Source organism: Cynocephalus volans, chromosome 17 (assembly GCF_027409185.1).
Source record: "Cynocephalus volans isolate mCynVol1 chromosome 17, mCynVol1.pri, whole genome shotgun sequence".
Lineage (NCBI taxonomy): Eukaryota > Metazoa > Chordata > Mammalia > Dermoptera > Cynocephalidae > Cynocephalus > Cynocephalus volans.
The window spans coordinates 22,553,758-22,815,802 of NC_084476.1; the positions used below are offsets into that span (position 1 = coordinate 22,553,758).

General features: G+C 51.4%; 4 protein-coding genes and 1 pseudogene across 4 annotated transcripts; 2 read left to right on the forward strand and 3 right to left on the reverse strand.

The window, feature by feature from the left end:
• The first annotated feature begins 17,149 nt into the window (after window positions 1–17,149).
• On the forward strand, window positions 17,150–51,362 carry AKNA (AT-hook transcription factor). Its single transcript, XM_063082330.1, has 21 exons — window positions 17,150–17,420; window positions 18,759–19,825; window positions 21,551–21,625; window positions 27,032–27,188; window positions 27,903–28,057; window positions 30,529–30,588; window positions 32,512–32,639; window positions 33,149–33,356; window positions 34,870–35,024; window positions 35,112–35,279; window positions 36,103–36,349; window positions 37,253–37,359; window positions 38,129–38,340; window positions 39,911–40,073; window positions 43,057–43,233; window positions 43,885–44,000; window positions 44,643–44,789; window positions 45,014–45,109; window positions 46,613–46,729; window positions 47,005–47,197; window positions 51,110–51,362. Exons 1-21 carry the CDS (start codon window positions 17,150–17,152, stop codon window positions 51,360–51,362), a joined length of 4,272 nt encoding a protein of 1,423 aa, XP_062938400.1.
• Window positions 51,363–54,933: 3,571 nt separating this feature from the next.
• LOC134366263 (alpha-1-acid glycoprotein 2-like) lies at window positions 54,934–58,191 on the reverse strand. Its single transcript, XM_063082669.1, has 6 exons — window positions 58,078–58,191; window positions 57,529–57,671; window positions 57,228–57,298; window positions 56,326–56,433; window positions 56,081–56,184; window positions 54,934–54,999 (listed from the first exon to the last, which is right to left on the reverse strand). The coding sequence occupies exons 1-6, from the start codon at window positions 58,189–58,191 to the stop codon at window positions 54,934–54,936; spliced, it is 606 nt and encodes a 201-aa protein (XP_062938739.1).
• Window positions 58,192–58,724: 533 nt separating this feature from the next.
• LOC134365556 (microtubule organization protein AKNA-like) lies at window positions 58,725–63,046 on the forward strand (annotated as a pseudogene).
• Window positions 63,047–66,626: 3,580 nt separating this feature from the next.
• LOC134366206 (alpha-1-acid glycoprotein 2-like) lies at window positions 66,627–70,079 on the reverse strand. The gene is made up of 6 exons (XM_063082620.1): window positions 69,966–70,079; window positions 69,414–69,556; window positions 69,114–69,184; window positions 68,216–68,323; window positions 67,971–68,074; window positions 66,627–66,692 (listed from the first exon to the last, which is right to left on the reverse strand). Exons 1-6 carry the CDS (start codon window positions 70,077–70,079, stop codon window positions 66,627–66,629), a joined length of 606 nt encoding a protein of 201 aa, XP_062938690.1.
• A 12,614-nt stretch (window positions 70,080–82,693) lies between these two features.
• COL27A1 (collagen type XXVII alpha 1 chain) lies at window positions 82,694–230,916 on the reverse strand. Its single transcript, XM_063081986.1, has 61 exons — window positions 230,858–230,916; window positions 224,610–224,680; window positions 219,306–221,035; window positions 210,970–211,023; window positions 206,776–206,829; window positions 197,431–197,484; window positions 195,894–195,947; window positions 186,469–186,513; window positions 185,809–185,862; window positions 185,332–185,376; window positions 182,335–182,388; window positions 180,912–180,956; window positions 172,131–172,184; window positions 169,894–169,938; window positions 161,756–161,809; window positions 161,013–161,057; window positions 157,685–157,738; window positions 156,352–156,405; window positions 155,674–155,727; window positions 152,653–152,706; window positions 152,435–152,488; window positions 150,331–150,375; window positions 149,061–149,114; window positions 147,318–147,362; window positions 142,642–142,695; window positions 140,659–140,712; window positions 140,366–140,419; window positions 136,391–136,444; window positions 131,605–131,658; window positions 131,052–131,096; window positions 130,910–130,954; window positions 130,560–130,613; window positions 129,350–129,403; window positions 128,417–128,470; window positions 127,082–127,135; window positions 125,198–125,251; window positions 120,679–120,786; window positions 113,853–113,906; window positions 113,623–113,730; window positions 112,444–112,497; window positions 111,369–111,422; window positions 107,915–107,971; window positions 107,679–107,732; window positions 107,117–107,170; window positions 106,781–106,834; window positions 105,976–106,029; window positions 105,787–105,894; window positions 105,215–105,322; window positions 104,291–104,398; window positions 95,369–95,422; window positions 94,806–94,868; window positions 94,357–94,410; window positions 94,162–94,197; window positions 94,038–94,055; window positions 93,743–93,778; window positions 93,415–93,441; window positions 92,074–92,139; window positions 90,052–90,220; window positions 88,945–89,054; window positions 84,527–84,745; window positions 82,694–83,570 (listed from the first exon to the last, which is right to left on the reverse strand). Exons 1-61 carry the CDS (start codon window positions 230,914–230,916, stop codon window positions 83,424–83,426), a joined length of 5,535 nt encoding a protein of 1,844 aa, XP_062938056.1. The 3' UTR covers window positions 82,694–83,423.
• Between the last annotated feature and the right edge of the window lie 31,129 nt (window positions 230,917–262,045).

The following is a 262,045-nucleotide window of genomic DNA, read 5'->3' on the forward strand; positions in this document are numbered from 1 at the left end:
AGCAAAACACATAGGGAGGGAAAGGAGGGGAGAGTGTCAAAAATTGGTCTGTGATATGGCCTCAGCACCAGCCCCAATGCCCATTTCGTTCTGCCCCCAAGATTTGTCTGGTGGAAGAAGAGTTTAAGTCCTGCTCTGCTCAGCCCTGTGTTCAGGGTCTGCCAGAGATAGGTTAGGGGGCAGTTGGTTCCATGGTCTTGTGCCAGATCCTGCTCTTAGCTGTCCCTGTTCTCTTTCCTGCTGGCAGACCACCTGAGGCCAGAGCCATGGATTCCCCCAAGGCAGCTGGTATTCCTAAAGCTCCCCCCATCCCCCACCCCATATCCCTACATGCACAGGGTTCTGTTACCTCTGCAGGGAATGTCCCCACCTGGCTGCAGGAGGGCTTTGTCAGGCCTCAGATCTGGCATCAGACTCCAATTCAAATCTTGTGTGGTCTCAGGCAAGTGATTTCACTACTCTGAGTCTCAAGTTCCCCATCTGTGAAATGGCTTTGGTAGGCTAAATAATGGCCCCCCAAATATCTGGATTCTAATTCCTGGAACCTGTGACTGTTACTTTATGTGGTGAAAGGGATTTTGCAGATGCGATTAAGTTAAGTCTTGAGATGGGGTGGGCCCAGTGTATCACAGGGTCTTTATAAGAGGAAGGCAGAGGAAGATTTGACACAGCAGAGGAAGAGGGGTGCTGTCATATGGAAGCAGAGGCTGAAGCGATGTGCTTTGAGGGTGGAGGAAGGGGCCATGAGCCAAGGAGTGCAGGCAGCCTCTAGAAGCTAGAAAGACCGAAGAAGTGGGTTCTCCCCTCAGAGCCTCCAGAAGGAACCTGCCCTGTTGACACTTGACTTCAGTCCCGTGAGACTGATTTAGGACAGCTGTCCTCTCTCTGTAAAAGCAGAAATTTGTGGTGTTCTAAGCCGCTAGGTGTGTGGTAGTCACAGTAGCAGAGGAAACTAATGCAGTGGGGACTTCCCTCTAATGGAGGTAGGGATGCTGTCTGGGGCCAGAGCCGCAGGCTCAGGGTCGGCCCTGGGAGACAATTGCATGATGAGGATGATGGCAGAATGCCACAGCTTTTCCAGGCACAAGTTCTCAAGTGTCTGTTCTGAACAGAAAGCTTCTGGCCATCACTGGCTTGCTGTGTGAATTTTAGGCCAGTCATTGACCTGCTCTGTGAACTCCAGGGCAGGTTATGACTGCCCCTGCCTTGAACCAGCCATCTCCCCACTCTGTAAAGTCCCCAGGGGACAGAGGGCCCAGCAGCTGCTACCCAGGGCTCCATGTTTGCACCCTGAAAAGTGTAGGGCAAGAATGAGTTTCTAGAACTGTTGCTTCTGGAATTCCTGGGCCTGACTCTGGGCTGCAGCCCATGGGGTGAGAGGGTACCCCTACATGTGGAATTTTAAACCTAAAATAAATTATTTTGCAAATAATTATGGGCTTAGAAAGGACAAGTTGCTTGCCCAAAGTCACATAGCTAGGGAGTACAAGTTTAGACCACAGCTGCTTGAGGCTTAGGCCTGCCCTTTCCACAGCCTGAAGCCCCAGGACAAACACCTGTCCTGGTGGCTTTTGAAGGGGCCCAATATGGTGGGCTAAGGCAACTTAGAGTACTGAAGTGGGGTTGAGGGGCAGATGTCAGAGGTCCACCCTGGCCACATGTACCTGTGGGCCTGACATCTTTATTCATGATGCCATAGAGTGGTGGGGGTAGGGAGAATGGCTGCAGAGTCTCAGGGTCTGCTCCTCCCTATTGGAGAACCCTGAGCAGGTTCTGGGCAGGTTATGTACCTCACCAAGCCTCAGTTTCCCTTTCTGTTCAAGAGTCTTTCAGACAGGACTGCCATGCTGCCCAACTCCAGGGACACGTTTCACTTCGATGACAGTGAATACATGCCTTCTCCAGGGCCAGAAGCTCGATGAAGGAGAGGACAGGAAGAGGGAGAGTTTTGGGCTCCTGGGAGTGTAATCCTGCCCAGACAAGTGCTGAGTTGGCCTGCAAATCACCTGGAATCCCCTCTGCCTGGGAAAAAGTGGGATGAGAGGGGTATACAAGAACAGAGAATAAGGCAAAGCTCAGAGAGTCCACACCGCAGAGTCAGACTCAGGGGCTCAAATTCTACCTTCACCATGCCCTGGCTGTGTGACCTTGGGCGAGTCATTTAACCTCTCTGAACCTCAGTTTGCTCATCTTTAAATGGGAAGCATAATATTAACCTAACTTGTAGGTTATTGTAGGGATTAGCTAAAATGTTTGCCCCTGGAAACAGAGTAGGCCCTTCATGAATAGAGGCTGCTGCTATGATTACTACAAGACATGTATAGGAAGTAACTGACAACCTGAGGAACTGGGAAGAGTTCTCTGTCTGCAGCAAGAACTGGGCTGCAATGCAGCTGAATGAGTCACTTCCTGCCGTGAGGCCTATTAACCCCCCTGCGTAATAGGGTTGGTCAAGGTACTTTTTAAATTAATGTTATTGATTTCTTTCTGATAGGCCTGGTGCTATGTTTACTTAGTCCCCTTAGCAACCCCATAAGGTGGGGGTAATAAATCCTACTTGCCTTAACTTCAGTGGTAGCAAATGGCAGAACTGGGGCAAGAGCCTGGGTCAGTTTGACATGGTGCAAGGTGAGCTTTTGGTGGACAATGGATTACTCCTGTCCTGTACTTACTGCGCCACCTTGAGCTAGTTCGTGCCGGGTCCCATGGCCTGGGTTTGCGTGCTTGTCTAATGGGGGTTGGGAGTAGAAAATACTTGGGGTTACTGATAATATACCTACCCACCTCATATTAGGTTAACATTATGCTCATAAGAAAGGACTGAGCATTGTGGGAACATACAACTGTGCCTGATACACAATTAGTGCTCAAGAAAAAATTAGTAGTCGTAGTAAGCAGTCTGTTTCAGGCATAAAAGTTTGTGATTTCTTCCTCACTGTGACTCTGAGCGACCGTGAACAAATGTCTGACCCTCCGGGCCTCAGTCTCCCTGTCTGCGGTCGGGAAGATTCTAGCAGGGAGATCCCAGGAGATCCCGTATTTGAGATTTTCAATCCTGGAGCGCAGGCCCGGCTCCCCAGCTTCCGACTCCCTGGGGGCGGGCCTCAGGCGACAGCCTCTCCGCGATTGGAGGAGCTTCCCGAGGCCCCGCCTTCATTGGCCACCTCCTCGGAGATTATGCAAAGAGGCCGCGGCTCCGCCCCGCAGCGGGATTGGAGGCCTTTGTTTGCCGCTCAACTCCAGGAAACCACCCGCGCGCGGCGGCCGCCGGCAGGTAAGTAGCGGGGAGGGGCTCGCGGTGGGTCCGGGCGGGTGCTGGCCCCTCACTGGGTCTCAGTTTCTCGGTCGGGAGAATGGTGAGGGAGAGTGGACAGCGCCGGTAGGCTGTGCTCCACAGGGACAGCGCTGCTTTCGGTCTCTCCCACGTGGAAACCCCAAACGCAGGGGAAGGAGACGGATCGCCGCTCCGAGAATGGGAGGCAGCCCCGGACGGGCGATCAGGGACCGAGTCCAAACCCCGCCGGCCGCGGGGTTTCGCAATCTCCACCCTCCGGCCTCAGTCTCCACCTCCGCGCAATGGGGGCGTTGGCTTTTTCTCTGTCCAGCTGGGGCTGGTGGCAGGGTTGGGAGGGATGCCGGGGAGGCCGAGGGTGGTCCTTGGCGGGTCCTCGGGCTGTGTTTGGGCTGGAGGAGGCGTGGCCCGGGTTGCTCTGGTGACTGGGGAGGTGGGGCTTTTCTGTCCTGGGATTTGTGTGAGGTTTGCTCACCCGGCAACAACCCGCGCAGCCTGCCGGCTTCTAGCCTCGCTCCCTCCCCGGACACCTAACGCAAGTTTCCTTTCCTCTTTTTGGCAGAGGGAGGGAGGGAGAGCATGAGCCAGCGTGGGGTGGGCAGCCTTGACAGTGGTAGAAGCTGAAACGGGCTGCAAATATAAGGACCGTCCCCTCTTGGTACACGTGAGGAGACTGAGGCCCAGAGAGGGGGCGCGGTTTGCCCAAGGGCGCACAGCAGGGAGGCGCAGAGCTGGCTTCTCCCCGGTGTAATGGGGCGGGCATGGCAGAGGCAGAGCCTACTTGCTGTGTGACCTTGGCCAAGACTCTTCCAATGCTTCTTTCCTGGGCTTTTGTTGAAAGAAATGACAGGTTGGAGCAGATCATTACCTCCGTTTAAAAACCTGCTTCTGAGTGAGAAAGTTGGAAAGGAAAGTTGCTGATAACAAACCCAGGCTATTTTGGATCTGAGAAGAGAAGCTGAGACAGGCTGCAGTGAAAAGAGACATTGTTCTTGTCCTCTAGAACAGAAGGAGAAAAATGGGCTGAAACCGAAGCATGGAGGACTGAGGTCAGATACACACAGGGACTTCCCAAAAGAATTTTCCAGGCATCTCCTCTGGAGTGGGTGGGTTTTATTTTTTGGCTCTTTTGTTAAGAAAACAGAACAGCTGCCCATCTGTGTGTGTTAGGATGGGGGGAGCTAAGTCTGGTTTACTTACCAACAGGGGGATGGAACCTATGGTGTTTTGGGGGACTCTATTTGGGTTTATTTTCAGGGGCAGTCTCAGTTCTGCAGGAGGGAGAAGGTGCCCTCATGGGGCCTTTGCCTCCCAAAGTTTAGACAGTTTGCATTTGAAACATGTGTTTGGGGTTGTTTCTTGCGAGGGGATTTCATCAGCTTTCACTCTCCGGCAGACTCCACCAAAGGCGACAGGGTTTGGGTTGCCAGAGAGAATGGAAACAATCCCACATTGCTGAGAGGGTATTTTGGACACTGGTGTGCAACATGGATATTTCAGCTTACCCCCATGAGAGGGGGAAAGGAAGAATATTTTTAAAGCATCCACATAACCAGATGAACGCCAGGTCGTTTTTTTGTTGTTTGTTTAGTCCTGGAAGGTGGGAAAGATCTGGAGTCTAGGAGTGAGAAGACCTGGGTTCAAATCCTGACCCGGCTTCAGTTGTAAGAGCCTCAGTTTTCCCCTCTGTAAAGTGGGGATGGTAATGCCCACTTTACTGTCACTTTAAGGCTCAAGTGAGGTGAGCTTTTGCTCAGTCCACATTCTAAGTTTGGAGATGAGAAAACTGAGACCCAGAGAAAGGAAAGAATAAGGACAACAATAATACTACTGATAATGAGAGCTAATGTTTATCGACTGCTGTATTCTAGCCACTGTGCCAAGGGTTTTACTGCAAGGAGTAAGGTCTGGGAGGGCAGAAGCTTATATGTTACGTCACCACTGTCACTTGCCAGTGCCCAGTCCAGAGCCCTACACATAGTAGGTGCTCAATACCTTGCTGTTTATCATCTAGATTATATCACTTAGTTCCGTGATGTCTTTGAGCTGGGTGTTACTATTGTCTTCATTTTACAGATGAGAAAGCTAAGGTTCAGAGAGGTTCAGTCACTCCACTGAAGTCACATGGCCCTTCACTGGGGTTAGCCAGTCTTCACTTTGGGATGTGCAGGGGTGTGTTGTCAACACCTCGTGAGAGCTGATTGTGGCCATCTCTTTCCAGTGCTTTATTCAGTGATATTGTGTTGGTAGCTTGAAATTGGCCATAGTGAGGGTGTTTGTTTACACCATGGAAATCAGTAAATGCCACAAATCAGGGGTTTTTCTGCTCTTTTTCTTTCTTCCTTCCTTTCTTTCTTTTTTTAATAAGAGAGCTGCATGTGAAGGATGTCAGAGGATGGAAGGCCAGTCTTGCTTCTGCCTGGCAGCCAGGAGTAGGGGGTTCCTGGCAGGTCAGAGACCTGTGCTCCACTACAGCTCCCCTGATATGTGGGATTTCGGAAGGAATACTGTAGGAGATGAAGCTCAGGGGCTACAGTGTGAGCTGTGCAGGGCAGTAGCCCTCTGACTTGGGAACAAGTTGGTATGAGCCTGAATTCCAGGCTGGAATGTCTAGGTCTTTAACGTAAAGGTGACTGAGAGTCATGTTTGGTCTTTAAGCAGAGGAAAGGCCTGAGCAGAATGGTGCCCTAAGATTTATCCAGCGGACCAAAGGATTGGGGAGGGTGAGTTGGGGTGGGTGACTGGGAAGAGGCACTGCAGTTGGCCAGGGGACCCAGGAGGAAGCTATCAGCAGCCCCTTGTTTTCTGAGAACTTCTTGTGTGCTGATCTGTCCAGTTATTTATACACACACCCCGAGGGAAACATTATCCTCAGTCTGTAGATGAAGAGATCAGAGAGGTTCCGAAATAAAACATCTAAGGTCTGATCTACCAGAGTTGGACTCAGGCCTTCCTGCCCACAGAGCCTCCCATTTTTATTTTTTTATTTTTATTTTATTTTTTTATTTTTTATTTATTTATTTTTTTTTGTCTTTTTGTGACCGGCCGCACTGCGCTCAGCCAGTGAGCAGCGCACCGGCCATCCTTATATAGGATCCGAACCCGCAGGCGGGAGCACTGCTACGCTCCCAGCGCTGCACTCTCCCAAGTGCGCCACGGGGTCGGCCCGAGCCTCCCATTTTTAAATCCTCGCCCCCCACCCCTGCCCCCCTGCACCTCAGCCTACGGTCCTAGCTTGGCTCTGGTGTTTCTTGCCAAGTGTCAGCCAAACTCCAGGTCTGTTGCCAAGCAAGACCCCCTGCTCCCATGGCTGCTCCCACACTGGCCCAGGTCCTTGCCAGCATTTCCCAGCTGAGCCTATTCTAGGGGAGGGGCTGGAGATCAGGGCCAGAGTGGGATGCCCAGCTGTCAGTCTCCTTGGGGTCCTGGGACCACAGCCAAAGACCACAGATTGGGGAGTGAGGGAGAGCACAGTGTCCAGGAAGCCCCACTCAGCCCTTGCTAAGTAAGAGATTCATCTGGAGGGTAATGCTTTATTTGTGGATGGAGGCTCAACTCTGCTCCTAATGCGCTGTGTGACTTTGGACAAGTTGTATAATGTCTGTGAGGCTTTTCGCGTCTGTTAAATACCTAACTATTTTTGAAGATTCAATCAGGCAACACATGCCATGCCCTGAAATGTTAAGAGTGGCTAAGGCTGGGGGCTGATTGCTTCCTTTCCTTTTTGTGATTTTCACGTGTTCCCACATGTTGCATAATGACTATATGTGCAGAAAACAACACATGGTATCAGTTTTAAAAGAGGAGGAGAAGGTGTTGGAATTACAGAATGTCACAGAATTCAGTGCTGCAAAGGGCCTCAAAGAGCCTAACCACGCTTCCCAGCCTTCTCTGGGGGAGACATTCAGAAGGGATGTGCCCAGGGCTACACAGCTTCCAGGGAAGAACCTGGAGTTCTCTATTGGCCCACAAAGCCCATGTGCATTAACTCCTGCGCCCTGCAACCTCCCATCAGCCAGGCATTTCTGCTTGTGTGGCAAATGGAATAAAGAATCCAGGAGGTGTAGTGTTACAAGATAATCTCTGATAACCTCATAGGTAATCCCACTAAGCCTCCAGGTTCCAAAGCTCAGAGAAGGGAAGGCCCTTGTCCCAGGTCACTCAGGCTGGAACTTGGGTCTCCACTTCTCAAGCCAGGCTTCCACCGTTCTTCTTGGGCCACTCCTGAAGTCCTCACCTGTCTCCTCTCTCCCCAGACTCCCTGTGGATTTTAACTACAGGGGTCAATTCAGCAACCTGTGCAGGAAGGAGTGGGTGACCTTCAGGTGGGGTTTCATTTCTTTCCTAGAGAAGCAAGAGGCAGGGAGCACCAGGAGGGGTGGAGAATGGAATACCATGCTCTTCACCTCCCAGGGCTCCTGGGGTTGCCAGCCCCTGGTTTTCCCGGGATGGCTGAGAAAGCAGGTGGCCACAGTGATCCTCTGAGCCTCAAGACATCATGTGAAGGGGTGACCATCCTGGGCTCCTCATGTCAGCAAGCACAACCCATCCCAGTCCTGGGGCATCTGTGCTGCACCTGAAGGCTTAAAGAAAAAAAGAGCCACCTTCCAGTCTAGTTAACATGCTGGTGCTTAGGTGGGGCTCAAAAATTATTGTAGGGAAAGGGAGAGAAGGCGGGGATGGCTGAGTGGGTGGGTAGTGAGAGAGTGGGTGAGAAGTGGCCACTGCAGTGTTAGGACATCATGACCTAGAGGCTGGAGGGCACAAATGGCCAAAGGCTGGCTGGCCTCCTGTGGCAGGTCTGGCAAGTTTGTGCACAGGTGTGTTACTGATGAAAGTACTCAATCCCTGGCAGTAGGAGCCACAGGGTTTTGTTCTTATTCTTGTTTCTTAGACCAGGAACTAGGCTTCTTTCTTCTCTGGGACTCAGTTTCCTCAACTACACGAAGGAATAATACCCCTACCCTTCCCACCTCCTAATGCTATTCTTAGGCATCTGTCTTAGTCCATTTTGTGTTGCTATAACAGAAATACCTGAGACTGGGTAATGTATAAAGAACACGGGTTTATTTGGCTCACAATTCTGGGACAGCTGCATCTGCGCCAGCCTCAGGCTGCTTCTACTCATGGTAGAAAGTGGCAGGTAGCTGGTGGGTACAAGCAGATCACATGGCGAGAGGAAGTGACATGGGGTGGGGAGAGGTGCCAAGGGTTCTGTCAAACAACAAGCTCTCTTGGGAATTAATACAGCAAAAACTCATTCACTACCCTCACCCCAGGGCTTTAATCTATTCATGAGGGATCTGCCCCCATAACCCAAACCATTGCCAACATTGCCAAGTTGGTGATAAGATTTTGACATGACCTTTGGGGGGACAAAACATCCAGAATTTATCCGCACCTAATGCTATGAAGCATGAGAAAACACTTTGGAAAACCAAAAGACTCCGTGCGGAACCAGGGCCTCATTATAAAGTTAGAACATTGGCTTAGTGAATTGTAGTTAGTTGGTAATAAGATCCACTCTGGATTTTATCATGCACAGATATTAATTATCTCTCTGGGCCGGGATGGTGTAAGCATCCAGCTTGCTCTTTGTATATTTGAATCTCTACTGGTGCTCACCAGCTTTGTGACCTTGGACAAATTGCTTGGGCTTTAGGGGCCTTGGTTTACCCAGCTGTAAAATGGGATGTCACACCAGCCTTGTGGGGTTGTTACAAGAGCTACAAGTCAGGCTTGGGCAATTAGCTAGGTTTTGCAGATCATCCTGCATGTATTTATTGCATTTCTGTTGCGTCTCAGGGCCTGTGCTGGGCACTGGGTATGTATATAATGGTGTGTGCCTTCTAGTGCTTCCATTTGAGTCAAGAGACAGTCGTTAGTCAAATAATCATACACTAAGTATAATTCCAAATGGTGAGACCCCGAGGAGGGCATGCTGGAGCTGAGGTCCATGGGTTACTTGGAAGTTAACAGGGAGAAGAAGTGGGGTTGGGTAATGAGGAAGAGGAGCAGGGCACGTCTGTCCCAGGAACAGCGAGGAGGCCATGTTGCAGGAGCATACTGTGGAGAGCGGGCAGCCCCCAGGCTGTGGAGTTTTTCGTTGTTCTCAGAGCAGTGGGCAGCTGTCGAGTGTTTTAAGCATGGAGGGGTCATGTTTGGAAGCTTCTATGTTGGAAGATCTCATCCTTGCAGTGTGAGGAATGGAATGGGGGACCTGAGAGCTTTCCAGTCAAGGCCAATGCAGGAGGTCACATGGGAATGCAGAGAAAGGGACAAACTCTGGTGAGATTTAGGAAATAAAATCAATAGGAGTTGATGATGGTTTGGTTACGGATATGAAGGAGAGGGACTTGCCCAGGATGACAGTTGATTCTGGCTTGGTGAAAGATGGGCCAGACTATGGGAAAGCTGGGCTTGGAGGGCATATTATGAGCTCAGATTTGGACATGTTGCTTTGGTTAAGCAGAATTTGGTCTGTGGGTGGGGATGGTGTCCCAGGAGGTGACACCTCATGGGCAAAGGCTTGGGGGTGGCAAGGAGATGGAACAGGATGCACTGAAGGCCACCCCTCAGATGGGCTTAGGGTTATCCAGGAGCCACGGGGCTTACCCGGCAGCAGCAGCCACCTGGCGTTGATGGCAGTGCTGCCTGGGTTAATGACCAGAGAGGGAGGGTGGGTGAGTGACAGGGTATCAGGGGAGCCCGCCCCTCACACAATGGCCCACATGGTCACCAGAGCTGGGGGCGGGGTGGGCTTCATTAGGGTTTGGCTCTGCTCCACATTGGGCTGGAGGCTGCAGAAAGAGCCCTGCCACCCAGATGTGGGTAAAAAGCAGGGAAGGGGGAGGGGGTGGGGTGATCTCTGGGATGAAGGCGCCTGGTTCTAGCTGTGGCTCTGCCAGATACTCGCAAGCTGACCTTTCATTCATTCATTCAATGAATGCATTCATCAAGCCACAGTGTGCCAGGCTCAAGGAAAGATATTGAGATCTAGGCCTTGGAGGAGACCAGAGACAAGCACCTAAGTAGCAGCAACAGTAGCAGTAGTGGTGTTAGCACTAGTAATAAAATAGCTCAATAAATGACAGCCATGTTCCAGGTCCTCTGCTCTGCATTACCTTAGGAATCTTGACAGCAGCCTGTGGGGTGGCTACTCTTCTTATCTTTGTTTTACAGATGAAGAAACTCAGTCTTAGAGAGGTAAGCCTCAAAGGTCTCAGAGCCAGCAAGAGTTGGGGCTGGGATTTGAACCCAGGTCTGGACTGACTCTACAATTCATTTTTCTCTCCTAGACGGGTGTTTCCCAAACCTGGCTGCTCATCAGAATCAGCTAGAGGACTTTTTGGGCAATACAGAGGGCTGACCTTTTCCTTTTTCTTTTTGTACCCCTGACTCACCTGATCAGCAAGTCCCCCACCTGCATACTCCTGGAATATCCCACTGTAGCTGCAGACCCACCTTGGGGCAAAGACAGCGGGTGCAATGGCAGGAATTGTTGCAGCCTCCCTGAGATGTCAGGTCTCATATTGGCAGACAGGACAGAGAGTCAGAACTGGAAGGGTGGGAACAAGCATCGAGTCTGAGCTCCCGTTGTACACGTGAGCACCAGGCCTAAGGAGGGAGGCAGCCTAGGCCAAGGTCATACCTTGACCAACAAGGGCCCAGAGGGGAGGAGCTGAGGAAGAAGATCCTGGAGGGTTGAGGCAGCAGGAGGCCCTTCTCCCAGGTTCAGCTGTGTGACCTTGGTCAAGCCTCTGACCTTTTCTGGGCTCCAGTCTCCCTGTGCTATGCATACCTTGAGGGCCTTGGCTGAGACAGTCCCAAGCCCAGGCATCAGAAGTTTCTGTGAGTCCTTCCTTAAGCAGTGCAGGCCCACAGAGGGCCCACAAGGGGTTAAGCTCCTCTGGCTCCTGCTGTGCACACAGACAAACCCCCTCCTTCTGAAAAACACTTGTAGGAAATCAGGCTGGGCGCTTCCTGCTGCTGCAGGCTGCCTCAGGAGGGGCGGGGAGAGGTGGGGAGCGATGCTTGTCTGTGAGCTGCAGTTCAGGCTGCCAGAGCGATCTGGAGGCGGGCCAGGGCGCGATGGAGGCAGGGGGCTCCTCAGATTTGGAACAAAGACCTCACAGGCAGCTCTCCTGAGCCCCAGCTGGCAAGACAGTGGTGGAGCCCGAGAGAGGTAAGGGAGCTCTGCAGAGGAGGGCTGGGAGACGCCTTCCCTCTGGACAGGCCAGTCCAGGACAGTCTGGGCGGCCAGACCAGCCCAGCCAGGAAGCTGCAGCTGCTGCAGTTGTATCGCTTTTCTCCCCACTTAGGGGAGCCCAGCCCCCAGGGCAGTGGTGTATTTGGGGGGATTTTATGAATTCTCAGCACGCTAGATTCCAGGCCCAGCTCTGATTTGGATCTATTGTGAATTTGGACAAGCGTTGGTCCCTCTCTGTGCCTGGGGTATCCTCGTGTGCACATGGAGAGTTAGTGCCATCTGTTGCTAAGAGGCCTCGAGAGGATGCAGGTATAGGAAGCGGGCCAGGAGGCAGAGGGGCACCTACCGAAGGAGTGGCCCCTTCTACAGTGGAAGGGCAAGGACAGGAGCCAGGGACATTCTGAGGGCCAGCAGACACAGCTTGGCTCTTCAGGATGGTAAGACCAGAGACTGCAACAACAAGGACACCTTCTGTCTTGCTCCTAGGCCTCTGCTGCTTGTGTGAGCTGGGGGTGCACAGCGGGGGAGGGGGAAAGGAGTGTGGTCAGAGGGGAGTGGCTGGTGCTTCCTTGTGGGACTAGTTTCTACATAGCAGGCAGGAACCCCTTGAGAACAGCAAGTCTGTGCCCTGCCAGCTGGTCAAGGGGGGCAGCAGAGCCCAGCAGCCCAACCTTTTTGGAGGGCCCAACTAGTTGACATGGGGGGTCTTCCTTCCCATTCTTCCCACCCCCCACAAGCCTGAAAGCCTTGGTGTCAGAGTCACAGCACCCAGGCTTTGAATCCCCAGGATGCATTTCCTGGCTGAGAGGTCTTGTGAGAGCCTCCCACTTCTCTGAGCCTCAGTTTCCTCATCTGGGAGATGTCAAGGTTGGGGGAGGGTAGCACGGGTGGCCTGGATAGCCCTGGCTGGATTGGGGAGGCCGTGGTGGGCTGCCTGTCTGTGCTGGCAAAGGAGGATCCTGGGGTCTGGGTGGTTCTGAGTGATTGAGCATAGAGGGAAGAGACCTCCTGGGTTTTGAAATGGCTAAGGGGCAGAGGAGCCCTGTGGGGGTGGTGGGGAAGAGGAGTCTAGCCCACCTAGGAACTAAAAAAGAGATAACAGGGGTCTGTTATACCCTTGAGAGCACAGGGGGCAGGGGTGGCATGGGGGTGGGGAGAGGTATAGAAGGAGAGGGTGGTGGTCGGTGCCTTCTTGTGGGGCTAGTTTCTCCAGGACAGGTGGGGACCCTGAGCCTAACAGACCTCCCCTGGGGGACCCAGTTCTAAAGGGGCCAGCCCCCAGCTCACATGGCTGGAGCCTTCACCAAACCCTACTTCCCTCCAGGAGCAGCCCTGCCACCCTAACGCAGGCTACCGGAACAACCTTGCCTTTGTCTGGCATTCAGGCACCCTGCCCATAGCTCTCCTTCAAGTTCAGTTCACACTTTCAGACCTCCGTGCCTTTGCCTATGCTGTTCCCTCTACCTGGAATACCCTCCGCCTTTCTTCTCCCCCAAATCCGCTTTTGTTTCTCAAGTCCACCTTAAAGCTTCCTTCTTCAGTAATCCTTCTATATTATACCACCCCCTGCCACTTGAAATTTTGGAACACTTTTATTCTTCTCTGTATTCCTTGTGTCTTATATAGCGCCTGGCACGTCATAGGATGTCACAGATTTTTTTTTTTTTTAAAGATGACCGGTAAGGGGATCTTCACCCTTGACTTGGTGGTGTTAGCACCACGCTCTCCCAAGTGAGCTACCCGGCCATCCCTATATAGGGATCTGAACGTGTGGCCCTGGTGCTATCAGCACCACACTCTCCCAAGTGAGCCACAGGCCGGCCCTGTCATAGATGTTTTAAGAGTTAATTTGCACCCACTGGGTGTTCAGTATATATCTTTGGTACTTTGAAATGTAAGCTCAGCGGGGAGGAGAGAGGTTAACAGTTCTGAGGCTGTTTTCAGGAGCTGAGTCAACTAGGAACCTCAAAGTTCATTTTGCCTCATCCGCTGCCTCCTGACCCGCCCTCACAGGACGATACCCCTTTGCAGTAGCATGAGCAGGTAGCATTTTCAGTGAGGAAAATTTAAGTCCAGCCATCCATCACGAGTAGCAGCAGCAGCAGCAGCAGCAGCAGCAGGGCGGAAACCTGGTCTCCTGCCGCCCACCCTGCTTCTCTGTCACAGCATTGTCCCAGCCTGAGGTTGGCATGTGGTTGGCACTCATGTGTGTTTGTTGACTGACTCGCTGACTGGCTGTTCCGCTCTGTGACACTGAGGGCCATGGCTTGCGTGGAAGACAGAGGTCTTGCTCAGGAAGGCCTAAACTCACAGGTTTAGGGGCTTAAGGGACAAGAGCAAAACTCCAGCCAGTGACCGCAGCTGCCTCTGACATGCGCATGCCCTGGTCACAGTGAGATTTCTGTGATGACTGAGTCATCCCAGAAGACAGGATGTTCCTCTTTGTGCACCCAGAGGCCTCTGTGATTGGGTAGACTGCTCTGTGGCAGGGCTAGAAAAAAGCCCTTTAAAAAGTCAAAAAACCACGTGCCCGTCACAGTCTCTTCCTCAGCAGAGGTTTCAAGAAGACAAAAGCAAGGACTAAACCATAGCACCCCCTACACCTGCCACAGTAGGAGGAGCGAGAAGGCAGGAAGACTAGTGATCTTCAAAGGGTGGGCCCTGCCTGGGGCCCTGTTTTAAAATGCAGATTCCTCGGCCCTACCCCAGGGCCACTGACACAGGCTCTCTGTGGGTCGACCCAGGAATCTGCATGCTTAGAGGATTCTTAAGCTTAAGATCACTAGCAGGGATTTCTAAGAGGGTATAGGCCCTGCAGAGGGTATGGGAAGCGAGGATTAGAACTTCAATGTAAAAGATTTATTTTCACCCCACAGATATGTACAATCAACTATGTTACAATTTAAAAAATTAAGAATAAAAAAATAAAGATTTCTATCACATTTTTTTTTTAAATTCACTTTTGGAAATCTTCTTTCTAGTATATGCAATACATCAGCAGGAGAATACATGTATATAAAGTTATAAGAAATCTGTGTATGTGTATGTGAGCAAATATATTTTCCTGGTGGGTTGTGTGATTGAAAAAAAAAAAAACACTGGAGACCACTGGGCCAAACTTGACAGTTGCTAATCTTGCTCTGGCACTAACCAGCTGGGTGAGCCTAGTCCAGTCACTATTCCATGCTGAGCTTCAGTTTTGTCATCTGAAAAATACTTCTCCTGTGACCTCCCCTTACATATTTGTGGGGAGGGCAGATTGAGGTCATGGAAGGAAAGCTTCTAACCAGGCCAGCACAGAGTGGGCACAACGTGTGTGGTGGGGACTGGGCTGGGGGGGCTGCACATGGGGTGATCTGGAGGAAATTCTGGGATTCTGCATTTGCAGGGGGAGAAAGGAAAACTGGGTGGGAAGGAGAGGATAGAAGCCCTTGAGCCCCTGTCCACAGGGCTGGGGTTACAACCAAGCAGGAGAGAATGCTACTCCCTGCCCCTACCCCAGCCCTTGCAAAGTCGGCCTTTCTGGAGCTGCACTGTTCCCTGGGGAACTTTGTGTCCAGAAATAGTTGCCTGCTGACTTTTCTCAACCAAACAGATCAAAGCTTCTGACCAGGATCCAAGTACTCACGAGGCTGAAGGGACAGACACAGACACATCTGTCCTGGGAGGCCTGGAGTTATAATCCACTTGGCCACAGCGTGGAGGAAAGAGCCCAGACTGTGCACGGGGAGACTGAGTATCAGCCATGTGTGACCGATGTGTGCTCCAGGCAAGACCCCTTCACTCTCTGGGCCTCAGTTTCCCACCTGTAGAAGAAAGCCTTTGTATGAGCTGACCTGGAGGCCCTGCCATGCTGACATGCTACACTTCTTTGAAATCTCCATAGCTAGGAGCTACATGGGTGGGAATGTGCCCTCTGTTCTGTCCACTTGTGTTTTCTGGGCCAGGCACAGCACTGGCACAGAGGAGGTGCTTGGAGAACTCTGGAAATAGCAGGAGGGAGGCGAAAGAAGGTGAGAGTAAGAAGGAAAAGAGGGAAAGAAGGAGAGGACAGAGGAAGCCAGGGGAGGAGTCCTCCAGCCACTCTTCCCCTGCCACAGCCTCCTGGCGGGTCCCTCTGCAGCCAGGCTCCCCTATTCATTCTCCTACAGCAGCCAGAGGGAAACGTCTAAGCCACACCTCTGATTGGAGGCGACTCCAACTTCTGAACAGGACCTGAGAAGCTCTCCTGGTCTGGCCACCCCTGCCCTTCCATGCTTCCTGGGGTCATTGTCACCAATCCCCTATCCCCGTACCACAGCCATGGGGAAACCATTTCCATGTCCAGGGAAGCACATGGCAGGCTTACCCCCTCCTGCCCTCAGGCTTTTGTACTCACTGATACCTTGCCTGGAATGCTCTCCTTTTTCTTAATTGAGGTGAAATTCGTATAACATAAATTAACTATTTTAAAATGAACAATTCATTGGCATTTAGTACATTCATAATGTTGTGCAACCATCACCTCTACCCAGTTCCAAAACATTTTCATCAGCCCAAAAGGAAACCATACCCATGAAGCAGCCACTTCCACTGCCCTCTCCCCAGCCCCTGCGATCGCCAGTCTGCTTTCTGTCTCTATGGATTTGACTATTAGGGACATTTCATTTTTTAAAAAAATGTATTTATTTATTATTATTTTTTTTTTTTTAAAGATGACCAGTAAGGGGATCTTAACCCTTGACTTGGTGTTGTCAACACCATGCTCACCCAGTGAGCTAACTGGCCATCCCTATATGGGATCCGAACCCATGGCCTTGGTGTTATCAGCACTGCACTCTCCCGAGTGAGCCACAGGCTGGCCCATAGTCGGGACATTTCATATAGTGGAATCATTCTATATGTGGCCTTTTATGTCTGGCTTCCTTCACTTAGCACGTGTGGACATGTATTAGTTTGAGCACCTATTTTCAATTATTTTAGTTACTAAAATGCTCTTTTCACCAATCCCTCACTCTCAATCTTATTTCTTAATTCTTAATTCTCAATCTCAATTCTTACCTGAGGGAGGTCAGGGAAGGTTCCCAGAGGAAGTGGCTTCTAAACTGGGACCTTCCCTGACTTCCCTGGGCTCCGGCTTCACCATCACTTCTCACCTGGATTGCAGCTGCCTGGTTATCTGTCCACTTCCCCCTGGGCTATCAGTTCTCCAGTGAGCAGAGCCTGTGACCCTGTGCCCAGCACCCAGACATGGAGCTGGGTACACAGTAACGATAGCTAGCACACATTGAACACCTCTTAGTTGGTGTGCTGGCTGTTGAACTCCTTATTCTGCATCTCAGGTAAAACCCTAGCAGGAGGAAGGATTTATTATCCCAGTTTTAGTGACAAAAAAAATAACAGGAGTGACTTGCCTAAGATCACACAGCTTCGGGAGGATGGAGCCAGGAGATGAACCTGGGCTGTCTGATTCCAGAGTTCCTCCTGATAACTTCTTGTTCTGAATAAAGGAGAGGACTGGAGGATTAATGTTATCCCTTGATTGTGTCCCCACAGGCCACAAGCAGGATGGCTGGTGTGGAGAGGAGTCAGCGGTGACTCTGGGGCCCCTAGCAGCAGCTCTGTCTCCAGAAGATGACGTGGCCCAGGTGAAGCACAGGCCAGGCTCCATGGCCAGCTCAGGGACTGACGTCCACTGGGCTGAAACCACCCTGGGGAAGGGGCCCCCGCGACGGCGTTGGACCTGGGCCGAGGGGAAGGATGCGGCTGGAAGTGGCACATATGGCTGGGGGGCAGAGGGGCCCTTTCCGGATGCCACCAGCCCCAAGCTCCTGGAGGACTTCCGCCTGGCCCAGCAGCACCTTCCGCCCCTGGAGTGGGACCCAGACCCACAGCCTGGTGGGCATCAGGACTTTGAGTCAGGAGAGTCTTCTGGAGAAGGTGAGACCAACTCCCCCCAGCTCCTACAGTGGTCCTGTCCCCCAAATATCTCACTTTCCGGCAGGGGGAGGGGAATGGGGGAAGCTTTACAATTTTTAATTAAATTCCACAAAGTCTATAATTTAAATTTTTTAAAGATTTATATTGCATAAGTAATACATACTGTTCAATGCAGAAAAATCAGAAAACATAAGCAAAAAAAGAGGTAAAATTAAAAATTACTTTTTATCCCACTCCATCCCCAAATAACTCCTCCTTTCCTTATGTGTAGACATGCAAATGTAATCTGTATATGGAACAGTATTCTACATACCCCATTGTAACCTGCTTTGTTGTTAACTTAATAGATGTGAACATTTTCCCAGGTCATCAACTACCCTCCCACAAGTCATTCCTAATGCCTGCATAGAATTCCATGGTGTGGCTGTGCCCTAATTTATTGGGTCAATTTCCTGCTGCTGGGCATTTTGGCAGTTTCTAGTTTTTGCTATTATAAATAATGCAGAGATGAATGTCATTAATACATCTTTGCACACTTGATTTGATAATATCTTTGGTAATTTGAATTGTTTGGTCTAGGGGTTATGCTCATTTTTAAGATTTTTAAAAATCCCAATTAGCAATGGGAATGTTGGCATGCCTAGTGTTCTGCAATAACTGGTGTCCCCTTTGCATCAAGACCAACTTAGAATAAATTCCTAGTTTTGCTTGGCAAGTTCCTTCTTCTCTCTAAGTCTTGGTTTCCCCATCTGTGAAATGGGATAATAATACAGTATGGCAGAATGGAGTTATCCACTGCTATGACAGCCTGTAAAGGGGAGAGTTTGCCCTAGTCAGGGAGCTCTGAGACTTCCTTGATGAGGAGAAGGTTAAGCGGATGCCTGGAGGACAAATCAGAGTTACCTAGGTAAGAGGGAGTAGAAAGGACCCCTGGCAGAGGACTGAGCATATGGGCACCCCCTGTGGTGGGAGGGAATGTGGTGTGTAGGGGGGATCAGCTGGAACAGCCAGATTGGATTAGGGGGGTTTGGGGGAGAGAGATGGCAAAGACGCCTCCCAGACTTGTGGCATGTGCAACAGGATGGGATGGCGATGCCACTTGCTGAGAGGGGAAAGACTTGTGGGACACCAAGGGTTAAGGTGTGAATTTGAAGGACCTTTGAGACAACCAGAGGAGGGGTTAGACAAGCACTTGGTTACATGAGGGACTCACTGGGATTCTTGCCATCCCCATATGGTGAGGAAATGAAAGCCAGAGGGTTGAAGTGACTTAGGGTCACGTCCCACAGTGAGTCCAGACCTGGTGTATTCCAAGCAATGTATGACCTGTCTTTCCAGAGACTGAAGCAGAGGATGCGGACAGCCCAGAAAGTTCCACCTTGCCTCTCAACTGGCTCCCCCAGCAGGATCATCAATCGGACATGACTGAAGAGGAGCCAGATGAGGCCCTTGGAAGTCCTGAGACTGAGGAAGCTGGAGAAAGCTCCTCAAGGCTGGCGTATGAGGCTGGTCTCAGCTCAGAGGGCAAAGGAAGCACCAGCTCCTCAGCTCTGGGACAGGGTCAGAGCAGAGGCTGGGCAAAGTCTGACAAACGAGCCAGTGGAAACAATCTTTCAGAACATTCTGGGGTCAACCCATCTGTAGATCTCAGCCCGCCAAGATCCTGGAGCAGTGGGACTGTGAGCCTCAGCCACCCTAGTGACAGCCTTGATTTTAACTGGGAAGGAGAGACTGATGTCCCCCAGCCCACTGCCTTAGCAGAAACCTTGCCACAGAGCCCCAGCCACCACCTCCTAAACCCAGATGACAGAACGGGAGGCTGCGTTGCTCGGGCAACCCCCACGGAATTCCAGGACTCTTCAGTACCCCCAGCCCAGAGCCCCCAGTGTGCTGCAGACAGACGGAGGAGAGAAACAACCAGCCTCACCTGCTCTCAGCCCGAGGACCAAACCTGGAAGCGGACGAAGATATCACCTAAGCCGCTCCCTTCCCGATTCACTGGCTCCATCGGGCCCCTGGATCCTCGGCCTAGGCCACCCTGGCAGGACAGGTCACTACCCAGACAGGGAGCCACCCTGGCTGGACACTCCTCTTCTGATGCCCCCAAGTATGGCCGGGGGCGGCTGAACTACCCGCTTCCTGATTTCTCCAAGGTGGGACCCCGGGTGAGGTTCCCCAAAGACGAGAGCTACCGCCCCCCGAAGTCCAGGAGCCACAACAGGCAGCCTCAGGACCCTTCCAAGCCCGTGATCTTCAAGTCACCGGCTGAGATTGTGCGGGAGGTGCTGTTGAGCAGTGGAGAAGCATCCCTGGCAAAGGACCCACCTCCTGCCCACCCCGTCACCAGGGTACCCCAAGAGTTTCAGACACCCAAACAAGCCACGGAGCTGGTTCATCAGCTCCAGGTAAGCAGGACTCATGTTTGTGGGTGTTTCACCAAGGTGCCTGTTGGCCTGGAATGGAGGCTGGTTGCCAGGGGAAGCCTTGGGTCTGGGCCAGGAGCCCCCTGATGGTGGAAGGAGGGTGGTCCCCAGAACGATGTGATTGTACTCATGTTTCAAGGAAAATGTTTGTCTGTTTTCAACTACTGCTATGAAAAAACTCAAACATGCAAGAGAGAAAATAGTATCCTGAACCCCCAGGTGCCCACCACCCAGCAGCCACAATTAGCAGCTCCTGTCCACTCTCTTCAACTAAGGGCTTACCTCTTTCCCTCACTTACCCCACTGGATGATTTTGAAGCACAATTTTAGGCATCCAATAATTTTACCCCAAAATGTCTTAACATATCTGTGTCTAAAGATAATGAGCTTATTTTAAACATAACCATGATTATCATACCTAAAAGTTAACCCCAACTCCTTAATATCATCAAAAATGGAGGCAGCGTCAGATCTCTCCGTGCCATAAATGGCTTGTTCCCTTCAGTTTGTTGGAATCAGGATCTGAACTTTTTCTTTTTCTTTTGGAAGTCTCTTTTAACCTCTATGTCTTTCCTCCCTCTTACCTCTTCTCTGTCATTTATTTGTTGAGGACTCCAGTCCTGCCCTGTAGAGGGTCCCGCTCTGGACTTCCCCTGATGCACCTGCAGGAGCTCTCCATGTGTCCCATTGTCCTCTCTTTCTCCTGTATGTTGCTAGGCTTACACTAGCGGCTTTTGGGGGGTTGTAATTATCTGCTTTTGTGACTCTTTCCCCTCTGGACCACAAGCTGCATGGGGCAGGAGTTTTGGGTAAGAGCACATCACAGGTGGTCTGTGGGCTTCCTTCAGGAGGTGCAGGAGGCCTGCTGACCTCTTTTTCATGATGTTAGCAGCCCCTGGTGGTCACTGCCTTGATCCAGTCCTTCATGTGGGGTGACAAAATGGTAGTATTCTAATGCTGCCGCTCCTTCTGCGCTAATTACTGGAAATCTAAAAAGTAACAATTTCCCTCATCAGCTCTTTGGTTACCAAGGTCTTGTTCGTGTGGGAAAGACCAGAGAAGTGCTGGGTTCTGTCCTTTTAATGACCTGTTTTCAGAACAATGTGTCAGTTCCCTTGTGTCCTTCAAAGGTGACATTTGCTTTTGCTTTTCCCCTGGGATGGTTTGTTTTAATGAAGCTCTACGGGTTTGTTCAAGGCTAGTGACTCCAAGTAGATGGAACTGTGACTGTCGAGTCTTCTATTTTTCTACCAAGGTACTCCTGGAGGATTCATTCGTTCAGCCTGCCATTAAAAAATTCTTATTAAGCACATACCACTTGAGCGCTGGGAGTAGAGCAGTGGGAACGACGGACATGGGCCTCACCCCAGAGGTGACAGATGGGCAGGGAGTTTGGACGAAGAAGAGGTGGTGGCCTCTGTGCTGGGGACTGTGGTCAGGGGAAACCGGCCAGAAGTCCTCATGCCAGACTCCTCATGAGGGGCGGCAGTTGAGTTGTCCTGCTGCCTCTGATGCTACAGAATTTGGACGTGGGGGTCTGCGCTGCATGAGAGCCCAAAGATGTCTGCTTGGCTCTCCATTGGACTCTTTCCCTCCAAGGAGCCCAGCAGCACCCGTGGAGGGGCTTTGCCTGCAGGGGGGTCTCTCAGCAAGGAGGGGAGTGTGGTGTGCCTGGGCGTGTGACCGAGTTGCCCCCTCTTTCCTCAGGAGGACTACCACAAGCTCCTCACCAAGTATGCAGAGGCCGAGAACACCATCGACCAGCTGCGCCTCGGGGCCAAGGTACCAGGCTGGGGTGGGCAGAGCTGTGGGCCCGGGTCCCCCAGGAGGTGACACTTCCCCATAGTCCCAGGAGAGACCACTGCCTCCTCCATCCTCTGAGACCCTGGGGATAGTGGAGCCTCAGCCCTCATTTTACCCCACGGTCCTTCTGGGACCTTGGGCAGTGACCTTGCCCTCTCTGGGCTTTAATATTCTTGAATGCTAGAATCCAGGGTGCCCAGAAATTTCACCAGAAGCTTTCTTCTTCTGGATGGGCTCTGGAGTAAGATCACCTGGGCTCAACTAATGATTCCATTACTAACCAGCTGTGTGACCTTAAGGAATGATTTAAGCTCTCTGAGCCTCAGGGGAGTAGCAGAAAATTTCTGCCCAGCCCCTGAGGCTTGTTTCCTGGCCCAATTCTTCCTGTATCACACCTTTGTCTTTCTCCTTCCCCAGTCTCACCACAGCCTCTCCCCTCCCCCCTGCTGAGGGATGTGCATGCAGGGGTGGGGGTGGGCCCATCCTCCCCAGATTGTGGCAGCCGTGCTGCCCAGCCCCCACCCCACTGTGGGAGGAGGCTGTGAATTCTGCACTCGGGGCCTTCCTCTTTTCTGGGGTAAGGCAGGAAGTGGGACCTGTTGTGGCCCCTGGTGGTTTCCTGCTTTCTCTGTACCCCATCAGGCAGCAGTGGAGGAGGGGTGGGAGCCACAGTGCAGAGATGCAGACCCTCCGCTGGCTCCCTGCTCAGCCCCCTCCCCCAGGGGACACCCCACTCTCCCACACAGGCCTACTCCTGTCATGCTCCAGGACCCCTCCCCTTGGCATGCACTTCTGGGGTGGAAGCAGCCAAGGTGAGAAAACAGAAGGGGGCCTATTCTAGGACCAGGAATTCTCCCACGTCCCCACAGGCAGGTCCCTTCCCACGCTGGCCTCATTGGGCACATCTGTAAAAGGGGCCAATCAGACCTTCCTCCTGGAAGACAACAGGCCAGAACTGAAGTCTTAAGTCTCCTTCAAGCTCTCAACTGCTGAGCCAGATCCAGGGATAGAAGGGACAGGGGAGTGGAGAGGGGAGCAGAGGGGACTTGATGAGGCGTCCTCTCCGGGGAAACCGTACTCTCATGGTTGCAGACTCCTCCAAGGTTGGAGAGAGAGGAACTGGTCATCAGGTCCAAACCCTTTGGCTCCGCCATTTTACAGGCTGGGAAACTGGGGCCCCAGTTGGGGTAGAGGCTGCTGACGGTGACAGGCTAGTCAGGGGTGGGAGCTTAGAGCATCTGCTTCCTTCCTCCTTCCCTTCTCTCCTCCTCTACTCATATAAGGGAGGGAGCCAGTGTATAGAAAGCACTTACCTGGCACATGGCAGGTACTTCATAGTACATAGTGCCTCGGGAGATCTGGGATAAGTCAGAAGGCACATCCACCTGTCTTGGAAAGCATTATCGTAATACCATTTTTACTTAGAAGCAGACAAGATGGCACCAGAAAGTCATCAAACAACCTAGAATGCTTCTTGTAACCCTTACCCTTGATCCCTGCATGTAGGATGTAACCTGGTAACCACCCCAGATCTCTGCGTCGTTAAACCAGCAGACAGAACGACTGATGAAGTGATTGTAGTAGAGCTGTCCTCTTTCCCTCTCCTCCTTTGATTCTCCTGCTTCCTGTGATTATAAATTGCTAAGCTCTGCGGGCCCCTCTGGAGTGCATTTCTCAGGGCGACCCGACCTATGCATTTCCTGGTTGCAGTCAACATATTGGCTCAATAAATCCTATGCTTTGTATGTTTGGCCTCGGTTTCTTTTAGGTCAACACAGGGAGCATTATGACAGAGATGTTTATTGGGTACCCATTGAGTGCCAGGCACAGTGAAAAGCATGGGTAGGGGTGGACACGGGAGCACAGCCGTGGCACCTCCTCTCTCTTGGGGGCTCCCCCAACCCAACAGGACTTTGTTCCCCCAGGTGCGGTCCCCATGTGCAGCCCAGACCCTTGGCTCATGTGTGTGAGGGTGTCATAGGAGGGAAGGTGGGAGAGGCTGGGAATGGATCTGCGCCAGCTCACCCACTCAAGTGACTCATTGGCCTGAGGGCTGTCATCAAGAGAAGGGTGAGCACAGTTCAGTGGACTCTGCGGAAGTAGGATGACACTCTCCCCTCGTCCCCCAATCTCACAGCTGCCCTAGGGGAGTGGCACAGGGAGGGCTCACAGTCCCAGCATACAGAGGAAAACACAGGTTCCAGTGGGGAGGGGACTCTCCCCAGATCCCATGGGGCCTGAAGAGAGCTGGCATTCCAGCCATTCTGCCCAGGGTTCTGTGCATCTACCCCAGAGGCTCGGAAGAACCCGGGATGGTGTCATGCTCAGAGCCCTTGTCAGGGAGCTTCGTTCCCAAAGACATCTCTGCTCCTCAGACTGTGTGGGTGGACGTGACCTCCTGAGACCTGCTGAGCCCCTTCTCTCAGTTTGGAACTCTCGGGGAGAGCTGGACCCACCTGGGAGGGAGCCAGGCAGACACCCGGGCTAGGGCTAGCGAGTGGGTGGGCAGCAACGGGTGGGGACCCTCAGGAAGGAGATTGACATTTGCTGAGCAGTCGAAAGGTGCCCCAGGCTAAGGGTCATCTCATTTGATCCTCTCCACATGCAGACACTGAGGCTCAGCCAGGTGGAATGGTTTGTCCACATGCCACAGCTGGTGTAAAAGGTGGTGCTGGGACTTAAACCTATGAATGCCTGATTCCAGAGCAGGTTCTCTTTCCTCATGCCTGGGTGTGTGGGAGAGGCTTAGGGATGAGGAAGATTAATGATGATTATAGTAATGAGAATGGTGATAAGTGATGTTTATTGACCACTGTCCTATGTGATTTACAGCTAGGGAAACTGAGGCACAGAGAGGTTAAGCAACTTGCCCAAGATCATTCAACAGGTAGGGGCCAAAGCAGTGGTTTGAATCCAACAATCTTGCTCCTAAGGCCACCAGTAATACTACACTCTAGCAGAACTAGACTAAATAATTGCAGGATTCTGCTGCTCGGGAGGCTGACCAAGGCCTGGCCAAGGAAACACCAATGGATCTGGAGCCTGGAGGTTGGGGACAGGACTAGGGTGCTTGGCTATGGGGCTGGGAAGTGTGGGGTAGGGGACCAGGGCTGGTCGGGAGTCACTGGTGGGCTCTGCTCTCTACGCTGGCCTCTGGCCAGAGTTTATGCTGATCTCACCACATTCAAGGTCCTGTTGCCACCTCCCTCCACCCCTGTCTCTCCATCTCAGCTGCAGGGCAATCCAGAAGGACGGAGGTGACCAGAAATTACCCCAGAAAGAATTAAGAGGATGACATAAAACCACCTTTCCCAAAGTGTGTTCTCATAGCCACTAGTTGGTCCAGAAGCCCCCTGTGGGAATAGGGTTTGGGGGTAGAGGGTGGAGGGAGTTTCTGTGTTCAAAGGAGTTAGAGAAACACTCCCTGTTCTCTTCTACCCCCCCCCTTCCTGCTCCATTCATACAGGCCATTAGCATTTTAAAGGCTGTGAGGAATCCATCTGTGCAAAGAATATTCATTATTTAACCCAATGTTTCCCAAATTCACTAGTCCATCTTCCACAGATTCCCCATTAGGGAGCTAATCCAGCCTCAGGGAGCACTGTGGGACATCCTGCTTAAAAGGAGCACCCTAGCCCCTTGGGGTGGGTCGGCTGTGTCCAGGGAGACAGGTCCTGGGAGTGACAGGGCTAAGCTCGGCAGCTGCTGCACCCCCACTCCCACTCCTGCTTTGCTTCCTGGGCATCTGCACAGGCTTTTGGCCTCTCTGCTTCAAACTCCTCTGTGATCCCTCAAACAAAGGGGTCTCCTGGCTTCCCTGTCCCATCCCAGCCCAGGAGCTGCTAGTTTCCTTTACTCCCCAGGTAGGGCCTATGGGGTGGGGAAATGGTGGGGGAGGGAAACACACCAGAAGGCTGGGCCTCCCCTGGGATTTGGGTCACCTCCGGAGGACAGGGATGCTGGTGGACGAGCCCCACAGGCAGGTCTGAGCAGATGGCAGAGGGGATTATTAAAATCCAGCTTTGTTCTCATCGAGCGATGCAGAGCCTGAAAGAGGGGGAGGTGGTGGGGGCCAACCCACACTTGGAGTAGATTTTTCTGCCACAGCTGGGACTTGAAGAGCAACTTAAGCAGGAGAGGCTGCTTGCCTGGGGGCCAGGGAGCCCCCTCCACCAGGCCCACCGCACCATGCCCACACCTGATCTTGGAGCAGCAGGGGGCAGTTACAATAATCCACCTGATGTCATGTGAGCAGGTGCCACTGAGACACCACCAGAGTCCAGCTTTTCCATGGACCTGCCTCCATGGTGGCCGTATAAATAGTGAAGATGATGATGGTGGTGGTGGTGGTGATGATGATGGTGGTGATGATAATGATGGTGATGGTGATGGATGTGAGGGTGGTGCCTGCTGTTTATTAAGCACTTACCTTGTGCACAGAGAGGTTAGTTGCGTCAGCTGCTTTAGGACTCAAAGGTGTGCACTGGGGGAGATTGGACGTGAACCCAGGCTTAGACTGCTAAGCCAGGATTGGAAAACATTCTCTGTGAAGGACCAGATTGTGAATATTTAGTTTGTGGACCGTAGAGTCTCTGTTGCGACCACTCAACTCTGCTGCTGTAGTGTGAAAGCAGCCATGGAAAGTACATAAACAAATAGGCGTGGCTATGTTCAATAAAAGCAAAAACAGACCACAGTTCTCCAAATTCTGCTCTAAACCATTGTACAGTACATGGTTTCCCTCTAATTTTGAGCTTCAAATGGTGTTCCTTGGTCATCCGCCTGACTTCCGACTTCTCCCACACAGACTGGGCTGTCTGTCACTTTAGATCCATCCTCAAATGATGGAGATCTGCTACCAGTGAGAAATCAGTTTGCTCACTTGGTGTTTTACTCATTCATTCAAACAGCCAGTGGTTGCAATTATTATCAATATAATTATCATTGTTGGAAATATTTATATTTATTATTAAGAAATATACAATATATAGATTATAATTATAACAAATGTTATTAATAAAATTATTGTAAATAGTGGAAAACCATAGGCTTTGAGTTCAGATAGAGCGATGTTGTAATCCTAGTCCAAGGATTTATCAGCTGGAGATTTTGAGTAAATGACTTACCCTCTCCGAGTCTCAGCTTTCTCTTCTGTAAAATGGGATGATGGTCCCTGCCCTGCCTCCCTTTCAGGTTTGACATAAAGGGAAAATGAAAGGGCATAGAAGCTCTTCACCCAGTGTTTGGCCACTACCCAAGGTCTGCACTAAAAGGTAGTAGTAATTAATACAAAACATATTTGTTTAGCTCCTGAATGAAAATGGGGCCCTCCAGGTGGGTTTGCCCCTCCCCTGACCTGGCTGTGCTGTGCCTCCCCTCTTCCAGGTGAACCTGTACTCTGACCTGCCCCAGCCCAACCACAGCATCCACACAGGGATAGTGCCCCAGGGGACCAAGGTCTTGTCCTTCACCATCCCAAAGCCCCACTCAGTGGAATGGCAGCCAGGCCCCACCAAGGATCCCCAGGCCTCTGAGGCTTCAGGTGAGTGTGAGAGAGAAGCAATGGCTGGAAGACTCCTTCTGCCTGTGATTCCACTCTGGGGAGGCTTGGTTCACCCTGGAGATGGCTCTGGCTTCAGGCCAGAGGATGGAGGGAGGCATGGCCCCTCTTTGGGCCCTTTGACTTGAAGAGGTCACACAGAGATGTGAAGAGTGTCCTAGGCTGCTCTGGCTTTGCCACTTGGCATCCTGGTGACCTTGGGTGATTGTGTAACAAAGGCACTGACCTGGTGGAGCCCATATCATCAGGACTAAGCCCTGCACTAGCCTTGATGTACGTGATCTCAGTTAATGCCCACATCAACTTGGCAGGCTATGCACTATGGTACCCCACTGACAGTTAGGAGAACAAGTCTTGGAGAGCTGGGGACACACCTACGGCCACATAGCTATGAAGGGGAGTGGTGGAGACTCAAACCCATGTCTTCCTGAGTTAGAGTCCACACTGTTGCTGGGAGCCCAGAAGCCTGGCGTGGCTCCTCTCCTTCCAGCTGTGTGGTCCGGGGCAGATCTAGACCTGTTGTCCCCTGTAAATGGGGCAACACTGCCCACCCCACTTTCCTGGTCCCACATGAAGGTGGCGCGAGATGACTGAGCTGTCACCTGATGGAGGAAGTAGTTTTGATGTTTGGCCTCAGTCTTCCAGGCCCTGCAAGGACTTTTCTTGGCCTGAGCTTTTGTCGGTTGTGTATTCCAGGGTGGCTGCTGGCCCAAGGAGACCTGAGCCCCTCCTCGCCCACGAGCACGCCCACCCCAGCATGTCTTCTGGAGAACCAGGGCATTGCCAAGGACCAGCCCTCAGCAGAGCAGACCCAGGCACTGGCTTCTCAGGCCAGCCGATTCCTGACCAGGGTGAGTGGAACCCCAGCTTTGTCCCAGCGAGACTTAACTCACCCAGGGAAAGCAGAGCTTCTGCCTGCTCTCTGCAAGATTCCCTTGTCATTCCCCTGCCTCTGCACCAAGTCACTTTGACATCTCAAACACATGAGCCTCTCCCCTGGTTTTAGAGGCCACACATGCCAACCTCCTTCTTGTCACCCAGAACTAAGTTTAACCCCTTTTTTGGCATTGCATCTCATCAAAATCCTCCAGTTGTGCTTAAAAGTATCTCCTGGCTGGCTCCCAGGAGACTTTCAGCTCTTTCAGGATTCTGGAAGGATAACAGAACCTTACTACCTTTTCCTCTTTGGGACAAACCATCCCACTTTCTTAGTTCATTTTATTAGAGAAATCAATTCTCAGTTACTTCTCAGAGGGTCTTTATATCTTCATCAAACAGTCCAAGTAACTGTGAATTGTTGGCAGGTCTATTTCTAACAGCACACTTGGCGTTATTCCAGAAGTGCTTTAGGGCAGCTTATGAAAATACATACTTTGTAACCACATTCAGAAAACAGAAGTGAGGAAACTGGGGCAGAGGGGAAATAAGGGTAGAAAAAAATAAATTATCTTAGGGTGAAGTGAGTAAACAGAATGTTCTGTGGGACCCTAAGCACTTTCCCAGAGTCACGTATTTGGCTTTGAGCTTCCTAGTTGCCAATGCAAAAAGGGAAATGCAATGGTTACAATCCCTGTGCTCATAAAACAAATTCTTTTGGAGAAACACCACCATTCTTTTCTTTTCTTTGCTCTTTATTTTTCTTTTCTTTTTGTAACAGCTTTACTGAGATATAATTCACTTACCTTACAATTCACTCGTTTAAAGTGTGTGCGTCAGTGGTGTTTAGTATATTCATAGTCATGCAACCATCACCACAATCAATTTTAGAACACTTTCATCACCTAGAAGGAAACCCCATACCCATTAAGCAGTCACTTCCCATTCTCTTTTCCCCCAGCCTGTGGCAGCTACACATTTACCTTCTGTCTCTATGGGTTTGCCTATTCTGGACATTTCGTATAAACAGATTCCTAAAATATTTGTTCTTTTGTGTCTGACTTCTTTCACTTACCATAATGTCTTCAAGGTTCATCCACGTTGGAGCAACATGTACAAGTATTTCACTCTTTTTATCATCACCATTCTGTTTTTTTTTTTTTTTTTTTTAAGACACTTTTTTTTGGTGGCTGGCCAGCATGGGGATCTGAACCCTTGACCTTGGTGTTCTAATCAACTGAGCTAACCAGCCAGCCCTCATCACCATTTTTGGTCCTGTAACTAGAGAGACATTTCTTCTTTGTCCTGGATGTTGTGCATAAAATAAACCCAAGTCAAGTATTCACACTGAGCAGGAGCTAGAGCACCAGCTGACCCCTAATGATCCAGAGCTACCGTGTCCCATACGGGAGCCACTGGCCACGTGTGGCTATATAGTACTTGACAAGGGCTGTTCTGACCTGAGACGTGCTGTGAGTGTAAAACACATACCAGATCTCAAAGACTATTTGGGGTTAAATAAAATATATTATTAAAATTAATTTCAACTGTTTCTTTTTACATTTTTAATGTGGCTCCTAGAAATTTTTAAATTACACATGTGGCTCACGTTACGTTTCTATTTTATATATAATATAAATTATATAATATAATTATATAAATTTCTATATTATATTTTAACACTGATGAAGAGCTTTTCTAAAAATGAACTCCAAATCATACTTGGCCTTTTTTTCCCCTAATTAAAAAAATCTTTTTGTGAATGTAATAGCTGCATATGGTAGAGACCCTCACACAGTACAAATGGTATATTCAGTGAAAAGTAAATCTTACCTGTCACCCATGCAAAAATGTTCAATGCAGACGCATGCATTTTTAGAAGTGTCAACTCCTGGCTGAGTTTCTTGAATCCTTCTAGAGATAGTTTATCATAAACAAGCAAATGTATTCATGTTTTTCCTTTTTTATTCCCAATATATTTTATACAGATGGTAGCATATATAAACACTGTCCTCTACTTTGATCTGATGTTGAAAAGTAGGTCTCGGGGACTATTATACATCAGAACATACACATGTGCCTTCCACTTGTTTATGGCTGTATGCTATTCCACAGATGGGCGTTTAGGCTGTTTCCTGTCACCGCCAGCCATGCTGCAGTAAATGTCCTGGCTCATAGGTCTTCACGCACATGCATGAGTATGCTTTGTTGTTGATAAATTCTTGCAGGTTCCACTTTGATTTTTCCCAAGGCTGCCCTGGCCGAGGCCAGTGGTAGAGTCTATTTCCAACACCCGCCTCTCTGTACTTGGCAGCAACCCCACACCCCGAGGCCAGACCCAGCTTTCCTGCCAAAGCATGAATGTGACTGAGTATGGGAGTCTGCAAGATTCATCTTCCAGGGTCTGGATTAATGGAGCATATTTCCTTCCCCTCCCAATGTCCAGGTGGAGTCCTTTGAAAGACTGATGCAGGTGGGACGTCTCACACCCCGGGACCAACTCAAGGTACCGCCCAATTCAGGAGATGCTCATGGAGCCTCCAAACAACCATTGTCTGAGTCTCTGAAGCCTCTTTTGCTGCAGGACAGAGGAGAACCCCAGATGCAGTGTCTCCCTTTAGAGCAAACAGCTCCTGCTTAGATTCCCATGTTAATGATCGTTGTATCACAATAGTTACCACTTATTAAGCAATGATGGGGATATGTCAGGCGCTGGGGTGAGACCTTGATGACATTATTTCATTTTATCATCATTAAAAACCTGGCAAGGCAGTGACATCATTACCCCATTTAACTGCAATAGAACTGAAGCCCAGGGAGGCAACTGGAAGGCCATAAAGCTGGTAGGCGGCCAAGCCCAGATCCAGATCTGTCCGACTCCCGAGTCCACGGTCGTCATCACTGCCCGGCACTGCTTCCCACTGATTAGCCTGCCTCTTAGCAACCAGAAAAGGGCCTTTTCTTTTTTATCTCCTTTGTTCTATTTTTGTTTTATTATAAAAGTAGTTCCAAAAGTTTGAAGTAGGGTAAAAAACAGGGAGGAGACTCGTAATCTAACCATTGTTGGCCTATTTCCTTTTGGACTTCAGAGTTTTAGATAACTGTCCTCATGTATACAATTTGGATTTCTGCTGCATCAGCCAAGGACCCAGTAGGGAGCAGGTGGAGCTCTCAAAGCTGGGAGTGTAGGGTGTCCAGGGAAGAGACTATTAGCATAGGTATGGACGGCATCAGGACACCCGACAAGGACTGGGGAAGCCCCAGGGAGTAGCTTCCAGAAGCTGTTCCTGTCCCCAGTTCTCTCTCCTCCCACCCTGTAATCTCTTATAGGTGAATCCAGTTGGGGACCAGGAGAGGAGCTGAGGGAGGGCCTGCAGGGCAAGTGCAACCCACCTAGTTTGTAAAAAATATGGCATGAGTATTTTCCTATGTTACTACATAGACGTCACATACATTTTCCAATTACCAAGTGTGTGATGTGTATCATATTATCAAGTGGATGATCAAGATCTTGAAAATTAAAACATTCATCTTCTTCCTCTCTGTCCTAATTCCTCCATATGCAGGGAGGTTGAGAGCTGCCTGAAGATCAAACATGACTGTGGCCTGGAGTCTAGGTTGTCCTCGGCCCCAGTCTGTCCTCCGAGTTGAGTAGGATGGGGATGGTAATTAGACAGGAATAATGATCCTAGCTCCTGTAGTTTTAGCCGTGTATTAACTATGATCACATTTACTGTGGGGACTTAGTGTAACTGTTAGGAACGTGAGTTCTGGAGCCAGAGGGCCGGCATTCAAATCTTGGCTCTACAACTTGTCATTCGCGTGTGTGACCTTCACCAACTTAACTTCTCTGTGCTTCGGTTTCATCCTTTTTAAATGAAGATGATAAATGATGCCTCTCATTAGGATTATGTTGAAGATTAAGTGAATAAATATAACGTGCTTTAGCGCGGAGCTTCAGTGCTCAGTATATGTTAGCTGTCATTATCGACGGTATGATGGTGATGATTGCATCATCTGTCTTGATAGTCTATAAGGATTTGGGAAGAGAGTGACTCATTTTTTGAAACGAACAGTTTTGCAAATAAAGAATAAGGATCTCTCAAGTAGTAGGTCCTCATGGGGACACAGTGATAGTATTTTTGACACTGTGACCGTTGTGGTCCTTGTTGGTCTACCCAGGAGTGCTGGTGCCTTTGGGAGCTGGTGCCAAGGCTCTGTGTTGTGCCTTTGCTGTGCCAGTCTGAGGGTAGAGAGCTCAACCCGGGCAGACAGACTCCAGAGGTTCCCAGCCCCAGCCTCTGCCTCCCAGGGACTGTTGCCTGAGTGAGTCCCATCTGACACATAAGCTGTCTTGTCTACTGTGTCTGCAGGGACAGAGCCCGTGGGGGCTGAGCACTCAGATCTTTCTGGCCTGGTCTGGTTTCAGGGTTTGCAGTGGCTAAAGGCTGCCCACGTGGCCCTAGAGGAGGAGTACCTGAAGGCCTGCCGGGAGCAACACCTTGCCCAGCAGCTTGCCGGCTCCAAGGGGACGCCTGGGAAATTTGATCCTGGCAGGTACGTGCTGGGGAGGGAGGCCTGGGAAGACAGATGGAACAGGTTCCTGGGTCCCCTCTGCCACCGGGAGGGAGGCATCTTGTCCTTAAAATTGGTATAGAAAGGGAACATAGAGAAATCCTGTCCCAATTAGCAACATATCTAAATGGTGGAATACTTGAAAGGTAAGATTTGTGTCCCTTTGGACCCCTGCCACATGAGAAGGCACCTGGGAGATAGGAGCTGAAACCCCTCATTGGACAATGGGGAAACTAAGGCCAGAGATGGATGGGATTTACCTGTTTCCACTGCCGGTGGATGGCAGAGAGGACTCAGGCTGAGGCCTCCCAATTCCCAGTGCAGTCTTCTTTTGCCTTGGTTATTTCAAGTTCTTGGCATTATCTAAATGGTGACATTAAATGGACCCTAAATGGGCATTCCCCGTGGTCTCTGCTGTGACATGCCACCTCCTGCACCTGCTGAAGTCGCTTCCTTCCTGGGCTCTTGGTGCTGATGTTTCCCTGTTCCAGGGAGCTAGAAGCAGAAATATACCATCTCGGAATTCGCCTAGAAGAGCTGAAGGACCACGTGGCCCAGACCCAGCAAGAGCCTGAGCCATCCAGGTCAGACTCAGCTGTGGACAATGCCCCAGCCACGCCTGCCCCCCACCAGCCAAAGTGCCTGCCTGCTCCTTCAGGACAAGCCCCCACGCCAGCCATCCAGACCCCCTACCCTGAGGTACTCCTTTGCCTAACCATGTGGAGCGGTTCCTCCATTCCCTCATTTCTTCTCTACATTTTTATGAAGTGTGTACCATATACTGGGACCTGTGACACACAGTGAGGATTCAGGTGGCGGGGGGGCGTTATCCTCATGGAGTTTTCTATATAGTTGAACTGGTTACACGGTTATTTAATTATCTTTTTGATCAGTGCTCTAAGGAGAATTATGGGGTCTGTGAAGTAGATAACAGGGTAACATGACCGAGTTTGGGAAGGTAGGTCAACGAGACTTTCCCTGAAGAAGTAATGTTCAAGTGAGAACTGAGGATAGGCGGGAATTACTAGGTGCAGAAAGAGCAAAACCATCCAGCGGGGAAAACAGCCCATGCAAAGACCCTGTGGCTAGAGTATGCAAAGCGAGGGGGGACAATAGTCTGAGCTGTGGCTGGAGAGGCAGGCGGGGGCCCCATGATGGGCTTGTGGGTCACATTGAGAGGGTTTTTCAGTAGGGGATAACATAAAAGGGGGTGACATCTGAAGCTGGGGAGGTGGTTGGGAAGATGGAGAGATGTGTGTGGACTTGAGGAGGTTTAGGAGGTGTATTTGGCTGGACTTGGAATAGCCATGGGAGGAAGGAAGTCAAAGAGGACCTCCAGGCTTTTGGCTTATAGTGCTGGATGGATGATGGGGCTATCTACAAAGATGGGAGACACTAGACAAGGGTCGTATATGGCAGGAGCTTTGTAGAAGTTTCTTCAGCCCACACCACTCTTGAGAGACAATCTCTTGAGAGATGATCATGGTCTCTGTTTTGCAGGTAAGCAAACTAAGTATACAGCAGTCACACAGATGACAATGGTGGGATCTCTCTGCCCCCAAACTCCTTGTTGCCTGCACTGCAGAGACTTGTCTGCCAACGACTGGAGCAGGACAAAGGGCCCACAAGCTAGACGGGGTGGGGTTGGTGGAGTGCTGGGGCAGGGTGGATATCCATGACAGGGAAATCTTGCTGGCCCAGTGGTTTGAGGAAATTCTCTCACACTGTGCTCTATCCCGAGGGTAGGAAAGCTATACCAGGCAGCATCGCATGCATTAATGGGGGATAACCTGAGCACATCATCATGAGGGACCCCATGCTCTCACAGTGAAGGTTTTTGGGGGACTGGGGTGGCCATACTGGAATGGAGTGGGGCTAGGAGAGGTACTTCTGGTAGGAAAATCTGGGCGACTTTGGGCAAATCATCTGAGCCTTAGTTACATGTCTGTACAACGGTATGTCCATACTGGTGGGATTGCTGTGAAGTGATGTCTGTATGGTGCCTGGCACATAGTAAGAGCTCAGTCTGTGGCAGCCAGTATTGAAGATCACATGGTCCAGTCTCTGCACCCACATAAAAGGGTGGTGGGGTTAGTGAGTCCAACATATTTTTTACTCTTCAGCACCAGCTCGAGCCTGACATGTGGCACATGCTTAAAAGTGGTATTCAAGTATCTGCTGAATCTCTGCCCCTCCGCTTTTCTGGCCCCAGCCTAGCACTGCCGGTGCTGTCCCCTGCCCATTGCCCATGACCATGGAGGTGAGCTCTGGCAGCAGTGAGGTGGAGGACAGGCCGCAGAACCACCCGGCCCCTCTCAGGCACAAGGAACTGCAAGTGGAGCAAGATTTCCACGGCCTCCTAGAGCGGTGAGTGCTACCCACACCTGACCAGGTATCTGGCCTTCAGCTGCACCCCTGGGCAGAGGTCATGCCCCTCTGTGCATTCTTCTGCAGTTATCTCAGCGCAACATCCCTCCCAGAAGCCATGAGCATGGAGGAGGAGGAGGGCCACACCCTGGAAGTTGATGGGCTAACTCCAGCTCCAGGGAAAGCAGAGGCCACCAGGGTTCCCCCAAGGCAGCACCCAGCACAGGCTCAAAGAAGTCGTGGGGCCTCCTTCAAGTAAGTCACTGAGCCTCCCCTACATGTCCCATACCAATTCTGAAACCACAGCAGGGATCGTTGTCAGGGTGAGCTAGACGGCACTTCACAGTTTACACATGGCTTGCCTGTCCTGTCTCCCCACAGTGTAGACATGATTTTCAGGAGCACAGAAGCAGCATTAAATAATGCTATTCTCCTTTTCAGTCTCTGACCTTCTAATGATATCAAGGAGAAAGTCTCCTTTAATGCTATTATGTCTTTAATGCCTCTGTTGATCTTCCTTTGAAAAGAGAGTGAGAGGGAGAGAAGTCAGGGAGAAGAGTCAGGGAGAGAAGTCAGGGAGAGCACAGACAGCACAAGCAAGCAGGCCTTGGGCTCAGAGCCATCAGCAGGCCACAGGAACTATCTAAAATATAATAATATTGTTTTGATGTGTGTTGTATTTATTTTCAAAGTTAGTTTCTATTTGTAACACAAAATACTGGTCTTCTGCTTATAATAGTGACATAATTTTTTGTGCAAATAGAATTTTGTGGAAATGACTGAAATAGGGAAGATGGTATGCAAACTCTTGAAGTCTGCAAAATGCTGCTTTAGCTCAGCTGTTCTTACGATATTTCCATTGTGGCTTATTGGGTGGCTTTTGTTGGCATCCCATTTTACAGTTAAGAAAACTGAGGTTCAGGGAGGGGAAGTACCGTGCCCAATGTCACACAGCTAGAAGGTGGCAGAACCAGGATGGGCACCCAGGAGCTGACTCCAGAGATTGTGCCCTGGACTGCTCAGGGCTGCCCGGCTCATGTTGGGGCTCAGGGATGGTGTGCCTCTTCTTCCCCACCAGGGAGGCTGAGGAGCAGATGGTGTCCCTGAAGCCACCAGGTTTCCAGACTCCTGCAGCCAGAAACGGGCACATGCCAGGCCTGGACAAGGTTGATGCCGCTCCTCCAGGCCCTGGCATGCCACCACAGTCTCCAGGCACCAAGTCCATGGCATCCCACCAGAGCAGTACAACCAGCCTGGAGGGCAGTGGCATCTCTGAGCGCCTTCCACAGAAGTCTTTGTGCCAAGCTGGCGGGCCCCACCTGGAGGTAAGTGTCCTCACAGGGGCATGGGCTCAGGACCTCAGCATCTTTCCTTGGATCTCCTGAGCTTTCTGCCTCCAGCCTTTGCTCAGGCCGTTTCTTCTCAGAATGGAATGCCTGTGGCTCCTGTCCCTGCCAGCCACGATCTTACCCAGCATTCAGGTCTTATAGCCATTGCCAGCCCTTCACCCCATCTTTCTGCCAGGTTCCTCCTCTGAGAGCTCCTAGCCCATTGCCTGTATTTCTCCAGACCTGCTTATCACAGCTGGGGGCTGGTTCTTTACTCCATGCCATTAGTGCCATTAGAGCAGCCATTGTCAAACTGTTGGAGGGGTCACAGACCACTGGAAATGTGACTTATGCTATGGATCCTCTCATGGAATAATGCAGAGATGTGCATGTACACACACATGCATACACATACTCTTCTGTAATCCTAATAAGCTCATGGTCGGAAATCCCTGCACTAGACCGTGAACTCACTGAGGACAGCCCCTGTGTTGCTGTGTCCTTTGTGCCTGCATTAAACCCAGTATGTAGGAGGTGTACATATTCAATGGACTTTGTTTTCTCAACACAGTGGGCCTGAGCATTTCTGCAGTCAGTTAAGACTTTCTCTTTCCCCTCTTCCTATTTCCCTTTCGCTCCACAAGGGCTCTGGCTCCACGCCTCATGGAGCAGGACTTGCTTGGGGCCTCTCTGGATGTGGAGTCCCTGCTGCTAGCCTGGGGCTTGTGCTGGGGTCTGAGGCCTGAGGACCCTCACACCCCGGGCCTGGCTGCTGGGAGCTGGCCTGTCCCCTGTGTCTGTGAGCCACTGGAATGTGAGGCTCAGGCCAGGATTCGGAAAGGGCTTCCCTCTGTGCCTTGGGCACATTCCTCAGACTTAAAGGGATACCACCTCTTTCAGGAGCCCTGGATGGCATCTCCAGAGACAGACAGTGGCTTTGTGGGCTCAGAAACCAGCAGAGTGTCACCCGTCGCCCAGACCCCAGAGCATCGGCTCTCCCACAATAGGTATTCTGGGACCCCACCATTTTCCCATCACAGTCATACACCTGGAATAGCCTGGGAATCACTGCCTGTGATGCTTCCAAATGGGGTGGGTGTTGGTCTAGACACTCATAGACCGTCATTTCATCCTCTCAGCGATGGATCCTTGTCCCCAGCTTACTGATAGATGGGAACAGAGGCTCAGAGAGGGGAAGTGACCCGCCTGGCATCACACAGCCAGTTAGCACAGACTGGGACATTAATATTTGTTGAACAAATGAGCAAGTGAATGAGTGAATGAATAAAGACTACAGGGAGGGTACCATGAGGTGAACAGAAGACAAGGACAAAGGGCAGAGTGACTACATGGGGAAGAAACTGGGCTGGAACCCGAAGGGAAGGGAGAGGGTGGAGGGGACATGGCTAAAGGGTGGAGTGACAGCCACCATGTAGACAGGAGACCTCCAAAGCCACGTGCAGGCCCCTCAGGAGGCCCACATGGCTCCCAAAGTGCGTGCGAAGAAAGGATTAGAAGTTCTGTTTCTCTTTATATTTTCTAAAACACAAATTGGGCTTGATCATTTGCATATACGGGTTGGCAGGCATACAGTTTTGCAGTTTATAAAGAAATGGATGTATGATGTGGGTGCATCCTCGAAAACATTCTCCTACCAGGGATGCAAGCACCAAAGGTTGGGAGCTCGTTGATTTAGCAAGGGGAAGGGCTCAGATGCCATGGCCTGAGGGCCCCTCTGTGTGACCTCAGTGTGCCCCTCCCTCCATGGTCTCCCAGCAGCCCGGGAACAGGAGCCCAGCCCTTCCCTGCATCTGTGCCCTGCGATGGAGCCTCCCACCCCAAGGCCAGGTGCTCTCTCGTGCCCAGAAGAGCCGCTGTCCCCAGTATACCCAGGAGTCGGATCCAGAGATACCTGTCCAGCTCGAGCAGTGCTCTCTGGCAGAGGGCACCCAGCTGCCACCCAGAGCGGGCATTGGTGGCCGAGATGGGTAAGTGAATGAGCCTGGGTTGGCCAGAACCAGGGGATGGCCAGACTATAGGGATTAAAAAGTCAAACCAACAAAAAAACTTACATTACCCTTTAGGATATGAAATATTATACAGGTTCATCAAGGGACAATTTGAAATTACAGACAGGGTAGACAAAAGGAAACAAGAGAAAAAAAATACACTGTAAACTATCGGTGCTGACATTTTGGTGTAGAACCTGTGAGTTGTTTTCTATGCTGATATGTTTACATATACTTAAAACAGAAATGGGATCATATTATATGAGAATGTCTGGTAATCTTTTTCCACCAAACATTGTATCATGAACACTTTCCATGTCTATAAAATCTATGTGATTCAGTTTTTTACCTTTAAAAAATGCACATGAACTTTTTACTGAAAGAAAACATGCAGAAAAGAACCTAAATTGATGAAGTTTTACAAAGTGAGCACAGACCAAGAAACTCAACATGATCAGAACCCCAGAACCCCCCTCAAGCCCCTTCTCGTCACCACCCTCTTCCCCAAACATAGTCACCTTGGATTAGCTTTGCCTCTTTTTCAGGTCCATCATTTTAAAATTTTTTAATAGAACTTTTAATTGTGAGATAATTGTAGATATACATGCAGTTGTCAGAAATGATGCACAGAGATTCTATGTGCCCTTACTCAGTTTCCCCTGATGATAACATCTTGCAGAACTGTAGTACAATGTCACAACCAGATACTGACATTGGTAAGGTCTAAATAGAGAGGATTTCCATCACCACAAGGACCCCTCATGTCGCCTCATATAGACACACCCACCTCCCTCCTGCCTCCACCCAGTCCTTAACCTGGTAACTGCTAGTCTCTTCCCCATTTCTATAATTTTGCCATTTCAAGAATATTACATAAGTGGAATCATATGATAGGTAACCTTTTGGGATTGGCTTTTTCACTCAGCATAATTCTGTGAATATTCATCTAGATTGTTCCATATATTAATAGTTGGTTCCTTTAAAAGGAAAAAAAAATATGTCCTTTATATTGCTGCGTTGTGTTGCAAGTATTCATTATTTTTAATGCATGGGCCAGAGTAGTGGTTTTTAACTTTCAGTCACCATCCTTTTGAGAGTTTGGTTAAAGTTATATATGCTGTCCCCAGAAATGCACCCATGTGATTACAGTGTGACTGTAATTTCAGAGGGACCTAGAGCCTCTGAAGCCGGTTTCAAAACAACACGGTGAGAGGGTGACAGAGTCTGGGGGCTCAAGTGAAGGGGCGGTGACCTCTTTGCAGGGGGACATTCCTGAAGACTTGGACCTGATGCGTTATGTTGGATGGCTGGGGTGTTTTGTTAGAAGGTGCTCAGTAGGCCCAGCTCAGCACCCCACACTCCCAGCAAAACCCAGATTTTCTTCTGGTTTTGAGGTGAGCTGGTCATTGGTCCAATCAGAAACTTTATATGTGACCTTGCACTGGGAACTGTCTCTTTGTCCCCTCCGCCCATCATTCCATCTACCCAAGTTTGAGCTTCGGGGCTTCTCTCTGCTTAAGGTCACTTTGGTGTCTCTCTGCTTCCCTAGTGGTCTCCAGCTCAGAACTGGAGGGGCTACAGCGGATTTCTGAACAGCTCCTCCCCAGCAGGACAACCAGCCCACCCCCCACCCTGGCCCCTGCAGCTACCTCTCTGCCCCACAAGCCAACAGAGACCAACCCGGGCCTCCTCCTCACCAGAACAGGGCGAGAGTAAGTCAGATACTTGGGCTGTGTGGGTTCAAACTCATCATATAGACAGGAGGGTGACGCCCTAGGGAGGTGGAGGTGGGGACCTGCCCCACTCATGCACCTTGTGGTGGTTGTGCTGGGGTCAGAAGGACCCAGTGTCCCGCCTCCAACTCAGGGCTCTTTCTGTAGGACCTCATTGATCTAGACCTCAAGGACACTCCAACCCATGGGAAATAACCCAAAGGTTCACCTTTCCAGTGTTGAGACCTCTCACCCCTCTCCTCAACATCTCCCTTCCAAGACAGGTCTTCCCTGCCCTTCCCTGGAACATGTTTTCTGCAGTTCACTCATTCATTATCTGAACTAAGTCAATCCTGGGTTTTTCTGAGTTTTGCTTTTTTCTTTTTCATCCAAGTTCAGTTTTTCTACTAAGAAAGTTGCTCCTTACCTGGTTGAAGAGAAATAGGAAGATAGGTTAGTCCTCTTAACCTCCTCTTAGTTGCTTTTGGCCAGTAATCCTTCGCATGCCTTTGCTGGATGGGGTACCTGTCTCGGAAACACTGGGGAGTCTGCTTTGTGGTAACCGACCTCCTTGGCCTTTGCAGTCATGAGGCTCTCATGTTGCCTGTGTGCAAAGTCGTGTCCAGCTGCTGGCATTTGGCTTCCCGGTCTAAGTTTAATAAGTCTTCCCCTGCAGTCTTCTCTGACATAAGCATAGGAATTAGAGGCTTATTTGCCAGGCCCTGGGAAATACAGTGGTGGACAAGACACTGTCCTTGGCCTTGTAAGGCTCACCATCTTGTTGGATGGACAAAGAAACAGGCAGTTGCACCCCCAGTGTGATAAGTACAGTGACAGCAGAGGTCCATAGGAGTTGCGAGCACAGAGAAGGGGCATCTAGTCCAGTCAGAGGCTTCAGGGAGGGCTTCCTGGAGGAAGTGGTATCTCAGCTGAGATCAGGAAGAGGAGTGATGGAAGAGGATCTCCAGCAGAGGGAACAGCATGTGCAAAAGTCTAGAGGTGAGAGAGTGTCCTGTCACCTTTGAGGAGCCAAACCTTCTTTATTACCAGATCCTGGTGTGTGGGGTGGTGGGGTGCTGAGCAAAACAGGCAGAGAAGTAGCCAGGGGAGACTTGGAGGAGATCTTGGAGGGCCTTGAATGCCATGGGTAGAAGTTTGGATGGTGGCTCGGCTCAGAGGAGGCATTCACTGAATATTTCGTGAATGCATAAAGGCTCTCCGGAGGACAGTGAGGGGGATTTTATGCAGAGGAGTGACATGGTCAGGTTTATGTTTTAGAAAGAGTTCTCTGGCCTCTGAGAGGGAGAGACTGCTGAGAAGGCAGCCTCACCCAGGAGAGAGAAGAGAGGCCTGGACCCTGGGGAGGCCGGTGGGCAGAGGCAGGAGGGATGCATTTGAGAAGACAGTTGGGCCCATAGGGCTTGGTAGTTGGTTAACTTCATGGGGTGTTCAGGGAAGGAGAAGGGTATGGATTGACTCAGATTTTTGGATGGCCAACCAGTTGGATGCTGGTGCGATGGGTGGAAATAAGGGCGTAAATTTGCAGAGAAAGATGGATTTCAATGCCAGCTGGTACTCAGCAACTAAAAAGTCAGGAAGACTGAGCTCTTGATAGAAACAACCAAGAGAGAGGAAGTGACACCCAACTGGGTACCTCAAGTCCCAAGCCTAGTATACCTTCCTTCAGCGTCTTCGCGGGACTGGGAGCCAGAGCCCTGCCTTGCAGGGGTTAACCAGTTAAGGGAGTGCTTGCTCTCCCACAGCCACTGCCCTCGTGGTTGGCCTTGGAAACCCCAACAAGCGTTTCCCTGGGGATTGCCAGGGGAACCCACTCCCCTTGGACACACACCACACTGGCGCTCCTTTGGCACACTTGCTTATCTGAGAGCTCAAGTTGCTGGAGGTGGCACCAGGAGACACTCATGCAGGGTTCAGGGGCCTCCAGGCAAGAACTAACACTGAGTGGAGTCCCCACCCCAGAAGCTGGCCCACGGAGGAGATGTAGAGACTGCAGCATCCCAGGGGACTGCCATGTCGAGCCCAGGCCATGATGCAGCTCCGTGTGTAGGGGTTTCTGGGTGGGATCTGTCCCAGTGCCAACAATGCCCACAGAACATGACTCTAGAGAGGCAGGGACTGGCTGGAGAGAAATGCAAGCAGTATTTCCTCCCCAGAGTATGCTAGCTGGTCATTGCAGTGCCTTGCCGATAAGAGGGCGGTCTGTGTTTCTGGGTCTCACAAGGACCACAGCAGCCTTGCAGATAGCATCTGCTTGCTCCAGCCTGCTCACAAGGGCCCCTGCTTGGTGAGTGCTGGGAAGCACTGAAGTGTCTCTTTGTCCACTCTCTATGCACAGCGCTTCCTCTCTCCCTCTGGAAGCCTGCCTTCAGCTCAGTAATATTTCCTGGGTGCCTTGAGGGGAAAGGGTCTCAGGGGTTATGAGATGAGAATCCCGCTTCCTGCCTGCCTGCCTGTCCATGGCTCACTCTGTGGTGAGGGAGACAGGCAGACAAGCATCCTCTGCCAGGGGTAGAGAGATGGGCTTGAACAACACTAGAAAATACTTGGAGGAACCCAGGAGGGAGCTGCTGAGCAAGGGCAGGGAGGAGCCAGATCTGGATAAGATGGAAATCTTAAAGTGGATCTTTGGCTAGTGCCCTCTGTATTCTGCAGCCTCATCTTTATCTTGAGAATCTGTCGTGTTTGCGAACAACTGCTCAGTCCCTGCGTGTTAGGAGGGGTAAACCTCAGAGAAAGATTCTGTTTCGCTCAGATTCCCAGGGCCATGAACTCGGAAAGGTGTCAGATATGTAGCAAGAAAAGTAGATACAGGAAAGTTCTAGAATCATTTAACAGCAGAGTTGGACTTTGTGCCTGCTGGAAAGGGACAAAGGTCGCTGCATCTGGGCATACTCTGGAGTGGCCGTGGGTCTGTTCATCCTGCATCTGTTCTTTGTGGTTTCTGTTTCCACCCCCATCCCAGCCAGGCCATCCGCGAGCTGCAGGAAGAGGTGTCCCGGCTCCGTGTGCGGCTAGAGGACAGCCTGCACCAGCCACACCAGGGCAGCCCAACTCGCCCAGCGTCTGCCTTCGACCGCCCTGCCCGGACTCGGGACCGGCCAGCGGATTCCTCAGCTACCTGGGGCTCCCACTATGGCAGGTGGGTGGCTCCAAAACTCCCAACTCTGTGCCCTGGTGGCAGCTGCAGAAGATAGCCTTGGCCAGCCTATGACTGTACCTAGACATGTGGACTCAGGCGCTGACACGTCTCTGTCTCGCTCATTGGCTCAATCATTCATTCACTCTTCCATTTTATCACTGTGCAGTGTCTGAGGCATAAAAGAATATCTAAACCTATGTGCCAATAATAAAGCACAATACAATGAATAACCCTGAACCCACCACCTAACTGAAGAGCTAGAACGTTTGCAGGATGCTCACCCTCCCACCCACTCACTCGCTGCTCCTTCATTTATGATGATGACTTAGAAAATCAGCTAAATTCTTTTGAGTGTTTCTGTGGGATGGTACTAGGATAAGGTTTTTCTAGACATTGCCTCATTAATCCTTCCAGTAACTTTCTAAGAGAATTGGTCTTGTTATCTCCCTTTGACAGATGAGGAAACTGAGGGTCAGAGAAGCTCAGAGCTGTTTTCTGCGAGACTGACTCCAGAGTCTTTGGTTTTGACTTCTATGCTCTCTTCCCCCACTGTGTTATAAGCATTTCTCCAGGTTGACATTCTCACTGATCATCTTTAAAGGCTGGAAAAAACCTCATCCAGTGATGTCATCTCGATTTCCCTTTTGCTAGTAAATCCACAGAGAGATTTTCCTGTGATTCTGGAGGTGGAGAGAGAGCTGTCCCTGCAGGAAGGCGGCAGGCCAGGTCCTCCTCGGTGCCTCGCGAGGTGCCCCGACGGTCCCTGAGTAAGTGACTAACTGCCAGCACTGATTTCTGAGGGCCACAGTCTAAGCACGTGGGCTCAATGATCAGGGACCACAGCTACAGCCTTTGAGGAAAACTGGGGTATGTTTTTTGTGTCTGTTTCAGGCCATGGTAGTGCTCTGAAGCACTGTACACTTCTAATAATAGCTACCATATACTGTGCACCTACCATGTGCCAGAGTGTCTGTGAGGGCCTTGTATATATCATCTCACTTAATCTCCACTGTAAATCAGGTCCCCTTATCCACATTCTGCAGATAAGGACGCTGAAGACCAGACAGCTCAGGGGACTTACTCTGGAGCCAGTGGCCGGGAAGCAACCCCAGGTCCACTCCTTCATGTGGGTCCTCGGCCCTGTTGTTGACCTGCTACAGGCAGTTTCAGCAACAGCTAACCATGCAGTAATAATAGCATCCAAGTGGTGGGATTGCCGCGAAGGTGCATGACACAGCACACACAAAGCATCTAGACCAGGCTTAGCCCAGGGTCAGGGTTCTGGATGCGTCGGCTGTTACAACTATGGGGCAGATCTGCCCCAGGGCCTGAGCTTGTGATACACCTGCCTCCTGAGCTGTGTGACCCCTGCCCCTACTCCCTCAGATGCCTCTCTCTTTCTACTTCAGGTTCTGAATCTGAGTCGCCTTCCCCCCGGCTGTTCTCTGTGAAGAGCAGGACCACGGAGGACAGTCCCCAGGCAGCTCAGGACAGAATGAGAGGGATGGGCAGTGCTGGGCGGCCAGACAGGGTCACCTTCCGGGGTCAATACACAGGTAGGCCAGGAAGGAGGGCTAGGGAGGTATGTGTATGTACACATTCATGTATGTCCACACCTGTGCACATTCATGGTGTGTGTGTGTGCTCACGTGTGCACAAGGGGAGACAGAGACTATTCAGACCATTTGGAGGAAGAGGAAAGAGAGCACTGCACCTAGACCCTCCCCAGTTCTGCGTCTGTGCAGAGGGCTGCCACTGACAGTTCTGTTTCTATCCCCAGGCCAGGAGTACCAGGTTCTGTACCCCAAGGCTGTGCTGAGAGGCAGTGACACAGTCTCCTGTCCCCACTGCCGGCCCGTTAGGGCCCAGTACACAGGTAAGGGAGGGTTCTTTGAACACCGGCCAGGTTACAACTTCTTGCCACGAGGGGTGCATGTCTGGGGCAGAGGTGGGCCTGCCCTAGGCTCAGCGGTGAGTTATAGGTGCAGACAAGGGAAAGGGATTGCTCAGGGTGCTGCCAAAACACTTGCTGCTCCAGGCGCTGAGGCCTGAAGCCACCCTCCTTGAGTTAAGAAGTTCCTGAAAGGTCCTGAGAGGTGAGCACTGGGCAACAGGGAGCTGGCAGTGGTGATTATGTCTCATCTCCCCACCATCCTCCCTTCACTCCTCAAAACTCCCAAACCCAACAGGGAAGAGTTGTGGGGAGAGCAGGGCCTGAGGATTTGGACACTGGATTCTAGTCCCAGTTCTGCCACTGACTTCCTATGTGAACTTAGGCCAGTTCCTTGACTTCTCTGAGTTTTACTCTCCACATCCGTAATGTATGGGTGGGAGGAGATGATCTCTAAGGCCATTTCGAGCAATGGTAATGGTAAGGATGGAGCTGGCATTTATTAAGCTCCTACTGTATAGCAGGCATCCTACTATGGATTTTATATACATTAATGCTCACAATTTTATGAAGTAGGTATTAATATTATGCTCATTTAGTGGGGGAGAAAACTCAGGCTCAGAGAGGTTAAGTAACTTTCCGAAGACACAGAGCTTAGTGGTAGAGCAGGTTTTGAACCCAGCCCCATCTCTTCAGCACTATGCCACTTGCCTTTGCTAGAGTTCCAGCAGGCTCCTCCATTCATTCATTCATTCATTCATTCATTCATTCAGCACCTACCCATACTGGGTCCTGGGCCCTGTCCACAAGGAACTCTCAGCTAAGGAAACACCAGCAAAACAGAGTGGTCAGTGCTGGGATAACAGAGCACAAGGTGGGGACAGGGGGCACACTAGGTGGGTGGGAGGGCTTCCCAGAGCTGAGGCCTGAACTGGAGAAGTGGACCAGCCCTGAACCCCACCCAACTTTGGCTCAGGGGATTTCGTGGGAAGAGAACAGCGGTGCCCATGCTCCTCCTGCTCCTTTAGGCCTCTACTGACCCTCTCTGGAGCCTGGGGGATTGTCCTGGCCACTCCCATGTGGAGAATGGGTCTGTCTCACTGTGGCAAAACAGGGAGCTGTAGTTAGGGGAGCCCAGCTTGGGGTCAGAAGACCACCATTTCCCAGCTCTGAGACCTGGGCAAATTACTCAACCTCGGGGAGCCTCCTTTTCTCCACCTATAAAATAGGAGTGTAAAGAGAGTAGGTAGCCCAGGGCCTTGTTGGATTTGATGAAGTAATGCAGGAAGGTCCTTAGCAGAGGCCTGGCTCTTTCAGTGCATACTCAATGCCACGGTTGTTGTCGCTGCTGTCACCCAGATGGAGGCAGCTTGTCTTCCTTGCAACAGGTCCTGGGGAAAGCTCAGTGCTGCAGGAGGCCTGCGTGGGGTCTCCAGTCTCAATGGTTTAGACGTTATCATCTCCTGATCTTTCTTCCTCCCCTTCCAGGTAGTGCTGCCACCAGAGACCCCCTGGGACCATCTCACCCTGACACCCTCCAATGTCCCCTGTGTGGTCAAGTTGGGTTCCCCTCAGAGGGAGATGGCCCAGGCTCAGCCACTTCTGGTAGGACAAATGCCCAGTGTGTTCTCTTAGCCAGACCCTCAGCTCCCCTTGACCAGGGCTTGGGAACCTGGGCGAATGTAAGTGGGGTGGCTGCTCTCCCCAGTTTGGGATGGAGCACATGGGGAGAGGATTTGTGTCCCAACGGGAGGATCTCCCCAGCATGGCAAGCCCAATGTCCAGTTCTCAAAGGGAGGGATGGTGCAGACCCTAAATCCTCAGCCAGATCTTCCCAAGTGGTCAGACCGTGTCTGTCTCTGATGTTCCCTCCCTGACAGGGGCAGAAAAGACTGCCACAAGGAGAAAAGCACCTTCAACTTCTGGCCCCAAGCACAGGAAGAAGCAGGTGGGGTCTCCACCGCGTCCGCCACCTGGACTGTGGTATCTGGCGCCTGCACCCCCAGCACCAGCCCCTGCGGCCCTTGCCTACATCTCCTCGGTACCCGTCATGCCTTATCCGCCGGCCACTGTGTAAGCGCCTTTCTGACCTTCCTTCCCAGCCTCTTTGTCTGAAAGGCTGAATGAATTAGCTTTCAGACCTGTGTCGGGCAGCTGAGAACCCAGGTGCGGTGATCTCCTGTTTCATCCCCATGTGGACAACGTGCAGTACAAGCCCGACACTCATGTAGTCACTCAGCAAACCCACGTGCCAGGGAGAGTGCTCGGTGATGGAGACTGGCGAGAGGGCCCTGCCCTCTGGGAGCTTTCAGCTTCGGGGGATCCAGAACCCTGTGCATCTCCCCTTTCCTCCTGTGTCCTCTCAGCAAGCAAGTGAAGAGCACTCACTTGTTTTTTTTAATAGACTTTATTTTTTTGAACAGTTTTAGATTTATGGAAAAATTTAGCAGATAGTACACAGAGTTCCTGTATACCACAGACCCCAAACACACACACAGTTTCCCCTTTTATTAACATCTTACTTTAATAGGGTACGTTTGTCACAATTAATGAACCAATATTAATGCATTATTATTATCTAAAGACTATAGACTATTCAGGTTGCCTTAGTTTTTATCTAAAGTCCTTTCTCTATTCTGGGATCCCCTCCAAGATACCACATGACATTTAGTTGTCACACCTCCTTAGGCTCCTCGTGGCCGTGACAGTCTCTCAGACTTCCCTTGCATTTGATGACCTTGACAGTTTGAGGTGTACCAGCCAGGCATCTTGTACGATGAATACTTTCGACATGGACTTTGGATGTAACATAAGTCAAGGCAGAAAATACATCACAGTCGAGACAGAAGTGGCTCAGTTTTAGTCAGACAGAGCTGCGTCGGAATCCATCTGTCCCTTATTAGCGCTGTGGCCTTCGCAGAGCTACTTCCTCCCTGAGCCTCCATTTCCCCATCTGTTAAATGGGAGAGAAGCCTCAGTCATGGGCACTTGTGTGAAGATGAAATGAGGCACGTGGCGAGAATCGAGATGTTTGTGGGCTTGTGGTGCAGAGCCAGCACAAGCACCTCACTGCATAAACAGCTTCGCCATCACAGAGAAAACTGCCGTTGCTCAGTGTTGTCATTAGTAAGAAGAAAGATGGGTAAAACTGGGCTCAACGTGACAGGATTGTGTACAGGATTAAAAAAAGCCTTGACCCTGGAATTAGGATACCTGTCTTCTGGTCCAACTGTCACCAGCTAGTTCTCTGCCTCAGTTTCCCCCACTGTAAAATGAGTCGGTTGGAAGTGGATGTCTTCAGCGGCTGTATTGTCAGAAGCTTGTCTGTGTGGTCAGTGAGGGCCAGAGTCCCTGTGACAGCTGGTACTTGGTGGGAGCAGAGGCCCAAGATGCTATCCAGCCTGGCCCTCTATCAGAAACCAGACCTGTCAATGCCGTTTCTCGGGGCCCTCTCAGCTGAGTCTGGGCAAGTCATTAAAGACCCTTTTGCTCCAACCACAATGAGAGCCTGTGTGGCATGCTCAGGCCTCCCAAAGAAGTGGCTGCAAACACCTGTCTTTGTCCTGACTTATGCACAGGAAAGGTGTTGGTTGGAATGAGGTGGCCCCATGGTAGCCATGGGGTCTCTTTACTTCTCCTGAGACCCTGTTCCCTAACCTTCCAGGCTCAGACCTGTGAGTGGGACTAACCAGATGGCCATCTCCAGGCTTGGATGGTCTGTGGGGCAGTAGAAAAGCCCTCAGTTAGTGGCCAGGGTGGCCGCATAACCTCGGGCAGGTCACTTGGCTCCCTTGTGCCTCAGTCTCTTCCTCTATGAAATGGATTGTGGTAAGGATTAAATAACCTAATGCATGAGAAGTCCATAGTAATTAGAAGGTGGCTATTAACTATAGTGCTCCTATTGTGGTAGAATTTGGGCTGGTGACTACCTAAATTTCTCCAGCAGTCCCTTGGGAGGACTGAGCATGCTCACTGGCTGAGGCCAGTGCAATGTTTAAAATGCTGATTAGTCTGTGCTGCCACCTGCTGGTCCCCTGCCCTACAGCCCCTGCAGTTGAGGTTTGTTGCCCAGAGGGATTTTTTGCAGTTTCTGCCTTCTGGAGAGTTTTGGTCACTTTCAAGCCAAGCTGGTCATCAAATTCAAAGAAGATGGAGGTGTATGGGAACCCAGTAGTTACACCAGATAAACCCTGAAGGAGGGAATATGGGCTGTTGTTTAGTGGATACAGGAAACCCAGTTCATTCCGTTCAGATTATATCTGTGAGGATCTGCTGCCTGCTAATCGGCACATGTTAGAGATGCTGGGAAAGTGAGGTCTGTGTGGTTCCGTTCCTGCCCCTTCCAACTCTCTTGACTGTCAACTTTAAGAGCTCACATTTACAGAGCACGTCCCAGGCCTGGCAGTGCAAAGCTTTTTTTTTCTTTTTTTTAATTTACGCATATTTATTGGATACAGAGTTGACTATCAGTATTTGTGTACAGTTTGTGATGATCAAATCAATATTATTTATTAGCAGGTTCATCGTTACAAATCATAATTACTTTTTCTATCCCTTACCCAATTACTCCCTATTCTAAGCAATACAAAGCTTTTAATCTGCACTTTCCCATTGGCTCTACCCTGGGAGGTAGCTAAATATGGCCAATATAGGTGGGAAAACGGAAGCCTTGAGAAGGGTGGTAGCTTGTTTGGGATCCCACAGCCAAGCAGAATGCCCAGAGTGGGGCAGCCTCCAGGGCCTGCGCTGTTCAGGGGAGCATTCATACTACCTCCTGAGACACTTAGCTTCTGTGAGCTTCACTTTGCTCACCTATAAAATGAGGCTATCAGTACCAAGTGGTCCGTGGGTACCAAAGACAAGGATGCCAGCCCTGGCATAGACACTACCTTTAATGTCTGAGGAGCAGCCAGACTATTTCCACAGTGGCTGTACCATCTTACCATCCCACCAGCAATGTACGAGTTACAGGTTCTTCACATCCTCGCACACACTTGTTGCTGTCTGTCTCTTTTTGATTTTAGCCAGCCTAGTGGGTGTGAATCGTGTGAAACTGCATCCCTTGTTGTTTTGATTTGCGTTTTCCATATGGCTAATGATGTGCTTGTTAGTCATTTGCATATCATCATTGGAAAAAATGTCTATTCATATCCTAGCCAAGCCCTTTTTATACACTGTAAAATAATGCAAGTTAGAAGGTGGGGGAGCAGGAATAAAACCACAGTTGATAGTGTGCCAAGCAAGATGCCAATGAAAGACGCCAGCTAAGTGCTTCCTAAAGTTATCCTGCTTTCTTGAGGTGAAATTCTTCTGTATTCCCCCTCCCCCCATACATGCTTTATTCAACAACACAGAAGCCACAGCCCCTTCTTGGGGAACTCTCTGTTTCATTTCTTGGCTCATCAGCCCATTTCCCCCAGCACATTAAATCAGCACCCCATATTCCTGGAGAGCCAAGGTGGGAAGGACACCCTTTTGCCCACCACCCTGAGTACCAGCCCCTCCTACTCCTGCAGAATCCTAATTATATTATCACCTTTGTCCAGCACCCCATGCTTGACAAGTGGGACTCTGTATATTACCTCTGATTAGGGGGGTTTACTGCAGGGTCTGGGGTGATCCTGGTCTCCCCCAGATCTGGCTTTCTGATTAGAAGCTACAACAAGGCACTAGGGTCTATGTTTGCTCAGTCTATATAACCCCAGAGCCTAACACACTGGCTGGCACATAGTAGATGGTCAAGACATAATTGTTAAGTGAACAGGTAGATGGAACTAACTGTCCTTTGTTATCTTCCTTTATCTTTCCAACACACGCCTCAATGTGTGCATATTATTCCTATTTTATAGGTGAAAACACTGAGACTCAAATAGCAGGGGCCATGGTGCAGCTGGGGTGTAGATCGGGGCTGACAGCAAACCCAGTGCTCCTGGGTCCACCCCGCCTCTCTCTGTGGCTGGTGAACGCACTTACTTCTCTCCCCAGGTACTATGCACCCCCAGGACCTACCTCAGCCCAATCACCCACCGAGTGGCCCCCCACAGCCTCCTCCCGGCCAGCCCGGGGACACCGGTACTCCATGCAGCTTGACCTGGACGACCTGGACGAGCTCCACAAGGCCCTGCGCCAAGCCGTGCAGGCTGCTGACACCATCCGCTGTGCCACCAAGCAGATGAGCCGCTCGCTGTCGGCCGACCTGCGCCAGGCCCGCAGCCTGCGGGGCTCCTGCCTCTTCTGAGGCTCAGCGACAGATGGGTGAGCAGGTGGGCAGGCACCTGCTGCTGTCCCCAGGCCAGGACACCTGAAGGCCCCAGAGCCCCCTCACCAGGAGGGTCTCCCTCTAGCACAGGCCCCGCCTACGCGAACTCAGTGATTTCCAAATGGAAGGGGCATTGGCTGGTCACTAAGAGAAGTCACTTCCCCTGGGGACCCGCCCCCTCGAGGAGGTGCTGCAGCTACAGACACCTTCTGTCCAGATGGAAGCTCTTGGATTCTATTTCCCTAGTCCTGTACTTGTTCACCTCTGGCTAATACTATGTATTTTATATGCAGATTTACAAATTTTTTTAAAATTAGGATGTTTTCCTACTCTTGGGTCCTCCTTAGGATGCCAGATAAGAAGAGAAAGGGCCGGGGCCTCTGGAACAAACCTGTCCCCTGCCTGTGACCATCTACTCTGGAGTGAGCATCTCTGGGAAGGCATGGCTGGAGACCTTTCTCCTAGTGACTGGTGATCAGAGGGGCATTTGGGGACCAGTGGGATATCCTAGGATGTTGGTGCACTGGGTGACGTGCGCCCAGCTTCTCCATTGTTACAGAGGCCTTTCCCAGGGCCCCTTGGGATGGAACCAGAGAGGGCCCAGGAAGCTGTGCACCACAGTCCTTCTCAGCTCCTCCTCCCAAGGCCCCAGCTCTTCCCCAGGATTCCAGTGGCATTTGACAAGTGGCCGGCTACCCCGGTCTGGGACCTAGTCCGTGGCCATGAGGCCAGGCCCTCTCCCCCTCCCCCACCCCACAGCAGCGCAGACCTCAGCATTTCTGGAATGTGTGTGCATCGATGATGTTTGTATATTTGAGGCATTTAAAAATCTATTTTCGTTATGAGGCCAAATGAAGAATGAATATTGATCTTAAAAATAAAAAGACCAAAAAAAAAATTCACACAGCCCTTTGTCTATGTGGTATGTGTCATCGGCTTGTGGATTTTAAAGTCAAGTTTGTGGGGTGGTTGAACATTTGCGCCCAGCCGAGCCCTCTCCCAGGCCACCCAGTGGGTGCACCTTTCCAGACTCTGCCTGCCTCTCTCTGGAGGCTTCTGTTTCTCCAACTTTCCCCCTGTGACTATCTCAGAACCATAAACCTTTCCACTGGGAGGCCTGGGAAGAGAAGCTGCCTGGCCAATACCTCTTTACTGAGGCCAGAGATGTCATGAGACGCACAGCAAGTTGTTGTCCACAAAAGCACGAGCCTGGACTCTTCTCTCCGGTGCTCCTTTAAGTACTTGACAGCTGCTGTTTACTGAGCACCAGCTAGACACCAGTCCCAGGGTTAAGCACTGGACATGTCGTGGTCCACACAGCCCACGCACCAGCCCTCCAGACTCCCACTGTGCCTCCATTTTATTTGTAAGTAAACTGAGGTTCCATAGGGCCTTCTGCCCAAACTGGTTTGGGAGAGACCCAGGGTTTGAACTCGAACGTTTGTCTTGACTCCAAAATCCCTCTTCTTTGCTCCTAGCTTTTGCTCCCTTTACATCTGTGATTTTTTTCTCTCCAACTCCTATGTCTTCCTTGCTCCGCTCTTCCTGCAATGTCCCCACATCCCGTCCACACCTCTGCCCACCACGACCCATTTCTATGTCAGTGTTCAGCTGATCCTCCTCAGTAGGGTGGGAAATGGTAGGCACCTCGCTGACAGTCACACTGAAATGGAAAGCTGTCTTGTAGGTTCTGAGCCTCCAGGTCCAGACCTGGGCACTGAGATGCTGTTCTATCCGTTCACGTTCTAAGGACATCGGGGTGGGAAGGGGAGCTCACAGGGAGGCCCCCAGAACTGTCCCCAACCTCACTGTCATGGCACAGCGATGTTTCCTGGTGTTGAGAAGAGGATGCTGAAGTTTGGGCCTGAGGACTTTCGGGGGGGCAATCAGGGCATTGACCTGTGAGGGCACAAGACTGGGCACTGGGGTCTCAGGTTTATGGTCCTGTCACTGGATGGCTTCAGCAGCTTACACGTGGGATTGCCAGAACAATTCAGCCCCATCTTTCCTGCCACTCGAGTAGTGCGTTCGTCACGAACCTATCTGGGTCTGGGAAGAGACCAGCCTTTCTTTGTGGGACTCCTGGCTCTAGGAACTTGACTCTGTCTGCCACCGAGTGGGCCACCTCAGGCATGGCTCTATCTCAAGGGCTCCAAACACTCCCAACATATGCTGTTACCTGGTTTCAAGGGAACAACCTCACCCCTAGGTGTCATCTCTTGCTGGGTCTTGGGAGGGCACCCTGAGGACAGTTGCATGGGGACATCCAGCTGATCTGGCCTAAATTGGAGTCCCCCACATCACCCTTCTTGTCCCTGCCCTGGTCCAGGCACCCCACTCTTGCCAGGATGCCCACTGCAGCCTCCAAACGGCCTTCCTGCCTCGTCTGTCCCTCCCACTTCACCTCCCAGATAGCCATGGTGACAAGTCTGAAGTAAAGTCCTTTGTGATTGGCACCATATGCCTGAATCCCCACACCCCCAACCCCTTCCACCTCCATTTTTACTTAGGGTCATCTGTGTCCAGGTTCCTCAGACGTTTCCTCCCAGGTCCTTGTTTGCAGAAACAGCAGGTTTTATCAAGCTCCTGATCTTTCCAGCCTGGTTCAGATACCCCTTCCAGGTGTTAGGACACTGAGGAAACTGCAAGTTTCACCAACTGAGTCCTGGTTGTAGGTGTCTTGAACAAAGAATTGGACGAGACACGCCAGAGGCGAAAAACAGAGCAGTTTATTTAGTAAGAGAGAAAGTACATTCCAGAGAGCATGGCGAGGGCTCCAGCGATCTGTAGCTCAAGAGACCCAGGCGAAATGCAAAGAGCAGTTTGACTTAGAGAGAGAGAGAGGACACCCCATCAAGAGGACGGACAGGGCTCCAGGGAGAGAGAATGGCTCAAGAGCACTGAAAGTTACATTCCTGGGGCTTTCAGTCCTCCCAGCTGGGTTCGTGTCCTTTGGTCATTGGTGGAGCCCTGGTAGTCTTTGTTGATTGGCACCTTACCTGGTGGGAGCTCATTGGTCCTACCGAATGGGGCACTAGCTGGGGGCAGAGCTCCCTGTCTGTCTTTATTTCCCGAGGCTGTGCATGCCTATGTCCTCAGGGAACCAGCTCTAAACTATCCTACTCACAAACAACCAGGTTTCCTCTCCCCTCTCTTGTCCTTTTCTAATTTCCTGCAACACAGGTAACCTTCCCAGACTTTCGCACTGCAGATGGAACCTTCCCTGTGCTGGGCTCCCACAGCACCCAGTGCCTGTTGTTGTCCATCCTGACATGTGGGCTGGTCATTACATCAGGGGCTCTTCCAGCCTGGGTCAGGGTCTTACCCAGCACCCAGCCAGGCCTCAACTCAGGGCAGGCTTCAAAATGAATGAATGAGTGAATGAATGAATGAGCAAACGAACACGTGACTGACAACCTGACTGCTCCAAATGCGGAAGTTTTATTGATGCAACTGGGGGAAAGAACTGAGGTACAAAGGGCAGGGCGTGGGGCGGGGGTTGAGGACGGCCCCCAACGTCCCTGAGCTCCTGACCCAACGCTGTGTCCTCCTAGGACTCCTCTGTTTTCTTCTTCCTCTCCTCATCGTGCTGCTTCTCCAGCGGCCCGCACTGATCCTAGATGACAGCGTGGGAAGAAAACACAGAGATGAGGGAAGGCGGGGGTCTTAGAGGGGCAGAGGTGGAATGAGCTCTGGCCTCTGGGACGAGCCCAAGTAGGGCTCCATCTCCAGCTCTGCCACTTCTAGCTGGGTGACGTTGGCCAAGTCATTTTCCCTCTCTGAGCCTCAGTTTATTTAGCTCTAAGATGAAGGCTCAAATCCTTAAAAACACCTGACATTTAATGTCTCTTGCATTCTCACAACCACCACCACCTTCAGACGGTGTCCCTGAGGCTCAGGGTGGCCGTGGGACCTGTCTGAAGACCAGTTGATGGAGGAAGCAGTCTGTGGACCAGGGGGACCCACCCAGGAGCTGTGCTCCTAAGCCCTTTCCTGGGGCTGGGGCAGGGGATGGTTCACACCACTGGTGGTCACAGGAGATGACCCCGGATGGGAAAGGGATGGAGACATTTTTATTGTAGTAGTTGTAAAAGTATTTCATGTATATGAAAAAACAGTGACCAGCTCATCAGCTCTGTGACTTTCCAGATATTATGGTATAATAAAGCCTTTCACTTAACACAAGTGCAAAGGAAAGTAGTAAGAAAATAATTATACAGGTAATCCTCATTTATAGTAAACCTCGGGATGGCGGTCCTGGACTTGCTGCAGTTTGGGTGCCACTGGAAACCACAATACTAATTCCCACTTCATGGGTATTAACAAGGGCCAGGGGGTGGTGGGTTACCCTGGGGTGTGGGAGGCAACCATAATGGTAACTCCCATGAGTGTCTCTTGCTCTGTTCCCACCATCGCCCCTTGGCTCATGCTGTTCCCTCCTGTTAGCCTTTCAGGTCCTCCCCTCCTGCTCTGGTTTCTTCCCTGATTTTGTAGGGACTTTTCGCACCTGGACTCTCATCCACCACCCATGGGCCTCTGTGAAGCTCTGCTGTCCCTGCAGTGAGGCAGGTGCTTAAAAGCAGGAGACCTGCCTTGCTGTGCAGCCTTGGCTGTCAGCTGTCCCTCTCTGGGCTTCTGGGAGTTGCCCAGAGTGAGCTCACCAATAGAGTAGGGACTGTCCAGTCCCTTGCGTTTACCTTTTTCCAGTCTGCGTACATGGCTTCCGACTTCTGCATGCCCATACATGCCATAGCTTCATGGAACACTTCCAGCTGCTCCTGGGTGGCCTCCGGCTTGTCAGCTGAGAGGGGAGCAAGTATGTTGCAGGGCAGGGGTGGGAGGCCAGGGAGGGCTGGGGTTCTGCAGGCCCAGTCCCAGGGGTGGGACAACACAGGGCAAAGCCTGAGTGGGGAGAGAATCAGGGGCTACTGGGAGCGCCTACTGTAGAAGGACAGTCCCTGGTTCTCCTTGTCTTCTGGGTAGGCGGTAAATATGAAGGTCCTCGGGTCCTGGAGGAGCACCAAGTAGACGACATATTCTCTGCCCACTTCTGGAGGGGAAAAGAGCTCTAGGTGAGATCCCAGGAGGTCACAACATCCCCATTTCATGGTGAGGAGCCCATCAGCGAAGCCCCTGGGGTCACTTGGGCTGCTGCGTGCCCAGCCCCTGCCGTGTGCAGAACTGCACTGAGCATGACACCTATGTGTGGTCATAGGAGCCTCTCTCAGACCGTGGCTGTCAGGGCCTTTCTCCCCATTTTACAGATGAGGGAAACGAGGCCCAGAGAGGAGACTCGGTGCTGCTAAGTGGTGTCAGCTCAATGCCATCGGCATTTTTGTGCCTCTCATATGTGACATCTCTGCAGTGATGGTGGGGATAGGAGGAATTTACCACATGCCCAACACACTGGCTTCCACCCCTAGCTTTCAAAGAATCTTAAAGAGTGGTTGAGAGAGTGGTATGTCTAGATCCAGCCCTGAGTTTCAATTCTAGTTTTAATTATAAGCTGTGTGACCTCAGGGAAACTACTGGACATCTCTGTTCTTCTGTGTCCTCATCTGAGCACTGCATTGTCCTCTTAGGGTTGTTTGTGAGTGTTAAGTGGATTAGTTGGTGTAAAGCACTTCAAAAATGCTTCACAGAGAGTAAGAGCTAAAAATCATTGACAATTATTCCAATGATAATTGTCTGTGCAGGTACCAGGACCATGGAAATATAAGAAGCAAGCCTGTCCCGTGTTCTCTGTGCCCAAAGCCTCCAGAGCTTCAGTCCCATCCCTCGTGCTTAAGGCTGGCCCACCCCACACCACATGGCAGACCCTTCCATCTGTAGGTGGGTCCTTACCGTGATGGGAGAGGGACCCATTTTCTCGCTGGACCTTCAGGTAGCTGGAGTTATAGATACACTTGTCCCCCCTAAAGATAGACAGTAGGTGGGAGAAAAAGAGTAAGACAGTGGAAGAGAAGTGGACAGGTGCCCATCACGGTCTGGGGCAGGACTTGGGTGGAGAGCAGAGTCAGCCGTCCCCACGTGCCAGGGATGGGAAGGCCGAGGCCAGGAAGAGGCAGGGACTTGCTCCAGGTCTTCCAGCATCTAGGAGGAGAAGCCAGAAGCTGGGGCCGGGGTGGGCTGCGTGGGTTCTCACTTGGTCTGGTATTCTCTGAGCAGTACAGTGTCTTCCGTCAGGTTGGCAGTGAAGTAAAAGACGTCCGCTTGGATCGCTTGAGCCTCCTGCTTGTACTTGGGGTTTCGAACAGCTGAAGCGATATAAAACCACTTGCCAGAGATCTGCGGAGCAGGCAGGTAGTGGTGATGGGGGCTTGGAGACAGCCAGGATGCGACTCAAGCAGATCTCTCCCTTCATCTTGCAAATAGGGACACCGAGGCTCCGGGTGGGGAGTGGACATGCAAGAGATCGCCCTGAGGAGCAGATATCACCCCTCCCTCCCCCACCACCTGGGCAGCTCTTCCACGCCCGGCACAAAACTGTCCCCTGCAAAAGAACTCTGCAGTGGGGCTTCTGAGGCAGAGGAATGCCTCTGGAGTCTCTTGGGCTCAGAGGTTTACCCAGGACTCAGGAGAGGAAACGGCAGAGCCGGGGAAAGGGGATAACCATAGCCCACAGGGGAAAGGGAGGATCAGAGAGGGAGGCAGCTGCCTACATACCCAAGGGCAGAGCTGCCCAGGCACTCACCCGTTCCAGGGTGGCATTGGTGATAGGTGCTGCCGTCAGGTTGGCACATGGCAGCTTCTGGGCCTCCAGCAGAGGCAGGAGGCTCAGGATTGCGAGGGCCCAGGGTAGCGTCATACTGGGCTAAGAGGCACCTGGAGCCAGGCAGAGCTGGTAGCTAGAGCACTGCGTGACCTTTATAACAAGCTGTGGACAGGGCACGTGGGGTCCAGCCAGGGTCTGCTGGGGCTGTGACACAATCCTGCCAGCGCTTGGGAAATACCTTGCACAAAACCTTCCCCCAAAGCCAGCTGTAGGTACAGCTTCCAAGCCCAGCTTTCATTTGGACCCGTGACCTGGGGATGTTACAAAGGCCTTAGAGTGTGGCTTATTCGAGGCCAAGGCGGGTTAAGGCTGAAGTGATATTAGTTAACATGTGTGAGCCCATAGATTTCAATAGAGGGGCCTCCCAGTCGGCTATCTCTCTTGTTTTCACCCAATTCCTACCCCACTGAGCACAAGACTTGGGTGGGGCCCAACCATAATCACATGATGAAGACACTTTAGAGAGTTTCCAGGCTAGCTCAGGGCATGTGTGTGTGGCAGGTGGGGGCGGGGGGCGGGGGCCATACAGGCAGGGATTGAGGGGACGAGGGTGAGAGGAAATGAACATGGATTCAATTCCAACTGGGTGTGGTATCACCAGTGAAACAACAAAAGTTCAGTAGGGCCCCATCCCAGCCCTGGAGGCAGGGACATTTCCAAAAAGGGGCATTGGAGTAGAAAGTCTATCTCTAGTAAATGCATTAGTTGAACAGTCTCCCAACACCTAAAACAGGAAATGATCTTTCTGTTGTCCCCCACCAGCTGCCACTGCAGCAGGGAGTTTACTGTCTTCTTATCAATACACCCCCAGTCCTGGAACAAAACCCAGCACCTAGCGGGCACTCGGTAAATATTGTGAAATACATGATTCCACGGCCTATTTGCAAGTCAAGTGAGGGAGTCAACTTCAAAAAGTATTACTATGGTGTGTTTACAATTTTATATTTTTTTAAATTGCATAGATTTTGAATAATTTTTTATGTTTCAGTACAGTCTGCAGTTAAGTTTATTGGGTGTATAACTTTTCATTCACTTACTATATCTATATATATTTTTTGCTATGTCCTAACTTACTTCATCTGTCGTGTTTGCAAACAGCAGCTCAGGCCCTCCGTATTAGGAGGGGTAAAACTCAGAGAAAGATTCTGTTTGGCTCAGATGCCCAGGGCCATGAACTCAGAAAGATGTCAGATGTGTAGCAAGAAAAGTAGATGCACAGGAAAGTTCTAGAGTCATTTGACAACTGAGTTGGACTTTGTGCCTACTGGAAAGGGACAAAGGCCACTGCATCTGGGCATACTCTGGAGTGGCCGTGGGTCTGTTCATCCTGCCTCTGTTCTTTGTGGTTTCTGTTTCCACCCCCATCCCAGCCAGCCCATCCGCGAGCTGCAGGAAGAGGTGTCCCGGCTCCGTGTGCGGCTAGAGGACAGCCTGCACCAGCCACACCAGGGCAGCCCAACTCGCCCAGCGTCTGCCTTCAACCGCCCTGCCCGGACTCGGGACCGGCCAGCGGATTCCTCAGCTACCTGGGGCTCCCACTATGGCAGGTGGGTGGCTCCAAAACTCCCAACTCTGTGCCCTGGTGGCAGCTGCAGAAGATAGCCTTGGCCAGCCTGTGACTGTACCTAGACATGTGGACTCAGGCGCTGACATGTCTCTGTCTCGCTCATTGGCTCAATCATTCATTCACTCTTCCATTTTATCACTGTGCAGTGTCTGAGGCATAAAAGAATATCTAAACCTATGTGCCAATAATAAAGCACGATACAATAATATCCCTGAACCCACCACCTAACTGAAGAGCTAGAACGTTTGCAGGATGCTCACCCTCCCACCCACTCACTCGCTGCTCCTTCATTTATGATGATGACTTAGAAAATCGGCTAAATCCTTTTGAGTGTTTCTGTGGGATGGTACTAGGATAAGGTTTTTCTAGACATTGCCTCATTAATCCTTCCAGTAACTTTCTAAGAGAATTGGTCTTGTTATCTCCCTTTGACAGATGAGGAAACTGAGGGTCAGAGAAACTCAGAGCTGTTTTCTGCGAGACTGACTCCAGAGTCTTTGGTTTTGACTTCTATGCTCTCTTCCCCCACTGTGTTATAAGCATTTCTCTAGGTTGACATTCTCACTGATCATCTTTAAAGGCTGCAAAAAACCTCATCCAGTGACGTCATCTCGATTTCCCTTTTGCTAGTAAATCCACAGAGAGATTTTCCTGTGATTCTGGAGGTGGAGAGAGAGATGTCCCTGCAGGAAGGCGGCAGGCCAGGTCCTCCTCGGTGCCTTGAGAGGTGCCTGGGGGTCCCTGAGTAAGTGACTAACTGCCAGCACTGATTTCTGAGGGCCACAGTCTAAGCATGTGGGCTCAGTGATCAGGGACCACAGCTACAGCCTTCGAGGAAACCTGGGCAATTTTTTTTGTGTCTGTTTCAGGCCGTGGTAGTGCTCTGAAGCACAGTACATTTCTAATAATAGCTACAGTATACTGTGCACCTACTATGTGCCAGAGTATCTATAAGGGCCCTGTATATATCATCTCACTTAATCTCCACTGTAAATCAGGTCCCCTTATCCACATTCTGCAGATAAGGACGCTGAAGACCAGACAGCTCAGGGGACTTACTCTGGAGCCAGTGGCCGGGAAGCAACCCCAGGTCCACTCCTTCATGTGGGTCCTTGGCCCTGTTGTTGACCTGCTACAGGCAGTTTCAGCAACAGCTAACCATGCAGTAATAATAGCATCCAAGTGGTGGGATTGCCGCGAAGGTGCATGACACAGCACACACAAAGCATCTAGACCAGGCTTAGCCCAGGGTCAGGGTTCTGGATGCATCGGCTGTTACAACTATGGGGCAGATCTGCCCCAGGGCCTGAGCTTGTGATACACCCGCTCCCTGAGCTGTGTGACCCCTGCCCCTACTCCCTCAGATGCCTCTCTCTTTCTACTTCAGGTTCTGAATCTGAGTCGCCTTCCCCCCGGCTGTTCTCTGTGAAGAGCAGGACCACCGAGGACAGTCCCCAGGCAGCTCAGGACAGAATGAGAGGGATGGGCAGTGCTGGGCGGCCAGACAGGGTCACCTTCCGGGGCCAATACACAGGTAGGCCAGGAAGGAGGGCTAGGGAGGTATGTGTATGTACACACTCATGTATGTCCACACCTGTGCACATTCGTGGTGTGTGTGTGTGCTCACGTGTGCACACGGGGAGACAGAGACTATTCAGACCATTTGGAGGAAGAGGAAAGAGAGCGCTGCACCTGGACCCTCCCCAGTTCTGCGTCCGTGCAGAGGGCTGCCACTGACAGTTCTGTTTCTATCCCCAGGCCAGGAGTACCGGGTTCTGTTCCCCAAGGCTGTGCTGAGAGGCAGTGACACAGTCTCCTGTCCCCACTGCCGGCCCGTTAGGACCCAGGACACAGGTAAGGGAGGGTTCTTTGAACACCGGCCAGGTTACAACTTCTTGACACGAGGGGTGCATGTCTGGGGCAGAGGTGGGCCTGCCCTAAGCTCAGCGGTGAGTTATAGGTGCAGACAAGGGAATGGGATTGCTCTGGGTGCTGCCAAAACACCTGCTGCTCCAGGCGCTGAGGCCTGAAGCCACTCTCCTTGAGTTAAGAAGTTCCTGAAAGGTCCTGAGACATGGGCACTGGACAGCAGGGAGCTGGTGGCAGTGATTAGGTCTCATCTCCCCTCCATCCTCCCTTCACTCCTCATAACTCTCCCAAACCCAACAGCGGAGAGGGGTGGGGAGAGCAGGGTCTGAGGATTTGGACACTGGATTCTAGTCCCAGTTCTGCCATTGACTAGCTGTGTGACCTTAGGCCAGTTGCTTGACTTCTCTGAGCTTCACTCTTCACATCCACAATGTAAGGGTGGAAGAGATGGTCTCTAAGGTCATTTCAAGCAATGGTAATGATAATGATGGAGCTGACATTTAGTAAGTCCCTACTGCATAGCGGGCATCCTACTACGGATTTTATGTACATTAACCCACACAATTCTATGAAGTAGGTACTAATATTATGCTCATTTATAGGGGAGGAAACTCAGGCTCAGAGAGTTTACGTAACTTGATGGAAGACACACAGCTTAGTGGTAGAGCAGGTTTTGAACCCAGCCCCATCTCTTCAGCACTATGTCACTTTGCCTTTGCTAGAGTTCCTGCAGGCTCCTCCATCCATCCATCCATTCATTCATTCATTCATTCAACACCTACCCATACTGGGTCCTGGGCCCTGTCCACAAGGTGTGCTGCAGGGCCTGGAGTGATCCTGGTCTCCCTGAGATCTGGCTTTCTGATTAGAAGCTCCAACAAGGCTGTAGGGGTCTATGTTTGCCTAATCCATATAACCCAGAGCCTAACACACTGGCTGGCACATAGTAGATGGTCAAGAAATAATTAAGTGAACATGTAGATGGAACTAACTGTCCTTTGTTATCTTCCTTTATCTTTCCAAAACACTCCTGAATGTGTGCATATTATTCCCATTTTGGAGGTGAAAATACCAAAACCCAAACAGCAGGGGACAATGGTACAGCTGGGGATTAGATCGAGGTTGACTGCAAACCCAGTGCTCCTGGGTCCACCCCTGCTCTCTCTGTGGCTAGTGAACACACTTACTTCTCTCCCCAGGTACTATGCACCCCTAGGACCTACCTCAGCCCAATCATCCACCAAGTGGCCCCCCACAGTCTCCTCCCAGCCAGACCGGGGACACCGGCACTCCATGCAACTCGACCTGGACGACCTGGAAGAGCTCCACAAGGCCCTGCGCCAAGCCGTGCAGGCTGCCGAGAGCATCCGCTGCGCCACCGAGCAGATGAGCCGCTCGCTGTCGGCCAACCTGCGCCAGGCCCGCAGGCTGCGGGGCTCTTGCCTCTTCTGACAGCCCCCGAGGCTCAGTGACAGATGGGTGAGCAGGTGAGCAGGCACCCCCTGCTGTCCCCAGGGCAGGACACCTGAAGGCCCCAGCGCCCCGTCACCAGGAGGGTCTCCCTCTAGCACAGGCCCCGCCTACGCGAACTCAGTGATTTCCAAATGGAAGGGGCATCGGCCTGGTCACTAAGAGAAGTCACTTCCCATGAGGATCAGGCCCCTCGAGGAGGTGCTGCAGCCACGGACACCTTCTGTCCAGATGGAAGCTCTTGGATTCTATTCTCCCAGTCCTGTACTTGTTCACCTCTGGCTAACACTATGTACTTTATATGCAGATTTACACAATTTTTTTTTAAAAGTAGGGAGCTTTCCTACTCTTGGATCCTCCTTAGGATGTCAGATAAGAAGGGAAAGGGCCAGGGTCTCTGGAGCAAACCTGTCCCCCGCCTGTGACCATCACTCCAGAGCAAGCCTCTCTGGGAAGGCATGGCTGGAGACCTTTCTCCTAATGACTGGTGGTCAGAGGGGCATTTGGGGACCAGTGGGATATCCTAGGATGTTGGTGCACTGGGTGACGTGTGCCCAGCTTCTCCATTGTTACAGAGGCCTTTCCCAGGGCCCCTTGGGATGGACCCAGAGAGGGCCCAGGAAGCTGTGCACCACAGTCACTCTCAGCTCCTCCTCCCAAGGCCCCAGCTCTTCCCCAGGATCCCAGTGGCATTTGACAAGTGGCCGGCTACCTGCCAGGCCCCGGTCTGGGACCTAGTCCGTGGCCATGAGGCCAGGCCCTCTCCCCATCCCCCACCCCACAGCAGCACAGACCTCAGCATTTCTGGAATGTGTGTGCATCGATGTTGTATATTTGAGGCATTTAAAAATCTATTTTCGTTATGAGGCCAAATAAGAATGAATATTGATCTTAAAAAAAAAAGACCAAAAAAAATTCACACAGGCCTTTGTCTATGTGGTATGTGTCATCGGCTTGTGGTTTTTAAAGTCAAGTTTGTGGGGTGGTTGAACATTTGACGCCCAGCTGAGTCCTCTCCCAGGCCACCCAGTGGGTGCACCTTTCCAGACTCTGCCTGCCTCTCTCTGGAGGCTTCTGTTTCTCCAACTTTCCCCCTGTGACTATCTCAGAACCATAAACCTTTCCACTGGGAGGCCTGGGAAGAGAAGCTACCTGGCCAATACCTCTTTACTGAGGCCAGAGATGTCATGAGACGCACAGCAAGTTGTTGTCCACAAAAGCATGAGCCTGGACTCTTCTCTCCGGTGCTCCTTTAAGTACTTAACAACAGCTGCCGTTTACTGAGCACCTGCTCAGTTCCTGGGTTAAGCACTGGACATGTCGTGGTCCACACAGCCCACGCACCAGCCCTCCAGACTCCCGCTGTGCCCCATTTTATTTGTAAGTAAACTGAGGTTCCATAGGGCCTTCTGCCCAAACTGGTTTGGGAAATACCCAGGGTTTGAACTCGAATGTTTGTCTGACTCCAAAGTCCCTCTTCTTTGCTCCTGGCTTTTGCTCCCTTTACCTCTGTGATTTTTTTTCCCGCCACTCCTATGTCTTCCTTATTCCGCTCTTCCTGCAATGTCCCCACCTCCCGTCCACACCTCTGCCCACCACGACCCATTTCTATGTCAGTGTTCAGCTGATCCTCCTCAGTAGGGTGGGAAATGGTAGGCACCTCGCTGACAGTCACACTGAAATGGAAAGCTGTCTTGTAGGTTCTGAGCGTCCAGGTCCAGACTTTCTGGGCACCGAGATGCTGTGTCCTAAGGACATCAGGGTGGGAAGGGGAGCTCACATGGAAGCCCCCGGGAGTGTACGCAATCTCACTGTCATGGCACAGCGATGGCTGCTGGTATTGAGCAGAGGATGCTAGAGTCTTGGGCTTGAGGACTGTGGCCCTTGTTGGGGGGCAATCAGGGCATTGACCTGTGAGGGCACAGGACTGGGCACTGGGGCCTCAGGTTTATGGTCCTGTCACTGGATGGCTTCAGCAGCTTACACGTAGGATTGCCAGAACAATTCAGCCCCAGCTTTCCTGCCACTCGAGTAGTGTGTTCGTCAAGAACCTCTCTGGGTCTGGGAGGAGACCAGCCCTTCCTTGCTGGACTCCTGGCTCCAGAGGCTTTGCTCTGTCTGTCACCGAGTGGGTCACCTCAGGCATGGCTCTATCTCAAGGGCTCCAAACACTCCCAAGGTATGATGTCAGCTGGTTTCAAGGGAACAACCACACCCCTAGGTGTCATCTCCTTCTGGGTCTCGGGAGGGCACCCTGAGGACAGTTGCATGGGGACATCCAGCTGATCTGGCCTAAATTGGAGTCCCCCACATCACCCTTCTTGTCCCTGCCCTGGTCCAGGCACCCCACTCTTGCCAGGATGCCCACTGCAGCCTCCAAACGGCCTTCCTGCCTCGTCTGTCCCTCCCACTTCACATCCCAGATAGCCATGGTGACAAGTCTGAAGTAAAGTCCTTTGTGATTGGCACCATATGCCTGAATCCCCACACCCCCAACCCCTTCCACCTCCATTTTTACTTAGGGTCATCTGTGTCCAGGTTCCTCAGACGTTTCCTCCCAGGTCCTTGTTTGCAGAAACAGCAGGTTTTATCAAGCTCCTGATCTTTCCAGCCTGGTTCAGATACCCCTTCCAGGTGTTAGGACACTGAGGAAACTGCAAGTTTCACCAACTGAGTCCTGGTTGTAGGTGTCTTGAACAAAGAATTGGACGAGACACGCCAGAGGCGAAAAACAGAGCAGTTTATTTAGTAAGAGAGAAAGTACATTCCAGAGAGCATGGCGAGGGCTCCAGCGATCTGTAGCTCAAGAGACCCAGGCGAAATGCAAAGAGCAGTTTGACTTAGAGAGAGAGAGAGGACACCCCATCAAGAGGACGGACAGGGCTCCAGGGAGAGAGAATGGCTCAAGAGCACTGAAAGTTACATTCCTGGGGCTTTCAGTCCTCCCAGCTGGGTTCGTGTCCTTTGGTCATTGGTGGAGCCCTGGTAGTCTTTGTTGATTGGCACCTTACCTGGTGGGAGCTCATTGGTCCTACCGAATGGGGCACTAGCTGGGGGCAGAGCTCCCTGTCTGTCTTTATTTCCCGAGGCTGTGCATGCCTATGTCCTCAGGGAACCAGCTCTAAACTATCCTACTCACAAACAACCAGGTTTCCTCTCCCCTCTCTTGTCCTTTTCTAATTTCCTGCAACACAGGTAACCTTCCCAGACTTTCGCACTGCAGATGGAACCTTCCCTGTGCTGGGCTCCCACAGCACCCAGTGCCTGTTGTTGTCCATCCTGACATGTGGGCTGGTCATTACATCAGGGGCTCTTCCAGCCTGGGTCAGGGTCTTACCCAGCACCCAGCCAGGCCTCAACTCAGGGCAGGCTTCAAAATGAATGAATGAGTGAATGAATGAATGAGCAAACGAACACGTGACTGACAACCTGACTGCTCCAAATGCAGAAGTTTTATTGATGCAACTGGGGGAAAGAACTGAGGTACAAAGGGCAGGGCGTGGGGCGGGGGTTGAGGACGGCCCCCGACGTCCCTGAGCTCCTGACCCAACGCTGTGTCCTCCTAGGACTCCTCTGTTTTCTTCTTCCTCTCCTCATCGTGCTGCTTCTCCAGCGGCCCGCACTGATCCTAGATGACAGCGTGGGAAGAAAACACAGAGATGGGGGAAGGCGGGGGTCTTAGAGGGGCAGAGGTGGAATGAGCTCTGGCCTCTGGGACGAGCCCAAGTAGGGCTCCATCTCCAGCTCTGCCACTTCTAGCTGGGTGACGTTGGCCAAGTCATTTTCCCTCTCTGAGCCTCAGTTTATTTAGCTCTAAGATGAAGGCTCAAATCCTTAAAAACACCTGACATTTAATGTCTCTTGCATTCTCACAACCACCACCACCTTCAGACGGTGTCCCTGAGGCTCAGGGTGGCCATGGGACCTGTCTGAAGACCAGTTGATGGAGGAAGCAGTCTGTGGACCAGGGGGACCCACCCAGGAGCTGTGCTCCTAAGCCCTTTCCTGGGGCTGGGGCAGGGGATGGTTCACACCACTGGTGGTCACAGGAGATGACCCCGGATGGGAAAGGGATGGAGACATTTTTATTGTAGTAGTTGTAAAAGTATTTCATGTATATGAAAAAACAGTGACCAGCTCATCAGCTCTGTGACTTTCCAGATATTATGGTATAATAAAGCCTTTCATTTAACACAAGTGCAAAGGAAAGTAGTAAGAAAATAATTATACAGGTAATCCTCATTTATAGTAAACCTCGGGATGGCGGTCCTGGACTTGCTGCAGTTTGGGTGCCACTGAAAACCACAATACTAATTCCCACTTCATGGGCATTAAAAATGAACGAGGGCAGGGGGAGGAGGGGTAGCCTGGGATGTGGGAGGCAACCATAATGGTAACTCCCATGAGTGTCTCTTGCTCTGTTCCCACCATCGCCCCTTGGCTTATGCTGTTCCCTCCTGTTAGCCTTTCAGGTCCTCCCCTCCTGCTCCGGTTTCCTCCCTGATTTTGTAGGGTCTTTTTCCACCTTAGCTCTCACCCACCACTCATGGGCCTCTGTGAAGCTCTGCTGTCCCTGCAGTGAGGCAGGTGCTTAAAAGCAGGAGACCTTGGGCCGGCCCGTGGCTCACTTGGTAGAGTGCGGTGCTGATAACACCAAGGCCACGGGTTCGGATCCTATATAGGGATGGCTGGTTTGCTCACTGGCTGAGCGTGGTGCTGACAACACCAAGCCAAGGGTTGAGATCCCCTTACCGGTCATCTTTTAAAAAAAAAAAAAAAAAAAAAAAAGCAGGAGACCTGCCTTGCTGTGCAGCCTTGGCTGTCAGCTGTCCCTCTCTGGGCTTCTGGGAGTTGCCCAGAGTGAGCTCACCAGTAGAGTGGGCACTGCCCGGTCCCTTGCGTTTACCTTTTTCCAGTCTGTGTAGATGGCTTCTGACTTCTGCATGCCCATACATGCCATAGCTTCATGGAACACTTCCAGCTGCTCCTGGGTTGCCTCCGGCTTGTCAGCTGAGAGGGGAGCAAGTATGTTGCAGGGCAGGGGCGGGAGGCCAGGGAGGGCTGTGGTTCTGGGGGCCCAGTCCCAGGGGTGGGAGAAAACAGGGCAAGGCCTGAGTGGGGAGAGAATGAGGGGCTACTGGGAGCGCCTACTGTAGAAGGACAGTCCCTGGTTCTGCTTGTCTTCTGGGTAGGCGGTAAATATGAAGGTCCTCGGGTCCTGGAGGAGCACCAAGTAGCCGAAATTTTCTCTGCCCCATTCTAGAAGAGAAAAGAGCTCTAGGTGAGATCCCAGGAGGTCACAACATCCCCGTTTCATGGTGAGGAGCCCATCAGCAACGCCCCAGGGGTCACTTGGGCTGCTGCGTGCCCAGCCCCTGCCATGTGCAGAACTGCACTGAGCATTACACCTATGTGCAGTCACAGGAGCCTCGCGCAGACAGTGGCCATCAGGGCCTTTCTCCCCATTTTACAGATGAGGGAAACGAGGCCCAGAGAGGATCCTCAGTGCTGCTAAGTGGTGTCAGCTCAATGCCATTGGCATTTATGTGCCTCTGTTTTGTGACATCTATGCAGTGGTGGTGGGGATATGGGAAAGTTACAATCTGCCCAACACACCAGCTTTTACCTTTAGCTTTCAAAGGATCTTAAAGAGTGGTTGAGAGATAGGTAGGTTTGGATCCAGCCCTGGGTTTCAATTCTAGTTTTAATTATAAGCTGTGTGACCTCAGGGAAACTACTTGACATCTCTGTTCTTCTGTGTCATCAGAGCACTGTAATGTACTCTTAGGGTTGTTTGTGAGTGTTAAGTGGATTAGTTGGTGTAAAGCACTTCAAAAATGCCTCACACAGAATAAGAGCTAAAAATCGTTGGTAGTTATTCCAATGATTATTGTCTGTGCAGGTACCAGGATCGTGGAAATATAAGAAGCAAGCCTGTCCCGTGTTTTCTGTGCCCAAAGCCTGCAGAGCTTTAGTCCCAGCCCTTGTGCTTAGGCTGGCCCACCCCACACCACAGGGCTGATACTCCCATCTGTAGGTGGGTCCTTACCATATTTGGAGAGGGACCCATTTTCTCGCTGGACCTTCAGGTAGCTGGAGTTATAGATACACTTGTCCCCTCTAAAGATACACAGTAGGTGGGAGAAAAGAGTAAGACAGTGGAAGAGAAGTAGACAGGTGCCCATCACAGTCTGGGGCAGGAGTTGGGTGGAGAGCAGAGTCAGCCGTCCCCACGTGCCAGGGATGGGAAGGCCGAGGCCAGGAAGAGGCAGGGACTTGCTCCAGGTCTTCCAGCATCTAGGAGGAGAAGCCAGAAGCTGGGGCTGGGGTGGGCTGCGTGGGTTCTCACTTGGTCTGGTATTCTCTGAGCAGTACAGTGTCTTCTGTCAGGTTGGCAGTGAAGTAAAAGAAGTCCGCTTGGATCGCTTGAGCCTCCTGCTTGTACTCGGGATTTCGAAAGGCCGAGGCGATATAAAACCACTTGCCAGAGATCTGGGGAGAAGGCAGGTAGTGGTGATGGGGGCTTGGAAAAGCCAGGAGGAGACTCAAGCAGATCTCTCTCTTCATCTTGCAAATGGGGACACTGAGGCTCCGGGTGGGGAGTGGACATGCAAGAGATCGCCCTGAGGAGCAGACATCACCCCCCTCACCACCACCTGGGCAGCTCTTCCATGCCCGGCACAGAACTGTCCCCTTCAGAGGGACTCCACAGTGGGGCTTCTGTTATGGGAGGCAGAGGAATGCCTCTGGAGTCCCTTGGGCTCAGAAGTTTACCCAGGACCCGGGAGAGGAAAGGGCAGAGCCAGGGAAAGGGGATAATCACAGCCCACAGGGTAAAGGGAGGATCAGAGAGGGAGGCAGCTGCCTACATACCCAAGGGCAGAGCTGCCCAGGCACTCACCCGTTCCAGGGTGGCATTGGTGATAGGTGCTGCCGTCAGGTTGGCACATGGCAGCTTCTGGGCCTCCAGCAGAGGCAGGAGGCTCAGGATTGCAAGGGCCCAGGGTAGCGTCATACTGGGCTAAGAGGCACCTGGAGCCAGACAGAGCTGGTAGCTGGAGCACTGGGTGACCTTTATACCAAGCTGTGGATGGGACACGTGGGGCCCGGACAGTGTGTGCTGGGGCTGTGACATAATCCTGCCAGTGCTTGAGAAATACCTTGCACAAAACCTTCCCCCAAAGCCAGCTGTAGGTACATCCTCCAAGCCCAGCTCTCATTTGGAGCCATGACCTGGAGACGTTATGAGGGCCTTAGAGTGTGGCTTATTCGAGGCCAAGGCGGGTGAGGGCTGAAGTGATATTAGTTAACATGTGTGAGCCCATAGATTTCAATAGAGGGGCCTCCCACTTGGTGATCTCTCCTGTTTTCACCCAATTCCTACCCCACTGAGCGCCAAGACTTGAGTGGGGCCCAACCACAAATCACATGATGAAGACACCTTAGAGAGTTTCCAGGCTAGCACAGGGCATGTGTGTGGCAGGTCGGGGGGGGGTCGGTGCACGCAGGGATTGAGGGGACAGGGGTGAGAGCAAATGAACATGGATTCAATTCCAACTGAGTGTGGTATCACCGGTGAAACAGCAAAAGTTCAGTAGTGCCCCATCCCAGCCCTGGAGGTAGGGACATTTCCAAAAAGGGGCATCTGACCTGATTGTCTATTTCTAGTAAATGCGTTAATTGAACAGTCCCCCAACTCCTAGAACAGGAAATGATCTTTCTGTTGTCCCCACCCGCTGCCACTGCAGCAGGGAGTTTACCTCCGCATTCCTGGAACAGAACCCAGCACCTAGGGGGCACTTGGTAAATATTGTGAAATACAGGATTCCACGGCCTATTTGCATGTCTACATGATGGAGTCAGCTTCGAAATGTATTATTATGGTGTGCTTACAATTTTATGTTCTTTTAAATTGCATATATTTCAAATAATTTTTCACATTTCAGTACAGTCTGCAGTTAAAATTTTAATGGATGCATAACTTTTCACTCACTTACTATATCTATATATATATTTTTGCTATATTCTAACTTACTTAATCATGTCCTTTATTTATGTCTGTAGCATTTTGGATTGATTTTTTTTTTCTCTGATGATAAGAGTCAGAGAGTGACCAAAGTGCTTTCTAAAATTTCTGTACTATCCAAGATAAACAAAAGGATATGTCATGTACAGTCTTATACATAAATGTTCATAGCAGCATTTTTCAAAATAGCCCAAAACAAGAGGGCTGTCTGGTTAGCTCATTTGGGAGAGCATGGTGCTGATAACAGCAAGGTGAAGGGTTCAGATCCCTATACCAGCCAGCTGACAAAAATTTAAAAAACAAACAAACAAAACAAGAAACAAACCAAACGTCCATCAACAGGAAAATAGAAAAACAAGTTGTGGTATTTTCATAAAAGAAATATTACTTAGCAATAAAAAGAGATGATCTACTGACACACATAACAATATGGATGAATCTCAAAAGCATGCCGAGCAAAAGAAGTCAGACCTAATGTAGCACATAGTTTATGATTCCATTTATATGAAGTTCTAGAGCAGCTCAAACTTATCTATAGTGAGACAAATCACACTGGTGGTTGCCTAGGATAAAAAGGGCAATTTCTTGTGGAAGGGCATAAGAGAACCACTGCTGGAGACAAATGCTGCTTCAGAGTTCAGGGAGGATTTGACTGAACTTAGAGGTAAGAAAAAAGACAAACAAATTAAATTTCTTTTCTTTTTTTTTTTTTTAAAGGTGACCAGTAAGGGGATCTTAACCCTTGACTTGGTGTTGTCAGTACCACTCTCTCCCAAGTGAGCTAACCGGCCATCCCTATATAGGGATCCGAACTCGTGGCCTTGGTGTTATCAGCACCACACTCTCTCAAGTGAGTCATGGGCCGGCCCTAAGAAATTAAATTTCTAATTCTTCTTTCTTAGCATAAATGCAATAAATTCTTGCATTACCAGTTCTTGATTTCTCAGTAATACTGAGAGCCCATTTTCTTGCGACATGTGGTTGGAGAGGTCCTCCTGAGTTAGAAATGGGCAGTATTTGCAACAATTGCACATGGTATCTGAGAAACATTTTGCAATATCAGATCATTCATATCACTCTTCAATTTGTGTGTAGGTAGATGGAACACACATTTGGCATGAATCTGATTCTTCACATTGACAACTAGAGGTTGAATGCTAGCCTCGTGAATAATTTTTAGTTGTATGAAACTTTTGGACAACATTTAATTAATGAATTAAATTTTCAAAACTTAAATTTAAAAACACCAGCTTTATTGAAATACTTTTGATTTATAAGATTTAGATACTTAGACTGATGGTCTGTGGAAATCCAAGGAGTGGCTGGGGGGGGGGGCAGTAGAATAAGGAGAGTCATGTCTTCAGAAGCAAAACTGAGGCCTGTGAGTACATGGAGTGCCTCTCCCCTGCTCACTGTCCTCACTGTCATTCAGGCTTTGTCTTGGGGATCTCACTCTCCACCCAAGAGACTATCCAAGGAATTCCTCCGAGTGCACCCAGCAACCACCCTGACACTGTACAATTTCCACCATCTCCTTACATTTCAGGGATGCTTTAGGGTCTCTACTGACTGAGGTTCTGGGCAGTCTTCCCTAGCTTGTCCCTCCATCTGACCCTGGCACAATGTCAAGAGAAGTTTGGTGGGAAAGAAAGAGACAGAAAAGACTTCAGGCAGTATAGAATAGTGGTGAAGCACTGTCCTAGCTTTACCACTTGCTAGCTGTGTGACCTTGGGCAAGTTACTTAACTTCTCTGTGCCTCAATGTCTCCACCTGCAAAATGGGGATAATAATAGTACCTAATTCATTGGGTTTTTATAAGGATTAAATCAGTTTGTATTTGTAAAGCACCTGTGAAATGAAACAAACTTGCTTCCAAGGGGTCGCTGATTATAATAGCATCACCATAAATTTAATGACAAGCTGGGGTGGAAGGAAAGAGAGACTCCTGCATTGCATATATGAGTATATTTCAGCAATCACAGGTTACAACCAACTTCTAAAGACATCAAAATGCAAAAACATACCTATCCTAGGTTCAAGAAAATCAGACACCCCCTCCCCCCGTTATATAGATGGGGAAACAAATGCCCCAGAGAGGCGAGGTGACATGGTGAAATGTCCCACAGCAGGTGCGCTTTAGGTAACCAGGGAAGTGCACCCATTTGAAACACTTCATTTCCTGAGAAAGCCACTTGACATCCTTCTTCATCAAGGCCAGCACGGCACTCTGTCTGACGATGAACTTGTGATCCCCTTCTACGTGAGCAGCTGCCAAAAGCTCATTGGCGGAGCAAACGGTCCTAATTAGAAACTCTGTGTCTAGGCTGAGGGAATCCCCCCAAAAGAAGATTTGCTTAAGTTCAAGTCCTGTTTGGTGATCTTGGGCAACTTATATAACCTCTTTAGACACCAATTCCCTTATCTGAAAAGCGAGGGTTCTAACGTGTCTCACAATGTTGTGCTTGTGATGAAAACACGTCACATGTAGCGCGGTATCTGGTTGGTGGTCAGTGCATAAGAAATCGTAGCCATTGTTGTTTCTGAATGGTGCTATTATTAGGTGCAACCATATGAAACTGGATTTGATAGGTCAAAAAGCAGTTGAGTAAGGGCCAGTCCGTGGTTCACTCGGGAGAGTGTGGTGCTGATAACACCAAGCCAAGGGTTAAGATCCCCTTACTGGTCATCTTTAAAAAAAAAAAAAAAAAAAAAAGCAGTTGAATATCATTTTACTTCCTTCGGTTCATCCTACTGTTATTGAACAATTGTTCTCTCTGTCGTTGGCAAGCAGGGCAGGGCATACTGTCCCCATTTTGCAGAGGAAGAAACTGAGTCCCAGAAAGAGAGGATGACCCACTCAAAGCCGTGTTCCAGTAAGGAAGCTGCCACTGGAACCCACCTGCCAGCCTCTCCCCTCATCCCTCTCCTTTCCCAACACTGGGCTGCTGCTCTCTGTGGGGTGTGTGTCCACAATGGGCTCGATTCACTGTGGACAGAGCAAACACTGGCCAACCTGGGATCTCCCCTGGAGTTGGCCCAGGCTCAGGAGTCCACCGTCGTTGTCTTCCCGACATTCAGTTGTACAATGGGAGATTGGTGCTGCTTGTTCAGAGAAAACTGCCCTCTGTCCCCAACAACCTTTTACTTGCTCCTACTGGAAATGAGCTGGTCTAGCTCCAATATCCTCACTGGCCAGGTCACAAAGCCCTGCCTGGAAATGGGGACTGGGTTGAGAGTTGTGAGTGTCACAGTTTTAACATAAGCCCTGTTGACCTGGAAAGAGATCCCGAGGCACTGATAAAATATCAGAGTACATTTGAAACAAATATGTGTGACTACAGCCCAGGATCAAGTGCTCTTGAACCACATGTTCCAACTTGCAAACCAGGTTTAGTATTTTTATAATCACAGAGAAAGGGAGGACAAAGGAAGGGAGGGGACAGCCACTTAATCAGTACTTCAGGTCTTTCACTGGTTACATAGTATCATAGGCTCATGGTTAGTCCTTGGTTCCATCCTATTGATAAGCAAGGGTCACAAGGTAAGTTTCATCATCCCTAAGCTGATTGGTCGTTTTCTTTGGTGACAGCATGTCTAGCTTCTATTAGGACATGGGGATGGGGTTGCTGGCTCATTCCACACCCACCAAAGCGTTAGGAATTTAGCTGACCTCAGTCAGAACACATTTCTGGTTTATCACCCCTTTTATCTTTCCCCTTTGGCTCTTCTTCCTGCCATCTCATCCCCCTCCCAAGTCTTCAGAGCCATGGAGATGCTGCTGACACCTCTGGAGCTCTGACTGTGGCACAGACCTCTCTCCTGTCCTCCCAGTTCAACCAGGTGCCTCCTGGATGGCTCTGTTGTGAGACACCATCACAGTTCAAACCCAACCCCTGCTCTTTGCACAAACCTATGTTTTGTTCTGTTCCCAGCTCAGTACCCCAGACCTCCCACACCCTACCCTGTAGTGCCAGATTAAACCACTTACTGTTCCCAAATATGCAGTGCTACCTTTGCCTCCGGGCCTTGGCAGGTGCAGCTGTCTCTCCCCCAACTCCCAATGTCCTTCCTTTTCTGGCTAACTTCTATTCATTCTCTCTCAGCCTCAGCTTGAGGGGTATTGCATTAGTCCGTTTGTGTTGCTATAACAGAAATACCTGAGACTGGGTAATTTATAAGGAAAAGAGGTTTATTTCGGTTACGATTCTGGGACAGTTGCGTCTAGCATGGGCCTCAGGCTGCTTCTACTCATGGCCGAAAGTGGCAGGCAGCCAGCGGGTACAAGCAGATTACATGGCGAGAGGAAGCAAGAGAGAGAGAGAGAAGGTGCCAGGGTCTTTTAAACAACAAGCTCTTGCAGGAACTAATAGAGCGAGAACTCACTCATTAATCCTCCCTCCCCCAGGGAGAACATGAATCCATTCAGGAGGGATCTGCCCCCATGACTCAATCAGCTTCCAATACTGCCACATTGGGGATCAAATTTCCACATGAATTTTGGCAGGGACAACACATCCAAACTCCATCATTCCACCCCTGGCCCCCCAAAACTCATGTCACTCTCACATACAAAATACAATCATTCCATCTCAACAGTCCAAAAAGTCTTAGCTTGTTCCAGCACCAACTTAAAAGTCCAAGTCTTAGCTTGTTCCAGCACCAACTTAAAAGTCCAAAGTCTCATCTGAGACCAAAAGCAAAAGTCCTTCCAGCTGTGAACCTGTAAAAACAGGGCTGACCCCGTGGTTCACTAGGGAGAGTGCGGCGCTGAGAGCGCAGTGGCGCTCCTGCCATGGGTTTGGATCCTATATAGGGATGGCCGGTGCGCTCACTGGCTGAGTGCGGTGCGGGTTTTTGCAAAAACGACAAAAAAAACACAAATTTATTTACTTCCAAGATACAATGGTAGAACAGACATTGGGTGCATGTTCCCACTCCAAAAGGGAGGAATAGGCCAAAAGAAAGCAAAACCAGGTCCCAAACAAGTCCGAAATCCAGCAGGGCAGACATTATGTCTTAAATGTCCAGAATAATCTTTGACTCCAAGTCCTGCATCCTGGGCACAATTGGGCATCTGGGCCCCCAAAGCCTCAGGCAGCCCTGCTCCCACAGCTCTCTAAGGCACAGCCTATTGGGCTGCACTGGTGCCTGCAACTATTCCAGGCCAGTGTTGCATGTTACCAATGGCCCCCAAGTTCTGGGGTCCTGGAGGCAGCCCCACTGCTTTGGCTCTACTAGACATTTTGAAACAGAGTAAGGCTAGGCCTGTGAACCAAACTGACTCCATTTTCCCTAAAGAGGACATTTTGTTACCTTTCCACTCCTCAGTCATGAGACCCCTCAGGGCAAATGATTACCCCATGGGCTGCCCTGACAAAACAGACTGAGATAAGAGAGAAAACAGATATTTACTGAGTTGCAAAACCCCTCCCCAAGGCTTGTCTACTATAATTATAAAAGTTACAGATTAACCTTAAGACTCCTTTAGGAATTCCCACCTGCACACAAAGCATCAAGGTGACTACTACAATGACCCTCCCGGGGTGACAGTGATGAACACCACTGTCTACTGAGCATGCACCCATGATGCAACCAGGAAGAACAGAAAGGACCACCTCCAGTGACGCTGGCCTGCCACCCCTTAACTCCTTTCTCTATAAAAGACCCTGAACAGCTCCCCTCCGGGGGCTAGCCTTACTGTTGCTACCCCCTTATGCATAAGTCTATCTGCTCTTTTAATAAAGCGTTGCTTGCTTTACTGTTGGGTACATTGTTCATTTCTATGACTTTGGAATCTGAGAGCCTAATTGAATCACTGGCAAAAACTGGAAAGCTTTGAGCACCAGAGAGGACTCTAGCTGCAAGAGGCAAGTGGCCACTGGGACTATTTTGCTCCCATGTCTCTGCTGCTGGTAGATCTCTCCTGGAGTCCCTGGCCTAAATTCTGACAAGGCAATGCTTTATTCTCTCTACCTTTCTCTGATTTTCTGAGCCGTCTTCCGCTGTTTGGTTGGATTGTATCCACTAGTATGTAGGTGCACCCTGGAGGGCTCCTGGCTGTGCTTTGTTTTTCTGATTTAAATCTAGTCAATACTTTTCTTTATGCTGAAAACAGTGGGGAGAACTGCTTTATCAATTACTGTTAACGGAATAGGTTGGCCACACCAATTAGAACTAGGCTAAACTGCACCCCACTGCTCCTCTTTTCTCTTTGTTTGTTTGCTTGGTTAGACATTTAGTTGAGTACTGGTAATTAAACCTTCCAATCCTTGCATCAACTTTTTGACTTTCAGGTCATTTGTTTAAGGCGAGAGGGCAGGCCGAGCCTGACCTATCAGTAACAATTTCCCTGGTGGGGGTTCTCTGTGGGGGCTCCGACCCCACTTTCCTGTTTGGCATTGCTCCAGTAGATGTCCTCCGCAGTGGCTCCACCCCTGCAGCAGGTCTCTGCCTGGGCCCCCAGGCTTTTCCATACATCCTCTGGAATCTGGGTGGAGGCTGCCACTCCTCCACTGCTCTCACATCCGGCACACTTAACATGATATGGACACCACCAAGGTTTCAAGCATCTACTCTCCAGGGCTGCTGCACAAACCACACTTGGGGCCACTCTATCCAGAGCAGCTGGGATGCAGGGAGCAGGTTCCCAAAGGCCACTGCATCCCAGGTCTGTCCTCTAGGATAACTCAGTCTTTCTAGGCCTCAGGGTCTGTGATGGGTTGGGCACACTTCCAGACTTCTGAAATGCCTGCAGGGCTTTACTCTCATTTTCTCCACTATTAGCATCTGGCTGCCTCACTGCCAAGATAATGTCTTTAGCAACCAGTTTATCTGCTTCACCCTTGTGTTCTTCTCCTGCTCTTTGCTTCTTTACCCCATGGCCAGGCTGCAAATTTTCCAAATCTTTATGCTCTGATTCCCTTTTAAATTCTGGCTTTACATCATGATTTTGCTGCCATAACCCAGAGTAGGCTCTTAAAAGCAACCATGCAGTGTCCTTAATGCTTTGCTGCTTGGAAATTTCTTCCACCAGATACTCTGGTTCACAACTTTTAAGTCCCACGTTCCACAAAGTCCAAGGACATGGACACAATGATGCCAAATTCCTTGCTATGGTGTAGCAAGGGTGAGCTTTTGTCCAATTCCTGATGAGTTCCTCATTTCTATCTGAGACCTCATCATCCACATGGCCTTTACTGCTCACATTTCTATCAGCATTCTGCTTGCCACCACATAAGTCTCTAAGACATTCCAAACTTTCCCTCATCTTTTTCTCTTCTTCTAAGTCCTCCAAACTCCTCCAACCTTTGCCCATTACTCAGTTCCAAAGCTGCATCCATATTTTCAAGTATCTGTATAGCAACACCCACTCCTGGTACCAATTTTCTGTATTAGGCTGTTTTGTGTTGCTATAACAGAAATACCTGAGACTGGGTGATTTATAAAGAACAGAGACTTATTTGGCTTATGATTCTAGGACAGTTGCATCTGGCATGGGCCTCAGGCTGCTTCTACTCATGGAGGAAAGTGGCAGGCAGCCAGCGGGTACAAGCAGATCACATGGTGAGAGGAAGCAAGAAAGAGAGAGAGGAGGTGCCAGGGTCTATTAAACAACCAGCTCTCGTGGGAACTAATGGAGTGAGAACTCGCTTATTAATCCTCCCTCCCCCAGGGAGAGCATGAATCCATTCAGGAGGGATTTGCCCCCACGACTCAATCAGCTTCCAGCACTGCCACATTGGGAATCAAATTTCTACATGAGTTTCTGAGGATACAACACATCCAAACTCCATCAGGTATGATGGTTAATTTCACATATCAACTTGATTGGGACATGGGGTAGCCAGATATTTGGCCAAACATTACTCTGAGTGTGTCTGTGACGGTGTTTCTGGATGAGATGAACATTTGAATGAGGAGACTAAGCAAAGCAGATTGCCCTCCCTGGTGTGGGTGGGCCTTGTCCAATCAGCTGAAGGCCTGGATAGAAGAAAAAGGCTAGTAAAAGAGAGTTCCTTCTGCTTGACTGACTTCAAGCTGGGACATGGATTTTCTTTCTGTCTTTGGACTTGAGCTGAAACATTCACGCCTCTTCCTGAATCTTAAGCCTACCAACCTTTGCACTGGAACTACACCACTGGCTCTCCTGGGTCTCCAGCTTGCTGACTGCAGATCTTGGACTTGTCAGCTTCCATAACTGCATGAGTCAATTCCTTATAACAGATTCCTTTCCATACACTATAGGTTCTGTTTCTCTGGAGAACCCTAATACAGAGGGTCATCTCCCAACTATCCTCCCCCTGCTGAGATTGCCTTAACTATGCCCCTGTTTTGTCCCCCTCCCCTCACAGACCTGGCCTCCAGTTCTTCAAACCCTAACCACACAAGGCCCAATCCCTCCAACTGCACCCACCGGATTCAGAGCCACTCAGACATGCTGTCAGATCTGTCTCTGTAACTACGGTGCCCACACACACTTGGCACAGAGAAGATGCTCAATAAATTCATGTGGAGGAAATGCAGGTGAGAGTTTCTGTGAGCAATCATTTGGCAAGTTTGAGTGCCCTTGATATGCTATGCTCTGTGGCTGCAGCAAAGAACAAGATACGTGTGTGCCCTGCCCTCACAGAACTTTCTACGGGGAAAACAGACATTGACATGACCTACATTTCCCATCTGCAGAATGGGAAGCATACTCACTCAAACACTGGGCAAGCTCTTTAGGGGTGAAAATATGCAGCAGACTTTAGGAAATGGTTCAGAAAATGGGCCATTCTGGCTCAATTTCATTTCTGATTGTCAGGCAAAGAAATAAAAAGAACATTCTTATCTCCCATTCTCAAGTTTTTCCCCTCAACGTTGGGAAACCATTTTCCAGCCTTGGGAAATAGTGCAGCATAGTGGGGCTTGGGACTTTAGCCCCTCAGGCCCCTCTTCAGGCTTCAGTAGCCCTCCATGTGAAATAGGACGGTGTGCCCTGGACGTGGGAATCACCATGTCCTTCCTGACCATGCATCCTGGGCTCTGCTACGAGGCTCTGGGGGCCACGGCAGGGCAGCTCTGGTGCTCACTGTCTGGGATGGGGAGGGTAGAGGAGACTGATGTGTATGTGGACTGATAACCTGGAAACTCAGTGCAAAATTTCAAAACATAAAGTCCCAGGTATGAACTCAACTGTTTTTGATTTGTTTTTTCTCTTAGATGAGAAAAGCGGAAAAGTTCTGATTCATCCAAAATCTCAGGGAAGGAGGAACGAGCTAAGGAAAAAAGAGATCTGAACCAAGGGTCAGGAGATGTGGGTTCTGGGCCCAGGACACCCAGATAAATTTAAATTTTAGATAAACAACAAATAACTTTTTAAGGATATCTCATAAACTGCATGGAACACACTTCTATTTTAAAGGTACTTATCATTTATCTGAAATTCAAATTTATCAGGGCGTCATATATTTTTATTTGTTCATCTAGCAACCCTATCCCCTAGACTCTCATTTACGTATTTCTTCTGAGGCAGGTGCTCCTGCGACTTCTCCCAGGACTCTCACAGGCAAGAATTATTCATTTTGAAGCATTACCCAGGATTACCAAAAGGTGGAAACAGCCCAAATGTCCATCAACTGATAAACAGGTAAACAAATGTGATCTATCCATGCAATGGAATATTAATCACCCATAAAAAGGAATGAAGTACTGATACATTCTACGTCATGGATGAATCTTGAAAATATTATGCAAAATGAAAGAAGCCAGTCACAAAAAGCCACATATTGTATGATTCTATTTACATTAAATATCCAGAATAGCAAAGCCAGAGGCAAAAAGCAGATTGGTGGTTTTCCAGGGAATGGAGTAGGGGGGAAATAGGAAGTGACCACTAAATAAGTATTGGGTTTCCTTTTAGGGTGATGAAAATATTCTGGAACTAGATAGCAGTGATGGTTGCACACCATTGTGAAGGTTCTAAATGTCATTAATAGTAATTTTTATGTTTGTGTATTTGACCACAATAACAATAACAAAGAATTGCTTATGTTAACCTCAATATACCTCCTCCCTATGTATTATGGGTTGAATTGTGTCCCCCCAAAAGATATGCTGAAGTCCTAGCCCCCAGTACCTGTGAATGTGATCTTATTTGGAGATAGGGCCTTTGCAGATGTGATCAAGTTAAGATCGGGTCTTTGGTGGGCCCTAATCCAATATGACCAGTGTCCTCATAAAAAGATGTCAATACAGAGACACAGACCTGGGAGAAGGCCAGGTGACCAGGGAGGGAGAGATGGGAGTGCTGCAGCTGCAAGCCAAGGAACATCTGGGGCTACTGGAAGCTAAAGGAGGCACAAAAAGACCCTTCCCTGGAGGCTTTGGAGGGAGCACAGCCCTGCCAACACTTTAGTTTCCAACTTCTGGAACTCCAGAACTGTAAGGGAAAACGTTTCTGTGTTTTAAGCCACCACATTTGCGGTATTTGTTACAGCATAAGGAAGGCATCCTCTGAGCATCTCCACGCCCACCCCTGCCCTGCCAGAAATGCCCTCCGAGCTTTGAGAAGAAGCACACAGCCACAGACACGTCATTCTGTTGCCTCAGTTTTAAATATTTATTTAAAATCCAGAAGGGAAAAAGAGAAACAAAACCCATTGGGGTTCTAACACACTGACACATGGACAGAGACGTAAACGAGGACAGCAGAAAAACCCGAGAATGAGACAGAGGCCAGGTGGAGACTGGCAGCGTGGGGAAACTGATTGCTGAGATGAGGCCCGAGACGCTACACAAATGAACTTCAGTGCGCAGTGTCCAGGCTGGGGACGCAGGGCGGGGGACACAGGAAAAGTCTGGGGTGGGAGGGTGGGCCAGAGTGAGGTATTAAATAATGAAAGTCAGATCCAATTCCCCAAGAGACACAACTTGAGACGAGAAATACACAAACAGAGACTTTCACATAAATTTTCCCCCTTCTATAAAAATAATTCCTTAGTTAAAATAACCTCGAAATCCAATTCAGGCACTGAACAATATAGTACAATTCAGATTATCGTGCTGAACTCCGAGATTCCCATAATTATTCCTTCTCCTCAGCCCAAATGTACACTTGGAGCCATGACAGTGGGTTTCTATCGAATTTAAGGACAATGAAAAAGCAAGAACCATGATGGCATCTGGAAGGTTCGGCTCCTGAAAGGAAGTTATATGGCTTGGTGAGATGGTTTAATATGTATATTTCACCTTCAAGGCCAGCCCTGACCCAACACTGCTCTTGCAATTGGTTTCTTCAAGGTCAAGGCTTCTCCCAGGACCTCTCCAAGTCAGGCCCTCCAAGGGCAGCCCTAACCTCCCTTCAGGACCACAAAAGGCCAAGTCAAAATGCTTCGTGCCCAGGCTTCTTCATTGCCTGAAAATAATAGACATTTCAAAGTCCTTAAGTTAAAAGGTAAATCTCTCTACTTCTGGTTTCCGGTAGTTTTTTTCTTTGTTTTTTCTTTGCTTTTTTGCTGTTGTTGTTGATTTATTTTTCTTTTCTTTTTTCCTCCTTAGCAGGTTACCTGACGAGCACCAGAATGATGCTAGGAAAATTCAAAAATTCCCCAAACTTTGTCACTTGGAGGAGAGAGAAAGATGTGGCCAATGCTCCACATAGAGAAGTTTCTTCCAAGTCTGTGGCAAAAATGGTAGCACCTTTAGAATCTTAAATAGGTTTTTTTTTTTTTTTCTTAAAAAAATCACATACACTACGAGAGACGGATGCGAGCACCAGCGATTTCACAGTGGGAGGTAGCAAATATGGGCACCCACCCCAGGGTCTCGCCTCTTCCCACCCCTGGCTGCTCTTTCTCACCCTCTCACCTCTTTCCAGGTGAAAAAATAGTAACACACCTTCTTTTTGCTTGTTTAAATAATATATATGCTTCTTTCCTTTTCACCTTTTTTCATGTCTCCTTTCTAATATTGCACATCAAAGGCTCCCTGGCAGGGACCAGCTGACGAGATACCCCCTTCCCTCAAGTTGGCTTGAACATGGGGCTCTTTGGGCAGGAAGCTGGGGAGAGAAGGGGGTGGCGCAGAGCTGGGAGACAGGCCACGGGGCTCAGGCGGGTTGCAGGCCCAGTTTGCTCTGGCTGGCTCTTTGGTTGGTCTTTGGGGCTGAGCTGGGATCAGTCACTCCCAAGGACACCCAATCCCCTGCTACCCCCCACCCACTTATACTGGGCAGACAACAGCTGGGGCCTGCCTAAGGATCCCTGGGAAGAACCACCTGCCCCTCGGTACCCTCTCCTCGCCTCCTCCTCTTCCCTTCCCCAAGAGGCCTAGAGGAGCCAGGAAGTCAGAGGTCAGAGGAAGCATGCAGGTCCAACTTCGAGGCGGTACTGCTTCCCTGATGAGGCAGGAGGGAGGTTATCCACGCTGATGATAGGCAGCTGCTGGGGGTCCTGGGTCCGGAAGGTGAAGAGCGTCTGATGCCATCGGCCATCCTGGACCTGAGGGTAAAAGTAAAAGCAGACGTGTGTCCCTCACGGTTCTCATCATACATCATGTACATTTCCTCCATCATCTTTCGTCACAATTGTTAATGGCTGCATGGTATTTCACCATAGCAATGACCTATATGTGAACATTTCAAGTGCTTCCAAGTTTTTATTCTTATAAGTGATGCTGGAATGACTATCAATGTAGCTCGACCTTTGTGCACATTCTTAATTATTTCCTTAGAACAAATTCTAGAAGTAGAATTGCTAGCTCAAAGGATAGGTATGTTTCTAAGGTTTGGGATATATACTGGACATATGAGGGCATTTCAAAAAGTTCATGGAAAAATAGAATTAAAAGATAATATGACTATTCCCATGAATTTTTTGAAGTACCCCTGTACATTTGAATATAGATATAAAGCTGCTATTCAGAAAGTCTCTACCAATTTATTTTTTCCAGTAGCTTCATGTGAGAGTGTTGATTTCCCCACATCCTCACTAACACTGTATATTATTAGGTTTATTTAATCTTGTAGAATGGCTTTTTGCCTTTTGACAACTTTCCATCTCCCCCTCCCCTAACAAGCCTGTTTGGGGTATCTGAAAATGAACAGAAATATTAAAAGAAGAAATTAGCCTGACTAGGGTGGGGACAGAGAGAAGAGAAGAAATATATAATCACTTTTAAGCAGTCTTACAAATAAGTATAGTATCTACTAGCCTGTAAAATTTTTACCAGCCCAAACCTCCCCTTAGAAGGTTTGCAGAGAGAAGAGTGAATAAAACAATTTTATAAAACTGTTATAATAAAGTTATTACACAAAGATAAAAAATTATTTATATCATACTAACATATTATAGCATAAAATTATTAGATATAATCTTATAATAAACACAAGTTTTTCCCAACAAGTTTTTTCCACTTGACCATGCAGGAAGGGCCTCTGAGGAGCTCCAAGAATTACCTTGCAGCCATCTACAGACACCTCTGGCCTAAACTGACCCCCGGCTTCAAAGATCTGTCCATTCCAGGCACGGAAGCGCACAGGCTGCTTGGCTGGGGTCTTCCCGGTGCCCTCCTGCCACACGGTCATGTTCAGGCAGTGGATGGTGATATGCTGCGTCACCTCAGAGCTGAGCAGGTGCAGAAAATTCATCTGGACCCGGCTGACAGCAAACTCGACCTGTAGAGAAGATACAGCAGGGAGCTGCCTGCAGCTCTCAGAATTCTCCGTCTCCCTCTTGAGGGAATAGGGATAGGCCCGTTCCTGGGACACATCTCCTGACTCTGCTCCCAGACATGTGTCCACTTGAAAGACAGCAAAATGGAGGTCTGTGCGAGCTGGTCCCACAGTCCCTTGGCTGTGTAACTAGGAAGGGCCTGCCTGACTCCAGAGCCAGAGCTTCGAGGGCCTTGCTATGATCCAACCCACTTCCCCACTGTATGGGTTGTTATAGTGGATTCTCATAATTTTATGTTGCCTCGGCATTCATCCGTAGTGTAAATTGAACTTTCTTGAGATCCAATCAAGATGGCAGAATAGACGGTCCCCAGCATCACTCTCTCCCACAAATCAACCAAATTTACAACTATAAAAATATAACATCAGCCAAGCCGGGGCTGCTGGAGCTCAGGGGAAGAGGAGGAGAGACCTACGGAGTTCATGAAGGGGGAGAAGCCATGATGAGAGAAAGAAAAAGCTGCTCTGAGCATTTCGGGCCGCGGCTGCTTTAAGGCTCGAGCTGCTGAGCACATGGAGCAGGAGCTGGCAGAAGCCACAGCTGTGCCCTTCAGATGGAGTCACTTGGAGGAGGCAGGAGAGAAGAGGACCTTGGTGGCCCCAGGACAGCAAGACGACTAACAGGGTTCCTGTGGCCCGACACAGGAGCGAGGAGCCAGAACAACTGAAAAAATGGAGCCATTCAGGGGCCGGTGAGTCATCGCAAGGGACCGGCGCATGGGAGGTGTTTGCAGCACAGGCGGGGAGGGGGGAGACGGGCCCACCAGGGGAACACTGGGGCACAGCAAGGACAGCTGATCTGCCCCCCAATCAGCACAGGACCACTCAGAGGAGACTGGTCAGGAATACAGAACAGCATGGGGTGTAGTTTGATGAAAAAATTCAGGCCCAGATCAGAGATTCTACAGAACACAGATCCACCGGGTCTCTGGAGAGCCGGAAGTACCTGTAAGGTCAACCATTAAACCCTGAGCTGCACAAAAAGCCTTCCCTAGGGAAACAGCAGCAAAGCAGCAATTTAAACAACCATACAGCTCAAGTACTGGTTCCCACAGGAAGTTCCCCCATGTTAGAAGCAAAGGACAAAAAGTTAGTTCCGGCCCAGGCACACCACCAGCACCTCAGGTCCTGCCTGGGAACTGGAGGCTTGGATCTGGGGACAGGACCCCACTCCCACTTCCAGGCAAACTGTACCAGTACCTTGGGGACAGCCTGGGGACCTGAAGCATGGGAAAGGGGACTGGACCCACCTCCTACAACCAGGCACACTGTGCCAGCACCTTGGGGCCCACCCAGGGACCCGGGGTATGGAGTCGGGGACCGGACCACCCTCTCACAACCAGGCACAATATGCCAGCACCTCAGAACTCACCCAGGGACCCAGAGCATGGAGAAGGAGACTGGATCTCTCTCCCACAATCAGGCACAACATGCCAGCACCTTGGGGCCTGCCCAGGGACCCGAGGCAAGGAGAAGGGGAACGGACCTCTCTCCCACAACCAGGCACACCATGCCAGCGCTTCAGGGCCTGCCTAGGGAACCAAGGACTGGAGAAGGGGACCGGACCTCCCTCCCACAACCAGGCACACCACGCCAGCAACTTGGGGCCCGCCCAAGGACCCAGGGCATGGAAAAGGGGACCGGACCTCCCTCCCACAACCAGGTACACCACGCCAGCACCTTGGGACCCGCCCAGGGACCCAGGGCATGGAGAAGGGGACCAGACCTCCCTCCCACAATCAGGCACAACATGCCAGCACCTCGGAGCCCACTCAGGGACCCGGGTATGGAGAAGGGGACTGGACCCCCTTCCCACAACCAGGCACACCACGCCAGCAACTTGGGGCCTGCCCAGGGACCAGAGGCATGGAGAAGGGGACCAAACACACCCCACAACCAGACATACCGCCAGTGTCAAGGAGCATGCCAAAAACAGCACCTCCACGTGGGTGGCCCACCATAGCTACCACAATAAGCATGGCTGCTGCAAAAGCAGCTAGACGCCACAGCCACCACGCAGATGGTCCACTGACCACTGGAGTGCATTGACACAAGGAGAGTCACCAGCAGAGACGAAGAAAAGAAGAGGATGTCTCTTTCCACAAAACCCATTTCAGAATGACAGAAGAAGCATCTGCTCTATGATAATATTGGGGGACCTGATCACATCTCTCAGCATTGGACAGATCATCTAGGCAACAAGTTAACAGAGTAACCATTTTTCTTTCAGAAGGAGAGAAGAAATCTAGGGCAATTAGAGGGGGGAGGGGGAGGAGAGAGGTTGGACAAGGGGCATAAAGAATAGTTACGATTTGTAACAATATATATGCTAGTAATTTGATTTAATCAACATATCTCAGTGTTCAACCCAAAAAATATGTATAATCGATTTTGATTCAATAAATAAAATAAATTAAATAGAATAAAATATTTGTAGAATTAAAAAAAAAAAGAACTTTCTCATCCGAGAAGCAGGCTCAGTCACGCATGCAGTTTCCAGCTCTGCACCTCCTCCCAGTTCCTCCATGTTGGTTGATCCAGATATCCGCCTTATACAGCTGCCCCCTCGTGACCATCTCTCTAAGGGACAGCTCCATACAGCCTACTAGACTGGCCCTGCTGGCCCTCACACCACACGTGGACTGCAGAGATATGCCACAGTGCCCACCTCTCAGGTACAACATGTTTGCCTGTTTGCTGCAAACCCATCACTTGACTCTTTGTGGAAAACCTGTTCAGATAATGCCCTGGGCCCAGTAAAGGCATGCACCCATAGGTCCCTTCTCTGCCTGTACTCGATGACCTCCGTGGGTGTGGCATCCCAGTGAGCCATGTCCCCCACACCCCAGGACGTGTAAGTAACAAATTCCTTATTTCCATCTGTGTCACTCCTAACGACTGAAGGGGTGCTCCCCATCTTAAAGATCCTAAATTAAAACAGCGGTCTTTGGGGCTGAGCTGGGATCCAGAGGCACAGAAAGGAAGACCTTGCTCAAGATTGAGAGGCTCATTGAGAGGAGGAAACGAGACATGCTTTCCACCCCCTTTCTACATCCCAAGATCCCTGTGGGGTGGGGGTGGGGTGAGGTGCTGCCGAAAATGGCAGGCCTGTGAACAGATGACAGGACAGTGTTTATGGCTTCGGCGGTGCCCCACAGAGATCCAGGGTTTCATTCTGACATTGCTCCGGGTAGAGCTGGTGACCTTCATGGGCAGTCATGCTGCCAGCCCAGTCACCAACTCCAGCCCTCACCCCTAAGCCCCCCAAACCTCCCAGTCACAGGGGACAGGGCCTGAAGAGGTCACTGAGTCTCTGCTGGGCTGTGAGCTCTCGCTGCAGAGCCAGTGGTAAGTCTGACCTCTCCAAGCTGGCTCGGGGCCTGGCCCATGTTAGGGACAGAGACTTGTTGACCAGCTGGCTGCTAGACTGCTTTGCTTCAAGATTCTCAAACTCTGGGTCTGACATGGTCAGCACAAGGCACCTCTTGGAGCTTCCCCTGGGGTGGAGCTGATGGAATGAGATCCAGAGGGCTCTGGGTCTACAGCTCCCTTGCAGCTGGAGCACCTTCTCATTGTGGAATGAATCGCCCCCAAATGTGGAGGCCTTGGTGGAAGTGCAGACCCACAATCCACTGAGAGGGACCTTAGGAGGGGGAGTGATCACACCCCACTGCTGCCATCTGCCTTGGTTTGCTGTAGAGTTGCCCTGAGTCACCTAAAATGCTCAGTCCAGAGACAGCTGGTGGTCAGCGGGCATTGCGGACTAGTTCAATATTTGCATACACAACTCTGTGCAGTGTGTTCCAGATGAATGTCCCGCTGACTTACTGCATGGGTGATTCATGGTTCTCCAAGCCAGGCCAGCTTGGCCAACTGCTCTGCTTTAGATATTAGGCAGAAGATTATATTTGAAGAATGAATCATCATCATCATACAACTCCAAGGGGTTTGGAAGGCATGGATTAGTCCAACTCATCCCCAATTTATAGATGAGGAAACTGTCTAGGAAAGAGGAGATGACTTTCCCAAAGCCATGCAGCAAGACAGGCAGGGCTCAGAACAGAACCTGGCTTGGTTGTGGCCCAGGGCAGGGTGGGGGCAAAGAGGGTCCACCTGGTGGACGGTGGGGAGCAGATGGGTACCTTGGAGGCCGTGATGGGCTTGAGACATGTCTGTCCACCATGTGTGAAGTTGCAGGAGACTTCGATGGTGTCGGACGAGCAGCCAAGGTTTGGATCCACCCAGTAGGTACCTGTAGGCAGTGTGGGATGGGGGTGACGTATGTATCTGGGGAGGAGCTCAGGACTTGGTTCTGCAGAGGGACCCTGCACCCTGTGACCTTTTGAACCACATTTCGGTATGAAGTCAGGGCTCGGGTGGGTAGAAAAGGGATTTCTCGAGCCACTGAGATGGAAGGAAACCTGGGTAGAGCTCACAGCTAGCAGATTCCCTGGAGGGGGTCACACGGCTCAGCACTTCCCTATGCAGCTACTGGGACATGCTCATTTTATAGAGGAGACAACTGAGGTTGACAGAGGCTGAGCCACTTGCCCAAGAGATCTAGGGATCATTTAGTTGAATGGTTTCTCCAAGTCCTAGGGCCTTCCAGGGGAGGGTGGGAGTCAGGGCTCCCATCCCCCAGCCAGGCACTTCCACTTGCACCTGGCTTCCCCTTTGGGCTTCCCAGGGAGCCAAAGCCTCTGCAGCTGAAAGAGGGGGACCACTGGCCATCTAGTTCCAGCTTCTTGAAAGAGGAGGATGAACCATAGCTGGCCTCAGCTCACAGAGCTGGTTAGAGGCAGCGTTGACATTGGAACTCAGGTCTGTCCACCTCCAAAGCTTGTCCTTCCACAGGAAAATGCTGGCTCACCCAGAACCCATGACGGGCACCCCTGGGGCTGGGACTCTCATAGCCCTTGGGGACCTTTTTTAGCCAAAGCTCTTGTCTCAGTGCACTGAAATAGTCGTCCTCAGCTTGTGGATCTGTGGGCTCTGGAAAGGTGGGACCACTCCTCTGTGTTCCCCACTATATCCCACACCCCAGGAAACACAAGGCCTGGTATAGTGTGAGGCTCAGTGACTGTTTGTTGAATGAATAATGACTGCCCATGTGTCTGTCTCCCTGAGGACAGAAATGTGGCCAAGAGGAGCTGAGAATCAAATACTCCACCTGCCTCAGCTGGTCATGGAACTCCCCCAGCCCTGCCCCACCCTGCCCCTGGGCAGGAAGTCCCCTGAGCCCCTCTTACCATCCATCATCTTCTGCTCACAGTCCATGAGGTCCCGGCAGACCCGGGCAGGGTTCTCTTTGGTGCCCAGGGGTGTTTTAATGCTCTGAATGAGGTTGCTGAGGTAGTGTAAGGTTTTAAAGATCTCCCCTCCCTGGTCCAGCACCAGCCGGTCCGGATAGCTGTAACCCTGTCATGAGGAGAGGGGATGGCCACTGGCTCCCTAAGGTCCTGGCCCAGCCCAAGGTCCAACCTCCACAGCCCCAATTTCTCCCGACTTGGGAGATATCGTTGAGTTCCCAGAGTCATGGCTGGGGCAGGTGTTGAGTTTTTCTCCATTTCACAGATAAAGAAATGGGGCCAAGGGACAAGATGAAGGGGGTGGGGCTGCCACAGTGGCCTGGGGGCTTGAGAGGAGGGCAGGGTGAGGAAGGGCAGAGCCCTACGACTGACTCAGGCAGGGTGCATGGGATACCAGGAGTGGCCCCAAATCCATGTCTGGAAAGAGTCAACGGAGGAGGAGGAGCAGAGAGGAGGTGACCTGGGGAGGCACGCAGTCACTGCTGGGCTCCCCTGGGGTGGGAGCAGGGGCTCCTGAGAGGCACCAGGAGATGGAACTGGGACCAGCAGGTACAGTCCCAAGAGCAGGGTTTCAGCTCAGAGGAGCAGATCTTCACTAGGGGGAGGAGGGGGTTGCGGAGTCCTAGGAGCAGGGGGGCATCAGAGTTACCCTGACCAGGTGTGACTCCTCCTGAGTGACGCTGAGCCTCAGCTTCCAGAGCCACAGTCAGAGCTCAATACACCCCCTATCGCTGGGGCAGCAGAGCTAGTGCAGGTACGTGTGTGTGCGTGTGCATGTGTGTGTGTCAGAGGCTGGCGGCCACTCCCTCAATCCATTTCTTCTCTCGCCTGGACACACAGACCACACCTCCCAGCCTCCTTTGCACTCCAGCCTATGGATCGAGAGCCAAGCAATGTGCACCCCACAAAGGCCTGGTCCAAAGACCCTCCTGCACGATTCTCCACGCCCTCTTCCCCCTGGTGGTGCCTGCCCCTGGCATGGGGTGACCTTGGGAGTCATGTGTGGGAGAGCAACAGGGTAGAACCCCTGGCAGGCAGCCTGGGTCTCTCATTAACAAGCCAATTAGCCTTTATGTGCATGAGAAGTAAACTCTTCTCTGTGCAACTGCCAGAGCAGAGTGGGTGGGAAGCACTCCATAAACAGAGCTATTTTAATGAATAATGTTGAAGACTGCCACAGGTCAGAGCTCTCCTTGGATGCGGCATAACTGACCCTGGATGTGAAGGACACACTTCCCTTCTCAATCCCTGCTGCCTCTTGGTCGTCTGTCTGTGCACTGACCTCCCTGGATGGATGGTAAGTGGTTTGCCCATGCTGTCTTACCCCTCTAGATTGTGGGCCCTCAGAAAGTCAAGGCTGTGACTGGGTACCAACCTGCCCTGGCATCCAGCACTGGGGACAACAGAAACACTCACAGGAGGTCTGAGCTGGGGGCAGTGAGTTCACCACCTTGGCAAAGACGCAAGGCTGCAAAGGGGACTCCTGACAGGGTGGACTAGAGGACACCTGAGGCCCTTCTCAGCCTGGGGTCTTGGAGCTGAGCTGACCACAGGCCAGGGTCTTAGCCAAGCCCTGTGGGCTGACCATGAGTGTCTTGCTCCTGGAGGAACAGTGGGTGAGCCCTGGGAAGCTGCTGTGGGCCCCAGGACCAGGCGAGCATCTCTCCCCAACTCAGGCCAGCAAGAGCTCCAAGACCCCGAGAGGTCTATGGAGACAGCTCCAGGGCCCAGGCCTGCTTCTGGCCTTGCTCTGATCCTGCCCTGGCTTGACTGGCTGTGTGACCTTGGATTCGTTGCTGCCCATTCTGAGCCTTAACCCCCATCTGTGGTTGTGAGATGTCATCAAGACCAGGGCTCTTAAACCCTTGGTAAAGAACACGTGGAGGGCACTGACCACATGTGAGCCATTATTTGTGTTTCAGCCAGGGAAGGCTTCCATGTGGGCAGAGCCCCTGGAGGTACCTGTGGTCTGAGTGCTCCATTAGTGTCCATCCACATCTGGAAAGCTGCCCCAAGGTCATCTTGTTGCTGTGCAGGGAAAAGACAGGAGACAGGGTGTGTATCCTGCCCCCCCAGGGTCCTGCAGACCTACCAAGTCGGAACCCCAGGGCCCGAGCACTCACTCCCCCATCCCGCCTTCCCTGGCAGGACCTCAGCCAAGTCACAGCCCTCTGCAGAACTTTCTGTCCTTCCTCCCCTAGCAGACAGTGGCAAAGCTGACCCTGCCACTCCCTTCCTCCAGGAACTTCAGTAGCTCCCCATTGTCCTCAGGATTAAGTTCAAACTCAGCATGGTTACAAGACCTAGTTTGAGCACTGTGGTCTCTCTCCTTGTCTCTCTCTTCTCCCCCATATATGCTCTAGCACCAGACACACTATAGCACCTCTAAGTTCCTAAATGCCATGCTCTGTCTAGCCCCTGGGCCTTTGTACATGCTACTGCCATTGCCTGGAACACTCTTTCCTCCCTCCAATGCACCATTCGGCTCTCTCCTATACCAGTGAGTCTTAACAGGGGGTAATGATGCCCCCCAGGGGACATGTGGCAATGTCTGGAGACATTTTTGGTTGTTACAACTGGAGAAGGGGCACTCACTGCTTGTGGTAGAAGCCAGGGATGCTGTTAAATATCCTACAATGCACAGGACAGTCACTCACAGCAAAGAATTATGCAAACATCAATAGTGCTGCAGTTGAGAAACCCCACTCTGTACACATCCTATAGATGTCAACTCAACAGGAAGCCTCTCCTGATGCTCCTGGCTCCAGGCTGGGGGAAGCCCCCTTTCTCTATGTCCCCACAGTCCTCGTGTTTGTCCTTTGGCTTACACTGTAATGGTCTAATGTACAAGTGTACCTCCAACCCTAGCATGGGGTTTGGCAGAGGCACAGCTGTAGTCTTGCCATAGAAACAGCAAGGGGGAGAATCTAATGGCAAATAAAGCCCAGGCTTGGGATCCAGCTCCCTTGCCCAATGCTCCTTGGACTAAGAATTTGTGACAACCCTTAGCAATCAGCCCATCCATGCAGACTACACAGACAAGACCCAGGAGCTCAGCACTGGAGCACTGTCCTGGGTTCACAGTCAGGGGCACATCCTGGAGAAAGCCTAGTTTCCTGCCTCCTGCCTCTTTCTGTGGCTTCAGGGTCCAGGGCTCCAGTATGAAGTGACAAAATGACATGGCCATCCCCAGGGCCCGCTTAGGATTCTAGCCATCGTGGCCTGAGAGGGTTCAGCTACCGCCCTCCCCTGACCCCCTAGGCCTCACCCCAAGTAGGCAAAAGACAATGTTCTCCAACTTACAAGCTGGATAGGACCCCCTGGAGGACCCTGCAAAAGAAGACGGTGGGTCAGTATTTGAGGGGGACAGGGTGCTGGAGTCCTGGAGGCTGCAGAAGATGGGAGAGGCTCTCAAACATGCAAGGACCTGCCAAGCTGGTCTCTGCTCTCTGGGAGGCCTGGCTGGCCTCACTGGGGCTGGTCTATACTGTCCTAGGAGTCTGTGGGCTACCAGAAGCATGTGAGTCCTATGAGGTTCAGGGTCAAGGCTTAGTCTGCCTTGGGTCTCATGCACAGGAACCCTGACTCTGTCCCCAGAAGTCCAAGATGCACCAAACATTCAATTACCTACCGGTGGGCCGGGCTGCCCTCTTGGGCCAGGAGGACCCTGGAGGAAGAGAACAGCAAGGCCCTGGTCAGCAAGGCCCTGGTCAGCAGAGCCTTCCCTCTCCCCCCACCCCAGGCCCTCCTCAAGCAGACCTGAGACCCGGGGACAGTGGTTCCCCTGGTATAGACGTACGGATGGGAGGACGGAGGTCCAACAGGAAAGAATGTGCCTGAGGACACCCGTAGTTATGGGGAGGAGAACCCAGGGTGCCGGCCCCATCCTACTCCCACCATACAGCCCACACACCCAGCCCACTCACCCTCGGACCTTGCAATCCCTGGAGGGAGACAAAAGCAGGGGACAGAGTTAGGGGACCAGGGCTGAGTCATGGCCCCACCCTTCTCCCACCCCCTGCAGCTCTACCCCCAGCCTCATCCACTCACCCAGTCCCCTCGGCTGCCTTTGTCACCCTTCGGACCCTGCAAAAAACCATGCGCAGTGAGACCGGGCTCAGAGGGGAAGCCTCATTTTCCAGATGGGGAAATTGAAGCTCAGACTAGCCCTGGGTCACAGAGACAATCTAGAGCCAGAAAGGCAAAGGGACCCAGGAGTCTTCCTGCCCAGCCCCCAGCACATACCGGGAGTCCAGAAGGTCCCAGGATTCCGAGGGGCCCAATGATGCCTTCCTTTCCCTAAAAGAGAGAGAAAGTCTTGTGTGTCCTTGTTCCATTCCTGGGGAATAGGGTCACAGAGACAGGGGTGGAGGGCAGCCTGAGTGTCTCAAGAGAAAGGAAGGGAGGTCTCCTCGAGCAGGGGCTGGGCCACGCATCCTTTGAGCCCCTCCTGTGTGCCTGGGGATGGGCTCCAAGAGAGGGGTGATGGGAACAGGGTGACAGGAGGAAGGAAGGTGGCCTGGCTGGCAGGAACAGCCTGAGCACAGCTGTGAAAGTGGGAATGAAGACTGGGTAGAGGGGGCTCAGGAGTGAAGGGGCAGGAGGAGGAGGACATGTGTCCAACCAGCTGGTGGCTGACCAGCTGTGGGCCTGGGACAACTATGCCCACTGGGACAGAGGGGGAGGGGACTCACCATCAAGCCAGGAGGCCCCCGAGGGCCCTGGATGCCTTTGAAGCCGATGTCCCCAGGGGGGCCCTGCAGGAGGCAGAGGAAGGGCTGTCTGTGCCCGGCGGGCCACTGGGTAAAGGCCCTAGCAGCTCCCTCACCCCTGGGGTCTGGCTGACCTTTGCCATCCCATCAAGAGAGGCTTTACCTGGGAGGCCCCAGGATGAGTAATACATGTCCACAGCCATTTAGCAGGTGCCAGCAGTGTGTCGGCTCAGGGCTGTGTGGTATATGCCTCCGGCCTTAATTTTTGCTACTGTTATTACTCCCATTTTACAGATGAAAAAAGCAAGGCTTAGAGGGACTAAAGTGACCTGCCAAGAGCAGAGCAGGTAAATTGTGGAGCTGGGCTTGGGACCCAAGTCTGCTGGAATAAGTACTGGGGGGCCAAGGGTGTTCACACTTGATTCCGACTATGTTCCAGCCCATATTGTAAGTGCTCAATAAATATTTGTTGAATGAATAAATGAATGAATAAGTGGGTAGATGGATGGGACCCAAGAAGAACAGTGAGGAGTAGGAGTCTGTACCTTGGGTCCAAAGAGGCCAGCAATTCCTGGAAAGCCCATCTCGCCAGGGTCGCCCTGTGCGCAGAACAGGAAGAAATGGGTCAAGTGAGTCAGGACAAGGGTGCCCTTCAGGCAGACCCCTTCCTGGCCTATTTGGGGACATCAGCAGCTCCACTGGGAGGCCATCAGAGTGTGGACAGCTCACAAACTAGATACCAGTCAGCCTGGGCTCCAAGGGGGACAATGCCCTCAGTCAGATGAGAAAGTGGAGCCCAACATGGGTATTCCATAAGGAAAGCTCTGCAATATGCAGGAGCTCCTGTCCCAGGTCTTCAAGGGAGAGAATGAAAGGACCCGCAGAATCCCCCCACCCATCCGAAAAGCTCTGTTAAGGAATGGTCCCCTAAAAGTAGCCCCACTAGTTGAGGGCCTACTATGTGCCGGGTGCTTTGTAGGCACCACGATGCATGCATGCTCCCACAGCAACCCAGGGAGACACCACAGCCCATGCTCACGGATGGGGAAACTGAGGCTCAGAGAGGGCAGGAACTTCCTCAAAGTCACACGGATGCCATGTTGTGAATTCCGCTAGATTCAGACCAGGTGTGAACGGTTCCAGGGGCGTTCATGCCTCCTCTCCTGAGCCCTGCTCCCCACCTCCTGAGGGGCTGGAGAACAATCAGCACGGGGTGGGGGAGCAAGGGAGCCCCTGAGCACCTGGGAGCCCGTCATTACTGGCACATTCCTGGGGCTTGGCATTCAAGCTCATGAGTCAGAAAGCCTTGGGTTAGAATCTCCTGGTCTTATATTTTGAGACCTGGGGCTAGTCACTTCCCCTTACTGAGCCTTGGTTTCCCCACCTGTAAAACAGGATAAAAAGCCATCTTCCTCCATGCAGGTGAAGACCTGGCACTGGTGAGGATGGGCTGAGGGGTCAGGATTTGGCTGAGTCCCATGTCATCTAAATCCTACCTGTTTATTCTTGAAAATAATAGTTTTATTGGGTTATAGCTCACATATTACAAAATTCATCTTTTTAAAGTGTATAATTTAGTGGCTTTTAATATATTTACAAAGTTGAACATTGATCACCACTGTTTAATTTCAGAACATTTTCATCAACCCCAAAAGAAACCCTGTACCCATTAGCAGTCACTCTCCCTTCCCCTTTTCCCCCAGCTCCTGGCAACCACTAATCTATTTCCTGTCTCTATGGATTTGCCTATTCTGCACATTTCATATAAATGGAATCAGGTAATATGTGGCCTTTTGTCTGGCTTCCTTCACTTAGTATTATGTTCTCAAGGCCCATCATGTTGTAGCATGAATCAGTACTTCAATCTTTTTGTGGCCAAATCATGTTCCATCATATGGAAATACATGTTCCAACATATGTCACACCACATGTTATTTATCCATTTATCAGTTGGTGAACATTTGAATTTATGAATACTGCTGCTATGAACATTTGTGGATAGGTTTTTGTATGGACATATGTCTTCAGTTCTCTTGAGTGTACACCTAGGAGTGGAATTGCTGAGTCATAGAGTAACTATGTTAAACAGGGGAACTGCCAACCACTTTCCAAAGTGGCTGCACAATTTTATACTCCCACCAGCAATGTGTGAAGGTTCCATTTTCTCCACATCATTGTCAACACTTGCTATTGTCTGTCTTTTTTACTTAGCCATCCTAGCGGGTGTGAAGTGGTATCTCACTGTGGTTTTGATTTGTCACGTATGTGTTTATTAGTCTTCTTCTTAAAAAATATTTGCACATCTCCTTTAGAGAGATGTCTGTTCAAATACTTTGCCCATTTTAAAATTGGGTTGTCTTTCTATTCCTGAGTTGTAAGGGTTCTTGTATATTCCAGATACAAGTTCCTTTTCGGATATATGATTTGCAAATATTTTCTCCTGTTCTGAGAGTTTTTTCACTTTCTTGATAGTATCCTTCAAAGCACAAATGTTTTTGATTTTGATGAAGTTCAAATCTACTTTTTCTTTTGTTGCTTGTGCTTTCGGTGTCATATCTAAGAAACTATTGCCTAGTGCAAGATTATAAAAATTTATCCTTATGTTTTCTCTTAAAAGTTTTATAGTCTAAGCCCTTACATTAAGGTCCCATGATTCATTTTTAGTTGATTTTTATCTGTGGTGTGAGGCAAGGGTCTAACTTCATTCTTTGGCATGTAGATATGTAATTGTCTTAGCACCATTTCCTGGAAAAAACAAATATTCTTTTCCTGCTCAATTGTTGTAGCACCCTTGTTGAAAATCAACTGACATAGATGTAAGGGTTTATTTCTGGATTCTGAATTCTATTCCACTGACCTATATGTATCTCCAATGCCAGTGCCACACTGTCTTGATCACTATAGTTTGTAATAAGTTTTGAAACTAGAAAGAGTGAGTCTTCCAACTTTGATCTTTTTCCAGACTGTTTTGACTATTCTGGGTCACTTGCATTTCCTTATGAATTTTGGAATCAACTTGTCAGTTTCTGCTACCAAAAAAAAGTCAGCTGGGATTTTGATAGGGATTACAATGAATCTGTAAATGATTTTTTGAGGATTATTGCCATCTTAACAATATCAAGTCTTCTGATTCATGAACATGGGATGTCTTTCCACCTACTTAGGTTTTCTTTCATTTCTGCCAACAATGTTTTAAAGTTTTCAGTGTACATGTCTTGTACTTTTTGTTAAATTTATTCCTATTTTATTCTTTTTGATGCTATTATAAATGGAATTGTTTTCCAAATTTCATTTTTGGATTGCTCATTCCTAGTGTATAGAAATACAATTGATTTTTGTATATTGTATATACAAATAATATTTTTATATATTGATATTATATTCTGCAACCTTGGCTTATCAGTTCTAATAATTTTGTTTTGTAGATTCCTTATGATTTTATACATACAAGATGGTGTCCCTTGTGTGTAGAGATGGTGTTACTTCTTCCTCGCCAATCTGTTTCAGTGTGATGTTGAATAGAATGGGTAAAAATAGAAATCCCTGGCTTGTTCCTGATCTTAGGAGGAAAGCGTTCAGTCTTTCACCCTTAAATATAATAGCAGCTGTGGAATTTTCATGTTCTTTCTCAGGGTGAGGATGTTCCCTTTTATTCCTAATTTGTCATATTTTTATCATGAAAAAGCACTGGATTTTGTCAAATGCTCTTTCTGCATCTATTGGGATGACTGTGTGATGTTTGTTCTTTATTCTATTAATATGGTATATTATATTGACTTATCTTCATATGTTGAACCAGCCTTGCATTTCTAGGGTAAATCTCACTCTCTCGTGGTCTGTAATCTTTATTCAGAATTTATTTTTGCTAGTATTTTATTAAGGATTTCAGTGTCTGTTCATAAGGGATATTAATCTGTAGGTTTCTTTTTTGTGATGTCTCTGTCTGGTCTGGGTATTGGGATGATACTGGCTTTATAGAACCAGCTGTGACAAGTTCTACCTGTTCATTTTTGCACTCTGATTGTTGTCTCCTATACATCTATCAGGTACGAAGAAGGGGTAATTTTTCAAAACAGTTTTACTGAAGTAAGACTTAAGATAAAATGTAACAGTACGATCTGATTAGTTTTGACACACACACACACACACACACACACACACACACACACACACACACACACACACACACACACACACACACACACACACACACACACACACACACACCGTGTAATCATCACTACAATCCAGAAAATAACCTACCCCTCAGCCCCAAAAAGTTTCCTCATGCCCTTCTGTAATCTTTCCTTTGGGCCTACCCTCCCATCTCCAGGAACCTGATCTGCTCTCTCTCACTGTAGAATAATTTGCATTTTCCATAATTTTATACCAATGGAATCACACAGTGTGCACTCTTTTTTATCTGATTTCTTTCACTCAGCCTAATTATTTTGAGAATTATCCATGTTGTTGCATGTATCAATAGTTCAATCCTTGAAGTGCTGAATTGAAGTCCATTGCATGGATACACCACAATTTCTTAATATATCCACCTGCTGACATACATTTGAGTTTTTTTTCTAGTTTGGGGCTATTAAAATAAAGCTGCTATGAATCTTCAAGTATGAGTGTACTTCAAAACATGCAGGGAAAAATAGAATTAAAAAGATAATACGAATCTTTCCATGAACGTTTTGAAGTACCCTCATATAGTCTTCGTGTGGAAAAATGTCCTTATTTACGTTGGGTAAATATCCAGGAGTGAAATGGTTAGATTATATAATAGGGATATGCTTAACTCTTAAAAAAAAAAACTGCCCAACTGTTTCCAAAATGGTTGTACCATTTTACATTCCTATGATCACAGTATGAAAGTTCCAGTCGCTCTACATTCCTGCCAACACTTGGTATGGTCAGTCTTCTTAAATTTTTCACCATCCTTATAGCTGTGCAGAGCTCTTTGTAAATCCTGGATATTAATCTTTATCAGATATATGATTTGGAAATATTTTCTCCAGTATGTGGCTTGTCTTTTCATTCTGTTAACAGTGTTCCTTAAAGAGCAAAAGTTTAAATATTGGTGAAGTCCAATCTATCAAATTTTCATTTATAGATCATGCTTTTGCTGTCATATCCATAAAAAATCTTTGTTTAATCTAAGGTCTCAAAGATTTCCTTCTATGCTTTGTTGTAGAAATGTTATCATTTTAGGGTTTACATTTAGGTGTATGATGCACTTTAATTTTCATACATGGTATGAGATATCCAATTGTCCAGCACCATTTGCTGAAAAAGACTATTTAGTATTTGTTGAATTGCCTTTGCACTTTTATTAAAAATCAGTTCTCCACATATATATATATATTTCTGAACCCTCTATTCTGTTCCTTTGGTCTATTGGTATATTTATGGCAATACCATGAGTTCTTGATTATTATAGATTTATAATGTCTTGAAATCAAGTACCATTCATTCTCCAACATTGCTGTATTTCAAAGTTGTTTCAGATATTCTAGGTCCTTTGAATTTCCATATGAGCTTTAGAATCAGTTTGTCATTTACTACAAAAAAATCTTGATGAAATTTTGATTGGGATTGTGCTGAATCTACAGACCTATTTGAGGAAAATTGACATTTTAACAATATAGTCTTTTGGCCCATGAATGTAGTATATATCTCCATTTATTTAGGTCTTCCTCAATTTTTCTTAGCAATGTTTTATAGTTTTCAGCACACATATGTTGCACACCTAATGTCCTATGTATTTCTAAGTATTTCATATTTTTATGCTATTGTAAACAGTATTGCTTTTTAAATTTCAAATTCTGATTGCTCATTGATAGTGTATAAAAATATAATTCACTTGTGCATTCTGGAGTTCTGCAATCTTGCTAAACTCACTCACTTTAGTAGCTTTATTGTGGATTCTACTGGATTTCCACATAGACAATCATTTTGTCTACAAATAAAAAGTTTTAGCTTTCCTTTTTGATATGAATGCATTTTGCTTATTTTTCTTGCCTTATTGCACTGGCTAGAATCACCAGTACAACGCTGAATAGCAGTGTGAGAACAGATATCCTTGACCTATTTCTGCTCTTTGGGAGAAAGCATTCGGTCAGTCACCACTAAGTACGCTGTTAACTGTAGGTTTTTCATGGATGTCCTTTATCAAGTTGAAGAAGTTCCCTCCGATGCCTAGTTTGTTGAGAGTTTTTATCAAAAATGGAATGTTTTTTTGTTTTGTTTTGTTTAATTTTATTACGTCGATATACATTGTGGCTGATTATTGCTCCCCATCACCAAAACCTCCCTCCCTCCTCCCTCCCACCCTCCCCCCAACAATGTCCTTTCTGTTTGCTTGTCGTATCAACTTCAAGTAATTGTGGTTGTCAAATCTTCTCCCCCCCCCAGTTTTTTTTTTGTGTGTGTGTGTGTGTGTGTGTGTGAATTATATATTAATTTTTAGCTCCTACCAATAAGTGAGAACATGTGGTATTTCTCTTTCTGTGCCTGACTTGTTTCACTTAATATAATTATCTCAAGGTCCATCCATGTTGTTGCAAATGGCAGTATTTCATTCGTCTTTATAGCTGAGTAGTATTCCATTGTGTAGATGTACCACATTTTCCGTATCCACTCATCTGATGATAGGCATTTGGGCTGGTTCCAACTCTTGGCTATTGTAAAGAGTGCTGCGATGAACATTGGGGAACAGGTATACCTTCGACTTGATGATTTCCATTCCTCTGGGTATATTCCCAGCAGTGGGATAGCTGGGTCATATGGTAGATCTATCTGCAATTGTTTGAGGAACCTCCAGACCATTTTCCATAGAGGCTGCACCATTTTGCAGTCCCACCAACAACGTATGAGAGTTCCTTTTTCTCCGCAACCTCGCCAGCATTTATCGTTCAGGGTCTTTTGGATTTTGGCCATCCTAACTGGGGTTAGATGGTATCTCAGTGTGGTTTTGATTTGCATTTCCCGGATGCTGAGTGATGTTGAGCATTTTTTCATATGTCTGTTGGCCATTTGTATATCTTCCTTAGAGAAATGCCTACTTAGCTCTTTTGCCCATTTTTTAATTGGGTTGCTTGTTTTTTTCTTGTAAAGTTGTTTGAGTTCCTTATATATTCTGGATATTAATCCTTTGTCATATATATATTTTGCAAATATTTTCTCCCACTCTGTTGGTTGTCTTTTAACTCTGTTGTTTCTTTTGCTGTGCAGAAGCTTTTTAGTTTGATATAATCCCATTTGTTTATTTTTCCTTTGGTTGCCTGTGCTTTTGGGGTCGTATTCATGAAGTCTGTGCCCAGTCCTATTTCCTGAAGTGTTTCTCCTATGTTTTCTTTAAGAAGTTTTATTGTTTCAGGGTGTATATTTAAATCCTTAATCCACAAAAATGAAATGTTTTTTGTCAAATACTTTTCCTGCATCTACTGAGATGATCGAGTGGGTTTTCTTCTTTAGTTTGTTAATATGGTGAATTACATTAATTTATTTTCAAATGTTATACCATCCTTGCATTCTTGGAATAAACCCCACTTAGTCATGATGTATTGACCTTTCTATATAAACCCCACTTAGTCATGATGTATTGACCTTTCTATATATTCTTAGATTTGTCTTGCTAAAATTTTACTGAGAATTGTTGTATCTATATTTATGAGGTATATTGCTCTGTAGTTTTCTTTTCTTGTAATGCCTTTGGCTTTGACATCAGGGTAATACTTGCCCCATGGAATGAGTTGGAAAGTATTCTCCTCTTCAATTTTCTGGGAGAGTTTATGTAGAATTGGTATTATTTCTTCCATAAAATACTGAGTACAATTTACCAGTGATGCCATCTGGGCCTCTTTCATTCCCGATGTTAGTAGTTTGTATATTCTCTCTTTATTTCTGATTAGTCTACTTAGAGGCTTATCCATATTATAGATCTTCTCCAAAAAGAACACCCAATATTTGATTTTTCTTATTCTTTTTCTCTTTCTTATTTATGTTCTTCACTATGTTCTTCCTTCAGTTTTCTTTGTTTTCAATTTGCTTTTTTAAATCTAGTTTCTTAAAATGGAATCTGAGGCCATCGATTTAAGACTTCTTCCCTAATATAAGAGCATTGCTATCAATATCCCCCTAGGTACTGTCTTAGCAGCATTCCACCAATTTTGATATGCTGTGTTTTCACTTTCATTCAATTCAAAATACTAATTTCCCTTTTGACTTTTTCTTTGACTCATGGGTCATTTAGACATTTGTTACTTAGTTTCCAAATATTTGGGAATTTTCCAACATCCCTTTGTTATTGATTTTTAATTTCATTTCATTATGGTGACAGAACATCCTTTGTGTGACTTGAATCCTTTTAAACCTATTAAGACTGGTTTTAAGGCCCAAGATATGATCTGTCTTGGCAAATGTTCTGTCTGTATGCACTTAAAAAGAATGTATATCTTGCTGATATTGGGTGCAGTAGCATTCTATAAATGTCAATTAGGTTAAGTTGGGTGGTAACATTGTTCTGGTTTTCTCCACCCTTACTGATTTGCTGTCTACTTGTTCTATCCACTACTGAGAGAAATAGATTGAAATCCTCAACTCTAATTGTGGATTTGTCATCTTCTCCTTGTAGTTCTATCAGTTTTTGCTTAATTAGTTTGAAGATCTATTATTAGGTGCATAAACATTTAGGATTCCTATGTCATCTGGGTAAATTGACCTCTTAATCATTATGAAATGAACTTTTTTTTTTTTTTACTGTTAATAGTCTTTGCTCTGAGATCTATTTTGTCTGATATTAAAATTGCTACTCCAGTTTTCTTCGGATAAGCATTAGCGCAGTATATTTTTTCCATACCTTTTCTTTAACCTATTTGTGTCTTTGTATTTAGAGTAGGTTTCTTGTAGCAGTGCATACATAGTTGGGTTGTGCTTTTTCATCCAATCTGACAATCTCTGGTTTTAATTGGTGTGTTCAGACCATTTGCTGTTTGATTTCTATTTGTCCCATCCATTCTTTGTTCATTCCTCCCTCTTTTCCCAGGCAGGGGTAAGCTGAATTCAGCCCCTGGGACAGTGGGGGAATGAAGGCAGAACAGTACAGAGAGAGCACTGGCCCCGATCGGCAGGGTCTGGGATCTGGATGAGACTGCCTCCCCTCATTATGAAGGGGCCACTCAGGTCTCATTTCTCAGCCTCCCGCACTACGCTGCTCAGGGGAATCAGAACAGTATCTGGTACCCAGAGAGTGTGTTGTTTAGCCCTTGTCACAGAGCAGGCAGGTGGCTTCTGGGTCTGTGTGTGCCTGTGTGAATGCAAGGGCTTTTGTGTTTGTGTGTGCATGTGAGTGTGCGTGCACGAGTGTGTATGTGTGAGAATGTGCGTGTGAATGTGTGTACACGTGGGTGTGTGCATGTGTGTGCTTTTGAGACTGTGTGCACGTGTATTCCCTGGGACTCACTCACCGTCTGGCCTTTGGATCCAGGCTCTCCCTGGTTCCCAGGAAGCCCCGTTCCGCCCTCTGTCCCTCGCTTGCCAGGGGGACCCAGCTGCCCGGGTAACCCACTTTCACCCTTAAAGAAACACACCAAAATTGCCAGTCAAAGTGGGGAAATGGTTCTGGGGAGGGGAAGGGGGGCCTAGGAGAGCTAGAACAGTGATTCCACAGGGTCCACTGAGATCTGGATGCTGGGGCAACAGACAGAGACCTGGGGGATGCAGGGGATAAAGGGGCAAAACTTCAGCATCCTTAGGAGGAAGGTCTCTTTCCCTATGCTGAAATTCGGGGTCCCACCTCCCCCTTCACTCTCCTCTGTATCAGTTCTCCCAACACACCATGCAGTTCCCACCTCCACACCTCTGTTCACACTGTTCCTCCTGCCTCCACCCCTGTTTTTCTCATTCAAATCCTCCCTGGGTCAAGGCCATTTCTCCCTCTGACTGCTGTCCTCACAGAGGGTTCCAGACTTTCCCCAACTAAACCTTGAGCTCAGGGAGAACAAGAACCCTGTCTGAGTCATTCATCTAAATCCTCCCTTCAGTGTGTAACCCTGGGCTCAGCGTGGGAAGCTTTCTAAAGATGCCTGGAGGAGGATCCCAGTGGCAATGTCTGTGACTCCACAAAGGCCCACAAGAGGGCGCCCGTGGACAATGCAATAACCAGATGACGGTTTCCAGGGCCTGGTAGGGGCGGTCTGTACAGCTACCTGGATAAACTACCCTTTAAGTCTGGTTCAAACTTGGGGCAGGGATCCCCAAGAAAGGTCAACAGCGTGTATTGCATTTTCACACAGGCCTGGGACATGGGTACCCAAAGAGTCAGTACCATTACAGTCAGTACCAAGGAAGAAAGGCTGGAGGGCAGATGAATGGCTTAAGAAGGGTCTGACCTGGAATCCCGGGGGCCCCTGTGCTCCAGGCAAGCCAGCCACACCTGGGTTTCCTCTCTTCCCAGCAGGGCCCATAGGGCCAGGGTCTCCATCATCTCCCTGCTCCCCCTGTAAAGGAAGTAGGCAAAGGAGGTTCTCTCCTGTTTCAGGAATAGGCGGTCAAGGAGGCAGGATGGGTCCAAGCCCAGCTGAACTCTGGGTATAGCAGGAGGGAAGGAGGTCATCCTGCCTGTGTGCAAGAAGGCTGGACCAGGGGCACAGGATGAGCTGAGGATTTGTGGGTGGGGATGGAAAGGAGCTTAAAAACTAGGAGCTTTGTCCACTGGGGAGGGGATGAGCTGAACCGCCTTCTGGGTGATGGCATCGCAGAGAGACAGTCAGAAGGGCCACACTCCAGGCCCAAAGGGATGAGGCGGATGCCCACCCAATAGTATCCCTGGAAACTTCTGGATATGTTGGTTCTGGCCCATCCACATTTCCCAACCAGCTTCTCTGGCACATGGCCTGTGGAAGTCCCCCTTACACCTAGTCTCAAGTGGAGATGCCGTCTGTTAACCCCAAGTGCTACTCACTTGCTGCCCTGTGTGACCATCTCTGCCAGGAAGACCATCTGGTCCAGCGATGCCCTCGGGGCCCTGTCTCCCCACCACGCCCCGGGGTCCCGGCAGCCCCTGCAGGCCCTGGGGGACATAAGGAACTGGTGAGGTCTCCTAAGGAGGGCAGGGAGGCTGGTGGGAAGGCAGCAGCTACAGGTTACTCACCTGCATTCCCCTCCGGCCTGGTGCCCCGGCCTTGCCTTTCTTTCCCTTTGGTCCCTGAAAAATCAAGGGCCATTTGACAGAGGCTGCTGGAGGAGGTGTGGAACCCTAGGAGCTCTGGAAGGAGGCGTTGGGAGGATTGGGGCCCCTGGGTGAGGTTCTGATTCCACAGATGGACCCACGCACGTTGGCCTTGGACCTGCAGTGCTGCCTCTGAGCCTGCTCTGGGCCTGGTGTCCCCTCACTGGCTCCCATGCTGCAGAGGCTCTTGGCATTAGGCCACCTGATCCATTTGATCCTCAAGAGTGTGGCCAGCCCTGAGGGGTGTGGGTGGAGGGGCGCATGGCTGGGGGAGGGGGACGACATTAAAATGGCACTGGCCCAACCTCAGTGGAGGATGCAGGAGCCCTGGGTCCTAGGAGGAAGTTCTTCCTCCACGAGCATCCTTGTCTCTTCCTTCTTTCTCCCCCACGCTTCACCTTCCCAGTTTTCTCTCTTTTTCTACATCATGGTATAGTGGAGAGAAAAGCTGGCTTTGGCTCTTAACAGCCCTGGGTTCAAGTCTCACTAGCTGACCTCAGGCCGGTGGCTCCCCTCCTGGAGCCCTTGCAAAACGGAGCTGACCAGCCCTTCTCCCTCGGGCTGTTTGGAGGGAAATGTTAGCATGGCCTGAAGTGCATTGTAGGGCTCACGGTGGGCGCTGGTTCAGTTCCCTCCCAGCCCTGCCTCTGACTTGCTGTGTGACCCTGGGCCAGCCTTTTCCCTTCCCTGGGCCTCAGTCTCCCAAGTGAGCATCCAGCTCTCTTACCTCTTCGCCTTTTGATCCTTTGGGTCCCGGCAGCCCCCGGGGTCCCGGATGCCCCTGCAAACCAAGGTGAGATGACGCAAGGCAGCCCCAGGACTCTCTCCCGGGGAGTGTGGCCAGTCTCCGCCTGGAGGAGGAGGTGTGGGGAGGGGTTTGGGGGTGCAGGTTCTAGGACTGCCCCCAGGGTCAGGGCAGGAGAAACCAGATGGGCTGCCCCAGGTCCTCCTACAGGGGGAAGGGGAGGGTTCCCTTTAAGCTTTAAAGGGCCCAGTTCTTTAATTCCCACTGCTCCACCCCCCTCAGGGCAGGAGGCAGGATGGGATAGGAAGCACCACTCACGGGTTGGCCCTGCTGGCCGGGCTTTCCACGGAGGCCTTGCACACCCTCCTGTCCCTGGAAGCCAAGGAGAGACAGGTGAGGGGCCCCATCTTGGGGGCCAGGGCAGGACCAGGGGAAGCCCTGGTTCTTCCTAGCCACATGTCACTGTCCCTCTCTGGGTCTCAGCTTCCTCATCTGCAAAATGGGTGGAACAATGACCCCACCCACATGGACAAAGGAGAGGCCTCGGTGGCTGTCACTGCTTCTGCTGGGAGAGCTGTTCTTGGCCACAGATGGGGAGAATGAGGCCCTCAGAGGGGAAGGGGCTACTCAGGACCATGCTGAAAGGAAACCATCAGCAGACACAAGGCGCAGATGGTCTCTCTCCCCCACCTCACCCTCTCTGGCCCTCAGGAAAGAACCCTTCCCCTTGCAGTGTGAATGTAGGTCCTGGGCCTCAAAGGGGTGTTGTGCGTCTGGCCTGGGTGCTGATGGTGGGAGAAGAATGCCTATGTTCTGGTGAAGGCTGCCCTCTCTTATGACACCCCCGATCCTGCCAGCAGGTAGGAGCTCTGATACTTACAGGGTAGCCAGGGTCCCCCGATTCCCCGCGGTCTCCTTGATCACCCACAGGGCCCTGAATGACAAGAACAACAGCAAAATATGGGCCACCAGGCACAGAGGATGCCAGCCAGGGCTGCTGGCTACAGCCTCTGCAGAGCTCTTGCCCCTGCTCAGCCTGCCCCGCCCCCCATGGCGGGAGGCCCCGGCTCCACCTAGGATGCCATCCAGTCCAGGGGATGGAAGTGGGGGGCTTACCCGATCTCCAGGGGGCCCGGGCGGCCCCTCGGCCTTGCCATCGTCACCTTGCTCCCCCTGCAGACACAGAACCAGCTTTAGGATAAACTGCTTGCTCCTGGGGAATCTGAAGAATTCCAGGCCGAAAGGGCCTTCCTCAGAGATGAAATCCAGCCTAGTTAGCGTAACAGATGGGGAGACTGAGTCCAGACAGGGCAGGGCAGGCGTGTCTGGGCCAGACCCAGGCATGGTGTGCAGCCAGGATCAGGGAACACAGAAAGGGCTCTGTGCCCTCCACCCCTGTGGGTTCCCCCACTCCGACCTCTCAAGTGAGATCAGCTCGGAGGCAGAGGGCTCGGTTCATGTCCTGGCTTTGCACAGGTCCAGCAACACGAAAATTCAACACATCCCTTGTCTCTGAGCTCTTTCCCTCAGCTGGAGAATGGGGGAATGGTGGGGTGAAGGGGATAATGGGTGACACCCACAGTGCGGTGGTGAGGATTCCATGAAATGACGCAGAAGTTCCTGTCTGGGCCGGCAGAGACTCACACTAGTTCTTCCCGCTGGCATGCATGGGCACCACACGGGCCGGACACAGGCAGACTCACCGTTCCTCACAACAACCCTCTGCAGCAGGTGTTGTTATTATCCCCATTTTACAGATGAGGACACCGAGGCACAGAGAGGTGATGTGACCAGCTCAGAGTTATTCAGCCCTCAATAAGAGTCCCTTTCTCTGATCCGTGCTGGGAGTAAGTGGACAAAGAACCAACTTTAGGACAAACTTCCTACTCTTCCATGGGAACCCCAGAGAAGGATCCAGGCTGCCCTCCAGGTTGTACTCAGCAGCTGGCCAACTTGGGGGTCTCGTTCATAAGACAGTTTCCTCTGTGCAAAACAGGATCAGAAAGCCTCACAGTGCTGCTCTGAGGATTTGGTCAGGAAAGCACACTGAACTCTCGGTGAGCTGCTGCCCACAGAGCACAGCTCATGCAAACTGCTGCTGTCGATAATAACGGCAGTGACAGCGTGTCACCTCGGATGTGGTCAGAGACAGATGGGGGAGGAGCAGAGTTTATAACTGAGTTCCTTGAGCCACGGCAGGCCACCTGAGGCCCACCGGCAGGACAGGTGGCTGGACACTACTCTCCAGCTACAAAGAAGGTATAAACAGAACAGCAAATGGCAGAATCTTGGGGCTCAAATACTCCAGCCCTAGAAAACTGGCATCACCTCCCCTGGAGGTCCATTCTGGGCAGGGGGTTCAAGCCAGGGCATCCCTGAGCCCCCTAGTCCACAGAGATTGAAGGGGAGGCCTGAGAGGCAGGAGAGAGGGAAACGGTCCCTGGGGCACACGCTTGGCCGGAGCCGGTTGGGAAGCTGGCGGCTGGACAACTTAACCCGGGCCTCTGTGGCTCCTGCGCGCAGATGCTGATGAGGTCTAGAAGCAGCTGCACCCAGGGGATGGCCCAGGGAGCAAGGATTTCCTCTTATCCTTGCCCACTCTCTATGGCTCTTTGACCCAGTGCTCAGTCCCACTGCCAAGGGAGGCAGCTGGCCTGGGGGGCTTTGGGGCAGGGGTGGTGTTGACCCAGCGTGTTTCATGAGCAGGCACTTCACAAGGTTTGATTCGTACACTGTCTCACAGAATCTATACTGCAACCCTACAGTGCTGGGGCTACTGTCCCCACTTTACAGATGGGGAAACTCAGGCCCAGGGTGAAAGGACCCTAGCCAAGCCCACTCAGGAATCAAGGGATGGTCTGGGCCAAAAGCCAGCTATCCAGTTTGTCTCCCCTAGTCCCTGCATCATGGCTGTAGTTGGGGGCATTTTTTTAGCACCAGGAACCCGGTGGAACACTCCCCACCCCTGTTCCCAGTCTCATCGCATCTCCCCAGTTCCTTTGGCCACCAGCTTCATAGACACATGCCCCTTGGTGGTGGAGGAGTGTTCAAGGTCAACAGCATACTGGCTTATCATATTGGGCCTGCTGTTGGCTAGGGGAGCAGGGACTGGCATCAGACAGATGGAGTCCAAATCCTGGCCTTGCTATCTTCCTCCTGCTGGCCCTGGGCTGGCCCCTGAGCATCCTGTTCCACCTGTCATATGGAAAAATGACACCTCCAGGCCAGGATCATGGTGAGGATTATGGGGGACAGAGCTTAGCACATGGTTGTGTGCTTCAGTAGGTCTTCCCCAGAAACCTGCTCTCTCTCTTCCCAGCAACATCCAGTTAGCAGTTGGCTATTTCTATTTTTGAGCTCCTGAAGACATCATTCCCAGCCCCTAGCTTACTAAGTCCTGCGTGAGTACATGTTGGATAGCTGGAAGAATGAATTAATATAATAATACCTTATGAGTCAGAAAATACACCTGGCTGACACAGGTGATGTCCCGCTTAGCCTTAGCCTCGTGTTCCCAATGCAGGATCAGGGGCTCCTGGGGACTCACCCAAGGTCCCAGCAAACTTAGGGCAGACTTGGTGTTAGGTTCCCATTCTCAGCAGCCACAGAGACTGTTTCTGGGGCTGCAGACAGCTGGGCAAAGTACTGGGGCACACTGGCTCCTTTTTGTTCAGGGTCCTTGTTAATCCCTTTTGTGCCAGCCCTGACAGGCTGTGAGGACCGAGGAGGGACTCGGAGTGGCACTTTCTGCAGCTCTGTGTGGACTCTGTCAGAGCCTGCGGCCCATTCTGATTGCAGATTTGTAGTTCTCCATGCAGGAGGAAGGGGCCAGCTGGCTAGCAAGTCAGGCCAGCGTGATTCACTCGATAGCGGGATTTAGTTAGTGGGCAGCTGACTCAGCCAAAGGAGAGCTGGGGAGGTGGGGACAGGGGGACTGCTGTGGCCGCCTGCTAGGAGGCATTCCAGCTGAGCAATCTGGGAGGGGAGGAGTGAGGAAAGGAGGGAGGGACTCAGAGCTGCTGATGGAGACTCAGAGATGGGTTCTGGGGCCTTGGGATGTGACCCAGGGCTGATGCTTTGGATCTTCTGGCCCTCCATGTCCCCATGTGCAGTGGGGACGAGTCCAGTGATCAGCAAGGTTCCTTCCAGCAATTCCTCCTCATTTGCCAGCCTAAGCCTCGCTCAGCACTCTCCCCTCACTCTCACTGCGTGATCTCACTCTCATGCAAGGCCTCAACTCCCATGTTCACATAGATGATGGAATTATAGTCTCAGCCATGACATGCTCGACATTCATTTCCCGTTTGACCCTAAGCCCTGTGAGGGCAGGGATTGAGTCTGCTTTTGTTGCAGTGCTGGGCACAGAGATGACACCCAATGCATAGTGCTGAACGTGGATCTAATATCTCCTGCCTCCTGGCCGGCCACTGTGTGGGCAGAGAGTGAGCCACCACTGGCTTCCCATGCTACCCCAGCCACAGGTACCCGAGGGCCTGCCCCTGCTGGCTCCAGAGCTGACCTCAGCCCCAGATATGAGGTGGCAGTTGCTTCTCCAAGAGCAAACACCCACCTTTTCGCCTTTTGGCCCAGGAGGTCCAAGGGGTCCCACAATGCCTTTGTGTCCCTAGAGGAAAACGAGATGGAGAGAAGTAAGAGCAGGGGTAGTGAGGACTCAGGAGGGACAACCAGCAAAGGAAAGGAACTCAGAGATGGAGACCCTGGGCTGAGAAATCAGGTCCTGGCTCTGCCCCAACTAGCTGTACGGCTCTGAGCAAGTCCTGAGCGCCTTTACACCCTGGCCTTCCAGACATGCTGTGCAGGTGCCAGATACACCTCTAAGGGGTGTTCCAGCTGGGCTGGTCAGGGGGGCTCTGACTACCATGCCCTGAAGCAGACCTGGGAGGAGATTTGGGGACAGGGACAGGAGCGAGGGCAGAACACTTTCCTCAGCAGACTTCCCAGGCTGTGGCCAGGACTGCAGGTGCAGATACCACCCATGGGCTCCTCACACCCTCTGCAGCTCCCCTGTCTTCTTTGCCTCCTCCCACTTCTGTTTTCCTTTGCCTCTCCTCCCCTCCCTGCTGCATCTCTTTCAGATGCTGGGTTTAGAGCCACAGAGACTGGGGCTAGGATCTCACCTCCAAACTCAACAAGCTGTCGGCCCTTGCACGTGCTCTTTATCCTCCTCAAACCTCAGTTTCTCTTTCTGACCAAGCCCCATGACTCTCTGAGCCCTGGTCTCCCCATATGTGTAATGAGGGTTTGGCTCAGCCACCTCTAAGGAGGTGCCAGCTTGGATGCAAAAATGGGCTAAGGCTATTCCCTTCCACAGGCAGTGGCTGTGAAGCTCCCAGATGCAGCATGTGGAGCACCTAGCACCTGCGGGAAATACCCAGGAGCGCTCAGGGATGGGCAATCTCACTGTCTGCCCCACGCCTACCCGTCCTATCTGTGGTCCTCTACCCCCACCCTCGTCTATGGGCCCAGGGGCTCTCTGGAGCAGGTCAGAGCCCACATCTTCAGTGGTCCAGGGGCCGACCCTCAGCTGGGAGGTGCTGGGGGCAGAGGCCGAAGTGTCCAGGCCTGCAGGACAGAGTTCCAGAGAAGGGAGGAGGTGAGATTTCCTTAAGGCAGCATCTGCTTACATCGTAACCAGCCAGTCCCGGTTCTCCTTGGGCCCCCATCCGTCCTGGAGCACCCTATGGGAGGAGGAGACCCTCGTTGGTACAGAGTGTGGCTCTCACAGCAGGGACACAGGCAGTCTCTCCCCCAGGCTCTAGCCCCACTTGTCCAGCAGCCTGGCCCGTCCATGCTGCCCAGAAACACGGCATGAGAGCAAGGCCCAAAGCAAAGTCTTCACCCTCCCCCTGCAGCGCCCCACCCCCACCCCAGCCTGCCCTTCTCCTTGTTCCAGGGGCTCAGGACAGCCGACTGCTAAATTTCCAGAACTTTTATGAGCCAATTAAACAGAGTCGTGATTAAAAATTAAATTTTATGAACTTACAGTTAAATCAATTTCTTTAAAAAACCAAGATAATAGATACTCAAAACTCATCCCTTCCTAATCATTTTGCTACATTTTACTATTACCTATACTCTGAGGTTATTTACGCCTACTGACTCGTTTGGCAGAAACACTGTATCACCGAGCGCTACTGAGGATCTTCTCCCAGCTCCGCCCTCAATGACGTCACGTCATAGCTGGGAGCATTTACTCTGCGGACACTGGTCCATGCCACACACCAGCACGGATGCTTATCGTTGCACGTTGCACACCGCCTGCTCAGAGGTGCTGCACCTCCTCTGCACCTCCCTTGTTCTCCCTTGGGGGTCTTCATCTCCCCGCAGCTGTCAAAGCCCTCCAGACCCCTTCCTTCAGGGCAGCTCAGCAGTGCCCTGGGACACCCTCAGACTCATCCAGGAACTGCAATGGCTTCACCCTGACCCTCATGAAGCTATTCCCAGTGGGAAAACTCCTTGCTTAATAAAAACACTCCCAACAGTCTGGTCCCCTATCCCCATCCCAATAGCAGGGCTTATTTAAACTCTGGGTCCATAGAGGGCTTCAGGAGACCCACAGACCCCTTCAAACTGCAAGAAATATTTTGTATTGTGTGTACTTTTCCAGAGAGAGGGGCTGAAGCTTTCGGCAGTTCCCAAAGCGATCCATGATTCCAAAGAGGTGGCTGGGACAGTGACCACCCAGGGGTGCAGCTAATAGCTGGGGTGGGCGATACCAGCGCAGAGGAACATGGTGCCCCCTTTCTTGCCTGTGGTCCCCTCTGTTCCATGCCTGATTCCCATCCCAGCCATAGAGTCCTCACCGTTGGTCCCAGGCTGCCCCGGGACCCTTTAGGGCCTGGGGTGCCAGGGGGTCCGGGATCTCCAGGGACGCCCATCTCACCCAGCTGTCCTTGGTAGCCCTTGGCACCCTGCAGTGGGAGGAGAGACAAACTGTCAGCAGGGCACAGCAGGAGTTGGGGGTTGGGGGAGAAAGAGGGAAGGGGAGGAAGGACATGGGCCCATTGTGGCAGGACGGTGTGGGGGGACCTACCTTGGCTCCGCTCCGGCCCTTCTCGCCTTGCTTCCCTGGTTTTCCTTCAGGACCCTGAAGGGAAAGAGCAAGAGAAAGATGAGAAATGAGAGAAAATTGAGGCAGATCCATGGAGCAGTCAGACCATTAGCTCTGGAAGCAGACTGCCTGGCTCAAAACTGATTCTTCCACTCATCACCATGTGACCTTGAGCCTGATCTAACTTCCTGTGCTCAGCACCCTGGGCTGGGAAGTGGGGACAGTGTCATATTTGGCTCACAGAGTTTCAGAATTCAACTCAGTGACACAGCTCAGGAACATATTTCCAACAGTGGCTGGCCATAGCAAGTGCTTGGGTTAAATGCTGGATGTGGTTTCTGCAACCACGGCTATCTGTTGCTGTTGCTGGCTATGCTGCTGTCATGGTTACTGTTAGGTGCCCAGGGGCGTCCTAATGGGGGCAGCTCTCTGCACCAAGCTCTCTCCACATGCCAAACACTATTCCACCCTCCTAACAACCCAGAATGTTAGGCCCAATAAGACGCCCTTCCACAGATTGGGGCAGCAAATCTCCCAAAGATGAAGAGACTTGCCCAGGGTCCCAGCTGGTGCGTGGGAGGGCCTGATTTAACCCCTGCTCTGTGTGGTTCCATGTCCAGGGCCCTTTCTACCCCCTCTTCTCCCACCTGGCTCAGGATCCCCATTGGTGACATGAGACAGCAGAAGTCTTCTAGGTTTCCTCCATCTCTGAGATGTAGTGCATCACTTCTGTACAATCTGTGAGGCTGTGTCCACTGACAGGGTCCTGCTCTCTCAGGGACTGGCCTTGAGGGGCCTCTCACAGTGGGGCATTGTGCTGGGAAGGTCAGCTGCCCTTCTCTACTCTCCCAGGGATCCCCAGTCCATCACTCTAACAAGCAGCTCTGCCCCTTTCCCACAGGACATCCCGACCCCGGGACAGGGGAGGGGGGCAATCCAGCTTTGTCTTCACATTCTTCAGGGAAACTCTGCTCAGTAGGGGTGAGTGAGTGTGTGTGGGTGTGCATGTGTGAGTGTAAGAGACAGAGAGAGAGTGCAGACCCTGGGCACACTGGGTGGGGATGTAGGGGGTAGGGCAGGCAGTGGTTTTGGCCTGGAAGGGATTTTCTGACTACAAGCCTCAAGGGAGCTGGAAAGAACATCTACGCTCTTGGCAAGCACTAAAGAGCTGGTTTGATTCAATCCCTCTGGCTGCATTCACAGAGGCACATGCTGTAGGGTGAGGGAGGTGATGGTCCCGTCTGGGAATAGGTGTCGCACTGTAAGAGGAGGCACTGACCAATGGTGATGGAAAGGGAGCAGGGAGAGGAGATGCTAGAGGAACGAGGAAACACATGGACCAACCCAGAGGAACTTAATTCCTGTCTGCAGATTTCTGCAGCTGTTCTGGGGCAGGGACAGCCAGTTGTCTGGGATGGTCAGTGTATGGAAATTATAGGAAGGCTGGCTTTGATTCAGCATAGGCTTTGTCTGCTCAAAAGACACAATGTGGCAAAAGTGTAGTGGGGAAGATGACTCTATCCCAAAGGGAGGCACCAGTCAGACCACACTGTGGTCCTCAGGAAAGGAAGAATGGTGGCCCTGGAAGGAACCAAGGACAGACTTCCTGCATCCTGGCACTTAAGTCCTTACGTGTCCCTGGACAAGTTCTGCCCTTTCTCGGGACCTCGGTTTCTCCATCTCTAATATGAAGGTCTTGCCTCTAACTACATATGGCTAGTAGGCGCTTGCAATATGGCTGTTGTAAGAAACTCAATCATTAATTCTATTTAACTTTAATTAATTAAAAATTAAATCTAAAAGCTGACACCCAATTCAGTTACTGGAAAACTTTTAAGTATGCTTGGAGCAGCTTGGTGGTATATGAATCTACTTTGGTGCTTGGGTATATGAATCTACTTTGTCAACTGTAAGTTTTATGAAATCTAAATACAGATCAAGTATTTCCAGTGAAAATTTACATCTAAATTGAGATGTGCAGTGAGTGTTAAACACACACTGGATTTCAAAGACTTAGTACAAAAAGGAGAATGCAAAATATCTCAATGATTTTTTTATATTGATTACATATTGAAATGATATTTTGGATATATTGGGCTAAATAAAATACATTATTAAAATTAATTTCACCTTTTTTAACCCTTTTAAAATGTAAAATCACATTTTAAATACTACAAAATTTTAAATTGCATACGTGGCTTCTATTCTGTTTCTGTTGGACAGCACTAGGCTATCTCAGGTCTCTTGCTTCTCCAGTAATAAAATATTAACAATCCTCACGGCCTTAACCATAGGCCAGGCTCTGTGACCAGGCTCTGTATAAATTCTCATTCAATTCTCACCAGTGTTGGGTGGAATGGATTATTTATCCCATTTTAGAGCTAAAGAAACTGAGTCTCAGTGAGATAAAGGCACCGTCTGTGGGCAAGCCAGATAGGTTAGAAGTGAGACATGGATCCTGTTTCTGGGGTACCCTGTCCCAGGCTGGTCCTGGTCAGGCAATAGTGAGGTCATGACACAGTGGTTGGTGGAATTTGCCGTGGACTGAGGTAATCGCAATGGCTGGCTGATCCCTTGTCAAAGAAATGAGTCAGGGCCTAAGCATTCAGCACAAGGGCAGGGAGATGGGAGCCTGGGACTCCCCCAGGACAGGGCACCACTTGTTCTGCTGTGCCATCTCCCACTGAGAGCATCCCCATGGTGGGAAATCCTGAGTAAGGGCTGGAGCATCCAGTAGGGTGGGGTGTGGGGCTGGAATGAAGACTTGTGCTGGGCCCCAGCCATATAGATGCATTTCTGGAAAGGCCCTGATGGCTCATAAAATTCTATTTTTAAACACTCGACTGTTTCCAGGGTAGGGAGTGGGAGGTATTTGTCCTGCAGCCATGATGCAAAAGAGACTCAAATACAGGCTCCTCACTGCCTCCATCACCCCTCACACACACAAGCTGGCCCCAGTGACTCTCCTTCCAGTCCTGACACATGAGAAGTGGGAGGGAAGGCAAATACTGACATTAACACTGCTACCCACAACAACAACAAACACATCACCATCACCACGACCACTATCACAACCACAGCCACTGCTGCCACCATTACCACCAGTACTGCCATCATCATCATCACCACCATCACCACCATCATCACCACCATCACAGTCACTATCACAATCCCCGTCACTGCTGCCATCACTAACAACACCTTCAACACCACCATCAGCATCACCAGCACCACCATCATCATCACCAACACCATCATCACAGCCACTATCACAACCCCCACCACTGCCACCATCACCATTACCATCACCATCATCACCACCATCATCACTGCCACCGTCACCATCACCATCATCACCATCACCACCACCATCACCATCATCATCACCACCATCATCACCACCACCATCACCACCATCATCACCACCACCATCACCATATCACCATCACCATCACCACCACCATCACCATCACCATCATCATCACCACCATCACCACCACCACCATCACCACCGTCATCACCATCACCACCACCATCACCACCATCATCACAGCCACTGTCACAACCCCCGTCACTGCCGCTATCACCACCACCACCTTCAACACCATCACAGCCACTAACACAATCCCCACAACTGCCACCACCACCACCACCATCATCACCACCACCATCACCATCACCACCACCATCACCACCATCATCACCACCACCATCACCATCATCATCACCATCACCACCACCATCATCACCATCATCACAGCCACTATCACAACCCCTGTCACTGCTGCCATCACCACCACCACCTTCAACACCATCACAGCCACTAACACAATCCCCACGACTGCCACCACCACCACCATCACCATCATCACAGCCACTAACACAACCCCTGTCACTGCTGCCATCATCACCACCACCATCACCACTGCCATTATCATCACCACCCACTATCAACATCAACACCACCATCACCACCACCACTACTATCATCACTGCCACCATCACCACCACCACCATCACCACTGCCATTATCATCACCACCCACTATCAACATCAACACCACCATCACCATCACCACCACCATCACCATCAACACCAACACCACTACCACCACCACTGTTGCTTACACGACCAGCCTTAACCACACATCCATCACCACCACCACCAGCACCAGCACCAGCACCATCATCATCACCACCACCATCACCATCATCACCATCACCACCATCACCATCGTCATCACCACCATCACCATCACCATCATCACCACCATCACCACCATCACCACCACCATCGTCATCACCACCACCACCATCATCATCACAGCCACTAACACAGTCCCCATGACTGCCACCACCACCACCACCATCATCACCACCACCATCACCATCACCACCACCATCACCACCATCATCATCACCATCATCACAGCCACTATCACAACCCCTGTCACTGCTGCCATCACCACCACCACCTTCAATACCATCACAGCCACTAACACAATCCCCATGACTGCCACCACCACCACCACCATCATCACCACCACCACTATCATCACTGCCACCATCACCACCACCATCACCACTGCCATTATCATCACCACCCACTATCAACATCAACACCACCATCATCACCAACACCATCACCATCACCATCAACACCAACACCACTACCACCACCACTGTTGCTTACACAACCAGCCTTAACCACACATCCACCAGCACCAGCACCAGCACCAGCACCAGCACCAGCTTTTAGTCATTTCTTCCTTTAAATTCATAAGATAATCTTTTATACTTCTGGTGTATTTTGTAAAGTGCTTTTCTATCCAAAGTTTCATTTGCTCTTTATAGATGAGAAAACCAAGACGAAAGGGACAGTGATTTGCTCAATGTCACACAGAGAGTGGGTTGCTTGAGGCAGAAACTCGGGTTAACCTCTGGACTCTTGGCTCCAAAATTATTTCTGCCACATGTTGCTGCCCATTCCGTAGTTGTAGTACTCACTAAAAAAGGGTCCCTAGAACATCCATTGGAGCTCAAAGTGATCTTAGCACACATTCTTTCCAAATCCTTCATCATACCAAAGGCTAGACCAGAAAGGGCAAGGGGCAAGTGAAAGATCACACAGCTAGTTACTGCTGGAGAATTGGGGCCAATGCCCCTCTTGCTAAATTCCCCCTGGCCCATTTCCCCACCGCTGAGTCAAGCCCAGGGGAAGCCTCCTGGCACGGCGTGTCTGACCGAGTGCCTTGTATTCTTCTCTGATTGTTTGGTGAGCTCATTCTGTTGCAGCTGTTAAGGGGGATTAGCACTCAGTTCTATTTTTAGGAAACAAATATTTTCCCACAACCACAGTTTGTTGCAGGCTAATTTGGATCTGCCCTAGGTTAGTCATGTAAACACTCCAGGAGGGAAAAAGAATGTCAAGAGCAGTCCCAAATAAAACTGGGCTGCTCTGCTTAGGTGACAACATAAATCTCTCCACTTAGGGGATGAAGAGCAAGACATATACAGCCCAGGGAGACTGGGCTGCAGCAGAAGTGCAAGTTCTCACCACCTGGTTGGCTCAAGGTGGATGCCAAGAGGCTGGTACATTTGGATGGCTGTCTGCAAAGCCACTTAATCCACTGATCTCAAGCAGTTCAATTGAATTGGCCCAGCACTCCCAGGTCACACACACTCAACTGTAGAAACCTACCATGGCCTCCACTACAAGGTCGAGTTCCAAGTCATCAGTCTAATGTTTGAGACACTCTAAAGTCAGGCTTCTACCTGCTTCCCCATCTCACCTCCAGAGTCCCACACCAATGCCCTGGATCTCAACCTTGCCAGAGCAGAGAGCCAATAATGTGTACAGTCAAGCAGGCCTGAGTTCAAATTCAAGCTCTGCCATTTCTTAACTGTGTGAGCCTGGAAAAGTTCCTTTACCTCTCTGATTTTCTGAGTCTTCAGGAGTTGCTATCAGCATCAAAAAAGGAACATTCTGGAAAGCACTGGGCATGTTGTCTAAACACATTGAAACAGTGTAATTCCTTTCTATATCCTCAAGGGCAGGGATGCTTTCTGATTCACCTCTTCCATCTCAAGGGACCCAGCCCGGGGAAGATGCTCATGAGCAATTGTGGACTGACTAAATAAATTTCTGCGAGGGTGGAAGAGCAGAGCTTCTCTGGCTATCTTTTTAATCAACAGAGTTTGGTCACCTCCTATGTGCCAGACACTGGCTGGGCGTTAAAGACATAAATGTAAACCAGACAAGGTCTTGGCCTTTGTGGGGCCAAGAAATACCCTGGGGGCTATGCATGCCCCTGCAGGCTCACAGCCCAGCCAAGCATGGCTTTCTGGACTAGGGGAGGCCTGTGGTGATAGCTGAAGGCCACATAGGAGTTAAGCAGGTGACAGGGGAGCGAGGAGGAGAGAGTGTCCTGCACAGAGATAAGAACATGTGCAAAGGCACAGACGTGAGAGACACGGCTTGTCCAAGGAACTGAGAAACATTCAGTGGGGCTGCTTGTGGGGGTTGGACGATAGCACAAGGTCAGCAGGGGCCAGGTTTATGCAGGGCAGGGCAGCCAGGCTAAGGGGAACTGATGTTGTTCTGAGGACACTTGGGAGCCATGAGAGGGTTAAGCAAGGCAGGCATGTGGTCAGATTGGTTCTCTGGCAAACTCCCAGGTGGAGGAAAGACCTTGGCAGAAGACCACATAGTGGGCTGCTGCCAAAAGACCTCCCATCCAGTAACCCGGACAGGCCTGAGTGTTCACTGTACCAGGCGCCCCAAGTACCACACCCAGCCACATACTCACCCGGATGCCAGGGATGCCTGGGGGACCAAGGGGACCATCCTCACCCTTCAATCCTTCCTGGCCTTTCTCGCCATGTTCTCCATCAGGCCCTGGGTCACCCCTGTCCCCCTGGGTTGGGAAGGCATGAGGAAGGGAGATAGAAAAAATTAATCACCAAGCCCATTGGAGGCCCCAAACCTCAGCGCTCCATGTGGAAGTCCACAGCCAACCAGCTCTGGATTCCCCTGACAGTCCCCTGAGCTTCCTGAAGGATCGGGCTGGCATGACCTGGTGGGCACAGGAAACATCCCAGACACGGTGGTTTCCATGTGTCCCTGCCTGGGCCTAGGGTTGGGTGAGTGAGTGGCTCAGAGAGAAGCCAGGACCCTGACCACACCCACCCACCCCCCATGGAGTTCACAGGAAGGGGTCAGGTTTGGGAGACCAGGGCAACCTCTCCCCACCTTAGACACGTTGGGAGGACAAGAGTTGTGAGCTGAAAAAAAAATTTTATGAAGGAAAAAAATTCACCCAATTCTGCTCTCAGAACCAACTCTTTCCATTTTTCTGAGTTGCACTGTCAGCACATGCTTACCCAACAACAGCATACAATAAAAACAATCAATAATAGGTAGTTTTGATCACTAGGTACCAGGCTCAGAGCAGTGAAGCAACCAGTCCAAGGCCACGAAGCTAGTTAGCAATAAACTAAGCTGTAACGGCTCAGCCCAACAGGAGAGCGCATTCCCATGTTTAGCTGCATTGTGTCGCTCCACTATGAGCACACTGTCCCGTGACTGCCCAGGGTGCATGGCTGTCACTCCCTCTGGCTGTAGAATACTTTCTCCATCAAGTGCATGGCAGCGAACACTTACACAGCAGTCACCACACTGGACTGAATTCTGGCCCTTTACATGTATGAACTGACAATCCTCACACACCCTTCAGAGGTAAGTACTCCTTTTGTCCCATTTTGCAGATGAGGAAACTGAGGCAGAGCTGAGTTATCTGGCCCAAAGTCCCACAACTTGCTAGCGGTGGAGTTGGGATTTGAAGCAAGCACTTAGATGCCTGGCCAGCTACTGACAAGCAGGAGCCTGAGGATGCCCCTCGTTAGTAGGGGGGTGCATAACCAAGGTCTTTCAGGACTTCAGTGGCTTGGGGCACCTGAGGTGATCTCCTTGGAAAGGCAACTGCTCACAAGGCTTTGTGAGCCGAAGGCACAGGCTTATAGTCCTCTGCAAGCACCAGCTTTGCAGAGGGTTTTCAGACAAACCCCCAGTATATCTCTGAGCTCTCCTTATCTTATCACTGCCACCTTCACATGTTCCTAGAGAGAGTGGCATGGTGGGCAGAGCGGGCATGAGGGGTGCAGTGTGGGTGTGGCTGCAGGGGACAGGCAGCGTCCATCAGAAGGCCATCCCCTTTGGGGTTGGCAGGCCTGGTGGGCCGGAGGCCAGTCTGCACGTGGCTCAGCTGTGACTGTTCAGAGAAGCCCATGGGAAAGGACATGAAGTCACAGGAACAAGGAAGGGATAGGCGAGGGGAGCAGGCTTGGGAAAGCAGAGTGCGCCTGTGGCAGTTTTGTGTCTCTGCACCATGTTCTACGAGGTACACTGATAAACAGATGTGCATCCAGAGGAGAGAGAGCACGGTTCTGAGGGCATGACGCTGGAGCCTGGGGCTTGGCTTGGCTGAGAAGAGGGGCTCAGGAAGGCGACTGCAGAAAACTCATCCCTGCAGGCTGGTCCTGCTGGGGCCTGGGCTGCGGGTACGGGAGGCTGGCGTGGGGGGTTGCTGGGGCAGTCTCTGGCTCAGTCGCCAGGTGGGGGGACAGGGACAAGTAGGAGGGATTTTCCAACAGAGATCCAGAGATGACACGATGAGGAGGGAGACTCCAAGCTGAGGCAGGAGCCAGTGTAGAGCAGATCTGGACGCCAGGTTAGTTTCCAAGGTCCACTCCCACTGAGATTCTCACATTCCAAGCACAGCCTGGCATGGGGACAGGGGGCTGACCCAGATGACTCTTTTGCAGATTGTCCTGGCTCCAAGATTCCGCTTCTGGTTTGTCATCCCTGGCCATCTGCTCTCCTACCTCTCAGAGGCAAGCAGCCTGTTCCAGGAGGCTGGGCTTGTTTTCAGCAAAGGGGCCTATCCTGGGCCCTGCATGTAACCAGGCACCAGGGACTACCCAGACCCACACAGCCTGGGTTCCACATAGCTGGGGAGGTGTCCTTGTGGATTCCAGGCAGAATGGGCTTTGGAAGTTCCTGGAGAATCCCAGAATCATCGGACATCTGCCAGTGCTCAGAAAAGCCTTACATGTTGCCTAGCTCAACCCTCTCAATTTACAGATAGGTAAACTGAGGCCTAGAAAGGGGTGGAGATTCCTTAACACCACACAATAAGTCAGTAGTAGAGCATGAGTGAGAACCCAGGGTTCCGGCTTCTTCTAATTCCAAGGTTCTCTGCTCAGGGGACAATATCTCTCCCATCCCTGGGGCTCTCTTGCCTAAATTCAAATCTTGCCGCCACCACTCAGTAGCTGTGACCCTGGGAAAGTTTCCTCATTTGTAAAATAAGGATCAAAGGATTACTGTGAGGATTAAAAGAGATAAACCATCTAAATAGCTTAGCACAGAGTCTGGCACATGAGCACTGGTTAAAGGTGAACTATTATTCGTGTCCAACACCACCAGCGGAGAGATAAGGGGCATAAAAACACTGTATAAAGTGTTCTACACATCCAAGAAAGAGGTAGTTTCCAGCATGAAGGTGATTTCTGGACAAACACCATAAAGAAAACAGAGATGGGATTCATGCAAGAACCAGGAAATATGCTGTGCATCTGAGTGACTACTGGGATCCAAGGACCAGGGTAGAATTAGCTTTGGAGGGAGTAAAAGAGGGTGAAGCCAGGGCCAAGAAGCTGTGAAAAGTGGAGGAAGAAAGACCGTGTGGGGCCCCCAAGCCAGGAGGAGCCCCTCCCATCCCACCTCAGCAAAGATTCCAAGTAGCAGAAAGATGGCCACCCAGAAGTGGGGTGAGGAGGCCTCTTCCTCATGCCTTAGTTTCCTCATCTGTGAACTGGGGATGGTAATGTAGCTGAGAGAGTTGCTGGGAGGATTAAATGTGTGCATTCACATAAAGCTTTTAAGGCAGGTGGTGCTTGGCACCCCGTAAGCGTACAGAGCCTCAGCCATAACATTCATCAGCATTGCCACACAGTGTAGCGGGCACCTGGCAAACAGCGTAAAGGAGCTGTCAATGCTCCTGGTCTCCTGGCTGGGACATTTACTGTACCCTGGGGTGCAGCAGGGTTGGGGGCAAGAGAAGCCAGATGGATGACAGACAGGGGGCGCCCTTGTCCTTGCAAGAAAAAAACGCTCAGCCAGCAGGCACCTGTCAAGTCACCCTGGAGACCGGGAAACAGGGTAACTGTGGAGAAGCGGTGGTGGGGGTGGAGGTCTGGGGATGGGGAAATCAAGGCCCTGAGAAGGGGGCTGCCTATCTGAGGTCACACGGAGAGTAGGTGGGTGACAGAGGGGACCCCACAATGTGGCACTCGGGGCCCTCTGGGCTGGGGAACCTACTTGCACAGTGTGACAGGTCAGCCCTGGGGAAAGCCCACTTATGGGGTCAGGGACAGGCCTGGGCTGGAGGTAGGACAGGTAAGTCAGAGAGTGATGCCTGTCCACAGTTCAGGTGAGCCCCAGTGCCTCTTTATGGTTCCAGCATTTGTGGCTGACCAGAGAATAGAGAGCAGCAGGGCCAAGTCAGGCCAACAGGCTTTGGGAGCTGTGAGCCATGGGTTTGAATTTCAGCTCTTCCACTCACAGCCGTAGACTCTGGATGGAAACATTTCTGCCTCCCTATGGGCCTCGGTCTTTTCACCTTCTGTGTATGGTGCTGCAGAGCAAGCCAGGACTTTAGAGCCAGACAGGCCCAGATTTGAGTCCTAGATGTGCTGATTACTAGCCGTGTTTCCTCAGGCAAGTTGCTTCACATGTCTAAATCTCAGTTTCCTCCTCTAAAGACAGAACTTACCTTGTAGCATTGATGGAGGTGATCCATATAAAAGTCTTAGTGTAGTACCTGGTACATGTGTGACTAGTCCTCCCTAAATAGTGGCTTATCAGTCATTGGTGGTGACTATTATTTTCCTGATCTTTCAGTATGTTACGGAGATGATAGATATCAAAGCCCCTGGCTCCAGACCTGGCATAGAGTGGGTGCTCAGGAACCACTCTTAGCCAAGAGGAGCTGATGTTTCAAGAAGAGCAGCAGGGAGGACTGGAAAGTGGTCATGGCCCCCAGTCCCTCCTCAGCAGGCAGCCCAGTGGGCAGGGTGGGAGGTGGCTGCTAGATATTGCTGACCCTCCTCTCTATGGGAGCCAGGGGTCTGATCCCTGAGGCTTATGGGAACACGGTGCTTCTGGGAGGGAACTGAGGTCTCGGATGGGGAGCAGTGGGGCAGAGGTGAGGGGCAGGGCCCTGCAAAATATCCTCCTCCACAGACTCTGCCCCAGAGAGCTCTTACCTTCAGCCCATCAGGCCCTGCAGGGCCACTGTCACCCTCAAGGCCTGGCTCTCCCTGGAAAGGTGGTGGGGAAAGACAAGGAGACATTACTGGAGAGGGCACCCCAGTGTGCTTTTCCTTCCTCCCCCTTCCAAGGTGCTGGACCCCAACCCCCAGATCTCCAGGCAGTAGACCCTGGAGGCCCTGGCACACAGAGGGTACACAGTAGCCAGTGGCTGAACTAGTGGCTGAACTAATGAATGAGCAGCAGTGTTAGGGTTAGGGTTAGGGTTACAGCCCCACCCTTAGCTCTTCAGAAAGGGAGAGCAGATCCCCGGGCCACAGACTGCTCTATCTGCAGGGGGGTGGGGTGAGGGCTACATGAGGTCACAAGTCAGAAAGTGCTTATCACAGAGATGTCCTGGACACTATGTCCAGGTTAACTGGTTAGGCTGGGGAGGCAGTGCTGCCTAGTGCTTAAGAATAGGCTTTGACATCAGACAGACCTCAATGCCACTACCAGCTTCCCAGGTTAAACACTGGCTGTTTGGCCACAAGCAAACTACTTCATCCTCATGGGCATCTATTTTCTCATCTGAAAAATGGGGCTGGTACCACTTCTTCGAGGGTTGCTGTGAGGCACAGTGAGCACCCCACAAATGGCAGCCACTTGAGATACTGTTATTGGAATTGGAGTGGGCCCCCATGGAACTCCTTGGTGGAATCCCATTTCTCAGATGAGCAAAATGAAGCTAGCCCTCCATGACCCTCAGCCAGCTTCCCTGCTTGCCATTCCAGCTCCAGAGATGCCCCTGGACTCTTCAGTTCTCTAAATGGCTCACAAATTAAGTTTGAGTCTCTCTCTGCGTCTAGGATTCACAGCAGTTCAGGGATCATCAGATGCTGGGATAGCAAAGATGTGACAGCTCCGCTTGTACCCATGGCAGACATCACTAATCAGTCCCCTGAAGCAGAAGCTCCACGCAGCAGGCCTCCCCTTACTCATGGCTGCACTCCCCGTGCCCTGGGAAAAGTGCCTGACACACAGGGGGCAACCCATGAGTTCCTGTCATTGACTTTTCTACTGAGCCTTGATGGAGCCTCAGGATCCTTCTTAGCACAGTCCTCTAAGACTCTACTGATCAATCTTAGTGGGCACAAAAGATTTGCCATCTCAGTGCTCCCAGCTCCACACTCATCCTCTCTCACCCTGTGGCAATCCCTTTTCATTCTGTCTTACTTCATTTGTGAGCCATCTGAAAACTTTGGGCCATGAGTAGCATTAGGCATTGGAAAAAAGGAAAGACGAGAAATGAGGGGACTGGGATCGGTGACCTGGTGCCCCCATGAACTGAGACCCACACTAACTCCTTGTCACTCTTGGGCTCCACTTTCTCTGCTGGGAAGGTGCTAGAGGGGGCCTGGTCTGTATCCTCACAGTGCACTAAAAGTTCACATTCAGGCAGGGGCCTAAGAAACCAGGCACAGAGTATAAAGAGGTGGACACAGGGCTGCTTAGAGCAAGATAAGCTTTGCAGGTTTCTCGTGGAAAAGGGGAAGACAACCTTCCAGGGAGCAGTTTTTGAGGACAGCATGTTTTTCAGTAAAGTGCTTGGTGCTCAGATAAGTCTGGAGGACCTGGATTAACCCAAAATAAACCAATTTCTTGACCTCAGGCCTTCTCAGAGCCTTGAAAATGCTACTGTTACTGTGTAAGAGGAAACACCAAGCATGCCGTGGGTCCCAAACATTTTGACCACAGAATGCTTTTCTCCACATTGTGGAAATGCTGGCTTATCAAAAGAGACTGCACAAGGCTGTAGAGGTTCATGATCTGTTTCTGCAGTTGAGGAAACTGCCCCCAGCACCCAAACACCCAGGGACAATGAATTTGCTTCAACTTACCCGCTGCCCAATGAGGCCCTGCTCCCCAGGGGTGCCCAGGAGCCCAAGGTCACCCTAGAAGAAACCAAACACAACAAATCCACGGGGGAAGGGCCAGCCCCTGCCCTCACCACCCTTCCTGTGCCCACTAGCTCTGACTTGGTGTGTGGGGGGGTGCGGGTAGCTGGGGAAGGTCCCAAGGACCAAAGGGAAATTGTAAAACACCAACCAGAGCCTTGGCCATGGGTTCTCCCATGCCAGGGCAGAGGGACTGCCTAGACCACCACCACCACCATGAGTAACACTGCACGGCACCGCTCTAAGTGCTTCTTTATACAACTTCATTTCACTTGTGCAACCACCCAGCAAGGAAAGCGCTTCTTCCTTTAGAGATGAAGAAATTGAGGCACCAAAGGGGATCGGTAACTAGCCCAAGCTCTAAAGAGGCAAATAAGTGACAGATTCCAGATCCACACCTGGGGAGTTTGGCTCCAGGAGCACCAGAGGCAGGGACAGCAACTCTGTGACTCAATACCTCCTTTACTCTCACTTGCAAAGAAACCCAAACGAGGAAGAAGCCCTAAATGAGCCAGAGTGTCACCCACCCCCCAAAAGGTCTTTCTCATCCGGGGATTTCCAAGCTATGTTCCCTGCTGGCATCTGGGGACACAAGGAGGAGGCAGAGCTCTGAGCTCCCCGTCCTGTCCCAACTGGAACAATCCCACTTCTCGTACATGGCATAGTTTACTTCATTGCTGTTTAAGCAAAGGATTCTGGAACTAAACCAACTCTGACAGTCCCAGGCCTCGTCCAATTCCCTCTTTGAATGGCAGGGGAACTCAGAAGGGGTGTGGTCGGCCCCAAGTCCCACAGCCCCTGTCAGCTGCTCAAAGCCCTGCCTCAACAGTGTCCTCAGGCGGGCCAGGCCAGCATGGCTCGTGGGCCCTGGAACCTGCATGAGCAGCAGGGTCCTCTTCCAACAGTAGAGTGAGAGGGTGCTCTCCCCAGAGCCCAGGCATCAATGGGCGCCTGTTTCTCGGCAGGTAATGAGGGGCACCAGCGCTGAAATGCAGATGGTATCACACGAGGCTGGGAGGTACAGCTGTCCCAGCATGAATGCAGGGGCAGGTGCCAGAGAAAACAGTGATGGGCAGGGGGCAGGGGGCAGGGGTGGGGGCTCCGGGCCGGCTGGGCACTCTGCTATGGCCATGGCCAGGCCCTGCTCCCAGCCAGGAGCACAGAGAACCCATTATCCCAGGCACAAGAAAGGCCTGTTTCTCTTCTGTGAGAAGGACATGCCACCAGCTGAGAGCTCATTTCAACAGGTCATTTTCCTCTTCTTTCATCCTGCCTCACCTTCATCCCAGTATCTCCAGGAAGGCCCGGTTCTCCCACTGCACCTGGTGGCCCCTGCAAGAAAATGCCATTGGTCCCTCCTAGAGCAAGGCCTGGCCTCTTGTTGTGAGGGGATAACTGAGGCCCAGAGAGGGCAAGAGATGTGCCTGAGGTCACACAGCATGAGAGACACGGAGTAGGAGCAGACTGCACCTTCTTGGAGCTTGGAGCTGGAACTAGGAAGAGGAAGATGTTTGGGCCCAGGCTGGCTCAGCCTCGGGACTACCCCGAGGCTGCTAGAGCCTCTCCCTCCCCATGAATGTGGTTTACCACATTAGGAGCCCCTTGGCAAGCACAGGGAGGAAAATTTCATGATTCACATAACAACAGGGGAGGAAGCCAATGGATGCTGTGCTCAAGGCCAAGTGATTCTCCGCAGCCAAGCCACCATGATGAGGGCGGGAAGGGGTCCTGAGAGCATCACGTGTGGTTGCAGCGCTTGCATAAACCCCGAGGCTCAGTTTTCTCCCCTGGCTGAGGCACAGGGGTGTGAGGCCCCTTCCAAGCTCCTCTCTGCATGACCCTCAGAGGGCTGCATTGATGGTCAAACCCCTGTGCTGGGGTGAGGTCCCAGCAAGGTCAGGACTGCAGAGCACTGCTTTTTCCAGTGGTGTCAAAAGAGGCACCGCCAACATCCTGTGTGGGAGGATCCTGCCACCACTGCGTCCCACCCAATGCTCCTGAGACTGGGAGCCCAACTCCTCACCCTGTGTCACTGGCATGGATCTGCCTCTCTGCCAGGGAGTTTACCCTTCAACTCTGCAGTACGCAGGACATGAGCATCTCCCTGGGCCAGGACAGGGAACAGCAGACAGGGGCCCCCGGAGCAGGGCTGGCAGGGGTTGATACACCCCCAGCAGCATTGTGGGACCAAGAGGGTCCCTTAGCACTCACCTTGGGTCCCATCTCTCCTGGGGGGCCGATTGGCCCCTGGGGTCCCTGAGGGCCCTGGAAGACAGACAGACACACAGACAATTGGGAGAAACCAAGCTGGGCCCACTTTGGTCTCTGAGGCTTGACAATACAGCCTGGAGAGGTAGGTAAGGGAGAGAACCCACACAAGCTGGGACTCTGCAGCCCACCCCCAGCCCACCTGGCCTCACCAAAGGGCCTGGTATCTGCAGCTCCATCCCACCAGTGGCCTCCATTGTGTCCCTGCCAATCCATCTGCACACTCTCCTACTCATCTGCCCAAAGTCCAGCGGGGCCCTGCCCTGCTTAGAAACCTTCCAGCTCTTGCAGCCTGCTCACTGTTCCCTCTGCCTAGAATGCCCTTCCACCTTGGATCCACCTCTGGAAACCCCCAGCCACTGCCACCCCTGCCCCGGCCAGCCCATTGTTCAAAAGGGTGACTCCTTGGGCCTCAAGAGGTGGCAATGCAGCAGTGGTCCTGGGGTACAGGGGGACCCCCTGTTCTCCCCCTCTCCCACCCAAGGATCCCTCCCCCTGAACCCCTGGGACTCTGTCCTCTCCTTGCCATCTCCAGCAGCACCACTCTCTGCAGCCTCCTCATGGGGCCCCCTGACACCCAGGCTGTGCCCCAAACCCATCCTTCCATGGGCACTGTCTGAATGGCAAGATGATCAGGTCACCTCCTGTTTCACAACCTTCAATGGCTCCCCGTTGTCCTTGGGATAAAGAGCACACCCTCCATGGCTCCTCCTGCTACCCTCCCTGAGGTCATCCTCTCTCCACTCCAGCCACGTGGACTCTGCAGCCCCCAGCCAGCTTGTGAGTTTCTTCTAATCTTCCCTCTCTCCTTCCCTCCCTCCTTGCTTCCTTACACCTTCCACTGTGCTAAGCACCTTCTGGACAGTTCCTCATTTCATCTTCTCCACAGAATGGCAAGATGGAGACAATTGCCCCCATTTTACTGGCAAGAAAACAGGCTGGAGGGTAAGCTGAGACTCAAACCCAGAGCTCCTGGGCCAGCGCTGCCGCCACCACCCCGAGGCCTGGCCCATCAGAGTGGCAGAGCCTGGCACTGTCCCTCTCCAAACCCTCTCCTTGTCCGACCCCCTAGCCCACACCTCCAAGCAGCTGACCCAAATGAGACCAGCCTGCCAGGTGCAGAGACACAAAAGAGGAGGGACAGGGTGCTTACCGGTTCTCCTGAGAGGCCCTTGGTGCCTGGGGGACCTGAGGGACCTGGGATGCCCTGCAGAGACAAGACAAAGGTGACCTTAGTCCATGGCCTGCCCCACCCTGCCTATCTCTGTGCTCTCAGGCAATCCATCACCGAGTATTAAGGTCCTCCACTACCCTCTGCCATGTGACAGATGGGCAGGCTGAGGCACGGGGTCGGGGGACATGCTGGAGGGGCTTCAGTGAAGGGGGTGGGCAGCTAGAACCTTGAGGGTTTCCACAGAAGGATGGGACCTTGGTTAAAATGGCTAATATCTTCCCTGACCCCAAAGCTACACATAGAGAATTTCCAGAACTGGTACTACTTACAGGAAAGCCTCTCAGGCCCACGTGGCCTCGCTCACCAGCTGCGCCCTGGAAGCACACGTGGGGGTCATTAGAGGCACATGTCACAAGGCAGGGAGTGGGAGGGGGCCTGGCGGCCGGCCTGCTTGGCCTTGGCCTGACATACCTGCTGTCCAGGCCGGCCTGGTCTGCCCTGTGGTCCTGAAGGGCCCTACAGGAAGCAGAGCACGACAGTGGGAGAGGGTGTTGGGGAGGATCCTTTATCAAGAAGGGACCTGTCCCTCCCCATGGAGATGGAAGGGACCTGTGAGATCACAGCATTCACCCCCCGCCTCATTGTGCAGGTGGGGAAACTGACTCCCAGCAAGGGGAATGGCTCGCTATAGTCACCAGGAGCTCTGGGTCAAGAACCAAGGATCCTTTCCTACCAATGGGGCTGCCAAAGGCAGTCTCAGCCCACAGGGGATCTGGTGGGGCTGGGGTCCCAGGAAAGGGCTAGAGAGCATGTGTGATTTCTTCTCTCTCTTGCTTTCTCTTGCTCTGATCTTACAGGGGGACCAGGGAAAGTGGATGGGATGAGCTCTTGGAAATGTGCCCTGCAGTGTCTCAGGGACTTCCTGCCATCCCGAAGGGGCCTGGTGCTGAGGGAGGGGTAAGCTTTGGTGCTTGGGTTCCCGACCCATGGGAGAAGGTTTGAGCAAGGGCATGGGAGTCAGTACCTTCAGGCCCCTGGACCCCTGCTCCCCAGCTGGTCCGTCTGGTCCTCGGGGGCCCTGGAATAGAAAAAGGGACTAGCACAGTGGACAGCAGGGGTCTCCCTTGGGCTGAGAACCAGGAGGGCGGGGCTGCCCAGAGCCTGGGGCTTCTCCCTGCACCATCCTGGGGCTCCCTCCTCCTCTCCTTCCCGCATGAGGTAGGTCACCCTTGTGCAACGTGCCTGCTGAGCTAGCTCTGCAGAGAGGGCACACACAGTGAACTCAACTAGATGCACCACCCTCCCCAAAAAAGGCAGGCGCAGGAACAACCCTGTTTAAAGAGACCTTAGGGACACCCAGCCAACCCATTTCCCAAACAATGAGACTGAGGGCCAGAGCAGAGACACATGGTCAAGTCCCCACCCCGGACCTTCAGACTCTGCGGCCACACGCTCTTCCCAGAGGACTCATGGGGCGGAAACAGGTATGTGAACTACAGCCCTTGGGGGAAGCTGCCAGAGAAGGACCTGGGGAGGGTCTGCTCATGGCCAGCTGCATGGAGCAGCCTCTCTCCAGCCGGATGTGCCAGCTAACCTGGGCCGGATCACGGAAGAAGAGTTGACATAAGGAGGGCCTGGAACAGGGCAGGGTGTGCATCTGGGAGCAGGAGTCAGGCTGCTGCTCCCTGGAGCCCTGAGCTTAAGTCTGACCCCTGAGACAGGAGTCTGCGTCCTGGACTGTTGGGAGGGCCTGGGGGCAAGTGCAGTGCACCTCTCCCCCGACTGCACAGATAGGGAGGGGGAGGCCCAGCCAAGGGAAATGACTTGTCCGAGGTCCCTTAACACATTAGCAGTTGGTATCCACTCCAGGGTCCCACCCAATGTGTTCCCTCCTTGGGGACTCCCACAAAGACACAGATGGGATGGGGTCTCTTGGAAAAGGCCCATGGAGAACAGTGTGGTGTTTGTTCTGTAGGGGGTCGGAAGAGGCCCAAGTTGGAGGGAGAAAGAGTGTCCTGTGAAGGAGGCTGGCCCACCCCAGCCTGGGAGCCCAGGGGACTAGCCTGCAATACTGCCTCAGACGAAGGGAGCTGGGGAAGTAAGTGTCTAGGTGAGGGTAGGATGAGGAACGAGAAAATAAAATGAGAAAAAAATCATTTAAAAATCAAACAAGGAAATTTTCAATGAACAATTAAGCCGGAAAAAGTGAAAATGCCAGTTGCCTAGAGCTCCCGATGCTTTAACTCCACAGTACAGCCCGCAACAGCACCTCAATCTCAGGACACATGGACACTGTGAGGCCATGCATTAGACTTCACGTCCCGATTCATGGACACAGAAGGTGGAGGCAGCCAGGTCACAGAAGGTCAGGACAGAGGCTGAGCTGATGGGTAGGCAGCTGGGTGCTTCTGAGATATGGCTTCTGGCCCCTGGGCCCTGTCTCCAGCTGAGACAGAAACTCCCCCCCTGGAAAGGGATAGCTCTGGGAGTGGAGCGGAGGTTCAGAGGTGTCGAGGGCTTGGACTGAATGACACAGCGCCCAGTTTACGCTAGGATCTAAACCTTTCTGGGAGAAAGATTATGTGGTCTAACAATCATGGTGACAACAGCAGCAGCAGCAATAATAGTGAAAGCTATCATCCTCACTTTACAAATAAGGAAATGGGCTCAGAACAGAGGTGAACTTGCCTGTGGTCACACGGCTAGTAAGCAGAGGAGTCAGAATTTGAACCGAAGTCAGCCAGATGACTATTTTTCCACCACTACCTCCAGTGTTTATCAGAATGAGAGTGAGCTCCCCATCACAGGGGTGAGCACGTCAGAGCCTAGAGGAGCCTACCAGGAAGGGTGCACACTCGGGCAGGTGTTGGAGAAAACAATGTCTAAAATCCTTCTTATCTGGAAGAACCTGCTAGGCCAGGACAGCACTAGAGAGCCCAGGGAGAGGCTGGCTTCGGGGAAACAGGACCAGCCTTTCCCGCCTGTAGGAAGGGGGAGGCAGTGGGACCACCAGCCACCCTGTCTCCCCAGCTCCACTGCACAGGGAGAGGAGCGAGGGCTGCTTCACATGCTGACCCTTGCTCTGGGCCACTCTGGGGCTCGTCCTGTGGGTCTTCCAGCCCTGTCCCTTCCTTCCCCAATTGAACAAGGGCAGGCCTGCCCCACTGGAGGCAGGCCTGGGTTTCTATCAGAGCCACATGTCTGCTCTTTTGCACCCACTCCCCAAGGAAGATGTTGGAGGAAGATGTTTGCCATCACGGCTGAGGCTGCCCTCCAGCCAGGCCTGGGGTCAGGCTTGGTGGGGAGGAGCCCCTCCCTGCCTGGGACATAAAATCTGGCCAATCAGAGCTCTTGGGAAAAAGGGACGAATGAACGAGAGGGAGGAAACACGTGCTCAACACATACTACGACTCACTGCTGCCCTATCAGGAGCTTACCATGTTCAAGGCGCTCGTTAAATGATTGAGTCCTATTGCCATCACACCAGGTGGGTCCTGTTGCTGACCCATTTTACAGAGGAACAACCAGAGAAGGCTCAGAGAGGGGAAGTCAGTTGCTCGAGGTCCAAGAGCAGGAGCCAGGATCGGAGGCCAGGTCTGCTGAGCTCTGACCCCCACTCACACAGCAGAGTCCAGCCTTAGGTGCCTGAATCTCAGAATCCCCACAGTCCCCTTGGAAGGAGGAATTAAAGCTGCCCACCTGAGCAGACCAGGAAAAATGTTCAGAGAAGTTCAGAAACTGGCCTGAGGTCTCACAGCTGGTAAGTGGGGAGACTGAGACCTCTATACCTGTCTGACCTGAGAGCCCCATTCTTTTGACTGGGGCTGGTGGACCAAGGTCCCAGTCAGCAGCCCCACCCTGTCAGCAGAGGTTCTGGAACCCCACCCTGCCCTGGACCTCAAACCCTCAGTGTTCATCCTTCTTGGATGGGGGATGGGGTAGGCAGCAGGGCCCATCCTACACATGGGCAGGAATGCAGACAGGGCCTTGCAGACCTCCAAGCCCATTCCCCATGGCACATGTGGGGAAACTGAGGCCCAAAGAGCAGCAGGGCCTTGCTAAGGGCACAGGGCAAGCCAGGAGCTGAAAAGGACTTGCCTGGAATTGAGCTGTTTCACAGGGACCCTCAGTTACCCCATCTGGGAAATGGCCAAGGGTGGCCTGCTAGGCAGGGACCCAGGGGACGCATCTCCTAGGTTTTGCATTCCTACCAAACCCAGTGGAGAGAGGGGCTCATTTTCCCAATGCTCCTCTCCCAGCTGTGGAGACTTTGATGTGGTTGGGAGCCTGAGTTTCCTCAAGCAGGAGATACATTCTTCAAGCCACTGCTGAGAAGGGGTGGTGGAGACGGTCGGGGGCAGCCCAGTGAGTTGAGGGGGGCCTGAGCCTTGCATCTGGGGCAGGGCTGGGGCCTGGGCCAACACAGCTCACCCTCCAGCTAATCCGGCTTCCTGGGGCAGGAGGGAACGTGCACAGGATGGGAATGGAACCCGGCTGCCTTTGGGCCTCGGCCCGCTCGAGGAGGCCCAGAGAACTTGGGCACTGGGAGGGGCCCTGCTGGGCCAGAGGAATGCCTCTTAATCTCCCCTCTCCCAGGCCGGCTGCTCAGGCCATCTGGTTCAGGGGAAATTTTAAAACCACTTGAAATCCAGCCAAGAGGAGAATAATAATCAGAGATCCCCTGTGTGGAGCTCAGCTATCAGGCCTGGGCTGCCTGGACTGCCTGCGCTACCTGTACCATCGCATTCCCTCTTGACAAGAAAGCTGCAAGGCCCAGCACCTGTACACTAGTTGGCGGCAGGAGACCATTCCATCAACCCTCCTGCATGCTTGAAAATAAGGCTGAGTCTAGTAGGCAAAAGAGCCAGATTTTCTGGGTTCAAATCCCAGCTCTGCCACTTGCTGACTGTGCACAGAGGTAAGTGACTTAACCTCTCTGTGCCTCTGTTTCCTCATCTGTAAGTGGGAATAAGAATAGCACCCACCTGGCAGGGTAATGTTGAGGATTAAATAAGTTAATGCACATGACAGACGGTGCCTGGCACAGCGTAAGGGCTGGTGATTACTCCTGCCTACTCCATTCAGGCCAGCCCTTGTTTAAAACCCTCTGTGGCTCCCCACTACCTTTGCAGCATAGCCCATAGGCCTAGCTGTGGCTTTTAAGGCCCTGCTTTTAAGGCAGGGTGTCTGCTAAGTCTCAGCCCCATCCGTCTGCTGACCCCAGGGGTCCCTAAACATACCACACTCCTCTCACCTTAGGGCTTTCCCCCTGCTGGTCCCTCTGCCTGGAACCAGGAATAGCCCTCTCTTAAAACCTCCCTTGGAGCCCTGCCAGCTGTGGTGCCTCCTATGGCTCCCATGCTGCCTGTGCCTCCCCCACCCCTGTGCTGATGACCTTGCACTCCATCATCCACGTCTGCCAAGTTGTCTGTTTGAACTACTGACTGAGTCACAAGGGCGGGCAGGGGTCATGCCTGTCCTGTTCACCATATCTGCAGAGACTCCAACTACTGTGTGTGTGGCACACAGTAGGTGCTAAATAAAGGGTACTTGAATGAATGAATGAAAAAATGAATGAACAAAGCACTGGTACTCTTGCCACTGAATGGCAAGGCCTGGTGCTCAGAAATGGGCTGGAAAGATAGGTGGGGCTCCCACACTCAGAGCCAGGCCCGGGGTGAGCCTGGATCCCTACCAAGTGCCACAAAAGTCCCAGATCTCAGAGCTGGGTAGGGTCAGTGACTGGTAGCCCCGCTGCAAGTGTTCCCCTCCCCACCAGTGTCAGCCCCTGGGAGCTACAGCCCACTTACCCGGCGTCCCTTTGCTCCCCTCATGCCTGGTGGGCCCCGAGATCCTGGAGGACCCTGTGGGGAAGAGAAAGGGTTTGGAGAAGCCCCCTTTTTAGGGAATGACAGTACATTGGGGGCTGGGAGCCTGGGGGACAGAGCGTGAAGGCTGCAGCCCTCAGACAGGCGCGGCTCAGGAGCTGCCCCTGCCTCGGCCCCAGCAGCTCCACACTCATGGACTGGGCACCCAGCCACTGGGAGAAGCGGTGGCAGAAAGAGGCCAGGGGAACTGGAGGAAGAACCTGGAACCCAGCCCTGAGGTGAGCCTGGGAAGTGAGACAGGGGAGAGGAGCAAGAAAAAGCAGAAGGAGGGGAGGAGAGGGGGGGAGGGGGAGGCCCAGAGAAGGGACAGGGCCTGGCCAGGGAAGATGCTCAGTTACCTTGGTCTGATGAAGGAATGACAGAAAGAGGAATAAAGGAGAGATGGGAAGAGAGGAAAGACGCCGGGGTGGGTTTTGTTCTTTGAATTCTCTGCACCTGGCCCATCATGAGCATAAGACAAGTACTCAGGAATCTGTGCAATGACCAAGGAACACATGAACAGATGAAGAGGGCGTTAGGGTGGGCAGGGAGAGAAAGAAGTCGGAGGGGAAGCGGGCTGCCTCACTGCGTAATGTCTAGGCCCAGCGCGATAGACTTCAAGCAGCGACTTTAGCCCATCCTCCAGCCAGGACCCCTGTGACAGCCGCAGGAGCCTCCCAGCTCTGCTCCGCAGTGACTCTCAGACAGGGCGTGCTCCTCCTACAAGGAAGAGACAGCCTCGTCCCCTCTCCAAATGCCAGAGAGGCCCAGCTCTGTTTTGGGCCTTGGGACAAAGTTTTGCTGCCCCCCTTTATCTCCCCTCATGGCCTTGAGGGGTGCAAACACAGCCACAGCCACTGGCAGACCCTCTGACAGCTGCTGCTGAGGGGCTGATGTGAGGGGCTCCGTCCCAGCCTGGCCCCGTAAGCAGAGCAAGTAGGGCGTGGACCCTGGCTTGGCCCAGTAAAAAGGCAGCTCCGACTCCCGGCTGGTGGAGAACACAAAGACTGGGTGAGAATGGACTGTTTTATGGAGTGACCTCAAATCGCAGAAGGCATGCAATTTGCCTCTGGGAAATTTCGGGAGCCAAGTCTCTACATAGAGGCAGTGAGTAGAGTCCTTCAGAGAACAGGCTGTAGCACCAGGGAGCCCGGGTTCAAATCCCGGCTCTGCCACTTACTAACTGTGCTGCCTTAGACAGGCTACTTAGACTCTTTGGGCCTCAGTCTCATCATCTATAAAATGGGAACAAGAGGAGTCCCTACCTCTTGAAATAACAAGGAAAGTCCTCAGTAAAAGGTAGCTACCAGCCCTCTGAAAGGGAGAGGAGGTCAGAACCGGACGCTAGATCCAGTTCTGGTCACTGGATGACCCTGGGCAGGTGCCACAGCCTTTCCAGTGCCCCTCCCCCACGATAATGGGATAATTATCTTAACTGACCTCAGGGACTACATCAGGAGAAATGGATGTTAAAGTGATTGAAAAAGTGGGAAAATGGCAACAGATGTGAACAGTATCAGCAGAAATGTCACTTTAATGTCTTACTAAAATAGTGGTAATTATCTGACAAATAGTTATTGCCATTCATTAAGCACTTAGTACATGCAGGTAATTTGCTAAGCGCTACAGCATGCACTATGCCATTTTTTTCTCATGACAATCTCATAATAAAGGCAGTGTTATGCTGACTTGTAGATGAAGAAACTGAGGCTCAGAGGAACTATAAATGTTGCTAACAATCACACAGCTAATAAGTGGAGGAGACAGGATTTGACTCCCGAGTGTCTGGTTCTGAAGTCAGTTTTGCAGGCGTCTGTGCTATAACTTCTCCAGCAGCAATAAGGGCAGCAGCTGGCTGGCCAGAAGGATCCCCAAGGGATCTGAGGGAGGACCCCATACTGTAGCAGGGGAAGGACAATGGCAATCTTGGGATCTGAAAGCAGAAAGTGACTGTCTGGTTTCACTAAGCCTGAGCCAACCCATTGAACAGACGGAAGGACTGAGGAAATGGGGTTGCGGGGGAGATAACAGGAGCCAGGGGGTCAAGGGATTCAGAGGAGGCCCACACCTTTCTCCATGTGCTGGCCTGGATGTCCCTGCACTTTCTCATCTTCCACTGACCTTCCACCTTGTCCCAGTGACTCCTTTCCAGACTTTCCTCCTCCCACTGGACAGATGAGGACAGGCTGAGGTCCAGCGCCACAGGAGGAAGAGTTTGATGATGGGGCTTTGGTCCTACCCTGGACACCTCCCACGCTGATGGTCTCTAGTCACTCCATCTCCAAACACTGGGGAGGGAGGCTGCACTGCAGCCTTTGGGCTGGGGGCTGGACCCTTGGATATCAAGCTGGGTGCCCCGGCCTGCCATGCTAGCCCCACCCACCAGGATGCTGGTCCTCTGACCTCTTGCTTTTACCCTCAACACTTCCACTTCCACGTCACCGGCCCTTCCAGCCCCAGGCCAGACGTGGCTTTTCCTCCTCATGAACAAGGCAAAAAAACCCTCACAATTCATTGGGAGCCCAGTGCTGGCTTCTGATCCCTGCTCTGCACCGTGAGAACTTTCCACCTCATTAGAAAGAATTGTGGGGATGGACACAGCCATCCGGTGCTCGGCACCTTCTGCTCTGGATGATGGCTACTGGTGTCCAGGCTTCTCGTCCTTGGACTAGTCCCTCCGTATCCCTTCTCAGCACCTAGTGTTGCCTGGCACATAGTAGTGCTCAATGAAGTTCTGTTAATGACTGAGACAATTTCTATACTTGATATTCCCACTAGACAGTAAGAATTTTAAGAGCAGGACCTATTTCTTACCATTTTTGCACCACCAGGGTTGAGCATATGGCCAGCACACAGTAGGTACATGAAAAAGTCTGGAAACTGAGCTGGCCTTGCTTCCCTAATCAGCACAGAGAACTGGTCTGTGTGGGTTCCCTTGAGTTCAAACCACCAGAGGCTCCTGAGCTCTCCCTCATCAGATCCCAGGGAGCTCCCCAGTCTGAGTTTTACAGGGACCTGAGCAACCTGAACTCATCATTCCCTAGCTCTGTCTCAGGGTCTGGGCCTGGATTGGTACTCCACCCTCTGCACTCTTTCCATCTGCCTAAAGCCCACCCTGGAATGAACTCCCAGCCCTGAGCCCCGGCCGTGGCCGAAGTGAGTGCCCTTTCCCAGTCTCCATCACCATCAGCAGAAGCAGAGGGACCTGAAGCAAGCTCCACCTGCTCCAAATGACAGCAGCCCCTCCCCTCTCCACATCACTCTGTGGGAGTGGAAAGGGCCCCTGAATCCAGCCCTCCCAACCTCTCCCACCATTCTTGGCCATGAGATCCTCAGGAATAGTTCTGTTTCCTCAGTCATCACAAGAAGCCCAAGACCCCTGGGTCCTTCGCCTCTAACCCTCAGTCCCATTTGTCCCAAGTATTTCCCATCTTCTTGCCGCTTCCTCCATAGCAGCATTACTTACTTATTGGATTTTCTCTGTCCCGCCATCCATAGCAGAATATAAGATCCAAAGGGAGGGCCTGCTTTCTGACTTGTGCACTGCAGCACCCCTAGCTCCTGGAGCTGCCCGGCACATATTACACAGAATTTACTGAATGAATAAGTGAATGCACAAAGCAGTCATGCTGCTATGACCAAGATGCTTGCAAGTAATGAACATCACTATGTAATGAACATCAGCCCCGCAGTTTCATTTAACCCACATGATCACACTGTCATGACCATGATTATATTATCTATTTTTCAGATGAGCAAAATTTAGGCTCAGAGAAGTTAAGTGATCTGTCCCAGGAATATAGCCAAGAAGTGGCAGAGCTAGGATTCGATCCCAGGTCTGTCTGATTCTGAGGCCTGGACTCCTTACCCTTACTTGATAGTGGGTTTGAGCTCAGGGAACATGAGGGCTTTGCTCACCGGGGGTCCAGGCTCTCCGGGGGTCCCAATACCACCTGGCATTCCAGGATGACCCTACCAAGAGAGAGAAGACAAAGCAGGAGTCAGCTGGGAAGGATGCCTCTTCCTCCTTCAGTCCCACCTTGGCCAGCTCAGCCCCAGTCCAGGGCCACAGGCAGCAGCCAGGCCTCCCAGAGGGAGAAGGAGCTGGTCATCTTGAATGTTTTGGGTATGCTGAGGCAGGCAGAGGACAGCAAAACTGTCACCTGAGGCTGTGACAGGAGAGGGCAAGAGGATGCAGACTTACTCCTTACCATCGACCCCTTGGGTCCAGGCACACCTGGGGGTCCCATCATGCCACGATCACCCTGTTGGAGACAGCAATGCAGGGAAGTCACAGTGGTAGCAATGGAAGGCTCTCTGTGGTCAGGTGCAGGGGGTCTGCTAGAGACCCAAAGAGGGCAGGGATTTGCCCAAGGTCCATAGATAGTCCCTACCCAACTCATGGCCGCATCACCCAGGTGGAGATCTGGGATTTCACTCAGCGAAATCTAAGATCTCTGCAAGTCTCCTGGGAGGCCTCAGCATCCACTGTAGCATGTGAGTTTCCTTCCAAGGATGGTCGTGATTAAGGATATACTAATTGCACTGTCCCATTTGATCCTGGCCCACATCATGTGGTCCTCATTAGGCCTGGCATGCCCTGGCTGGACTTGCTGAGGCGGAAACGGCAACAGAAGGCATTTCTTTCACTGTCTTCACCCCCTGCCCAAACCTAGATGAGACACTGGAGAATCAGAGACATAACTCCTTCCCTCTCCACCAATCTAGACTGACCAGGCAGAGATGGCAGGTGCAGCAGACAGAGCTATGATCGGAAGGCAGGGTCTCTAGGTTCTAATCCTGGCTCTGTTTCTGTGAGGCCCTGTTTCCTGTATCCACCCAGCCAGCAAATATTTATGAGCACCTACTATGTGCCCAACACTGTATACCAGACCCTGAGTATACATACAATGGAGAGCAGAAACAGACAGACCTGCTCCTGTGGAGCAAGACACTCGAGTGTTGCAGGGCAGATGGACATGAATCACCAGGAGAAACACAAACTGCAGCAAGTTGGGGGGTCAGCACATTGCTAAGGTGTTACAGTAGGGGTGTGTGACCCACCTGGGGGCACAATGGTCAGGGAAGGCTTCCCTCAGGAAGTCTTCTTGTACCAAGAGCTGAGGGATGATAAAGAATTATCTAGGCAAAAAGGGCAAACACGGGAGGGAGCAGGAAGAGTGTACCTGGCCAAGGGAATGGTAGGGGTCATGGTCTGTAGGTGAGGAGGGACATGGGCATTTGAGCAACAAAGGACAGCAGAGTTGACTTTGATACTGTACTATAGTTACATAAGATGTCACCACTGGAGGAAACAGGGTGAAGGGTGCATGGAACATTCTGTACTATTTATTGCAACTTCTTGTGAATCTGTAATTATTTCAAAATAAAAAGTTAAATTTAAAAGAGAGGAAGAGGAGGAGGAAGAAAATAAGAAAAAGAAGAGATGGAGGAGCAGGAAGGCCAGAGGCCAAGAGGGTCTGGGACACAGAGAGTGACAAAGGGTGAGGCACAAGATGAACCTGGGAAGTCAGATGGGGCCAGATAAGGGAGGATGCTTCCTCTCTCTAGACCTCAGTTTCTCCATCTATCCAATGGGAATAATATTGGCTCTCCTGGAGGTTCTGCTCTAGGGATTAGATAAGCTCAAGCAAATTCAGGCAGGTGCCCTATAGAGCCTATGGTGGGAAACGGGAAGCTGCTGGATGTTTCTAAACTGGGACCTAACATGAGGCAGAATGGCTTAGTGGAAACAGTGCGGTAATGAACCTGCTTCAAATTCCTGCTCTGCCACTTACTATCTGGGTGACCTTGAGCAAGTCACTTGCTCTACTGGGGCTTCAGTTATCTGTAAAACAGAGCTGCTAGGGGGCTTAACAGGCAACCTAGGGAATGTTCATCTTTCATCTTTCTAAAAGATGACTCTTGCCCCCTTCTGTTGTTTCCCCCCTTGTGTGCAGTGCCAGTGGACAACGATGAGGGGCCCAGGTCACAGGCATCAGCTGGTTGTCACACAAAAGTGTAACTGTGCTTGAGGGTGATGACAGGAGGGCAGGAGCCTCAGGAGATTCCGGGAAAGGGGACAATGGCTTCTGGAGGGGGATTTCAGACCTGGGTCAGCTGGCCTCTTCATCTTTTAAAAATTCCGAATCACAAGCTCTATTTGTTTATCCTTTTCCCCCAACACAACCTACCTTTTCTCCCACGATTCCTGGCTCCCCGACCAGACCAATGAAGCCCAGAAGTCCCTAGGAGACACATTTATCAAAGCAGAGGAAACCACGTGAATTCGAGAAGTGCTGAGTTTCAGGGCGACGCACCTGTGCTTTCCTTCCTCTGGAGCTCAGTCCCCCAGGTGCCTCCTGCCCCGCGCCTGGTAACCCCACCAGCATGGGGCTGCCACCAAGGAGAGCGTTGCCTCTCTCTGGGCACCGTCCTGACTTCCCTCACTTCACCAGATGGTTCTGATTTTGGAGCCAAGTGGTGGGGCTGCTGCCAACATCCCTGGGAGCTCCGCACATTCTTCCCGCGCCAGAAGCGGGCTGGGAGGCAGCCACATTTGGAGAGCTGGGGTGGGGGAGGGTGGCCCTTAAGCTGTGCTGGGAAGAAGCCATCTGTCCCCATCCTTTGGGGCTCTGGGGCTGTTCAAAGAGAGAAACGAACCCGCTGGCCAGGATAGAAATACCATAGCCGCCTCGGCCAAGAGATCTGATTGAAATCTGGGAAGTGGAACCTCCTCATTACTGTCTTCTGAAAGCTTCCTCTCCTCTTTCTGAAAGGGCCCGTGCACATGCGCGTGCATGCACATGCACATACACACACACACAGGGGCTCCCACTGCTCTTTTTAACTCCTCTGGGTGATAACTCACCCCTGTGTTCCAGGGGCTTCCTCTAGGTGGCTGCTGGCCCGGCTCTCTCCCTGAGCAGGCAAACATGCAAACGCATAGCCGGGTTGGACATCCCGGGGAAATCGCCCAGGAAGGTAGACCAACTTCCTGTGCAGTCCCCACCCTCTAAGGAAAATGCAAGCAGAGGGGGGTCTTCCGTGGTTCAGGAGTGAAAGAGGCTTTGGAGGAACCCAGGTTGGCAGCCAAGAGTTTCTGGGAGAATTAGCAAAGTCTGAGGGATGAGTCGCTTTGTCCTGTAAGATCTGCTACCTGTTCCCAAACTCTGGCCAGAGTGAAAGGAGACCTTGGGTGGGTAATAGACCAGAGGTCATATACTCAGGTAGTAAGGCTGGCCCACCTGTCAGAGTGAGGGGCTCCTGCCCAATTCCCAAGGGTGAACTCTGAGACCCACACTTCCTCATCCAAAGACAGTTTTAAAGTGGCAGCTCCAGCCAGAACCGTTTGTGTCTTGCTGAGATATTGGCTCCAGTCTGTGTGACTCCAAAGCCCACACACCATCCCCTCCACCTCAGGGCCTCCAAAGCATGTGGCTGTGAGCAGGGCCCAGGTCTCCCTGACATCCCGGCACCATTGCCACACATAGGAGTCCTGGGCCCAGAGACCCTTCAGGGGTGAAGTGTGAAGTGACAGGGACAAGGTACAAGGTATGAAGTCACGGAAAATATGTCACAGAAAATAACCCAATATCTGACTTTTGTAACAACTCACTTTGAAAAACTCAGAGCACTTTCAAGGTGATAGCAATATTAATACCAACAGCTTTGCAGTATTGATCTCTTACTTTGTGCCAAGCTCTGTCCCTGGCACTTTATCTATGTCTTTGTCATTCAATCTCCATGTGCATGGACTCTGGGCAAATCACAGTCTCTCTGAGCCTCATCTGCAGAATGGGAGATGATAAAGGTCCCTCCCTTCCTCCTGGGGTCGTTCTGAGCATTTGAGACACTGCACAGCACATGTGGGTACTCAATAAATGTTAGTTTTCTCCCAGCCCATCCTAACTTATTTTTAAAGGGCACAGGGTTAAGACAGAGGCCTGAGCTCCCCACAAGGGTGCAGTCACACATTTAGAGGATGCCGAATGAAGGGAATAAAAACTGCTCTGTTGAAAGGCTTCTGCCTGACTGGCCCAAAGAAACAAATTTCATAGCTACTTTAAATTTATGAGTTGTTGGGTCCTGGAAGGCAAGCGGGTCATAAACCTCAAACAAGAAGCCAAACAGGATCCTAATGAATAAGGGCCATACAGCAAGTGCCCCATTTCCCACCCCCATTCCCGGGACCCCCTTGGGGCACTGTCCCGGAACATCTTGGCAGGACTGTCTTGTGGATGGCACTGAGGCTGGTGCAGGGAAGCCAGCCACAGAGGCCCATGGCTTGCACCTGGCAGGTCGGGTGGAGAAGCAGCTCTGAAAGCCGCAGGCACGGCTGGATCCTCTCGGACTGGCGAGAGTGTACAGGAAGGGAAGCAGCATTGTTACCTACAGAGGGCACAGCCCAGGCAGGACCTGAGTCCCCAGTTTTGGGGACGAGGCTGGACTGGTCCTCAAGTTGCCTATAGATAAAGTGCCATTGTCTGCTATGGGAGCTTTTCTCCCACTCTCCTCCCTTCTCTCATATGACATTCTGCTAGGCACTGGGGATGCAACTGAGAGTAAGAAGGCTGGGTCCTCAGTTGGTCTAGACAACTTAGGTTAGGTGCTGACATGCTGACATACACAGCTTCTCCTGGACAGAGCTTCTTGAAGGTAAGGCCCATGCCTGTGCCCAGCACCTAGGACAGGGCCTGGCAAGCAGCCTTCTCTGTAACTGTTAGATAAATGCTCAGGAGTTCAAAGAGTTCTCTAGTCTCTCCAGGGCAGGTCTTGGAATCCAGCAAACCTAAGTGTCAATCTTGGCTCTGAACAGTATGTTACTGCCTGTGAGATCTTGGACAAGTTACTTAACTTCTCAGAGCCTCAGTCTCCTCATTTGCAAAATGGGAATAGTAGTAACTACCTCTATAGGGCTGCCAGGGAGAATCGCAGGTGATAGGGCATAGAACGTTTGGCACAGAGCCTGGTACCTAACATGTGACCAATAATAAATGTAGCCATTACTATGATTATAAGGAGGTCCTGTGGCATAAGCGTCAGAACTCTTTCCTGGGGATCATCTGATTCTGCCATGAACAGGAAACGTCTGCCCTTTCAGCACGACCACACAAGGAGAGGACTGAGGGAACAGCCATGTGGTTGCCCAGCATGCCTTACAGTAGCCACAGGGTTCCAGCTCTGCTGACCAAGCAAGCCTGGGCTGCCCCAGGCAGGGTTCTCATCTCATCTGGCCCCAGCTCTGCCACTACCCTACTTGATCATCTTGGTCAAGCATGTTTCTCCTCTATGAATCCCAGATTGCCAACGTGGACAAGGATCCAGGAGTTCTTAACCTGAGGTCTCTGTAAGGCTCTATGGAGGGATTTCCGAGGGCCCATGAACTTGAATGAAGAAAATCACAACTTTTATTTTCATGAACTCTAATTGAAATTTAACGTGTCCTTCAAATACAAGTGTACGCAACAAGCCACAGTAGTATTACCACCAGGTAGTTACATGTCACGTTAGTCATTGGTGCAGAAATCTCAAAATACATCATTGAGGCTTGTCACCATCTCAAAATTGAGGTCGTTGTTAGACCTGCTGCCAGAGCTCATGATTTAATGCGTTAATAAAGAAGCATATATATGTATATCACATTTTAACATATTTTCATATTCATACGGCAGTATAATTGGTTTCCTTTGTAATAATTTGCTTTATATTTTATGCATTAAAAAACTCTTCTGAGAAGGGGGTCCGCGGGCCTCACCAGCCAGGCAAAGGAATCCAAGGCACGAAAAATGGTTAGGACCCCTGGATAAAGTGATTTCCAAGGACCTTTTGTGTTCTGACATTCTAGGACTCTGAGTATCTATTTCCCGAGGGCCCTAACATTAGCATAACTATGAAATTGAATTTGCTGATCATATTGCCTTTTTTTTTTCCAATCAGGAAATATATCCAGGCCGCAGCAGACTTTCCAAACTCCTGGGCTTCCCACAGAATGCACTGGAATGACGCTGGAAAGATTTCAAAAATCCAGGCCTCCTCCTGCTCTAATTCCTTTCTTCCCCCCAACAGATGTTGCAGGCCTGGGGAGGAAGCCCATCGTGTGTGCGACTCTCACGCCACTGACGGTGTTTCTGGGGTAGCCAAACTCTTCCGGGTCCCCAGCCTCATTCCTCCTTCCTATTTGAGGAAGCTCCTTCCAGGGTTCCCGGGGTGGGGTCCTTATTTAAAGGAGTAGAGGAGACGGCCACCTTTCCCCCTCCAAGCCCAGAGGTTACGCTTTCAGGAGATGCTGGGGCTGGGGAAGAGGGACTAAAGCTGTCCATCCACCCAGCACTCAGAGCTGCTTCTCCGCACTTTGATAATTGAAGGTCACAATCCTCAAACCTCCTTCTCAATGACTAGTTGCAACCTCCTCTCTTCCTCAGACCTTGGCCTAGCTTCCCAACAGTCCAGAGCCACTGGTTTGAATCGCATTTTCTTTATCATTTAGGGATGCCTGGACTTCTCTAGCTTTTGGCTTCCAGATCTATAAACCGAGGGGAGCATGGGCAAGGATGGTTAAGGGCTCTTCCAGCTTTAACGTTCTGGGAGAGAAGTCGCATAACCTCCTCGGGAGAATGGACCAAAAACACCTGTGTAGAGTCAGGCCGTGGGGAATGGCCTTTGTGACTAAGACTCACGGCTTTCTCATTCAGACTTCACCTAAGAGTCACTGTTCACATCGATGAAAGGGGGAGAGGATTGAAACTACGTCCAAGCTGTTCTGAGAATGAAAGGAGGTGGTGCATGGAGGGTGCTTAGCAAAGGGCTTGGCACAGAGCAAGTGCTCAATTAATGGAGCCACTATGTTTGGAGACTGCCGCTAACTTACCTGCTCGCCCACGGGCCCCGGCCGTCCAGGATTCCCTGGTTCTCCCTGAAAAGAAACAAACAGGAGGATCGATTGGGATGGGAGATGGAAGTCTAGGCCTCTGGGGAACTCCCAGGGCTACTGGCCTTAGTTGCCATCGGTGGGGATGAACCAGGAACCTCAGCTCCAGAGTCTGTTCTTAGAGACCCCAAACAAATGGCAGGGACAAAGGGGCACCTGGACAGAACCCCTGGCCCCAGACATAACTCTAGTCACCCTTCCCTCTGAGTGTATCTTGGCAAATCACTCAACACACTGAAGTGTGTATTTCATTTGGGTCATTCAGCAACCATTGCATTTTGTGGAGGTGGAAACTAAGGCCCAGAGAGGTGAAATGACCTGCCCAAAGTCACACAGAAGGCCAGAGGAAGGGCTAGAGTTGGAACCTTGGTCTGACTGATTGAAATGCCCATTCCCACTGCAACAGGCTGCAACAGCCCCTACCCTAGGAAGAGCAGTGAAGTGGGGTTGTAGACCTCAGTCTCCCAGAGCTCTGCCACCAGTCACAGGTGACCATGGTGCATCTTGCCTCAGCTCTGAGCTCAGCCTCCCCAGCTATAAATAAAGGAAATAAGACTCATTCATCTTCAATGTTATTTCCAGCTCTCACACTTGCTAGCCTATCAGAGCCTTGTCTGCCAGTTTTGTCCCATGCTGGAGAGGCTCCCGCTGCTTAGGTGGCCACAGCTGCCCTGGGCTCCCCATAGCATGAGCTAGAGAGAGGCAAGCAGACCCATGGGATAAATCCAGGCAGACTGTGTCACCACTCCCACCACAGAAACCTAACTGGTATCTGAGGGAGAAAGGCCGAGACCTCAGAGGGCAGGACATGGGCTCAGACTAGCCAGAGTTTGGCTCAAAACCAGATGCGGCTCACTGCAGTCCCGGCTGGAGCCTCATCCTCCCCTCCAGCTCCTCCCCTGGACCCCATGAGCACAGAAATCAGAGGGGCCAGGACAGACAAATGTACCACTTAGTTCCCCTGAAGAGAGGGACACATGGATGACCTGGGCTCCCCCAGTTCTGCCCTAACCTCATGTGGGTTTGCTCATCTGTAAACTTGGCCCAACAACCTCTTGCCTGGAATGGCTGGGAAAATCCAACCCTTCAAAAGGAGTCATTGGAAAAACACTAAGTGAGGCTGCCCCTGTGTTGATTTTTTCTTCCCTACCCTGGGCCAGTTCTTTTTTGATAATTAAAAAAACAAAAAAGTCAAAGGCAACTCATATTTATTGTATACAGTGGGGGAAATATAGGAGCCTAGAGAAGAAAGTGAAAATCTCCTATTATCCCACCACCCAGGGATAGGCCCTGTCAACTTCCCAACCTCTGCTCTGTGCATATAGGGACAGGGTGCAACCCAGCCCCTGCAACAAGCTCAAGCACTGACATTCCATCTTATAACTTGCTTCCTACCATCCCTCCCCCCACCCCATGCACAGGTGTATTTCCATCCTGTAAAATATTCCACAACAAAACCTTGGGTGGCTGCACTAGATCCCATTACTTGAACAATCCCCCACTGTTGGACAAATAGATTATGCCCATTTTTTTCCCCTCTGTTACTAATACTTTGTGATAAACGGGGACCAATTTTTTCTCCCTTGTCACAATTGGTCATGAGATTCAGGGCTTGTCCTGGGGCCCTCGTATGTTGGACCCCCCTCTCTCCTCTTGGTCCCAGGCATCCCTAGGTCTCCTCACCTTCAAGCCATCCCGGCCGGACCTCCCAGGAAACCCCTTCCTGCCAGGCTGACCCTGCAACAGAGAGACAGATGAGTGAGATAAAGCTGGGCAGGGGCAGTATTGGGGTTCTGAGGAACTGACCCAGGGTCCCCATGGGCTGGGGAGGACCACAGTGCCCAGGAGGTTAGAAACAGAGCCCTGCGGCCACCAGGCAGCCAGCTGTCTTCGGATACAAGGAGGGTCTCCAGCTGTGTGACCTCAGAAAAGCTTTCCTGCTCCTCATTTGTAAATAGGGATGATGATGCCTGCTTTCAAGGATCGAGGGAAAGGCAGGGACCTGGCAGAATATCAGAGGCCCAGGAAAATGGAGAGCTTATGCTAGCGGTACTCAAAGTGTGGCCCGAGGACCTTAGGGGTCCCTGAGACCCTTTTGGAGGATCGTGAGGTCAAAACTATTTTCATAACAGCACTAACATATCATTTGTCTTTGTCACTGTCATTCTCATAAGTGTAAGTGAAGTTTTCCAGAGGCTACATGACATGTGATATCACAACAGATTGAATGAAGAAGCAGATGTGAGAATCCAGCTGACTTCTATTAAGGCAGGCATTGAAGAGATTAGCAAAAATGGTAACACAATGCCAATTTTTCTACTATATTATTTTGCTTTAGAAATATATAGTGATTTTTAATAAATCATTATTTTTGTTAACATCAAATAGGTTTATTATTAATTTTCAGTGACTTAATAAATACATTTGAAGTTTCTCAGTTTTGATTACCAATATCAATAGATGCAAACCACACAAACAAAAGCTCTTTGGGTCCTCAATCATTTTTAAGAGTGTAAAGAGGTCCTGAGACCAAAAAATTCATGAGCCCACTGGGTTATGCAAGTGGGACAGTGACTTCTGGAAGGGTGCTTGGAGCAGAGGAGGGAACTTGGGGCTTACATTCCAGGCAGGGCACCCCACTTGCAGGCTGTGAGATGCTGGGCTAAGCCCCTCACTCCGGAGCCTCACCTGCTTCCTCTCTAATGAAACTAAGAAAAGTGGTGCCTCGCTCACGGGAAAGCCAAATGAGAAAATGGACACAAAGCACCCAATGTGATGACAGCCCGTCAATTTCCTGCCTCTTGTCTCTGTCCTTTGGGGTCTGTCCTAGCCCTCTCTCTGGCTGCTCCTCCCTGATGACTTCTCTCAGGAGCACTGGCCAGATGTTGCCCGGCCTGTGCACAGCTGGCTCAGCTCCAACAAACCCCATCTCCTCCAGGCCAGTGACACTCACCTCCAAGCCAGGGGACCCTGGTGGCCCCATGGGTCCCTCATCTCCCTAGAGTCGGGAGACATGAGAGAGGAAAAAAGGAGAAAGTTAATTCAGTGTGACTCTTGGTGCCTTGGGTTAAATGTCCCCCCAAAACTGAATCCCCACTGCAACTATTGAGGATGAGAAGTCCTATTATGGTCATTGAAAGGTGGGGTCTTGAAGAAGTGATTAGATTGTAGGACCATGTCACAGTGAATGGATTAATAATAGTGGTCAGGGGTGTGGTTCTGAGGGCTTTAAAAGGAGAGCATATGAAGAGCTTTTCTCTCTCTGTGCTCCACCATTTTCTGCCATCTGAGACCCCTGGGTCACTATTGCCACCACCAAGACCTTCACCAGCTGTGTTCCCTGGACTTTGGACTTCCCAGCCTCTGAAACTGTAAGCAATAAATTTCCTTTTCATTATAAATCACCTAGTTCTGTGTATTTTGTTATAAGCAACAGAAATGGACTAATACACTTGGAGAACTTGTCCTGTAAGGAGGAAAAGAGGTGACAGAGGAGAGCACATCTGGACAAAGAGAAATGTTGCACCTGGCCCACCTGCCTGGCCCCGCCCAGAGTGGGTGCTCCACTAGTCATGGCCTGGAGTCTAGGTCACAGAGTGACTTGCAGTGAATGGGGTCCCCTGGGTTCATGGCAGTCTTGGGGAGGAGAGTTAAACCCCATTGGGTGCTGTGAGGAATGGAGCCTCAGATGACAGTTCCAAGAGAAAGGCTTTATTCTGAGCTCTGCCGTTTACTCACTGGCAGATCCCAGCCTCTCTGTGCCTCAGTTTCCCCAGAGTGGAGAAGATCATCCTAAAGTATGATGACTGGCTTTAGTTGAGTTCCTGGAGGACAGCAGTGATGACTTTTTCCTTCTTGAAGCCATCCCCTTTAAACAGCACTCAGGATGGTGCAGGGTCTAAGTGGATGTTTGGTGAATTAATGAAGGAGCAAGTGAATGAATGAATGAAGACATGAGCGAGCGGCAGGCACACTAAGGGTTTTCCTGAGTGGTAACGTGAGTGTAGGCAGAAGCACATGGCTGTGCCGTCTCCCTCCTCTCCCCTTCCTTCCCCCTTGCGGCTCACAGAACTCTCCAGACCTTCTCACAGGTCCTCCTGGCATTCCAGGCCTGACCAAGGGGCTCCCTCCAGAGCCACCCCCCCAGCTTCTCTCCTCCAGATTCCAGGAAAGCAGTCCCATGTGGCGGCTCCCAGAGCCAGCGCTGGGTCCCCGCCAGACCCAGAACCAGCCCTGTGAAGGGATCCATGTCAGCTGGGTGCCTGCCTGTGGTCATGTGAGTCTGGGCTTCCCATGTTCTCACCCCAGCGCTGTGTGTCACAGGGGCCTGGGGCCTGCACAAAGGTGGGTGGGTGGTGGAGAGGGAGGCTACAGTGAGCCTCATGCACAGGGCAAAATCAGGGGCCCACCTATGCAGTGCCCAGCTTGGGTTCCAACAGGCCCTTTGAGACCCCAAGTGCATGTAAATAAGCAAATCTTCACTTTGCCACTTACTAGGGTGCAGTCATGTCATTCTCTGGGGAGGCCCCCAGGCAGCTCCCAGGAGCACAGAAGTCAACAGCACAGGACCTGTGTTATGGGCTTTGGGCTCAAGCAGACCTGGGTTCAAATCATGGTCCTTCCTGCTACTAACCACAGGATGCGATGGAATCTTTTTACTTCCCTGAGTCTCAGTGGCCTCACCTGCAAAATGGGGCTGACGATTCCTACCTTCCCATATCAACGCCCCAATAAACCATGTGCTACTGTGAGCAGAGCAGTGGCAGCAGCCCCAGGAAAGGAAACCCCAGGGCCAGGGGGTGCAGTAGAGCAAGGAAGGGATCCATCCTGCCAGGTGGGGACAGAGAAGGTCCCTGGAAGGGCCAAAGGGGCAGGACTGTAAAAGATGGGCTGGGGAGCAAGTCTGTGGCAGCCCTGGGCTGTGTCCTAGCTGAGGAGGCCCCAGCCCCCAGCTAAGGCCTTCAGTACCCAGGACAGAGCAGGTGGGGGCTGTAGTCAGACCAGAATGGGCAGTTGGGGTGGGGGGACAGGCAGGGGACAGGGCCAGGCAGTCTCACCTCGGGCCCCAGATGCCCACGGGGTCCCAGCAGTCCTCGAGCTCCAGGCTTACCCTGAGAGAAGGGAATAAAACGGGATCTCAGAGGCAGCACCTTCATCTCCATCACAGGCTGGCATGATGCCCCCTACTTCCAAGCCAGGTAGCCAACCTTAAGGATTGTGGCTTCCACAGAGATGTCTGCTTCACCAGCTGGAGCTACCCTGAGCAGGGACTCACCTTCATGCCTTCTGGGCCGTTGTCCCCAGGGGGGCCAATGTCTCCTGGGAATCCCTGAGGGGAAGCAGAGTTCAGGGTCACCCGTGGGGGCTGTGAAGGGAAGTGCTAAGAGCATGGGTTTTGGGGGATGCTGACTTCAGTTCCTATCTCTTCCTGCTGGGATGTGACCCCCGAGCAGGCCAGTTAACCACCTTGATCCCGAAATTCTCCATTCTAAAAGAGGGATGGATCATGGTACCAACCCTGACACCTGAGAGAGTTGCTGAGAGAATAAATGAGACAGTGCGGGAAAGCATTAAGGTCATCACACACAAGGTCACCCGCAAGGTGGTCTAACCCAGAATTTTCCAAGTCCTCTGCTGCCACCAGGACAGAGTGATGGGTGTCCTGGGACATTGCTGCCCAGAGCCAGCCATGCCCTACCCTGAGAAATCCCATCCTTTGATGACGGTGACCCTGCAAGTATGATTATATTCTGGGTTTGCTGTGACTTTCAAAGGGCTGGTAAGCACTGATTTGATTAACCTCTTGGCCAGATGCGTTGGACTGTGCCCCACACCACCCACAGTGGCTCACTGCTCCCCCACGGGATGACTGGACAGTAGAAGATTCTGCCTGGCATGGAGCGGAATCACCTCCTTTCCCCCTCAACATCTTTGTGCTACCCCTCAGGGCCCCACAAGCACAGGGACTTCCTCTCCCCACAGTGAGGGCAGTTACCCCATTCCCAGAGGCTTGCCCTTCTCTGTCCCTTCGATGGCTTCTGGGCAGGGGCCCAGGGGCCCTCAGCCTGGCTGCCTCAATCAGTCAGTTTCCATTATTACTAATCACCAGGACACCCATGCTCCTCTGGGTGTGGTCTGATCAGCACAAGCCAGTATGGAAACATCCCCTTCCTTGCTTTAGGTGTAATGCCTCTGTTAATGCAGCCTAGAACCCCATTAGCTTTCAGGGCAGCCCCACTACACTTCAGTTTCCTGCCAGCTAGAAACCACGGCCTTTTTTTTTTATGAGTCCCTGTGACCAAAATGCCCCCTTTCACCTTGCCTTCATAAAGTGGCTTCTTTCTTACTTCCTCTTTTTACCTTTTAGTAACTCCCATCAAATTCCAGCTCAAACATCCTCTCGCCCTTCCCACTGGTAAAGGCAAGCATGGTCCTGAGTTTAGAATTAACCCACTGAAACCAAAACCTCATGTCTTTTTCTTCAAAATGACAGGCTCAAAATCCCATCCTGCCACCCACTTACTGTGTGTCCCCAGGCAAGTTCCTCAACCTCTCTGGGCCTCAGCTTCTTTGTCTGTAGGATAGAAGAACCTAACAACCACCTTACAGGGCTGTTTTGAGGTTGGAATAATGCAAGCAAAGCACTCAGTCTGGCACCTGGCATCTAGTAAGTGCTCAATAAAAATCTGCACCCAGAATGATTTGGGATCCTGTGTCCTGGGAAGACAATTCTGCCCATCTCCAGTGAAAAGCTGGCAGTCAGGATGGTGCTCACACACATCTGGCCCACTGATGAATGAAAGAGGTCATTCACCCCAGGCCTGAGAGCTAGAGCTCCCTCCTATGGTCGCTGGAGAGGAGGCAGAGAACCAGGGGATGCTGACACCCTCATCAGCTCCTGCCTTCAGCTGAGCAGAGCCGTCTCTTGGTTAGAGATGGCCAATCAAAACAGCACAGAGATGGGAGAAGCAGACCCCTGATTTGTCCAGGGACGCTGGAGCAAGCCAAAGCAAATCTTATTTGCTACTAAGTAGCAGAGTGACCCCAAGGAAGCCACTTCCCTGCTCTGTGACTCAGTTTCCTCATCTGTAAAATAGTGGCAGTAATACCTCATGGTCACACAGTTGTGGTGTCAATTCAGCGAGTTCTCATCCCTAAGACACTACACAGCCTCCTGGCACCATGAGGTGCCTAATAAATGCGAGGGAGCATGCTTTCCACCCTCACTGGCCAGACTGCTGGGAACCTGGCCTCCCAGAAAAGTCTTTTTCCAGTGAACTGAGGAGGGAATCAGGGCCATGGAGGAGAAGCCAAGTCCATTTGTCTAAAGATAGGACTGTGTCACCGCCAAAGTCAACACAGAGGAAAGTCAGAACTTGTAGCTTTCAGGAAACATTCCCTCATCCATCCGAGCGATACCAGGAGTGATCTTTGGAAGGGTTTGGAGAACCCGCAGAGCCAGACTTTGGTCCTGGATGCAGAGACCTCGTGGATGGGCAAGTGCAAGGCCGAGGCCAGGGAGTGGTGGGGAGGTGGGGGGCTCTGGCCAGGGTTGGCCTGGGTGTTCATGATCCTGAGACGAACAACAGCTCTGGTTCCTGCTCGGCTGCCCAGTTCTCCAGACACGGTCCCCGTGTTAAAGAGAGAGGGAGTCAACGGAGAACCAGGCAGCTTGCTTCACCCCATTGTGTGTTGTGTGTGAGTGCCGAGCAGATAATTAAGTCTTAGCCTGCCTATGCTAATTATCACATGCGTCAGAGACTCTCAGAATTTCTCCTTTCTCGGCTACAGTTATTATATTAATTGCTAAATCCATCCTTCATTGTTTCTCATTCTCATTCAAAGACCAGAATTTAGCATTTTCTTTTTGCTCCCCATCCCTGGGGGCTCTGAGCCCTGAACATTTCTGGGGTGGCTGTGGATGGTTATGAAAGTTCCAGGGCTCAGAGGGGGACCCTGCAAGAGAAGAATGGAGAATATGGGGAGCTCCAGGCAGGAGAGCACAGAGAGCTTTCCTGATAGTTTTACTGGAACCACAACGCTGGTGGCCACAAAGCTGGAGAAGGACTCTGAGGCCAGCTTTTTGTCTCCACTGCCTTTGAGAGCCCTTAGGTAAGACGGGAAGGGAAGAGGTGGAAAAGGAAAGATTGTTGATCTAGGAATTCTATTCTCATCCTCATCTCTCATTTGCTGTGTGACTTCAAGCAAGTCCCTCCCTGTCTCTGGGCCTCAGCTTCCCAAGGACAACACCCAGTCCCAACTGCAGCCAAACACAGAGAAATGGAGCAAAACATACCTCGGGTCCAGGGGGCCCAGGAAACCCAAGAGATCCTTTGTCTCCAACTTTGCCCTGTGGAAGAGAACAGATTGTGGGGGTGAAAGTGAAGGCCCCACCTTCCACCAGGCCCCTGCATTATCCTCCGGCTGTGGGTGGGTGGAATGGTCAGGAGTGTGTGAATGAAATCTGCCTGGACAACTAGCAGGAGCTATTGTTCAAACTCCACCTCCTGCACTTATTCACCTGGGACCCTGGGCAATTCACTTCACCTTTCAGAATCTCAGTTTCCTCATCTATAAAATGGGAGCAATAATAATTCCCTAACTCCTGGGATTGTTGGCAGCTTTCCAAGAAACAGTACAGAAAGGATCTGATGCACAGGAACACTCACTAAATGACCCCGCCGCTGTTATTAATAACATCACTATTGTTTACAAGGCATCTGGAGCCCTGGATTCCCGTCAGAGCTCTGTCAGTGAATGAGGCCTGTCTGTGATGCTGGGTGAGTTACTGTCCCTCTGGGCCTCAGTGTCCTCCTCTGGAAAATGGGCAAATTGCCATTCCTGCCCTATTCTGCTCACCCCCAGGGCTGCTGCAGGAGGAAGTGAGGTCCTGGATGTGAAGGTGTTCCCAGCCACATTCCATAACCAGTTGGAGACTGTGAGGTTTGGGGCTGTCAGAGGAGAAGGTACTTACCGGAGGCCCTGGCTTCCCCCGTGCACCTGGGGACCCTGGCAACCCCTGACTCCCCTGGAAAAGACCCAGAGCAGGCTGGGGTTAGTGAGGAACAGAAATGGCCAGTTGAACACTGCTTGGTCCTCCCTGCTGGCCTGAGGCCTGGAGAATGCCCACCTTTGAGGAGGATGAGCTTCTCCTGTGTTTTCCCTGCAGGCTCCTGCTTGGATCACACATGCTTGACACCCCTGTAGGCTGGGCTCCAGCAATGCTAAGGTGAAACTGCAGTCCCCACCCAAGCAGGCATGGCAGTGGCCTTTATGCCTAGGGGACTCCAGAGCTGGGGTCCAGCAGGAGAAGCAGCCAGGCCTGTGTGGCTCACAACCGGGAGACACCGGGAAGCTGAGTCAGGACAGGCCAGCGAGGAGTGAGGGAGGAGGAAGAGGGAGAGCTGGCCAACATCTGGGCCTCATTGACTGGCTGGGAGAGGTCCAGATGTGGCCACATGGTGCTGGACACACGCAAAGAGGAGCCGGTCTTGGCAGGCCCACGGCTGGGCTCTGAAGTCAAGGCCACCTCGGTTCATCCCCTTGGTCAATCTGTCAGTAAGGCCCGTTACTCCCTCCCTCCTTCAAATTTGTCCTAAATATTCACTGTTAAGTGCAGGACCCTGAGCCATGCTCCATCAGGGCAGTCTGGGGCCCTGTCCTCAGGGAACTGTCTGGCAGGGAGCTGAATACAAGTCCCCCAAAACCAGGGGAGAAGGGTGGTACCACAAGTGAGGACAGATGGGCTGCTCAGGGCACTCAGAGAGGAAAACGGTCCCTTTCTGAGAAGGTGGGAAAATGGCCCCTGAGCAGGGTGGTGCAGAGGCTGCAAGGGGGCTGCTCCAGGCGGAGGGTGTTCCAGGTGGGGCAGCGGTGGGCACAAAGGCCTAAGGCACAGGGGACAGGTCTGTGGGGTTGGAGCACAGGGCTGTGGAGGGAGGGTCAGGAGAGTGTTAGAGGGACCCGCTGATGGGGGTCCTGAGGGCCTGGGTGGGGAGCCAGGACTTCACCCTGGGAGCAGTAGGGAGCCACGGATGGTGTGTGAGCAGAGCAGAGCTGTGCCCCCAGAAGAACAGCCTGGTGGCAGTGAGGAAGATGGAAGGAAGAGGCTGGGGGACTGGAAATAAGTCAGGAGGCCACTGAAAAGTGCAGGGGAGAGGTGATGAGAGGGTGGACCAAGGAGAAGACGGGATTCTTTGAAAGGAAGCCATCTCACAGGTGGGGCTGGCCCGTGATGGGCCCTGGGAAAGAAGCCAGGACCAGAATAGGGAAAGGGGTAGGTGGAGGGGAGAGTCTGATGCAATTACCTTGTCTCCTTGGAATCCAGGATCTCCTGACACACCTGGAACCCCTTGTTCACCCTGAGTACACACCAGCAAAGAAGGTTACGATGGAGACCGTGTGGCTCCGGAAGCCTCCCCCACATCCAGACCCACTGGCAAGGTACAGCTTTACTGAGGCTGTTCCCAAAGTTGGACCTGACTGGCAGCACACTGTTAGAGTGAAGTACAGGCCACCCAGGAGGGAAGGCAGGCCCTGGAGGGGCACACACTGGCCTGTGTGCAGACCTACCTGAAGTTGCTGAGATGGCTGAACATGCCACTAACAGAGGCTAACCTGTCCAGTGCCACCTGCCTTTCCTGGAGAACAGACACTTGCAGAGAAAGAGAACTGTCTGTTGATCCTTCAACCTCTTCATCATCAACTAATGTTGTCACATAGTGAGGAGGGTGGCCTGTACAATGGACTCCACCCCTGGCTTCTGAGTGTGTCTGCCATTGGATACTTTCACCACCAGGCTGTGAGCTGTCACTTCGTCCTTCTGTGGGGGTTTCTGTGCCAGCCACCAACTTTCTAAGTCTAATTATCTGCTTTTAACCAGCTATACAGCATGAGAAACCAGATTGCCTGGCTTATTAAGACTGTGTGCAAACAGCAAGTAAACTGGTCTTGACTTAGGTCTGGATGTTTCTTTTCTAAGACTACGTATTACATAGGCTTGGGAACTCTGATTCTGGCCTGTGGAGGCCTCTTCTGGTCCCTCCCTGTTTTCGGCCACGTGCTGGTAAATGAGCTGTCACAGACCAGATTGGGAGATGTTTCCCCTCAGGGCTGGAACCACGCCACACAGCCCTCACCATTCCCGGCTTTCCACGGTGGACATGACTGACAGTCCATGAGCCCCAGGACTCAGAAAACATACACAGTCCTGGGAACAGGAGGAAGAATGGAGAGAAAAACCCAGGAAGAATGGAGAATCACGTTGTACAGCTAAGGCCATGACCCAGCAGAAGAACTTCCTTGGTAAAACAAAAGCCAAAATTAAAAAAAAAAAAAAAAAAAAAAAAAAGTTTTTGAACTTACTTTGGTTTTTCCAATTTGGAAAATCCTGTACAATATCCTGAAGTTTGGGGAACCAAGGAACTTTTTTTTTTTTTTTTTAGATATTCAAAGAAGAAGTGACAGAGTAAAAAAATAAAACAGGAAAAAACGAAAGTTTAAAATGCTCCTAGGAAATCAGCACAATGGATTGGGAGAGAGCTGGGACTGGAGCAGGAGCCCTGATTCCAGAATGTGCTTCCACGCTGAGAGAGCAAGCCAAGTGGTTGTAGGTGGGATGGAGGCCAGACTGGGTCATGGAAAATCTGGGATTCTAGGATGGAGCAACCACAGAACATGAAGGGATGGCACTGTCATCCCAGGGGACAGGCAGGGGTGTGTGTGTGTGCGTGTGTGTGTGTGCGTGTGTGCGTGTGCATGTGTGCGTGCGTGCATGCGTGCGTGCGTGCGTGCGTGCGTGCGTGCGTGCGTGCGTGTGTGTGTGTGTGTGTGGCTGATCAGAACAAAAGGTTAAGACCCCTCCCCACCAAAGGTTTCTTTCCTTCCTTTTTTTTTTTTTTTGCCCCAAAGACATATCTGATTTTCCTGAAACTAGGGGCATGAAAATAATTCCCCCCGCCTTTTTTTTTCCAGAGCTTTCATGTTTCTAAATGTCCCAGGCAGTGCCCGTCAGCAAGCCAGCCGAGTTCTATGTAACACATTTATTTCCATGTTCCTGAAGCAACAGTGAGCAGAGGCCAGCTCTGCAAAGGGGCCTATAAAAAGCTTACTGCTCACACTCCCATTTTCCCCAACTTCCTCTCTCCTTTGTCCATGACTTCAACATTTCCAGAGCGCTGATGTCTGAAGCCTCAGGATAAACAGGTAGGTGCAGGGAACCCCTGCCTCCAACAGAAAGCCCCTTCATCTAGAGAGGGAGGACCCGGGAAGATGGGCTTAGCAGGCAGCAGGACAGAGCTGGGGCTGGGGGATAGCTTGAGTGGGAGAGGCAGAGGTGGGCTGCAGCTGGTGGCTGGGGCATGAACAGGAGGAGACAGAAGAGGTGGAAGCAGGTAGAGAAAGGACTGGGGTTAGCACTGCACTGGCTGGCCCCCGAGAGGTGGTGCTGTGTAAATCCATTTGGGTGTGTCCATTTTCACCCAGCAATTCTAGTTGTCTGAGTCCAGGGGCCTGATTTGGTTCTTCCCATAAATCACCAAGTCTCCTTTGATGAGTGTCTTCCCTTTTGGGTCTCAGTTTCCCCAGCTGTGAAATGTAGGCACTGGAGGAGGTGACCTCCCAGAACCATGTCAGCTCTGAACTTCTGACCTCAGCTCTGCTTCATGGTGGAGGTCTCTGGAGCCACGTGCCTGAGTTGGAATCCTGCCCCTCTTCTTACCAGCCAGGTGGCCTCGGGCAAGTTTCTTATCTCACAGGGGTAGGAGGATTGATGGGTTAATCCATCAGTCCACGTAGAGCACTCATGCCTAGCACATGATACCTGTTGCTATGACTCAGGTGTAGCAGGGGGAAGAGTCACCTGATGACGCGTGTGTGACTATGGAAGCAGCTGAGTAGCCATCACCCCCTCAGATCTCTGGTGGACACATGGAATGCTGCCAGGAAGCCCTCCCACACTCCCATGGGGTCCCTGGTTTGCTAAGAGACAGAGCAGGGAGGGCAGGAAGTTGGCCACAGGCAGAGCATAGGGAGGGCTAAGCCCCCGTGTCACTGTCATTCAGATGCTGTCCCAGGTCCTTCTGCCCACCACCACTCTGATCTGGCATTGGGTGAGAGAGTGAGAGTCTAGAGCAGGGCTGTACAGAGGACACAGGATGAGGGGGGCCTCCCCCTGTGGCAGCTGGAGGGGAAGTGGGTCAGGGGCTCAGAGGCCTGTCCTGGGTTTCCCATGGCATTTTCAGGGCTTGAGCTCCCAATTCCTAGCCATGATGGTTTATGTGCATTTACTTCCTCCTGTGCCACTCTCCATGCTCCATGGACCTACCCTCAAAGCCTAGACCTGGCCTCAGCTCTGCCGTCTGGATTCGGAGACCTACTTCAACTCACCTGCCCTCTCACCTTGATAGCCCCCCACGCTCTATCTGCCAAGGTCTGCAGGCCCCGGGACCATCTTTCTGAGCCCCACCCACAGTGAGCAGGAGGAAACTGGGGGGCACAGATGCACGAGCAGGGGCCAGAGGGGAGGCAGGCAGAAGGCAGGGGAGTGGACCTGGCCAGACACCAGCAGCAGCCTCCAGGCGGAGAGGGGGTGGCATGCAGATAAACCACAGTGCAATAAGGGAGTATTCAGATCACCTTATCACCTTTCAGTCCGGGCTCCCCCACGCTGCCCATCAGTCCCTGCAAGACAAAGGCCCGAGGCCAGCTGTGAGGGGGACTCCAAACCACAGAAGTCAGGAGCCCTGGCTTAAACCCACCAACCGGCTGCAAGACCCCTGCTAGACCCCCCAACCCCCGGCTCAGTGCTTTCATCTGTAAAAGGGGACAATGACTCCCAGGTCACAGGCAAGGGTGTGGATTGAAGGAACTGTGAGAAGGGGCAGTTGATTAGAGAACCACAGCACTGATGACAAATCCAGAGAAGAGGCACTGATGGGGATGGAAGGGCTTAATGAGCAGTGTCACATGCACGTTGGCCAAATTGGGTCATTCCCTGAACGTGGTCCTAGCAGTTTCACCCTGTCCTTCTGCTCCTTCTCTGGAATAAACCAATTTCACCAGTTTCCCACTATAGTTTCTATGGCCCTGGCAATGTCCCTCAGTGGATTTTCAGTGCCCTGAGGCCCGGAAGTATGTTGGACGCATGATCAGCTTGAGGACTGGTGTCTAACAACGATGTCTGGCCTAAATGACAGACAGATGATGACTGGCCCTCAGGCCAGAGAAGAACTAGCTCCTGACCCTTCCAGCTTCTGGCCCCGCACCCCTGCGAGCATCCGGCTGTCCGCGCCTCCCCAACAGCCTCCTTACTGGGCTGAAATGGGCCAGCGGGTGCCCATCTGGGACAAGGCCTGAATTAGGGGGCTGCCCCCATTTACCTTCATGCCCTTGGGTCCTGGGTAGCCAATCGGACCCAACGCTCCCATGTCACCCTGGGAAGAGAAAGAGAAGAAGACACCATGAGAGGTGCCCCACAGGCCGGCCTGGGAGGGATGATCCCCAAGGTCCCTGAGGCTGGGCTTTCCAGGTCCCAGTCCTACTGGATTGATGTTGGAATTAGGAATATTCCTCGTTCTATTTATCTCCACTAAAGTGCTGGAATAAATTTCACATCGATCCCTTCCTAAATTCATTTCTTCTTTGCTGCCCCTCCCCCGCCACCACATCCTTCTATCCCATAAATACAAGATACTTTTATCCTGTATTAGATTCTTTACATCCCATTCCAGCTAAGGGATCCGGGGCCTTTCATTTGACTTCTTTGGACCTCAGTCTCACTCTTTATAAAGTAGGGACAATAACGCCTCCCCCCAGAGCTGCTGCAAGAGTTAAATGCAGCATAAAGAGGAGCTTTGATTCCTCTAGCCAAGGAAGGGGAGGCATTTCCTGCATCCGAGAACCTCGGCCATCTCCTTGGGAGAGCAGCAAATAAGGAGTGGGCTGTCAATCCCCGAAACCCCAGAGTTGGAGACGGACACAGTAGGACACCAAGATCAACTGGTAGACCCTGGACCTACCACAGGTTGGAGACCCCGGTTCAGATCAGATTAGACTGTCCAAGGCAGGAACAGCAGAGCTGCTAGACCTGGAAAGCCAAGTTCCCTTCACAGGTGCCTTCAGTGAGAGGCCTCAGTGTACGACAGAGTCACGACACCTGGTCTCACTCTCCTCTGAGACTTACTCATTGTGTGATTTGGGGGCACTTAATCTCCCCACGCCTCAGTTTCCTCACTTAACAAATAGGAATTAACATTGCTATGTACCTCCTAGTGCTGTTTCAAGGAGTAACTGATTTAACATGTATCAATTCTGGGCAAAGTCTGGAGGCATTCTGGTTGTCACAATTTAAGGGGTGCTACTGGCATCTAGTGGGTGAAGGTCAGGGATGCTGCTAAACATCCCTCAATGCACAGGACAGCCCCCCAACAAATAATTATCCAGCCCAAATTGTAGATGATGCTGAGGTCAGGAAACTCTGGCCTAAGGGAGGGACTAAATTTCCCCTCAAAGCCCACCCTCTTTCTCTCAGATCTCCTCACTGTCCCACCCTGTCACTACTGTCCTCAGCCACGGGCATAACATGAAGCCTGCATCCGGAAAAAGGGAGACCCAGAACATACTCTCTTCTCTCCCTTGTCCGTCCTCTGTAACTGACCTAAGTGACTGGCTGCTGTGTCACCTCAACGTGCTCAACCTCTCTGGGCCTCAGTTTCCCACTACCCCACATCAGGAGGCCCCTGGCAAGAGCTGTGAGGTGGGGCACAGCTCAGAAGCATGGAGGATCAGTGGCTGCCCCAGGTACCAGGCTCGAGAACGGGGACTCAAGTTCCTGCCAGAGCTGCCTGGAGACGTCTCAGAGGGAGGCCCAGTGGAGAATGAGACACCCCAAGGCCTGTGCAGTGAAATGCCCCTGAGGAGAGGTGGGGAAGGCAGGAGTTCACAGACGGCAGCCAGGCCTGGCTGAGGTGATGCCGATTCTCCCTCCCCACTACCAGAATGACTGGAGTCCAACCTTGGCCCTGTCAGGGATTGGCTGTGTGATCTGGGCAAATACTTGCCCTCTCTGGACTTCAAAACCTCCTAGCTGAGCCTTGGCTAAGAAATGCTGCTTTCAGTTCCATCAAGTGGTCTTCTCTGAGAAGAGGAGGACTCGGTTTACCAGAGGATGACAATGATGCAAACAACGCCAGGCGCTGGGCACCGCGCTAAGCACTTGACAGGCCTCGGCATGGCTATTCCTCACGACAGCCCTTAAAGATAAGTTCTATTCCCATTTTATAGATGAGAAAATGTAGGCTCTGAGAGGTGAGGGCTTGGGCAGAGTCACAGCCCCGGGGCAGAGCTGGGCTTCACCTGAGACAGGCTGTCTCCAGAGCTTCTAGGCAGTTCGGAGGTAGTCTTTGGAAAGGAGGGAGAGAACTGCCCAGGGCGAGGCTGGAGCCAGAGGAAAAGGCAGCCCTTCTGAGAGTTGCCTTTCCACAGGCCCCTCTGGCCATGGCTTCTCTCCCCATCTCTTCCTGGATGAAAGAGCCAGGGGTGGCCCGCCCAGAGTTCCCCGTGGTGCACAAATAAACAGAGCGGGCAGGCTGTGCTGGGGGAGGCTGCTCCAACTGGGCCTGGGCCGCGGGCAGAGGACCAGCCAGCAGCTCCAGGAACACGCGCTCGCTCTTCCTCACGCCAGGCCCAAAGGCGGCTTGTTGTGTGGGGACTGAACGCTGCACATGCTGGACGATGGCAACACAGCCCCACACCCCACAGGGCCCACTCGCTGCCTCTGCAGGCCTCTCTAGAGGGGCCTGTGTGTGGTGGGGGCAGGGACCTGGTGTGGACATCCAACCCCAAGGGGGAAGGAATCCCAGAAAAGGGACACTGGCTGCAGGGCACACCTGGGGATAGTGGAGACTTGTGTGGGGCAGGGCTTTCCTGTGTCAGGAGGCCCCCAGACTGGGCTATAAAAGCATTTGGGGGAGGAACAGAGAAAACGTCAGGCCACCACCCCTTGCAGAGCAGTGGAGCCCCTGTACAGATTGCAGAGCATTTGTCTGCTGAGCGCGAGACACTCTCAAGGAAGCTTGGCCAGAGACACACAGAATGTCGTGTCCCCACAAGAAAGAACAGTAAGTAACGTCCTTAATTTGGATCCTGTTTCCACTTTTCTCTAGGCTCCCAGACACCATGCTACACGATTTGCCTTCATCCCGCTGACTCCCACCAAGAACAAGATCAGCAGCATCCGCCACCATTTAGAGAGCCCCTGCTATGTGCCACACACCGTGCTAGCCACTACAAACCCTTGTTAACAACAGCTGAATGTTACTTGGGCACTTATGCCATGCCAGGGATGGTGACAGCAGCTCGGACACTTAGCAGCTGCTCGTGGGAACTCCATGAGGTCAGCACCACTGTCAGTCCTATTCCATTTTACAGATGAGAAAACTGAGGCTTAGAGATAGGGGAAGTCACCTGTCCAAGATTAATCGAGTAGGGAGCAGAGGCAGGACCAGAACCCAGGTCTGTCTGTCTGAGCACACAGTCCATACTCACATGCCTGGGTTGGCAGTTGACTCCAATTAAGGACTCAAGCTTGCTTTCCTTATTGCTGTCACTCACACATGACAAGGTGTGAGGACAGGCTTGAGATTCAGAAACAGGTGTGAGTCCTGCTCCCCCAAATGCCTGCAGCTGTCCAGGCTGGGTTTGCTAGGGGCCCCTGGAGGAAAACCTGGGGTGCTGGCAGGGCCTCCCTCATACATGGCTAACCTTCCCTCCCTGCCATTCCTCTCTAGCTGTGACATACTCGGCCACTGATGCACCCCCAGACCCTGGCTCAAGCTGTTTCCTATACCTGGAGTGCTCTGCTGCCACTCACATTAACATCCATTCGTGTTTCGGTCCCCAGTGCCAAGAAGACTTCCCTGACCCCAGAGCCCACGTGGTACCCTTGCTCTCAGGTCTAGACTCCGTACCTTTCACTCGTGGCCCTTCCCACACTGACCGTCATTTAGGTGTGTGCCTATGGGGCCACCGCCTGTCCGGCCACCAGACCATGGACCTAAGTTCTATGATCCTGGCACAAAGCATAGCCCCTAGGGGATGCTTGATAAAAGCGGCTTAACAGATGGTGGAAAGAAACCTGCACTATCTCATGTACAAGCCCTCGAAAGAACTGCCTGTGATGGTGAGAATGCCAGGCAGATTAGGGGCGGGGCCCTGGGGGCTGTGGCCAGTCTCGGCTCCTGTGTGGTCTTACTAAACACCATCTCTCACACCACAATGGCCCCTGGCACTGCCCAGTCCATGCTGTCACACATCCGTTGTCAGCTCAGCACAGAGGTCTTGCAGAGCTGGCAATACGGTGCAGCAGTGAAGAGCGTGAGCTGTGGAGACAGGCCCAGGTCTACCTTACTGGCTGTGTGACCTTGGGCAGGTGCTTCACCCTCTCTGAGACTCGGTTTCCTTAACTGTAAAATGGTGATCCCATTCCCTACTCTCAGAAGGCTGTTGTGACAATGAAATACTTAACTATGGGTCAGGCACAAGAGGGTTTGGTAAATGTCAGCTAGTAGCTGACCTTGCTTTTTAGAGGAAGAAACAAAGACAGAAGATCATTCAGTGAGAGAATATGGTGGACTAGTCCACTGTACACCCCATGCTGGGTTTTTGGCTGGCTCACATGTTCTTTGAGTCTCATTAAATGGAGGAACCAAAATTCCCTCTGTGTCACTCTGAACAAAAAAGACAGAAATGGTCTTTGTTGAGCAAATTCTGGAAGCAGGCACAGTTTTCTTGAGGGCCAGCCAAAGGGTTTCAATTACTCAAAGGGGGCTGTTTTGAGGCACTCTCACCTCCGAGGCTGGAGGGGGCCACTGGCAGTTTATTGGGATTGGGGACACACAGGACTGGGTTACAAGTCTGTCCCTTCCACTTCCTAGCTGGCGACCTCAGGCGTGGTGAGGCTTCCACAGCCTGATGCATGTCAAGCACACACACAGCAGACAGACGCTCAATAAATGTTAGTCTGTCCTCTCTCGCCCTTCCTCCCGGCTGCAAGGACCCGGGGGACAGGGGGAAGGCTCAGCTTCAGTCTGCATGCAAATTGCTCCAGCTGACTAGACAGAAGGCATTGAATAAATTTGAATCTCCACTGACATGATTATCAATACATGGAATTCCCATTTGCTCAGCTAAAAACCCACATCCTTTGGAAAACCGTAGGTGACTCACGATCCCTCTTCCTCTTTAACTCCTGGTTAGAAAATTTCCTTCTTTTCCAATTCTTTGGGGAGACTAACTTTTTCCCAGGCACAGAAACTGCTGTTTCCAAAATTCCAGGGTGGGCAGGGGCACTGGTTTGGGGAGCAGTGGTGACTTGGTGGGCTCAGGGCCAGCCCGTGACCCCCAGGCACAAGGAGAGAGGGAACTTCACCTTGGCACTGAAGGGAATCTAAAAATGGGAGAAATGAAGCTGAAAGTGGCCAGAGAAAAATACGGGGCAAGAGGGAGGAACAGGCAGAACAGATCAGCTCGCTGGGAAGAGGCAACGCCCCACGGGCACAGGGTCTGAGAAATGCAGGAATGCCAGGAGCTCTGCCCCCTGCTCAGGCCCCTCAGAAGGGGGCAGGACAGGACCGTCCTGGACTAGGAGTCGGGAGGTATGGCCTCCCATCAGGACTCCATCCTCTCCTGCCTGCATGTGACCTTGACCAAGGGCTTCAGTTTTTCCATCTGCCAAATGGGATTCTCCTAAGAGACGCTGTGAATTCGGGTTGCAAGACTGGACAAATAAAAGACAAGATGCCCAGTTAAATCTGAATGTCAGATAAACAATAAATGATATTTTAGTATAAATGTGTTCTAACTATTGCATCTGACATTCAGATTCCACTGGGCGTCTTGTCTTTCATCCAGCAACCCTAACTATGGAGCACAGAGGAGAGCACAGATAGGAAAGAGCTCTGTGCAGAACCAGGAGGCCAAGGGCTGTGATGGCAAAGGCTGGTCTCCAGAATCTGTGTTTATTCAGCCAGGCGACTTTCTGGCCCCTCTCAGGACCAAAACTGGTGGACATTGGGACAATGACAAACAGGAACATGTACCAAGGATGACAGCCAGGATATGTAAACATCCCTTCAGAAAAGCTGTGGGGAGTGGGATTGTTTAGCTTGCAGAAGGAATCTTGGGAAGAACAGACAACAGCCACTTTTACACCTCCAACAGCTTCTGCCAGGGACAGCAAGGATGATTTGGGTACAATATACAGGAAAACATTGAACAATGAGAGCTCTGTCAAACAAACTGGGCTCCAGAGAGGAAGGGAGTTTCTGACACCAGAAGTGTTCAAATTGGAATTTAATGACTATATGACCAAGATGCTCCAGAAAGGATTCCTGCTGGGCTTAGAGAGGACTGGATTAGAAGACTTCTAGAGAGTTCTCTAACTGTCATTGCAGATATTTCTTTTTTAAAAGCATGTAGGTCAGCTCCTTGTGCCAAAGAAGGTGCCTGCAAAGTCCTGTTGAATGGACATCAGGGATGACAAATGTATGACTCATGTGTCGACACTTCCTAATCCCCAGCCAAGGCAGGCATTGCTAATCAATTGCAACACCCTCTCCCACTGCGTTCCAATGTGACTTTGAAATCTTTCTCAGTTCGGCAATTCAGATAGCTGCTACCACACATAAAATACCATATGTGTGTGTAATATAATAAAATAATTATAAAACAAGCTATAATTATTATAACTAATCCTTCTTGAGTGCTTACTGTGTACTAGGCATGTCATATGTATTAGCTTATTTATTTATTTATTTATTTATTTATTTTATTTTATTTTTTTTTTGTCGTTTTTTCGTGACCGGCACTCAGCCAGTGAGTGCACCGGTCAGTCCTATATAGGATCCGAACCCGCGGCCGGAGGGTCGCTGCGCTCCCAGCGCAGCACTCTACCAGGTGCGCCACGGGCTCGGCCCTGTATTAGCTTATTTAAATCCTCACAATCATCCTCCAACTTAGGCACTCATATTATTCCCATTTTACAGATGAAGAAATTGAGGCACAGGGAGGTTAAGAAATTTGATCAGGATTTCAATTAAATGAGTGGTAGAGCTAGGATTTGAACCCAGGCAGTCCAGTTCCAGGGATTGCCCTCTTATCACTGGACTGGACTAGATTGTGTGTACCTGTGGCCCTAACAAGAATGGGTACAATGTCCCATTTTATAGAAGGGGTCCCTAAGGCTCAAGGAAGTGAAGCCATAACTAAAGTTCACAAGCCAGGAGGTGACAAGGACAAGATTCAGACTCAGGTTGATGTGACTTTGTACCCCTCTTCATCCTGGCCCTGCTCCCACCCACCTGAGCAGGAGCAGAGTGCCACTGGGCGCCTCTGGATCTTCCTGCCAGGACTGGCCTCACTTGAGTAAAGGCGTCCCCCAACTCCCTCTGGGGCTTTCTCCAGCCTCCCTCTGAATGGAAGTCCTTGGCACAGTTGCTGGAGTGGCAAAGTTGGGAGCTCATTTGTCAAGCTAGGGGACAGTCTACTTGTGTCCCTCCACGGCCCCTCAGACTCAAACCATATGAGGAATGACCCACAGGACAGAGCGGAGAGGTGCTCCTAGAGTCATTTCCTGGGCTCTAGCCTCTTACAGGACCCTGGATCCAGGCCCAAGGTCAAGATTCACCCCTTGAAGGTCCACCAGCATGGGGCCCTGGTTTTGGCTAATAGAACCACTTGTCAAGGTCTACCCAACCTGGATGGAGTCAGAGGTCAGATCATCTTCTTCTTCCCTGTGTACAGGCCTCTATCAGTCCTGGGCATTTCAGGAGGTAATAATAATAATTAATATAATAATATTTTCCACCAAGTGAGCATTTACCGAGTGCCAGATCCTATGCCAAGGACTGTACATATGATGCCTCATTTAATACTCATAACCACTCCAAGAGGACTCTACTATCATCTCCATTTTACAGATGAGGAAACTAAGGCTCAGGAAGGGTAAGTGACTTAGCCCAGGTCACACAGCCAGGATGTGGAAAACCTGGGACTTGAACCCAGGCAGTCTGGCTCCAAAGTCAATGCTTGACAAAAAGGGTAAAGAAGACTACTCAGCGTGACCGAGAGGCTCAGCTCCTCTGCCGGCCACCTCCTCCCTCTGGACCTGAAGCACCTCACCTGTTGAATGGGCATGCCATCACCTGCCCAGACCTCCTTTGCAGAGAGATGGACAGGCAGTAGGTGAGAGAGCACACTGGCAGTCTCATGCTCCAAGTGCCCATTACCATTTAACTAATGAGGAAACAGGCTCAGAGAAGGTAGGTGACCCACCTGAGGCCACACAGCAGGGCATTCCTCCCTTAGTCCCCTGTCTGTCCTGCTTCCCGGGCCCCTCCTGGGGTTTTTTAGCGAGGGGCCATTTCAACCTCCCCTGCAGGGCCTGTTGCTTGCTCCCAACACCCTGGCTCCACCCTGCCTCTATCCCTGGCCCCCCGCCCCCAGGCATCTGTGTACTTACAATGAGGCCGGGGACTCCTGGGGGCCCTGGCAGGCCCAATTCTCCCTGCAAATAGAGACCAAGGTGGTTACTTGCCCTGTCTTCCTCCAGGGCCCCTCCCTCCATGCCATTCTGCATGAGGGCACCTAGCAGGATCTTTCAGAGCTGACCATTCTTTATTCCTGACCACAGACTCCTGTGACTTTCTTGAGCCTGGCCTGGAGTTTGGACCACACCCCTCCCCATCTGCCATCAGCTTTCCACATCTGTAAAATGGGGAGGCTGGACTTCCAAATCCAATGTCGTCCAATTATAAGTATGACAGAACTGACAGAATCCTGATCTTGGTAATAAAGATGTGCCAGGTGCTTGGCATTCTCACTTTACAATCAGGGGAACTGAGGCCTAAGAGAGTAAGTGATTTGCCAAGGTCAGGTGCAAGGAGATAACGCAGCCATGAAGACTCCCAGCTGAGAACCACCAGCCCAGCCTCCCTCCCTCTCTCAGCCAGAAGGGGCTGGGGCCCTTGGAGCGTCCTTCCCACCCCAGCTCTCAGGCTTCCTCCTTCCAGGGCCTCCAAGATGCTAAAAGAGCTCTTGCCTGGGAGTCAGGAGATAAGACTGTGTATATGATTTACCCCCCTAAACCTCAGTTTCCTCATCTCTAAAAATGTATCTTCCATTGCTGCACAAGGAAAGACAAGTGGAGGGCTTTGGTTCAAGTTCAAAATGGAAAGGCGTGAATAAAAATAAGGAGCTCTAGAAATTGTGATTAGCAATGAGAATTGCCAACATCCCCCAGGGGGATTGTCTTTCTTCATCGGTTCAATCCTGGGGCTGCCCAGACAGATGGGAGGTCATCTCTACAGTCACCCAGAAGGAAGCAAGGAGCTAAAAAGTGGCCTTGGCTTTAAAATGAGGAAACTGAGGCTCAGCAAAGGGAAGTGACTTGTCCAAAGTCACTCAGCAACTTTGTGGCAGAGCGAAGACCAGACCATGAGTATAAAGCCATCCCTGCCCCTTCCCCAGGCAACTTCCAGGATGACATCGCATATTGTGATGGCTAATCTAATAAGTGAGGTGTTGCTGGGAAGGCTGGGCTCTCTCCCTCCATGCCTTTGCTGGTGCTCCTTCCTCCACCTGGAGGAGGAACACCTCCTCCCTCCCTCCTCCACGGCAACTGGGACCTCTTTGATCCCACCCATCCCACTGCATCTTCTGTGATGGACTGGGGTAGTGGCCCGTGAGCGCCTCAAGGGCAGGAACTGTGCCCTGCTATTACCTGGTACTTTGTATAGCTCCATCCACTGAACACTTGCAGTGACCTGAACACCTTCCCTCCCCTCATTTCATTCTCATGACAGCCCTCTGAGGCTCGCCCCATTTACAGACAAGGAAACAGAGATTCAGAGAGGTGAACCAATTTGCCCAAGTTCACATGCCTGACAAGTAGCACAGCAGAATCCAAACCCAGGTCCGTCTGGCTCCGGGGGCTTTAAACCCCAAGGTAGCCTGGCTGTGTCAGCCTTGGGGAACACTTGTGGAACTGAACTAGCATGGAATTGAGAGCTGATTATGGGTACAATGGCACCTCTGCAGAGGGCACAGCTGGCTACCACTGCTCAGGCTGGAAGCCCAAAGGAGAGATGCGGACCATGGCAGGTGTTCCAAAGAGCTCTGAGTGTGTCTGCACTCCAGGCTGAGAACGAACACTTTCTCCCACAGGGCCTGGAGCCTGGGAGGGGAAGAGAAAGGCAGACTCAGCTCCCCAGGGCAGGCTGACCTGGCTCCTCCATTAACAGAGCTCAAGCCTCTAATTATTTACAAACTCTATAAACACGCCTGTAGTGGAAATTCCTCTGGAACTCAGCTCTTCTCTCCAAACAGGGCCTGCAAACCATTTGCTTTCTCAGGCCACTGCTGGCCCATAAACATTTCTGATGCTTTGTAAGATGGCAGCAGCCAGAGCCTCTCCAGTGGGGAGTGACCTTCCTAAGTTGTGGGGATGGGGTGCAGCCTGGGGCTTTGGGCCCAGGAGCTCACTGGGCTGGGGACTCTCCTAGGGGGTCACGGGGCATCCATGGTAGACAGGAGCCTGGGGTTCAGAAAGATCATGTAATTTGTCCAAGGACACCTAGTTAGGAGGTCATAGGGCTGGGATTTGACCCAGGTCTGTCTGACCCCAAAGCTTGGGCTCCAAAACCTGCCGTGCATTCACTCTGAATCTTTTCTCTATTCCAAAAGCCTTGAAATACTTACAGGGTTTCCATCCAGTCCTGGAGGCCCTCTTTCTCCAAAGTCTCCAGGAAACCCCTGAGAGAGAACAAACATCTGTAGGTTAGTGTTTATATCTGCAGGGTGGCTTTGATCCAGACTCCAGGGGAACACAAGGACAATGTCCCCAAGCAGTCTCACTACTTGTTTCAGGGCAGGCAGTGGGGTCCTGAGGTTACCCCCTTCCCTCAACAAACACCCACACATAAAGAGCCTCTCAGGGACAGGCTACCATGGAGGGGCCATGGCCAGGGACCCCTCTTCTTTTCTACTCAGAGTCTCTGTAAAGAAAACGGCACCCAGTTCCCAGCATGGAAACGTCAACCCCCCAATCCAGGACCTGGTCCCAGTGAAGTGAGAAGGACATTAACTGGGGTTGGGAAGCCAGGTCTAGGTCTAAACAAGCCACTGATTTGCTGAGAGTTTTAAGAGCATCCTCTTCCCCTGTGAGCCTCAGTTTTCCCACTGGAAAAAGAGAAGAAGGTCTCTGTGGCATTTTCCAGCTCAGAACTTCTGTGATTGTGATGAATTCTTCAAAAGCCACCCAGTGGAATCATAATCCCCATTTTACAGATAAATTAAGTGAGGCTGAGAAGGGGTAAGTGGCAAGGTCACACAAGATCACACAAGGTCACACTGCTGGGAAACGTTAGCACGGCCTCTACAGGTGTATTTCGGGAGCTCAGAGGCTGAGCCACCCAGTCCAGGCAGGTCTGGCCCCCGCCCCTTCCTTGACCCCACTCTGGAGGCCACTCCACACTCTCTGGGGAGACAGGCAGCTGGAAAAACATAAGCTGTGGGGACACCTCCTGGGTCCAAGGGGAGAACTCCACTCCTACTTCAAAAGGAAAAGAAAGCCCTCAAGTTTGGAGTTTGGGGAAACCTGTACTCCTCTTCTCCTTGAATTCAAATGATTGTTTTTCCAGGGAAATTGAATAAAAAACAGAGCACATGTTTTCCTGACCAAGTCCTGAGCTGTTCAAACAGTAAAGATATCCTCATGGAGGATAATCTTGGTTTGGGTTTCTAATATTGTTAGGGGAATCCAGCATGGAGATTCAACCAAAAAGACCAAGCCTCAAAACAAAACCCAAACCAATTGCAAAGTCTCTATTGGCTGAGCAAAAAGACCTTGAAATGTGCATGTGTCAGGGCCTTTGGCTTTGGCCTTGCCCTGGCCCGCAATTCTACTCCCTTCGAATCCTTCCTCTGTCAGGAAGTCCTTTTGGAACAGAAGGGTAGGGGTTGATGTTTAGCCCCCAGAAGATGTGGTTTCATTCAGACATTGAGAGGAGAAAATGAGCACACAATAGATTTGAATCAAGCTGCCACTCTTGCACACAAAACGTCACTTGCATTTGACATCCGCCCTTGAGGGAAAGGCTCCACTTAAGAGATGGGGAAGTTGAGGCTCAGATGGGAAACGTCACTTGGCCAAGGCCATAAAGCCACTTTGTGGCAGAGTTGAGCCCAGATCCCACCTCTCTGGAGTCTGATATGTTCATATGAACCATGCACAGGCAAAGCCTGGCATGTAGAAGCTGTGCCCGACTGGTTGCAGAGGATGCAGAAAGATGTGTGTGCATGTGTGTGTATGTGAGTACAGGCCCATCTGCAGGTCATGTCTTTGTGGGGGCACATCTGACCCTACCCAAGCTTCCTTTCCCCACATTCTTGGGGTCTCACCTGGCAAATTCTAGCCTCCCCTCAATCTGACCCCTCTTTGTCATGCTGTAAGGTAGAGCCCCCTCACCTCCTGCAACAGGAGACATCAGCCCATTGGGCTGTGGTCAGGGGTGCCTCCTGAAGGCATGGAGTTCCCACCTCTAACCTTTGGAGGTTGGGGTGAAGGGGCCTGGCAGGAGAGGAGGGCAACTCCTCAGGGGACAAGGGGGATGCTGTCCAGCTGGGCACCTGCCTGACTCCATGTGACCAACAAGAGGCAGGACTCGAGAAGTCCCTGCTTTGTTTTTCAAGTCCAGTGTCTGAAGACAGCACACAGATTAGCCCTGGCTCTCCTCCAGACTGGCTGCACGACCCTGGACCCTGGGTCTCGCTCAGGTTGAGGGTGTGTGATCTCTAAGGACCCTTTCAGCTTGGCCCAACGCCTAGACAAGGTGTGAGAAGAAGGAGATTATCCCTCTGAGCACAGGAATGTCACCAGCCTGGGGCAAGATGGAGACCTTAACAGTGTGCCCCCACCTCCAGGCACCCATCTTGGCTGTGATTCCCAATATATTCACACCCAGCAGCCACCAGGCAGTTCTCAACCCCAGGCATCTGCATTCAGAGGCTGGTCCAGGCTGACTCAAGACCAGTAGCCAGGCCAGCCTCCCCCATGCCAATCCTGGCTCCACCACCCGTGGGCCTCTTTGCACCTCAGTTTCCCCTGCTGTATAGTGAGGAGCACTGTGTGGATGAACTGAGATGCCACATAGAGGGGGAGCCCTCGCTGGCACATGGTAGGCAGCCATGTGAGGGCACAACTCTGAGGTATAAGCAGACTTATAAGAGACTGTCATCAGAATTTTGAGTCCAAATCCCAAAGGGAGTCACTTCTGCAGACAAAATGCAGCCCAAGTATAGGCAGTGGACAATAGTGACACAATAAAAGAATGACGGTGACAGCAAACTCCAACGGTGTGACTTCCCAACAGCCTCATGAGATAGGTCCTACAATTGGCTCCATTTTAAAGGTGAGGAAACTGAGATTCAGAAAGGTTAGGAAACTTGTCTAAAGTCACAGAGCTATGGAATAGCAGAGCTGGGATTTGAACCCAGGCAGTGTGACTCCAGAACCTGTTCTCTTAGCTAGAACTAGACTCTGAATAAAGAGAATGAACTATAGCAAGGCTGTGACTCCTTGAAGGGCTCATCAGAGCCCTCATCTAATGCACAATAAGAACTGGCATTAGTGATGCTGAGGGCTGGTTCTGTCTGGACGTGCTAGGTGGCTTCAGTTACCCATCCCGGTCTCCATCTTCAGTCTCCCTTCCTATGGTGGGCTCAAGCAATGACCTCTAGCAATCTAGGGTTTGTAATTAAGAGCACAATGGTTGGGGAAAAAAATGGAGCTTTAAAAGTGCTGGAGTAAATCTTTGATTGGAACAATCAAAGATGGTCCAAGATGGAAGGACCCTCGATGTTCTTGACCTTCGGCACCTCAATGGACCAATGGGGAGACTGCACCCAGAACATGCCCAAGGCCCCATCACCCTCTAGCTTGCCTCATCCCTCCACTACCAAGTGGCAGAGCTCATGTCCAGCAGCACCTCAAGGCCCCAGTGCTTGGCCCCCTGGATCTCAGAGAGGTGGCCACCAAGCTACATGTGTGGCCCCCAGTTCTACCTTGTCCGCTTCCCTCTGTCTGGCTGCATCTGCTGGTGCAAAGCAACCACATGGCATGCACACTCAGCCCAGGCAGCACAGAGACCTCTCTCCGCAGGCCAGAGCTCCTGGCTGCAACAGGCTGGCCTGTGGCCCAAGGAATGAGCTCGACTTCCTGCCGGGGCCCCAGCCACGTGGTTTCTCTCCACTTCCCCAGGTCGGGCCCCTCTGGGGAACTGAACGCCTCGTACTTGGAGCAAGAACAAGGCCCAGGAGGAGACAGAACAAGGTTCAGGGATGAGATGCCACATTCTCTCAGCTACAACTCAGAGGAATAGAAGTGAGGATAGGGACAGTCTTCATCACCACAGCAGGATGCAAACTGCTGAAGAGACCTAAAGGCCATCTCATCCACTCCCCCACTTTCAGGTAGGGTCTACCCCAACTATCTGGCTCCAGAGGGTGGAATATAGGAGCAGGGACACATGGAGCATCCAGAATAAAAAGCCTTGCTAAAGCCTCTAAGGCTCAACTCCCTGGCCTGCAAAATGGTCAGCCCTGCCCCACTCATCTGGGAGATGAGATGTTTATAATCCAGCCCCTGGTAAACTCTGATGTGCCATCACTATGCTAGTTAGGGTTTGTACCAACAGTGGGAATATTTAATAACCTCTAGGAGGAGGCCACAGGAGAACCCTGAAGACCTCTTTATGACATATAAATTCTCTAAGTCTGGAAGTTCCTGCACACATAACCTGCATCCTTCCTACTGCAATTGAAGCAGCAAGTATTCTTTTCCAGGAGGTGTGTGAGTCTCAAACATGTTGACGTGGAAAGACCCCTTGAGGTCCCCCAGCACTTTTTTCTCATGACGCTGAACATGTTTTTATCCTGCCCTTAGGAGGGTAAAAGTCCATTAGGAAATCCACCCAAGAAAAGTCACCTCAGGGAGCAAGGAAGTATAGGCAAGCAGAGTTCTCACCAGGACTCCAGGGTCACCAACAGCCCTGGGACAGCTGTGGATCATGTCTAGGATGCTGGAAACCATGCTCCAACTCTCAGGATCACCACAGCTAAGAACCTTAATCTGTTTGGGCCTCAGTTTCTCTACTTGAAAATATGAGTTCTCTGTCACTTGGCTCCCTGCTACCCACAATCTGAGAAATGGAAAGAGCCCAGAGCCTGAAGCCAAAATGCACCATGTTAGAAACCTTGTCCCAGCCTAGACGGCTGTGATCTTGGGCAAGTCCCAATCATCCCTAAGTTGGAGCCAGGGCTGGGCCCTTCCAGCTCTAAGCTGTAGGATCTGCCCTCCTGCCTCCTACATAAGACCAGCCTTGGCAGGCCCGGCCAGGAGCCACAAGAGAAGCTGTGAGTGGCAGTTAGCCTTGCCAGGCATGGCAGGGGCTTGACAGTGAATTCAGAATAGGAGGCAAGAGGATTCACTGCAGCATCTTGCCAGCCCCAGTGAGAGACCTTTGGCTAGGAGGCATGGCTCAGCCTCCCTCTGTGAGTGACACTGAGAAGTGCCCTGAACAAGCCAGGACAGCCTAGGAGAAACCCCTTCAGCACCAGCCAAGTTGGTAACATCTTCTGTCTGGAAACCTCAGCAAACCACAATGCATTCTCATTCTAGCAGGAGATGCAAGGAGGGGATGAGAGCTATAGACTAAGCTTTCCTTCGGAGGTTGAAGATGGGAGCAGAGAGAGAGGGAGCGATATGAAGATCAACCCGTAGTAGCAAGAAAGGGTCCTGGGTTCAGGTTTTGACTCTGCCACCAACTTGCTGTGTGACCTTGGGCAAGTTGCTTGCCCTCCCTGCGCTATGTCTGCTTGCTTCTCTGTCTGACAAAGAGGTTGGGCCAGGCTGTCACTAAGGTTCCCATAGCTCTGATACGCTTGTACCTTCACTGTCTCTTTCCCCCATCAGCAAGAGACTCTCACACATGCTTCTTCTGAGCTGGATACTGAGCAGTCCGCATGCATGGGCCCCAGGTTTTGTTTGCTGGGGAAAGATTGACTACAGCACAAGGATCGCCAGCCCCACCAGAAACGAGGCCAGCTGCGATCTGGCACGAAGGAGCTCAGCTCATTCTCCTCACGCTTCCCTTTCTTAGGAAGTGCCTAGAAATTGCCTGGTCCAAAGCTTGGACAAGGAGGAAAAACCATTCACAGGAGAAGCCCCCAACACCACTAGGCAGATCAAGGGGTTGGGAGCACTGGCAACAACAGGATGGCCCTAAAAATCCCTCAGGGAGTGTGTGGGCCGAAGGGCGTGGCAGACTCAGAGGCCCAGCAGAGGCATGGACAAAGCCACAGGGACCAGCCCTTATGAAGTCTTAGTACATAGTAAGTCACATCTGATGCAGACCTTGCTGATTCGCTGGCCATAGCAGCTGGACCAGAGTCAAGGGTATTTTCACGCTCTCAAGGGTATTGCGTGGGCTATTTGGCTGAAGAGGGTGTCTCCTCCCACCCACGTCTGACACCCAGTGCCAGGGAATGCCCCCGTCATGAGCTGGGTCTTTGGAAGTTAAAGGCGAGGAGCAAGCAAGCAGAGGGGGGTTGTCAGTGATGGGGGCTCAATTCTGGAGAGCATCGAGGGTCTCTGGGCAGGTGGCTTTGACAGTCTAAGCCTCAATTTCCTCATCTGGAAAAGAGGGTAATCAATCTCACCTCCGAGGTTCACTGGGAGAATCAGGGTTCAAATGTCGTATATACAAAAGGCCTCCATAAATGTTGCTTCCTTTCACTTAGAGGGGACTTAGGATCCCAACCATATTCTCTTTAGGTTATTTGTCCTATTTATGGATTGTCTCCACTCTTAAAACAGAAACTCTATGACAACAGAGATTTTTGTCTGTTTTGGCTACAGTGCTGTCCCCAGTACCTGGCACATAGTAGGTGCTCAGTACACTTTTGTTGAATAAGAAATGAGAGAGCGGCCTCCTCTCACACACAGATGGGTGCTGAGCACCCCAGACTGGTGCTTGATGGCCACAACCAAAGTGACTTTCAGCTCCAAGAAGAACCCAAGTACCATGGCAGGGAGAAACAGACGAAGAGGCTGCTGGAAGGGGAACTGAGGAAGACAAAGGGACAACGGAGGCCCCGGCCCTGTTCACTCTCCTTGCTGGGACAGGTTGGAGAAGGAGCATGCCCAGGGTTTCACGGATCTTGTCTCTTCCTCACTCGGGAGACTCTGGAACCCACGCGCTGAACAGCTACGCTCTGCGGCAGGAGGTGAGAGCTCTGGCTGTGTTCTAATCCATCTCTGACTCTCAGCAGCCACATGACCCTGGCCTGGTCATTCACCTCTCCCAGCCTCAACTTCCTCATCTGTCAAGCGGCAATGCCTGGCTTCTGTAAGGCTCCCAGGATGGAGTCTGTACAAATTCCCCAAGGGCGGCTCTGGAGGTAGGCCTGGGGGCTGGGGCCAGGCCCAGCTGAGATAATCTAAGTCAACTGCCTCCCGACACACACACACACAACTTAAAACTGCGGGAAACCAGACCCAGAGCAGGTAAAGCCATTGGTCTAAATTCACAGAATACAGAGAACGCCTTAGCCATCCAGCAAACTACAAATAGGAACAATGACTGCTATGTGACAGGCACAATGATTCCATAAGGTAGACACTATTGTCCCCATTTTTCAGATATGAACACTGCAGTTTGAACCCAGTAGAGTCCAGCCCCAGGGCCTCTGCACTTGCTGCTACCTCAACCTGGAATGTTTTTCTCTGGAAAGCCACACGGCTCCTGTCCTCACCTCATTCAGATTTCTCACGAATTGAGAAGAACTTCCAATTATCCAGCAGTCCACATTGGAAGCACTCGGGGTCCCCATCTTACTCTCTCCTAGCATTCAGTACTGTCTGAGACTCATTTAATCATTCGTTCTTCCGTTTCCCCACTGTCTTTCCAGACTGTCTGTCTGTTTGCCCCATGAGAGTGAGAACTTTGTCTTATTCACTGCTCTGCATCAAGCACAAGACTTGGCCCATTGTGGGCACTCAACAGATACTCACTGAATGACTGAATCTCCTTGCTCAAGACCACCTGGCTCGAGGGCAGACTGGGAGCTAACAGAGCTCTCCGACCCAGGTCTTCACCCTGAAGCCAGGAGCACAGGTGCTGCCTGTTGCCTGCGTCTGGGTGTCAGGGTTAGACCTCAGAACACAGAGTGGCTATCGGGCCACAGAGAAGTCTAGGTTTTGGGGGTGGGACGCCCTCTGTCAGCTCCTTGAGGCCAACAGCTGACACTTCTTTTCTTTTTAACCACACTCAGCCCTCAGAGGGCCCAGCTCACTACGCTGCACCAGGTTACACACCCGTCAGCCACAGAATCACAAAACACCCCCCACCAAACGCCCACAAGTGCTCCTGGCCGCCTCACCAGTTCTCCCCTCCCCCACAGTCCCTTCTCCATCAACCACAAGCAATGGGAGGCCCAGATGCAAGGCTGACCATGGTTCCAAGCCTGGGAGTTAATCCACTGGGCAGCAGCAGAGACCCTGGAGCCACCAATGGGGGCCAGGCCTGAAAGAAAGATGCCTCAGTTCCAGTCCTGGGTCTGCCTCGGCCTCGCAGAGTGACCCTGGACATACCACTCTGCCTCTTGGAGCCTCAGTTTCTCCTTCTGAATAATGAGATCATTGGAATGAATGGCTTTCCTTCCAGGCAAAGATTCTAGGGAATCTACTTTTACAGTATCACAGCCAAACTGGGATGCTGAGAGGCTGCCTCGAGCCACCATTGAGATCAGAGACCCTGGAGACAAACCAACCAAGGTAGAATCCTGGCTCTGCTGCTGATTCATGGTGAAACCCTGAGCAAGTTATTCCATCTCTGTGCCTTGGCTTTTTCTTCATGCAGAGAAGAAGAAAAACCATTTCCTGCCTCGACAGAGAGTCAGAGACAAAACTGGTAGACTGGGGGTCACTGCCGAGCTCCTCTCAGGGTCATGCCTGCTGGGGGCCCACACACCGCCCTATCCTATGGCCTTGGGTGTGCACAGGCGAAACTGCACAGAGCCACATGACATAAGACAACATGGTGACTGAATGTTCTCTGAGACCACATCAGCTGCTCTAGCCAAGGTCCCCCAGTCCCAGAATGCCCACAGACACAAATACTCTAGCCAGAAGCCCCCCAGACAAAGAACTGCACTGAAGAGCAATTGCTGCACACAGGGAGAGAGGAGCCATCCCAGCAGAGCCCAGAGCCCACGGGAGCCCCAGCCCCAGCCCCAGCCCCAGCCAGGCAGCAGCCACTCAGCACTCCAGCAGCAGGACTTGTGGCCCACACAGTCAAAGCAGAGCGGTAGCCGAGCAGAGAGAAGCGGAATACGCCAGGCCATGGGTGGACGGGGCAGCGTGGCCAGTGGGAAGTTGGGTTCACCCATAGAGTCTGCGTAATAGACACGGAAAATCTTTACCGGCCTACCCATCTTGCCCCTCTTGCCAGGAACGCCAGGCAGACCCTGTAGGGGAAGAGACAGAGAAGAGGTCAGGACAGGACTCCAGCAGGGGACAGCACAGGTTGCACCAAACCAGCCCTAGAGCCACCCACAGGAGGGAGTCATAGAGGGCCTGGAATACCTGCCACGTACACAGTGGCACCAGTTATACACACACACCAGATGAATGGCCCTTGTACTCTGTAGGGTCAGGGTCTGTGTGGACCTATGCTAGGGAAATGAAAGTAGCCAGGGCTCCTGGCATTCAGCAGGTGCTTAATAAGTGTTCCTTCTCCTGCTTTCCCAAGATTGTCTAGGCCCAGCTTGTTGATAAGGTTCCAGTTGAGTTCCTAAATGTGGGTTCAGGCTGGGAGGTGGCAGAGAAGGCCCCAAGGCTACCAGCCAAGGGCTCCCAATGGACATCGAGGCTGGGCCAGGGGTCCATGGGTAGCTCCTGCCCCATCTCCCAAAATGCCCCTGACTTAGATATTCGATCTGGAACAACAGGGCCTCTAGGAGCTCTCAGCACCTCCTGCCTACCCCTAAACCTGACCCACGACCTTCTCCATCTCTTCATGGACTTCAGGACCCAAACCAGGGACCAGGTGCCCACCCCAGCCCCCTGTCCCTAATCCTCTGCACCCACCCTCCAGCACCACTGCCTTCACCCAGATGCAGTCACCACTGTCCTGTCCTTGGACACCTGGTCTTCCTGTCTCCAACCCCTCCCTCAACCCAGTCACATTTCACTCAAGTAAATGGACAAATCTGTCTAAAATGGGGATCACCAGACGTTCTCCATAAAGGGACACATAGCAACTATTTTTGGTTCTGTGGGCCCTGTGGTCTGTCACGACTATTCAACTCCGCCATTGTGGTGGGAAAGCTGCCACAGAAAATAGGTAAACAAATGAGCATGGCTGTGCTCAATAAAACCTTATTTACAAAAAACGACTGGCTGGATTTGGCCCATGGGCCATAGTTTGCAGACCTCTGATCTAGAATATAAAGTGGGCTCACTTCTCATTTGCTGAAAGCACTTGAGAGGCTCCCCGTGCCCTCAGAAGAGTCCCTTTCCTGATCTCGGTCCCTAGGTGCCCATATGACCTTGTCCTGGGGCCCCATAGCCGCATCTCTGGCCACTCTCACTCGCCCACTCAGTGCTGACTGGATTGATTGTTAAACTTGCTGAGTTATCACACATCCCTGTCTTTGCTCATGCTCTTCCCTATGCCAGGAATGCACATGCCTTGACCTGTCCCCTCGGCAGACTCCTATTCAATCAAGGGCATCTCCTCCAGGAGGGATTCCAGGACTCCTCCAGGCTGGCGCCTAGCAGGTTCTGCTTTGCTTGAGCAGAGGGGGTGGATGGAAGGGTGAGCTGCCAAAGAAGCATACTTACTCGCTCTCCGTCGGACCCTGGTAGGCCAAAGAGCCCTGGGAGTCCAATGTAGCCCTAGGAAAGAGCAGATGGGGGGTCAGAGAGGTCGAGTGGGGGTGTGTGGCTGGCCCAACCATCCCAGCCCACCCTTCGCTGCCATCCCACGCCTGGCTCTTCTTCCTCGCTGGTGGCAGTGGCGGCTCCAGAGGCTCCTCGATGACATAAGCCTTGAGGCAAGTGTATATGCCCATGGACTGCATGGTGCTGGCTTCCACGATGTAGTCCAAAGGCACATACCCTCACGCCAGGGAAGGGCACGGGCGCTCTCAGGTGGGAGGCCCGCCCCGCGCCAGGGGTTCCAGGACCTGCAGAAGGAAGCTCTAGGCTGGGTTAGATGCTAGAGTGGCCCCAGGTCCTCCCCGCACCCACGACTCCTGCAACACCTCCTACTGGGCCTGGCAGATCCTGGGCACGGGGTTCACATCCACCCCGGCTGCCTGAGTGCTGGTAGTAGCAGCAACTGCCACCCAGTGTGCCGACACAGTGCCAGGCACGTGTGTGCTACTGCATTGGCTGTCATCTCCCTCACTGGACAGACAAGGAAACTGAGGCTCTGGAGATAAAGTAACACAACTAGCCAGTGATGGAGCTGGGAGTCCCCTTAGCAAACTCCTAAGCAGCTCAAGGGTTGCCCAGGTCCAACTGACTCTAAAGCCTGGCCTCTTCACCATTCTCAGGCTCTATCCCAGAATGCATCTGCTTTCCTGCCTCCCAGCTTTTACTCACCTTGTCCCCTCCCCTGGCATGTCCTTCCCACCCCACATGACTGCAGAGCCAAGTCCTTCAAAACCCAGCTCTAAGGCTCTCTCTGACAAGCACCCATGCTGCCCCAAGGCAGAAGCAACCCTCCCCTCAGCCCCATGTTGTATCTGCACCTCAGTTAGCAGCATCTACCACTTTCTCCACTTCCTCCCTGTATCTTCGTTATCTGTGTGCATGTTTCATGTCCTCATTAGCCTGGGAACTTCTCAAGGGCAGGGACCTAGCCCAAGCCTTCTACCACTCTCGTACTCTAGATATTTGCGGAATGACTGATAACAACTATAACAAAAGCTAAAGTATATCGAGCACACACTATGTGCCAGGCCCAGCTCTCAGTGCTTTGGAATGCATTAAAGCATCTAGTGCATGCTCACCACACCCCTAGGAAGTGGGTATTATTAGTAAGCCCCTGGAGAGGTGAATACATTTAGGCCCAGAGAGGTAAAGTGACTTGCCCAGGGTCACAGAGCTGGAATGTGATAGAAATAGCATTCAATCTCAAGTTCTCTGATTCTTAGGCCCAGGCTCCTAACCACTGCACAACACTGCCTTCCATGGAGGCTCTAACCATTTCTCCCTTTCTGGGAGGTTAAGAGCTCACTGAGCCTCCTTATCCTCAGTATCCAGCACAATTAATATCCATAACTTTAATGAGTGACATTGACTGACTTTTCCAAGTAGGGCTTGTATCCTAGATTTACAGGTGAGAAAATGACTCAGAGAGGCCCAGTGACTTGCCCAAGGACCCACAGCTGGTTAATGGCAGAGCAGGTCTCAGAGCCAGTCATCCTGATTTCAAAACCTACTTCATAATCATGAGGCTGGCAGTGGCAGGGTACGTGGGCACCCTGAGCCTCCCCCAGCTCACCCAGGTTGCCCAGGGTCCCATGGCCTGTGGGAGACAGGAGTGCTGGGACCAGACTAGCCCTCTCCCCACATGTGGCCTCAAGATGCCACCAGCACAGCGAACATCAAGTAGCCCCAGATGTCATTAGCCTACCCTATCCTCTCAGCAGATTGGGGCTGAGCTGAGAAGACCCTTCTCCCTGGGCTTAGAAGCCCCTCTGGGACCACAGCTCATGGGGACAGCTGGATAAAGGAAGGGGAGCCAGCACCCTAGGACAGGATCCTCAGACTCTGCACATCATAATAACGTCCTGGGAGCTCCCCAACCTCCTGGGCACTCTCACAGCTGCCAATCTACTCTGGGGATTAGGGCTGAGACTGCGGCCATTCTGACCTCTACCTCTTGCCGGGGTATAAATAGCTTTGGCTCAGCAGCAAAGGACATGTCACACTCAACCTGCCCTAACCAAGGACTGTGTGACCCGTTTGCTGAGCATTTCTGGACAGGCAGTGAGCCCAGACCTCAGAACACCTGGGTCCTCATCCCAGTTCCACCTTAGGCATGCAGCGTGAACTGGGGCCATCTGGTCCCCACCATGAACCCAGTTCATTGTACGTAGACCAGATCAGCTCTTAGTCTTCCCAATTCCATTCACTCCCATTCAATTCACCCAGAACTTTCTCCGCCTCCCGCAGCCCACCTGGGAGCCCCCACCTGGCACCCCCTCCTCAGCAGGGATTGCTTTCAATCCCTGGCATCCCCATCACCATGCTAGAGGTAAGAATGGACACTACTCCATTGTAAAGAGAGGCAAACTGAGGCCAATGGCTACTCAGGGTTTGCTACCTGGGGGCCCTGAAGGAAGGGGAGATCTGGAACCTCTGGACCTCCAAGGTATTCACCTTTGGCACCGCTGCCCTCCAAAACGGGTGGTTCCCCCAGCCCTCATTTGGGAGAAAGAGGGAGGCCACTGAAGATTCCAATGACAGGCAATTCAAGTGGCCCCAGCTTAGGCTCCCTAGTCACTCAGAACAAGCCCAGGGACACATCAAGCAAACACCTGATTGTTTGCAGCTGGCTGTGGCCAAACCTCCAGCAAAGCCTTTACTGCCCAGACTGCCCAGCCATGGGACCATTGCCTTGCTTGGTTCAAAGATCCCCATCACCCAGCCCTCCTGTTGCCCCTCCATTCTCCAGGGAGCACTAAGGCAGGACAGCCTCAGCCCCAGCTCCCCTGACAGGCGCTGGGTGGGGGCCTTACCACCCTGACCTCCCATCACGCCCACTGGAGGGACAGATGATGCCCACTTAGGGCCCCACCTGTGTGGCATTGGCCAAGGACCACTTACCCGGTTGCCTTTGGGGCCGGAATCTCCTACCGGTCCAGGTAACCCCTGAAACACAAATGACAGAGGGGCAAGGACATATGGAGACACTCTACCTGCTGCCAGCATCCCGGGGAGTCCTGTCTCTTTGGGGCCTCAGCTTCTCCCTCTGTAGAACAGGGTGAAGTTAGACTAGTCATCTTCAACCTGAGCCCCCACAGCCCGAGGATCCCAGGGAGGTGTCTCAGGGGGGAAGCTGAGTGGCAGGAGCCGCTGGAGCCCTGACCCCACAGAGCCAGCTCTCCTCTTACTGAGCATCCCTGTCCTGCTGCCTGCAAAGAGAGGCTTCCTTGGTCCGGCCCCTGGACAGCCCTTTCCTTAGGGCCCACCCAGCGGGTGCAGCTCCTAGGCCCCCAGCCCACTGCCTCCCTCTGCCTGGGGGCACTGTGGCCATCTCCACACCACCATGGCCACAGAGCTTCCAGAAGCCATATACTGCACCTGCCTGCCAGGGTAACCTTTGGCCCCTGGGCTGCCCTCAGGTCCTGGCTGCCCCTGCAAAGGAACAGAGAAAAACATAAGGAAGGCAGAGACCCTACCTAGCTCCAGGTCTGGGGGGTTTTGGGGAATGGGGCTGACAATAGACAGATAGTGGCAGGAATGTGAGCCGAAACAGGAGAAAGGGGGAGCCATGGCCCGCTGGGCCCCAAGCCCACCCCTCTGTGAAACCGGTCAGACCAGCTCCAAGGGACAAAACCCCCTCTGCTTGCAGCCCAGGAGTAAGAAAGCACTGGGGCGGCCTGGCTGGCTCTCCCACGCTGGCAGCGCTGCTGTTTGACTTGGGCCAGGGCGGCCAAAATTCCTGCAAACCCCGTGGCGGCATGTATAATATCCCCTAACATTGCCCCGAACAGGCCAGCTATTCATGGCTCTAACCAGAGTTGAGAGGCTCATGCCAACAGGGTCGGTGTGGACTCTGGCTCTTTCGGGCAAATGTGGCTGGGGGAGAGGTGGGGCGGAGTGGGGGCCCCAGAAGGATGGGAGGCAGAACAGCCTAGCTCCAGGGCTTGCTCATGGAACAGGATCCAGGCAAGAGCCCTGACACAGGCAGGGGCTGGAGGGAGGGACAGCCAGCAGGGCGGGGCTGAGGCGGGGCCTCACCTGTTCTCCAGGGTGCCCTGCAGGTCCAGGATAGCCCTTGTGTCCCTGTGGAAGGAGAAACCCGCATCAGGCAAGGAAGACACATCCAGGTCTGTGGGTGGCAGGGACCCAGTCCCCCAGCCTGTCTTGCTCGGCACTGTATGTGTTACGCTGGAGATGTAATATGTGCTCAGTAAACACTTGCCAAATTGATGCAGATTCTATCTGAGGGTTAGCAGATCCCTAGGGTTTCACCTCTGTTCCCAGTGGTTCTTAGATCAGAAGATTCTAGCAGGGTCTTTCACTCCTTTGGTAGGGTTTGTGAGCTGAACTGGGATAAGCAACTGTGACTGAGTGATGCTGTATTCCCCAGCCATTCCTTCCAAATCCAGAGACAGGGTGAGACCGACCCTCAGGCATGGAAGGATTTGTCAAGGGATGGGTGGCCCTAGCAGGACCCATGGCCTGGGATATGTTCAACCAGCATGTGATGCTGATTCCCTCCCCCATCAGGACCAGCCCCTTCTCATAAGGCCCCATTTGAAAAGACCTCACACATGTTGACCACATTTATTAACCAAAATAGCTGCTGCCCTTCCTCCTGCTCCTATTCCAGGGAAGAGAAGGCCACCCACATGCCTGACTGAAGAGGACTCTGGCAATGCCCCACTACCAACCTTGACCCTCTGTCCCGATGGCCCAACTACCATGGTCCAAAGCATGTCTGGGCCAGGCCTGTAGGTCAAGAGAATCAAAACGTTGTGCGCTTTCAGGTGGCACTGGAGATGACCACCTGAACCATTAAGAGTTAGGTCTCCGAGGGAAATGCCAGACTTTGAACTTCTGTCAGCTTGGGGCTGTTGTGGAAATAAGACTGAGCAAGAGGCTTCCATTTCAGACAGGGTAACCACACAGCTGCCCAGTACACCCCTTTACACCAGGAGCTCTGGGCTTGGTGTAGACACTGTACCTGACTTACCATGGAACTTCGGGTAGGTTACTGCCCTTTTCTGGATTTCAGATGGGGGAGTTAGAACTCTCGGTGCCCTTCAGCTCTGATGGTTTAGAACCCTAGAGTTCTGAGACTCCCCCAGAGTCCAAATACACACACAAGACTCAAGATATGCTACAAGAGTCTAGTGTGTACACACACACACACACACACACACACACACACACACACACACACACACACACCCCTATAGCACTACTATTTTCCCAGGACTACATCAGTAGTAGATGACCTCATCTAGCCCTTACAACAGCCAGATGAGGTGGAAGGGGGTAGTTATCATCTCCACTTTACAGAGGAAAAAGTTGAGTCTGGGAGAACTGAAGCCATCTGCCACCAGTGCCACTGCTGAGGAGCAGCAGGCACCCATTCAGCACCAGGTCCTTCTGACACCTGACTACTCACTGACAGCCTCGCAAACATTCCCAGGCGGGGACAGCTCCATGCACATTCACAAACACACACAGGGACACACTCAGCACCCCCGCAAACTCCCGGGAAGCAGACACTCTTAGCTATAAACAGCAGAGTCGGTTTGATCCAAGCGGTCTCGGGAGTTTACAAGCATTCCTTCTGCACCTACTCACGCCTCGAGACCACTCGGCAACAAGATTGTATCTCACACCCAGCAGCCTATGGAGAGTGATGCAACACGGCTGGGTGAGATTCTTCACCTGGGGCGTGTGCTCTTTTCCCCAGTGGGCAAACGAGGGCACAGGCCACCGCCAGCGGCTAGCATGCAGAGTGATCAAGGTCTCTTGTTTCAGCCTGATCTGGATGCCAGTGCTGCTCCACCAACCAGCTGGCTGTGGGGCCTGAAGCCAATGACTTCATCTCTCTGAGCCTCGTTTTCTTCGGATGTAAAATGGGGTTGTAAGGGTTGGTGCATGGATTATGTGATATGTGTTTAAAGTACTTCACACAATATCTGGCATTGAATTCAAGGGCTCTGTAGAGACCTGGTGCTGTTATCATCATGGTCTTCATTTTTCAGTTATTCATTCAACAAACATGCACATTATTGAGCCAACAAGTCTCCAGAGTTTGTAGGCTCCAGCACCGTTGTAGGCGCAGGAAGAATGAGATAGACAACATTCTTTGCCTTAATGGAGTTTACATTCTAATTAACGAGCTACAAAAACAAAATAAATATAAAAGATAACATCTGGTGGGGGGCAGAGGAAACAGGGAGTTGTTTAATGGGTATAGAGTTTCAGTTTTGCAAGACGAAAAATTTCTGGAGCTCGGTTGCACAACAACGTGAATACACTTAATACTACTGAACTGGACACTTAAAAATGGTTAAGATGACAAATTTCATGTCATGTATTTTTTTACCGCAATAGAAAAATAAAATTTTAAAAAGAGAGAAATAATGTCTGGTAGTGACCAGAGCTCTTAAGAAAAGGAAGCAGAGTTAGGGGACAGAGAATGGCAGTGTTGGGGAGTCATGGTGGCTGCAGGGTGGGTGGTCAGGGACATCTCTGAGGAGAGGAATGAGATAAGGGAGCCAGATGTGGGGCTGGCTCTCTGGGGAAAGGCATTTCAGGCAGAGAGCACCGTGAGTGCAAAGGCTCTGGGGCAAGATCGCTGTCGGGTAGGTTTGAGATTGAACAAGAAGGCCTATCTGATTGGAACAGAACAAGTAGGGGGTGAAGGGTCGGGGGTGGTCAGAGAAGAAGCAGGAGAGCAGAGCATGCTGGCGGTGATATCATGGGAACCACAGGAGGGCACTGAGCGGGGATGTAGCATGATGCGATTCATAGAACCACCGTTATTATCATTTTTCCCCTTGCAGCTTGCAGACCAGGAGGAACAAGCAAGGCCTTTTCCCAGTCAAGAGCAGAACTGAGCCTTGCACTCTTGGCTGTGTGATTCAGCATGGGTGACTGCCCTCTGAACCTCACTCTGCCATCCTCTGTCATCCTCTGCCTGCTGCTAGGGGGGTTGTGGCAAAGAGCCAATGCAGTAACAGGGCAAGGACCCCAAGGGAACCAAAAGGGGGGCCAGAAAGCCCCCGGCCATCACCAGCTCCTGTGGCTTCCTCTGCAGCCAATCAATTCATTAGCCCCCCATAAAGGAAGCAGAGAAGTGTCTCCAGTGAAATCCCAGAGGTGATTTCAAATAAACCCTTTACTCAGGATGCAACTAAAAGGAAACAAATAATCATCAGGGCATGGATAATGGCCAGCCCTATGCCTGGTTCAGCACGAAAGCCTTAACACACCAGCTCATCAACCCCTAGGAGGCAGGAGTTACCATACACATTTGTCAGTTGAGGAAACCGAGGCTCAGAGAGGTGAAGAGACTTTCCTGAGGCCACGCAGCTTTCCAAGGGCAACACCAGGCCTTTGACTTCAATCCCTATGTCCTCAACCACCAAATCATGGGATCATGTTCATGGAGGACCAAAGTCTGCCCAGAAGAGCCACCCAAGGAAAGATCCCCTTATAGATGCACCTCCCCAGGATGGAAGCTCATGGGTTATCGTGGAATTATTGGGGCAGAGGTCAGTCACAGGACCCTGCAGTATCTGAGGTGGAAGGGATCTAAGCCATCAGTCTGACAATCTCCTTTTTCTTTGGGACAGAGAAACTGAGGCTCAGAGAGGGGAAGGGATTTGCCCAAAGGCACTTAGCAAGTTATTGCCAAGCCCAGACTGTTCCCCAAGAACAGTCTCTAGACCGGCTGGCCTGTGCTTTGTCCAGAAGACCACAATTCCCAGGTCTTTTCTGATCAACAGACCCCAAGGGACCTTGAATATTGCCATGAACATCCCAGTTTCTCCTAGCTGGCCGGGAGCAGCAGAGCCTGAGCATAGCCAAGGTGGGAGGCGAAAGGATGAGGTGCTTCTGCTCCCTGAGAAGCACCTTGACAGTGTTTACTAAGCTGGGGCCAGCAAATAGCTTCAAATGACAGGGCCCCAAGATCTGGAAGAACCTAAACCATTATCTTCTCCAGGGCCCCAGCAATTATGTGGCAGGCACTGACTGCAAGGTGGACCCACAGACAGTGATTTCCGTTTGTGATCCGTGTCTGACTGGTAGTAGGGGACAGGGAATGCTTCAGGGAGCTCCAGGGACCATGGTGTCTACAAGGGGCCACTGGCTGCCCAGCAGGCGGGTCTCCACAGGACGTGTGTTTATAATAGAACTCGGTCTATATTTTGGTTTGGGAGCCAGATTAATCATTGCTTACAATGTGCAAGGAGAAACCAGACATCACCTCACTGTTGCTACAGACAGTCTCCCCATCCGGCTGGGATGCTATTTGGTCTTTGGACAGGAAGGGGGAGGGGGTCCTGGGAACAAGTGCATGCTCAGACTTAATAGCTGTTCACCCAAGCTCCACCTTAGCCTAGATAAGGCCTCAGTTTCCCTTGTAGTAAAATGGAACTCCCCAAACTTGCTAAGCACTCCAGAGAGTTCCATTGGACTTATCTACCCCCTTGGCAGCCCACATCCCACACCGGGCAGTCAGCAGGACAGAAGGAATCGAAAGGTAGGAAACACATGCCAAGACATAGAGTGACATTACACGATTCTGGACAAGTCCCTGCTCCTCTCTGGGCCTCAGTTTCCCCAGCTAGCTTCTCAAAGCATCCTGTTGGTTCAGAATTCTGAAGTCTGTGACTGGTCTAAAAGCACAGTCATCATGGCACAGCCTGTTGTCTAACACCAAACTGTGCTTTGCAGATACCTCAGACAGGGCAGGAAGATATAACTTCTGAATGGCTCATTCACTCACCCAGTTAGTTATTCATTCATTCATTCAACAAACATTTGCTGAGCTCCAACAAGGACCAAGACCCTGTGGTGGGCACTAGGGATATACACTGGTGAACAAAACAAACTCTCTCTCTGCCTTCTAGAAGGGTAACACATAGTAAGGGGAACAAAGGAGAAGAACCGAGCTCTAGGAGAGTGTCGATCCATCTGACCAGAGGAAGCAGTGATGTAAACTGAGTCTTGGAGGAGGAGCAGGGGCTGGATGGAAGAGACAGGATGAGGTAGGAGAGATGCCAGTGGGTAGGGGCCACAGGAGCCCAGAGCAGCTAGCTCAGCAGTAGGGGAGCCCGGAAGAGGTTCTCAGGAGGGGCTCTATGGAACTGGGGGTGCCACACTCAGATAGAAAAGGTAAGAGATCATCTGAGCAGCTCCAGTCATGTTCCCCCCACAGAACATTCCCAGATGGCTCCCTGTGCCCTCCCCTTTTAATACAGCTTTCTACAGACAGTGGCCAACTCCAGTGGCATAAGGAGGGCTAGTGGGCACAGTGAGGGCACAGGAGGGAACCAGGGGAAATCAGGCTGGAAAGAGGGCAGATAAGTTCCAACATGAGTGCCAATTTTGTTCCATTAATCATGTCTACCTGGGGTAGAAAGGTTAAGAAAGATTCTGAGGCTGTATCGGGATTTGGCAGGAAAGATCACTTAGTGATATCTGCCAGAGGTGGGGAGGGAGAGAGATGTAGAACGGAGCAGATGTACGTGTTCAGCACTGCGCTAAGCCCCACATGGGGAAACAAAGACAAACAGGTTAGACTCTGCTCTCGTGCACTTGTTCCAGTCTAAGAAGCGTGTCAAGGATGCCAGTGAGTTAGCCACCAGCCAGGAAGTGCAGAATCCCAAAGAGGCTGAGGTGGATGAGATGGTCAGAGAAAGGAGGTGTGACTTCGCCCAGAGGTGCTGTGGAGGTGCTCTTGGAGAAGATGGCATTTGAGAATGGACCCAAGGGATGGACATGTGAGGATGAGCGTGGAGGAGAGAGCATGCCAGGGAGGGCACAGCAGAAGCAAACGTGGGGAGGCGGGGCGGCCCGCAGCGTGTAGGAGCGGATGGGGTGAGGGTTCTGCCCAGCAGGTTTCTCAGCCTCGGCAATGGGTGTGTCTTCGCTGTGCGTGGTGGAGCCATCTGTGCATGGGGGGCTGTTCAGCAGTGTCTCTGGCTTCTACTCATGAGAATATAGGAGCACCCACCCTTCCCAGGTGTGACGACCAAAAATGTCTCCAGACATTGTTAACTGTTCCCTGGGGGGCAGAGTCACCCCCACCTGAGAACCACTGGCCTCCAGGAAAGAAGGCCAGGAGAGTTAGGCTAGAGATAGCATGGGAGGTACAAACCGGGTTCTGGCAGCCTTCTTGGTTAGTGGAGGGTGGTTAACTGGTAACTAACAAGGTGACTGATGGTACCAGATGGGCCATCATCTGAAGATCTTCTTCAGCTGCTTCTCTTTCATGATCATCATAATCACTCATTCATTCATTTGACAAACACATATGAAGTGCCTGCCATGTGCCAGCCCTGTGCTAGGTGCTGGGGTTATAACATCTCATTTAACCCTCTCAACCTCCCCTTGAGACAACTGAGGCTCAGAGAGGTGAGGCGACTTGCCCAAGTTCCTGCAGCAGGAGAGGGACAGAGCTGGGATTCCATCCAGGTCTGTCTGACCCAGTCTGCATGCCTCCCCGCCAGCCCTCAGGAATCAGCCCAGCAGTCCCTCAGCAAGCATCTCAGGCAGACAGCTAAGAGACAGGCTTTCTCAGCCAGGCAGCCTCTCTTTTACTCAATGGGCCTTCTCTTGCTCAAGAAGCTGTTTCCATCAACCTTGTGGTGAGAGAAAGGGCCTGAGTGTCAGAAGACCTGGGTTCCAACCCCAGCCCTGCTGCTTAGTGACCTGTGGAAGGTGTTTCCATGGAACCGATGGCTGCAATCTTGGCTCCTCCCGAGAACCACCTGGGGGGCTTTCAGAGCTGCCGATGCCTGGGTCCTGCTTTCAGACCAACTGAACCCAAATCCCCGCGATGGGGCCACAGCTCCTCAGCTGGTTCTCATTTGTCATTTAACACCAGTGTCAGCACAGGGCTAGCACACTGGCACAGATTTGCTGGATGACTGGAAGAATGAATGAACGAGGGAGTGAATGAACAAAACCTATTGGGCCTCAGTCTTCTCACCTGTAAAATGGGCATAGTACTACCTAACTCTTGGAAACTGGTGTGAGGAAACAATGGGATGGGATAGTAACCCTTTCGGCCACCTCTAATTTGCTACCCTATTTAATAATGGAACACTCACACCCACAACTCCCTTTCTCCTGCACATTTTTCTCCATAGCCCTTTCATCTTCTAACATACCTTCTATTTTCACTCTTTTTCTCTTATTGTCTGGCCCCCCAAGCCCTAAAAGGATGCAAGCTCTGCAGGTCAGGGATTTTTGTCTATTTGTTCAGCTCAGTGCCTGGCACATAGGAGGCATTTAATAATTCTTTAATAAATGAATGAATAGGATTACTGGCATCACCTCAGAGTGGTATAGAAATTCAGTGTGCTGGCGAGCAGAGAAGAAGCTGACCTCACCTCTCACTCACCCCTGTCCATTCTCCCTCAGGGATCCCCACAAAAGATGGTGCAGAAAAGCCATGCTAGAGAATCAGGGCAAAGTGGCACTGTTGTCACCAAAGACGCGTGCAGGACAGACTGCTTATAGTGATCCTTCCAGGCATGATTGCCCACCCCATCAGTCCTTTCTCTAACCCCACCACTGGTCAGGGGTCCCTGCCTTGGGATGTAAGCTCCCTCCTGTTCTAGCCAGCACCCTCTGTGAGGGAGTGACACCAGCCTGCCACAGACCAAATTTCTCCATGTGTGCCTGCGCCAGAGCCAGAGGGGAACTCAGGGTAAATGACTTTGCCAAATAGTTTTCCAACTGCATGGAGGCTCTTCCTGAAATTAGAAGAGATGCCTCTCACACCCAGGTGAGCTGGTTCCTCTCAGTTGGAGGCTCTTGGCCTCCCTGGACATCTGCTAAGTGCAAGGAGCCCTGGAGCCCCAGGCAGGATCTGGTCCAAGCCTGTTTTTTCCATCTGCCGCCACCTCTGCTAGACTGCCACCCCCACCTAGCGCAAGACCACCATGGGCTGCTTTACGAGCCAGGGCTGGAAGGAGATTTCCACTCACACTTCATCCGTTGGAAAGTGCTGGAGCCCAGAGGGGGAGTGGGGAGGGGGAGTCCTTCTGGGTTCTCTGAGCCAGAAGAGACCACGTTTCCCAGTCACAGTTGGCCACAGCCTCTGTTTGGGGCTGGCCTCTTAGATTTGAGATGCGACCTGCTCTGGCCATAGAGGATAGAGGAAAAGGGGAAGGGGGGACATGGTCCTGCAAGTCTCCCTGAGCCATGGGGACCCTGGAAGCAAGGATAGGATAGAGCCAAGGACACCACAGCTGTCCAGATGAGAACCAGATGGCCCAGAGGGAGGGCAGCTGTGGCCACAGCTGGGAGCCTAGGCTATGTATCTACTGAACAACCCATCAGCAATGGGGGATTTTCCTGCAAAAAAACCCAACTGACCCTTGGCCTGCATTGCCCTCCCTGTTTCCTGAACATCTGCTAGGCGCAGGCCCTGTGCTTGGCTCAGTAGAGAGAGCAACAAAGCAGATCGGCACACCCTGGTTGAGGGCTAGAAATAACTAAATTGAGATGGGCTAAGTGTCCTTGCACAGAGTGGAGGCCCATGGCCTGAAGGCTGGGTGCTCCAGGAGGGCTTCCTGGACCAGGCACAACTACAGTATAGTCTTAAAGGATGGCAGATCCTGGCTGGAGAAGGTGAGCTGGAGAAGCTGGAGAAGAATCCAGGAGCACTGTAAACTAGAGACCCACTATCTCGGAAAATGGTAGACTTCCCCCCACCACCCACAAGGCATTTAGAGGGTAACTCCCCCAGCATGGCTTCAGAGGGGGTGGGGAGGGGCAACATATCAATGGCCGGGAATGTATGAAGAGCTCATTGCCTTCATAGACCTTTCCCTTCACCTGCAGCACACCAGCGAGGGACAAATAGCAGACTCAGAGAGGTTACTGACTTGGCCAAGGTCATCCAACCAGGAAATGGCAAAGGCAAGAGTAGAATCAGGTCCAACTGTCCCCAGAGCCTACTCCCTCAACTTCTCTGCCCCAGGCCTTGCTCCAGGGTCTCACAGCCCCAGGCTGTGTGGGGTCAGGGAGGGGGGTTATTGCCTCCATTTCAGGAGGAAGGAGGCTGAGGCTCAGGGACAGGATGCATAGGCCCAAGGCCACTCAGTCAATGGGCAGTGGATCTGGGGCCAACGTGGGGCCCTCCCAGCTCTGCAGACAGAGCTCTTCCACCACCACAAACATTCTTGAGGACGGCCTCCCAGGGCAGCCTGATGCCCCCAGACCAAGGACACTTCTTGTCACACTTCATTAACCATGGTGGGTGGGGGCAAGCCTACTCCAAGCCAAGGTGCTCCCTGCACCCAGCAAGCACAACCCCTGGAAAACCCTCCCACCTCCCACCAGTGTGCCTTGTGTTCAAGGGAGCTGGGCTGGGGCTGGGGAGAGGCAGGTGGGCCCACAGCTGTCCTGCCTGAAGCCCGGCTTGCTAGGACAAGGCAAAACATCAAAGCCAGGTGTACCTTTCGTCCCAGAGGTCCTGGATTCCCAGGGAGACCAGTCAAGCCCATGTCGCCCTGCAAGACACAGAGAAGGTGGGTGAGGTGGGGGAATGGGGCAGAGACACTCAAGCTGGAGGTGTGGCCTCCAATGGCTGATTATTTCCACACGGGGTTGGTGGAGGCCTAGAGGCCTTAGAGAAGACTTGAGGTTTCCAAATGCATGAGAACAGAGAAGTGGGCAAGGTACCCTTCCCACAAAACTCAGTAATTCCCCTTGATGTATTTTACATATTGGGCTTTAGCAGAAGATGCCATTCAGAGAATGGTTCCAGTGCTAAAACCACGTTTGAAAACCACGCTCCTAAGGACATGCGCCTTGTATGTCCCATCCCAGCCAGCTCTCTCTCCCTGGCTTCCTGAAACACCTTCCCAGTGCTGGGCATGGTGGTCACCATGCAGGGGGCACTTCTGTCACCACCACGAGACCTGACAGCAGGCCACGCAGGAGCAGGAGAGGCCCAGGCCCTGGGTACAAATCCCGTTCTGCCACTTACCAACTGCGTGACCACCAGTAAGCCACCCCCATCTGGGACCTCTGTTTTCTCATCTGCAAGCCCATCTATCTGCCCTCGCCTGTAAGGTTATGAAGAGGATCAAATGGGAGTATATGTGGACACTGTTCTGGGACCCGGGGTTACCCAGTGAATGTTTGCTGAATGAAAAAACCTAGCAGGGAGGAGTTGAAGCAGTGAGTCACCCATGCCTCGACGAAATCAAAGGGAACAGCCACTCCCGTGTGCCCGAGCGAGGAGGCTGGGTTGACAAGCAGTGTTCCATCTGTCACGAGGGCTCTTGGGCCATGTCCAGAAGGAAGCCAGACAGACCTGAGCGTTCCTGCCAGGGTATGTGTGTCTGTGACACTGGATAACCTTGCTCGGGGTTCTGGGCTCCCTTCTTCCCACCTGTCCTGCACTCTGTCCAGCTTCCTTAGTCTGTAGGGTGGACACTTCTGGGATGGATGAAGTCCTTTGGCCAAAGTATTTTCTCTTCTGTGGGCAAAACTTAGGGTCTCCTAGCCCTTCAGAGTTAGGGGAGCCCTGAATCTCAAGTCCATTCCCTTCCCACCTCCTAGAAATCCAGAGACTCGTCTGCTCAAATTAACAGCTTCCCAGGGGACTTTGAATGCCTCTTGGAAGCCTCTTTGTCATGTGCTACCAAGAAGCTTCTGGATGCCCAGGGTCACCTAGCAGGCCCTACAGAAAGGCATGCAGGGTATTAGGCAAAAGGACATTCACCAAGGGCGTGTCTCTAGGCAAAATCTTTTGTCAGTTTTGTTGGTTCCACCCTGAGAAGAAGGCAGCTGGGAATGGCCTTGGGTTTGGTGTTGGAAAGGCTGAAAACGAGGAAAAAACTAAAGCACACCTGACCTTTCTAGACATCCCCCCTCCCTGCCTTTGTCACACATGGCCTCTGCCAGGATGGCTCACCGCAGAGTGTGGCAGCTTCACCACTGCCCACTCCCCCTCTTCCCTGAGCACTGGGATCCCTGGAAACCTACCTTTGCCCCATCGTGGGCCTTTCCTGGTGAGAGCCCCGGGTCCCCTTTCTGTCCCTGAAACAAAAATAATTCTGCTTTGGCCACCAGGTCATCTAGAGAGGATGTCTCCCCACAAACTCTGGTCAAAGCCCTGTTCCCCTGAAATGCCTTCCCACCCACCCCCACCCACACACACCTCCAGGAGTGTCTTCTCCAATTCCAACACTCCCCTGCTCTAACACCTTCCATAGCTCCCTACTGACTGCAGGATGACTAAGTCCAAACTCCTCCTTCCAGTGTCCCAAGTCTTCCGTAATCTGGCTCCAGCCATCCTGTCCAGACTTTGCTCTCCTTTCACTAGCCAAACCCACAGAGAGGGTCCCTCTGCTCCATCCCCAGACCACGGCCCATTCCTCAGTCATGCCCGGCACTGTCCTGTTGCCAGGCCCTTGCTCAGGCAGTCACCCCCACCTAGAAAACCACTCCCTAATCATCATTAGCCAAACCATAAACAATCTTCAAGATGTAGCTTGAATGCATACTGCCCCACCACCCTGTAGAGCTCTGGACCCACCATGCAAGTGACCAGTCTGCCTGTGCATGTTGCTAGGACTGTCTCCTGGCTTGTTCCCCTGGAGCTGTCAGAGAAATTCTGGGAGAGGCATCCAAGAGGCTCATGGATTCTTTTTGACTTTCCAGAATGCTGACATTCACCTCATTGCTCCCTAATTACCTGAGTCAATGCACTACCAGCCACTTACATCTGTGTACAGCCCTTCACAGTTTGCAATAGCCCTCACCTACTAGATTCCCAGGATAGGCTGATGAAGTGGGCAAGGGAAGCGTTATTACCTCCATAATACATTTGGAGAAACTGAGGCTAGGAGAAGGAAAGGGACTGTCCAAGCCCTAAGACAAGGCTCTAGCAGAGCTGAGGATAGAGCCCTGAATTTGCGACTCACAGATCTGTATTCTGGGATGTCCTCAGACCCAATGAGTTAGAATAGGCAGTAAATGGGGAAGAAACTGACAAGCAGCTGGTCCCCAGTCAGAAGCAAGAACCCTTTGTGCCTAGCACATGGAAGGGTCCCCGTCACAAAGATCCTGGCTCCTAAGAGCATGGGACTCAGGAAAAGGTCCCTCAGAGTTCACCAGCTGCATCTCTTATGGGGCTGAAAAGTGCTCTTGGCTGTGGTCCTTCTCATTTGGCCAAACCTGGTTAAATTACTCAGCCCTTTGGGAAGTCAGTCCACCCTGATGTCACCTTCTAAGAGCTCCTAATCCTTGTCCCCATCCCCACCCACACTCCCTCCCTGCCTCAGCTGGGCCCAGAGTCAGAAGTCCGGGGGTAAAGCTTAGACCTGCCACAGACTCACAGAGGGACTCTGAGAAAATCTCTTTGCCTCTCTGAGCCTCAGTTTCCTCACCTGTAAGATGGGGGCCACATGGAACTCACACACCTGCCAGCTTCCCAGGTCTCCAGGCAAGGAGCCAGTGGGATAATGGCCATGACACAGGGAGGGATGGTTTGGCCAATTTTAGTTAATTCCCATTTGGTTCTTTTCTTTATCAGAACTCAGACCCTCCAAATCCTGACTCTCCAGAAATCACTGCATTGCAAACTGCAAAGAGCCTCCAAGAAGAAAGGGCAAACCTTTTGCTGCTCACCTACTATGCGCGGATACTTTGCACCAGCTCCTCTAGTCCTCATGAGACCCTCTTGCTCCAGCAAAGAACAAAGACTGGGCTTCAGAGAAGCTAAGTCCCAGCCCAGCCTGACCTGGGAGGTAAGAGGTAGAAGCCAACTAGGTCCCCAGGCAGCTCTGACTTCAAAGCCCCCATTTGCAAATGTGAAGCCTGGGGGCTTTTCCCTCACTCCCTCCCACCCGCCTGCCCCCAGATGCGCCAGGCTGAAGGCCAGCCCTTCCTTGCTAGGGCCCCAGGACTCCAACCCTGTCTACCTCGGTCCCCGCAGGTCACTTCTGCAGAGCCTCACCTCTGGTATCTACCTTGCACTGTAGCTGCCCCTCACGGTACTCCCCACCCTCAGCTGTTCACGCGCCCAGCACAATTCCTTTTATGTCCATGGTGCAAGGCCAGGCCCAGGACTACTGAGGATTCCAATGGCCAAAAAAGGACAGCAGCTACTCCTCACCACATGCTTGCCCACCTCAGTCTGCAGCTGATAGAGGAGTTGGACTTGAAAAGCTTTCAGGGGTGGGTCTTTGTCTATCCTGCTCTGTCATTTTACAAAAAAGGGAAACTGAGACCCAAAGAGATGACAGACTTGCTCCCTTGCACAAGTCCTTACCTGGGGCATTTTAGTTATTTATGGATTTCTCTATGCATTCTGAGCAGCAGCAAAGAGCTTGGGATGTAATCCCCACCCAAGTACAACACCAATAAATACAGATATCTATTGAACATCTACTACAAGCCAGGTCTTATGATGAACATAGGGGACACCAGGGTGGAGAACAAGACATACCTCACATCCAGAGGGTGGAGAGAGAAACCAGAAAGCCTGGTAATGATAAGTACTAGCGTTCATGTGTGCTCTTCTAAGCCCTGGACTCATATTAGCCCATTTAATCCTCCAAATCTCTGAGGTAGCAATGATCACTACCCCCATTTTACAGAAGAGGATAGATACTAAGGCACAATGACAATAACTCACTTGTTCGAGGTCATGCAACTAGTAAGTGGGATTTAAACTAAGGCAGTCTGGTTCCAGCCTCCATGCACTTCACATTTCAATACACTGCAGAAGAAAGACTACAATCCAGTGATAAGTGGAAGACAGGAGGAAGTTGGGGAGAAATTCAACAAGACTGGGGGTAAATCTTTGAAGGGAACTACAGCTAAACTGAGGCTGGAGGAAGACAAGGAGCAGCCAGATGAAGTTACAGCTCAAGGGATGCTCAAGGTTCCCCTGGTCAGGTGAAGTTATGACTTCTGGGATGAAGAAGACTATATATTTTCCAAGACGGATTCCTGCAAATTCTCCAGTGAGAGATATGCAGAATACATGAAGTCTAATGAACCATTTACACCTTGGTGAAGACAGGAAACCAGTCACTGGAGCCAGCTCTCCAGCCAAGGAGCCTGTGTGACCTCAAGCAAGACACTTTTCCTCTCTGCATGGGGAATGATGGACTCCATCTGGACTAGTTAACAGAGTTGTACAGAACTAGAAGACAGATGGGAAGGAATATTTTTAACCTAAGTACTAAGAACATAGCAAGAATGGGAACTATGTTGAGTTCCTTTTCCTGCAGGAGTGGTTGAGAGGTGAAGTGAACAGAAAGGGCTCTGGGTATCTCAGGCACAGAAAGGAGCTGAGACAAAGGAGGAGTAAGTCATGACGGACTGGGAAATTCTGGGCTGGAAGACTCTTATATAAATCATCTCTGATCTCAAGTACCTAGCACGGGCCTAATCCAGAGGAGGCATCCTAAAACATTTCACAAATGAGCAAATGAGTGAATAGAGTCTCAAGAGACAATGCAAGGCTGGGATTGGGTCAGATCTGGCCTTAGCTCTGGAACTTCTTCTGAAAATTCACTGGGCCTTTCACTATCACTACTAATATTTCATGTGCTTAGAAGTTCTGGCCAATGCAATAAGGCAGGAAAAACAAATAAGAACTACTAACCTTTGAGGAAAACTAAAGAAAAGGATGTCCTTCTTTGCAAACAATATGAGTGTCTATCTAGAAAATCTAGAAGAACTAACTAAAATACTACTAGAACTAATACAATAATTCAGTAAGAAGGATGGTTAAAAATCAGTACTCTTCCTCAGTAGCTGAGAGCCAGCTGGAAAATATAATGGAGAAGAATATTCCATTCATAACAGCAACAAAAATATAAAATTTCAAAGTATGAACTTAAGAAATGTGCACAGCTTATGCAACAAAAGCTATATAAGTTTACTAAGAGATTTTTTTTTAAAATTCAAGCAAATGGGAAGATGTGCCATGTTTGTAGATAGGAAAACTTAATATTTTAAAGATGTTAATTCTTCCCAAATTAATATACACATTTAATACCATTCGAGTAAAATCACAAGAAGATTATTTTAAGGAAATTGTTTAGATGTGCATAAAGTTCATCTGCCAGAATAAATAGCCAGAAACATATTAAAAGAAGGGAGGGGAGACACACAGTATAAAGATAGTAAATGTCATATAAAATAGTATTTTACTAGCATAAAAGTATACAAACAGAGCAACAAACATAATAGAATGGCCTGAAATAGACCCTGCTTTATCTAATAATCAATTGAGGAAGGTTATTTAATGAATGGGGAATTATTGGGAGTAAAATAATGTTACAGCTCTACTTCATATCTCCCCAACCCTGGGTAAGATTAATTCCAGATGGTTTAAAATTTTTAGGAATACAAATGATATTATGAAATGACTAGGAATATAAGTGAATACCTATCTGATCTTAAGATGAGGAAGAAATTTGTAAGTATAAAAGCAAAGTAAATAACCATAAACTTTATATATCACTAGGGCCCCCTTCAAATTACCTGACCTTATAAGTTCCTAATAAGTGTTAGCAATTATTGTTACTTAAAAAAAAAAAAGATAACACATCCATTTGTGAAAATCATCATGAGTACTCTTACTAGGCAAACAACCAACTGGAAAATATTGGTAAGATGGGTGAAGTCTTAATAACTTTAGTACATAAATATAAATACTTTTTACAAATCAAATACAAATGACAACATACCAACCCCCAAAATAGATTAATTCATAAATGGTGAAATACAAATGTAAAACAGATGTAAGACAAACACTCATCTCATAGATGATCAATGAAGTGAAAACAATCATAAGTTTCTTCTTCTTTTAATATGCTTCTCTAATGCTAGCAGCAGCACGAATTGGTTCAAACTTTCTGGAAGACAATTGCTAATAAAATAATTGCTCAACACTCATATAGCTCTTATGTGCAAGGCATGTTATAAATTATTCATGTTTATGTATACATGCATATATATGTACATACATATATATCTTTATGCATATATATATGCATATATAAACACATACACACACACACACACAGCTTAATCCTCAGAACAATCCTATAAGATATGAACTATTGTTATCCCATCTTACAGAAGTGGAAACTGAGGCCCTTGGAGTTTAAGAAATTTGCCCAAAGTCATACACCTAGCAAGTGGTGGAGCCAGGATTCAAACTCAGGCACACTGGCTCTTAAGTCCATGCTGTCAATTCTATTTATATAAATTTATTATGAAACCATTAGAGATATTCCAACATTTACATACAACAATGTTCTTCCAGCTATTACTTGGATATTAGTAAATGGAACTGTTTTTTTTTTTAAAAAAAGGAAATAGGTTATATAAAGTATGGAATGCCATGCAGCCCTAAAACATGTGGTGGAAGCAAAGTTAGTAAGAGGAAAATATCACAGGAAAGGTTAAGGAGGAAGGCCAGATACCAGCCACAGTGATGTGAGGACCACTCACACACAACAGAACACGGGGAGGACCAGAGAGCCATGGGGCTGGAGGCCAAATTGCCTTGGGGCTAAATGAGGGTCTTGATGCTGGCTCTGCCACTTACTAGACATGTGACCCTGGGCAAGTCACTTAGCCACTTTGGACCTTTGTTTCCTCATCTGTAAAATGGGGGTGATAATATCTGCTCTGAAAAACACACAAAGCTCCTGGCTGGTACCTAACCCCCAGGCTGCTCAAAATGCTCTCAGTGCTTAGCACTGGGCAGGGCCACTGCAGGTGGCTTACTTTCTTCTTGATAACTTCTGTACTTTTCCACATTTTCCCTAATAAGTACGCCCTACCTCAGTCATCAGAGGAAGGAGAAAGGTAGGCTGGGGCCCAAGGCCTGAGAACCCTATAGGGCTGTCTCCACCCAGATTCCCACCAGCTCTGCCAGCAGCCACCTAGGTCATGAGTCTGTCCCCTCGAGACTGCTTGTTCTCCCCCAGTTTTCAAGGGCCCATGGTAATCATGGCTAATTCACTGAAGACCAGGCCAACTGGGCCAGACCAAGGACAGGGCGGCCAGCTGCCCAAGAGTAGGACCAGGTACTGCATTGCCCTGTGCAGGGAGCTCCAGCTTCCCCGCCTGGCTGGAGCCCCGCCCTCCTCTGGCCCAGAGCTCCTCACCTGCACCACAGCCCTGCATGCCACCTGACTTCCACATGGTCCGACATCAGCACCCCACCAGGGCAGCTCCAAGCCTCCCCACCGGCCACCGGCCAAGACCTGCTTCTCAAGCAGCCTAAGTGGCCTTTGCAAACCTCATCTGATCATGTCACCTCCGCTGAAATCCTTTTCCTGCCTCCTTGCTGCTCCTTGGATAAAGTCCAAAAATCTCACCACTGCCTACCAGGCCTGCTGCCCTCTGAGACTTCTCCTGCCCCTTCGCCTAGTTGCCCGCCAGGCCTTGGCTCAACCTTCCCGCCCTCTGGGAAAGTGTCCCTTACCGCCCAGACCAGATCAATCCCCATTTTGTGGGGTGTCTGAGCCCCTGGGCCTCTCACAGGGAGCCCTAGATCCTAATCACAGCGTAACTACACTCTACATTTATCAGTATAATTGGCTTGTTTTCCTTTCTCGCTCACCTCTGCACTCCACAAGGGTAGGGACCGTGCCTGTCTGGGGCCCTTATCTGCCTGTGCCCCTTGCAGCCCCAGTGCCTTGCAGGTGCGACAGCTGACCTTTCTGTAGCGCTCCCCACTGGCCAGCCCTGTTCAACACTCAGACACAGAGCAACTCAGTTACTCCCCATGACAACCCGAGGAGGCAGCTGCTCTTATTACTATGTTCTCCAGATGAGGAAACAGAGGCACGGGAAGATCAAAGTTTGCCCACAGTCACAGAATGAGGAGATAACAGAGCCAGGGTTTGAACTTGGGCCATCAGCCTCCAGAGTCTGTGTTCTTAACCATTGTGCTTTCCTGAAGCAACAACTATGTGCCAATTGGATAAATGATTCAACCCAGTGACTCAACCCTGAGCCTCTGAGGTCAGCCAGCACTGATCTCCCAGGGTTCTGGCTTCTCCGCCTCACTCTCAGAGTCTTGGTCTTGACTCTGGGCAGGAGCTGATGAGCCCTCTTCTTGCCAGATTTGAACATGGAATCTATGGGTATGTGGTACCTGGGCAATGCTTTGGGCTCTGGAGTGGGCAGGTGGGGGAAGCCTGACTCTGCCCTGTACCAGCTGTGGAACACTGACCAGGCTCCTCCCAGCAGGCAAACTCAAGAATCCAAAATACAGCCCTGCCACTGCCGAGCAAGTGACCTGGGAAAGTCATCTTGGCCTTTTGGACTTTCACTCCTTTGAACCTCTGCTCTTTCTCCCTTTCTTGATCTTCCTCAATCCACCTGTCTCTCCCACCCTTGAGTCTGACAGAGAGATCTTTATCTTACAGGGCCATGAGCTCCTGAGGGATTGGGAATGTGCAGAAGGAAGGAGCACAGTGGCCAATCCATATGACAGGCAGGCTCCACGCCACTAGGGCAGGCTCCGTGTCACCAGGGAAAGCTGCCTGTTTGGCTGATTTCTCTGTCAGCAGCCCATAGTAGGGTTCAATACGTGTTTGTTGGCTGAAGGAGGATGAATGAATGGGTGGCCCCAGAGGCAACCCTGGAAGACGACATCAAGCTGAAAGAGGGAGGGGCTGCTCTCCCTGGTTCTGCTGACACTTCCTAGACAGTGTCTTCATCTGCCCAGGCCTCAGTTTCCCCTTCTGTAAATGGGTGCATTATCTCCACTCATGTCCTTGGTCTTCATTGGGGATCACATGAGACAAGCCCGGTAAAGTGCACGCACCATGCCTAGCACAAGGAAGAGTTCAATATATGGTAGTTATCATCATCAGTGTTTGCCTTGTTAAAACCCAGAGCACCTCCAGGCAGCTGCTGAGCTGGACACCTGAGGCTTCCACTGCCTGCTTTCCAAGGAGGGACCCCAGCCCAGCCCTGGCTGTAGAGTCACAGACCTATAGGGGCTCAGGCTGGTGTTCCTGCAGCTCCGTGCAAAGTGCCATAAATTTATATATCCAGGGCCACCTATGTGTGACCTTTGTCCACAACTCCCAGACAAACTGATGGACCAGAAGGAGCCCCAGTCCATGAGTTAGGAGAGCCGGGCTTTTTCAGGAGGCTGGTCAGCCCCTCACTCTGTGTGGCCTGGGACCAGTCAGTTAATGGCTTTCCTTGAGCCATTTGACCTTTGCACTTAGGTTAGCAAAAATGACCTTGGACCTGGGCCAACCAAAACCCAGGGGAGCACTTCACCTGGTCACCCCACAGATAGGCTGGGAGGCCTCCAAACCAGGAGCCCCTTGGCTCTTCCCGGCCCGCCCACAGTCCTTCCGCACGGTGGCTGTTCTCTGAGCTTCCATGGCTCCTCTCAGCGCTCTGAGCTCCTCACTGCATACACCACCCCCAACAACCTTGCCCTCTGCCCACGCTCCAGCAGCAGACCAAGGGGCTCAGCAGCTGGAGTTTCCCTATCATCAGAGCACCAGCCACTAAGGTCTCATTAAACATAAACTCAAAGAAAGCTCCCCGGGGGGCGGTGGCATATCTGTGCCGGCCATTCCCCCACCCTCTATTTCCCACCCCCAGGCTCTGTCTCCAGCTCGAAGTGCTCGAGTTTCAGACTCTTTCCATGAATGATCTCCACCTGGCTAAGCTACAGGTTCCCAAATGCAACATCATCTTATTCTTTCTCCTCGGTTCCCAGTTCAGCCACCAAGGCTAACACCAGAGAGTCGCCACCTCTCACCTTGCACCATCACCATCCTCTCTACCCCAACTTCCTCCCACAAACTGAACTGGCCCAGGCTAGCCTCCCCTCTCCCCTGTATCACCCCTGGTCTCCTTGCTGTGCCTGGGGTCCCCACCCCCACTCCATCCTCCCCACAGCATCCAGTGATCTTTCTAAAACACCACCTGTCCACGTCCCTCCCCAGCTCAAAAACTGACATGCCTCCCTAGATGTGTCTCACAACCCAGCAAACCTTATGTCGGACATTCAGACCCTCCCTATTTAGCAACAAATTATTTTCCTGCCTACCCCCCTTTGAGGGCTCTAGGTTCTGGCTGCCCTTCTCCTGACAATCTCTCCCAACCAGAAGCTAAATTCATGACCCCTCACTGTGTCTCCAACCCCAGTACAGGGCCTAGCACTGGCAAGAGCTGAAGGGGGCCTCTGGCTGGATGGGAATCCTCCACAGTGACCCTGAAGCCCTGCCCCCAGGAACCCCTAGGAAGCACCCCAAACGTAGCCCCAGGCCCAGCACCCACTCCACAGCCTTATCTTCAGATCACACAGCAAGTACTCACTTTGGCTCCAGGGGGGCCTGGGAGGCCTGGATTTCCATAAGGCCCAGGAGGACCCTGAAAGAGAAAACAAAAGGGTGATAGAAAATCAGGGCCATCCCACTTCTGACAGCAATGCCTGGCACCTTCCTCCCATCCACTGGATTAAAATCTTCTCCCTAAGCCAAGTCTTAGCAACAGAGTCAGGCTACGCAGCCTGCTTTCAAGAGGGTCCCCTCGATGCCTGGCCCTGGATGAAGCACTTTGCATGTGTTATCTCACGTTACCATATTAAATTATGAAGTAGCTGCTATCACTACTCCTGTTTTGAAGATGAGGATGCTGATGCTCATGGAGGTTTAAAACTGTCTCAGCTGCTAAGGGGCAGAGCTGGACCTTGATCTCAGACATGTCTGACCTCAGAGTACAAGCCCCTAACCCCTGAATTTTAGCATCTCTCCACACCCCCTCAGCCTGGCCCCATCAGCCCTTCCCAGCATCCTCAGGCTCAAACCACATTCAGCTATTCGCTTCTCTCCAGTAAGTCTGGAACTTCCTCTCCTCATCAATTTTGCCCATGTTGTTCCCATCATCTGGTGTGTCTTTCCCGTCCATCCCTTCCAGCTGAAATCTGACCCATCCTTCAACGCCTGGTTCAAATGCCACCTCCTCCAGGGAGCCTTCTAGGACTTCTCCAGCCTAAACTGGCCTCTCTGCCCTTTGGACTCCAACTAGGATTTTGTATGAGCCTTTAGAGTTGAAAGCACAATAAAGGGTGCACTTGACCTCTCTGGGCAAAGGTGCACCCCTCCTGTGGCTACAACACATAGTAAGAGCTTTCCTACAAGCTCCAAGCCTGCAAGGTCTTCCAGAGACTGTGGAGCAGCTGGGAAGTCTGGATCCAGAATGTCCAAGAGTCTCGGTCAAGGTCACACAGCAGAGCTGTGGCCAAACAAAATCGGGGTCCCAAGCCTGTTGGCTTCAAACCCAGAGTTTATTCATGAGCTGGATTTTCCCAGGCCATAGCTGAGTTCTGTTATGTCCACTTTCTCCAGCAAGGGACCTGAGCTAGCATCTTCCGGCCCAGTAATATAAATATAGCTCTAAGAGTTGGGTAATACCCGAGGGTCTTTGTCCAGCAGGAACAATCTGGTGCATTGGGGGTGGGGAGAGGGACCTTGAAGGACCCACTGGTCCCTCCCTCCCCACTGTCCCCTTCCCTGCCCCTCTTGACTCATCTGGCTAACTGTGCATGAACTTACTTCCTCCCTCTCTGAGGCCAGCTTCCCAGCTGCAGCCTGTCACATTCCGACCAAGGCACCTCCCTCCTCCTCAATGCCTGAACTGGGACCCTCCCCTTCTCTGAATGCATCAGGAAGGAGCAGTGTCCACAGTGCGCTCAGCCTGAGGAATTTATAAGTGCCACGTGTGACCTCTTCTCTAAAATAATCAGCCCCCCTACTCCCTTCCAACAGTTGGCCAAATGCCGTCTCCTGGAGTACAAATGGAAACTGCAAGTGTCAAGACCTGGTCCCAGTTTTGAGCCTCACTCTGCACCCTCCTGCCTCAGTCTCCTTATCTCTCCTATGAATGACTGGGACCCAGTGATCTCTAAGGAATCTGGAAAACCTCACATGTCCACCCCAGTCCAGGCTCCAGGGGTCTCACCACAGGGCTCAGCTGGAATTGGGAAAGGTTGGGTGGGGGTGTTGGAGGAGAGGTCCCTGACACACAGCTTCCCCAAAACCAGGCATAGGCTGTGCAAGGTCAAGGGTGGCTGCCTCTCCCCAGTTGTGCCCCCAGCTGCCCCACAGATGGTGGGCCAGAGCACTCTGCTACCCCATCTGCAGCTTGTGAAGGTGGGGGCTTCCTGCTTCCCTGCCCCCACATCCCCACCCCTTTCCAGCCACTGCCTTGCAGAGAAACGAGTCACATAGTTGACTGGGAGCCAAGCAGACTGATTCTATAAATGCTGCAGCCCAGAAGACCAGGTTGGGGGAGGGCTCAGGGATTCCCTAACATCCCTCCATGGGCTAGGGGAGTATGTGGAGGTGGGAAGGGGCATGCACAGACCTTTGGGTAACCTCAGATAAGACTCTGCCCCTCCCTGAGCCCCAGAGCCACCATCTGTGTAGAGAGAAGATGGGATTGTTGAATTCAGCATCCTATTATCTTTGGAATTTTATAATCTATGGAATTTCCAGTCTAGAAACAAAATGATGGGGGGTGGGGCAGGCAGAGAGCCTGAGAAGGATGTCGGGAGAGTCATTCATTCCCCCGAAGCTGGGACATGCCTTACCATGATCCCAGGCTTTATAGATGGGGAAACTGAGGCCTGGAGAAGGGAAGGGATTTGCCTAAGATCATGCAGCTTCTTGATGGCAATGTTCTTGACTTCCAGACTAAAATTCTTCACCAACCATCTGCCCAGCACCTCCTGCACACAGGTCACTGTGAGGCATCGTGGAAGAGAGAGGTAAACAAGGCCTGTCTCCAGCCCAGAGGAGCTCAGTTGAGTAGACGGAAAAATTAGCACTATCGATGGTTAAGATCATAGGCTGAATTCAGTGCTGGCCCTGGCATTAGTCTATTTGACTTTATCCAAAGTAACTGAATCTTGGGTCAGCCCGTGGCTCACTCGGGAGAGTGCGATGCTGATAACACCAAGGCCACGGGTTCAGATCCCATATAAGGATGGCCGGTTAGCTCACTGGCTGAGCGTGGTACTGACAACACCAAGCCAAGGGTTAAGATCCCCTTACGGGTCATCTTTAAAAAAAAAAAAAAAAGTAACTGAACCTTTGTGAGCCTCAGTTTCCTCACCTGTAAAATGGGGATAATGTTGGAACATATTTCTCAGGATGGCTGGGAAAGCAGAATGAGATCACGTACATAGAGCTCAGCAGAGTTCAGGGGTCAATAAGAGCTTTTAAAAAGTGACCCATGCCACCCAGAGAGGGCAGATGAACTGCTGTAAGAGCTCTGAGAAGGGTGGCCATCAGAAATGAAGGTGGCATTTGGAGGAGAAATTTGCAAAGGAGAGCCTGCCTGGTAGAGGGGACAGCCAGGGCAAAGGTGCAGAGGCTGGGGGGCTCAGGAAGAGTTTGGGAGATTGCCTGCACCTGGAATGACAGGTCGAAGGGCCTCATCCTGAACCAGGCTACAAGCTCCCATGGGCTAGCAGTGTCCATGGCACCTATGTGGGTACCCAGCTCTGGGCATGTGCTTCATGGAGGCTCCGAAGCCAGGAGGAAATGCCACTTCAAATAACAGATTCCAGAGCCCTGGGCCCAGGGAGCACAGGGCCAGGTCTGGAGGGAACTAGGGCTCGAGTAATTGCATAACCAGAACCATCCGCTGGGCTCAGAGCTAAAAATATGCCCCAGGCTATCTCTGCCAGCACCTCACCAGGCACCCAGCGTGGGAAAGGCTGATTCAGCCTGGGCACAGATGCCGGGTGCCATTGGTCCCAGCCCTCTTGGAAAAGAGGCAGATTTCCCTCTAAGAGGACCCCCAAGGGTCCCAGCATGTGATTACGAGCCTGAGTTCCAGTCCTTACTTTGCCACTGCCTTCTCGGTTTCCTCATCCCTAAAATGAGAATGATCATACTGGCTTATGGGGGCTCAGGATGGGGGCGGGGGTCCAACAAGGCCACGTAAAGTGCATGCCAGGCACACCATGTAGAAGCTGGCATCACTCCGAGGCTTGGGTTGGCTCGCTTCAGCCACTGCAGCCCTGCCAAGCCATCCTCCGGCCTCTGGTTGAACCTCCAGCATGGGGAGCTCACCCCCTCCCTGGCATGGCCTATCCAGTTGCCTGTGTCAGCATCCCCACCCCAGAATGGCCCTGCAGAAATGGGAAGAGGGGTGCATGGCTCACATCCTCCTAAGTCAGTTTTTTTCCTGGATGAACACTGAAGCCCATTAGCTCAGAGGATGTGGTCTTCAGGAGCTCCTTCTCCAGCTCGGGCTACAAAAGGTGATACCCACAATGCATGGACAACTGAGACCCTGCAAGAGGTCATTACTGTCCCATGCCATGTCTGTCCACACAGCACTACCAAGAGTCTGAAGTGGAAATGAACAAAGAGGAAAATGGATGCCAGAGAGGGGCAGGGAAGAGCCTGAGGACACACAGCAAGCCTGGGACTTCAGAGGCAGTGACATGTAGGCCAAAGAGCCAACCAGAGCTTCAAAGGACAGCATGTGATCACTTACCCGAGGCCCTCGTGCACCAGGAGGTCCAGGTAGCCCAGGCAGCCCAGGGGGACCCTGAAGAGAAAGTAAGAATACAGTGTCAGACGGTGCCACGTGGCAGCAAAGAATGAGCTCAAGCAGTCATTCAACAATCCTGTCCACAGCTCTGGGCATGGAAACCTCACGGCCAAGAAGAGGGCCCCCTGAGGTCTCTGCCCTAAGGAACTCATGCTCTTTGGGGCTTTCAGGCATTTCAGCTCCTGCTTCTCAGACTTTGAAGCCCTCATCTTTTATCACCTGGCTAACACACTAAGTCTGGGTATTACCTCCTCCAGGAAGCCTTCTTTGATCCCTTCCCAAGTTGGGTCACGTCCCCTCTTTTTTTCTATTTTAAAAACCACTATATTATTTGGGGAATTATCTGCTTAGAAGCCTGTCTCCCCCATCAGATCATGGTCTCCTCAAAGGAACTAATGGGATATGAGTCATCTCTCTATCCCCAGGGCTCAGCCAAATGTTTGATGAAATAAAACAGCAAGAGACCTCAGAGCTCAGCCAAGTTCTCTGCAGAGCCAGATCAGAGAAGGGACTTGGCCAAGGTCACTCCAAACATCTTTGCACCATGGAAAGGCAGCGTAGCACAGAGAGCAGAAGCACAGGCTTTTGAATCAGACAGAACTGGGTTCAAATCCCCATGCTTCCACTAACCAGTTGGGTTTGGGCAAGTTCCCGAACCAGCCTGTGCCTGTAAGATGGGGGCAATAATACTCTCCTCCTAGGATTATTTCAGGGATCATGTAAGAGATGGTAAAGTTGACCACAGTGCCTGGTACATAACTGGCACTCAGATGTTCTGTTCCACTGCCACAGCCTGGTCCAGCCTTCACCACCACTCCACGAGAACCTGCCACTGCCCCTCCTCTCATTGGTCTGTCTCCACTGCCTCCCCTCTCCAGGCCTCCTCCACACGCACAGCCTCATTGACCTTCCCAAGGCACCCCCCTGCTCAACAACATTTAATGGCTCCCTATTTCCCTCAAGAGAAAGGCCTAACCCTGAAGGTTGGCATTCAAGGAGCACCTGTCTGGCCTCAGTGTTTTTCCCTTCAGGCAGGAAGGGAGGCAGCCAAGCCTACTTACTAAACCGTGAGCTGAGCTTTGCTCAAATCCTGGTTTTACCACTTAGTAGCTGGGGATTCTGCTCATTTCCTTCCACCTGAATTTTAGATGCTCCCCTTTAAAATGGGTCCAACAGCTTCTGTCCCCACTACCCCGCAGGAGTGAATGAGAATTAACTGAATGCCCGAGGTGAAGAACTGAGCCTGAAGCCTTCGAAGGAAGCCAGGCTTTCGAGGATGTGCGAGGCCTGGGGAATGCATTTGTTTCAAACAACCATCAGTGAGATTCCAGGTTTCCTGCCCAGAGTTAAAATCGGTGTTGAAAACCCAGTACATTTTGGCTGGTAATTAATCCAGATCTCACGCTGGGCAGCCTCAGCTCACAGTTCTGGCCTGTGAACACCACGTGCTTGCTCATGCATGGATAAAAATCAGAAGAGAGATCCAGACAGGCAGATATGGGCACCAAGGCCCCACAATCACTGAGCAAGAGCCCCAGGGGGAGGAAGAAGAGGTTGCTGCATGACCTCAGGCAAGTCTCAGCCACCTCTGAGAATCCAGGTACCTCCCACCTGGGGCAGCCTTCCTTCCATCCAGAGCTGGGGCGGGAGGTGGTGCAAAGGATTGGATGGATGGTCTCTGGTCCTATGTTCAGTTCTACAGCTTTGGGGTTTGGGACTCTCTACCCCTTTCACTTCCCCAGCTGGCTTTGGTGGGAGCAGTAAAGAATGGTGTAAGACTGGGGGCCTGGGTTCACACCGGGAACCCCACTTACTAGCTGGGTGGTTGTAGGCAAGCTACTTCCAGTCTCTTAAGCCTTCATTTCTGTAATTGTAAAATGAGGATAATAATAGCACCTAGCCGACAGATAATCTGTAAAAAGTGCTAATCCTGGTGTCTGGCACACAGTCAATGCTCAAAAGATGTTAGCTGCTATTTCTGTTAAGCAAGCTCCTGGAACCTCCCCAACTCAAAATTTTAAGCCACCCTCCTTCACATCTGTTTTTGAGGAACAGAGAAAGATGTCTCTTACTAGAAGGGCCTTGTTGCCCCAATTGTGCCAGGGGATCCAGAATAAAAGGGAAATGCGGGGGCTAAGGCTAAGCATTGCTGTAGGTGTACCATGCCCTTCGAACAGAGAAGAAACCAGAGAGAAGCTCAGACAGGCAACGTGACTTGCCCAGTGCCACACAGCCAACAAGAGGCAGCACCTGGGTTCAATCCCAGGACCATTGGACTTGTTCTCCTACCCCGAGCAGCTTCCACACAGACAATCTTGGGCAGGTGTGTATCTGACTAAGTCTGTGACCTTGGGTGGGTCCCTTCCCCTCTGCAGCCATCTGTGAAATGAATATCCCAGAACCTTCCTGGCACTGGCATTTCCTGAGTTGCAGGGGGCCAGGATGGGGGGGGGAGGGTAATTTCCTCAGCTAGGTTATCAGGCAGGAGAGAGAAAGTGACATCATTCCCATCTCACAGAGGAGAAGCCCAAGGCCCAGGGGGGTGTGGCTTCTCCAGGGCTCCAGGGAGGGACAGGCTCTGTGGGGTGTAGCTCCCTCATGGACCCTGGTGGGGCCACAGCTACAGAGGCCTGGATACTCCCTTTTGGCATTTCTTCTGCCCCAGAAATGGGGGCATCCAGGCCGGAGTCTGACCTCATCCACACCATCTGCAGAGCAGACTCTAAGTGCCAGTCAGGTCCCACGGCTCAGCCTGGTGATGTCAGCCCACAGCCCAAATCCTTGACAAGGCAGCCCCAGCTCCAGCTCCAAGCCCAGCCAATCCCTCCGCTCCACCAACCTGGGCCACCCAGCCATCCAGCTCCAGCTGCAGGCCTGACCCTTCTCCACTCAGTGCTCACTTGTTTGCAGGCAAGGGAGGGCAGGCACCCCCTGCCCCTCTCCCCTGATCTGAGACCCTGCCTGTTCTCCATGCAGTGGAAAAACGCTGCCATTTCTTTCCAGGGCCTGAAGCCTGAGCGGGTGATTCTGGGATGATTCACGGGGCCGGGGTGGGATTTTCCACTCCACGCTGCAAACAACGGGGCCTCTGAGAGGACCCAGAGCTGAGGGGGAGGGGAGCGGGGGCTGCAAGGCTTGTCTGGAGGAGAAAGAGGCGATCTGGACTCCGGGTACATGCAGAGCCATGGAAACAACAAAGTAGCCCCCTCTGGGCTTCCCCAAGGGTCCTGGCCTCTGAGAGCCAGACCTAGGGGACCCCCCATCCCACGGAACAAGTCTACACTTGTGTCCAGCTCCAACAGCTGGCCTGCCAGGCCTTGCAGAAAGAAGTAAGTCCTGGCTGGTATCTCCCTGGCAGGGAGAGGTTTTAAAGGCCTGGTCTCTGGAAGTCTGGAGTCCAGTCCTGAGTGTGCTGCTGACTGCCATGTGACCCTGAGCAATGACCTTTTGGACTCAGGGCCTCTGCTCTGTGCCTGTAGCCTGATGGGTGTAGGCAGGGGGTCTCAAGGGACTTCCCACCTCTGACAGTCTGAGCTCATGGTTATTCCCAAGAAACAGCCCACAGGGCACAGAGCCTTCCCCAGTCTCTGTCCTCGGGAGGGACCTGCTGCGGTGGAGCTTCTCAGTGCGAATATAGCTCTGCACAGCCTTGAACAAGCTTCTTCCTCTCCCTGTGCCTCCAGACCTCAGTTTGTGCAGCTGTGAAAGGGTGATGTAGTACCCATCTTCTGAGACAACTGTGTATGCTCTGATTATTCTCCATTTGCTCCCTGGATCATTCTGTGCCCTGGACGCTGACCTCTGCAGACTACACCCCCAGGCTTCCTTGCCTTTGGGCTGTGGCTGGGTTTGGCCAATGGGCAAGAGAGTGCAGAGTAGGAGAGAGGACAGGGTGTTTCCTCTCCCTGCTCCCTCCCTGCCATGCTGTAGTTTGGAAGCAGCTGTGCCCTTGTATGGCTCCAGCTCCTGTTGGGAGACCCCAGCTCAAGATTCTGGTAACCCTTTTCCATCCCTTGGTACCTTCAGGTCTTGGCATGGTAAAAGTTTCCTGCTGCCTTTCCTAGAAGACTCCACACGCTTCACCAACCTTTTGGTTCCTTTGATGCTGCCCACACCTCTGTAAATAGTGTCTATCTTGAATTCTTCCCAGGTACCCTAGTCCCTGCCTAGAGTTGACTGATAAAGCATGCAAACTGCTTAGCACAAGGTCTGGCACACAGTGCTCAAAAATGATACGGTAAAGACAAAGCAAATACTCCTCCATTCTCCTGAGTTCTAGATGATGATGGTGTAAAGAATGAATTTTCCAAGACCTAGCCCCAGTTTCTAACCACCAAAAGTATGAAGGCCCTGGAGACACCAAGAGATGCCCCTCCTGCTATGCTCTGGGGTGGGGCTACCAGGGAAAAAACAAGCAAATGAAAACAACCCAGGAAGCTTTGAGAGATGCCAGGGGTGCAGAGGGGGAAAAAGTGGAGGCAGTCCTGCCCAGAGCCTCTCCTACCAGATAACGTGTGTCCCCATCCTCTCATTCATCTAGGCTCTCGAGCTATCCCTTCTCCAACAACTAGTCCCATGTCAGTGAGTATTTGCACAACACAGCTCTCCAAGCAAATGTGAGATTGTGCCCAAATCGTCCTTGTATTCTTAGTGCAACAATGTCCCTGCCTCAACACCCACCATCAGTGCATAATCACAGCCACAGCAATCCACTTGGACCCAGGCTCTAGTGCTGGGTGCTTTCTGTCCCTCATCTCACCGAATGGACACAGAAACCCTGGAAGGGAAGGTGATATCTTATCCCCACTTTACAGAGCCAGAAACAGGCTCAGAGAGGTTAAGTGACTCATCAAAGGTCACACAGCACCAGGCACCTCAAAGGCACTCAATCAACAAGTGTGCAAAGAATGAATGGATTACCCAGCCTCCTCATTCCCCTGGCAGGCGAGTTCTGTGGAACCTCAAGGAGCCTGGCCTGGGAGTCAGGACAACCTGGTTTTTGTAAGGATCAAATTCCATCATTCATCTCACAGACAGTCATAGAGCATCTGCTGTGGGCCAGGCCCTCAGCCGGGTCTCCCCAAAATGACACTTGCAAAAAGTGCAAGCATACGCAAATGCCAGCAGCCTGATCATGAATAAATAAAGCCTTGACTCGCCTCCTCCCAGGCGTGGGGCTTCTGTGCAGCTTCTGTGAGCTTCTGTGAACCGCGGCCTCCCCGCCCCAACTCACCCAGGGCCAAGCTCAGCTTTTCCATACTCCCCCTTCCTGGAGCTCCCACAGAGCTCCCTTGCTCAGCAGCTACAACTCCTGGCAGGCTTCAGCCCAGACTCTGTCTCAGCTTCTGCCAGTCGGTCTCATGCCCCCCACCAAACCATGCAGAACAGGTCCACACAGACACAGCCCCTGCAGCCCTCTCAGGCACTGCAAGTTCCCACGGTCATTTCTAAGGAGAGAGGAAGAAATTTCCCCAAAGCCACTCAGCAAAACGACATTAGATAGCTAAACTGGCTTCCTCTCTATGAGATCTTTATATGCAAATTCTCAGGTCATTCTCCCAGCATAGGAGGTGGGAGGATTATTATCTTACATTCTGCAGAAACTGAGGCTCAGAGGGGATCAGAGTCACAGAGCTAGTAAGGGGTAGACTCAGGATTTGAACCCAGGTCTGTGTGGCCCCAGATGGGGACAATTAAGCCCTGTGCCCCAAGCAGCACAGCTTCTGCTCTGCTGAGCTTAGATCTTGAACATATAAGGGAGTTGGGGAAGATAAGAGAGGACAGAAAGGGTGGGAGTTCACTTCACCACTGCTCAAAGATGCCACATCCACTGTGCTATTCTGGTGTCCAATGAAAAAGAATGATCAGTTTGCCACCAGCCACACACTGGACAAAGATTCTAGCAGCTTCTTTGTTCCTATTGAGGTGGGGGGAGGGTGGGGAAAAAGGACAGCATGAGGCAGGGATGCCCCAGGGCAGGTCGATGTCCTCCCTCGTGCCCTCAGCAGGCAGGGCTGGAGAAGCAGGAAGAGCCTCAGCCCTGGCTGGAAGTCAGGGACCTGGGTGTGCATCCCAACTCCTTCAGGAACATGCCAGGTGCCCTTGGCCAAGTCCTTTGTCTCTCCAAGCCCTGTTCGCTCATCTGTGGGGCAGGGATTAGCACAAACATCCTGCCCTCTTCAACTAGTTTCCATGAGGTCCTAATGGGAAATGCCATGCCTGTGGCAGTAGCTCATAAACTTGACAGGTTATCAAAACAGAAGATGCTTTAGACATTGAGCTCTTCCTTTGCAACCAGGGAGAGGGCCTGACTCCTCTCTGAAACCACAAGTCTCCCAGCCCTGAGGCCCAGAGCCTCGGAATGGACACTTAGGGGGTTGGAATGGAATGTGCTGGTCTTGGAGTCCAGAGTCTGGGATGTAAACTCTGACTCTGCCACCTACATGCTGTGTGACCTTGGGCAAGTCTTAGCCCTCTCTGGGCAGTCTCCTGTCTCCACACCTGCCTAATGAGGAGGGCTGAACTTACACATCTGTCTACTGCTCAGGCTGACTCTAGCGCCTTCTTTGATGACAGGGAAGTTCAAGGAGATTTGGCAGGAGGCCTCACCTCCTGCTGACCCTCACCTCCTGCTGGCCCCAAGCCCCACGGAAAAAGGCAGATCCTACTCCCTAAAAAACTGCTCCTGCTCCAGATCTGCTTGCCTGGACATGCCCTTCCCCTCTCTCCACACCACACACAGCCTTGGGAGGGAGGGCTGGACCCCTCCACTTGGCCGGGATGTGCCGTGGGGCCAGGGTTGAGACCGTGGACCTCACCACCCTCAGTCAGAGGGGACAATTCACCCCCTTTGACCCCACAGTCAGTGAGCCCATCACACACACAACTTGAGAAGTTGAGCTATCAGAGCCCAAAGATACTTGGTGCCAGAGTTGGTCTGGGTACCCTGGAGGGGTGAAAAGTCTACCTCATTCTTTCCTCAGGGAAATGGTGTCTCCCAAATCTCTGCACTGCCAATTTTAGAACATGGAACCTGAGCAGAACATTGACATAATTGCAAAGCAATGCATACAATTTCCTTAAGTTCTGCAATATGGTTATAATAAAAGTGGACTCTCAGTCCCCTTGGAGACAGGCTGCATAAATATTATTCCTAATGATTATTAAAACTCATTAAATGTGTTTGTAAGGCCTGGGAATTCCCAGCATCTGTCACTGTCTCCAAATTGTAGGGAGCCCTAACCCCAAACACAGAGCCCAGTGGGAGACCCGGCTCTGGGCAGGAAGGAGGGAGGCCAAAACATGGTGGTCATTTCCAAGGCAGGAGGAGAACAGAACAGAGGCCTGAGCCTTCTGGAAACTCCATCCCATCATTCCCCACCCGGAGGAATTGGCCTCCAGCTGTGGGAAGGTCGTTGCCCCTGGAGACGGTCCCAGGCAAGCCGGAGCCATCGACCCTGAGACCATCTCCTGCACATGAAATGTTCTTTCTTTTCCCTTTCCTTGTTCCTTCTGGCCCAGGCTAACCTTCCTCATCCCAAACTCCTCTATCAGGGGCCACAAATCAAATGCCTACAGGTACCAGCCAAGAGGTAACATAACTGGGTGGAAAGACTGATTGGAAGTCTCCGTTGCGACAGGAGGGACAAGGATAGATGGGAGTGGGCTTGTCCTGTCTAAAGGGGTGGCCCAAGGGCCATGCATTTCCCACTTTGCAAGAGAAGCTGGTTGCTGAGTCTTTTATAAGAAATCGCTCACATTTTTTAAATGTTAGTAACTTAACAGATTTTTTTTTTTTAAGAATACTGCATGGGCCAAACAAAACATATCAGGGCTACCCCATGAAGGACCTTTGTCCACAGCTCCCGGACAAGCCAATAGGCCAGAGGGAGCCGCGCTCCATGAGTCAGGAGAGCTGGGCTTGGAGGCTGCTCAGCCGCTCACTCTGAGTGGCCTGGGGCCAGTCAGTTAATGGCTTTCCTTGGACCTCTGCAGTTGGGTTAGCAAAGAATGACCTTGGACCTGGGCCGACCAAAGCCCAGGGGTGCTCTTCACCTGAGGGTGACCTCCAGACCTCAATCTGTCCCACTGGATCATGAATCTGCAGCAGGATGTGTAGTAATGGAGACGGCAGAGCCCCAGGATCGGGGCCTGGGTTCCAGCTCCTGGCCTGAGGTGCTCCTTTCCTCCTGCCCCTACCAGGGGCAACCACTTGACCAAACTGCCCCACAGTCCCTCACTCAAGCTCCAAACAGCATGCAGACCCCACCCAGTCTTACCGGCAAACCACAGTCTCCCTTGGGCCCTGGAGGCCCCATCAGCAGGGGGAAAGGTGTGGGTCCCACCAGGTGGAAGAACGGATAGCCACTGCTTGTGGGCCGGGGGCTCGAGGACAGGAACTGCGCTGGGGCCAACACCAGGGCCGGGGTGGTCTGCTGACTGGGCTGGGACTGTCTGGGGGCTGGATCGTTCAATGGGACATCCCTAGATGGCTTTCCCGGTCTGAGAGGGATGGGCTTCTGGGGGCTGCTCTTGGGTACATCTTTCTTTGTGGCTTCTGATCCAGTGGGTTTCTTGCTTCCAGGAGGGGATGAACCAAGAGCAAGCATGGGAGGTGCCGTGCTGGGAGTCCTGGTGGCTGAGGCTGGAGACACTGCTGTGGCTGGTGGCCGAGCAGCCCTGGTAGAGCCAGGACTGGGGGCAGGAGATGGGAGCAAAACAGTGGACGGGGGAGGTTTGTGGGGGCTGGTGTGGGCAGAGGCCAGCTTACTGGCATGACTGGTCATCTTGGCCTCAGTCAGGGCTACTGTGGGAATAGGCTTTTTAGAGGAGCTGGAAATGGGAGATAGGGGCCAGGCGCTGGGTGGTGGAGTTCTGGGTGTTACGGGGTTCCTCTGGACCGGCTTCACCGTGGGATGGGAGATTTTGGCAGAAACTGGGCGGGAAGTGGGCAGCACCGGTTTCTGAGTGGGTGGGGCTGACTTTGTGAATGAACGTGGAGCTGTTGTCTGGGTAGGATGGGGGCTTTTGATGGGGGCTGAAGGCTTCGTGGGGAAACTTTTGGGGATTTTGATGGCTGTGATCTTCCGCAATGTCAGGGCAGCTGCAGGGCGAAGAGGTCTGGCAGAGTCAGCTGGAGAGGCCGGGGGCAAGGGGGACAGTGCTTTCCTGGCTGACAACTTGGCAGGTGGCAGTGGGGTCCAGGCTGGGCCTCCTGCTGCAATATGCTGGGGAGGGTCTGTGGGGCTAGTCCTGAGGGGCTTGGCAGGTGTAGCAGGTGCCACAGTCACCCTGGGCCGCCTGCCTGCTGGCTGTGACCCCAGGGCTGGTATGGCAGTGGTCAGGTTCTCCAGGCCTATCAGGGTGAGGTCGGTCTGGAAGGTGAAGAGGGGTCCCAGCTGGGGCCGGTACATGTCAGCCTGTCCGCATTGCTTTCTCAGGTGGGCACAGTAATTGTGAGCGACCTGCGTCACGGGGTAGATACTGAACTGGCACAGGGCACCTTCAAACTGGACCGCATGAGGGCTCATCTTTCCAAAGAGGAAAGAGCCCTCGGGGTCGAGTGTGGGGTCCCTGTGGAAAGGCAGTGGGACAGGCACCCGGTGCTGCCCGCAGGCCGTCACCAGAGTGACTGTGCGGCTGCGGAGCTCCAGGGCCAGGTGGTGCCAGCGGCCGTCGTGCATGTCGAGGTCAAAGGCCACAGAGCGCCGGGGCCCCAGGTGGACGACCATCTTGCCAGGGAGGAACTGCAGGCCCAGCTGCAGCTTGTGCTTCCGGCTGCGGACGGCAAAGAGGAAGGCATGGTTCACCCGGTGGGAGCAGAGGCTCAGCACCAGCGCCAGCTCTGTGCCCAGGGCGGCAGGAAGGACAGCGGCCGTGGGGGCCTGGAGCCGGGCCCGCTGCGTAAAGATGAAGCCCGACTGGAACGGAATGACTCCCGGGGGTGCAGGGCTCCAGCCGCCCCCTGCCTTTGTCCAGCTGAGGCCCAGCCGCTGGAGGACGTCCACATCTGAGAGGGAGGGAAGAGGGAAGAGGACACAGTCAGGGCCTGCTCCAGCCCCAGACCCCTCTAGGTGCACAGGCAGTGTGGACAGTCCACCCGCAGCCACCTGGATATCTGTTCCCTTCAGCTCAAAGTAGCGCTGCCCGTGGTGCTGGCTGAGAGTGCAGTGTTGGGACATCCAGCGGGGACTGCAACCCTTTGTCTGGCTGCATGATGTTGCACATCATGGTTAAGAGCACAGACTCTGGAGCCAAACGTCCTGGGTTTAAATCCCAGCTCTGCTACTTACTAACCCTGTGACTTTAGTGCTTCAGTGTCCCCATCTTCTAAATGGGATAATAATAAAATCAATCTCAGGATGTTGTGGTGATGATGTATGAATACACTTTTTAAAGCGTCTAGCACAAAATAAGCACTTTCAAATAGCTACTAATGCTAAAAATAATGATAATCACTGAATGCTAGTGCTCAGAGTGTTAGCAGCTGTCCAATAGTGACTTGTCATACCACTTTTCTCTACCTCAAAAGATACCTCTTCCAGGAAGCAGTCCCAGGAGTGAGGGACCAGCGAATGGACGTGTCACCAAAGCTTAGTAAGGATGTTCAGGGGCCTGACTGATTTCACCACCTCCTCAGGAACTCACCCAGTCCCCTTACCACCCTTGAGATCTCTCTGGCCAGAGCAGGCTGGGGAAGCCGCTATCTGCTGCCAGAAAGGAGATAACATTTCTGCTAATTCCTCCTCCCTGTGTGGCTCTTGAGGGAGCAAAGAAAATAATCAAGGCACCCCTACAACCTCTGTCCTCTAGCGAGGCGTTCGGACAGCTGACCACAGTCTGGCCAGGTCACATCTACCCAGTGATTACAACAGCGGGGCTTGCCAGAGCAAAAGGAGACTTCCAGTGCTTATGGAAAGGCCTCCTGACCTTGCGTCTCCCAGGTCACTTGACACCCTTTCTTGGCTGAGCTGCCATCCTCTGCAGAGGTGGCCTCCCCAGCCCCGGAGAGGCTGCCTCTGGAATTGGGGTCTGGATCAGATCCTCAGTGCCCCTCTCGTGAGCTCAGCAAACTAGCCCCTGAGTGTTAAATACTCTCCCTACCAGCTGGTGCCAAGGCTGTGCTGGGGACTGAACACAGCACTTGGCACTTAGTAGGCCCTCTGTCGACAACTGTGAGATAGATGGACAGATGGATGGGCCACTGGGATACACTGAGAACCTGGGTGCTGGCAACATAGCACAACAGTTCCATAGCAGGCTCTGGAGTCAGAAGGCCAAGATGAAGAGGAGGACAAGACCACCCGCGACTCTGGACTCTGGGCCTCAGGTCCCCCTGCTGTAAAACAGCGCTATGAAGACTGCCTACATCACAGGTTTGCTGGCAGGGTGAAAAGGCCATCTTCTCACCACCCTCACCTAAGCTCGAGTCTCTTCCTGACCCTTGGGTCTCTATTTCCCTGCCTATAAGAGGAGGCAGCAGAACCAGATCTTGTCATGGCACAAAGTGTTAATAACATCCTACAAATTCTGTAGCTCCAGGTTGCTGTTTCAGGTTGGCTTGGATTGAACACCCTTATTCTTCCCTAGGGCCCAGGAGTCTTTTGTTTCACTTCAAATTCCTCCTTCCCCTCCTTTCTCCCACCTCTGCCTGTCCCTAGGTTCTAAGCTAAAATAAACTACTGCTTAAGGATCCCCTTAGTAGCAGTAATCTCATATGTTTTCATCATTGACACTCTCTTATTATGCTGAAATACTATTCACTATAAACCACTTAAAAACAGGAGGAGCCACTTGGTTGGGGAAGAGGTGGGGCAGGAAGCCACTTGTTCCCCTTCCCCTAGCCCTATCTCTGACATCCCCTTGAGTCCCTAGGCCTGTCCCCATGACTCCCCACACACAAGCTACAGACACTCTCACTTGCTCAGGGGGAATCACAACTGGCCAGGCCAGGCGGCACGGATGAGGTTTCCCTTGTCACCCTCTCTGAGTGGGCTTCAAAGCTGACGACCAGCAAGTCTCCTGGCATCCTCTGAAGACCATCTGCAGCTAAGGAGCAAAGCCTCAAATTCTGTTACCTGGAGCTGCCATGAGTCTCTGACCACTGTGAGCCCCATGGGAGATAGGGAACGACTGTTCTTGCCCATTCTTTTCAGGTTAATAAAATAATTAACAATAAGAACTAATACTTATTGAGCACTTAATATACATTGAGTGCTTTGCATGCATTATCTCACTTGATTCTCTCAACAGTCTATGAATTTATTATCCAGCTTTACAGATGAGGTTCAGAAAATTAGATATAATAACTTGCTCACGGGTCGGCCTATGGCTCACTCGAGAGAGTGTGGTGCTGATAACACCAAGGCCACGGGTTCGGATCCCATATATGGATGGCCGGTTAGCTCACCGGGTAAGCGTGGTGCTGACAACACCAAACCAAGGCTTAAGATCCCCTTACCGGTCATCTTTAAAAAAAAAAAATTAAAAATTAAAAAAATAAATAAATAACTTGCTCAAAGTCATGCAGCTTATAGAAGGCACAGCTGGGGTTTGACCGAGGCCACCTGCCCCCCAGGGTCTTTGTTCTTAGCCACTATGCTAATACTGCTCTGGAGCCTCCCAGGCTCTCTAAAAGGCAGGGTGGGGACACACCCACAATCCCATCAGGGTGAAGAGATAGGGGACAGGGAATGAATTCAGCCCAATGCCAAGATGGAAGGACCGGGCCAGCTGGCCTCAGCAAGCTCCTTTATTACATAAACCTGGATCCACGCAGCTCCAGCCTCTCCCCAACCTCGCCCCCCCCACCCCACCCCCAGTGCCTGACTCAGGACTCTGGACAGCTGTTCACCTACTTTGTGGGGGAAACGGCAAGCTTGGAAAATATGACATTTGCACAAAATGTTGCCAAGCAGCAGAAGCCTCTTCCGGGCATGGCCCTCTCCTCCCAGGGGCCCAATCCCTGCCTGGTGGCCAGGTCAGGCCATGGGGACACCCAAGTGCCCGGCTGCCAGCCCCAGCACACAGGCCAAGCCTGGGGAAGGGGGGAAGGGTGGCTATTTCAAGAGGCGTTGTGGCTGCTTGACAAACAGATGTGGGAGAAGTTCCAGTTTCCTTGGGCAGCTGTGCAGCCAGCCCACTGCTGCCCTGGCCCCCTGGACAGCTCCTCAGGGACAGGAGGGAAAAGCAGGATCTCACGGGAAGGGGAGAGTGGATCCCAGGCTGGGTCAGCAACAATTGTGGCTTTTAGTGCCTCCTCTCAGCAGTCCTTAGAGCGCCCATCGGACAAATAGGGACAACTGAGGCTTACTGAACCAAAATGACTCATTCAAATTCTGTGCCTGGCAGGAAGGCAAGGATCACCCTTTCACACTGCATTGAGTCCTTCCTACCCCTTACAACACTCCAAATGTGATTCTTTCAAGCTCAGAGAGAATTTGCCAATGACCAGCTCCATTCTACTGATGGAAAAACTGAGGCAGTGAGTTCCACTTAGAAGCACAGATATCTCCTACTCCTGAGTTCTCTCACCCTTTCTGTCCTCCTCTATTTCCCCCTGGACAAAGAGAAGAGAGGATTACCTTCAGGAGCTCCTTGGGTGGCAGCCAGGTGACAGGCAAAGGAGACTAAGATCCAGGCGAAGAGAAACCCCCTAGAGACCAGGAAACACAAGCAGACGTGGCATCAGCTTCCTCCCCTGGCACCCATATCCGGCTAAAGGAGCCAGGCGTGGATCACCCAGCCCCAGTCTCACCCGTGCGGCCCAGTGGGAAGCAGGAGGCTCAGTGCAGGCTCCAGGCCCCATCAGAGCAGCCCACACTCCCAGGCCTCCAGGCACAGCCTCTCGAGCAGCACCTGCCTGCACGGTACAAACACAACCTCACTTTTCACAGGTTGATAAACCAAGGTCACAGGGCAGGAAGCAGTGGGCAGGAAGCCCTGTCCCAGCATCAGGAGATCCAAGATCCAGCTCAAAATCTGGTGCTTGACTCTCTGGGCCTCAGTCTCCCCATCTGTACTATCACCTCATGATCTTGAGACCTTTCCCAAAGTCCCAGTCAATGGGCAGCAGAGCCAGGACTGAAAGGTCAGCAGAAAGACCAGACAGTCTGCTTGGATAACCAGTCTCCTCAAAGGACGGAGAGAGAAGATCGCTTAACCAGGACAGGTACTGTGCTAAGGCAGCTGTCTACCTGGCTTGATGCTGATGGAAAATGGGAGGAGAGAAAACAGAGGAGAGGAGGGGGAGTCGGGCAGACCCAGGTGCAAACATTGCTTACCAGCTGTGTGACCCCAGATGAGTCACTCACCCTCCCTGAGCTGGTCTTGTCCTCTACAACATAGGCTGACACTCCCTATCTTGCAGACCAGGTGTGAGGATTAAATAAGGGCTCTGCCTGGAGCCAGCCACAAAAGTGCTCCCTAGGCAGTCCCCACATTGTGGGGCCAGGCAGGGTTAAACCTCTGCCCATCGGCTCCTGCCAAGATGGGCAGAGGCAACGATCTGATTTCACCTTCCTGTGGGAGCAGCCACCAGTGACACCAGAAGCCACCTGGGGCATCTGATCCCCAAGCGGGCAGAGGGGAGGGCAGCACGTGGCCAGAGACAGCCGGGATGTAGGCAGAGAGAGCTGCGCCAGGTGGGTGGTGAGGACTAAAGCTGAGACAGACAGGCCCAGATCCATTTCCAAGAGGAAAGCTAGGGTGGTGTGCTTCAAGGGATCACGTAATCCAGGAAACCCGTCTGGCAGGGTTGATATCCGGAGCCGCAGGTTCTTCCCAGGCTTCCTGGGCTCCTTGGAGGACAAGCTCACACACTCTGTCAGCTTCTCCAATTTTCAAATTTAATAGCAATTATGATCAATAGCAGTTAGGACTTGGGCACTGTGAAAGACGCTAGTGGTTACCTACCCTCAGCCATCGCTCCTTCCTGCTGATCATGTAGGATACTGGATGAATTTGGATGTGTCTAAGCCAATCCTGGGAATTTCATTTGTTAAGCCAATTAGGCATGTATACATGACCAAAATGTGGCAATGAGATGTGAGGGATGCCTGTCAGTGACCCTGGGAAAGTGTTTCAGAGGGTCGCCTCTATATGTTGTTGATTGAGGACATACTGCTTGGAGCTGCTGCAGCCATTCTGCACACATGAGGTAACACGCCCCATGAGCATGTGAGGACGGCAGAATAGAAAAATAGTACATATTTAATGACACTGTTGAGATGCTAAATTAACCAACCCTGGTACTGCTCTTCCTTGGGGCCTCTTGATATGGTGAGAATAACCCCTTATTGTTTAAATCATGTTGAGTTGGGTTTTCAGTTACTCACAGCATAAGGCAAACTAGCTGAAACGGCACTAGGATGCTGACAATGGCCTCTCGAAAGCCTTCTCCAGCTTCTGGGCCTTTGCACATGCTGCTCCCATCATCTAGACACTACTCCTTTGCCTGGTCACTTCTTACACATCTGTTAGATCCCAGCTCGGGTGTCACCAGCTATAGCCCATTGCACATACCTCACCACAGTGCATACCACATGTATGTTCATTGTCTGTTTTCCTGTCTATTTCCCTTTCTAGACTAAGTCCTTGAAGGGCAAGGACATCTGTCTCATTTATTCTTGTATTCCTAGCAGCTGGCAGGCACATAATAAGCACCCGATATATTATTGCAGGATGATGAATATTATCTGGTATTATAGGACTCTGAACTGTTTTTTTTTTTTTTTAAATATGACCGGTAAGGGGATCTTAATGCTTGACTTGGTGTTGTCAGCACCACACTCTCGCAAGTGAGCTACGTGGCCATCCCTATATAGGGATCTGAACCCGTGGCCTTGGTGTTATTAGCACCACACTCTCCCAAGTGAGCCACGGGCCGGCCCTAGGACTCTGAACTTTTTAAAGTATCTTCCCAAAGCCTTAACTCCCCAGCTCTGATTTTTTTTCCAGGATTGCTCCTGAATAATCCTTTGTCCCTCCTCATCCTCTCCAATCTGCTGCCATTGCTGTGAGAATGCCATTTTCACAGGGCCAGTCCCTCAGCTCACCATGGATAATGACTAAAGGTTAGAGTGCCAAGCTGTCCTGCGTTGCCTGGAGAGAAGGGCAGGGCTGACCCTTCTGGAATGACCTGCCCACTTGAAGCAAATGCAGCCTCATGGGCCTTGGAAAGAAATAATAGGCAGCATTGTTCAATTTGACAAATGGGAAAAAATGGAGGCTCAGGGAGGGCAGGTACTTCCTCCTCAAGGTCACCGTGGGCAGGTTCTGGGTTCACAATTCTTCAGTACTATTTCCCACTTCCACCAGGGAGATACTCCAGGAAACTGTGGCCAGATATATTGGGGAAGAGCTGTCTCCTGCATCCCAGTCTTGAGAGTTCCCAAAGCACAACTGCATGCCAAAGGCTCTGAGAAGTCCTGCAATAAAGGAATGGACTGTACTTTGTCATTCAGCAGTCCCCAGATTTAGAGGACCACAAAATTCATTTTTCATGACCAAAGTTCAGGAGAAAGAAGACTCACAGGAATCAGAATCTTCTCTTCAATTAAGCTTCCTAATACCATGGCTTCTAACTAGAGAAGTTCAGCCCTGAAGGCCTATTACAAAAGTATTCACGCCGCATTCATTTACCTTTAACAAACTCAGCTGACCCTGTTGTACCTGGATTTTGTATGCACTTGACCCATAAACTTCCCAAGTACAGTCCAAGTGGGAAAGGTCCTTCAAGATCATGTAGGGGTCAGATTCTAGTTCCATTGCCTCTTTGAAGAGATGGACAACTGAAGCCCAGAGAAGGGAAGTGACTTGTCCAAAGCCACACAGTGCTTTGACTCTACCACTTAACAGACAGTGCTTTTCATTTGACTTGTCTCCCATGGAGAAGAAATTGGAGACTTGCAGGGACTTCGTACTTGCCAAAGACCAGAGTCCCAGCCTTCACCAACAGGAACAGAGATGTAGCCCGTGGAGCCAAGGAACCATCTAAGTAAGTTCCAGGCCTGGAAAGTTGGCTCCCGTAGGAGGCCCTGCCGATTCTTTTGCTCCCGTTCCAATCCTGTTTAGGCTACTGCTAATAACGTTTAGTGCCTGCACTGGCTCAGGGCTTTGTTCTTCCAGACTTCTGTTTTCACCACTGCCTCTTGGGCCTTGGCTCAGCAAACCCGGGGCTTCAGAATGTCAGGAAGACCAGAGCACAGAGGCCAGGGAGGGCAAGAGGCAGCCGAAACGGGAGCCACAAGGAAAGGAGCCTTGGAAACACAGCCTGGTCACACAGCCCTCCAAGAAGGGAACCCAGGTGTTCCTAAGCCCTGCAAAAGGCCCTCTGCCAGTGCACCAAATGTGCCTATTCCTGGACAAATAGGCCACCAGAACCTGTAGCCTGTTTGAATGGTTTTTCTTCCATCCTTGTTACCTAGGAACACACAGGACTCAGAGACTCACACACATCAGCTTGAACATTCACTGAGAACTCAGGGCTGAGACAAAGGTCACAGAAACAGACAAGGCAGGCAGCCCTGTGGGCACCAGGCTTAGCTGTTCTGCCATGGGGTAAACTGGGAAGGGAGCTGGTTGGGAACCACAGAATACAGAGTAGCTAAGGGGGTAAACCTATCCCACCTGCCTCCAGGGACCAGCCAGACCCCATGCCCAGACGGCCACACCCAGGGTCCTTTCTTCACACCTTACACCTCCTCCATGGGAACACAGACAGGTCATCTGTCTGGACAGGATGCAGCCCAGAACTTTCCCATTGACTCACAGACCCATTCAAGATGAAGTGAATAATAATACAAATCACAGCTGCTGTTTATTGAGCACTTACTACTTGCCAGGGACTGTTCTAAGCCCTTTTAAGCATGGTCCCACTAATCCTCAAAAACCCCACTAGCTGGGAATGAAGATGCCCATTTTGTGGATGAGAAAAATGAGAAGCAGAAAGGCAAGTGGCTTGCCCAAGCTCACAGGGCAGCGTCAGGTTTCAAACTCAAGTCTGCCTTATTGCAAGGCTCACACTCCTTCTGCTCTGCAACCTGCCTCCCACTGACGTGAGTGCCTGAGTGTTTAGCTGCCGTCCTCCACCACCAATTTGTGTGGCACTGCCCTGTGCCATGCCACAACATAGGGGTATCAAGAAGGTCCCTGGATGCAGAGATCGGGGAGAGAATATGCAAACAAAGCAACATGGGGAGTACAGTGTGCTCAGAAAGCAACAGAGAAAATGGGTTGCATTTCCAGGGCAGGCCCCTTCCAGCCCACCACTAGGGGGGCTGACGGCTGTGGAGGGACAGCAGGGCATGTGAAAGCACAAGGGAGGGAGAATGTTCTAAGTCCAGGGAAGAAAGGCAAGGCAAGCAGGGGCCAGGGGCGTGCCCCACAGGCAGTGTCACGGAGCTTGGTCTGGCAAGAGGGGTTGGGGAGCAAAGCTGGAAAGCATGTTGGAGCCAAAGGGCACAGGACCCAGGCAATGCAGTGGCCAGGGAGGCAGGGAGGTGGGAGAAGGCAGAGGCTGGGCCTTAAAGCAGCGTGACTGCCACTTGCCCACAACTTGGGCCCCACTGTGGGGTGCTCGCCTGGCACCACTTTTCTGTCCAACCACTGGCATCTGCCCTGGCACAGGGTCTTCTGGAGAAAATGAGTCAGCAGTGTGTTCACTGGTGTCTGTGTGTGTGCGTGTGTGTTGTGGTGGGGGTGCAGGGGAATCTCAACCAGCCAGCTTTTTCCAAGACATGGAGAAGAAGGGGGGGGCATCATCCCCCTGATTCCAGCTCAGCGGGGGCAGGGCATGATGGGGGAGGGCGGAGCTACACTCCTGACCAGCCTCTTGGGAGTGTCCCGGGGGTCCCAAGGGCAGGACAGAAACAGGGTGAGTCCAGAGCCTGAGCCACAGTCACAGGGCCAGGAGGGGCTGCTCCCATCCTGGCCGGCTCCCCCACACACCCACACTCAGTGCTGTGCTCTTGCACGCGCTCACTGTCTCTTACGACTCCTACACAACACCCTGGGAATCCCATCCTGTGGGTCCCAGCTCTGCCCAGCCCCTCTTTGGAGATTCTCTGCCCCTCTCCTGCCCTGGGTGTCCCTAGGTGACCCATCTGTACAATGGGGCTCTTTAGGTGATCTCTAGGGCCCTTTCTGCTCTGACACGCTGGCTCTGGTTTTTTTCTCTCTCACACGCGGGAAAGGGATAGGAACTGAGCGCTTCCCGGGAGAAGGTGGGAAACACTGAGACACAGACCCAGGCAGACTCGCTCGCACACACGCGGAGACTTCCAGAAACGCAGGGACGTGCAGAGCCACACAGACACTGAGACAGGAGCAGGACTGAAATCTGGAGACCCTGAAACTTGCCGACAGTTTCACAAGAACAGATGGCAACTGAGCGTACAGACTCAGGAGCTGCAGACACCGAGACACCGGAACCACCCCCGAACACACCGAGAGAGCCCAAACCGAAGACCCCCTCCTCTCCCGCGCCTCCGAAAAGCCCCCCTCTGTCCCCCGCCAGCCGCTCCAGGCGCCACCACCCGCTCCCACCCCCTATCCCCGGGCTGGCTCTGCACGGACCCTCCCCAGCTGGGCCCCCGCCCCAGCGGGACCGGGCAGCCCAGCCAGGCGCGGCACGGCGGGCAGCGTTCGCCGGGCCGGGCCGGAGGCGCAGCAGCCCCTGTTAACCCTTGGCGTCCCGCCTCGCGGGGGCGCAGGAAGGGACAGGAAGCTGACGTTTCCCTGGAAGAGTCCGGCGCGCCGGGGGAATCCCAGCCCCGCCGGAGACCGGAGCAGCAGGAAGCTGGGGAGGGGGCATCCCCGAGCTCGTACTCACCCCCCGCGCGCTGCTGCCGCTTCTGTGCCTCGGGCCCCCCGCGCCGATCCCGCTCCCATGGCAGGCCCTTACTTCATGCTCCCGAGCCCGGGGGGCAAGTGTGGGCGCGCCCCATGGGGCCGCCAGCCCCCCGCCCCGCCGCGCCAGGCCGGCTCAGAGCGCGCGGTCCCCGCGCCCCCAGCGCAGCCCCGCGCCCAGGGGCGCCGGAGCAGGCAGGCAGCGCGGCCGGGGCCCCGCGGGCGCCCGCGCCAGGCCCATGGTCCCAGGAGTCCGGGCGCCGCGCTCGCCCCTGCCTCTCTCCTGCTCTGCTTCCACCGAAAAGGAAGAAGAAGCGAGGGGGAAAGAGAGAGAGGGAGATGATCAAACTTTTGGAGGCGGGCTGCTGGCCGTCCCCGGAGGCAGAGCAAGGCCGGGCGAGGGCGCGCGGAGGGCGGTGGAAGCTGCCTCCCCGCTGGCCTGGGGGAGGAGAGGAAAAGGAAGGATTTGGGGGAAATGAAGGCGATTTAAAGTCTCGGCCCGCGGCGGCTCTCCACCTTCCCTCCTCCTCCCCGCGCCAGGACGCCCTCTGCTGCCCCCTGCTGCCCCCTGCCGGCCGCAGCCGGGAACACAGCCTCGGCCGGCCCACGACAGCCCCGCTGGGACACCCGCCCCCTTCCCCCGTGTAAAGATGGGGAAAGAGATTCAGTGAGGAAGGAGTTGCCAAAGGCTGCACAATGATGGATCACAGTTCTGAGATTAGGCACTTCTGATTGTGAGTCTGGGGTTCCTCCAATGGGGGGTGGGGTGGGGGGTGGAGAGGGAAAGGGGACGGATTCTACTCCTGAAAGGAACCCAGAGCTCTAGGGACAGCGCTGGGACCAGGACTTGGTATCCAGACTCCTACGACAACCAGTGTCCTAATCCACACCCTCCACCGAAAAGACTGTGGTCTCAGATTCGGATCGCCTGGGAGAATGTGGTGGGTGGGCTTGTTAAATGTTCGTAGCCTCCTCTCTTCCCTCTCCCTTCAGGCATGAATGGGAACTTAACACACACCCCCACCCTTTACCGCCAGAAGACCAAAGACTCCCTCGGATCCCGCGTTGGAGCGCGGAGCTGCACACCTTGACCCGCCATAAATCCCCGGGTAAATTCTCACACCTACAACCCCAGTCCAGCCCTGGGACTATAGCCCCGCTCCGCCTCCACCTTCACGACTCGTTCACCGGCAAACAGACTCTCACACTCACTGACGCACACACACACTCAGACATCCACACTCAGACACACGCTCACAGTCACTGACATTCACAAGCACGCTCTCTTCCTGGGTTCACACGAAACACATCCTCGGATGTCTGGACTCGGGCGCACACTCGGACTCTAGACATGCAGATGCATGCACACGAGTGCTTACACATTCAGAAATGCACACAATCCTGGCCAGATCCCCCTCGAAGTACACACCTGTGCGCACACCGTGCATAATACCCTCATGTGCACGGTGCAACACACGTTGCTTACACACCCCAAGCGCACACACTCACGTGCACACATCCCCCACGTGCACACAGCTCTCCGCGAGTTCCCACCGCATGCGTGCGCACACACACTCACTTCCCACGCATGTACCCACCTCCCCATACGCGTGCACCTTTACGCACACAGTCCAGTACTCCCAGCGCTCCGGGAGCCCCCGGGCACTTACTGGGTCCATAAGTGCGAGGCTGGCCGGTCGGTCCTTCCTCGGGCGCCTAACGGCATTTGTATTCATGGGTCCCCGCAGCCCCCGGCGAGGGCGCGGGGGCGGGGGTGCGAGGTCCCCTTTCCTAAACTCGGCCCGGGTGCGCGGAGCGCAGCGGCACCGGGAGGGGCATGGGCGCACGGGACTGTGCCGCCGGCCCGGTCCGCCTGCGCTCGAACTTCTGCCGCTCTGCGTCCTCGGGCTCCGGAGCGAGGTCTGGGCGCGGGGGGAGGTTCATAGGTGCAGGGGCCGCGGCGCCCGCCGGGCCTTTTGAAGTCTCCGCTGGGGGCGGGGAGGGGGCGCTGAAGGCGGCCTTTTAAACCGTGGCTGCATGCGGGTTCGGTTGAGTAAGGTGTCTGGTTTCAACAAACTTTAGGAAAAGTCCCAAGCCCGAGAGAGGGGAGGCGCGGGGGCGGGGGGCGGGGTGGGGGGAGCCGCATAGCTGTGCTCTGCTTCCTGCAGGGGGCAGAGCACCCCTGGCTGCCGGGAGCAGGCCCGGCGTGGTACTGGGGAACCGGCGGGCGGCTGGATGGCGCGTGGAGCCACCCCCCCACACACACATTTGAACCCATGCACCCCCCCACATTGAACCGCAGTTCCTAACCTCCGTGTGGACAAACCCCAGGGAGTGTAGGAACACTCCAAAACTGTGCACAAATTGTGCATGTTCGTGCATTCTTCCAGGGAAAGGAGCCTTGGGTTTTCAGATGTCCATGGCTCCAGAAGTTTGAGAACTCCCCCTCCAATCATAACTGATGTTTTTTGAGCCACATATTTCGTGTCAGGCGGATCCTGTCTTTAATTACATTTTTGATATTTTGTTCTTGGTGGATTTTTTTTTTTTTTTGCATTAATTTTGAAGTTTTGAAAATATTGCATTAAAGTACAGAGGTTTTGGTACCCCCCCTCCTTAGGCATTTAGCTCCATTACTTAATTTTCTTGGAGTCCTCCTAGTATTTTGCATCTTTACTCCTCTCACCTTAGTCAAGGTCCTGACCCTCAGTGTGCTAAGTGCCACTGTTTTGAGGGAGGCCCGTTATCATCTCCATTTACAGATAACAAAGACGAAATAAGCAGGTGGGAGGTAGAGGTGGGATTTGAATTCACATAGCCTGACTCCTGTCTTCTGCATCTTGCCATAATGATACAAATCTTAGCTTTTAAGAGGTTCTGGGCAGATCTCTGCAAGCCTTCCCAGTTTCATATCCTGCCTGCTGAGCTCTAGTTCTCTGATGACTACATCCAGTCTCCGGCAAGCTGGGCTTCTTCAAGGCCTCTGTCCATACAGTTTCCTCACGGGTTTTCCCTCTGCCCCGTTTCTGCCTGTTCACAATCTCTTTGTCCTTCTAGGTGCAGCTTAAAACTCCTTTGACTCTGGTTAGCTGCTCTGCCCTGCACCTGTATTGTAGCACACATCACATGGTGTTGTCATTGTCAGATCCAACTCTGTGTCCCCACTCCCAGTATGGAGCCTGGTATGCTATAAATCCTCAAACAATTGGTAATTTAAATGAGTTTTTGTTTGTTTGGGTTTTTGGGGATTATTTGTTTTTAACTCCTAAACGCTCTGGGGGAAAAGGGTCTGCCGCTATGGGGTTGGAGACAAAGAAATTTGCATGTGGTCCTGCCTTCCTTCTGGGCACATACATGTTTGTAATGTGGACAGAAGACATGCACAGCAACTTCAGGAAGGGAAGAGAATCTGGATGAGAAATATCAGACACCACCTCATCATGGAGAACCCCCTGAAATAGAATAAAGATAATACAAGGAGAATGTGATAGATGCTATCAAAGAGATGTGGCTCAACTGAATTGTCAAGCAGACTAAAGGATGGAGAGAAACCAAGGAAGGCTCCCAGGAGGAGGTGGCATTTGGATCCTGCAGGGTGCGTTGGATAAACATGCAGTCATAGAGGAGGGATATCTCCAGTCACAATAAGGCCAGGTGGGTGGGAGTGGATTTCAGGCAGGTTTTGAAGGAGAGAGGGGAGCTCAGTGGAGAAACTATCCAGTTCTCCCCACTGCACCGTGTGGGTGATGCCACATGACTCACTGGCCACAAAGCCACTTCCAGGCAAGGGGATGCATTTCCTCAAAGGACAGGCAGTGGGTCAGTGGCTGAGCACCAAGGCCTTTCCAAATCTCACCCACAAATCTGAGTATGCAATGGTCAGCACCAGGCAGCCCTGCTCCACAGAGAGCAGCCCAAAAGATCCATGGGAAATCCTTTGAGAGTCCAGAAGGATTGAGAGCGTCCCCTCCTAGAGCCCCACTCTCCCCATTTGTAAAATAGGTGCATCAAATGTGGTAATCTGCATGGGCCCCTTGAGCTTGGGAGTATATTATTCAACAATAAATTCAATGCAGCAAGGGATTATTGATGGCTAACTGTATTTTGCTAAGTTGGAAGGGAAATGAGGTTCATGGCCTTCCAGGAGCTCTTGGTTGTCTGGAAAGAGGAGACATGGTCACTGATAAGAATTCCAGGGAAGGAGACTTGTTCCTACCTCTTTCTGCTACATAGGTTCGTGGCACAGAGCTAGTGACTGGGCATGAAAAGATCTGATGGGAGGTGGGTCTGGAAGACACAGAACCGTTGCCCACCCTATAAAGGGAACAGCCTTAGAGGTCCATCTCTGTGACACAGGAAACAATAAACCTAGGAACTGGGTGGACAATGACTGCCAGGCTTATGTAGACATTTCAGGGATGATGAAGAAGATGGACTTCTGACCTGCTGGGTACTTTCGGGGACACATAATTTGCCCCCTGACAAAACAGATCCATCATAGACCCATTGCTCTCTGAGGCACAGATGCCTTGAGAGAAGCTGTTGATCTCAATAGCTTCAATGGTGGACATACAGTAGGTGCTCAATAAGTGTTTACAAATGAACCATTAGATAAAGTCTTAACCTGAAGGACAGAGGTTGCACACTGTCCGGGTGTCAATCCATACTGATTTATTCACCAAACTTCTACTGAGGACCCACTGTGTGCCAGGCTGTGCTTTCTGTTCTCAAAGTGCTATGGTCTGAGGAAGGAGGCCAGCAAGGATATAGACAGATGACACAGGTCAGGAAGTCCTGCCTCAAATCATGCTTGTTTAACTGGTACTGCAGAACTGGGAGGACAACTGGGGTTTCTCATACTATTCTGCAGTCTTCCCAATACCCTGCTCTGCTGAGCACACCAGGATGGGTCTTTCCTTCATATTTGGGTCCCACCCAGCATTAGCATAGGATATGCACACAATATACATCTAATAATAGAGTCACTCATTCCCCGGTCACTCAGCCAACAGGAAGATGCTGCCATGTGTCAGGCTCTGAGCTGGGCACTGGCCACAGCCAAGTCCAAGCTGTGGTCCCTGCTGGGAGGGGTTGCCATGTTTACTTTTTGACACCAGCACAAAGCACAATGCCTGGCACATAGGAAGCCCTCCATAAATGCTGAGTGAGTGGCAGAATGAATGAATGAATGAATACATGAATTAAAGTAACGTTCACCAGATTAGGCCAGGTTAGCTTCTCCTGCCGCCTGCTCCCTCTCACCCATCAACAAATATTTGTTGAGCACACGCCATATGGCCAGACCCAATTTTCGGTGCTGCAGATATACTAAGGAGCATAACACAAAACATCTGCCTTCACAGAGGAACAGATAATACACAAGCAAATCTGTTAGATGATGTCAGGTTGCCATGAGAGCTACAAAGACCCATAAGCAGGGAGTGGGGTAGGCAAATGATGGGCGGGGCTGTTTAAATAGAGTCAGCAGGTGAGGCTTCTCTCAGGAGGTGATATTTGAGCAGGAACCTGAAAGAAGCCAGGGAGTGAGCCAAGTTCGGAAGAGCCAGGGGTAACAAGTGCAATGACAGCAGGAATACCTGCTGACCTTCAAGTCCTGCAGTCCTTGACCAGTATGTAGAGCACACGTTCCCTGAGGGCAGGGGCCGCTCTGCCCCCTCACTGCTGTGTTCCCAGCACTGAGGACAAAGCATTCAGTAAAGCCAATTGAATTGAATTACAGGCTGGAGACAGAAGAGCCTTCAATAGCATCCCCCCAACCCCCTCTAGGCAACGCCCGTCCTGCCCTCTCCCTAGGGGAGCTGGCTGGAGCCAACGCTGGCTGTCATCATGGCCCACTAGTCTCCCAGGGCTTGGACTCTGCCTGCAGGGCCACGTCACTCTGGCCTGGTGGCTGCCAAGACCCCAGAGACAGTCTCTCCACCAAGAGGAATGAGGACTGAGGCTAAGGAGGCTTCTGGGCCACTATCTGGGAGGGCAGCATCTTCTGGGTACATGGTCCCATTTTCTGGGCCATCTCTTCTGGGTCATTCTACCCCTCCCCAGTCTGGGTCGATTTCCTCAGGGCTGGGCCAGATGGTAGAAGGCTGTGAGATAGCCAAATCCCTCTCTGCAGTGTCCGACAGACCGAGATGTGGGGGCCCCAAGAGAAATTCAGACCCTGAAGAACCTAAAGAGCTGCCTAGCCCAACTTCATTTTACAGGTGGGGAAACTGAGGCTCGGAGACAGCATGGGTGATTTTCTCGAAGTCACACAAAGTCAGTGGTGGGGCTGGGGTGAGAAGCTGGGCTCGCACATTTGTGTCTAACTGTAGAGAGTCAAGCCGGTCTCCTCACCCTTCAAATCATCTAGTCATCCCTAGAAGAATTAGACCCGTTTTCCAGATGTGAGAGCTGTGGCAGGTGCAGGTCTCTGGACTCTCCCTGATGATGTGTCTGGAATCATTTGCTGTACCAAGCAGGCCGTTAGTGATGAGTTCTGGGCCACCCCCAGCAGCTGAGAGTAGAGACAAAGCAGTTGATGAGCTTGGAGAGTTTTCAAGCCTTGGCTCCTGTGGCTGCTTCTGCCTGGAATGTTCTTCCTATTTATCAGTGGAGTCCTGCCTCAGTATATCCACAGCTCTACCCTGCCCCCATCCTGCCTGGTCCCTAGCACAGCATCTCATGTCATTGTATATACAGGGTATCCCTCAGTATCTGCAGGGGATTGGTTCCAGGATCCTGCATGGATACCAAAATCCTCAGATGCTCAAGTCACCTTGCAATGACAATGACAGTAACAATCCCCTCCTTTATAGATATCACAAAACAACTCCATGTTCAGCCTCTTGGGTGTACATCCAACAACCCTGGGAGGAAGACATGACGGATATCTGTGTATCTAGTTCAAAGATCAAAAAACCAAATCCAAAGGGAAGTGTCTTGCCCAAGCTCAGCCAGCAGTGAGGTGACAAAACAGGGCCTAAAACTGTGATCCTAAGTCTATTGCTCATTACATATACCAAGTCTCATGTGTGTGTGGAGGGAAGGAGGTCCCTTCACAACTCAAAGAGTGGTTGCGGGTCAGTTGGTGTCAGCAGGTGATGGGACCACCAAGTGAATTTCAGAGTTGAAAATACATCCACTCCAATGCCCAGTTCCATGATCTCATCAGTCAACTCCTATGTGGCAAATCTGCTGCGGACACACTGGAGAGACAGCTGTGTTAGGGACTCATCATTCCCCCCACCAGCTGCAATCTGCACTCCAAGATCTTGGCCGCCTCATTACCCCATGCCCTGACCATGCAATGTGACACATTCCCACTTGCGGGTAGTTCCAGGAAAAGTTCGCCCATGCAAATGCCTTTAGATGCTTTCCCTTGTCACAAAGTGAGGACAAAGGGACCACACACACACACACACACACACCAACACACACACAGCACTCTGCCTAGCATTCAAGAAGCCAGTTCTGCAAAGAACTTTTTAGATGCGTCTCCAACTATCACCATGCCAAATCTCCTTTTACAATGACTGTTGAGAACCTCAACTCTGAAATCAGTTAAAGCCTGACTCTATGGCTGACGTCACTTGGAAAATAACACCCTACCCCCCCCCCAAGATATCCTTTCTCCAGGCCTAGCATTCTCATTTCTTCCAACCACTCCTCATCTGGCACCCCTTTTTTATCTTCCATCATCATCTCCTCCAAAGGCGTTGCAGTTTTCAGTTTTTCATGCCCAACTACTGCCAGGAGACCACAGCAAAGCTCAAAAGTTCGGATGGCATTTAACTAGCACAGAGTTGGGCAAGATTATCACCTCCCCTGGCATAGAGTCTATGCTCCTGTTTATGCAACCTGAGTGCATATTAGCTCTTTTGGAAATCACAGCACAACATTCACACTAAGCTGATGACAATTAAGAACCCCTAAGATTTTCAGATGTGCTTCCTCTGGGGCACTAAATTTTTGTCCCCCTGAGTGGAGCCCTTATTAAGTATGAGTCATTCTTTCAGCCTGTCTGGATTAATGCCTATTGGGTATATTTTTCTTGTCTTTGTGGCATAAGAGCCTGTGACTGCACAGCACTGATCACTGGTCAAAGCAGAAAACATACTGATTAATAGTGTTGCTTTGTTCCCACTGGTCTGCAAAGTTTCGGGGTGATTTTTATCAACTTGTCAGCATAGTTTATTAATAACAGTGAAACTAATGATGTGTGCATGGTCTTGATGAGACCCCCAGAGGGCTCTGTCACTGGGGCTGGTTTCATAGCAAGAATATGCCTACGTGACCAGCTGAGAATAAGAAACCCCAGGTGAGACTCCCTTTGGAGCTCCTTCGTTCTGAGGTTATTCTGCACCAAGTCGGAGGCTCCTGATCCAAGAGAGAAAGTGTATTCTGGTACGGCCCTTCAAGGGGAGGACAACTGGAGCTCACTCTTGGCTTCTCTAGATCCCTTGTTGTGAGGCAGTCTTCGGCTGTGAAGCATATGCTTGCTTTAGTGCAGTTGCTATATTGTACCCTTTTCCTGAAAAGAACTGTGGATGTGTAAGCATTGTCATTTTGAACCCTGGGAGTCTTCTTTAGCAATCAAACCCTGTCTATCTGCTATCCTTAGTGCAGGACCCTATCACACGTACAGGCATTTGCACAAGTAAAAGGGAGATGATGATATCTGTTCCCGTAGGTGATCAGAGTTGAGAAATTCACCACTCCTCTCTTGGAATGGGTAATCTAGTCATTGAAGTGTATTTATTCCATATTTTCTGCAGCTTTCCAACTAGATTCTGATTTGGGGGTCTCGCCTATCTAGAGATCTGGAAAGGGTTATGATTTTATATGAACCCCAAGCCTGCGTAGAACCAGAGGCTGAGTGCAGGGTGCTAAGTGGACACACCTGGGCTCGTGTCACAGCTCCACCTTATATTATCTGTGGGACTTCGGCAGACTGCTTTTTCCCCTCTGAGCTTGTTTCCTCATCTGTGAAGTTGGGGTAACTAACATGCACCTCCTTGGTGATTCTTCGTTTCTCTCAACTTCACTGTGAGTCGAGCCATCTGGTCAAATCCAGCTGGTCTTGGCTTGGTGTGCACCTCAAGCTAATATGGTCTCCTCTGGTCACAAAAACATGTTCTTCTCTCTCGCCACTCTGTTGTCCATGTTGGTAGTGGCTAGCCACAAGCCGCCTGGTTCACATCCTGGTTCTAGTCCCTGGCGGTATGCCGTTTAACTCTTTGCACCTGTGTTTCTCTATCTTTTGAATTATGATAATAATAGCTTCCTCATATTTTAGATTGGTATAGTAATAATACCTACCTGGTGCCTATGATCTGATGATTAAGTAAGTTAATAGATACAAGGGTATTTCAAAAAGTTTGTGGAAAAAACAGAATTGAAAGATAACGTGAATGGGCCGAGCCCATGGCGCACTCAGGAGAGTGCGGTGCTGGGAGCGTGGCAACGCTCCTGCCACGGGTTCAGATCCTATATAGGAATGGCCGGTGCACTCACTGGCTGAGTGCCGGTCACGAAAAAAAAAATAAAAAAAAGAAAGATAACGTGAATCTTTCCATGAATTTTTTGAAGCATAAAGCCCTTAGAACAGTGTCTGGCACATGGTAAAAGTGCAATAAATACAGGTTGTACTTACTACTACTACTACTGTTTTCTCAGATGGTTTAGGAGCCAATGACTTCAGAATAAAACAGCACTCTTATAAAGTGAACAGCGATGAGCCAAAACTGGCCTCAGGCTCTTCTTTTTTCTGGGTGAAAATCCTTCTGAAAATCTTGTCTGCTGTTAACTTTGGTGTCCTGGGGACTGCGGCCTCACTCTGGGAAGCCACTCAGAGGCTTGGATCCATGTCTGTGCGCAGAGGGTCAGGGCCAAGAGCACTTCATGGTGAACCTGGTCCAGTCCCTCCAGTTGGGAAAATGAAGCCCAGGGAGTTGGGGAGCCCCCACCACTCCCACGGACACACAGCAAATCAGGACCAACATCTCTTCTCGCGGTGGTGAACTGGAGCTGGCTCATACTTGCTTCTACTGGTTTACAAGAGTAGATAGTTAAATTCCCACGAAATTTGTGAGCTTCTGTTAAACAAGCCACTGTTAAAAATTAAGTGGCATAAACTTACAATAAAGTCAGTTGTATTAAAAACAAGGGCAATGAATACTCCAAACTCATCTCTTTCTAGTTATTTTAGTATTTTCCATGCCCTTGAGGTTGTTCACATCTTCTGCAAGTGGAAATACGCTCACTATATACTACTACTGAGCATCTCTCAACTCAGCATTCAGTGACATCACATAGATAGTTTGAAATTGGTCATAGTGGGAGTATTTACATCTCAGAAATTGGCAAATGCTGTATCAGTCTGGGTCTTTCCCCCCAGAGATCCTGTTATTAAACATTTATTAGGCTGGCCAGTTAGCTCAGCTGGTTAGAGCACAGCCTTGTCATACCAAGGTCGAGGGTTTGGATCCCCGTAGCAGCCAGCCACTGAAAATAGAAATAAAGCTATATTAAAAAAAAATAATAATAAATAAATAAATAAACATTATTAGCTCACCACTGCTATCTCTCACCGGGGCCAGTACTCTGCACACTTCAGAAGCAGGGAGCATCCTCCTTCTCCCCTAGATCCGCAGTCTTGTCCCTTGAGCATGGACCCAGGTCTTCTGCAATCTCTGCACATCATTTTGTGGTGCTATGGCCTTCTCTGCCTTCTTGAAACTTCCTTCTTTGGCAATATCGCACATTCCAGCTACACCAGCTCCTTGCAGTTTCTTAAATACAATACACTTTCTTTTTCACTTCTCTGGTGATTTGCACATTGAGTTCTTTCTTTGGGGGGATGTTTTTTCTCTCCTTTGCTGAATTCTTACTGTGCAAGATTCAGAAGGTATCTCCTCTGGAAAGCTTTTCTTAAAATTTTTAGCATCTGCCACTTTCCATGGTGTAAATATCCCCATCATTGCCAATTCCAAGCTACCAACATGTTGTCCTTGAGTACGAAGTCAGGAAAAGATGTGCCAGCAAGTCTGAGCCAGTTCCAGCACATCACTGGCTGGACCAGATGTCCTTTTGTCCCACAGTCCCTCCCCACACACTCCCCATAATACAGTGCATATCAAGCCATATCGAAGCCTGAAGCAAAAGGAAAAATCAGTAATACTGATCCTATCTTCATTCAAAAGTTTGATCTTTTGTTCCTTGTGATTATTTTGCATTCATTTTTATTTTTAAAAAAATACTCCATTAAAATATAATTTATCTTGATTACTAAGTTTTTTGGCACAACATTAAGTTTTGTTCCTGAGATGAGTGCCTTACTCACATCTCCCTGTCCTGGCCCTGACCTAATAGCCCATACCACACTGTTACAATTACCTTTGATGTAGCTTTCTGCCCCGCCAGACTGTGAAGCTTTTTTTTAATTGTACATATTTTTGGAGTACATTGTATTGTTTCAATACATACATAATTGTACAATGATTCACTTAGGCTAGATAACATATCCACCACCTAAACATTTTTCTTTCTTTGTGGTGATTACATTCAAGACCCTCTTTTCTAGGGCCGAGCCCGTGGCGCACTTGGGAGAGTACGGTGCTGGGAGCGCGGCAACGCTCCCGCCGCAGGTTCGGATCCTATATAGGAATGACCGGTGCACTCACTGGCTGAGTGCCAGTCACGAAAAAGACAAAAAAAAAAAAAAAAAAGACCCTCTTTTCTAGCTATTTATAACTGTAAAGTTTGGGGACAGAAATTCATTTGTGTGTTACTAGGACTTGGCACACAGTAGGTGCTCAATAACTATTGTGCAGTGAGGGAGTAGATTATTAGATGGATGAACCAATCGCTCAGTTCCTTTGCCCCCAAAATAAGACACACTGATGGAAGATATCACTGTCTGCTCTTAACTAGGAGCAGGTATTGAGTTTTTGAGTTTTAGCTCCTCCAACTCGGCAAAGATTAACTCTACTCTTGACCCACGTGAGCCAGCCCCTGTGCTGGATATTTTGACCAGGGCCAACCTACAGATGCATCCAGCCAGGGACAGCAATGAAAGGAAGCTGAATCTGGAATGTGGAGACTTCACTAGGACCAAGAACGGGAAGTCACAGAGAGGGAGACGTCCTTTAGATCCCAGGCCTGAAAAGGGAGCAGAGTTCTCTCTCACTACAGAGGCTCTGGATGGGTCCCAGGAGACTGCCATTTGGCAGGGGCAACGGAAAGGAGATTCAAACACTAGATATTTCAGGATGACTTCTAAGTCTGCAATTTGATGGGTCATCTGCTATATGAGGACACCAGGACTTGTTCTTATGCCTAGTCCCTTCCTCACCCTAAGGACCATCATAAAAGAGGTCTTCTGGAGATGCCACATCATTGGCTTTCCAAGCATCTCACTGGACTCCAGTCGGGGTGAAGGTGGCAGTTAAAGGGCTCTATTTCTACAAGATTAGTCATGACTTCTGTTTTTAAAGCACTTGACGTATGCTGGGTCCACTGCAAAGAGCTTTACATACATTAGTTTATTGATTGCTCGTAAAGTCCTCGGATGTAGGCATTATTCTTCTACCCATTTTTCACAGAGAAACAGAGAGGTTTGCAACTTGCCTAAGGTCCCACAGCTGGTAACTGCTGGAACTGAAATACTAACCTAGAACTGTCTGATTCTGCAGTCTGTGATCTTAACCACTGCTATGCAAAGAAAGAGGATTTATAAGACAGATCCCTTTCCAGCACTGGTGCCTGTGAAACCCAAAAGTAGGGGTGGGAATGGGCAGATGCAGCCATGTTGACCTCCTCTGACCTGGCCTTGCCATTGGCTTCAGACACATTCCCTGCTCTCTCAGCCCATCCATCACAGAAGCCCCTATGGCTCCTTTCCACCCACCACCCCATCCACCTCTCCAGCCAGTTTCCAAAGGTGGTTGAATGTTCCCAAAGGAGGATTCTTCAGCTCAAAGACACTTGTGAATTCTCATTTCAGTAGGTCAGGAGAGGGGAGGGAAGGAAGAAACAGTGAGCATCTCTCATGTGCCGGGCTCTACACTCATGTCATGGATCCTTCTCACCCCGGGATGAGAGGGCAGGTGCTTTTCTCATCCCTATTTTAAAGGCTTGCTTTGTCCAGTATGATAGCCAGTAGCCACATGTAGCTATTTAAATTCCAATTCCTTAAAATTAAAAATTAAGTTTCTTAGTTGCACTAGCCACATTACAAGTGCTCAGCAGGCGGATGTGGCTAGTGGCTACTGTACTGGATGGTGCAGATTCGGAACATTTCCATCCCCTGCAGAAAGTTCTGTTGGACAGCACTGTACTGAGGAAGAATGAGGACTCTGAGAATGACTTGCCTAGAGCCACACAGCAAATTGTAAACAGAACCGGGATGGGACCCACATTTCTTTCTTCCAAAGCCTCTACTCCCAGAGCTTGGAATATATTTGCCACCGCCTGGCCCCAGAACAAGGAGGATTGTTTGCCTGGGATGTTAGGTCGACTTGGGAAACCAAATAAGAGATCAGAAGACTGGGTGAATACCAAAGTGGAGAAAAGAAGCCAGCTGTTCTTGAGGACTATTTTTATCCTGCCCCAGATATCCTGGTGTGCTGCCCCCTCCCCTCTTAAGGCTATTTTTGTCTCAAGAGCTGGAATCGGAAGGCTGTCTTTCTTGGATGGACAGAGATTCACTGACACATCAAATTTTAGCACAAGGACCACCCTCTTGCTTGACTATTTACTAGGAAGGTTCATATCCATTCTCTAATGTCACTCACATTCCAGTTCCTGAGGCCACCAGAGTAAATGAGGAAGGCTGCCCCAAAACACAGGAAGGGAAACTGAGGCTTAAATGGTTGCAGTGAGTTGTTTCGACAGCTTATATGTGATAGAGCTGGGATGTAAACTCGGGCTTAGACAGGTCCCTCCTTTCAGGGTGGGGAGTGGGTTTCACATGTGGGAAGCTTGTCAAGTGATGGAAAACAGCCTGACTTTGTTGCTGAAACCCACATCACCACTTTCTGGCTAAGCGGGCAAGTTGTTCAACATCTTCAAACTTCTCTTCCCTGGTCCACAATACAGGGAATTCTAATCTTTTTCTTGCCTCCTCCACAGTCTTAGTGGGAGTCTGGCCAGCGGAAAAGCTTTTGGTAACTTGGAAAACACCCAACAACTGGAAAAGATTTTATCATCATCATCATCATTATAAGCTGTGAGATCTAGAATAGTGTGCAGTTCCCATCCCTTTTCCTTCTTTGAGCCTCAGTTTCCCTGCTTAAAACTTGAGCAGTTTGGCTCGGAGAATCTGCACCAGACCTTCCTTCCAGCTTTGGCCTGCCATTTCTATGACCCATTCATTCAGTCAACAAGTGTTTATTGAGTTTGAGCAGCCTGCCACGGTGGGGATATGAAGGACTGGCTTCTCCAGAGGCTCTCTGTCCAGGCTGTTTCAGCCACATACGCAAATTTCCCTGTGTTTTCAAAAGGCAAATTATGGGAAACATGTTATTCACCAAAACATACTCACCCCATCTCTCAAGGAAAAAAAAGTCCCTTCCACCCCACCAAGAACTAAGCTAACAGAGGACAGAAGCCCACCCTTGTTCCTCTGGACAGCTTTCCAGAAGCTCACGTCCCTGTTGAAAAAGGGGAAACTGTATGCGGCCCTGTCTCTCTGGGGCTTCTGCAGACCTGGTAAACAACATGTGTTTGTCCCAGCTCCTGCCGTCCTGAGAGGTCAGCCATAACCAGGAAAAAAACAGCCCCGTTCTGTGCTCTGCCTGTCCCCAGCATGAGGAAAATTGTCCGTAAATATTTTTATCTTCATGGTCACCAAGGGAGCTGAGGGGAAGGCTTTGATTCTCCAAGCCCCTGGGCTACTCCCTTCCTCTGGGACCTCATGGTCAAAGCTGACCTGGGCGTCCCATCCCCCACCCCCAAATTATAGGCTGCTGCCCATGTCGCCTGCCCCTAGGAGGTGTTGGGATTAGAGGTGGGACCACACTGTACCACCAAGGCCCACCTCAAGGCTGTTAGAATAGCCTCTCCCAGCTGGCTGGTTTCCTGCTGGGAGCTGGGTGGTCATGGCAAAGGAAGGGAGGGCCCAGAGATGGCACTGGGGATAGGGAGAGGGCCCCAGAACTGGGGCAGAGAGAGGCCCAGGGTCGTCATCTGGATCTTGCATTGCCTTGTTCAGCAGGGCAATGTAAAGGAGGTCCTGAGAGCATTACTGTCCTGGAAAGTGGTTTATAGGAAAGCAGATCCTTGGAGATCAACAAACTTTCAAGATCCAAAGAAAGAACAGCTAATGGCAGAATTTAAGTAATAGCCACTGACAAAGACATTCAGGGTTAAGAATCCTGACCCAGAACTCCTAAAATCTTCCCACCCAGAAACCTCCTGTATCCTATCCTTCCTTGCTGTAAACCTCCTTACCTATCTGAAGAAGGCTCTGCTACCTTCTAGAAATTTCAAAAAGGGAATGCTACATCAGGGAATCAATCAGACTTGAGAACCTCCAAAGTTCATCCAAGCGCAACGTTCTGTGATTCTACGGTTCCTAGATCACTCACTCAAGCCATAAAATTTTATGCCCAAAGTGCTAGACTTCTAATGCCTTTTGATGCCAGAGTTCTGAGGCTTAAAATCCTGGAATCCTACCTGGCACCGGTTTTCAGCTTCTACGATTCCATGCTTCTGAGGCTAAGATTTCTGTGATCATTTAACTTTGTAACCTATTTCAGGGCAGACAAGGACCTCACACAAGGGGACATTCATTCCCACCAGGGATTATGTGTGGAGGAGCCCCATGGGGCCGGCTGACCACCCTTCTATCTGTGATTGCCAGCTCTCCTTCTGACCTTTTCCTGGCCATATCCCCACTTGGCTCCCACTTAATCCTGCTAGTGCCGCTCAGCCCACGTCACCGGGTGTGGGCAAGGACGCAGCAGCAGCTGGCAGCGATGCCCTGGCCTCTCTCTATCAGCATTCATTCCCATGGCGCAGAGAGAAAGGGAGGTGGTAAATATGCTTCCTCAGGCAGTGTGTCCCCCAGGGACTCAGAACTGAAGAAACCAGAGAAGATGGGCTTGTCCCTGGAGTCAGTCTGAACTCAATTCATTCTGATTGACCCCGCCTTGCACCAAAATGGCCATAACTGGGTGATTCAGAGGTCCTTTCAGCCTCAAAATAGCCCTTCCTTGGCCTATCCTTGTTAGAAATCCCATCTACAGGAGATGCTTCTTTAGGTGCAGGTCTCTGGAAAGACTCTGTGTTAGCTGGAGGGGAGAGAGGGACCCTTTATTCCTCTGTCATTGTCTTACTCATGTATTCAATGTGTGTGAAGGCTTCATCTCAGTCCATGACTCAGGGTACATGAAATATATGACCTTCCCTTATTTTCTTTGAATAAACTAAAATTCAACCTTGAGTCTACACGCAGTATCACCATGTTGGCAGGAAATTTCAGTCTTGGTCATCACTGAGATTCCCTTACATCCCCCTACCCTGGTTATGCAAAGATCCTGGGGTCTTATGCAGAATAACACATTCTGGGAGGTCTCTCCATTCTTCTGTTCCCATCTGTGGCCCCTGAGGTGCTCACTGTGCCAGATGTCCCTTTATGTCCAGTGGCCTGGTGTCACACTTTGGACATAGGAAGCTTTACAGAAGCTGGAACACCAGTATGTGGGGTCCAGCCTTCTGAGAGACACCATGGAGCATCCCTCATGCCCCCGGGGCTTTACCTTTCCCTGTTAATCTATGGACCTGCCAACTTTTATCTTCTCCTTGCCTTTGAGATCCTCTGCCTCTTTCCTTCCCCTCTAGGACTCTCATCTCACTAAGCTCACAAAAGACTTAACACCAAGCAGCTCCAGCTTAAAGCTCCTCCAAAACCAGCAAGCAGAACATCTCGAGGGCTGAACCACCTGCTTGAATAGGGATGGAGGATGAAGCACACGGAACATGGTACAAATGAGTACCTCCCGAGCTCATCACCCCCACACATTGATTTTCACGTGATCTTGGAAGATTTCTTGGAGCAACTGCCTGGCGCCCTGTTAAAAAAGACAAGAGCTGGGCCCTGGAGGAATGGGACATGGCATGGGTATGGTTTGTGGGGCCAATGAGGAGGGGAGATCTGAGCATGGGGGTCCTCTGGGAAATAAAAGCTGGTTGTAGCAATGCTGAGAGGGAGGGATTTGGAAAAGAGATGGGCATTTGCGGAGGGCTGGTTGTCAGCTCTCCCCATGGCTCTGCCTACAACCTTAGGAAGGGTCCAGATAACTGCTAGGGAGAGAGAAAACCACACCTTGTGAGGAGGACCTGCCAGCTGTGTGAAAGCACTGGGTTTAGAGTCTGGAGCCCTGACTTCTGGCCCTGGATCTGCCACAATTCACTGTGAGACCTTGAGCAAGTTCCCTGTCCGGGCTTGGCTCTCCATCTGTAAATAAGAGAGTTGGTCTGGATGATACACAGGCTTTCTGTTCTTGTAGGGTTGGGTCCTGATTACCTAATGCCCATGGCTGTGTATCTCCAACTACTGTCTAGCACCATCCTTGTCTTTGGTCTCCATTGAGTCCCTCCTGCCATCTTGAATAGAGCTGGCCAAGGGCTGTTGTCTAAGTGGAGTCTAGTCTGGAATCACAGTTCAAGGATGGCTTGGGGGTGGGCTGGAGCCCAAGCCCATCAGGAGTGGCTGCATCTTCTGGCACCTTTTTCCCAGCTGCAGGGGCCAGCCTGGCATCCCCTCCACACACTCACACAGAGCCTGGCCCTCTGGAGGAGAATCAGCATTGTCTGGCTAGGAGGTCAGCCAGGGAGCCAATGCTGCAGAGCCTTGAAGGCCACCCTCAAGGCATCATGGCCCCTGCAGGCATCACAGCCCCTATGGCCCAGCCCTTTCATACCTTTGTAGCCCAAACAGCAGTATCACTACTTCAGTAGTCCCATCACTAGTCCCTGACTGAACCCCTAGTAGCGCAGTCACACAAGATCAGGCCCAGCTGGGGGCAGTAATAGGCAAGAGCGGAGAGAAACAGATGCAGAGACTGAGAGAGAGAGAAAAAGAGAGAGACAATTCGAGAGAGACAGGCAGAAAGGGAACTGGCAACAGAAAGAGAGGCGGAGAGAGAGAAGACAGGGATAAGGAGACAGAGTCATGCAGAAGAAGAGAGAGGAAGAAAGATAAGAGGAGAAAGACAGAAAGATAGAAAAAGAAGAGCAATACAGAATGGCATTGGGAGAAAGATATTTTTTAAAGGAAGGAGAGACTGAAGGAGAAATGGAGAGAGACATGGACTAAGGAGAGAGAAGGAGAACACACACACACACACACACACACACACACACACACACACACACACACACACACACACACACACACACACACACACACACACACACACACACACACACACACACACACACACACACACACACACACACTAAGGACAGGCCAGGAGTGGAGCTGAGAGACCCTGGCACTGAACCTCTAGCCAAGAGGGCCCTTCATATCAGCCTCGCCAGTGATGATTCCCAGAGCCCCTCAGAAGCTCCCAGATGCCCAGCACCCAGCTATCCCTCACTGAAGATGGGAACTTGAACACCACACCCAAGGGGGAGGAACACCCTTCCCTTCAGCAGCAAGGGCAGAGGGTGGCCCATGGCCTTGGAAGAAACTGCCCCTGCCTCTGGCTTCCCACCTGACAGCCTCTTCCCCACTGGGCACAGACAGCCTCCCAGCCCCATCTGGAGGAGTTGCTCAGGACTCCCAGGACTGAGGACTTGGCTGTGGGACAGGCAGCATGGGGGGAGAAGCTGGAAGCCCAGCAGACAGACGGGCTCGTATCTGGGGTGTGTCCCACCCAGAGACTGGAAGGGCCCATGTCTAGGATGAGCAAGACTCTTAGAAAGTTCCAGGATCCATTCATCAGACATTTTCTGAACACACACTGGGATCAGCATGAACAGGCTACCCCAACCCCTACCTTTTGTGCTTCAGCCCCTCAATAGCTTTGGGGATGTGGGCAGCACCTCACTGGAGTATCGTTCCCCTTTACCTGCCAGGCAGCACCTCAAAGAGAATGCAAGTCTGCTGACCTTCTCCAGAGTAATGCCCTTAGAGGCCAGCGTCCGATGTGGGGGGACAAAAGCCTGGCTGTGCCTGCTGTGCACAGAGTTCTCACGCCTTCTCCTGCCCTGCCCTGCTTCCCATAACTGCCCTCACTCCCTTCCAGGTTTTATCTATAAACCACACACACCTGAATCTCTCTCTCTCTCAGACTTTGTTTCTAGGAAACTCAGCCAAAGACATCCATCTCTCAGTTTTAATTCTTTCTGAGAGTGGGGATAGTGAGACTTACTCCTCAGGGCTGTTTTGATAACTAAATGAAAGGTGGCATGCAAATCACTTGATATGGGGCCTGCCTAGCACCGAGTAAGCCCTTGATACATACTTGTTGTCACAACCATCATCATCGCCATTGTCACCATCATCACCACCACTACCATCATCGCTGCAATCATCACCGTCATTGCGATCATCACCGTCATCACCATTGTCATCACCATCATCACCACTGTGATCACCACCACCACCATCATCATCACCACCACCACCACCATTATCACCTTCATCACCATTACCCCCACCGCCATCATAATCACCACCGCCATCATCATCATCACAGTCAACGCCACCACCACCATCACCATCGCCATCATCACCATTGTCACCATCATTATCATCATCATCACCACCACAGAGGGGAGTGGGGATGTGGGCAGACTGAGACCAGGCCGGTCCTTCTACTACTCAGTGCTCTGTCTCCAGCATGGTCACCTTCCATTAGCTTCATGCCTGTCTATCCACCTCTTCTTGGTCCTCCCCAGCTGTCCCGTGAACACATCAAACTCAACCTGTTCAAGACTAAACTGTTACCTCCCCGTTCTCCAAACTTGCTCCTTTCCAAGGCTTCCCTTCCATCCTTCTGGCACACCATCCCAACCATTTCCCAAGACAGAAATCTAGAAACCATCCTCGATGCTCTCCCTTGCCTTGAAAGTTACCAATCACAGTGATCTGCCTGCCCCCCAAGGAAGATAAACACTATGTCACTTATATTTTTAATGTCAGGGACAGAGCCTGGGGTAGGGGTCATACTCAATACATATTTGCTGAATGAATGAATCGGAAACTTCAACAAGGAAGGATATAACTTGCCTAAGAATACACAAAGCATAGAAAAAACTGGAATTTGGACCCAGGGCTCCTTCCTTCACAGACTTCCATGTACCAGTAGGTACCAGGAGCTGCTATGAGCCAACCAGCGAGAACATCTGTCTCCATCCCGGGCCCTTTGAGTCTCTGGGAACACCACCTCCCTGACAACCCAGCCTCCTCTGCCACACCTCCCCAACTATGGAAATAGTGAGTGGCACCAAAATAGGCCCAGGGATGCTCACGCGATCTCCTAGGAAGCTGGCAACAGACTTCCAGGAGCTTCCACTCTCTTCTGAGTGGTCTCTCCAGGCATTGTGCTCACTGTAAGCTCTTCGTGGGTTGGAGGCATCTCCTTCTCTCCTGGGGCTGAATCTCACCTCACTCGGTTCCAGGACTGGAGGGCCCTGGGCCACATCCTGTTATCCAGATGGAAAGATGGCAGCTCAGTAGGTTCACATGAGGTCACCCCGGGAGTTGGCACAGCATTTTGTCAACACATCTCTTGAAGTCAGAAATAATAGTAAATGCCATAGCTACTATTTGTTTAGTCCTTTCTCTAACCCAGGCACTGAGGGTGCTGGGTGCTCTGGCTATGGGATCTTATGTAATTGTCACATCAATTCCAAGGTGTAGGTCTTGTTACCCCATTGTAAATACAGTAGCAATGGGGCCTAGAGAGGCTGAGCAACTTGTTCCAGGTCACACAGCTTCAAGGCCGGTTGGAACACTGGCAACACAGAGTGAGCTGTGACACAGCCCCCTCTCTCTGCGGATTGGCCACTTGCCCTGGGGTCCTGGGCACAGGTACCCAGCTGATGCTGGGGGCAGAGGCTCTCGCTTCCTCCGCCCTCACAGGCCAGCCCTCAAAGCCCCTTTCACGGGCCTGCTCCACACCCCACTGGGGAGGCCAGACAAAACTGCTAGTGTTGGGATTATTTTTCTATTCCAGATGGATCCGTTTGCTGGCTCCGTCCAGGGCCTCCCATCACTGCGTGGGGGCCGGGGGCCCAGCGCCAGGTTAATATTAGGAGGCAGCAGGAAAAAAGGCAGCCCAGTGCAGCTCTTCACAGAATTCTGGGCTGTTCCACCCATGCAGCCTCAGAGGAATATTCCTGGGGCATTTAAGGGGGCCTGGCAGCTAGGCGGGCCACGAGGAAAAAAGCATATTCTTTTTTTTTTTTTCTAAGGAAGATTTTGAGTGTCTCATTTTGGGCTGGGAGCCAGAAGAGAGTCCCCAGGTGATCTGGAGAGCTGAGCTGAGCTCTCTACTCATGCTGAACTGAGGAAGGTGTTTTTTAATTCAACCATGTACTTAACCAACATTTACTGAGCACCTACTGTTGTTAGATGACGTGCCGCATCCTGAGGTTTCTGCCCTGGTGAAGCCCATGGTCTGGGAGGGAGACAGACGTTTGCCAGCTAATCATACATATAAATAGAAATTTAAAACTGGTGATAAAGTGCTACAGTAAACAAAGCCCAGATATAGACAATATCAAATGCTGGCTTTTTTTTTTAAACCACCCAATCAAAACACCATATTTTTCAAAAGAATAATACGTAGGACAGTGACTCTCGGGTATCCAGAGAGGGTACTAGAGCCAGAGCTGTATTCACCCACTTTGGCCGGGCCGTGGCAAAAAATATGGACATGGCAGGCTTCTGGCAGCCTTTCCCTTGATCTTGGGGGAATATGTGAAGATCAGGGTATGGGGAACTCATTGATTACACTGATTGACGCCATATGTCAAAGAAAATTGGCTCCAAATATCATGAAATCTTTTTTGCTAATGGAAACCTGACTCTGCTACTATTACCAAAAAATTTAACCCAGACCAAAGGCAGAAATGCTCATCCACCTCTTGGTTCCTGCCTCGATCCTTGGTTACCAATTCCCAGGAACAAAATCAACAGATAGGGACAAACTATGGTAAGACTAGATGGGAAATTGGGGCAGACAGAGATGGGCTGTCCTCCAGGGACCAGGCAAAGTCCCAGGGGAGCTTGGCCTGAAGCAATCATCTCAGCAGGAGAGTGTCAACCATCATCAGCCCTAGTGGAAGCCAGTCCATGTGGCTCGGGCAGCCTCACAGGGAAGCTCAGGAAGCTCCAGAGGGAGACTTCAGCTTCTACTGGGAAAGAGGTTCAAACAACGAAAGGATAAAAACAGGTAAAATGGGAGTACTGGAGGGTGGGGAGTGGTACAAGCAGAGATCAATGACTTTGGCAGAGAGTGAAGGGGAAAATTCTGGCCTGGTTCGGAAGTGGACCAGAATCCAGGGCCAAATGAGACTACAGATATTGTCACACTCAGAATCCTGACAGGAGACAGCACATTATAAAGGAGTCAAGCAGTTAATGCTCTGGAAAAAAGGCCAAGTAGCTTATAAATAATAATTCTACTACTCCTACTGACAATTAAAAAGCAAAACAAAATATTGGAATAAACTTGTCAATGGACATTTTCAAAGCAGGGCATCCTCTGGGGAATGGGCAGGTGTATGGGAACCAACCAGGGCTGGTAAAGCACCCTAGGCTAGCAACAGTGGGAAGCCCTCCAGCCTGGAGGGGCAAGGGAAGGGAATATGTTATAGGCACCATGGACAGGAGATGTGGCCTCAGGAAAGCAGCTATTGCCAATACCATGACAGGTCAGAGAGGGAGCAAATACCCTGACTTCTTCTCTCCTACCCTCTGATTGGTCAGTGCCTCCCATACATTGAACCCTTTCAGAGGTCAAGAGCCAAGGGAGCCAAGCCAGCTAGAGTAGCCTGCAGAGTGACATCAGCCTCCTGGGGCACAGGGCCTCACTGCCTGAGCTGGAACATCTCATTTCATCTTTTCCTGCCCTCAGACTGGGATTTACACCATCAGCTCCCCTGGTTCTCAGGCCTTCAGACTTGGATTGAACTATGCTGCCATCTTTTCTGGGTCTCCTAATTGCATGAGCCAATGCTTCATGATAAGTTAATGCGTATGCGTGTGTGTGTGTGTGTGTGTGCATATGTATATATACATGTACGAGAGTAATTCAAAAAGTTTATAGGAAATAGAATTAAAAGATAACATGAATCTTTCCATGAACTTTTTGAGGTATCCTCATATGTATGTATACATATATCCTATTGTTATACATAACAATTGATATATACATATCCTATTGGTTCCATTTCTCTAGTGAACCCTGACTAATACAGGGGGACCAGAGGGGATGAGCATAACTAGATGAGATGTGTTTTAATGGGTTGTCCAAATGCGTCCACCAGTTGGCCACAGGCTTCAGCACTCCCAACTGCCTTACGGTTCAACCAGCCCTGTTTGTACATATGTTCCAGCCTGGCCCCCAGGGGCATTCAAGTTTGTAACTCCTGGAAAGATGCACTCAGAGGTGCCTTCCAAGCCCCTGTGACTTCATCATTCTCAGGGAGGAGAGGGTTAAATGAAGAGAAGAGAGTTAATCGTTCAACTGAGCCCTTGCTCTGTGTTGGGGCCTGGCCACAGTTCTGAGGACCCAGAGATTGTCCAGGCAGACCTGTTTGTAGCCTTAGGGAGCTTACAGCTTGGTGAAGTATTCATTGGTGAGTCTATTCATTGAACAGGTATCTGCCAGGCATGGTTAGGATATAGCAACGAGCATTGATTCCCCTGACCTTATATTCTAGTTGGAGGAGACAGAAAAATAAACAAGGAAATCCATAAATGGATAATATAATTTTACAAGTACTGTGAAGAAAAACAAAGCAGGCTAAGTGGGCTGAATATGAAGAGAGTGATGGGGCTTGTTAAAGTTACCAACCGCCGTGTAAAAAACAACTGCAAACTTACTGGCACAGCACAACAGCCAGTTTTATGCTCACGGATTCTGTGGCTCAGGAATCTGGGCAGGGCACAGCAGAAGGGCTTGTCTCCGCTCTGTGAGTCGGGGGGCCTCAGCTGGGGGACTCAAGTGGCTGTGGATGACTCGAACAGCTGGGGCTGGAGTCACCTGGAGGTGTTTTCATTCATGGGTGGTAGGCAGCATAATGCTCCCCATACCCCACCCCAAAGCTGTCCTTATCCTAATCCTCAGAACCTGTGAAAATGCAACCTTATGTGGCAAACAGGATTTGCACGTGTGATTAAATGAAGGATTTTGAAGCGGAGGGCTTATCCTGGATTATCTGGATGGAGCCAAAGTAACCAGGAGAGTCTTTACAAGGGAAAGGAAGAGGGCAGGAAAGTCAGAGAAAGAGATGCAGACAGAAGCAGGAGTGGTAGTCAGAGAGAAATCAGAAGATGCCACCCTGTTGGTTCTGCAGATGGAGGAAGCGGCCTCGAGCCAAGGGGTGCAGGAAGCCACCAGGAGCTGGAACAGGAAAGGAAGCAGATTCTTGCTGCTGACACCTTGATTTTAGCCCAGGGACAGTCATTTTGGACTTCTGACCTCCAGAATTGTAAGAAAATAAATGTGTGTTGTCTTAAGCCACTGAGATTGTTGCAATTTGTTACAGCAGCAATAGAAGCTAACACAACATGCCTGCTGCCTTGGCTGAGATAATTGAAAAATGGGCTCAGCCAGAACAGCTGACCAGAGCACCTACACATGACCTCTCCATGTAACTGGGGCTTCCTCGCGGCATGGCAGCCCCAGAGTGGTTGGACTGTCCACGGCGGTTCAGGGCTCCAAGAACAAGTGTTCCAGCAAACAGGCAGAAGCTTCAATGCCTTTTACGATCCAGCCTCAGAAGTCGCATAGCACCACTTCCTCTGTACGCTATCGGTCACAGCAGTCACAAGGCCATCCAGATTCAAAGGGAAGGGACAGAGACCTTCCCTCTTGATAGGAGATGGGCCGAAGAATTCAAAGCCATGATTTTTAAGTCACCCCAAGGCTAGTTTAGATGGGGTGATCAGGGGGAGACCCTCTGAGGACATGACATCTGGAGAGAGCCTGGAGAAAGCGAGGGAGCAGAGCAGGTGGGGACCCAGAAGCCAAGAGTTCCAAGGAGAGGAAAGAGCAAGGACAAAATTCCAGAGGTGAGGAGGCAGGCACATAACCTGGCAATTCCAATCCATGCGACAAGTGGTGCAATGGGGGCTCAAAGGGCTGTGGGGACCCAGCCGAGGGCACTGAACACAGCCCGAGAAAGTTCCTGAAGGAAGGGAGGTGGGAGCAGAGGGCTGGCAATTGGAGCTAGGGGTCCCACATCGGAGGACTTGGCAACTCCTCTCCTGCAATCCCCCTCCCCGCCCACCCCATCCCAGGTACAACTGAGGACCACTGAGTGACTTTTTACTCTGGCCCCACTGGCCTGGGACCCCTGTGCCTGTGTGCCCAGCCAGGTACCCATGGCCCACGCGGACCTAGGTAAAGGCCTCTGCTTCCCAGGGCTTGGGCCAGCTCCCTTTTTGCACCCCCTGTCACCAGCAGTTTCCTCACAGACGGCTTTCGCCGGCTCCCCTGGATGAAGTCTTACCTAATTAACCAAGGGCTCCACAAGTGCACTTTCTCATGAAGGTAAATAGAGCCGGTGCAGAACAGAGGGAGGCAGTGTTCACAGGGGCGCCTGCCTCCCAAACCGGATACCCCTAGGCCTGCCCAGCCGCCCACCTTTCAGGGTCCAATCAAAGCTTTCTTCCCTTTGCAGCTGCAGCTGGGGAAGTGGGAGGAGGTCCCAGGTCCAGCCACTCAGGAAGGAGCAGGAGAAAACCTTTCTCTGGTCCCTGGGGTCAGTCAGGAAGTTAAGTCCCTCTCCGGCAGGCCAGATATTACAGCCCCAGCACAGGGCCAAGCGTGTAGAAGATGCTCAATAAATATTTGCTGAATAAAGGAAAGAAAGAAAGATTTTCTCTCTGATGCACAATGGAGATGCTTAAGAACATAGGATCTTGTTTCCATGGTCTTAGATTCAAATCTTGATTCTGCTTTTACTTATTTACTACAAGTCACTTTACATTTCTGAGACTCAGTTTCCTCATCTGTAAAATAGGGATAATCTTACCAACTTTATATAATTGCTGGGAGGATTAAAGAGGACTCCAAAAAGGGCTAATGAAGGTGATGATGGTGATGGAGATCATGTGGGTGACATGTCTAAGCCGTCAGTGCAGGGCCACTAAGAATCAGTCTATTTCATCCTCACAACAACTCTAGAAAGCATTTTACAGATGAGGAAACAGAGGCACAGAGATGGCAAGTAACTTGCTGAAGGTCACAGAGTTGTTATGCCATATACTGGGATTCAAATCCAGGTGCTGGTGCTGCACTAAGAAAAGCCTGGCCTGCAGAATAAGCCCATTAAGAGGCAGGTCCTCTGCCCACTGGAAACTGTCTTCTCTCCCCTACTGGTGGGAGCACCTCAGGGGCAGGGTTGCTGATTCCTGCCTCCTGGGGCCCAGCACTGGCCGGGGTCCATTGGAGGGTTTCCAGAGTGGGCATGTCACCAAAAACAGTGCCACTCTCATCATGTCCTTTAATGGAATCTGAGTGCTCTGAGGTCAGGCTGCCTGGAGTCGAATCCTGGCACTACCATTTACTGGCCCTGAGCCTCAGCTTCCCTATCCGTAGTCAGGGGGGAAATCAGAGCACTTATCTGCCATGGTCTGGCTACTTGGTGGGAGCACAATGGGTGTTAGCCACTGTTATTATCAGTACTCTTCTGTTCTCTTCCATACCCCAGCCAGGTTCCTCAATAGGACTTGGCTTTGCAGGGACCACACTGTCCTCCCAGGCAAAAAACAGTTAACCCGGCTCTTTCTGGTGACAGGTAACTTAACTCCCATCCCGCAGAAGCAGAGGCCAATGCAGACGTGGAGCTGGAATGCGAGATAGGCCCTGGGCCGTGCACTCCCTGCTAAATGGCCAGAGCCTTCACCCCAACTCTTTCTTCTCCCGCCTTCCAGAGCAGTGGTCATAGATACGGTGGAATAAGATCAGCCTCAAGCACAACAAATTGGGAGGGTGTCGGGAGGTGGAAGCAAGCAGGCTGAGGGGGTGTAACACAAGCTCTCTCAACGTCCCTCCCAGACAACACGGAATCTGCCCTTGGACTTCCCCAGAGGCTCAGAGACGTTAAGGTCCTGGGTCAGTATCACACAGCTTATCCGGCAGCCAGTTGGACTTTCTGAACCTGAAGTTCCCTAATTCTAACACTCTGAAACATAACCCTCTCCCCCTCTGCCCACCGGCTGGGCCCAAGATCACTTCTGGGGGGGCAGGGGACAGTGATGGGGGTTCCTGGAACCTTCACATAGGTCTTGAAAAGGGAGCCAGGCCAGAGCCTCTAATGTGGGGAGGGGGCAGCCGTCAGGCAAGAGGACCAGGTAGCAGGCCCCGCTCCTTTGCCTCTGGGCTGGGCCCTGGGGAGGATCAGTTGCTCAGAGCGGGGGAGGGGGCCGAGACTGCAGGGACGGAGGCCCTGGACAGGCGTTTCCCTAGGGGAGGTCGAGGGCTCGCCCAGCTTCAGTCTCCTTTTCCCTCTGCCTCGCTTCTCGCTCTGGCCCTCTCTGCCTTGTGGTCCCCGCCTTTCTCCATCCCACTCTCTGTCTCTTTCCATTTGTGTCTCTACATTCTGTCTTCCTTTCCTTGTCAGCCCCTCTGTGCCTCTTTCTGTTTCTGTTTCTCTTTTGCTCTGACTCTCCATTTCTCTCTCCTCCCCAAGGTCTCTCTGTCCCCCTGTTTCTTGTTTCTGTCTTTCGTCCTCTCCTTTCCTCTTCCCTCTCCTGTCCCCTGCCTCCGTCTCCTCTTCCTCCTCATCTCTCCCCTTTCACCCTGTCCCCCAGCACACCTGGGAGGAGATTAGGGATTCAGAATAGCAGAGTGACACGAGCAGAGTTGGGAGGTCAGCCATGTGGCCTGGAGCAGGGCAAGTGGACAAGAGGCTACTGCAGTGGTCCAGGTGAGAGACGGCAGGTCTGAGCCCTGCGAGAGCAACAAGGTGGAGAAGAGAGGATGGCTGTGACAAAGACTGCAAAGGAGGGGCCTAGATGGTGTCACGGGCTTTTGAGGAAGGGCCAGCAGTCAGGGAAAACATCCTGGAGGGGAAACAAGGAAGGGCCATCTCAGCATGAGTATGTCCAAGGGGACCATTTAGGCCAAACCACAGGTCTGTGAATTGGGACGGGGAAGGTGGGGGTGGGGACGCAAGAGAAGGGGTAGATGCTGAGACCAGGCGTCTAGGAGTCTAGGCTGGGGCCAGCTTGGGAAGAGCTTTGAATGGCAACCAAGACCTTAGACTTCAGCCCATGGGGCAGTGGCTTTATCTGTGAATCTGATGAAACTCCAGAAGTCTCCCCAGACAAATGTACGTGCCCAATGTTTGGTACCCATGTGAAGGCTTCTGGGACCTTCTGAAGCTCCTCTATGAGCCACAGACCTCTAGGATACGGATCTGGTCCAGGCCCTAGGGAGCCATTGAATGTTTTAGAACTGAGGAGATGGCAAACTTGGAGCTGTACTTTAGGGAGGTGAATCTGCAGAGGTGTGGCCTTAATTGCTGGGCAGAGAGCCCAGGGCCTCTCAGTGGGGTCCCTGCTTCCTGGAGACCCTGCAGGGCTGCTTGGACCTAGCCCTGAGGAGCAAGTCTGAGCCCCGAGCCAGAATGGCTGCAGCTCAGGACACTCAGCATTGCAGGGAGGGGTGAGGCTCTCTCCTCAGTGCTGCAAAGGACCCTCAGCCCTCAGCACCTGGGCCTGGCCAGAGAGGACTGGGCCTTCACAGCCCTTTGGATGACCAGCTTAGGGGCCTGAGCCAGTAGCCCCTGCACTGCCAGGCCCAGCCTAGTGCAGTCCCTTCCTCCCAACCTACCCACTCACCCACCTCCTGTCCTGTATACCCTGCTTCGGATCTCATCCCCTTCAGATGTCTCTTTAGACAGTGAGCAGCCCCAGTGTGGGTGCCTGTCCTCACCCTGCCAGCCAGGCCAGCCTGGAGTTCACGGCAGTAAGCACTTGGCCTTCTGTTCTAATGCCCCATTGTACAGATGGGGAGACTGAGTCCTAGAGAACTGTGAAACTTGCCCAATTATTCCCCCACGAGTTGGTGACTTGGGCAGGCCACTAGTTTTTCTGCTCCAGGTTTCCTCTACTTGTGCTTAAAGGACGGTCCTCCAGCTCCTAAAAAGCCTGGGTCCTGTCCCAGCCACCCTCTCCACTCACGCTGCCCTAGCCAGAAGTCATCCCATTGCTGTAGCTGCCATTATTAAGTGCCTACTATGCGCCAGACACTTGATATCATGCAATTTTCCCAACAACCTAACGTGTAGGTGGTGATGTGCCCCATTATACAGAAGCAGCAGCTGAGGCTAAGAGAGATGAAAGTACCTTGCCTGTGATCGTCCTATGAGTAACTGACGAAGCTAGGATCAGGACCCAGGTGTGCCCAACTGCAAAGCCCAGGCCTTTCTCTCATATCACATCCCTTTCTCTTTCTGTCTACGCAGGGCCATCAAACTGGCTTGCCTGAAGGCCTAGAAGACGCAGCAGTCTGCCTCGAAGACCAGATATCCAGGCCCCACATGGCACCTGGAAGACCAGCCAGGGCTCAGCTTTAGCAGTCAGAAAGGCCCTCAGCTGCTCTGTTTCCTTTAGCAGCAGGGCTATAGGAGAGCAGGAGATGCCCATGAACCCAGTCTCCTGGGTCCTAGCTCTGCCACGGACTTGCTGTGTGACCATGGCCTCATCAGCTGCCCTCTCCGGCTACGCATTTGTCTCCCGCTCTGAACCTGAAAGAGTTGGGCTCAAGGCTCTCAGAGGGCCATGCCAGCTCGAGTGCCTGCAATTCCTTGGCTGGAAGGCGATGTCTTGGTGCCCTCTGGTCAGAAAGCCTGCCAAGCGAGGGGTTTGGCATGCCATCTTTGCCTGCTCTGTTCAAGGGTGACTGTCTTATTCCAACAAGGAGCCACCCCAAAAGGTGGCCCACTCCAAACCCCAGTGAGTCACTTATAAAGTGAAGGGCAGGCGGGCAGGAGCTGTCTCTGTGGCTCTTGGCGTCCGGTGGAGCCCAAGGGCCCACGAGCCTATGCTGGGTGGGAACTTGTGTCAACCACTGGCTCCTGTAAATCACAGGGGCAGGACAAGGTGGGACTGTAGGCGGCCCTTGGAGAGAAAGCTCGGCCTGTGTGCTCCGGGGAGGTGACCCGGGGGGACCCTGGGCCACTGCTCGGGGGCGTTAATGAGTGCTCCATCTGGTGCCATTCCCAACCACTAGCTGCACTGACACAGCATTTCGGCAGGGAGAAAGAGAGAGAGTGTGTGTGTGTGTGTGTGTGTTCCAAGACTAGCAAAGGCTCAGTTTTTCCAATCCGGAAAAATCCGTCCAAAGAAGGGAAAATTGAGGATGAGGAGGTGAAGATAGCCTGATTCATGTTTCCTCAGTCTGTAACTTGAATGGTTCAGAGCGGACTATCTCCCTTGGTGCTTAGCTGGGGAGATCCAGGCTCAGAGAAGCCCAGGCCTCATGGGGAGCGCCACGGCAGGGCCAGGATGGACATGTGACCTTCCCCTCCCAGCCCAAAGCTCTGGCCATTCAGCTGTCCTGCTTTCCCCAACTACGGGCCAGCTCTGCCCTTGGCCCCAGTGGAGTATGTACCCTGGAGTTTCCTGACCCTAATTTGGATTTAAAAACCTCCCTTCTCTGAAATCACAGCATCAACAGATACTATTACTAGGCACCCCAGGCAGGGCACCCAGCGCCTGCCTTCAGAAGATTTATTGTCTTCTTCAGGATACTGGAGGTAGCTTAGAAGTAAAATCATAAAAGTAATAATAATGACCAGTGCTTACATGGTACCTAGTGTGCACCAGGTACACAGTTCTGTCCTAAGGGCTTTTCATGAGTTAACTCATTTAATCCTCACAACAACCTATAAAGTATTGTCAGCCCCATTTCACAGATGAGGAAGCTGAGGAACCCGGAGGTTAACTAAAATGCCCTTGGTCACATAGCTGGAAAGT

What these genes read in the sequence shown, in the direction of transcription:
- AKNA (XM_063082330.1), top strand. Translation starts at nt 17,150, where the DNA reads ATGGCCAGCTCAGGGACTGACGTCCACTGGGCTGAAACCACCCTGGGG. An exon ending in CCAGCCGATTCCTGACCAGG is followed by an intron (nt 28,058 to 30,528) that starts GTGAGTGGAACC and finishes CCCAATGTCCAG; the next exon opens with GTGGAGTCCTTTGAAAGACT. An exon ending in CTGGCGGGCCCCACCTGGAG is followed by an intron (nt 36,350 to 37,252) that starts GTAAGTGTCCTC and finishes CACCTCTTTCAG; the next exon opens with GAGCCCTGGATGGCATCTCC.
- LOC134366263 (XM_063082669.1), bottom strand. Translation starts at nt 58,191, where the DNA reads ATGACGCTACCCTGGGCCCTCGCAATCCTGAGCCTCCTGCCTCTGCTG. An exon ending in CTCAGAGAATACCAGACCAA is followed by an intron (nt 57,299 to 57,528) that starts GTGAGAACCCAC and finishes GTCTATCTTTAG; the next exon opens with GGGGGACAAGTGTATCTATA. An exon ending in CCAGGGACTGTCCTTCTACA is followed by an intron (nt 56,185 to 56,325) that starts GTAGGCGCTCCC and finishes CTCCCCTCTCAG; the next exon opens with CTGACAAGCCGGAGGCCACC.
- LOC134366206 (XM_063082620.1), bottom strand. Translation starts at nt 70,079, where the DNA reads ATGACGCTACCCTGGGCCCTTGCAATCCTGAGCCTCCTGCCTCTGCTG. An exon ending in TGGGTCCCTCTCCAAATATG is followed by an intron (nt 68,324 to 69,113) that starts GTAAGGACCCAC and finishes TTTCTCTTCTAG; the next exon opens with AATGGGGCAGAGAAAATTTC. An exon ending in TCTACACAGACTGGAAAAAG is followed by an intron (nt 66,693 to 67,970) that starts GTAAACGCAAGG and finishes GCTGTCATCTAG; the next exon opens with GATCAGTGCGGGCCGCTGGA.
- COL27A1 (XM_063081986.1), bottom strand. Translation starts at nt 230,916, where the DNA reads ATGGGAGCGGGATCGGCGCGGGGGGCCCGAGGCACAGAAGCGGCAGCA. An exon ending in TGGGCCTGAGAGGCTTTCCT is followed by an intron (nt 130,614 to 130,909) that starts GTAAGTAGTACC and finishes TTGTCTCTGCAG; the next exon opens with GGCATCCCAGGTCCCTCAGG. An exon ending in TGTCTGTAGATGGCTGCAAG is followed by an intron (nt 83,571 to 84,526) that starts GTAATTCTTGGA and finishes TTTTACCCTCAG; the next exon opens with GTCCAGGATGGCCGATGGCA.